The sequence below is a fragment of the Bos grunniens genome, chromosome 25, assembly GCF_055505025.1.
Source record: "Bos grunniens cultivar Pamir isolate PY7600 chromosome 25, Bosgru_T2T1.0, whole genome shotgun sequence".
Classification (NCBI taxonomy): Eukaryota; Metazoa; Chordata; class Mammalia; order Artiodactyla; family Bovidae; genus Bos; species Bos grunniens.
This window is the reverse complement of record NC_141189.1, coordinates 28752934-28994392: the sequence shown is the minus strand read 5'-3', so window position 1 is coordinate 28994392 and position 241459 is coordinate 28752934. Positions and strand designations below refer to the sequence as shown.

Sequence of the window (241459 nt, the reverse complement as noted above, 5' to 3'; positions counted from 1 at the left end):
TCACAGTGCCAATCTAGGTAGGATCCCAGCGCCTGTATGCTACACGTATCCTGCCTCTATAACCGCTCCCACCCCTGCTGTATAATCATAAGGTATTTCCAAGGAATGATGGAGGACATGCTGCTGCTGCTGCTAAGTCGCTTCAGTCGTGTCCGACTCTGTGCGACCCCATAGACTGCAGCCCACCAGGCTCCCCCGTCCCTGGGATTCTCCAGGCAAGAACACTGGAGTGGGTGATGGAGGACATAAATGTCCTTATTTTTCCCTGTAAACGAGAGAAACTGAAATGAACTAGTCTATCGCTGTTGCAGTCCGGAAAAGCAATTCAACACTAGAACACCGATGATATTATGACCACAGAAACATTCATTTTCTCTAGTTTTGTGCACCTCTTCTGAAATATGTGTAAATGACTGGGTCGCATTCAGTGTAGTAATTACATTGTTTGAGCTCTCTAACTTGCATCAGATAAATTGCCCAGTTATGTTAATAAAATTATGTTCTACCAAAAGAAGGCTTGTGTGTAGATTTAGAGTGTACGGTGGGAACCATTAAGGTTCTCTAGACAGCTCTGCCTGAGAAGGCAATGGCACCCACTCCAGTACTCTTGCCTGGAAAATCCATGGACGGAGGAGCCTGGTAGGCTGCAGTCCATGAGGTCGCTAAAAGTCGGACAGGACTGAGCGACTTCACTTACACTTTTCACTTTCATGCATTGGAGAAGGAAATGGCAACCCACTCCAGTGTTCTTGCCTGGAGAATCCCTGGGTCGGGGAAGCCTGGTGGGCTGCTGTCTATGGAGCCGCACAGAGTCGGACACTGAAGTGACTTAGCAGGAGCAGCAGCAGACAGCTCTGCAAACAAAAAAACGATAGATTTCTGTCTTCCAAGATTTAAAAGTGGAATGTACCTCTGCTTGAGCTAAACAACTCTCCTTTTCAAACGTGATATCAAACAGAAAAGTTGTTATACCATGAACACCTATATGCCTATTCTACAGTGAACATTTACCTATATTTGCTTTATAAATATTGTATTTACATCAGTATCCATCTGGGGCTTCTCCAGTGCCTCAGTGGTAAAGAATTTGCCTGCAGTGTTGGAGACACAGGAGATGGGAGTGATCCCTGGATTGGAAAGTTCCCCTGGAGGAGAGCATGGCAACCCACTCCAGTATTCTTGCCTGGACAGATGAGCCTGGCTGGCCTCGGTCTCAAGCAGTCTGAAGTAAGCAAACAGACTGAGTAAGCAATTCATCTTTCTATCCATCAGTACGTCTTATGTTTTGATACATTCCAAAGTTGCAGACCTCAATACATTTCACCCTTTAACACCTCATCCTTTGGATATCATTAAAAACTCCTAATTTTTAAAGCCACCTCCAAGTATCTGGATTATATTAAAAAGTAGATTCTACAAAACAAATAGAGATGTGAAAATTTTTTTTTCTTTTTCTTTTTCCAACTACAATTTTATTTTATTTTTAAACTTTACAGAATTGTATTAGTTTTGCCAAATATCATAATGAATCCACCACAGGTATACATGTGTTCCCCATCCTGAACCGTCCTCCCTCCTCCCTCCCCATACCATCCCTCTGGGTCGTCCCAGTGCACTAGCCCCAAGCATCCAGTATCGTGCATTGAGCCTGGACTGGCAACTTGTTTCATACATGATATTTTACATGTTTCAATGCCATTCTCCCAAATCTTCCCACCCTCTCCCTCTCCCACAGAATCCATAAGACTGTTCTATACATCAGTGTCTCTTTTGCTGTCTCGTACACAGGGTTATTGTTACCATCTTTCTAAATTCCATATATATGCGTTAGTATACTGTATTGGTGTTTTTCTTTCTGGCTTACTTCACTATGTATAATAGGCTCCAGTTTCATCCACCTCATTAGAACTGATTCAAATGTATTCTTGTTAATGGCTGAGTAATACTCCATTGTGTATATGTACCACAGCTTTCTTATCTATTCATCTGCTGATGGAGAGATGTGAAATTTATTGATACATTATCTATTTTAAAAGTAGACTTTAAAACTCAACATGAAAAAGTGGGAATAATTGGTTCATTCAGTATTTACCCAAATACTTATTGACTACCATCTTGGACAGTCAGGGGCTAGACATACAAGAATAAGGCAAGATCCTACTGTTAAGAAAATACAAAGGCAGAGGTTTTTACTTTGGGACCTAGGAGGAGGTCTGTGAAATTCCGGAAACTATGCCCCAAATTTTGCACCAGTGTATTTTTCTGGAGAGAATGAGCATAGCTTTCATTTTATACTCAAGTCACACACACACACACACATACACACACACACACCTGGAAAAACAAATTAAAACCATTTAGCCTATAGATAGATAAATTATAATACAGCAATCTATGGGCTAGTATGAAGAAAGGGTACAATGAGAAAAATATTGTAGGAAGTCAGAACATGAAACCACTCACTGTGTGGAAAACTGAGCTTATACGTTCTGATATAGACTTTTCCTGATAGACAAAAAGCAAACCAAATAAAAGAAGTTTGTGGTTATTTTTCCCTTTGAATCCATTCATATGGTTTTTGTTATACCCTGAATAATATTTACATACCCACAATATGGGTTTCCCTGGTGGCTCAGATGGTAAAGAATCTGCCTGCAACACAGGAGACCGGGGTTCAGTCCCTGGGTTGGGAAGATCCCCTGGAGAAGGGAATGGCAACCCACTCCAGTATTACTACCTGGAGAATTCCATGGACAGAAGAGCCTGAAAGGCCCATGACTGTCAATAAAGTCCATGACTATTTGCAAAGGATTGCAAATAGAAACAACTGAGCAACTAACACACACACATTATACTGTAGTTTTAGAATCAACCAAGTTTCATATATGGAATATATATTTATTATTCATCATTGTTGTTCAGTTGCTCAGTCATGTCCAGCTCTTTGTGACCCCATGGACTCCAGCACTCCAAACTTCGCTGTCCTTCACCATCTCCTGGAGTTTGCTCAAACTCCTGTCCGTTGAGTCATTGATGCCATCCAACCATATCATCCTCTGTCACCCCCTTCTTATTCTGCCCTCAGTCTTGCCCAGCATCAGGGTCTTTTCCCGTGAGTCGGCTTTTTGCATCAGGTGTCCAAAGTATTGGAGCTTCAGCTTCAGCACCAGTCCTTCCAATAAACATTCATGGTTGATTTTGTTTAGGATTGACTGGTTTGGTCTCCTTGCAATCCAAAGACTGCAATCCAAGGGACTCTCAAGAGTCTTCTCCAGAACCACAGTTCGAAAGCATCAATTCTTCAGAGCTCAGCCTTCTTTATGGTCCAACTCTCACATCCATATATGACTACTGGAAAAACCATAGCTTTGAATATGTCAAAAGTCATAGACCTTTGTCTATAGACTTTTGTCTTTGGACCTTTGTTGGAAAAATGACAACTCTGCTTTTTAACATGCTGTCTAGGTTGGTCATAGCTTTTCTTCCAAGGAGCAGGCATCTTTTAATTTCATGGCTGCAATCACCATCTGCAGTGATTTCAGAGCCCAAGAAAATACAGTCTGTCACTGTTTCCATTGTTTCTCCATCTGTTTGCCATGAAGTGATGGGACCGGATGCCATGATCTTTGTTTTCTGAATGTTGAGTTTTAAGCCAACTTTTTCACTCTCCTCTTTCACCTTCATCAAGAGGCTCTTTAGTTCTTCTTTGCTTTCTGCCATTAGGGTGCTGTCATCTGTGTATCTGAGGTTATTGATATTTCTCCCGACAATCTTGATTCCAGCTGTGCTTCATCCAGCCTGGCATTTTGCATGATGTACTCTGCATTTAAGTTAAACAATCAGGATGACAATATACAGCCTTGATGTACTCCTTTCCCAATTTGGAACCAGTCTGTTGTTCCGTATCCAGTTCCAACTGTTGCTTCTTGACCTGCATACAGGTTTCTCAGGATGTAGGTAAGATGGTCTGGTGTTCCCATCTCTTGAAGAATTTTCCACAGCTTATTGTGATCCACACAGGCAAAGGCTTTAGTCTAGGCAATGGCACCCCACTCCAGTACTCTTGCTTGGAAAATCCCATGGACGGAGGAGCCTGTTAGGCTGCAGTCCATGGGGTCGCTAAGAGTCGGACAGGATTGAGCGACTTCACTTTCACTTTTCACTTTCATGCATTGGAGAAGGAAATGGCAGCCCACTCCAATGTTCTTGCCTGGAGAATCCCAGGGACAGGGGAGCCTGGTGGGCTGCCGTCTATGGGGTCGCGCAGAGTCGGACACGACTGAAGTGACTTAGCATAGCATAGCATAGCATAGGCAATGAAGCAGTAGATGTTTTTCTGGATTTCCCTTGCTTTTTCTATGATCCAACGGATGTTGGCAATTTGATCTCTGGTTCCTTTGCCTTTTCTAAAGCCAGCTTGTACATCTGGAAGTTCTTGGCTGACGTACTGTTGAAGCCTAGCTTGAAGGATCTTGAGCATTACCTTCCTAGCATATGAAACAAGTGCAATTTTACAGTAATTTGAACATTCTTTGGCATTGCCCTTCTTTGGGATTGAAATGAAAACTGATCTTTTCCAGTCCTTTGGCCACTGCTAAGTTTTCCAAATTTGCTGGCATATTGAGTGCGGCACTTTAACAGCATCATCTTTTAGGATTTGAAAGCTCAGCTGGAATTCCGTCATCTCCACTAGCTTTGTTCATAGTGATGCTTCCTAAGGCCGACTCAACTTCATACTCTAGGGTGTCTGGGTCTATGTGAGGGATCACACCATCATGGTTATTCAGGTCATTAAGACCTTTTTTGTATTGTTCTTCTGTGTATTCTTGCTACCTCTTAATATCTTCTGCTTCTGTTAGGTCCATATGGTTTCTGTCCTTTATTGTGCCCATCTTTGCATGAAATGTTCCCTTGGTATCTCTAATTTTCTTGAAGAGATCTCTAGTCTTTTGTATGCTATTTTCCTCTACCTCTTTGCACTGTTCACTTATGAAGACTTTCTTATCTCTCATTATTCTTTGGAACTCTGCATTCAGATGAGTATATCTTTCCTTTTCTCCTTTTCCTTTAGCTTCTCTTCTTTTCTCAGCTATTTGTGGGCTTCCTCAGACAACCATTTTGCCTTGTTGCATTTTTTTTCCTTGGGGATGGTTTTGGTCACTACCTCCTGTACATGTTACAAACGTCCATCCATAGTTCTTCAGGCACTCTGTCTTTCAGATCTAATCCCTTGAATCTATTTGTCACTTCCACTGTATAATCATAAGCGATTTGATTTAGATCATACCTGAATGGCCTAGGAATTGAAGGCAGGAGGAGAAGGGGACAACAGAGGATGAGAGATGGTTGGATGGCACCACCGACTTGATGGACATGAGTTTGAGTAGGCTCCAGGAGTTGGTGATGGACAGGGAAGCCCAGCATGCAGGAGTCCATGGGGTGCAAAGAGTCGTACATGACTGACTGACTGAACTGAAATTACCTGTAAAAAATAGATCGAATCATTTTTACTACTTTAAAAATTTGAGAGAAGCCTGCAGTCCCTAAAGGTGACTTGAGGTGGCGACCCTGAGACTATTTGTATCCTAACTTACTTCGTTGGTTATACCAAGTTCACTAACAAAGTTTTTCTTTAAAAACTCTTATTGTTAAAATGTAGAAAACAACTTAAATTAATTGTCATTGACTGAAAGTTATGACCAACCTAGATAGCATATTCAAAAGCAGAGACATTACTTTGCCAACAAAGGTCCATCTAGTCAAGGCTATGGTTTTTCCAGTAGTCATATGTGGATGTGAGAGTTGGACTATAAAGAAAGCTGAGTGCCAAAGAATTGATGTTTTTGAACTGTGGTATTGGAGAAGACTCTTGAGAGTCCCTTGGACTGCAAGGAGATCCAACCAGTCCGTTCTAAAGGAGATCAGCCCTGGGATTTCTTTGGAAGGAATGATGCTAAAGCTGAAACTCCAGTACTTTGGCCACCTCATGCGAAGAGTTGACTCATTGGAAAAGACTCTGATGCTGGGAGGGATTGGGGGCAGGAGGAGGAGGGGACGACAGAGGATGAGATGGCTGGATGGCATCACTGACTCGCTGGACATGAGTCTGAGTGAACTCCGGGAGTTGGTGATGAACAGGGAGGCCTGGCATGCTGCGCTTCATGGGGTTGCAAAGAGTCGGACATGACTGAGCGACTGAACTGAACTAAACTGAATACCCTGTAAGCTTCACCCCCATTGAAAGGAGCCTTCTCAGACACCCTATAAACAATCACACCTTCTCAAATAATCCTAGTTCCCTCCCAAGAAAAAATAACTATTTCCCATATTTATAGTAATCATTCACTTACATTTTCTTTGCAGTTTTATCACCCAAAGATGCACTCCTAACCCTTGTAGTTTAGCTTCATCTTTAAAAACAAAACCAAAAAACACCTATTCATATCTGTACATTTTTATCTCTTTTAATCTACAGGTTTTCCTATATATTTTTCCTCCTTTGCAATTTAATTGTTGAAGACACCAGATTATTGTTCCAGATTTTCCTTAGCCTGGATTTTCCTCTGTTCAGTGTATTTCCTGCAGCTTAGCTGTTTAATGTAGGTTTAATCAGATTCAGATTTGAAATCTGCAGAAAAGAATTCAAAGATGGTGTTGTTCTCTTCACCAAGAGGCACTCAATATCTGGTTTTCTGTCTTTTTGTGTTGTTAGAAGGCTCTCAGTCATGTCCGAATCTTTGCGACCCCATGGACTGTAGCCTTCGAACCTCCTCCATCCATGGAATTTTCCAGGCAAGAGTACTGGAATGGGTTGCCATTTCCTTCTCCAGGGGATTGTCCTGACACAGGGATCGAACCTGATTCTCCCGCATTGCAGGCAGACATTTTTTCCGGCTGAGCCACGATTCTTTAACTTACATTAATTCTGACCTCAATGGAAGAGCTGTGAATTTTTAAAATACCATATACATTTTTACATCTGAGGAAGGTTTTTCAAGAGTATAAATCCAAGCTTTGATTTCATGTCACTGTACTTTCCATTTTTAAGATTCTTGTCTTTTTGTTTGATTTTTAAATTTTATTTAATTTTTTGGCTGCACTGGGTCTTCATTGCCGCACGTGGCCTTTCTGTAGTTGCCACAAGCTGGGACTACTCTAGTTGTTGAGTGAGGACTTTGCTTGCTGGAGGACTTCTCCAGCTCTAGAGTGCAGGCTCAGGACTTATGATGCCTGAGGTTAGTTGCCCTGAGAAATGTGGGATCTTCCTGGACCAGGGGTTGAACCTGTGTCCCCTGCATTGGCAGGTGAATTCTTAACCTCTGGACCTCCAGGGAAATCTGTCATGTTTGTTTTGACATAACTTCAGACTTATGTACAAGAAGAGTACAAAGAATTTTTGAAAACTCTTCACCTAAATCCCCCCATTTTACCATCCTTGCTTCACTGTTCTCTCTTAAACCCACACATTTTTTTTTTCCTGAATCATTTCATAGTCAGTTGCAGATGTTACCCTTGGTTTCTCAACAAGTTGATGTATATTTATGAAGGACATCCTCCTTCACAACCACAATACAAGCACCAAAATTAGGAAATCAACATTGATACTACAATATTTTCTAATCAATAAACTCTATTCAGATCTTGACAATTGTTCCAGTAAAGTCCAGGAAGGCAGAAGACTAGAATAATGCATTCTAGAATAGTTCCTCCGACTTTGTGTTTCACAACAGTGAAGGGTACAGGCCAGATACTTTGCAGAATGTCCATCAATGTGAGGTTTCCATCTACTTTTAGAAGGTCCTTATGTTGATATTTCAAATGCATAGTGACTTTCTTCATATAAATGTCCAGAGCCTCACCTGATATAAAAATAGATTAATGTCTTATTATTCACAAATCTCAGGTAATGAATAATCATGTTTTCTTCCCCAGAAGCTTGCAAAAGATTATAAACTATTCTTTCAATGGTAGACTTTTAAATCAAAGGTGTAAATATTGAATTATGCCCAGACCAGCTTTTTCTTGGTTAGTTCTATAGTATATTTTCACAGCTCAGATTCTAGACCCAAGTCAATCTGGGGTCTTAAAGCTGTGCAAGTGAAAGCTCCTTGGACAAGTTGCTTAAGCTCATGATGTTTTGGTTTACTGATCTGTAAAATCCAGGTTATACTTAACCTTTCATTGTGCTTTAGCATACATTTGTATGCTTTTTTTTTTTTTCTTTTCATCAAAGAAGCACATCAACAAGAACTCTTTGGACCCCCATCCCTTCCAGTTACTCTCATGGTCTCAGTTTGCATGACACAAGCACCACCAACTCATTTCTTTTTTTGTTTGTTTGTTTATTTATTTTTGGCTGCACGGGATCTTATGTTGCTGCGTGAGGGCTTTAACTGCGGTGCATGGGCTTCTCATTGCGGTGGCTTCTCTTGTTGTGGCTTGTGGGCGTAGAGCATGGACTCGATAGTTGTGGCCCACAGGCTTATTTGCCCTGCAGCCTGAGGAATCTTCCTGCACCAGGGATGGACCCATGTCATCTGCATTGGCAGGTGGATTCTTAAACACTGGACTACCAGGGAAGTCCAACCAACTCATTTCAATCTAGTTTCAGCTCCCTTCACCCAAGCAAATCTCATCCACCCATAGAATCTTCTCAATCCATTTTACCTCATGTCTCAGCTACATCGGATCCAGATAATCACCCTCCTTTCGCAACTGAGACTTTTCTTGCTTCCTAAAGTATCAAACTCTTGGTTGTCCTCTCCTCTCTGCCCTTTCTCAGTCCTTCTTCCTCTACCTAACATATAATCATTGGATTTCCTCAGCACTCATCCCTAAAGTCCTTTTCTTACTCTATACATTCTCATCCTCCACTAGTCACTTAACATCTCAGCATCTTGTTTTTCAAACTGAGAGTCACCTCATTAATGGGTTGTGAAATCAGTTCACTGGGTCATATCTAGCAAAAAATCAAATGGAATAAAAAACATCAGAACACGTGGTATATGGAATAAGAATAGTTAGGAGAAACTCCAAATATCCATCAACAGAAATAAATTGTGGTCTGGCCATACAATGGAGTGGAATATTATACAACAGTAAAAGGGAATAAAGCACTGGTGTATGGAATAGCACATAGTAGGAATCAGCAAACTTTTCTGTCAAGTGCCAGACAGAAAGTATTTTAGGCTTTGTGGACCATTTGTCTCTGTTGCAGCCACTCAACTCTGTGTAGCATGAATGTAGCCATAGACAATACATAAAGAAATGAGTCATGACAGTGTCCCAATAAAACTTTATTTATAGGCACTGAATTTTGAATTTAATTATTCTGATTTGTTAAAGTTGTTTGAAAATATAAAGCCATTCTTAGCTTTTGGGTCTTTAAATAAACAGGCAGTAGGCAAGATTTGGCCCATAGGGTATAGTTTGCTGATCACTGTCATAGATGAATCTCAAAAACATGAAGCTGAGTGAAAGAAGCTAAACACAAATTAATACAGATTTATCTGTATTAATATATTATTATTTATAATATAATAAATATATTTATGAATATATCCTTTGTGATTTCATTTATATGAAATTCTAGACAATGCAAACTCATCTATAATGACAGAAAGTCTGGGGCCAAGGGTCAAAGGGTTTCCCCAGTGGCTCAGGGGTGAAAGAATCTGCCTGCCAGTGCAGGAGACTCAGGTTTGATCCCTGGGTCAGGAATATCCTCTGGAGATGGAAATGGCAACCCACTCCAGTATTCTTGCCTGGGAAATCCCATAGACAGAGGAACCAGGGGGTTAAGTCCGTGGGGTCACAAGAGTCAGACATGACTGAGCGACTAAATAACAACATGGGGTCAAAGGGAATTGAATGCATGGGGTACTAGGGGACTTTTGAGGGTGATAGAAATGTTCTGTATTTTAAAAATATTTATTTATTTGGCTGTGCCAGGTCTTAGTTGCAGCACTCCAAATATTTTCACTTGCAGCATGCTGAATATTTTTACTTGCAGCTTGCAGGATCATTAGTGTGGCATTCAGAATCTAGTTCTCTGACCAGAGATCAAACCCTGGGCCTCTGCATTGGTAGTGAGGCGTCTTAGCCTATGGGCCACCAGGGAAGTCCTCAGTTTGCCTTTAAAAAGGCTTTACTGAAGGATTTTCCTGTTGGTCTAGTGGTTAGGACTCCACAGTTTCACTGCTGAGGGCCAGGGTTCAATCCTTGATCTGGAAACTAAGATCCTGCAAGCTGAATGGTGTTGGGTGGGGTGGGGTGGATGGGGTGGGTGAGTGGGGTGAGGGGAGTAGGGGAGGGGGCTTCCCTGAGCCCTTTGGGGAACTGAGGTTTTGAGGGAGGACGTGAGCCACCCGGTCTCCAAGCTTGGCCCTGCAGTAGACTTTTCTCTCATCTAAACTCTGAAGTTGATGTTTGTTTGGCCTCACCATGCAGCAGGTACTCAAACTTGCCATCAGGAACAATCAAGTTCTCTGTTAACAACTCTGTTCTCTGTTAAACAGAGAAACTGGATCCTCTGCTTATAAGCCTTCCTTGCTGCTAGAATAAAGCGTATGTCCTTCACATTGCCCAAAGGTGTGGTATTACCCTTTTCAACCTCTTTGGTCTCAGCTGTCATTCTTTGGGCAATGTCGTCAGTACTTATAGGCACCTATGTGTTTCCTTCAGTGTACTTAGCATAACTGTAATTAAGTAGTTATTTAATGCCTGTCTCCCCTGATAGACTACGAATGCAATTTCTGTAAAGATGGAGTCTGTCTTAATCTTATTTTGTCCCTAAGGACTAGCAGATAAGCTCTAAAAAAAATTTGTGGAATGAATGGATCAATGAATGAATGATGAATCTATATGGCATGATGTGTGGATTTTATTTCTAGACATTTCCATTATTTTCAATCTGGTTTTAATGGGTTTATTTATTGCTCAGTTGCTAAGTCGTGTCCAACTCTTTGCACCCCATGGATTGCAGAATGTCAGGCTTCTCTGTCCTTCACTGTCCCCTGGAGCTTAAAGACACTTCATCTTCCAAGTGGCGATTTTTACCTCCCAAGTCTGGGCAGGTCAATGTCTAGGATGGAGTGGGTGTTCAATGAGTAGTTACTGAATGCCTTGATTCAACAAATATTTTCTGAGAGTCCACTATATGCCAGACAGTATTTCAGGAGTCAGGAATACAATGATTGAAAGAGATTTTTTTTAATGTATTTCTTTATTTTTGGTTGCACTCCGTCTTCGTTGCTGTGAGTGAGCTTTCTATGGTTGCAGCAAGTGGGGGCCTCTCTTGTGGAGCACAGGCTGCAGGCACAGAGGCTTCGGTAGTTGTGGCTCTCGGGCTTTGTAGTTGTGGAGCACGGGTGTAGTTGTTTTGGGGCATGTGGAATCTTCCTGGACCAGGGATCAAACCGGTGTCCCCTGCATTGTGGGTAGATTCTTATCCACTGTACCACCAGGAAGTCCTTAAAAGAGATTAAGCCTCTGCATTTGTGGATCTTAACATTCCTTAGGAATGGGATAATAACCAATGGTTCTATAATATATTTGTTTTAGGTATCATAAAAGTAAATTATGAATGAATTCATGCCTCAGGCTTTAAATTTGAAATCTTTGTTCTAAAACGTTGGAAATATCTATTCAGTGATAACTAGCTGGAAATAAAAGAAAATTAAGCAAAACCAACTTACTACTACCAACAGTTTACTAATTGTTAAGACCCTGAGGAAGATGTTTCCAAGTGTTTCTGTTACTTAAAGGACTTTTCTTTGATGTTTGAGCGTCTCTGGAAATTCACATTTGACCATCAGCTAATTATCACTGGAGAAGCATTGGGCATGAAGTCTTAGAAAATTTGAAGCAGATATTTTAACACTGATGCAGCCATAAGAAAAAAAATTTACTAACATTGTATTTAATCTTTTTTTAAATATTTATTTATTTATTTTGACTATGCCGGGTCTTGGTTGCAGCACTTGGGATCTTCAGTTGCAGCATTCGAACTCTTTAATTGGAGCATGTGGGGTCTAGTTCCCTGATCAGGGATCCAGCCTGGGTCCCCTGCATTGGGAGCATGCAATTTTAGCCACTGGACCACCAGGGAAGTCCCTTTACTAAGATTTTAAACTATGTTAAAAGAACATTTAAGATGTTCTTTTCTTTTTGTTTAAGATGTTCTAAGTAGGATTTTAGAGTATATTGAAATTTTAGGAGACATTGTAAAAAGGTGAAATAGTATAAAATGGTAATTTTACCTTTCATGTGTCTCAGATTTATATTTTATGAAAGAATTCAGTCTTCTCTAACATTTGTTATTGCTGTTCACTCGCTAAGTCATGTCTGACTCTTTCATTGTATGCCCCAAAAGAATAATGAACAATGACATTAACAGACAATATAAAAACAGAAAAACGTGTGTAGATGATGATACACATGAAAAGTGTCAACATTACTAGTGATTAAAGAGTGCAAAAATCAAGTGAGATTTTTCCTGTCAAATTAAGTGGGTTTTTTTTTTTTTTTGCTAATAATGTTAATCTGCTGTTACTTAGAGTAGAAGAAATACTCTCATGCATTGCTGGTTGAATTTCAAATTTTTATGACACCTTTTATAGATTTCAGTTACATTCAACTGAGTGCAGTTTGCAATTCAGTAATAACAGAAAACGGAGAAGGCAATGGCAACCCACTCCAGTACTCTTGCCTGGAAAATTCCATGGACAGAGGAGCCTGGTGGGCTGCAGTCCATGGGGTCACGAAGAGTTGGACACGACTGAGCGACTTCACTTTCACTTTTCTCTTTCATGCATTGGAGAAGGAAATGGCAACCCACTCTAGTGTCCCTGGGATTCTCCAGGGACAGCAGAGCCTGGTGGGCTGCCGTCTATGGGGTCGCACAGAGTCGGACACGACTGAAGCGACTTAGTAGTAGTAGTAGTAATAACAGAAAAACCTAAAATATACATATCTTTTGTCCCCCAAATTCTGCTCCCAGAAATTTAAACTAAAAAATCTTTAAGTTAAAGGTTTAGCTATAAGAATGTCATATCAGCATTGTTTATAATGATGAAATATTTTAAACAATCTATATATTCGATAATATAATGAAAGATTGGTCGTTATGGTAAACTTGGTCGAAACACACCTTTCCAAACAATGATGTAGAAAACCTACTTATTGACATGGAGAGATGATATGTTGACTCAAAAAGATATCTAAGAAAATATCATGTATATTATAAACCTATTTTTTTAAGGAAAAGTATACGAATATATGGGCTTCCCTGGTGGCTCAGTGGAAGAAAACCCACTTGCCAATGCAGGAGACGTAAGAGATGTGGGTTCGATCCCTGGGTTGTGCAGATCCCCTGGAGAAGGAGATGGCAACCCACTCCAGGATTCTTGCCTCGGAAATCCCATGGACAGAGGAGCCTGGTGGGCTACAGTCCATGGGGTTGAAAAAGACTTGGACACGACTTAGCAACTAAACAACAGCAGCAACAAATGAATACATGGAAAAGGTTATTAAAATCAATTAAAATTGGAAACTGATTAGCTGTAGAATGTTAATTTTCTTAATTTGATTTTTTTTCCACACATGTTGTAGAGTCACTTAAAAGGAGAACATTAAATAGTACTTGTGGTGGTGGTGGCGGTTTAATCCCTAAGTTGTGTCCGACTCTTTCGATTTCATGGACTGTAGCCCGCCAGGCTCTTCTGTCCATGGAATTCTTCAGGCAAGACTACAGGATTGGGTTGCCATTTCCTTCTCCAGAGGATCTTCCCGACCCAGGAATCGAACCCTGGTCTCCTGCATTGAAGGCAGATTCCTTACCGACTGAGCTATGAGGGAAGCCCAAATATTTGTGCTATTTGTTAATTTATAATCTCCTTGCTCCAAATCCATTCTTTTTGCCTGGTTTGCAAAGATGGATCTGGGCCCTTTATAAATATGTGTCCTTTGACAGCTTGGCACGATGTTATGTTACATTTTGTCAGTAGAGGGAGCCAGAGAGACATTACAGGAGGAAAGAGTTTTGCTTTTAGGTTTGTACTGGTGGCCTCTCCAGTGCTGGGAGCATCTTTTCTTGCTGCTGCTGCTGCTAAGTCACTTCAGTCGTGTCCGACTCTGTGCGACCCCGTAGACGGCAGCCCACCAGGCTCCCCCGTCCCTGGGATTCTCCAGGCAAGAACACTGGAGAGGGTTGCCATTTCCTTCTCCAATGCATGAAAGTGAAAAGTGAAAGTGAAGTCGCTCAGTCGTGTCTGACTCTTCGCGACCCCATGGACTTCAGCCTACCAGGCTCCTTTGTCCATGGGATTTTCCAGGCAAGAGTACTGGAGTGGGGTGCCATCGCCTTCTCCACAGCTTTCCTTAGATGTAAGGAAAAACTCACTCCTATGTCTCCTCCACTGTTGATACTTTACTGTTGATACAACACGACTCCACTTCTAACAGATGTGAGGGTTTTCCACTCACCTAGCAGTTCTGTGACATCAGCTGGGTGTGATGTCCAATAATTTAATTCTGACACTACCTGGTGAGTATCAGATCCCGTAGGTTAAGGCCTCAGTCCCACAAGACTTCTTCCCACTTCAGATGCCAACCACAAATGTAGGTTGTTTCCATATGTTCCTGACCAGCCGGATATAAATCAGATTTTCTCACAACCTCCTCCTTGGATCTGATTAATTTGCTAGAGTGATTTATAGAACTCAGAGAAACATTTTACTTACTAGGTTACCAGTTTATTATAAAAGGATATAATTCAGAAATCAGTTCAGTCGCTCAGTTGCTCAGTCGCATCTGACTCTTTGTGACCCCATGGACTGCAACATGCCAGGCTTCCCTGTCCATCACCAATTCCTGGAGCCTACTCAAATTCATGTCCACCGGGTTGGTGATGTCATTCAACCATCTTATCCTCTGTCGACCCCTTCTCCACCTGCCTTCAGTCTTGCCCAGCATCAGGGTCTTTTCAAACAAAGGATTGGAGCTTCAGCTTCAGCATCAGTCCTTCCAATGAATATTCAGGACCGATTTCCTTTAGGATGAACTGGTTGGATCTCCTTACTGTCCAAGGGACTCTCAAGAGTCTTCTCCAACACCACAGTTCAAAAGCATCAATTCTTCGGTGCTCACCTTTCTTTATGGTCCAACTCTCACATCCATACATGACTACTGGAAAAACCATATCTTTGAGTAGATGGACCTTGGTCGGCAAAGTAATGTCTCTGCTTTTTAATATGCCATGTAGGTTTGTCATAGCTCAGGAAGAGCCGGATGGAAAAGGTTCATAGGGCAGGGTATGTGGGATGGGGCTTGAAGCTTCCATGCCCTGGGAAGGGACGCACTCTTCCCCAGATTGCCACATGTCCACCACCCAAAAGCTCTCTGAATCCCATCCTCTAAGGGTTCTATGGAAGCATCATTACAAAGGCATGGTTGATTAAATCACTGGTGATTGCTTCAGTCTCCAGCCCTCAGCCCCCCTCCCTGGAGGTGAGGTGGAACTAAAAGTCCCAATCCTCTAATGTTGCAATTGGTTTCCCCTGGCAACAAGTCCGGCCTTAAAGGCAGTCCAAAAGTTGCCTCATTAACATAAACTCAGTTGTAGTTTAAAGGGGCTTGTTGCAAGGAAATGGCAACCCACTCCAGTATCCTTGCCTGGAAAATCTCAGACAGAGGCGCCTGGACAGAGGAGCCTGGTGGGCTGCAGTCCATGGGGTCACAAAGAGTCTGAGCGACTAACACACTTGTTGCAAATAACTAGACACTCTTCCTTTCAGTTTGAGGACTCGGAAGCTATTTCAGGCACAAAGTACAAAACTGTAGACCAAATATTATAACAAAGTGATGCTCCCATTGCTCTTATCATTCAGAAAATCCAAGCATTTTAGGAACTCTGTGCCAGAAATTGGACACAGATCTAATAAATATTTCTTATTATAAATCACAAAATCGTTGGGACTTCCCTGGAGGTCTGTGATTAAGACTCCGCTCATCCAGTGAAGGGGGGTGGGGTTCAATCTCTCGTTGGGGAACTAAGATCCCATATGCTGCACAGCCAAATTACATAAATAATTTTTTTTAATGCTTAAGAAAATCACTGTATCACACCCTGGTACTCACTCTGGTGGTTTTCCTGGTGGCTCAGCAGTAAAGAATCTGCCTGCAATGTAGGAGATGTGGGTTCCATCCCTGGGTCAGGAAGATCCTCTGGAGAAGGAAATGGCAACCCACTCCAATATTCTCTCCTGGAAAATCCCATGGACAGAGGAGCCTGGCAGTCTACAGTCCATGGGGTTGCAAAGATTGAGACACAACTGAGCAGCTAAACAACAAACCTCCAATGAGGTCCCACAACAGTTTACCCTAGAAGGCAGATCTCCAGCAAATTCTACTGGCTGGCAGGTCCTTAGAACAACTGATTTCTCTGCCATTGGATTTCAGCCCTAAAGGGTAGGAAGGGTTCTTCTTGGGTGTTTTATCTCAGTCCTAGGAGTAGTGGCTGGTCCTTATATCTGCTATTTCTGTATTCTTTAGGGTTCTCTTGTATTCAATCCCTCATCATTTGAATTTACCATATAACAATTCTTTATACAGTCGATAGTCATTATTTGGTGATTCTGTATTTGCAAATTCACCTATTTGCTAAAATTTGTTTGGAAGCCCCACAACCAATACTCTTGATGCTTTTGCTATCATTTGAAGACATGCATGTGCTCAGAGAAGCAAAAACTTTGAATCCTCTAACTTGCATGTTCCCAGCTACAGTCAAACAAGGCGATGCTTGACCTTTTTGTTGTCTCTCCTACTGCAAGTGTCCTTTTCACAGTGATTCCTACATTTTTATGCTTTTTGTTAGGAATTTCACTGTTTTAAATGGCTGAGCTTAATTCTACAGTGCTGTCTAGTACTCCTAAATGCAAAAAGGCCATGATGTGCCTTCTGTAGAGAATACCTAGTTTTGTTCGGGCAGGAGTTATAAAGCTGTTGGGTTGAGAGTTCAGTGTTAACACATCCACAATGCATATTCAATAAAGTGTCCTTTGTGTTTCAACAGAAACACAAAGCAAGGCTTTGTATTGATCAATTGGTGAAATGTGACCAGAGGCTGAAAGGAACCTATCCCTGTAATTCCTCTAGGAGGAAGGGTTAGCATTTGCTAGTTTAGTGCTTATAGCAACTTTATAGAATGTAACTAATTTGAGTAATAAAAATCGATTGTATCAAACTTTCCCTGTTCTAATTACAATGTGATTTCTCTCTCCTGATTGGATCATTCATAACACTAACATCACCTTTAAACCATTATTCCACTAATTAATTATTTCTTCCACATATTAGTAGAGTCATACCTTTCTTTTGAAAGTAATTGAAGTTTCAGAGGTTCAAAAAAGCATAATTGGAGAAGAGAACTCTCTGAAATGAATTCCACCTTTTATGTGGAAATTCTTAATTGCATATTTGAATATGCACTATCATTAAAGCTGCCTCTAGTGTTGGGTTTTTCATAATTTCAGATTTTTAAAAATCTCTGCTTGACATATTTTAGGAGAACTAAAAAGGTATTTCTTTCCCCAAAGCTTAACAATGAAAAATTAATGATACAAATGTAATTGGCTGGCCTATTATTCCACACCAACGTGGGCAGAATAGTCACTGAAAACAAAGCTGGTGAGAACAATTCCTGTGCCAGAGAAACCCTCTATTTCAAATATTTCTTTCAAATGGCACAAAGTACCAAGTCTCATGTGAACTCTCTGATGTCCACCATCCCTATTAAGAAATCCATGGCCCCATTTTTGTATTCTCTTGAGGGCAGGATGGAAAGTGGAAAGTGTTCCAAACTTCTCAAAAAGAGCAAGGGATGGATACAACTCTCACCTTAGCATTTTGTTTTACTTCCAGCCCAAACTAAGCCCACCAGCTTCCCTGGTGGCTCAGTGGTAAAGAATCCCCCTGCCAATGCAGGAAACATGGGTTCGATTCCTGGGTCAGGAAGATTCCCTGGAGAAGGAAATGGCTAGTATTCTTGTGTGGAGAATTCTATGGACAGAGGAGCCTGGCAGGCTACTGTCCATGGGGACGCAAAAGAGTTACACATGACTGAGCAACTGAACAACACCAGCAACATTCAGTTCAGTCGCTCAGTCGTGTCCGACTCTTTGCAACCCCACAGGCTGCAGCACGCCAGGCCTCCCTGTCCATCACCAACTCCTGGAGTTTACTCAAACTCATGTCCGTTGAGTTGGTGATGCCATCCAACCATCTCATCCTCTGTCCTTCTCCTCTCGCCTTCAGTCTTTCCCAGCATCGGGTCTTTTCTAATGAGTCAGTTCTTCGCATGAGGTGGCCAAAGTATTGGAGCTTCAGCTTCAGCATCCATCCTTCCAAAGAATATTCAGGACTGATCTCCTTTAGGATGGACTGGCTGGATCTCTTTGCAGCCCAAGGGACTCTCAAGAGTCTTCTCCAACACCACAGTTCAAAAGCATCAATTCTTAGGCACTCAGTTTTCTTTATAGTCCAACTCTCACATCCATCCGTACAACAACGCTAAGAGGGTCTGAAAACAAGCATATGGAACCAAGCACTTTCAGATAACTGGTGCCAATGTTAAGGGAGTAAGAGTTGCCTAGGTCATAGAGACAGAATTCTTTTTATGCATATATGAATTTATTTATTTTTGGCTGTTTTGGGTCTTCGTTGCTGCATATGGGGTTTCTCTAGTTGCGGCAAGCAGGGGCAACTCTCCTTTGTGGTACATGGGCTTCTCATTGCAGTAGCTTCTCTTGTTGTGGGGCATAGACTTTAGAATGCATGGGTTTCAGTAGTTGGAGTGCATGGGCTCAGTAGTTGTGGAGTGCTGGGCTTAGTTGCCCCAAGGCATGTGGAATTTTCCCAGACCAGGTATTGAACCCACATCCCCTGCATTGGTAAGCGGATTCTTAACCACCGGACCACCCAGGAAGTCCAAGACAGATTTCTTAGGTGTGGTTTTTCCACATTAGAGCTGACATGCGATGATTTCATGGTGGGATTTCTTCATATCATTTCTGCTAAGAGGAGAAATTAAGGCTCTGGTTGGAACTAGGCTTGTGTCTTCTTCCTTCTAACCTCCTCTCTGGAACTTTTTCAGCTAGAGTACCCATTCTTTCTCTCCTATGGACATTCATGTAGTGAAACAGAGCAGGACTCTATGATCCTTGCCCCCCACCCTGTCTTCTGCCTGCCTTTTGCCTGTGGAAAACTTGAATCAAAGAACAAGTTTAATCAGAGAAGTGAGAAATGCTGAAACAAAAACAGTCAAAGGAGACTAAGTAATAATAACGTTGTCATTAAGTATAGTCAAGGACCTTTAGTTCTTTCTCAAGGGCTATAGATAATATTCTGAGCCATATCCTGTGAGCTGTCTTACAGATACAAGAATACCAGGTGGAGAAGTTAACTACATGATGACCAGACTGTACCCAGGACTTGAGCTGCACAATTCTGAGAACTAGCCAGAGAGAAATGGGAACAAGTGCACCCCAAAACTGAAGATTAACTGTACCTAAAGCAACCAAGGTGATGCTAGTCAGGCCACTGATGACCAACTGAACATGACTGCTAGGCATGACTGTGCTGTTTCTGCATATAACCTCCGCCCCACCCACCAAATCTGTCTGTGAAAGCTCTTACCCTCTGCTTGTTGGGGTTGATGGGGGAATCAGCCTTTGGACAGATGTCTGCCACTCTCCCCCTCCTCCTCCCCCACCCCAATTGCCAGCATCTGAAATAAAACAAAATTTCCTTTCCATCAACCTGGCCTGTTTACTGGCTTTTGAGTGGTCAGCAACCAGACCCCCATGCATACCTTTCAGTAATAGTAGGGCATCAGCAGTGGTGGTACCTCCTACCCCCATCTCCATCATTTCAACCCCATCCACTGGAACCCATCCAAAGAAAAGTAATTTTTAGAAAAGAAAATGATATTAACATTTACATAAAGCATAGCTCTTTTTATTCATCTGTAATCACACTAAACAAAAACCTTGTGTTTACTGGGCATGCTGCTGCTAAGTTGCTTCAGTCGTGTCCGACTCTGTGCGACCCCACAGACGGAAGCCCAACAGGCTTCCCTGTCCCTGGGATTCTCTAGGCAAGAACACTGGAGTGGGCCGCCATTTCCTTCTCCAATGCGTGAAAGGGAAAAGTGAAAGTGAAGTCACTCAGTCGTGTCCAACTCTTAGCGACCCCATAGACTGCAGCCTACCAGGCTCCTCTGTCCATGGGATTTTCCAGGCAAGAGTACTGGAGTGGGGTGCCATCACCTTCTCCGTTACTGGGCATACCCAGCTTCAAATCAAAGCACCCCCTTCCATTCAGATCAAGGCTGGAGAAATTCCATTAAGAAAGAAGGCCTCTGGGGGTACTTCCCTGGTGGTCCAGTGGTAAGACTCTGTGCTCCCAATGCAGGGGGCCTGGGTTCAATCCCTGGTCGGGGAACTAGACCCTACATGCCTCAGCTAAAAGATACTGCGAAACACAAGGAGGATCGATGATCCCGTGTGTCGCAACTAAGACTTGTTGCAGCCAAAGAAATAAATAAAAAAATATTAAAGAAAAAAGAATGGACTTCTCTGGTGGTCCAGTGGTTAAGAACTCACCTGCCAATGTAGGGGACATGTGCTCCATCCCTGATCTGGGGAGATGCCACGTGCCTCCAGTAACTAACCCCTCGAGCCACAACCAATGAAGCCCACCCACCCTAGAGCCCTTGCAGCGCAACAAAAGTCACTGCAAGAAGAAGCCCTCGTATGGCGACTAGAGCGTAGCCCCTGCTTGCCACGACTGGAGAAAGCCCGAAGCAATGAAGACCCAGTGCAGCCAAAAATAGATAAATAATAATTTTTAAGAATGAAGGGGTCTGGGCTGAAGGGGTGGGTGGGTGAGAAAATGTTGAGACAAAGAGGATTAGATTAGAGTTTTTGTTGCCAACCTCATTTCAGGTGACAAGGAGTCAGTCTCTGGCTTAGTACCCACACCCTCAGAAACAAAAGATGTCTCAGAGGTGATATTGAAGGGACTGGAGGAGCTTCCATGACCTTTTCTGAAGGTCATGGGTTTTTTGGTTTTTTTTTGAAGCTGATTGCTTCCTTCGTTTGTTGGAAAACAGACCTGTTGGTCTTGGAGCCTATTCAGCACAGTAAACTTTTGTCAGTAGAAATTTCCAGATTAGTGAAACAAGATAGAAGATTTTAGACACTGCAGCCCACTTGATGGTTCTTATTAAGTCCTCATTCATTTAAATAAAATGAAATAATAATGGTTATAATACGCTTCCCTGTAATCATCTTAATGTGTATTTAATGTGATCCTTAGTTGTGAATTGAAGCTCAGTTCCCACATCAGTACTTTACTCCCTGCTGAAAGAACTCCTAACAAAACTCTTTTCCGTTTTAACTCAGCACTACATTCCCTGGTTATCCTCCACTGTTCAGGGATATTAATGTCCCGTAAACCTGTTAATTCATTATTGCCAGAGGGCTCGGAATCACAGCTTGCACAGATGATGAAGCATCAATGAAATGAATGAATTTATCTCACAGCATCTCTTCTCCTTTGAAGGCCAGGCAAGTTCTTTAGCATTTTTACCTAATTAGATTGTCTTTAACTGCTGCATTTTTTTTATTGCTTTTAAGAAGAGACAAGTATATACCGATCTACATAAAACCATCTCAACTTTCAAAATATTCATTGCTCTTCCTTTCAACTCCCATTAAGTAAATATGTTGAGCTCTTTCATAAACATCACCATAGATTTTTGAGGATATTTGCCTCTGTCTATATAGGTTGTTACCAATTCTCAGCCTCACTGGCTTTCTGTGAGGAGAAAAAGAATTCATGTATTAAAGTTGTTAGTAGAAAATTGACACATGCAGCGAGCTCTCCAAGAATGTCAATCCCAATAGCTGTGTTTTAAAAATTTAGGATGCCTGGACTTCCCTGCTGGTCTGATGGCTAAGACTCTGCACTCCCAGTGCAGGGGGCCCACGTTCAATCCCTGCTCAGGGAACCGGATCCCACATACCACGACTAAGCACAGTCAAATAAATATTTTAAAAAACAAAGCAGGATACCCTTGGGAGTTCCCTGGAGGTCCAGTGGTTAGGACTCAGCACTTTCACTTCCCAGGCCTGGGTTCAATCCCTGGGCAGGGAACTAAGATCCCATAAGCCACAGGGTGTGGCCAAAAAAAAAAAATTAAAAATAAAGATACGGGCTGCTCAACTCACTTCAAATTTCAGATGAACAGTTAAAACTTTTTAGTGTAAGCATGCCCAAATACTGCACCAGGGTATACATACACTAAAAATAATTCATTGTTCATATGAAATTCAAAATTAAATCTGCATCCTGCACAGATCAGATCAGATCAGTCACTCAGTCGTGTCCGACTCTTTGCGACCCCATGAATTGCAGCACGCCAGGCCTCCCTGTCCATCACCAACTCCCGGAGTTCACTCAGACTCACATTCATTGAGTCAGTAATGCCATCCAGCCATCTCATCCTCTGTCGTCCCTTTATCCTCCTGCCCCCAATCCCTCCCAGCATCAGAGTCTTTTCCAATGAGTCAGCTCTTCACATGAGGTGACCAAAGTACTGGAATTTCAGCTTTAGCATCATGCCTTCCAAAGAAATCCCAGGGCTGATCTCCTTCAGAATGGACTGGTTGGATCTCCTTGCAGTCCAAGGGACTCTCAAGAGTCTTCTCCAACACCACAGTTCAAAAGCATCAATTCTTCGGTGCTCAGCCTCGTTCACAGTCCAACTCTCACATCCATACATGACCACAGGAAAAACCATAGCCTTGACTAGACGGACCTTTGTTGGCAAAGTAATGTCTCTGCTTTTGAATATGCTATCTAGGTTGGTCATAACTTTCCTTCCAAGGAGTAAGCATCTTTTCATTTCATGACTGCAGTCACCATCTGTAGTGATTTTGGAGCCTAGAAAAATAAAGTCTGACACTGTTTCCACTGTTTCCCCATCTATTTCCCATGAAGTGGTGGGACCGGATGCCATGATCTTTGTTTTCTGAATGTTGAACTTTAAGCCAACTTTTTCACTCTCCACTTTCACTTTCATCAAGAGGCTTTTGAGTTCCTCTTCACTTTCTGCCATAAGGGTGGTGTCATCTGCATATCTGAGGTTATTGATATTTCTCCCGGCAATCTTGATCCCAGCTTGTGTTTCTTCCAGCCCAGCGTTTCTCATGATGTACTCTGCATATAAGTTAAGTAAGCAGGGTGACAATATACAGCCTTGACAAACTGCTTTTCCTATTTGGAGCCAGTCTGTTGTTCCATGGCCAGTTCTAACTGTTGCTTCCTGACCTGCATACAAATTTCTCAAGAGGCAGATCAGGTGGTCTGGTATTCCCATCTCTTTCAGAATTTTCCACAGTTTATTGTGATCCACACAGTCAAAGGCTTTGGCATAGTCAATAAAGCAGAAATAGATGTTTTTCTGGAACTCTCTTGCTTTTTCGATGATCCAGCGGATGTTGGCAATTTGGTCTCTGGTTCCTCTGCCTTTTCTAAAACCAGCTTGAACATCAGGAAGTTCACGGTTCACATATTGCTGAAGCCTGGCTTGGAGAATTTTGAGCATTACTTTACTAGCGTGTGAGATGAGAGCAACTGTGTGGTAGTTTGAGCATTCTTTGGCATTGCCTTTCTTTGGGATTGGAATGAAAACTGACCTTTTCCAGTCCTGTGGCCACTGCTGAGTTTTCCAAATTTGAAAGATCTTCATGACCAAGATAATCACGATGGTGTGATCACTCACCTAGAGCCAGATATCCTGGAATGTGAAGTCAAGTGGGCCTTAGAAAGCATCACTAGGAACAAAGCTAGTGGAGGTGATGGAATTCCAGTTGAGCTATTTCAAATCCTGAAAGATGATGCTGTGAAAGTGCTGCACTCAATATGCCAGCAAATTTGGAAAACTCAGCAGTGGCCACAGGACTGGAAAAGGTCAGTTTTTATTCCAATCCCAAAGAAAGGCAATGGCAAAGAATGCTCAAACTACCGCACAGTTGCACCCATCTCACACGCTAGTAAAGTAATGCTCAAAATTCTCCAAGCCAGGCTTCAGCAATACGTGAGTCATGAACTTCCAGATGTTCAAGCTGGTTTTAGAAAAGGCAGAGGAACCAGAGACCAAATTGCCAACATCTGCTGGATCATCGAAAAAGCAAGAGAGTTCCAGAAAAACATCTATTTCTGCTTTATTGACTATGCCAAAGCCTTTGACTGTGTGGATCACAATAAACTGTGGAAAATTCTGAAAGAGATGAGAATACCAGACCACCTGACCTGCCTCTTGAGAAATTTGTATGCAGGTCAGGAAGCAATAGTTAGAACTGGACATGGAACAACAGACTGGTTCCAAATAGGAAAAGGAGTACATCGAGGCTGTATATTGTCACCCTGCTTATTTAATTTACATGGAGAGTACATCATGAGAAATGCTGGGCTGGAGGAAGCACAAGCTGGAATCAAGATTGCCGGGAGAAATATCAATAACCTCAGATATGCAGATGACACCACCCTTATGGCAAAAAGTGAAGAGGAACTCAAAAGCCTCTTGAAAGTGAAAGAGGAGCGTGAAAAAGTTGGCTTAAAGCTCAACATTCAGAAACTAAGATCATGGCATCTGGTCCCATCACTTTATGGGAAATAGATGGGGAAACAGTGGAAACAGTGTCAGACTTAATTTTGGGGGGGTCCAAAATCACTGCAGATAGTGATTGCAGCCATGAAATGAAAAGATGCTTACTCCTTGGAAGGAAAGTTGTGACCAACCTAGATAGCATATTGAAAAGCAGAGACATTACTTTGTCAACAAAGGTCCGTCTACTCAAGGTTATGGTTTTTCCTGTGGTCATGTGTGGATGTGAGAGTTGTACTGTGAAGAAAGCTGAGGGCCAAAAATTGATGCTTTTGAACTGTGGTGTTGGAGAAGACTCTTGAGAGTCCCCTGGACTGCAAGGAGATCCAACCAGTCCATTCTAAAGGAGATTAGTCCTGGGTGTTCTTTGGAAGGAATGATGCTAAAACTGAAACTCCAGTACTTTGGCCACCTCACACGAAGAGTTGACTCATTGGAAAAGACCCTGATGCTGGGAGGGATTGGGGGCAGGAGGAGAAGGGGATGACAGAGGATGAGACGGCTGGATGGCATAACCAACTCGATGGACAAGAGTTTCGGTGAACTCCAGGAGTTGGTGATAGACAGGGAGGCCTGGTGTGCTGCAGTTCATGGGGTCGCAAAGAGTCGGACACGACTGAGTGACTGAACTGAACTGGACATTCTACCTGGAAACCCTAATCCCTCCCCTACCCTACTTTTCAGAAAATTTCCCCAATTTTGCTCTATTTTTTCTCTAACAAATTTGGTTAAGGGAATTATGTAAGAGTCATTAGGATGATTTCCTTTTTTTTCCTTAATGAAGACCACAATTTCCTCTAATTTAGGCAGGAATTAGATTTTTTTTTTTTTCCAGAAAAAAATCATTGTGAACACAGATCCATGCCACAAGCACATAGTTTAGTGCCTGGCCCATAACTGTGCTCAATAAATACTGATCAACTGAATGAATGAATGAAAAATTGCCTGGGTTAACAGCTGGTCCTGTCGCAGTTTGTTGAGATATGGGTCCTTTGATTTCAGCTGATGTGATCAATTGCTGTTAGCAATTGAAAGGATTACAGAGAAGTAAGACATGAATAATAGCCCTCCAAAGATGTCCCAGGGGTTGCGGTGGTAAAGCATCCGCCTGCCAATTCAGGACAAAAGAGACAAGGGTTTGATCCCTGGATCAGTAAGATTCCCTGGAGTAGGAAATAGCAACCCACTTTAGTATTCTTGCCTGGGAAATCCAATGGACAGAGGAGCCTGGCAGGCTACAGTCTCTAAGGTTGCAAAGAGTCAAACAGGTAAGATCTCAAGACGTGGAGGTTAAACTGCATTATCCAGGTAGGATGAATGTGATCACAGGGGTCCTTCTAAGAGGAAGAACAGATGAGTTGGAGTCAGAAAAGACTATGTGATGATAGAATGACAGAGAGAGAGACTGGAAGATGCTTCAAAACTTACTTTAAAGACAGAGGAAGGAGCCATCCAGGAATGCAGAGGGCCTCTAGAAGCTGGAAAAGGCAAGGAGATGGATTCTCTTCTAGGGCCTCTGAAGGGAAGGCAGTCCATGAGTTCATTTTAGACTTCTGACCTCCAAACCTCTAAGACAACAGATCTGTGGTAACTTGTCACAGCAACAATAGGAAAAGAATAATACAAGGGGAATTTAAGTAATAAACAAAGCTGTGTGCCAGGAACCTGCCTAGTGGAGACAAGTCTGACAGAAGATTTACTTGGAACCAGTAACAAGGAGGAGGAGTGTGAAGGGATGAAGATCAGTACATGAGCAGATAGCAAAGGTCAAAGGACACGGAAATTGGCAGAATCCCCAAAACTGAGGAGAATGGGTGGATTAGTCAGCTAGGGCTGCCAGAACAAAATACCACAGACCAGGTGGGTTAAACAATTTATTTTCTCACAGTTCCGGAGGCTGGAAGTCCAAGGTCAAAGTGTCAGCTGTCTTAGTTTTCTCTGAAGCCTGTCTCCTTTGCTTGTAGGTGGCCCCCTTGTCACTCTGTCCTTTCATGACCTTTCCTCTGTGCATGCACTGCTCTCATGTCTCTTCCTGTGTCCAAATTCCCTCCTCTTACTACGACACCAGTCAGATTGGATTGGGGCCTAGCCTAAGGGCCTCATTTCAACTTAACCACCTCTTTTAAGTAGCAATTCCCTGGTGGCTCAGATGGTAAAGCATCTGCCCACAATGTGGGAGACCTGGGTTCAATCCCTGGGTTGGGAGGATCCACTGCAGAAGGAAATGGCAATCCACTCCAGTACTCTTGCCTAGAAAGTTCCATGGATGGAGGAGCCTGGTGGGCTACAGTCCACGGAGTCACAAAGAGTTGGACACTACTGAGCGACTTCACAACTTCACGACCTCTTTTAAAGCCCTTTCTCCAAAGACAGCCACATTCTGAGATACTAGGGGTTAGGGCCTCAACCTATGAATTTTCAGTTCAGTTCAATTCAGTCACTCAGTCATGTCCGACTCTTTGCGACCCCATGAATCGCAGCATGCCAGGCCTCCCTGTCCATCACTGACTCCCAGAGTTCACTCAGACTCACGTCCATCGAGTCAGTGATGCCATCCAGCCATCTCATCCTCTGTCGTCCCCTTCTCCTCCTGCCCCCAATCCCTCCCAGCATCAGAGTCTTTTCCAAAGAGTCAACTCTTCGCATGAGGTGGCCAAAGTACTGGAGTTTCAGCTTTAGCATCATTCCTTCCAAAGAAATCCCAGGGCTGATCTCCTTCAGAATGGACTGGTTGGATCTCTTTGCAGTCCAAGGGACTCTCAAGAGTCTTCTCCAACACCACAGTTCAAAAGCATCAATTCTTCGGCACTCAGCCTTCTTCACAGTCCAACTCTCACATCCATACATGACCACAGGAAAAACCATAGCCTTCACTAGATGAACCTTTGTTGGCAAAGTAATGTCTCTGCTTTTGAATTTTATGGGGACACAGTTCAGCCCATAAGGTAGGGCTGACAAATTGAGGAAAAGAAAAAAAGTCACTCAGTTGTGTGGGACTCTTTGCGACCCCATGGACTGTAGCCTACCAGGCTCTTCCGTCCATGGGGTTTTCCAGACAAGAATACTGGAGTGGGTTGCCATTTCCTTCTCCAGGGGATCTTCCCAACCCAGGGATTGAACCCAGGTCTCCCACATTGTAGGCAGATGCTTTACCATCTGAGCCACCAGGGAAGTGGTTAATGCTCCTAATTGGTGACTAAGGTGCTCTGTGACAATTCAATGCAAAGCAAAGTGATCCAGGATTGAATGCTAGTCTTTGTAAAAGGACTTTAGTGGGACAATTGGCAGTAATTTGAATAAGGTCTCTAGCAGGTTATTACATCAGTGCCTGTTTCCTTGTTCTGACGATTGTACTATGGTTATGTAAGATGTCAATATCTGGGGAAGCTTGGGTGAAGAGTATAGGGGAACTCTGTACTACTTTTGCAACATTTCAAAAAGTCTGGCATTATTTCAAAATGAAAAGTTAAAAATCAAAAATTAATAATTAACCGAAATAGGGTAAACAGAAGAGAGAAAGAGAGAAAATGAGAATGGAATTGGATGTGACCACAGAGGAAGGAAAAATGGAGAAAAAGAAGCAAAGAGAAAGTGACTTCCATGAGGTCAGAGGTTACACCTGCTGTTTGGGTTTCCAATGACCCCCTGCTTCTGGGAACTCAGTGTATCTTTTGGGAGGTAATATTCATTGAGGAATATTAATTGAGGTAATATTCATTGAGGAATCTGAAGAGGATTTGAATCGACCTCACATTCAGAAAAGGCCTCAGAGGCTAATTTCTGACATTGTCTCCAAAGACTGGTACATAGTCAGTGCACTGTATGTGTTGAAACTGTGAATCTCTTGCATGTAAAAACATTTAAAATACACCGCCACCTTGGTAATCGAGTTTTGGTATGCCCACTTTTTTTAAAAAAAGTTTTTTCCAAAACTTTTTTTTCCGAAAAAGTTTTTCCTTTTTTAAACTTTTTTTGTTTTTTTGGTTTGTTTTTGAGGTATAATTCACATACCACACAGTTCACAATTTATTCAAAGGTTTTCGTTACCATGCAATCGCTACCATTACCTAATTACTAGATATTTCATCACGCCACAGAAGAACCCCACACCCGGTTAGCAGTCACTTCCCACCCCCACCGCCCCGCGCCATCGCCCAGCCCCTGACTAGTCTACCGTCCGAATGGATTTCCCTGTTCTGGGCATTTCTTGCAAGGGGATCAAGCATTTGCGGACCCACCGCACATCAAAAGCTCAGCCCCAGGATCGCTAGAGGCCACGGGATTGGCCGGCGGGGGTTGGGTGTGCGCGGGGCGCCCAATCGCCTTCGAGCATCGGAAGGAGGTAGGTGCAAGTGGCTGGAGGCGGCGCGCCGGCTGCCCGGGCGGAGGGCGGAGGCCGAGGAGCCAGCGGCCTGCGTTCGTGGGGCGCCCTGGGAACCGGCATGGTGAGCTGGTGGCAGGCGCTCACGCGCGCCGCCGGGCGTTACCCTTGGCCAGCGAACGTACTGCTTTACGCCGGGTTCTTCTCGGGCGGCGACGCGCTGCAGCAGGTGCTGCGGGGCGGCCCGGCAGACTGGCAACATACGCGGCACGTGGCTACCGTGGCCGTGGCCTTCCACGCGAACTTAAACTATGTGTGGCTGAGCCTGCTGGAGCGCGCACTGCCTGGGCGCGCGCCGCGAACCATCCTGGCCAAGGTGCTGTGCGACCAGGCTCTGGGCGGGCCGGTGTACGTCTCTACCTTCTACGCGGGTGAGGAGACGGGCGGGGACCTGGAGGCGGAGCTGGGGGACGGGCTCGGATCTGGAATTGGGGGACTGGAGGCAGGGGCTTCCTGGGGCTGGGACGGAGCAGGATCCTGGGGCTCTGTGGGGACGGGGCCGGGGCTGGAAACCCTCCCGTGGTGGCCAAGGGTTAGGAGACTGGGAGGGTCGGGGTGAGAGCGGGAGATCGAGGTGTGAGGACCGGGAAGTCTGGGGACCGTGGATTAAGGGGATTGAGGGGAAAGAAATTGAAGCGTGGTTGCTGGAGAGGCCTGGGATTAGGGCGCGAGAGGCGCATTTGGGACGCTGAGGTTGCAAATAGTCTGGGGCTAGAAGTTTCAGGGGGCCCTGGGGTGTACGTAGGCCGGAACTGGGGGAGGCAGGAATGGAGATCCATTTTTCCCCTGAAAAAAAAAAAAAAAGATCCACGGGAATTTCAAGGAGACCCCCAGCTCGTTAGCATAGCCGCTGCGACCCCTGTGACTAGGTTGTGGGGCGGCGGGTGGGGCGGGGGGTGGGACGGTCCGGGGTAGGGTTGAGGGGAGGCGGTCCTGCTCCTGGGAAAATTCACGCCTGGGGCTGGGGGCCTCGTTTCCACTGGAGGGATAAGGCTTTCCAACACGAAAACAAAATGTGAGGGGATTCAGGATGGTCGGGGCAGAGACAGGGGAATCTGAGGTCCTACCTAAGTGTTCTCAGTCGTGTCCCGACTCTTTGTGACCCCATGCACTGTAGCCTCCCCAGGCTCTTCTGTCCATGGGATTCTCCAGGCAAGAATATTGGAGTGGGTTGCCAATTCCTTCTCCAGGGGATCTGTCCAAACGCAGGGATCGAACCCAGGTCTCCTGTATTGCAGGCAGATTCTTTACCATCTGAACCTCCGGGTCCCACCTGTTTCCCCCCAGAATGTGTGCTCAGGGCCATTCTCCTGCTTTTGTAACAAGGTTACCTGAAGGGAGTCCCACTCCCACTTCAAAACCCACAGATAATGTGAGAAGACCTTGGACCCCTGTTATGAGAGGATTCTGTACCTGTGAGGGTGCAGGGAGCCCCCCTCTTCAGAAAGCACACCGAGGAGCCTGAGGGCCTACCTTTGGGAACCTTCCTTAGTGCCCTAAAATTCTAAAACAGTGGAGAGGGCTCTGTGGCCTTCATCTTCATAGCGTTTTCTATCACCTGGAAAGGAGTGAGCATGGGAGGGGCACCCATCCATTAAGAAAATTCAAGAATCCTGGGCCTGGCCTTGGCATTGGGGAATCACAGATTCCCCCCAAGGGGTCATGTCAGTGCCTGTTGGTACTTTCTTCTAAACGGGTCGAAGTGATCAAGTTACCGCTTTGAAGGAACTTACACCGCCCCATGGATCTCATTTTGAGGACCAGAGTTGCTCACAAATTGCACAGGAATCATTCCTGATACAGTGCCAACCACACGGTTGACAGGGTCCATGAGGTCAGGGCCTAGAGGACCTGAGAGCAGGAGCTGCCTGGTTTATCAGAAATCTGTGCCTTATCCCCGGGAGTGATGACCTGGCCTGGACGTCACTCCCAGGGATAAGGCACAGATTTCTGTAAACATGAAGTCGGGGAGGTAGGAGGGGGGTAGGTTGGATGTCTGTTCAAGGCTCTTTAGACTTGGAAATTGCCTGTCTTAGATGATCCTTTGTGCTGGGCCTCCCTTAGAAGCTAGAATAGCTATGATTATGAGATCTGGTTCAGAATCCACACCTGGGTTGCTCCCTGAGCGCTTTTCCTCCTGTGTAACTTGACCATCCTCAGCCCAGGGTTATGAAAGAAAGGACATAAAATGCTTAGGCCTTAGTTACTGCCGTGTAAGTTGAGTATGGTATTACCAATATTGGGCTCAGTTTTCTTGTAAGTCCTGTTCTAAGAATCCCCCGCAATTGACTTAAAATACTTTATTTCCCCTTCCTCCCAATCAGAGTTGGGGGAGAATTTTTAAAGCACTCTTATGTTTACATCCTTCCTAAAATAAGAGGGTTTTATTCTTTTCCCCAGACTTCCTTTTCAGGGTTGCTGAACATCAGAGTTTTCCACATGTTTTTAGGAGCACTGAATTGATGTGCCGCTTTCAAATTCCAATTCGAAAGCCTCTTTAGATGGGAAATCTGAAGTTGCTAGAACACCCAGGGTCTGGCAGCCTTTCTGTAAAAGTAAGAAATTAATTTTAAAAAATTTAAGAATTTCAAAAAATCTTTTGAAAGGAGAGGAAAATGTCACTAATAGTCCCACTATGATTATATTGAGGTTTTTGTGAATTCTCTTACAGTTTTTTTTCCTAAATAATTCCGCTATAACCTCATACCCTGCTATTGTCACTTCATATTAATCATCACTTTAAAATGTACCCAGTTTTAGAATGCAGATTGTCTTCTGTTTTCACTGTTGGGTCAGATGGGACATACTGAGTGAGTGATGTTGGAATAGAAAACTTGAATGTGAACTGTTACACAGTATTCTTCCTATTGAATCTTATTAAAAATAGGTATGAGTATTCTCGAAGGAAAGGATGACATATTTCTGGACATGAGACAGAAATTCTGGAATACGTATAAGGTAAGACAGACTTTTGAAAAAGACAACCATGATCTTTCTGTATCTTTTTTTTTTTTTTAATATTTATTTATTTATTTGGCTGTGTCGGGTCTTAGTTTCCACAGGGAATCTTTCTCTGTGGTTTGCAAGCTTAGTTGCCTCGAGGCATGTGAGATTTTAGTTCCCCATTAGGGACTGAAACTTCCTCCCTGAACTGGAAGGCAGATTCTTAACCACTGGACCACCAGGGAAGTCCTTTTTTGTATCTTTTTAACATAAAGTGAAAGTGAAAGTAAAGTCACTCAGTCCTGTCCGACTCTTTGCGACCCCATGGACTGTAGCCCACCAGGCTCCTCTGTCCATGCGATTCTCCAGGCAAGAATACTGGAGTGGGTTGCCATTCCCTTCTCCAGGGGATCTTCCCGACCCAGGGATCGAACCCAGGTCTCCTGCATTGCAGGCAGATGCTTTAACCTCTGAGCCACCAGGGAAGCCCTTTTTTAACATAAAATACATTTAAATAAAAATATTCTTAAATTAGGGCTCCAGATGGTTGACACAAGGATACAGTGTTTTGACAGATCTTAAATTTGTTGTAACGGTTAAAGGAGAAGCTTTAAGAATGTCTATATGTGTCTCTGAATTTTATTCAATGCTCACAATGATTTCTGCCATTCTTGTATTTATTCTTGTTAGTGATTACAGTGATTTTTGGAGTCAAAGAGGTTATTGAAAAATAGGAATTGTAGAATGTGAGTGGCTTAATGGAATCATTGCCACTTTTCGAGCTGATGTTTCCAGGTATGCATTCTGCTGGGTCCCCGTGAAATGAACCTTCTTAACATCACAACGGTATTTACAGAAAAGGAAAATGTTTCTCAGGGCTCGAAACAAGTCACCTCTTGTACTCAGTAGTTGTTTAACCGCTAAGTCATGTCTGACTGTTTTGCCACTCCATGGACTGTAGCCCACCGGCCTCCTCTGTCCATGGGATTTCCCAGGCAAGAATACTGGAGTGGGTTGCCTTTTCCTTCTGAAGGAATCTTCCCAACTCAGGGATCAAACCTGTCTTTCCTACGTTGGAAGGCGGATTCTTTACCACTATTACCTGGGAAACCCCAACCAACAGGTTAAAGCCTGTTAAAATAAATCTATCTTAAAAGCTAAACTTATTCTCTAGCATGAAGTAGCTAGAATACATTATTAGAAAATCACCATAAAGTAGGTTTGGTCTATAGTTTCAAAAATTCATTGATGATCCTGTGTTTTATCAGTATTTCCCTGAATCATTTGCGCGAGCAAACAGGAAAACTGCAATATATAAATATATGTTGTTAAAAGTGATTTGAAAGTAGTTGTCTTCCAGAATTGGTCCTCATTCAGGTAGACTTTTCTATAGTCTAGATGACTATAACTAATAACAATCTTTATGCCTGTGCCTAACAGCTTTCTGTACAACTTCCCACCCTCTTCCACTTGAGAGACCATAAGTAATCTAATTTAATCTGCTTAGTCTGAAATATACTCCCACCTCCACATTCTTCCTGTCTGGTATTTCTTTTTTAAACCATTGTTTCATGTTTGTTTTTATTTATTTATTTTGTTGTCTGTTTTTTTTTTTAATGCTTTATAGAACAAACTGTCTGATTAGCTTGTGCAATTTAAAAGCATCCTAATAAAGTTTTCCTTTATTCCAGAGTGGTCTGATGTACTGGCCTTTTGTACAGGTGAGTTTCAAACTACTGAGAATGCTAATTTGTGGGTTTGGTTTATACGGAGCACTCACAGATATGTTCTCTCTGTTACAGCTGACCAACTTCAGCCTCATTCCCATTCACTGGCGAACAGCTTACACTGGACTCTGTGGTTTTCTGTGGGCCACCTTCCTCTGTTTTTCTCAACAGGAAGGTGATGGCACCTTCAAATCAGCTTTTACTTTCCGTCGTATCAAGGGGACAAATGAAGTTGAAAAGCCCTCAGAGAAATGACAAGTCAAGAACTCCCTTAAAGGGACTCATTTTGTCCCCTTAAGTAAGCACAGTGAATTGCCTGCAGATAAAATACTCTGCTTACCAGTTACGTGCTCCCTTTTGAAGATTTACTTTCCTATAGACCTGACTGCTTTTTAATTAGCAATGATAACTTTCAATTTTATCCACATATCCTTTTTCCCCCCATTCTAATCTGGAGCTATTAATTCTCTAATATTTTCACCTCTCTAATGGTGGTGGTGTTCAGTTGTGTCCGCTCTTTGCGACCCCATGGACTGTAGCCTGCCGGGCTCCTTTCTCCATGGAAGTTTCCAGGCAAGAATACTGGAGTGGGTTGCCATTTCCTACTCCACTTTGACTCCTCTACTACCTTGGTTAATATCAGTGATAATGGCAAAGTGGCATTTTATAATCATTACTATTTCTGGTCTAATATTTTATTGCCAGTTAATGTAGAAAACCGCCATTTTGATGGTATACATCTCTTCTAAAATCTCAGGTTGTCTCCTAAACACTTTTGGATCAGATTATTTTTTATACCAAAAATAGTCCTTACAGTAAATTTTTGTTTATACCACATTCAATCAGAAAGTTTGAATAAACAGATTACCCCCCCAAATATTGTATAATAATTTATTGTTATGCTAACATGAAGGCTCTGCAAGTACATTTTATATATTAAAAAATAGTGTATCTTCAGTGGTCCTGAATAGAGTATATTTTACTGATGTTTTCTCTTTTTATAGTTTTTAAGGTTTTGTTTTTCTTTTTTTTGGTTAATGTTTTTTAGTTTTTAGTATATTCACTTGGTTAAATATCCCATTTCCTAGATATATGAAATATACAAAATATTTGTTTTTAAAAAGAAATATATTGAATGAAGTTTCTGAAAAAAAAAATTAATAAGTTTTGTTCTGGAAGAAAGAACTCAATTCCATAAAGTTTCAGGGAAAATATTTATCCCAAAATTCACACTGATGATATATATTTTTTAAATTACTGCTTTAACGTAAGTCTTTATAGGTAATTTTTAAGGTTGACATGAGAAATTCAATCCAGTTTTTCATTTCTATCTTCAAAGTCAGTGGATTTAAAAATTAAAAATGGATTTAAAAATGTGATTATTTTAAGAAGTTTTAGCAATTTTCACCCAAGAATTGCATCATTATTCTGTTGTTTCCAATGGAGTGTTTCACAAATTTAAAGATGTTGAACATTGCGATGTTAAAATTTATCTTGAGACTTTATATATAAGATTAATTTAAGCTTGTTTGCCAAAATATTTAAGCATATAATTTATATAACTTGTAATTTAAATTTATATGTCATAAATATATGACTTTTAAGTATATGAGTTATTTGAATCTAACAGATATTAATATATTTTACATTATTGGGGCAAGAGTAAGGACATTTCTAGAGAGTTTAATTCTAAAATAATTGGTTTTTCGTAAAGTTTTAAAAGTAGTTCATATAACAGAAGAGCTATTTCACAACATGTAAGACATGTTTTATCATTTAAAAAGTATATCCAGGACTTCCCTGGTGGTCTAGTAGTTAAGAATCCACCTGCCAACGCAGGGGACATAGGTTCCATCCCTGGTCTGGGAACATACCACATGCTGAAGGGCAGCTAAGCCCTACCTTGGGCTGCAATTACTGAGCCCACGCTCTGGAGCCCACACGCCACAACTAGAGATCAATCAATCAATTTATCTATCAAAAAGAAAAGCATATCCAGAGTAACTATAGTAAGGACTGCTTGACAGTGTTCTAGACCAGATTCAGCACTACTTATGGTGGAAGAGTAGTGTTTGGGAAAACGTTTGAGAAGACAAACCTCGGGGGGAAGGGCGAAAAGCTTATTATTCATAAAAGTTTGATAATCTTGACTCAATAATGTGTTACTCTGTACTGCAGAGGTATGTAGCATGTATTCTCTGAATTTTTGCAAATAATACTGTTTTAATTTTTCTCAAGAGTCTTTTTGTGTCTTCGTGTGAGAAATGGAACTCATTCGAAATAATGCAATGTTTGTTTTAAAATGCTGCCATCCTTGGTAAAACACGCTCTTGACCTTCCAGGATTTAGAACAGACCAGATGGATGCTATTCTTCTTCCAAATTTCTCCATTCCGTAAGGCTTCTCTCTCTCTCTCTTTTTTTAATCATTATTTTTGGCCGTGCCTCGCAGCGTGCGGACTCTTAGATCTCCAACCAGGGTCCTCTGCTTTGGAAGTGCGGAGTCCGGACCACCGGGCCGTCAGGGAAGTCCCCCATAAGGTTTGTTTAACGTGCTTGTGTGTTGCCCCCTGGCCCTCTTTTCTGGCCCCCTGTTGCTCAGGCAAAGGCAAAACCTTTCATTCGTTTTTCATGACAGAGCTGAAGAAGACTGGATTTTCAAAACAACTTCACCTAATACACGTAGAAAACAAAAGGGAAATTTGGAGGATGTCAAAACATTTGTTTTCAAAGCTTACAGACTGCTGCCTTCTGACCCTGGGTCCATTTGCCCTGTAGCTGTAATGGCACCTAGCCAGTTTCCCTCCTTTTCCTCCTTTGATAGTCGCCTTATAATGATGCCATTGGCCATCACCCCCAGGGAGCTGTCTTCCTGGCCCTGCTACCATTAAAATCAAGGGTGCCCAGTCTTGACTTTCCTGGTTTCCATTTCCAGTTTCAGATGTAGGCCTTTTACTAAGATAACTAAAAAATGAATTCTCAAATCAGGGGAGATCTTTTCCTTCTACACGAGTGGATGCAACCAGTCTTATAGTCCACTAGGATAACTGTAGTAGATAAAATTTCATAACCCTCATGTAAATAATAAAGGTTATTAAATGGCCACTGTAGGGATATGAAGAGGATAAATAGCATGCGACAACTGTTAAAAGAAGTCCATGGTCTTGGGGACTTCCCTGGTGGTCCAGTGGTTAAGAATTCGCCTACCAATGCAGGGGACTTGGGTTCAGTCCCTGGCTGGGGAACTAAAGAGCCCACAAGCCACAGAGCAACTAAGCCTGAGCACTGCAACTATGGAGTCTGCGTGCCACAACTAGAGAGTCCATGCACCACAACAAAAGATCCCTCATGATGCTACAAAGGTCCCACGTGCCACAACTAAGACCAATGCAGCCAAGTAAATAAATATTTTTTAAAAATTAAAAAAGAAGTCCTTGATCTAGTTGCAAGTATAAGTATAAAAAAAATGTGTTACTCTGTACTGCAGAGGTATGTAGCATGTATTCTCTGAATTTTTGCAAATAATACTGTTTTAATTTTTCTCAAGAGTCTTTTTGTGTCTTCGTGTGAGAAATGGTATAAAATATGGTATATGTGACAATCAGGTTCTCAGGAGATCTAATCCAGTTCACCATTCAGTACCTGAGCAGCATCCATGACAAGTGGTTGATAGAAAGCTTGACTGTTGCTGTAGTAATGCCACCCAGACACAGGCTGGTGACATAAGCAGTGAAAAGTGAAAGTGAAGTTGCTCAGTCATGTCCAACTCTTTACTGTCCCATGGACTGTAGCCCGCCAGGCTCCTCTGTCTATAGGATTCTCCAGGCAAGAATTCTGGAGCGGGTTGCCATTTCCTTCTCCAGGGGATCTTTCTGACCCATGGATCAAACCCGGGTCTCCAGCATTGCAGGCAGACTCTACCGTTTGAACCACCAGGGAAGCACATAAGCTTTTAAAATCATGGTGCCTGAGCAATCTGGAGAAGCTCCATGGAGGAGATGCCACAGCTAGATGTTGAGAGATGGATTCAAAAGACTGAGGGTCTGTGAATTGGAGTGGTGATGGTAGGATCAGATGAGATCTTTTTTTTTTTTTTTAATATTTTTTATTTGGCTGCACTGGTCTTGGTTGTAGCACTTGGGTTGTTTAGTTGGGGCATATGGAATCCTTAGTTGCAGTGTGCAGACTCTTAGTTGCAGCATGTGGGATCTGGTTCCCTGCCCAGGGATTGAACTTGGGCCCCCTGCATTGGGTGCATGGAGTCCTAGTACCTGGACCACCGGGGAAGTCCCAGGATGAGATGCGATCTTGAAGGAGAGAGCAAAGAAAAAAAAAAAAAAAAAGGCATGTAGCTTCTAACATAGAGAGAAATATCCATAACCATTCCTCAACTTTGAATAATGTAGATACTTCTGTCTAGCTTACTTGTAATTGAAAATCATGTATAATTTGCAACCTATCACTCTTTCATTTGTAGGAAAATTAATGAAAGTTACTCCATTTTATCTATATCATAGTTAGTTTGGTGAGAAAGAATTAGGCAATGTGAGAGTTTGCACGTGTTTACAATTTTCTGCTGACAAAAGTCCATCTAGTCAAAGCTATGGTTTTTTACAGTAGTCATATATGGATGTGAGAGTTGGACCATAAAGAAAGCTGAGCACCAAAGAATTGATGCTTTTGAACTGTGGTGTTGGAGAAGACTCTTGAGAGTCCCTTGGATAGCAAGGAGATTCAACCAGTCAATCCTAAAGGAAATCGGTCCTGAATATTCATTGGAAGGACTGATGCTGAAGCTGAAGCTCCAATCCTTCGTCCACCTGCTTCGAGGAATTGACTCATTGGAAAAGACCCTGATGCTGGGCAAGATTGAGGGCAGGAGGAGAAGGGGACAACAGAAGATGAGATGGTTGGATGGCATCACTGACTCGATGAACATGAGTTTGAGCAAGCTCCAGGAGTTGGTGATGGACAGGGAAGCCTGGCGTGCTGCAGTCTTGGGGTCACAAAGAGTCAGACACGACTGAGCAACTGAACTGAACTGAATGTGTTGTGATTTAAATGGTTAAATACCACTCAATGTCATTTCTTTGGATAATAGTTTAAATAATTCAGTGGTTTTTAGTATGGAGTTATGCAACCATTGTATAATTTTATTTTACAATTTTACATTTATTTTACAATTTTACAATAGTACTTTGTACAATTTTATTTTATTATTATTGTTTTGTTTGCATAAAAATTAAAAGGGTATTATTTGCAAATATTCAGAGAATATATGCTGTATATTCTCTACAATACAGAGTAACACATTAAGTAAAGGTTATCAGACTTTGATGAATAATAAGCTTTTCTCTCTTCCTTCAAGGTTTGTTTTCTCAAATATTTTCCCAAACACTGTTCTTCCCCCATAAGTAATATTGAAGCTAATCTAGAAGACTGCCGAGTAGCCCTTACTATAGTTACTCTGGATACATTTTTAAATGACAAAACATGTCTTACATGTTGTGAAATAGCCCTTCTGTTGTTATGAACTACTTTAAAACTATGCAGACCAATTATTTTAGAGTTAAACTGTCTAGAAATTTCCTTGCTCTTGCCCCAGTAATGTAAAATGCATTAATATCTATTAAATTCAAGTAAATCATGTACTTAAAAGTCATATACTTATGACATGACTGAGTGACTGCACTGAATTGAAAATTTTCTGAAGCCATGTGTGAGAGTGGCATGCAAAAATGTTTTCCTCACAATCTATCACTAAGGAGATTCAGTGGACAAAGTGATAGGTTTTCCCAGTATACAGTGAGTGAAATTTGGCACTTAGGGGTTCATAAAAATGAAGGGTGCATTAGGAAAACTTTATCTTATTGGCACTGATTTTTTGGGGATCCAGAATAAGAAAACTGTCCAATAGAGGAAAGGAATTAGAGCTACTAAAAGATAACTCAAAGCCGAAAACGTTTTTTACATTCTAATACTTCATTAATAATTGCAATTTAGATTTATTAATACTTTTAATAAAATTTTGTTCTGTTTCTTTCACTATAAAACATGTAGATGTAGAAATTTAACTTTGCTATTTCAGGTGGTATCTAAGTGCAGGAGACACAGGTTCGATCCCTGGATTGGGAAGATGCCCTGGAGAAGAAAATGGCAACCCATTCCAGTATTCTTGCCTGGAGAATCTCATGGACAGAGGAGCCTGATGGGCTACAGTCCATGGGCTTGCAAAAGAGTTGGCCATGACTTAGCAACTAAATAACAGCACAGAACTACAATTTCTAACTCATCCATGTTTTATTTATTTTCCAAGGATTGTCATCCTTTAGAATTCTTTTGAAGCTATTAAAAATTTATTTTTTTCTAGGTGGGCAATTTGCTGTTAGTTCAGTAGAGTTTCATATGAATTTCTACACTGTTGGCCAAAACAAATTATACCCAGAACATACTTAACCATATATTCTGGAGACAGCTTTCATCTGACATTAGATTCATCTTCTGAAAGTATTAGAACATTAATGGATTTTTTGTGCCTGAAGATCTTGACCTTACATTGGCTATACTTAATCTAGTTTTGCCTACAATGCTTAGAATCTAAAGAAACCAAGTCATAGAAAATGCAATTTTAAACCTATTGAAAATTTTTCTTTTCTTTTTTTTTTTACTTAGTTTATTGGTTTTGCCAAATATTGAAATGAATCCGCCACAGGTATACATGTGTTCCCCATCCTGAACCCTCCTCCCTTCTCCCTCCCCATACCATCCCTCTGGGTCATCCCAGTGCACCAGCCCCAAGCATCCAGCATCGTGCATCAAACCTGAACTGGTGACTCATTTCATACATGACATTATACATGTTTCAGTGTCATTCTCCCAGATCTTCCCACCCTCTCCCTCTCCCACAGAGTCCATAAGACTGTTCTATACATCAGTCTCTCTTTTGCTGTCTCGTAGACAGGGTTATTGTTACCATCTTTCTAAATTCCATATATATGCATTAGTATACTGTATTGGTGTTTTTCTTTCTGGCTTACTTCACTCTGTATAATAGGCTCCAGTTTCATCCACCTCATTAGAACTGATTCAAATGTATTCTTTTTAATGGCTGAGTAATACTCCATTGTGTATATGTACCATAGCTTTCTTATCCATTCATATGCTGATGGACATCTAGGTTGCTTCCATGTCCTGGCTATTATAAACAGTGCTGCGATGAACATTGGGGTACACGTGTCTCTTTCCCTTCTGGTTTCCTCAGTGTGTATGCCCAGCAGTGGGATTGCTGGATCATAAGGCAGTTCTATTTCCAGTTTTTTAAGGAATCTCCACACTGTTCTCCATAGTGGCTGTACTAGTTTGCATTCCCACCAACAGTGTAAGAGGGTTCCCTTTTCTCCACACCCTCTCCAGCATTTATTGCTTGTAGACTTTTGGATCGCAGCCATTCTGACTGGCGTGAAATGGTACCTCATTGTGGTTTTGATTTGCATTTCTCTGATAATGAGTGATGTTGAGCATCTTTTCATGTGTTTGTTAGCCATCTGTATGTCTTCTTTGGAGAAATGTCTATTTAGTTCTTTGGCCCATTTTTTGATTGGGTTGTTTATTTTTCTGGAACTGAACTGTAGGAGTTGCTTATATATTTTTGAGATTAGTTGTTTGTCAGTTGCTTCATTTGCTATTGTTTTCTCCCATTCTGAAGGCTGTCTTTTCACCTTGCTAATAGTTTCCTTTGATGTGCAGAAGCTTTTAAGTTTAATTAGGTCCCATTTGTTTATTTTTATTTCCAATATTCTGGGACGTGGGTCATAGGGGATCCTGCTATGATGTATGTCAGAGAGTGTTTTGCCTATGTTCTCCTCTAGGAGTTTTATAGTTTCTGGTCTTATGTTTAGATCTTTAATCCATTTTGAGTTTATTTTTGTGTATGGTGTTAGAAAGTGTTCCAGTTTCATTCTTTTACAAGTGGTTGACCAGTTTTCCCAGCACCACTTGTTAAAGAGATTGTCTTTAATCCATTGTATATTCTTGCCTCCTTTGTCAAAGATAAGGTGTCCATATGTGTGTGGATTTATCTCTGGGCTTTCTATTTTGTTCCATTGATCTATATTTCTGTCTTTGTGCCAGTACCATACTGTCTTGATGACTGTGGCTTTGTAGTAGAGCCTGAAGTCAGGTAGGTTGATTCCTCCAATTCCATTCTTCTTTCTCAAGATAGCTTTGGCTATTCGAGGTTTTTTGTATTTCCATACAAATTGTGAAATTATTTGTTCTAGCTCTGTGAAGAATACCGTTGGTAGCTTGATAGGGATTGCATTGAATCTATAAATTGCTTTGGGTAGTATACTCATTTTCACTATATTGATTCTTCCAATCCATGAACATGGTATATTTCTCCATCTATTAGTGTCCTCTTTGATTTCTTTCACCAGTGTTTTATAGTTTTCTATATATAGGTCTTTAGTTTCTTTAGGTAGATATATTCCTAAGTATTTTATTCTTTCCATTGCAATGGTGAATGGAATTGTTTCCTTAATTTCTCTTTCTGTTTTCTCATTATTAGTGTATAGGAATGCAAGGGATTTCTGTGTGTTGATTTTATATCCTGCAACTTTACTATAGTCATTGATTAGTTCTAGTAATTTTCTGGTGGAGTCTTTAGGGTTTTCTATGTAGAGGATCATGTCATCTGCAAATAGTGAGAGTTTTACTTCTTCTTTTCCAATTTGGATTCCTTTTATTTCTTTTTCTGCTCTGATTGCTGTGGCCAAAACTTCCAAAACTATGTTGAATAGTAATGGTGAAAGTGGGCACCCTTGTCTTGTTCCTGATTTTAGAGGAAATGCTTTCAATTTTTTGCCATTGAGGATAATGTTTGCTGTGGGTTTGTCATATATAGCTTTTATTATGTTGAGGTATGTTCCTTCTATTCCTGCTTTCTGGAGAGTTTTTATCATAAATGGGTGTTGAATTTTGTCAAAGGCTTTCTCTGCATCTATTGAGATAATCATATGGTTTTTATTTTTCAATTTGTTAATGTGGTGTATTACATTGATTGATTTGCAGATATTGAAGAATCCTTGCATCCCTGGGATAAAGCCTACTTGGTCATGGTGTATGATCTTTTTAATGTGTTGTTGGATTCTGATTACTAGAATTTTGTTAAGGATTTTTGCATCTATGTTCATCAGTGATATTGGCCTGTAGTTTTCTTTTTTTGTGGGATCTTTGTCAGGTTTTGGTATTAGGGTGATGGTGGCCTCATAGAATGAGTTTGGAAGTTTACCTTCCTCTGCAATTTTCTGGAAGAGTTTGAGCAGGATAGGTGTTAGCTCTTCTCTAAATTTTTGGTAGAATGCAGCTGTGAAGCTGTCTGGACCTGGGCTTTTGTTTGCTGGAAGATTTTTGATTACAGTTTCAATTTCCGTGCTTGTGATGGGTCTGTTAAGATTTTCTATTTCTTCCTGGTCCAATTTTGGAAAGTTGTACTTTTCTAAGAATTTGTCCATTTCTTCCACATTGTCCATTTTATTGGCATATAGTTGTTGATAGTAGTCTCTTATGATCCTTTGTATTTCTGTGTTGTCTGTTGTGATCTCTCCATTTTCATTTCTAATTTTATTGATTTGATTTTTCTCCCTTTGTTTCTTGATGAGTCTGGCTAATGGTTTGTCAGTTTTATTTATCCTTTCAAAGAACCAGCTTTTGGCTTTGTTGATTTTTGCTATGGTCTCTTTTGTTTCTTTTGCATTTATTTCTGCCCTAATTTTTAAGATTTCTTTCCTTCTACTAACCCTGGGGTTCTTCATTTCTTCCTTTTCTAGTTGCTTTACATGTAGAGTTAGGTTATTTATTTGACTTTTTTCTTATTTCTTGAGGTATGCCTGTATTGCTATGAACTTTCCCCTTAGGACTGCTTTTACAATGTCCCACAGGTTTTGGGTTGTTGTGTTTTCATTTTCACTTGTTTCTATGCATATTTTTATTTCTTTTTTGATTTCTTCTGTGATTTGTTGGTTATTCAGCAGCGTGTTGTTCAGCCTCCATATGTTGGAATTTTTAATAGTTTTTCTTCTGTAATTGAGATCTAATCTTACTGCATTATGGTCAGAGAAGATGCTTGGAATGATTTCTATTTTTTTGAATTTACCAAGGCTAGATTTATAGCCCAGGATGTGATCTATCCTGGAGAAGGTTCCATGTGCGCTTGAGAAAAAGGTGAAATTCATTGTTTTGGGATGAAATGTCCTATATATATCAATTAGGTCTAACTGGTCTATTGTATCATTTAAAGTTTGTGTTTCCTTGTTAATTTTCTGTTTAGTTGATCTATCCATAGGTGTGAGTGGGGTATTAAAGTCTCCCACTATTATTGTGTTATTGTTAATTTCTCCTTTCATACTTGTTAGCATTTGTCTTACATATTGCAGTGCTCCAGTGTTGGGTGCATATATATTTATAATTGTTATATCTTCTTCTTGGATTGATCCTTTGATCATTAAGTAGTGACTGTCTTTGTCTCTTTTCACATCCTTTGTTTTAAATTCTATTTTATCTGATATGAGTATTGCTACTCCTGCTTTCTTTTGGTCTCTATTTGCATGGAAAATCTTTTTCCAACCCTTCACTTTCAGTCTGTATGTGTCTCCTGTTTTGAGGTGGGTCTCTTGTAGACAACATATGTAGGGATCTTGTTTTTGTATCCATTCAGCCAGTCTTTGTCTTTTGGTTGGGGCATTCAACCCATTTACATTTAAGGTAATTACTGATAAGTATGATCCCGTTGCCATTTACTTTATTGTTTTGGGTTCAAATTTATACACCGTTTTTGTGTTTCCTGTCTAGAGAATATCCTTTAGTATTTGTTGGAGAGCTGGTTTGGTGGTGCTGAATTCTCTCAGCTTTTGCTTGTCTGTAAAGCTTTTGATTTCTCCTTCATATTTGAATGAGATCTTTGCTGGGTATAATAATCTGGGCTGTAGGTTATTTTTTTTCATCACTTTAAGTATGTCTTGCCATTCCCTCCTGGCTTGAAGAGTTTCTATTGAAAGATCTGCTGTTATCCTTATGGGAATTCCCTTGTGTGTTATTTGTTGTTTTTCCCTTGCTGCTTTTAATATTTGTTCTTTGTGTTTGATCTTTTTTAATTTGATTAATATGTGCCTTGGGGTGTTTCACCTTGGGTTTATTCTGTTTGGGACTCTCTGGGTTTCTTGGACTTGAGTGATTATTTCCTTCCCCATTTTAGGGAAGTTTTCAACTATTATATCCTCAAGTATTTTTTCATGGTCTTTCTTTTTGTCTTCTTCTTCTGGGACCCCTATGGTTTGAATGTTGTAGCATCTAATATTGTCCTGGAGGTCTCTGAGATTGTCCTCATTTCTTTTAATTCATTTTTCTTTTTTCCTCTCTGATTCATTTATTTCTACCATTCTCTCTTCTAATTCACTAATCCTATCTTCTGCCTCTGTTATTCTACTATTTGTTGCCTCCAGAGTGTTTTTAATTTCATTTATTGCAGTATTCATTATATATTGACTCTTTTTTATTTCTTCTAGGTCCTTGTTAAACCTTTCTTGCATCTTCTCAATCCTTGTTTCCAGGCTATTTACCTGTGATTCCATTTTGATTTCAAGATTTTGGATCAATTTCACTATCATTATTCAGAATTCTTTATCAGATAGATTCCCTATCTCTTCCTCTTTTGTTTGGTTTGGTGGGCATTTATCCTGTTCCTTTATCTGCTGGGTATTCCTCTGTCTCTTCATCTTGTTTAAATTGCTGAGTTTGGGGTGTCCTTTCTGTATTCTGGCAGTTTGTGGAGTTCTCTTTATTGTGGTGTTTCCTCGCTGTGTGTGGGTTTGTACAGGTGGCTTGTCAAGGTTTCCTGGTTAGGGAAGCTTGTGTCGGTGTTCTGGTGGGTGGAGCTGTATTTCTTCTCTCTGGAGTGCAATGAAGTGTCCAGTAATGAGTTATGAGATGTCTATGGTTTTGGGGTGACTTTGGGCAGCCTGTATCTTGGAGCTCAGGGCTGTGTTCCTTTGTTGCTGGAGAATTTGCTTGGTATGTCTTGCCCTGGAACTTGTTGGCCCTCGTGTGGTGCTTGGTTTCAGTGTCGGTATGGAGGCATTTGATGAGCTCCTGTCAATTAATGTTCCCTGGAGTCAGAAGTTCCCTGGAGTCAGGGTTTGGACTTAAGCCTCCTGCTTCCAGTTATTGGTCCTATTTTTACAGTCGTTTCAAAACTTCTCCTTCTATACAGCACCACTGATAGAACATCTACATTAAAGATGAAAAGTTTCTCCACTGTGAGGGTCACCCAGAGAGGTTCACAGCGTTACATGGAGAAGAGAAGAGGGAGGAGGGAGTTAGAGGTGACCCGAATGAGATGAGGTGGAATCAATAGAGGAGAAAGTGGGTTAGCCAGTAATCACTTCCTTATGTGCACTCCACAACTGGACCGCTCAGAGATGTTCACGGAGTTATACAGAGAAGAGAAGAAGGAGGAAGGAGACAGAGGTGGCCAGGAGGATAAAAGGGGGGAATGAAAAGGAGGGAGACAGATCCAGCCAGTAATCAGTTCCCTAAGTGTTCTCCACCATCTGTAACACACAGAAATTCACAAAGTTGGGTAGAGTAGAGAAGGGTTAGGGAGAAGACACAGGCGACCTGGTGGAGAAAAAGGAGAGTCCAGAGGGATAGAGCAGTCAAGCCAGTAATCTCGCTCCCTAGTGAAAAATGAGTACTGAAGATTGGGTTCTTAAAGGTACAAAATTGGTAACAAATACATAAAAGCATAAATTAAAAATCTAGAGTAGAGTTTGGAATTTCAGATATACAATGTTAAAGAAAAGAAGAAGGAAAAGAAAGAGAAAAAACAAACAAACAAAACCAAACAAAGTCACAAAAGTTATAAAGAAAGTATAGGTACAAAATTGATAACAAATACCAAAAAGCATAAATTAAAAATCTAGAGTAGAGTTTGGAATTTCAGATATACAATGTTATATAAAAGAAGAGAAAGAAGGAGAGAAAAAAAAAGTCACAAAAATTATATAAACAAAATATAGGTACAAAATTGATAACAAATACCAAAAAGCTAAAATTAAAAATCTAGAGCAGAGTTTGGAATTTCAAAAATGCAATGTTAAAGAAAAGAAGAAAAAAAAGTCAAAAAAATTATAAAAAATATATATATGAAGTCTGCTTAAAAAAAAAAAACAGGGTCTTTTTTTTTTTTTTTGCTAAGTAATAGTAGGTTATAAAAGTGAAAATTAAAGGAATAATAGAGGACTGAAAATTCTTTAAAAAATTAAAAAAAGAAAGAAAGAAAGAATGATCGTAAAAATAGTTAAAATATATCTAGGACCTTCTCTAGTTTTGTTGTGGGTATTGTGGGTTCAGTTCATTTTCAGCTAGTTCCTTGGTCCGACTTATATTTCTCAAGATCTATAGGCCCCTTCCTATGTAGTTGGTACTAACCACAGGGTTTTAATCTATTGCCTGTAGCTTCCAAGGCGGTTCCCTCTGTTATAGATTCTTCTGTTTGCTGGTCTCTTCAGTGTCTGGTTTCTGCCCTGACACAAAGGGGACGGTGGAGGACACTTTTTTTTTTTTTTTTTTTTTAGGCTCGCTTGTGGGGAGGGAGGGATGCTGCCAACAAATAACACTGGCGTGTGCTCGCAGTGCCTCAGCCACACTGGGTCTGCCCCCGCTCACGGCGCGTATAGCCTCCCTGCCCACACTGCTCAGGCTCTAGGTTGCTCCGCCGGGAACCATCTGTGTCTCGCCCTGGGCTGCTTGCACCTCCCAGGTCCAAGCTGCTCAAGTTCAGGCACTCGGGTAGTCCTCAGAGGCACAGACTCCGTTGGGCCTGCGTTTTGTGCCCTTTCCAGGTCCGAGCAGCTCAGGTGATGAGGTGTTTGGCGAGCACAATTGCTGCGACTTATCGCCTCCCCACCGCTCAGTTATCTAGGTGTACAACCAGCGCACCTTCTCAGGCGGATGTTGACCGTCCAGACCCCCAAGAAGTCTTAGTTAGCTAAGAAGCCTGCTTACAGTTTTATAGATAATGTCTCTCTGGGGCTGCGAATGCCCCCTTCTGGCTCTGGCTGCCTGTCACCAGAGGGGGATGGTCTGTAGCCGGCTATCTCTGTTCAGTCTTTTGTTCCGTGCACGGGCCTGGCGGTGTCTTAGGTTAGGGCTGGCTTTTCGCGTGGTAGATATCCCACAGTCTGGTTTGCTAGCCCAAATTATTTCGCTCAGATAGTGCTCAGGGTATTCAGGCCAGATCCTTACTCTAAGCGATGCAGCCCGCACCGCACCTCCCTGCCCAGCCCCTGCTTGCTAATGGCGGATGCAGGCGTCTGCGCTGCTTCTCCGCTGGGGGAGTTACCGTAGGGCTCGAAATCTGCGGGTTTTAATTGTTTATTTATTTTTCCTCATTGTTATGTTGCCCTCTGTGCTTCCAAGGCTCGGCACAGATTCGGCAGTGAGAAGGTTTCCTGGTGATTGGAAACTTCTCTCTTTTTTAGACTACCTTCCCTGGATGGAACTCCGTCCCTCCCTCTTTTGTCTCTTTTTTTGTCTTTTATATTTTTTCCTACCTCCTTTCAAAGACTTGGGTTGCTTTTCTGGGTGCCTGATGTCCTCTGCTGGCATTCAGAAGTTGTTTTGTGGAATTTACTTGGCATTTAAATGTTCTTTTGATGAATGTGTGGGGGAGAAAGTGTTCTCCCCGTCCTACTCCTCCGCCATCTTAGCTCGAAAATTTTTCTTTTAATATTGTCAGTGATGAATAAGTGAAATGGGAAATCTGGTTTAACAATAAATGATGTACTTGGGTTTTCAAGCTATTATAAACTGTAGTCAACCAAGTGTATAGTTAATAACTGATTAACATTATGGGCATATATCAGAAGCTTATCTTTTTTTAGTTCACTTCCCTGTTGTAAGTCTGTTTTTCCTTAAATCTTTATTTATCCATACCTTTCTCTCTGTCTGTTAAATGGCCATAACAAGCCCTCTTCTGCCCTTCATTCCTCCACAAACCTGACCATCCAGACACTCCTAGGGGACAGGAAACTGGGATGAAGTTAGAGACCACACAGTTCAGTGACACGACAGCCATGATTTAGAGAGATGGAAGCAGAGCTTGCTCTTTGGGTCTTTTCTTCCTTCTGGAGAAAGAGAAAGGAGGAGGTTCAGCCTTTGGGAGAATTTTGAAGTGAGTAAACATTTTTGGAGGCAGGTTCCATCCAAAATTAGATTCATCTTCTGAAAGTATTAGAAACTTAATATGTTCTTGTGCCCAAAGACTTTGACCTTGCAGCATCCCCTTTCTTTTCCAAAATCCTTTTCTGTCTCTGAATGCCTGTTCTCTGCATTCTGTCTGTGTGTGCATGCTGTTGATTCAGTCATGTCCAACTCTTTGTGACGCTATAGACTGTAGCCCTCTAGCATCCTCTGTTCACGGGATTCTCCAGGCAAGAATACTGGAGTGGGTTGCCATGCCCTTCTCCAGGGGATCTTCCTGACCCAAGAATTGAGCCCAAATCTCCTGTGGCTCCTGCACTGCAGGAGGATTCTTTATTGCTGAGCCACCGGGGAAGCCCACATTCTCTCTGGCTTAGTGCTGTATCTTCCAAATCAGTTCTCATTTCTTTTCCTCACTTTTCAAATCTCCCATTCTCTTTATGTGACTGATTTCAGCTACATTTAGAAGAGTAGGTTTATTAAACTAATTTACTAAGATGTGGATGACAGCCTTTCTAGTTGAGTTTTGCTTTGCTTTTTAAATTACTAATGCAAGTGAATCTCTGGATGGAGTTTTAGGCAGCTATTGCTGGGTGGGTGGAGGTGGAGAGAAGAAGGTATGTTTTGGCAGAAGATTTCTGATATACTTTACATTACGTGGTCTACTTCCCATTGAATTAAAACCAGCTGGGCAGAGATCATTGCAATTTATTGTGAACTTTCCACAATGTATGATCATTATCTGTTTGCATATTTATAATCCCTACTGGAATGAACTTCTGAAAGGAAGGATATAGTTCTTATTTATACTTGTTTCTGAAATGTCTAGCACAGTGTCTGGCATGGAGCAGAAGCTCTGTAACACTATTGAATGAATGAATGTAATTTGTGGATTTCTCCTGTTTTTTGCCTCTAGACTGCTGCTGAGCAGTCTGGATGGATGACCCTTTCGTTTTCATCCCTGTGTGCAGGTAGCTGTCCTGTCTTAAGCTGGATACAGCTCAGACCTTCACCTACTTTGGTCCCAGGCCCAGAAAATTGTGTTTTCTTAGAGATGGTGAGGACTTGAAGGCTTTGATGCCCCTGGTCCAACTGGCACACACCCTCTGAAAACCATCTCTTCATACCTCTAACTCTCTAAAGATTGGATTGTTTGTCTTTAAGAAATGCGTAGGACTTCCCTGGTTGTCCAGTGGTTAAGAATCCACCTGCCAGTGCGGGAGATATGGATTCAGTCCCTGGTCTGGGAAGATTCCACATGCCCTGGAGTAACTAAGCCCATGTGCCACAACTACTGAGCCCATGCCCTAGAGCCCATGCTCCACAAGAGAAGCCACCACAGTGCGAAACCCGTGCACAGCAACTGGAGAGTAGCCCCCACTTACCGCAACTAGAGAAAGCCTGCACAGCAACAAAGATCCAACACAGCCAAAAATAAAGAAAGAAAGAAAAAGAAAAAGAATTGGGTAGAATCAAGGTAGTTGGGCCTCCTTCAAACCAGTAAACTACCATTGAAAGAAAGTGAAAGTCACTCAGTCGTGTCCAACTCTTTGCAACCCCATGGACTACACACTCTGTGGAATTCTCTAGGCCAGAATACTGGAGTGGATAGCCTTTCCCTTCTCCAGGGGATCTTCCCAACCCAGGGATTGAGCCCAGGTCTCCTGCATTGCAGGCAGATTCTTCATCAGCAGAGCCACAAGGGAAGCGCAAGAATACTAGAGTGGCTAGCCTATGCCTTCTATAGTGGATCTTCTCAATCCAGGAATTGAATCAGGGTCTCCTGCATTGCAGGCGGATTCTTTACCAGCTGAGCTATGAAGGAAACATTTTTGTGATGGTTAATTTTATGCGTCAACTTGACTGGGCCATGAGGTGCCCAGATATTTGGTCAAATATTATTCTAGGTGTTTCTCTGAAGGTGTTTTTGGATGAGAGTGACATGTATATTGTAGACTAAGTCAAGCAGATTGCTCTCCCTAATGTGGGTGGGCCTCGTCCAATCAGTTGAAGGCCTAAATAGAACAAAAAGCCTGGCCTCATCCTGAGTAATAGCATTTTTACTGCCCAACTGCCTTCAAACTGGGGCATTGACCTTTTCCCTTTGGACTCAAAACATTGGCTCTTCCTGTGTCTGGAGCCTGTCAGCCTTCAGATAGAGCTACACATCAGCTTGCCTTGTTTTCAGGCCTTCAGACTCAGGCTGGAACTAAAGTGTGGCCTCTCCTGGGTTTCCAGCTTGCTCACTCACCCTGCAGTCTGGGACCTGTCTCCATCATCATGTAAGCCGATTCCTTATCATAAATCTTCTTTTCTCTCTCTATACACAATCCTATTGGTTCTGTTTCTCTGGAGAACCCTGCATAATGCTTCCTGTTTATGTATATGAATATTTATGTGAATATTTCATAGTTTGTGGCTTATGCAGTTTGTGGCGTATGGTTATCTGGGTGGTGACACCCAGCTCACAACTGTTACAGATTTACTCTGGACATTAATTTCTGGGGCCCCTGAAATCATAATATGTAGGTGGTTATATAGGGGCTTCCCTGGTAGCTCAGCTGGTAAAGAATCTGCCTTCAATGTGGGAGACCCCAGTTCAATCCCTGAGTTGGGAAGATCCCCTGGAGAAGGGATAGGCTACCCACTCCAGTATTCTTGGACTTTCCTGATGGCTCTGGTGGTAAAGAATCTGCCCACAATGTGGGAGACCTAGATTTGATCCCTGGGTTGGGAAGATTCCCTGAAGGAGGGCATGGCAACCCTCTCCAGTATTCTTACCTGAAGATTCCCATGGACAGGAGGAGCCTGGTGGGCTGCAGTCCGTGGGGTTGCAGAGAGTCAGACATGACTGAGTGACTAAGCATAGACAGGTGGCTATACACACCTATTCCCCAGCCTCCAAATATGACCTGGAAATGGAAATTCAGTCAGGTAACCAAATAATTGCCAAAGAACAGAACTGACTATATTTTCACTTTAGGTTGACAGTGGATGGAGTATGTACGCCGTGAATTCTGTGAATTTTGGGGACTGAGAATTGATTGCCGTTGGATTAAAAGCCATTTCAGAGTTGAGAGTGTCACAGTGTTTGATGATGCTTCCTAGTGAAGGACTCAGTCAGTATGATGGATAACCTACCTCAGTACTGAGACCAGACAGTGGGGCAGACACCTGCTGTGTCTGAATATTGCCTTTTTAATATTCATAAGAAGAGCTATTTGTCCATCTTCTCACACTTGCGTCAGTGTCTTACCCCTCTGAACCATGGAGCCAGAGTACTCTTCATATTTTGTGTGGAATGGGTTGCACAAACAACACCGGTTGCTTCATTTCTAAATTTAAATTTTATGTATATTAAATTTTTAGGGTGATGTGATTTAATGTATATGAAAAATAAATGAATTTTAGTTAAATACAGAAAATTACTGTTTTGTGTTATTGGTGGTATGTATATTCTGGGAAATATGTAAAGGAAATGAGATTTACATCCTGTAATCCTTCCTAATCATCTTTATTGCAAATATAAGATTTATGTCTTTACTCTGGATTGAGATCCAGGTTGTCCTTATGTAGTGTGTGCTGTTTGTCACTTACTGAATTCTTCCAAATGTTTGGTCTACATCCTATGAATGTATGTACTCTGATAGAGCTGAAAATTTAGAATTGGTGTCGTTCCCAACTGACTTCTCAAGAGCTATTCTTTTTTAGTATTAAATAGGGGAAAACGCGTTATTAAGATTCCCCTTATTAATACTGTGGAGGCCAACTTGAGCTTCAGCTGGAAAATTACTGAAACTGCTTTTTCCACCACCCCATGTTCTTGTGGCTCCTTTGGCCTGGAGTCCACTCATTTCTTTTCTTTTTTTTTTTCCCACTCATTTCTTTTTTCCTGATTTAAATCCTTTCCTACTGTGTTGACTGAAATAGATTTCTCTGAACACAGTCCCTGAAGGAACTACAAGTATGTATCTGAAAAATATGTTGCTTTGTTCTGGAGTTGACTTCAGTAAATGTATACATTTATGCTATTTGTGAACATGTGTATGCCTAGGGGGCACATTAGATTTTTCCATGGCTCCCCTTTCTGTATCACTGCATCTTCCTTTCAGGTCCCTTTCTTTACCTTATTGTTTTATTTTTAAACTTTATTCTTTATTGAAACTTTTTAATTGAAGTATAGTTGATTTACAATGCTGTATTAGTTTCTGGTGTACAGAAAAGTGATTCAGTTTATATATATATATGCACATATTTTTTTCATATTCTTTCCATAATGGTTTATTACAGAATATTGAACATAGTTCCCTGTGCTATGGCGTAGGTCCTTGTTTTCCAATTTCCCCGTCTCTTTTTTTTCTTTCTCAAGATTTTATCATATATAAATAGCATGTATAATAGAATATATATTTCAGAAAAATAGATTGCTAGATTTCTAGTTTATATTCACTCAAAATATAAACTATATTCACTTTGATATAGTTCCATTTATTCTGGTATCTAGTATTATTGCTAAAAGTCTAGAAAGATTATTATCTTAAAGATTTTAAAAGATTTTGAATGAAGCTTGAAACTTCTGATCCGATTCTGAGAATATAAAGAAATGGCTATGTTGTTAAAAAGAAAAAAACCCAGGAAATTAACGTGGTATAGTATTACTAACTAAAGTACAGATTTTGTTCAAATTTCACAAAATTTTATGCTAGTATCCATTATTTGTTTTCATACCTCATTCAAGATGCCACGTTGTATTTAGCAGCATTGAGCAGTTCAGCCATATACAACAAATTCTGATAAATGCTCTTTTCATATTTATTGTTATAAATATTTTTTAATTTTCCTTGTTATGACTTCTTAGATACAACTACCATTTAAAAGTGGACATTTAATTTCCAAATATGTGGGGTTTTTAAAGTGTCTTTGATATTAATTTCTCATTTAAATGCTTTCTTCTCTGCAATCACCCTCTGGTTTTCCAGTCTTAACTTTACTGAGGCTTTCCATGGCTAAGCTACAGAGCTTCCTGGTAGCTCAGATGGTAAAGAATCTTCCTGCAATGCAGGAGACCTGGGTTTGATGCCTGTATAAGGAAGATCCACTGGAGAAGGGAATGACAACCCACTCCAGTATTCTTGCCTGGAGAATCCCATGAACAGAGGATCCTGGCAGGTTACAGTCTGTGGGGCTGCAAAGAGTTGGACATGACTGAGTGACTAACAGTTCTACTATGGCTAAGTCAAAGATTTCTCTTGGTAAATGTCACATTGCACTTGAAAATATGTAGGTTATTTTAAATTATCTTTTGATATTGATTTCTAACATAATTCCACATTGATAAAAGAACATATTCTATATGATTTCAATACCTTTAGATCAAGAAATTTTTGCACCTTGTTTTATATCCCTGGATATGTTCCAGTGTCTCTTGGTTTATAATCTATGGGAACTTGAACAGAATTTGTATCCTGCTTTTGTTTTAAAACATGTATTTTTTCATTGAAGTACAGTTGATTTACAATGCTGTGTTAGTTTCTCATGTACAGCAAAGTGATTCCATTTATATACATATATGTATATATATATATATACACACACACACACATATATGTATGTTCTTTTTCATATTCTTTCCATTATGATTTATGAATGTGAGAGTTGGACTGTGAAGAAGGCTGAGTGCCGAAGAATTGATGCCTTTGAACTGTGGTGTTGGAGAAGACTCTTGAGAGTCCCTTGGACTGCAAGGAGATCCAACCAGTCCATTCTGAAGGAGATCAGCCCTGGGATTTCTTTGGAAGGAATGATGCTAAAGCTGAAACTCCAGTACTTTGGCCACCTCATGCGAAGAGTTGACTCATTGGAAAAGACCCTGATGCTGGGAGGGATTGGGGGCAGGAGGAGAAGAGGATGAGATGGCTGGATGGCATCACTGACTCAATGGACGTGAGTCTGGGTGAACTCTGGGAGTTGGTGATGGACAGGGAGGCCTGGTGTGCTGTGATTCATGGGGTTGCAAAGAGTCAGACACGACTGAGCGACTGAACTGAACTGAACTGATTGAATAGTTTCCTGTACTATGTAGTCAGTGTGATGTCGTAGCTCCTCGTTGGTTATCTATTTTATATATAGTAGTGTGTATCTCTGCAATGTGGGAGACTTGGGTTCGATCCCTGGGTTGGGAAGATCTCCTGGAGGAGGGCATGGCAACCCACTGCAGTATTCTTGCCTGGAGAATCGCCATGGACAGAGGAACCTGGTGGGCTGCAGTCCAATGAATGGGTTGAAAAGTGTTGGATGTGACTGAGTGACCAAGCACGCACAGCACAGTATGCTTCTGCTAATGTCAAACTCCTAATTTATCCCTCCCACCCCTTCCCCTTTGGTAACCATGAGTTTGTTTTCTATGTCTGTGAGTCTATTTCTGTTTTGTAAATACATTCATTTGTATTATATTTTAGATTCCACATATAAGTGATATCATGTGATGTTTTTCTCTGACTTATTTCACTTAGTGTGATAATATCTAGGTCCATCCATGTTGCTGAAAATGGTATTATTTAATTCTTTTTTTATGCCTGAGTGGTATCCCATACACAGTGGAATGGACGTGAATTTGAGCAAACTCTCTGATGGCTTAGATGGTAAAGAATCTGTCTGCAATGGAGGAGACCCCAGTTCGATCCTTACATCAAGAAGATCCCCTGGAGAAGGGAATGGCTACTCACTCCAGTATTCTTGCCTGGAGATGAACAGAGCTTGGTGGGCTACAGTCCATGGGGGTCACAAAGAGTCAGACATGACTTAGCAACTGAGCAACAACAACAAAAATACATATATACCACATCTTCTTTATCCTTTCCTCTGTCGATGGGCACTTCCGTGTTTTGGCTGTTGGAAACAGTCCTGCTGTGAACACTGGGGTGCATGTATCTTTTCAAATTAAATTTTCTCCAGATATATATCCAGGAGTGGGATTGCTGGATCATACAGTAACTCTATTTTTAGTTTTTTTTTTTTGAGGAACTTTATACTGTTTTCCACAGTGACTGTACTGATTTATATTCCCATCAAAACCCTTTAGGTTTTTCAATATTATAATCAAACTGTTGTGAATATAATGGGAATTATATTGTATTATATATATAATCAGAGAAGGCGATGGCACCCCACTCCAGTACTCTTGCCTGGAAAATCCCATGGATGGAGGAGCCTGGTAGGCTGCAGTCCATGGTGTTGCTAAGAGTCAGACAGGACTGAGCGACTTCACTTTCACTCTTCACTTTCATGCATTGGAGAAGGCAATGGCAACCCACTCCAGTGTTCTTGCCTGGAGAATCCCAGGGACGGGGGAGCCTGGTGGGCTGCCGTCTATGGGGTCGCACAGAATCAGACACAACTGAAGCGACTTAGCAGCAGCGGCAGCAGCATATATATAATACTATAAATTAATTTTATATAAAAATTAATATAAACAGACTGTATTATATATTTTAGATTCCTAAAATATAGGAAGGTAACTTGGAGGGTGGGAGTTTCCTTCCTTGTACCCAGCATTTAGCTTTTAGTTCTAGAATTTGAATAGCTATGGAACAGATGAAATCAAGTTACATGTAAAGTTCAGCTTTGTTAAATTTTCACGGGTCATTCTGAATGTCTTCTGCAGAAGGGTTATATTAATAAACTGAAAAGTTGAAACAGAAACTACTGAACCAAAGTAATATTCCCTGTTCACTTGACTTCTTCATTCACAGGTCTCTAAATGGAAGATTAGAAGAATGTTCTTAGAGGGGGAAATGGTGTGTCATTAAAGGTTCTTGCACATTTTGGCCAATTTTACTTTAATTTTTTGCTACTAAAGGGAAGTGGGAAAAAGTCAGTTTATACATGGGTTGAATACCTGAAAAAATGCTTTATAATATTTAGAGGACTTAATAAAGGGACAAGAAGTATTAATATACTGAACAGTAAGATATAAACCCACTAGGCAACAATTGTCACATGCCAAGTTTTTGCAGACTGTTTTTGCTCTATAATGAAAAGTATTACTAAAGTGAACCGCGATTTCCAGGCTTTTGGCCAATAACGAGTCTGTGAGAACAGTATTAGAGACTCTCCTGCAGGTGATGTGTGAAATCTCTGAAAAGAGTTAATGAACAAAAGTAATTTATTTTACCCTCTGGAAGAAATTTTAAGGAGCAGTATATACATCTAGAGTAATTTCTCAATAGTTTGGAGCAATTATGTTTTTCTCTGAAGAAACGAAAATGATTTTACTCTGTAAAAAGTAAAAAGAAGAAAAAAGGTGTATAAAATAGTCCATTGTAAGGCAAAAGCTAGAGGAGGCAAATTTTATTTATATTTATTTGCTTGGCTGCACTGAGTCTTAGCTGCAGCACTCAGGATCTTTAGCTGTGGCATGTGAGATCTAGTTCCCCCACCAGGGATCGAACCTGGGCCCCCTGCATTGCAGGCCTTTCGTCTTAGCCACTGGACTACTGGATAAGTCCCAAATGCAAATGTGTAGAAAGAATGATGAGCAATACAGACAAATGGTAAAAGCGAAAACCAATTTATCTGTTACTCCCCACAGTGCTTTCCCTGCTACAGACTGGTTTTTATGTTGTCCCGTTTGCTTCTGTGTCATATCCTAGGATGCTGTGTCCTTGCCTTCTTCTTATCCAAATTCTACTTGTTAATCAAAGTTGAAAAAAAGTTTTTTTGTCTATTTCCTAGGTTCATATTCATCCCCATCCTGGCTTCGATCAGAATGGCAAGGCTTTCCCTTCCGTTCTCTACCCAGGATTAAGGAAAACAGGCTTATGCACACAAAACAATTCATTTACTTATTTTGGCCATGCTGGTGTGTTGTGGGATCCTAGTTCCCCAGCCAGGGATCGAACCCCTGACCTCTACAGTGAAGCGTGGAGTCCTAACCACTGGACTGCCGAGGAATTCCTACACACAGGATAATTTAGAGGGCTGGATCCCGTCTGAGCCACAGATGAGTCTGTCTGGCTGGAAAATGAACAAGCAGGCCTTGGGGAGGGCTACCGCAGAGCTCCTGGGTATGGACCCAGGCTGGACTTGGCTTAGGCAGTAACTTGGGCGATTTGTGAGCCTTGACCTGGTGCCCCTTTGCCGATGAGGTCCAGTGCTTGCCCCAGAGAGGCTGGAGGCCTTTCCATGCTGACTCAACCCTCCAAACCGTCTCTCCAACCTGAGGGACTCCTCTCCTAGGGCTCCTGCAGCCCTCCCTCTGTTAAGGAATCTGTCTCCCAGGGCAAGGTCATCTGACTCTTCATTTGTTCTTCACAAATCTATCAATCATTGCAGAAACTATGCTGTGAGCTCTTAGGGACTTGACTTTTGATACTCAGAAGTTAGTTTTTGGACTGTAAGAGCTTTTGAAAATCCTTCTATGATTGGTTTCCAAAGACTGTTTTGAAATCCAAAAGCTAATAATTGACTGACTTCTGGATTATCAGCATTTTTTAAAAACTGTATTTTACTTCCTCAGAGCTGCTAGGACAGGGTAGAGCCATGGATACAATAAATGGTGGTAGGGAACTGAAAATTCATGATAGTACTTACTGCTCATTCATTCATTTATCCATTTATTCAACAAATGTTGAACTGAGCACCTACTCTATTTTAAAGTTGGTTTTCAAAGCCACCTTGCCATAAAGCCATCTCTGCCAGTTCTGGCTTTTATTATGCTTTTTTTTTTCTCCCTGACTCTCAGAGGATTTATAGTCGGTATCATACAACTTAGGGCTTCTCAGTTGGCTCAGTGGTAAAGAATCTGCCTACCAATGCAGGAGATGCAGGAGATGCAGATTCGATCCCTGGGTGGGAAAGATTCCCTGGAGGAGGGCATGGCAACCCACTCCAATATTCTTGAGAAAATCCCATGGACTGAGGAGCCTGGCGGGCTGTAGTTCATAGGGTTGCAAAGAGTTGGACACGACTGAAGTATGACTTGGTTCGTGCACACACACACACACACACACACACAAGTACAGCAGTTAGGGTCTTTGACCTTTAAGGGTCTATAAAGATCTTTGAAACGTGTGTGTGTGTATGTATACACAAATACATGCATGTTTATATACATATATGTCTATAAATACATAGATAAGGCTTCAAAATACAAAAAAGAATCTTAGAAAATCAAAATGAATAAGTTTAAATGTCTTTGAAAAGGAATATAATGTTGGTCAGTCATTTGCAACTCAATTCTTCTAAGTATATCATTTATATTAAATGTGGGATGTGGGTGCATTTCAATATGTTTGATACACTGTAGGGTAATCCTCTAAAAGAAAGAGTGTCTGGGTTTTACAAAGGTTTAAAAATAGCTCTGCTGATGTCAGGCAAGATCCAAAATATTGCTTCTGGAGGCATGCCTGAAGGGATAAGGATGCGGTTTCCAGACATGGAGGATGCTAGAATGTAAGACCGACTTGAAAAATCCAAGGAAGACCTGGGTGAAAACACAGGGCTGACAGGATAATCAAGGTCAGAAATTGGAGGCAAGGGAGAAAAAAAAAAGAATAGTTTTTCTGAATTATCACGAATATGATATGATTTATTATACAGTGCTAAAAAAAATCATACCTTCTTTTTCAGTGGTCAAACCAGTTAGTCATCTCATGTCACTCCTCTGAGAATGACCCTATCAGTGGCTTTCCATCCCACTCTGGGGGACAATCAGGATTCTGGAGATCCTACCAGACCTTGACCTTGACTTTGACCTTCTGTGCTCAGTTCCCGCCACTTCCCTCTGCCTCACAATCTCCAGGCACAGTCTTGCTTTAGGGTCTACATTACTCAGTTGCCGCTGTGTAACATAATACCCCAAAGAGTAATTAAAACAAAAACCATGCGTTATCTCACAGAGTTTCCATGGCTCAGGAACCTGGGGGTGGCTTCGCTGAGTAGTGGGGGCTCCAGATCTCTCACGAGATTACAGTTGAGATGGCAGCTGGGGCTGCCGTCGGCAAAGAAGACCTGACGGGCTGGAGGACCTGCTTCCAAACACATTCATCTGGCTATTGGTTGGAGGCCTCGGTTCATCACCACATGAACCCCTCCACTGGGAAGCTCCCAACATGGCTTTCCCTCGAGTGAGATCCAACTCAGAAAGGATTTGAGAAAACCCCAACACAGGCCTTTTTGACTTAGTTTTCAGGTCACACACTTTTACTTCTCCCACACTCTCTTCTCCTGTCTTCTAAATCCAGCCCTCAAGGGCGTGAACCCCAGGAGGCAGGCGTCACCCTTATGGAGGCTGGAGACTGCAGGACGCTTGCACTGGCTCATCTCTATGATAATCTCACGGCCAACCCCCTTAACTCCTTCAATTCTTTGCTTAAATGCATCTTCTCATTAAGGTTTACCCCTACCACTCTGGTTAAAATTGTCATCAACCCCCGCCCCCTTTCCTCTGTATTTCCCACCCCCTACCCAATCCTGCTGACTTGGCTCTACTTCATTTTTCCATAGCATGTAGTATCTTCTCTTATGTAGTTTACTTATTTATTACATTTGTTGCTTATTGCATGTTTCTACCCTTCTCTTTCCCCAAGCTCCAGGAGTGCAAACTTCTTTGTCTATCTTGCTGACTGATGTATCCTAAGCTCCCAGAAATATACTATGCTGCTGCTGCTGCTGCTAAGTTGCTTCAGTCGTGTCCGACTCTGTGCGACCCCAGGGACGGCAGCCCACCAGGCTCCCCCATCCCTGGGATTCTCCAGGCAAGAACACTGGAGTGGGTTGCCATTGCCTTCTCCAATGCATGAAAGTGAAAAGTGAAAGTGAAGTCGCTCAGTCATGTCCGACTCTTAGCGACCCCATGGACTGCAGCCCACCAGACTTCTCCATCCATGGGATTTTCCAGGCAGGAGTACTGGAGTGGGGTGCCATTGCCTTCTCCGAGAAATATACTATAATGGGTACTCAATAGATACTGTAATTGAGTAAATAAATGAAGACCATAAACAGAAATACTTTATTTTAAAATTGCATTATTTATAATAGCCAAGATATGGAAGTAACCTAAGCATCCATCTACAGATGGATGAAGAAGGTGTGGTATGCAATGGAAACTACTCAGCCAGAAAAAAAGAATGAAATTTTGACATTTGCAGCAACATGGATGGATTTGGAAGCCCTTGTGCCTGCACAGTTGCTTCAGTCATGTTCCAAATCTTCATGACCCTGTGGACTGTAGCCCACCAGGTTCCTCTGTCCCTGGGATTGTCCAGGCAGGAATACTGGAACGGGTTGCCATGCCCTCCTCCGGGGGATCTTCCTGACTCAGGGGTGAACCTGTGTTTCTTGTGTCTCCTGCACTGGCAGATGGGGGTTCTTTACCACTAGTGCCACCTGGGAAGCCCTTGGAAGGCATTATGCTAAGTGAAATCAGTCAGATAGAGAAAGGCAAATACTGTATGCTATCACTCATGTGTGGAGTCTAAACACTACAACAAACTAGTGAATATAACAAAAAAGAAGCAGACTTGGAGATATAGGGAGCAAACTAGTGGTTACCGGGGTGGGGGGTGTGCAACACAGGAGCTGGGGACTGGGAGGCACAAAGTATTGGATGTAAGGAAGAGTACAAGGATGCCTCGTACAACATGGGGAATATGGTCAATACTTTGTAATAACTGTAAATTGAGTGTAACCTTTAACATTGTATAAAAATAATAAGATGAATTGATTTTATGTCTCGACGTCTCAGACAGTTCAGTCGCTAGGTCGTATCCGACTCTGCGACCCCATGGACTGAAGCACGCCAGGCTTCCCTGTCCATCACCAACTCCCAGAGCTTACTCAAACTCATGTCCATCCAAGTTGGTGATGCCATCCAACCATCTCATCCTCTGTCATCCCCTTCTCCTCCCTCAATCTTTCCCAGAATCAAGGTCTTTTCCAATAAGTCAGTTCTTCACATCAGGCAGACAATGTATTGGAGTTTCAGCTTCAGCATCAGTCCTTCCAATGAATATTCAGGACTGATTTCCTTTGGGATTGACTGGTTGGATCCCCCTGCAGTCCAAGGGACTCTCAAGAGTCTTCTCCAACACCACGGTTCAACAGCATCAATTCTTCAGCACTCAGCTTTCTTTATGGTCCAACTCTCACATCCATACATGACTACTGGAAAACTATAGCTTTGACTAGATGGACCTTTGTTGGCAAAGTAATGTCTATGCTTTTTAATATGCTGTCTAGGTTGGTCAGAGTTTTTCTTCCAAGAAGCAAGTCTTCCAAGTCTTTTAATTTCATGGCTGGAGTCACCATCTGCAGTGACTTTGGAGCCCCCAAAAATAAAGTCTGTCACTGTTTCCATTGTTTCCCCATGTATTCGCCATGAAGTAATGGGACCAGATGCCATGATCTTAGTCTTTTGAATGTTGAGTTTTAAGTCAAATTTTTCACTCTCTTCTTTAACTTTCATCAAGAGGCTCTTTAGTTCTTCTTTGCTTTCTTCCATAAAAGTGGTGTCATCTTAGTATCTGAGGTTATTGATATTTCTCCCAGCAATCTTGATTTTAGCTTGTGCTTCATTCAGCCTGGCATTTTGCATGATGTGCTCTGCATATAAGTTAAATAAGCAGGGTGACAATATACAGCCTTGACGTACTCCTTTCCCAATTTGGAACCAGTCTATTGTTCCATGTCCAGTTCTAACTGTTGCTTCTTGACCTGCATAAAGATTTCTGAGGAGGCAGGTCAGGTGGTCTGGTATTCCCATCTCTTTCAGAATTTCCCACAGTTCATTGTGATCCACACAGTCAAAGGCTTTGGCATAGTCAATAAAGCAGAAGTAGATGTTTTTCTGGAACTCTCTTGCTTTTTCTATGATTCAACAGATGTTGGCAAATACACAACTACAGTATATATTAGATACTCTTATCTCAAAAAGAAAACTGGGGAATTTCCTGGGGGTCCAGTGGTTAAGAATCCATCTGCCAATGCAGGGGACATGGGTTTGATCCTTCCTGCAGGAAGATCCCATGAGCTGCAGGGTAACTAAACCCAGGAGTCACAACTACTGAAGCCCGTGATCCACACCAAGAGAAGCCACTGCAATGAGATGCCCACCGGCAGCAATAAAGACCCAATGTAGGCAACAAATAATAAGTAGATAAATAAAAACTGGAACCCAAGCAAGTTCAGCCTTCCACAAGACAGAAGAAATGAGAGATGAACGAGAAGTCTTTTGACAGAGGCATGCAGCAGAGAACGGACAAATCTGGCCCACAGGAATGCTTTTTATGGCAATCACAAGGTTTGGAGACTTCGGAAATTTCATGTTAAAAATCTGGGTCTCTGGCATCTCCTGGAAGATGTGGTCCTCTGATTGCTATAGTCCTCTATTGAGCATTGTATTACACTATCTGTTTCCATTAGATAGTTCTCTATAGACTTCATTCTCTACTCTCCTACAATCTGCCCAATGCGGGCCCTTGAAGGCCCTGAGTTTGCAATCCTTTTTTAGATGGCACACCACACTGGTGATGTTGACCAATGTGCTGTGTGTGCTAAGTCGCTTCAGCCGTGTCTGCCTCTTTGTTACCTCATGGACTGCAGCCCACCAGACTCCTCTGTCCATGGGATTCTCCAGATAAGAATCCTGGAGTGGGTTATTGTTGTGCCCTCCTCCAGGGGATCTTCCTGACCTAGGGATCGAACCAGACTGAATTACAGTCTGGGATTAAAATTGAAATGCATTCCAGCACATATTTTGTGCATGAATGCTCAGTCGCTCAGCATGTGATGTCTCCTGCATTGCCAGGTTTACTACTAGCACCACCTAGGAAGCCCCACTGACCAGATAACCACACACTAATAATTAGCTTAGTTGATAGAGAACATAATACAACGTAGGGACATAGGACCATGACATTTCTTGGATCTGTCTCCCGGTAGAAGGATGAACCTGTTGCTCGGAGATGGTCTGATTCCATCTTGCTCACTGTTCAGCACATGTTATATTAATAGTGGTAACATTTTCTGTGGTACACTGTGATTCAGCTTTTCTACTTCTCATGGCAACAACAAATGTGTCCCTTCTGAGTCAGCTTTACCTAGATGCTACCACTGACCAAAATTAGACTGTGTATTTGCAACACATAAATATGAATAATTAAAACTGCTTTTAATATTGATTGCGTTTGTGGGTCATGGAATTAGCCTATGCTCAGGGGTCCTGTGATCTACGTACGGCTTCTACAGAGCCACAAGCAGAAATACAACAGCATTCTCTGTTATGCAAGCATCATTGCATTATAATGAATAGGTAATATTAAATTGGGCTGATGAGTCACATTGCTGTAATCCAATATTTCCTTTGTAAAGTCCCTGAGGTCTATACAAGGAAATCTTTTCTGGTAATGAGTAGAGTGATTTTTTGAGGCATGTGCCTCTCAGCACCTGGGTCTTCATTTACTAGTTGTGTGATCCTGGGTTAGGAGATTACCTTTTACCACCTCAATTTACTCAGGATTAAATGAGATCACATTTGTGAAAGCTTGAAGGATAGCTCCTGGCACATAGTGGGGTTAATCAATGTTAGTATCTGTTTAATTGACATTGATTCTGAAGATCTGCAAAATAATAAAATAGATCAGCCATCCTCTTGAAACTTGTTTTCCTGTAATCAGATAATGACCTTTTACTTAGCATTTCTTTTCTGAATTGACCAAAAATTACAGCAGGCCCCTAAAGTATGTACCGGTGCTCCAGGTGGCTCAGGGGTAAAAGGGAAATGGCAACCCACTCCAGTATTCTTGCCTGGGAAGTCCCATGGACAGAGAAGCCTGGCGGGCTACAGTCTATAGGGTCACAAAAGATTTGGACATGGCTGAGCAATTGAGCATGCATGCACAAAATATGTACTGGAATATATTCCAGTTTTAACTCTAGTCTGTAATTCAACTATATCCAGCTTGGTTATCTTCTTAATGCTATGAAACAACAAGAGTGTGTGTTTTCATATTTCCTGAAGTCATGTAATCCTTTTCCCCTTGTTGAAATCATTTCTATAATTTCTATAATGTCTATAATTTATCACTTTGTATTTCCCATTCCAACCATTAACATTTATTCAACAAGTATTTATGCTATGTCCCAGGTGCTGTGCTAGGTATGAGGGATGCCTGAGGTGAGAGAAGGCCCTCATTTGCAGCTTGCTTATGGTCCAGTAGACAGACTTATAAGTGAATTACAGCTACCACTTACTGTGTGCCCACAAACTGCAGACATGGGTCTGCACCATGTCCTTGAAAAGAAGAGAAGCGAAAAGCAAAGGAGAAAAGGAAAGATATAAGCATCTGAATGCAGAGTTCCAAAGAATAGCAAGAAGAGATAAGAAAGCCTTCTTCAGTGATCAATGCAAAGAAATAGAGGAAAACAACAGAATGGGAATGACTAGAGATCTCTTCAAGAAAATTCGAGATACCAAGGGAATATTTCATGCAAAGATGGGCTCGATAAAGGACAGAAATGGTATGGACCTAACAGAAGCAGAAGATATTAAGAAGAGATGGCAAGAATACACAGAAGAACTGTACAAAAAAGATCTTCACGACCCAGATAATCACAATGGTGTGATCACTGACCTAGAGCCAGACATCCTGGAATGTGAAGTCAAGTGGGCCTTAGAAAGCATCACTACGAACAAAGCTAGTGGAGGTGATGGAATTCCAGTTGAGCTATTTCAAGTCCCGAAAGATGATGCTGTGAAAGTGCTGCACTCAATATGCCAGCAAATTTGGAAAACTCAGCAGTGGCCACAGGACTGGAAAAGGTCAGTTTTTATTCCAATCCCAAAGAAAGGCAATGGCAAAGAATGCTCAAACTACCACACAATTGCACTCATCTCACATGCTAGTAAAGTAATGCTCAAAATTCTCCAAGCCAGGCTTCAGCAATATGTGAACTGTGAACTTCCTGATGTTCAAGCTGGTTTTAGAAAAGGCAGAGGAACCAGAGATCAAATTGCCAACATCCACTGAATCATGGAAGAAGCAAGAGAGTTCCAGAAAAACATCTATTTCTGTTTTATTGACTATGCCAAAGCCTTTGACTGTGTGGATCACAATAAACTGGAAAATTCTGAAAGAGATGGGAATAGCAGACCACCTGATCTGCCTCTTGAGAAATTTGTATGCGTGGCAGGAAGCAACAGAACTCGACATGGAACAACAGACTGGTTCCAAATAGGAAAAGGAGTATGTCAAGGCTGTATATTGTCACCCTGCTTATTTAACTTATATGCAGAGTACATCATGAGAAACGCTGGACTGGAAGAAACACAAGCTGGAATCAAGATTGCTGGGAGAAATATCAATAACCTCAGATATGCAGATGATACCACCCTTATGGCAGAAAGTGAAGACGAAATCAAAAGCCTCTTGATGAAAGTGAAAGTGTAGAGTGAAAAAGTTGGCTTAAAGCTCAACATACAGAAAATGAAGATCATGGCATCTGGTCCCATCACTTCATGGGAAATAGATGGGGAAACAGTGGAAACAGTGTCAGACTTGATTTTTGGGGCTCCAAAATCACTGCAGATGGTGACTGCAGCCATGAAATTAAAAGACACTTACTCTTTGGAAGGAAAGTTATGACCAACCTAGATAGCATATTGAAAAGCAGAGACATTACTTTGCCAACAAAGGTCTGTCTAGTCAAGGCTATGGTTTTTCCTGTGGTCATGTATGGATGTGAGAGTTGGACTGTGAAGAAGGCTGAGTGCCGAAGAATTGATGCTTTTGAACTGTGGTGTTGGAGAAGACTCTTGAGAGTTCCTTGGACTACAAGAAGATCCAACCAGTCCATTCTGAAGGAGATCAGCCCTGGGATTTCTTTGGAAGGAATGATGCTAAAGCTGAAACTCCAGTACTTTGGCCACCTCATGTGAAGAGTTGACTCATTGGAAAAGACTCTGATGCTGGGAGGGATTGGGGGCAGGAGAAGAAGGGGACGGCAAAGGATGAGATGGCTGGATGGCATCACTGACTCGATGGATGTGAGTCTGAGTGAACTCCGGGAGTTGGTGATGGACAGGGAGACCTGGCGTGCTGCGATTCATGGGGTCGCAAAGAGTTGGACATGACTGAGCGACTGAACTGAACTGAACTGAACTGAATGGGTGTGGTGTAATTAATAGTTCGGCAGCCTCTCCAGCATCCATTCTCCACTCTCCTTCCCCATAGCTCCCAACATGAATGGAGAGCCTCAGGGAAGGTGGTTCCACTCTCAGCCCAAAGGGTGGAGCACCTCATCAAGGGGAAGCCAATCAGCACATTTCCTGCCTCTGATTACAGTGATTGGTTCAGGGGTGGTCATGTGACCTGCAGTGGCCCAATTTGGTGTTAGGAGAGTGATACTGCTCACTTAGCTGGAAAAGGCAAACAAAGGCATTCTCTCATTTTCCAGTTGGGATATTAATGCAGATGTGAACCATAGAACTGCTGTAACCATTTTTACTAGCATCAAGGGCACAGGAAGAGGCATGTATCATTGAAAGAATCTCAGAAAAACCCTGATGATTTCTTAATCTTTACACCATTCTGTTTCAAAGCCTGCTTTACCTCTGGGCTTTTCTGTTTCAATAACTGATAGATTCTCTTAATTATTCAAACCATGGTGAATTAGGACTCCTATTACTCGAACGAAAGCATCTTAAAGGATACACGTGACCTCACAGTAGATAGCGACTCCATTTTAAACAAAAACTATTTATTTGCCCACATGGGATCTTTAATTGCAGTATACAGGGTCTTTTAGTTGCAGAATGTGGGATCTGGTTCCCTGACCAGGGATCAAATCCTGGGCCCCCTGCTTTGGGAGCACGGAATCTCAGCCACTGCACCACCACGGAAATCCCCGCAACTCCATTTTTATAGCTGAGGAAACGAAGGGACTTGTCTTCACCATCAACCCAATATATGGCAGAGCTATAATTTGAATTGTGAAGTGAAAATCGCTCAGTTGTGTCTGACTCTTTGTGACCCATGGACTATACAGTCCAGGGGATTCTCCAGGACAGAATACTGGAGTGGGTAGCCTTTCCCTTCTCCAGGGGATCTTCCCAACCCAAGGATCGAACCCTAGTCTCCGGCATTGTAGATGGACTCTTTACCAGCTGAGCCACCAGGGAAGCCCAATTTGAACTGTAGTTTGATTCATTTCAAAACCCACACTCTTTCTAGGATTGTATGAATAGAATTACCCTCAGCAGTGTGATAAGAAGTATATGAAGGATACGACAGTGACACAAAGGAAGAAATGGTCAGTTCATGTGTGTGTGTGTGATGTGGGCATGGAGATATTTCAGGAGAGGGAACAACATGAAGAGGCATGCAGTGACTGGCGCATAGTATAAGCTGAGGAAATGCTTTGTATTTCGCCTTACTTTGTGCTTCAGAAAAATTTGTATTGCCAGAGAATCTTAACTGGAGGGTTCCAATATCTCCATGCATCGTCTTAAAGATAACATAAGGGTTAGTTATCTGGGAGTTATTTTCAAAAGCTATCATTCTAAAGCAAAGTTGCACCAATTACTTCAAACCTCCCTCTGTACCGTTCTCAGGAGCTATGTCAACTCAGTGTGGCTGCCTCATGCTCAAGTTGCCTAGGTAGATCAGTCAACAAGTCCTGTCTCTTTAATAGCTCTCTTTAGTGTACTCTTGCCTGGAAAATCCCATGGACGGAGGAGCCTGGAAGGCTGCAGTCCATGGGGTCGCTGAGGGTCGGACACGACTGAGCGACTTCACTTTCACTTTTCACTTTCATGCATTGGAGAAGGAAATGGCAACCCACTCCAGTGTTCTTGCCTGGAGAATCCCAGGGATGGGGGAGCCTGGTGGGCTGCCGTCTCTGGGGTTGCACAGAGTCGGACATGACTGAAGTGACTTAGCTTAGCTTTTCAGTGTCTTCCTGTAGATTCTGCTGCCATTGTTTCAAGCCCTCATTATCTCTCATGTAAAGTCTTGCTACTCAAAGTGTGGTCCCAGGACCTTGACATCACTTGGGAACATCTAAGACTCTCAGACCCTCACCCCGGACCATCTGGATTTTAAACACATTAAAATTTGGGAAGTATTTATGTATTTTACAATTAGACTTTCCCAACTGATATCTCTACCTCTAATTTTATGCCACCTCCTCTCCTCCCTGGTGGCTCACACAGTAAAGAATCTCCCTGCAATGCAGGAGACCCGAGTTTGATCCCTTGGTTGGGAAGATCCCTTGGTTGAGAAGGGAATGGCTATGCACTCCAGTATTCTTTCCTGGAGAATTCCATGGACAGAGGAGCCTGGCAGGCTATTGTCCATAGGGTTGCATAGAGCTGGACACGACTGAGTGACTAACACTTTCACTTTCCACTCCTCTGTTCCATTCTCCCCAGGACCATCAAACGGCCTTTTAGGAGTAATACTGACTGTATCTCAACCTGCTAAAAATCAGTGATGAAAATAATTGTTCAAGGGTAGCAATCATTTGGGTCCAAATTAGTTCAATGGAAGTAGAAGTAGAGAGGAAGGGATAGTCTAGGTTAATAAATTTAGATATTCCTAGGTAATATCATCAAGATCTATAGGACAAAATACACATTTTCTGGTTTGACTGACTGGCTGGAACAAAACTGTAACCACCCGTGGAAGGGATTTAAATTGAGGTGCTTTGGAGACATTTATTCTAGCGGAGCTGTATAACAGAGGAATGCATCCCATGCTGCCTGTGTGTCCAGTCGCTTCAGTCATGTCCGACTCTTTGTGACCCCATAGATTGCAGCCTTCCAGGCTTCTCTGTCCAAGGGACTCTCCAGCCAAGAATACTGGAGTGGGTTGCCATTCCCTTCTCCAGGGGATCTTCCTGAACCAGGGATCAAACCCATGTTTCTGGTGTCTCCTGTATTGGCAGTCTGGTTCTTTACCATTAGCATCACCTGGGAAGCCCCATCCCTCATTATCCCTGGGCATTTGGTTCTAGGATCCCCTGGAAACCAATATCTGCAGATGCTCAAGTCCTCTATATAAAATGGTGCAGGATTTCCTTATAACCTATGCACACTCTCCTGTATACTTTAAATCATCTCTAGATTACTTTTAATACCTAACACAATATAAATAATATGGAAATAGCTGTAAATACAATGTAAATAGTTGCCACTGAGCAGCAAGTATACATTTTGCTCTTTGGAAACTTGGGGAAATTTTTCCCCCAAGTATATTTATTCCACAGTTGGATGAACCTGCAGAACTCACAGGTACAGAGGGTTGAGTGCACCCATTTGGAATTACAAATTTGTGAAATTTTGTTTGTTGTTTAGTTGCTAAGTCGGATCTGACTCCTTTGTGACCCTATGGACTATAGCCTGCCAGGCTCCACTGTCCATGGGATTTCCCAGGCAAGAATGCTGGAGTGTGTTGCCATTCCCTTCTCCATAGGATCTTCTGACCCAGGGATCAAACCCGAGTCTCCTGCATTGGCAGGTGGATTCTTTACCACTGAGCCACCAGGGATGCCCCTGTGAACTTTTAGCATTCTTTTAACTCATTTTACCATTTAGGGTAACTCCTTTCCAAATAGCATCTAATCTGCATAGGTGATGATGGAAAATTGAAGAAGTTAAGATCGAGTCTGGATATATGTAAATGTATATGAATAGGGTGGAAGGATTTGTTTCTTGGATGAAGTTTGTGGAGCATCCCATAAATATCAGTCCTATGTGCACAAGGATGCTACTGGATCAATCCTACATGAAACAGGCTTAGATAGTATCTAGCAGTTGTTGTGATATATTTAGTTTAAACTAGACATACATTGGAGAAGGAAATGGCAACCCACTCCAGTGTTCTTGCCTGGAGAATCCCAGGGACAGGGGAGCCTTGTGGGCTGCCGTCTATGGGGTCGCAGAGTCGGACATGACTGATCGACTGAACTGAGACATACATTAGGGAGCATTTAATGGACTTTTCTGTTTATTCAGTTCATTCATTCATTCAGCAAACATTTGCTGAGTACCATGTGCCATTCAGTATTCCAGCTCTGATGATTTGAAAATGAACAGAGCACATTTCTACTCTGTGAAAGCATGTGAATTCTAGTAAGTTGTAGTACACACTTCTGGTGAGTATAACTTAAGTATGACATTTCTGGAGAGCAGCTTAATGACAGGCATCAAATGCCTTTGACAATGTGTATATCCTCTGATTTGGCAGTTTCACTTTAAGGAATTCATCCTAAGGGAATAAATGACATCTACAGAGGATGAGATGGTTGAATGGCATCACCAACTCAATGGCCATGAGTTTGTGCAAACTCCAGGAGATGGTGAGGGACAGGGAAGCCTGGCGTGCTGCAGTCCATGGGGTTGCCAAGAGTCGGACACATCTGAGCGACTGAAGAACAACATAGAACTGTAACTGCAAGTCTCTCCTCACAGTTTTCTTTATAATCTCAGGAAGTTGGAAATAATCTGATTGTCCTCAAAACCAGGAGATTGCTATGTAAATTACTCTGCAGGCAGCAGAAATCCAGTAGAGGTTTTTAAGCATAAGAGTGGTATTGTGTGTGTGTATGTTTTAAAGATAATTTTAGAACTAATGTGGATAATGATCTCCAGTGGGGAAAAACCCAGAAAAGATGTTTTTTTGCAATAGTCTAGGAAAAAGGCAATGCAGCCTTGAGCTAGCGCAAGGCAGTGAGGATGAAGGGGAAATTGGATTTGGGAGAGATTTCCGGGGTAGAATCTTCAGGATTTGTTTGACTATGTGTGAAAGAGTGTAGAGTATTCAAGGGTAAGGTGTATGTGTTAGTCGCTCAGTCATGTCTGAGTCTTTGCAACCCAGTGGACTGTAGCCCGCCAGGCTCCTCTGTCCGTGGGATTTCCCAGGCAAGAATACTGGAGTGGGTTGCCATTCCCTTCTGCAAGGGATCTTCCTGACCCAGAGATTGAATTCAGGTCTCTTGCACTGCTGACAGATTCTTTACTGTCTGAGCCACCAAGAAAACCCTCAAGAGTAAGGTATGGAGGCTAAATCTGAGATTTCTAATTGAGGTGGAGCAGGTTTGGGGGGAAATACAGGGAGTCTGGTTTTGAACTCCCAACTTGCTGGGTGGAGGTTATAAATCCCCTCTCCCAGCTATTGCCATGGTGATTCCTGGAAAAGAAAGGAAAGCTTTGAGAGGGGATGTGGAATTGTGATTAAGTGCTTGGACTCTGACTGGCTGACTGAGATTGAATGCAGGATCCATCACTTACTAGCAATCCACAACCTCTCAGTAGCTGCAAGCTCTGATCTCACACAACACTGTTCAGAGTGTAGAGTTAAGAAGGGTGAGTCTTTTAAAGTGCTTGGTACATCAGTTCAGTTCAGTTCAGTTGCTCAGTTGTGTCCAACTCTTTGCAACCCCATGGACTGCAGCTTCCCTGTCCATCATCAACTCCCGGAGCTTACTCAAACTCATGTCCATTGAGTCAATGATGTCATCCAACCATCTCACCCTCTGTCATCCCCTTCTCCTCCTGCCTTCAATCTTTCCCAGCATCAGGGTCTTTTCCGATAAGTCAGTTCTTTGCATCAGGTTGGCCAAAGTATTGGAGCTTCAGCTTGAGCATCAGTCCTTCCAATGAATATTCAGGACTGATTTCCTTTAGGATGGACTGGTTGGATCTCCTTGCTGTCCAATGGACACTCAAGAGTTTTCTCCAATACCACAGTTCAAAAGCATCAATTCTTTGGTGCTCAGCTTTCTTCATAGTCCAACTCTCACATCCATACATGACTACTGGAAAAACCATAGCTTTGACTAGACGGACCTTTGTTAGCAAAGTAATGTCTCTCTGCTTTTTAATATGCTGTCTAGGTTGGTCATAGTTTTTATTCCAAGGAGCAAGCATCTTTTAATTTCATACATAGTACCACTCAATAAATGTCTGCTCTCTAAACAGAAGTGGAGAGGGAGTACCCACACACTTCAGTGAAAACTTTTTTCAGACTCCTCCTTCCCCCAATACAGCTTTGCTAGTGGCTCAGTAGTAAAGAATCCTCCTGCCAATGCAGGAGATGTGGGATTGATCCCTGGGTCGGGAAGATCCCTTGGAGAAGGAAATGGCAACCCACTCTAGTATTCTTTCCTGGGAAATCCCATGGACAGAAGACCCCAGTGGGCTACAGTCCCTGGGGTTGCAAAGGATTCAGATAGGACTTATCAACTAAACAACAACAGCAAACCTCCTTTAAAAGGAACACCATAACTAAGGGTGTTTGGGATGGGGAAACAGCCTGTGAAGGAGACCACAAGTGGGGGCCGGAACAGCAGGAGTGGGAACCAGAGAGATCATGAGGGAGCAGGTCCTGGAAGCTGGGTGGGGAGAGAGTTTGAGTAGGTCTGCTCCACAACGTTATATATTTTTGGAGAGATTAAACAGGGTGACAACTAGAAAGAAGCTATTGGATATGAGCAAAAAAAAGCTGTCGGGGATCTTAGAGCATTTCCAGCAGAAAAAAGAGGGAATAAGTGGCTCTAGTGGTAAAGAACCTGCCTGTCCATGCAAGAGACGCAAGAGACGTGGGTTCAGTCCCTGGGCCGGGAAGATCCCCTGACGGTGGGCATGGCAACCCACTCCAGTATTCTTGCCTGGAGAATCCCATGGACAGAGGAGCCTGGCGGGCTACAGTCCATGGGGTTGCAAAGAGTCGCACAGCACTGAAGCGACTTAGCAGCACTTGCCCAGGGTCATGTAGCTACTAAGTGGTGGAGCTAGGATGACAGCACTCAAGTTTCTTATTACTCTGTTGTTCAGTTACCCAGTCATGTCCAACTCTTTGCGACCCCATGGACTGTACGCCAGGCTACCATGTCCCTCACTGTCTCCCAGGGTTTGCCCAAGTTCATGTTCATTGCATTGGTGTTGCCATTCAGTCATCTCATCCTCTGATGCCTTCTTCTTCTTCTGCCCTCAATCTTTCCCAGCATCAGGGACTTTTCCAATGAGTCATCTGTTTGCATAAAATGACCAAAATACTGGAGCTTCAGCTTCAGCATCAGTCCTTCCAGTGAAAATTCAGGGTTGATATCCCTTAAAATTGACTGGGGTTTGATCTCCTAGCTGTCCAAGGGACTTTAAGGAGTCGTCGCCAGCACCACAGTTTGAAGACATCAGTTCTTTGGCTCTCTGCCTTCTTTATGGTCCCGCTCTCACAACCATACATGACCCCTGGGAAGACCATAGCCTTGACCATATGGACTTTGTTGGCAGAATAATGTTTCTGCTTTTCAACACACTGTCTAGGTTTGTCATTGCTTTTCTGCCAAGAAGCAATCGTCTTCTGATTTCATGGCTGCAGTCACCGTCCACAGTGATTTTGGAGGTCAAGAAGAGGAAATCTGTCACTACTTCCACCTTTTTCCCTTCTATTTGCCATGAAGTTTGCCATGGCAAATCTATTTGCCATCAGATGCCATGATCTTAGTTTTTTAATATTTAGTCTTAAGCTGGCTTCTATTTGCCATGATCTTAGTTTTTTAATATTTAGTCTTAAGCTGGCTTCTATTTGCCATGAAGTTTGCCATGGCAAATCTATTTGCCATCAGATGCCATGATCTTAGTTTTTTAATATTTAGTCTTAAGCTGGCTCTTTCACTCTGCTTCTTCACCCTCATCAAGAGGCTTTTTACTTCCTCTTCACTTTCTGCCATTAGAGTGGTATCAGCTGAATATCTGAGGTTGTTGATGTTTCTCATCACTCTACCCTACAGGTAATATTCTTTACATGCCCACTAACATGTCCCAAGGGTGTCTTGTGTTTATGTGTATTAGAAATTCATGACATATAATTTTGTTATAGAAGTGAAACACTAAAATCCCAGATTTGCTTTATGAAAGTGATATCCTCTTTTAAAAAACATAATTAGTTAATTAATTTAGCTGCATTGGCTCTTAGTTGCAACACGTGGGATCTTTGACCTTTGTTGTGGCATGTAGGATCTTCAGTTGCATCGTGTGGGATCCAGGTCCCCAACCAGGGTTTAAACCTGGGCCCCCAGCATTGGGAGCACAGAATCTCAGACCACCAGAGAAGTCCCGATGATGCCATCTTAAGATACTGATCACAGACGTTACAAATGGACCAATCAAATAGAAAAGAAATATACAAATGGAACAAGCCAATAAAATACCCCAGTTTTGATGAGAGAAGGAGAGGTGCTACTCCCAGCTCTGCTTGATGAGGTGTCTGATTCTGCCTGGGAATCTGCCTTGCTTGTGTGACAGCTGCTTTGCCAAACAGCTGGCACGGGGTGGCTCCTGGACTGTGCAGGAGTTGTGCAATGTGGTCTAACTGTTGCATTTTCCAGCCCATCTTTGTGAATTTCTTTTAGTGCTTTCTGAGACTCCTCATCTGTGGAACTCCAAGCTATTTGCTAGCCATCAATTTGTGTGTGTGTGTGTGTGTGTGTGCACGCACGCTCAGTTGCTTAGTCATGTCTAACTCTTAGTTGTGTGACCCTATGGATGGTCTATAGCCCACCAGGCTCCTCTGTCCATGGGATCTTCCCAGTAAGAACACTGGTGTAGGTTGCCATTTCCTTCTCCAGGGGATCTTCTCAAGCCAGAGATCGAACCCACTTGCATTGGCTGGTGGATTCTTTACCAATGAGCACTGGGGAAGCCCCAGCCATCAGTTTAGGAAAGTGTTAATACTGAATAACACTGATCTCCCTGGAAGGAGTCTGTAAACTTAGGAATATTATTATGACAAATGTAATGACTACCTAGAGCTGCATATTCTATGATTTATGTAAGGATGATCTTGATATTTTAATGAACACAGCACAACACGGAAGCCAACTTTTAACTTCAAGTAATGACAAGACTCTACACATGGACATCACCAGATGGTCAACACCGAAATCACATTGGTTATATTCTTTGCAGCCAAAGATGGAGAAGCTCTATACAGTCAGCAAAAACAAGACCAGGAGCTGACTGTGGCTCAGATCATGAACTCCTTATTACCAAATTCAGACTTAAATTGAAGTAAGTAGGAAAAACCACTAGACCATTCAGGTATGACCTAAATCAAATCCTTATGATTATATAGTGGAAGTGAGAAATAGATTTAAGGGCCTAGATCTGATAGAGTGCCTGATGAACTATGGAATGAGGTTCATGACATTGTACAGGAGATAGGGATCAAGACCATCCCCGTGGAAAAGAAATGCAAAAAAGCAAAATGGCTGTCTGGGGAGGCCTTACAAATAGCTATGAAAAGAAGAGAAGTGAAAAGAAAAGGAGAAAAGGAAAGATATAAGCATCTGAATGCAGAGTTCCAAAGAATAGCAAGAAGAGATAAGAAAGCCTTCCTCAGCGATCAATGCAAAGAAATAGAGGAAAACAACAGAATGGGAAAGACTAGATATCTCTTCAAGAAAATTTGAGATACCAAGGGAACATTTCATGCAAAGATGGGCTCGATAAGGGACAGAAATGGTATGGACCTAACAGAAGCAGAAGATATCAAGAAGAGGTGGCAAGAATACACAGAAGAACTGTACAAAAAAGATCTTCACAACCCAGATAATCATGATGGTGTGATCACTGACCTAGAGCCAGACATCCTGGAATGTGAAGTCAAGTGGGCCTTAGAAAGCATCACTATGAACAAAGCTAGTGGAGGTGATGGAATTCCAGTTGAGCTATTTCAAGTCCCGAAAGATGATGCTGTGAAAGTGCTGCACTCAATATGCCAGCAAATTTGGAAAACTCAGCAGTGGCCACAGGACTGGAAAAGGTCAGTTTTCATTCCAATCCCAAAGAAAGGCAATGCCAAAGAATGCTCAAACTACCGCACAATTGCACTCATCTCACATGCTAGTAAAGTAATGCTCAAAATTCTCCAAGCCAGGCTTCAGCAATATGTGAACTGTGAACTTCCTGATGTTCAAGCTGGTTTTAGAAAAGGCAGAGGAACCATAGACCAAATTGCCAACATCCGCTGGATCATCGAAAAAGCAAGAGAGTTCCAGAAAAACATCTATTTCTGTTTTATTGACTATGCCAAAACCTTTGACTGTGTGGATCACAATAAACTGTGGAAAATTCTGAAAGAGATGGGAATACCAGACTACCTGACCTGCCTCTTGAGAAATCTGTACATAGGTCAGGAAGCAACAGTTAGAACTGGACATGGAACACCAGACTGGTTCCAAATAGGAAAAGGAGTACGTCAAGGCTATATATTGTCACCCTGTTTATTGAACTTCTATGCAGAATACATCATGAGAAATGCTGGACTGGAAGAAACACAAGCTGGAATCAAGATCGCTGGGAGAAATATCAATAACCTCAGATATGCAGCTGACACCACCCTTATGGCAGAGAGTGAAGAGGAACTCAAAAGTCTCTTGATGAAAGTGAAAGTGGAGAGTGAAAAAGTTGGCTTGAAGCTCAATATTCAGAAAATGAAGATCATGGCATCTGGTCCCACCACTTCATGGGAAATAGATGGGGAAACAGTGGAAACAGTGTCAGACTTTATTTTTTGGGGCTCCAAAATCACTGCAGATGGTGACTGCAGTCATGAAATTAAAAGACGCTTACTCCTTGGAAGAAAAGTTATGACCGATCTAGATAGCATATTCAAAAGCAGAGACATTACTTTGCCAACAAAGGTCCGTCTAGTCAAGGCTATGGTTTTTCCTGTGGTCATGTATGGATGTGAGAGTTGGACTGTGAAGAAGGCTGAGCGCCGAAGAATTGACGCTTTTGAACTGTGGTGTTGGAGAAGACTCTTGAGAGTCCCTTGGACTGCAAGGAGATCCAACCAGTCCATTCTGAAGGAGATCAGCCCTGGGATTTCTTTGGAAGGAATGATGCTAAAGCTGAAACTCCAGTACTTTGGCCACCTCATGTGAAGAGTTGACTCATTGGAAAAGACTCTGATGCTGGGAGGGATTGGGGACAGGAGGAAGAGGGGACGACAGAGGATGAGATGGCTGGATGGCATCACTGACTCAATGGACGTGAGTCTGAGTGAACTCCGGGAGTGGTGATGGACAGGGAGGCCTGGCGTGCTGCGATTCATGGGGTCGCAAAGAGTCGGACACGACTGAGCGACTGAACTGAACTGAATGACAACAGTAACATTAATAGTAATAAATGACATTCATTGAATATTTATTCCATGCCATGTGCTGTGCTAAGCATGTTTCATAATTAACCCTATTTTATAGGAAAGCAAACAGTCTCTTGGAGAGCTTCTGTAGTTGGTTTAATGTAAATGGCTACCAAACCTGGAGTCAGGATCTTCACTCAGGCAGCCTGACTTCCAGCTATGGCCTTAACCTCTAGAACTTTCTTTTCTTTTTTTAAAAAAGAATAATTTATTTTTGTCTGTGCTAGGTCTTTGTTACAGTGCACAGGCTTTTCACTGTGGTGGCTTCTCTCGTTGCAGAGCATGGGCTCTAGACACTCGGGCTTCAGTGGTTGCAACGTGTGGGCTTCAGTAGTTGGAGTTCACGGGCTGAGTTGCCCTGTGGCATGTGGAATCTTCCTGTATCAAGGATCAAACCTGTATCCCCTGCATTAGCAGGTAGATTCTTAATCACTGGACCACCAGGAAAGCCCTCTAGAACTTTCTTTTCTGAATCTTATTTCTTCTCATGCAAATCACAGTTTCTAGAATTCTCACATTCTAGAAGCAACTCTTTATTTCTTTGAGATCCTGGGAGATTTTCTTCTGCCTCTGCATTGGGCTTTTCTCTGGAACACAGATCAGTTCCTCTCTGGCTCTTCCACTGATTCTATAATCACAGTGTGTGACCAACAGGATGTGATTCAGCCGGAATACAAGGCTTAGAGCCATACCGGTTATGGTAAATGGCTAGTAATTTCTCTCCTTGAAGTATCTCTGATTTTATGAATGTTTTCCAGGAATCAAAGAGAGACAAGGCTGATAAATGATATGCTTTAATAAAGACTGATCCATTAGGAGAAATTGGGGCTACTGGGGGGGAACCTATTTTGTGTGAATAAAAAGAGCTTAAACAATATGAAAGCATCTCCATGCCCATGTCTTCTCACTTTCTCCATGATTTAAAATGGAACGAAAGGCATATCATGGGAACAGGAAATGATCCTCCTGATGTTCTTTCATGTATTCGTTGGTACAATTGAAACTTTTTCTCTCTGCCAGATGCAGAAGTATAGCTACTGTCCTCCTGACATATAACCTGTATGCTAGTAGCAAAACGGCTAATTCACTAAAACCCCAGAATAATGCTGGCCAAAGCAGAGAGTAAGCGGGACACAGAAGTGTTGAAGGGGTGGGATGTTGAGGGTGGGAAGGTGTTTCCCCAGCCTTTCTGAATCAGGCGCATGTAATTAAGCCACTAACTGGGGCAATCATGTCATTGTTTTGGAAACTCCAGTTGCCAAAGGACCTCAAGTAATGTCCATCAATACACAAGCTGATAGGGGATGGATGGAGTGGGAGTTAGCATCTTGGAGTAGCAGATGCAAACTATTAAGTATAGGATGGCTAAACAACAAGGTCATACTGTACAGCACAGAACTATAGTCACAGTCCTGTAACATCATGGAAAAGAATATGAAGAAAACCCAGACAGGCCGGAAAGGGCAAACACTGTCAGGTAATGCCAAATCCCCAGTAGGACCAGGACAGATCTGGATCGTGTGGCCAAATCCCCAGAATTCTCCACTGGTTGGCTGCACAGTCTGGCCTTAGTCATTTCATTAACCTCATGACAATGTGTATGTTCATGGCGAATAGATGCAGAAACAAGGGAAACAGTGACAGGCTTTATTTTCTTGGGCTCCAAAATACTGCAGCCATGAAATTAAAAGATGCTTGCTCCTTGGAAGAAAAGCTATGACCAACCTAGAGAGCATATTAAAAAGCAGAGACATTACTTTGCCGACAAAGGTCCATCTAGTTAAAGCTGTGGATTTTCCAGTAGTCATGTACAGATGTGAGAGTTGGACTATAAAGAAAGCTGAGCTCCAAAGAATTGATGCTTTTGAATTGTGGTGTTGGAGAAGACTCTTGAGACTCTCTTGGACTGCAAGGAAATCAAACCAATCAATCCCAAAGGAAATCAGTCCCAAATATTCATTGGAAGGACTGATGCTGAAGCTGAAACTCCAATCCTTTGGCCACCTGATGCGAAGAACTGACTCATTGGAAAAGACCCTGATGCTGGGAAAGATTGAATGCAGGAGGAGAAGGGGACGATAGAGGATGAGATGGTTGGATGGCATCACCAAGTCAATGGACATGAGTTTGAGCAAGCTCTGGGAATTGGTGATGGACAGGGAAGCCTGGTGTGCTGCAGTCCATGGGGTTGCAAAGAGTCGGACACGACTGAGCGACTAAACTGAACTGAACTGAATGTGTTTCGACTTAAATGGTTAAATCCCACTCAGTGTCATTTCTTTGGATAATAGCTTACATAATTCAATGGTTTTTAGTATATCCTTATCACTACAAATGGTGACTGCAGCCATGAAATTAAAAGACACTTACTCCTTGGAAGGAAAGTTATGACCAACCTAGATAGCATATTCAAAAGCAGAGACATTAATTTGCCAACAAAGGTTCATCTAGTGAAGGCTATGGTTTTTCCTGTGGTCATGTATGGATGTGAGAGTTGGACTGTGAAGAAGGCTGAGCGCTGAAGAATTGATGCTTTTGAACTGTGGTGTTGGAGAAGACTCTTGAGAGTCCCTTGGACTGCAAGGAGATCCAACCAGTCCATTCTGAAGGAGATCAGCCCTGGGATTTCTTTGGAAGGAATGATGCTAAAGCTGAAACTCCAGTACTTTGGCCACCTCATGTGAAGAGTTGACTCATTGGAAAAGACTCTGATTCTGGGAGGGACTGGGGACAGGAGGAAAAGGGGACAACAGAGGATGAGATGGCTGGATGGCATCACTGACTCGATGGATGTGAGTTTGAGTGAACTCTGGGAGTTGGTGATGGACAGGGAGGCCTGGCGTGCTGCGATACATGGGGTCACAAAGAGTCGGATACGACTGAGTGACTGAACTGAACTGAGCTGAGAGTTATGCAATGATTGTAGCAATTTTATTATTATTGTTTGGTTTGCATAAAAATTAAAAGGGTATTATTTGCAAATATTCAGAGAATACATGCTGTATATTCTCTACAGTATAGGGAAACATATTATTAAGTAAAGATTATCAAACTTTTATGAATAATAAGCTTTTCTCTCTTCCTTCAAGGTTTGTTTTCTCAAATATTTTCTCAAACACTATTCTTCCACCATAAGTCATATTGAAGCTAATCTAGAAGACTGCCAAGTAGCCCTTACTATAGGTACTCTGGATACATTTTTAAATTACAAAACATGTCTTATATGTTGTGAAATAGCTCTTCAGTTGTAGAACTACTTTAAAACTATGCAAAAACCCAGTTATTTATAATTAAACTCTCTAGAAATTTCCTTACTCTTGCCCCAGTAATGTAAAATACATTAATATCTATTAAATTCAAATAAATCATATACTTAAAAGTTATATACTTACGACATGTAAATTTGTATTACAAGTTATATGAAACATGTAGCATGTATTCTCTGAATTCTTGCAAATAAGACCCTTCTATTTTTTATGCAAGAGTACTTTTGTGTTTTAGTGTGAGAAATGGAGGGCTTCCCGGGTGGTGTTAGTGGTAAAGACCCCTGCCTCCCAATGCAGGAGACTAAGATGTGTGGGTTCGATCCCTGAGTGGGGAAGACCCCTGGAGGAGAGCATGGCAACCCACTTCAGTGTTCTGGCCTGGAGAATCCCCATGGACAGAGGCGCTTGGTGGGCTACAGTCCATAGGGCTGCAAAGAGTTGGATACAACTGAAGCAACTTAGCACACTAGAACGCAGTGAAAAATGGAACTTCTTTGAAATAATGCAATGTTTGTTTTAAAATGCTGCCATCCTTGGTAAAACACGCTCTCGACCTTCCAGGGCTTAGAATAGACCAGATGGCTCCTATTCTTCTTCCAGATTTCCCCATCCCATAAGGTTTATTTTAAAAAAAACTTTTTTTAAATTATTTTTGGCAGCATGTGGAATCATAGTTTCCTGACCCTTGGGAGTCGAACCCTTGCCCCCTGCATTGGAAGCTCAGAATCTTAACCACTGGACTGCTAGGAAAGTCCTGTCAACATCACAGTTTTAGAATATTTTCACCTACAAAGAAACCCTGTACTCTTCAGCAGTCATTATCTTCACCTATTCTCCCTTGCCCCCAGCCTTAAGCAACCACAAACCTACTTTATTTCTCTATAGATTTACTATGGATAGTGTTTTCTCTGTAGATACAGATTCTGCTGCTAAGTCACTTCAGTCGTGTCCGACTCTGTGTGACCCCATAGACGGCAGCCCACCAGGCTCCACTGTCCCTGGGATTCTCCAGGCAAGAACACTGGAGTGGTTGCCATTTCCTTCTCCAATGCATGAAAGTGAAATGTGAAAGTAAAGCCGTTTAGTCGTGTCTGACTCTTAGTGACCCCATGGACTGCAGCCTACCAGGCTCCTCCATCCATGGAATAGATTCTAGTCAACTTATATAAATGGCATTATATAATTTACGGTGTATTATGGCTGCTTTCTTCACTTAGCATAATGTTTTCCAGATTTATCCATGTTGCAGCATGTATCAGTGCTTCATCCCTTTTTATTGCCAAATATCATTCCACCTGCAGGAATATACCACATTTTACTGATCATTCATCAGTTGATGGACATTTGGGTTGTTTTCACTGTTTTGGGGGTATTGTAAATAATGCTGCTGTGAACATTTGTTCAAAAAGTTTTTAAAAAAATAATTTTATTTATTCATTTACTTTTGGCTGTGCTGGGTCTTCATTGCTTTGCAGGCTTTTTTCTAGTTGTGGCAAGCGGGGGCTACTCTCCAGCTTCGGTGCATGGGCTCTCATTGCAGGGGCTTCTCTCATTGAGAAGCTCGGACTCTAGGTGCACTGGCTTCAGTGGTCGTGACTCATGGGCTGAGTCGTGGCTCCTGGGCTCTAGAGCACAGGCTCAGTTGTTGCGGCTCATGGGCTTAGCATATGGGAGATCTTCCCTAATCAGGGATCGAACCTGTGTCTCCTACACTGACAGATGGATTCTTTACCACTGGACCACCAGGAAAGCCCTCCAACAAGTTTTTGTGTGGATGTATCTTTCACTTCTCATGGGTCTATATTCAGGAGTGGAATTGCTGGGTCATGTGGTAACTGTGTTCACCCTTTCGAGAAACTGCCAGACTGTCTTCCAAAGTGGCTGCACCATTGTACATACCCACCAACAACATATGAGGGTTCCAGTTTCTCCACTCAAGTGTCATGTTGATAGGTTTCTGCTTTGGGCTTGGACACTTCATCTGGTAAATACCCAAGATATCAGGCGGAGAAGGCAATGGCACCCCACTCCAGTACTCTTGCCTGGAAAATCCCATGGATGGAGGGGCCTGGTAGGCTGCAGTCCATGGGGTCGTGAAGAGTCGGACACAACTGAGCGACTTGACTTTCACTTTTCACTTTCATGCATTGGAGAAGGAAATGGCAACCCACTCCAGTGTTCTTGCCTGGAGAATCCCAGGGACGGGGGAGCCTGGTGGGCTGCCGTCTATGGGGTCACACAGAGTCGGACACGATTGAAGCGACTTAGCAGCAGCAGCAGCAGCAAGATATCAGGGCTCAAAACATCAGCCAGCACAATGCAATAATAATAACAATAACAACCACGTTGTACTATCATCACAACAATATCATGGGTTAGATAATGTCATTAGAATTTTAAAGATGAAGAAAATGAAGCTTAGAGAGATTGTGACATGTCACACAGGATCACACAGCTGGCAGGTGGCTGAGCCAGGGCTTGAACTGAGATCCTCCAGATTTCAAAGCCTGTATTTTTGAAAACCATGCTATTCTGATAAGCTCAGTGTCATGAACATTTGAAACTGTCAACATGCTGGATAAAGTATCAAATTATCAAGATGATATTGCATTATTTTCTCTTTCAATCAACCTAAATGACAGTTGTAAAAGTGTGCTGCATTGGCCCTGCTGCCCTGGCTCTTTGTAATCATCTAGCATCCCTCTGAGTCTTTGGCATTCCCAGCAGAGCAAGGCACAGAGCCAGGATGAGAAGCCAGGGCTGGAATAGCCACTTAATTCCATGCAGATGGTTACTTCAGCCAGTTATTGAACTTGAAGCATTATCACCCTGAACTAATGCAAACAGACAGGCTTCTAGGCACCGCTGTGGCACAAATGGTTTTGTCCTCTAAGATTACAGAACTGCATTACTCACACAGTCTTAGGAATGGAATTTATTCCTTTTTGAATGATAAAATGCACAGTATGAGTTTTCTGAATTTTCCAACTGCCTATACACTAACTGAGTGTATGGTCGTTGGAAAATTCAGAAAATTAAGAAGGAAGACATCTCCCACAAATCTCAACTCTTAGAAACAACCCCTGTTAACATTTTCATGCATTTATTCCTTGTCTTTTTATTTTTCATGAATTAGAAACATATTGATTTTTCCCCCTGATTATAAAAGTAATACATATATCTTGTAGGGATATTGGAGAATTCAAAGAAAACATTATTTATTACCTGGATGTTCATAGGTAGTATCAACAATTTAGCATATGTCATTTCAGTGTTTTATTGGATACATGTGTATATGAACACATTAAAAAACTGGGATCAAAGCATTTGTTTCATTTTATTTCTACCATTTTTATGAAATACTAGTATGATCAAGATCACAGTGCACACTTAGCCTTAACCAAGGATCAAGAATAACAGTGTATCTTTTCTACTACAATTTGTATTCTACTTTTCCTCTGATGCTCTGATTAACATTGTGTTATAATGGTTTTTTGCCATGACATTTCAAACTCTCTGTGAAGATCATTTTTTAAGGTATACCATGTTCCATTGCAGGCATTCCATAATTTATTTAGCCATGCCCTTTTGTAGGATATTAGACTTCTCCTAGTTTTCCCACATTTTACATAAATTGTAAGAAATATCTTATTGGTAAGTATTTTTTGTTGCTGTTGTTGTTCAGTCACTCAGTCGTTTCATACTCTTTGTGACCTCATGGACTGCAGCACGCCAGGCTTCCCTGTCCTTCATCATCTCCCAGAGCTTGCTCAAACTCATGTCCATTGAGTCGGTGATGCCATCCAACCGTCTCATTCTCTGTCATCTCCTTCTCCTCCTGCCTTCAATCTTTCCCAGCATCAGGGTCTTTTCCAAAGAGCTGGCTCTTTGCATCAGGTGGCCAAAGTATTGGAGCTTCAACCTCAGCATCAGTCCTTCCAATGAGGATTCGGGGTTGATTTCCTTTAGGATTGACTGGTTTGATCTCCTTTCAGTCCAAGAGACTCTCAAGAGTCTTCTTCAACACCACAGTTCAAAAGCATCCATTCTTCAGTACTCAGCTTTCTTTATGGTCCAACTCTCACAACCATACATGACTACTGGAAAAATCATATATTTCTTAGGTTAGATTCTCAGGGGTTGAATTATTGAGTCCAATAGGTCTGGCTAGCTTTTCTTTTCTTCTTGTTGTTTTTTAAAAAATTTTGAACTATTTCAACCTACAGAAGAGTAAAGAGCATAACATGACAAAGTTCCCCAAAACTTTTATTTAGTTTTTTGTATTAAGTTATAATTTTCACACAGTAAAGGGCATATATCTTAAATGTCATCTCTTCCTCACCCTCCCCCAAGTCTATGTATTCATACACACATCACAGTACATCATCAACCAGATGATACATTTCTAACGTTTCAATAAGCTCCCCCTCATTTAGTTTCCCATTCAGTACCACCCCAAAAGTAAGCACTATTGTGACATTTATCACTGTAGATAAATTTCACCTGTTTCTGAACTTTATAGGAATGGAATCATTTAGTATGAATTCTTCTGCATCTGACTTCTTTTTTTTAATGTTAAGCCTGTAAGATTCATCCATTTTGTTGGTAGTAGTTAGGTCAAAGTGGTTGACCTTTCGGAGAAGGAGCTGGCACCCCACTCCAGTACTGTTGCCTGGCAAATCCCATGGATGGAGGAGCCTGGTGGGCTGCAGTCCATGGGGTCGTGAAGAGTTGGACACGACTAAGAGACTTCCCTTTCAGTTTTCACTTTCATGCATTGGAGAAGGCAATGGCAACCCATTCCAGTGTTCTTGCCTGGAGAATCCCAGGGACGGGGAGCCTGGTGGGCTGCCGTCTATGGGGTCGCACAGCGTCGGACACGACTGAAGCGACTTAGCAGCAGCAGCAGCAGTTTGACCTTTCCCACTGTTGTGGCTATAATCTCAGAAACAAAATATAAAGGTGTTAGTGAGAATGTGGAGATGTAGGATCCCTCATACATTGTTGGTGGGAATGTAAAAGAGTTCAACCACCATGGCAAACAGTTTGAAGGGTACTTAACAAGTTAAACATGCAATTTACCACATGGCACAGCAATTCCACTCTTCAGTATATACCCCAAAGAATTGAAAACAGATACTTGTATACAAATGTTCATATGGATACTGTTCACAGTAGCCAAAAGGTGGAAAAACCCAAACATCCATCAATGGATGAATGGATAAACAAATTAAGATACATTCACACAATGGTATATTATTCAGCCATGAAAAGGAGTGAAGCACTGATACTGACTACAACTTGGATGAACCTCAAAAGTAGCAGGATAAGTAAAAGAAGCCAGATACAAAAGGTCACACGTGTGATGCTATGTGAAATACCCAGAAAAAGTAAGTTCATGCAAAAAGAAAGGACTGGTACTTTCAGAGACTGAAGGGAGTGGGGAAAGTGGGGAAGCTGCTTAAAGGACATGGTGGTTTCCTTCAAGGCCATGTGCTGTTTTATAACTAGACAGAGGTGGTGGTTATACCGCATTGTGAAGGTATAATAACTGGACTTGGTTGCTTTAAAATGGTTCATTTTATGTTTTGTGAATTTCACCTCAAAAACTTTTAACATAGTCAAATTATTAATATTTTTCTTTAAGGTTTGTCTTTTTTTTTGGGGGGGGGAGTCTTAATATATTCTTCCGTTGCAAAACAATCAAGGTATTCTACATTATAAATTTAAAAAAATTTTGCTTTTCTCATTTAGGTCTTTAATCAACCTGGAATTTCTGTGTGTGTATGTATGATGGGAAATATGAAAGTGTTAATCGCTCAGACGTGTTTGACTCTTTGTGACCCCATGGACAGTATTCCGCCAGGCTCCTCTGTCCATGGGATTCCCCATGCAAGAATACTGGAGTGGGCTGCCATTTCCTTCTCCAGGGGATCTTCCCCACCCAGGGATCCTACCCAGATCTCCTGCATTGCAGGCAGATTCTTTACAATCTGAGCCACCAGGGAAGAAATGTGATAGGAATCATAAAGGTGTGATATTTATTTTAGTTTTCCGTTTGCGTAGGCAAATATCTCAGCACCGTTTATTGAACAGTTCATCCTTTTTGTACTGATTTGTAATGCCTCCTCTGTCATATATCAACTTTCCAAATACGTGTGGGTCCAAATGGGGGCTCTCAATTTTCTTCTTAGGCCTTAAGACAATAATTTAAGTTTAACTGGGACTTCCCTGATGGTTCAGTGGTTAAGAATCTGCCTGCCAATGCAGGGAACATGGGTTCAGTCACTGGTCCGGGAAGATCCCGCATGACACGGGGCAACTCAGCCTGTGCACCACAACCACCTACCCCGTGCTCCGCAACAAGAGAAGCCCAGACAGTGCTATTAGAGAGTAGCCCCTGCTCACCGCAACTAGAGCAAGCCTGAGTGCAGCAATGGAGACCGGGCATAGCCAAACAAGTAAATTATTTTTTTTTAAAAAGGTTTAACTACCTGGGAATTAAGTGCTCCCTGTCTTATGTTCTTTGCCATTGCCTTGCCTATTCTTCGCCCTTCATTTTTTCACATAATTTTAGGGTCAGCTTGTCAAACTTTATGTTTTATTTCTTACATTGTGATATTTATTAACAAAGATGGCCAGAAAAGGATGAGGCCACAATTACGAAGTGATAAGGATTAAAATAAAAGTTGCTTTCTATTATATTGTTCCTAGGGCATTGTAGCCAATCTAGAAGTCAAAGTTTATTTTAAAATCCTATTCCCTGTTGAGATTTCAACCGAATGGCACAGAAGAGAATTGTTATCTCTTTGATACCTAATCTTTTGTAACCTTGAACATGGCATACCTATCTCTTCATTTCTTTTCAGTTCATTTTTATTTTGCTTAACGGTACCGGATAAAAAGTTAATTAATTGTCCCTGGTGACATGAAATAGTAATTTTCTTCTCAATGATTTTTTTGGCATTATGATTATATTTTAAGGTTGATTAATAATTACAGAAAACGACTATGCTTTCATGTTTGTCCTGAGTCCCCCAAACCTGCTGTTATTCATTTTAATAGCTTATTTGTGGATTTGCTTGGATTTTTATATAGATAATTATACTGTCTGAAAAAGCAGCTTTGTTTCCTGTTTCAGTTCTTATACCTCATTTATTTTCTTATTTTGTGCCAAGTTAGGACCTCTCAGAAGTGGGGATTATCAGCATCCTTCTTTTGCCCCTGACCTTAATAAGGATGCTATTAGGGGTTCAACAGTAATTGTGATGGTTGCTATTAATTTATGATAATTATTTTTTAGAAACTTAAGGAAATGGTCTTCTATTCTTCATTTGCTAAGCACAATAACAAGCATGTGACTGCTAATTTTTCAGATACTTTTCCTATATTCATTCAGATGATCAAACAGCTTTCTCCTTTGATCTGTTAATATGATATATCATATCAATAGATCTTTTCTATCAGGTCATTACTCCATTTTGGGAATAAACCCTATTTGTTCATGATGTATTTTACTTAGAATTCTTGTAGCTAGGTGAGATCACTTTGGGATTTTTTAGCGTAGCATTTAATCTGGCTTTAATATCAAGGTCATACTGTCCTCATAAGATGAGCTCTGAAACAATTTTTATAAAATAAGGATGATCTGTTATTTGGTAAAACTCACCAGTAAATGATTTGACCCTGTTGCCTTTGTGGGACTGAGGAGAAAAATTAATTTCTACATTAACAATTCAGGTTATCGGTTATCAGTGGTTATTGGTTTGCGTTTGTATTTCCTAACTGCACTTTGATGGTTTACTTTTTGAGAGAGAATTTATTGGACTGTGTTGGGTCTTAGTTGTCTCATGTGGATCTTTCGTTGCCATGCACGGACTCTCTAGTTGTGGTGCCCAAGCTTCAATAGTCGTGGCACATGGGCTGAGTTGCCCCATGGAATGTGGGATCTTAGTTCCCTGAGCAGGGGTTGAAGCTCGGCCCTCAGCAGTGAATCCAGGGAGTCCTAACCACTGGACTGCTGGGGAATACCTGAGAATCACCCATTTCCACTAAGTTTTCAAAATCTCCCTGTATTCATATTATACCTCTCTTTTCTTCTTATTACTCATGAGTGCTTTGTTTGATGAGTCTCAGATGGTTTACCTTCTTTAATAGTTCTTTCCCCCAAAGGAATCAGCTTTTCAGTTAGACATCCTCTCTACCACTTCTTGATTTTCTACTAGGTTGGTACAAAAGTAATTGTGGTTTTGGATGGTGAATTTTAAATCATTATAACTAGGCTCAAACACATCTTTATTAATCAAAATGGATATCATTACAATCAACACATTTTTGCCAATGAGAAATAAATTTGTCCATTCCTGTAGCATAAAAATCTGTGCTTTGGGATTCGAAGAACTCCTGGAAAACATTTTCTGCCTCTGGTTGGTTGTGGAAACATTTTCCCTGCTAAAAGTTGTTGAGATGGTTGAAGAAGTTGCAGTTGGTTTGCAAGGGCTCAGGTGAATACGACGGATGAGGCAACACTTTATAGCCCAATTTGTTCAACTTTTGAAGCGTTGGTAGTGCGATGTGTGGTCGGGCATTGTCATGGGGAAGAATTGGGCCCTTTCTGTGGACTGATGTCAGCTGCAGATGTTGCAGTTTTGGGTGCATCTCATCAATTTGCTGAGCATATTCCTCACATGTAATCGTTTCACTGGGATTCAGAAAGCTGCAGTGGATCAGACGGGCAGCAGACCACCAAACAGTGACCATGACCTTTTTTTGGTGTGTTTGGCTTTGAGGAGTGCTTTGGAGCTTCTTCTTGGTCCAACCACTGAGCTGGTCATTGCTGGTTGTTGTATAAAATTCACTTTTTGCTGCACATCCAATCTGATCAAGAAATGGTTTATTGTTGTTATGTAGAATAAGAAAAGACAACACTTCAAAATGATTTAATTTGAGGTCAGCTCATGAGGCACCCACTTGAGTTTTTTCACCTTTCCAATTTGCTCCAAATGCCAAAAGACCATAGGATGGTCCACGTTGCGTTCTTCAGCAATTTCTCTTGTAGTTGTAAGAGGATGAGCTTTGATGATCCTCTCAATTGGTCACTGGAACTTCCGAGGGCCAGTCACTGCACTCCTCATCTTCAAGGCTCTTGTCTCTTTTGCAAAACTTGAACCACCATAGCACTGTACCTTAGCCATTCCTGGGCCAAATGTGTTACTGATGTTGCGACTTGTCTCCATTGCTTTATGTATGACCCATTTTGAACTTGAATAAGAAAATCGCTCCAGTTTGCTTTGTGTCTAACATCATTTTCCTAGTCTAAAATAAATATAAAATAGACAGGTAATTAGTCATTAGCAAAAAAAAAATAAAGCTAGAAATGCACATTAAAATAATGTATAATAGAACCACATTTATTTAAGAATGTTTTCCAATATCAAACAGTGAAATTCAACAGTGCAAAACTACAATTACTTTCGCACCAAAGTAATACTTCCTTAATTTATGTTTTTATCATTATTATTTTTTCTACTCTACTTAGGTTTTATTTGTTCTTTTTTCTTACAGTCTTTACAGTTTAACATTTAACCATTTAAAAAATTTATTTTATTTTATTGAAGGATAATTGCTTTACAGAATTTTGTTTTCTGTCAAACCTCAACATGAATCAGCCATAGATATACATATATCCCCTCCCTTTTGAAACTCTCTCACACATCCCTCCCCATCCCACCCCTCTAGGTTGATACAGAGCCCTTGTTTGAGTTTCCTGAGCCACATAGCAAACTCCTGTTGGCTATCTATTTTACACATGGTAATGCAAGTTTCCATTCTAAAGGAGATCAGTCCTGGGTGTTCTTTGGAAGGAATGATGCTAAAGCTGAAACCCCAGTACTTTGGCCACCTCATGTGAAGAGTTGACTCATTGGAAAAGACTCTGATGCTGGGAGGGATTGGGGGCAAGAGGAGAAGGGGACGACAGAGGATGAGATGGCTGGATGGCATCACCAACTTGATGGACAAGAGTTTGGGTGAACGCCAGGAGTTGGTGATGGACATGGGGGCCTGGCGTGCTGTGATTCATGGGGTCGCAAAGAGTTGGACACGACTGAGTGACTGAACTGAACTGAATGCAAGTTTCCACATTACTCTTTCCATACACCTCACCCTCTCCTCCCTTCTCCCCATGTCCATGTCTATTCCCTATGTCTGTTTCTCCATTGCTGCCCCGTAAATAAATTCTTCAGTACCATTTTTCTGGGTTCCATATATATGCTTTAGAATATGATATTTATCTTTCTCTTTCCGACTCACTGCACTCTGTATTAGGTTTTAGGTTCATCCACACCATTAGAACTGACTCAAATGCATTCCTTTTTATGGCTGAATAATATTCCATTGTGTATATGTACCACAACTTCTTTATCCATTCATCTGTCGATGCACATCTAACATTTAACCATTTTTTAAAACAATTCAACCAGTTTTAAACATATAAAGTCAGTGGTATTAACTATTTTCACATTGTTGTGCATCACCCCCATTCTTTTAAATTTAATTTATAACTCTTTTCATCTGTAATACTGCAAATCTATACCCAGTAAATAAAACACCCCATTCTTCCCTCCTCCCAGCCTCTGGCAACTTCTATTCTCCTTTCTGTTCCCATGATTTAGACTACTCTAGGCACCTCACATAAATGGAATCATACAGTGCTTTTCTTTTTTTGACTGGCTTATTTCACTTAGCATTATATCCTCAAGTTTCATCCATGTTGTAGCCTATTACAGAATTCCTTTCCTTTTTAAAGGCTGAATAGTATTCCACTGTATGGAAAGGCCATGTTTTGCTTACCTATTCATCCTAACCCATTTATTTTTAGTCTTACATTTTTAAATGCATGCATTTAAGGCTATACATTTACTTACATCAAAACTTACAAGTTTTGATATGTGATATTCTCATGCTTATCCAGGTCTAAATATTTTATGATTTTTATTGTTATTTCCTTTTTCTCTCATGAGCTATTTAGAAGTTCTTTCATTGATTATAAATTTTTAATGACTCTTGTTACCAGTTGATAAATCATTTTCTTAAAAGGCTGGGCCTTTTCATTCCTCCATGAGCCATGTGGATCCCGAAAATCATCCCCTATTATATCTTAAAAATAAGAACAAACAATAGATAATCAACCTGTGTCCTATAGGTCTTCCCTCTTCCCCATACAAAGCTACATACCTGTGCAGTTAAGAAGGTCAGGACAATAAAGGGGCTAAGTCTAGATTCAAGTGCTGACCAGACCACTTGGTAAGTGTGGGAATTTGGGCAACTAAATTAATCTTTCTGCATCTCAGTTTCATCCTCTATAAAACAAAGCTAACAAAACAGTATCTGTTTCACAGAGTTACTGGGGAGTGTTCAGCCCTTAGCCATCATTCAATAAATATTACTATTTAAAAAATCCATCTAGCTGTGGATTTTACTTTGTACTTTTAATGCTGCCATGCTAATATCAACCCCTGGGTTTCTGGGCAGTAAAGACTCATGTTCTAAATAGCTTTGTTATACTGATGTCCAAAATATTTTTATGCCTCTCAAGTTCACGCAAACACCTACAGGGTGGACACAGGCACTGGGAGAGAAGACTGTCCCATTTAACATTCAAATTCAAAACGCACATAAATGCAAACTACAGAGGTTCTCACAGGCACAGAACACACAGATCCAGGTCCACACTCACGCTTCCGCGCACTCGCCACAAAGATGGATCCATCGCCCACAGACAGAAATGCTCTCACAAATCCCACTCAAAGCCTAGCAGCACGCTGACATATCACAAGCCACTCGCAGCGCCAGCCCCATGCAAAGCATCACCACCTGCTCCAGTAGGGGGCTGCTGCCTTGTTTTTACTTCCTTTAGGTTGGTTCTATTTTAGTTGTTGTTTTTGTTGTTCTTCGAGTTATTATCTGCCCCCTTTTCTGTCTACCCAGCCCCCAAGCTCCCCTCCCAAGCCTCCACTGCTCATGCGCCCTCATCCTTTCCACGCCCCTCCCTCCACCCTCCCCGGGTACCAGTCGGCGCTCCCCGGCTCTGGCGGCGGAAGAGATGGAACCGCGTCACGAGCGCCCGGCCCCTTAAAACGCTGCTGGCTGGAGCCGCCTCCCTCCCTGCAGCCCGCGGCAGGGATGGAGTAGAGGGAGACCGGTCGACCTGCCCGCGGGGATCAGCGATGGAGTTGAAGCAATCTTTGTCCGTCCATCTGGAAGCGGAGAAGCCTCTGAGGCGCTATGGGGCGGTGGAGGAGACGGCGTGGAAAGCGGAGGGACTGGGGAGAAGTGAGTACTCGGGCGGGGTGGGTGGGACAGTTTGGGATCGGTGCGCCGGAGCCGGTGGTCGCAGGAGCGCCGGGTTGGTACGGAGCGGACCGAGGGGAGCGCCCCCGCAGCGGGGCTTCAGTCGCTGGAGCGGGAATGCGCAGCGCTGCGACGCTCTCTCCCGCGAACAAAAGGGGGACCCTCCGGACTGGGTTTCTCCGGGAGGCTCGGAAATCTCCAGGCAGCTGAGCCGGGAGCGTGGGGTGGACGCGGGAGTCACCGGATCCAAGCTCTCAGCTGGTTTTGGAAAGTAGGGTCTTTGCCACCAGCCGAGCGAGGAAGGTCTTTTCTCCACCCGGGATGCGCTAAGGCGGGCTGGAGCCTTGGACCATCCTGGAAAGCGCCCACGAACCCGGAGAGGGGGGAGTGTCCGCTGGGTTTCTGCTTTTGCTTCTCCGTCGGCGCGAGGTTCAGGGCACACCTGAAATTCCCAGCGTTTCTTTCCCCCGCTTTCTCCAGGGTCGCGAGTGGGAGGGAAAGGGTTAGGGGAGGGTTAACCCTGTGCACGCCCTTCCCCTTTTTCTCTGGACTCAGAATCTTTCTGCTTTGGGTGCAATCCTAGAAGGCAGTTCGGAAACGGACCGATTGTAAATATTTGCTGCTTTTCTCTACGGTATTTTGGGGTCAACAGCATTAACAAATAAACTAAGGATTTTTGTGTTTAATGAATAGGATGCTGTAGTTGAAACTCCTGCCCTTAAAGTATAGAGGCACCTGCAGGGGCCCTAGGGTCACTAGCCCTCCCCGCAAATCCGGGGCACTTCATGGTGTCCCTGCCCTTGTACTTCATCCTTCGGGCTGGGAAAGGCCCTCTCGCCCTTCTCAAGGACCCTCGGCTTGCTGCCGTGGCGCTGAGCAGTGTTGGATCAAAATATTGTGAATATGCTCTTTTCCTGTCTTCACCTGGTAGAAGACTCTATGTGTGTGTGTGTGTGTGTGTGCTTTCTCCATAGCTGTAATTACAGATTTAGAAGATCTTTTTAGAATGGCTCAACTGTACTTTGGTTTTCATGGGTTCAAATAGAAATCACAACCAATGTCATAGTTCTCCACCTGAAACTGGGAGAGTGTCCAGCCTCTCTCCTTTTCTTTCTTCTTTTAAAAATCTGGGTTCTTCCTCTGGTTTCATCCTTTCAAAACCCTGTGGCTTTGGTACTTTAGCATAACAGCAGAGCTGAGGGTCTCTGGTCTCCCTGCAAGCTCCACATAATACCCACAATGGCTGCCTTTTGTTGATGGATTGCCATGTATTAGGTCTTGCCTGTGCTAAGAACTTTAAATCCATCCTCTCATTCAATCCCTGTAACAGCCTCCTTAAGAGGAATATTATGACTTATGACTCCCCTTGCACAGAGGGAAAAACTGGGGCTTGCTTAGGTAATGGGATTTAAGTGGCAGAGTCAAGATTTGAACTCAGGTTTGTTAGGCCCCTGAGCCCCTCTCTGCTTTTTACATGAAGGTATTTTGCTATCAGGTTTCCTGGAAGCTTTGTAAATCTGTTGAGAGTCTCAGAGCACATTCGGTGATTTTTCTTTTTTTTTTTTTTGCCCTCCACCCCCACCCTAGCCTGGGCCAGTGGCATGCAGGCTCTTAGTTCCCAGACCAGGGATCAAACCTATGCCCCCTGCATTGGAAGCTCAGAGTCTTAACCACTGGACCACCAGGGAAGTCCCACATTTGGTGCTTTTAGAAGTATGTGGCAGCCTGTTGGTTGTGGTGGCCTTGAAAGAAAATTTGGATCTGTGCAGAAAAGAAGCCCTGGGTTTGAATCCTGGCTCTGCTCCTTTGCTGGCTATATGACTGAATTTGTGACTAGTCACATCTTTTAAGCCTCTCTCTGCCTCCCTTCTCTGAAATGGCGATGCTAATAGAATCTACCTTGTAGCTTAATTGTGACCTTTCAGTAAGATGATCCAGAGTTCAAGGCAAGTGCAAAATATAGTAGCTGCCTCCATTATTTCATTACTACATCTGTGGTAAGAACCTGCTTCTATCCTTTGCAAAGAATTGTATAAAGCAACACTGTGAACTAAAATTACAGTGTTGGCCAGGTCCCTGATAATTCTCTTATGGTTTTTTACTTTCTCACCATTTTATTAGGAAAAGTTTCAAACATACGGGAAAATTACAATGGAAACTTGGTAGCATTTTCACTCCTGAAATTTTTGTACTTCTCAGTCTTAGACTGCAGACTGCTAAAGGCTTGGCCAAAAGACTTTCTCATCCTCTCTCTTCCAAACCGTTGAAGATTCTGACTCTTTTCTCATTCAAATGCAGGACCACAGTTTCTGATCTGCTTTTGGTGTTGATCCCCAAATCATTTTTTTTCCATTCTAACTTAGTCAAATCCAAAAGCTTCTTAAAGCACTGATCCAGATTTTCACTTTTGAACTTAAATTTGGGATTGTTTGCAGGTTTTGATCTCTAGACTCTCATCTGTGGCCTTTTTTTTTATTATTAAAGTGGCTTTTTAAATTTTTTTTAATGCTGTATCAACTCCTAAGGGATCTGTGCATCCATCCTGTAACATCTGAGGCCTCCATTAATTTATTAACGAAGTGTGAAAATTAGTAAAATTGATTCTGTGGCATAACAATTGCCAAATCAACGTTGTTATGCATGAAATGCTGGAGAACGAAGAGAGGCCCATTAAAAAGAAGATATGCTCTGTTTAACTTTTACACATATTTAAACACTTTATGTTAAACACAGAGTGCATGCGTGCTAAGTCGCTTCAGTCCTGTCCGACTCTTTGCGAACCCGTGGACTCTAGCCCTCTAGCATCCTCTGTCCATGGGATTCTCTAGGCAAGAGTACTGGGGCGGATTGCCATGCATGCCCTACTCCAGGGGATCTTCCCGACCCAGGGATCGAACCTGTGTCTCTTACGTCTCCTGCTTTGGTGTAGGTGTTACTTAAAAAAACTTGAAAAAGGATGGAAAAAATTGCAAGACTGGTCATTTTCAGTTAAGGCTGTATTAATTGTTGTCTTTACTGTTGGTTGTTGTGGTTGTTCAGTCGCTAAGTCATGTCCGACTCTTTGCGACCCCATGGACTGTAGCCCTCCAGGCCCCTCTGTCCATGTGATTTCCCAGGCAAGGATATTGAAGTAGGTTGCCATGCCCTCCTCCAGGAGATCTTCCTGACCCAGGGATCCAACCCCACATCCCCTGCATTGGCAGGTGGGTTCTTTACCACTGAGCCCTAGAGGAAGCCCACTGGTACTGTAAGCTATAGTTTTTCGGTAGAAGATATGTATAGTACAGTAAGCAAGAGTCAAGTGACATGGATCCAAACCAGCTCTGACACTTTGTCCCTTTGTCACCCAGGGACAATGGCTGAACCATTCTGTGAGTCATCTGTCTCATCTATAAAGTGGAAATGTGTTGGTTTGAACCCTTGGGAACTTCCTGGGTGAAATCTGAAACTGGCCCTTTACACAGAGGGCAAGTGGAGGCCAAAGAAACAGGCGGCCATTCCAGATTGGTAGGGGGCAGGTATAATAACAAGGGAACTTATACATGAAATTTGTCTTGGGCGCTGCAAAATAGTAGATCATTGTACCCACCTTCCAGATTCTCAAGAGTTTATATAGAAGCCTTAATGGGGTTCAGTCGTGTGTCCAGATGGTGCCAACAACACCCTACTGTCTCAAAGCCACATCCTTGAACTGGCTCCTCGAACGAGAACAGTGGGCAGAGTGAACATTTTGAGGCTAGAAGGGGACTGAGTAATATTCCATTGTACATATGTACTGCATCTTCTTTATACATTCATCTGTCAATAGACATTTAGGTTGCTTCCATGTCCTGGCTATTGTAAATAGTGCTGCATAAGATAAGATATAGTACATATCTACAATGGAATATTACTCAGCCATAAAAAAGGAATGAAATTGTGTCATTTGTAGTGATGTGGACAGAACTAGAGTCTGTCATACAGAGCAAAACCAGTTAGAGAAAAATATATTCACATATATATGAAATCTAGTAAAAGGGTACAGATGAACCTATTTGCAGGGCAGGAATACAGACATGTGGACACAAGGGGAGAAGGGGGGGATGGAATGAATTGGGAGATTGGAATTGACATATATACACTCGTGTTCAGTCGCTTTAGTCATGTCTGACTCTTTGCAACCCCGTGGACTGCAGTCCACCAGGCTCCTGTGTCCGTGGAATTTTCCAGGCAGGGATACTATAGTGGATTGCCATTTCCTTCTCCAGGGGATCTTCCCAACCCAGGGATCGAAGGTATGTCTCCTGCATTGGCAGGTGGATTCTTTACCACTGAGCCATCACCAAAGTCATATATATACACTTGTTCAGTTGCTGAGTCATGTCCAGCTCTTTTCGACCCCAAGGACTGCAATACCTCTGGCTTCCCTGTCCTTCACTATCTCTTGGAGTTTGCTTAAACTCATGTCAATTGAGTCAGTAATGCCATCCAACCTTCTCATCCTCTGTCTCCCCTTCTCATGCCCTCAATCCTTCCCAGCATCAGGGTCTTTTCCAATAAGTCAGCTCTTCGCATCAGGTGGCCAAAGTTTTGGAGCTTCAACTTAAGCATCAGTCCCTCCAATGAATATTCAGGATTGATTTCCTTTACCATTGACTGGTTTGATCTTGCTGTCCAAGGGACTCTCAAGAGTCTTCTGCAGCACCACAGTTCGAAAGTATCCATTCTTTGGTGCTTAGCCTTCTTTATGGTCTAACTCTCACATCCGTGCATTACTCCTGGAAAAACCATAGCTTTGACTAGACGGACCTATGTCAGCAAAGTGATGTCTCTGCTTTTCAATATGCTGTTACATGTCTATGTTTGTCGTAGCTTTTCTTCCAAGGAGCAAGTTTCTTTTAATTTCATGGCTGCAGTCAGAGTCTGCAGTGGTTTTGGAGCCCAAGAAAATAAAGTCTGTCACTGTTTTCATTTTTTCCCATTTGCCATGAAGTGATGGGACTGGATGCCTTTTGAATGTTGAGTTTTAAGCCAGCTTTTTCATTCTTTCACCTTCATTAAGAGACTCTAGTTCCTCTTTGCTTTCTGCCATAAGGATGGTATCATCTACATATATGAGGTTGTTGATTTTTTTTTTTAAGGACAGGAGATGGGTAAGGAGCCTCTGGTTACTCTGTCTAGCTAGAGAGTCATCTGATAGTCACATACGCTGAATGACTTCATCCAACGGGATAATAGGGACCACTTTAGGCTGTTGGGGGGATTAAATGAGATACTGTGTGTAATGCATTTAACACAGTGCTTGGCACACAATCAGCAGCCCGTCTGTCATAATGGGATTTCAGTGACTGGCACCCGTCAGCACTGGTGGAGACGATTCCAGCCTGCTGGTCTGTTTTTCCTTGCGTCCTTTTCTTTGTAAATTCCAGGTGATGGTTGTGTAGATACCGCCGTCTTCCTCACTGGAAGATGTAGGAAATGGCTTTCACACCCTTGGAAATCACCTAGTATTTTCTCCTTTGAGAAAGAGTCTAAATTGCTCCTATCCACCTTTGACAGCATATTCCCGCTAGAAGTGAGTAGTTTTTTTTTTACTCAGTTGGAAAATGCGTAGTGACATGTCAGTGTGGTTAGGTACATAAAAATATTGCTTTCAACCAACTGTAATTAATTGAGGGAGACACAGAGACAAGGTGCCTTTTGACAAAGTGTAGTGCTTTTTAAAAGCACGGTTGTGGCCAATTCTTGAAAGATTTGAGTGTGCCTTAAAGGACGATCAAGATTTTGAACAGGGGAATTGAGGGGGAGGGTGGCACAGCGGGTAGGAGATGCCAGGAGAGATAACAGAATTGGCAGAGGCATAGAGGTGGAAATAAATGTGCTCTGAGGAGGAGATTGGACTGAAGTGGAACGCTCAAATGATAATCTTTCTATAAACCCAGGAGAGATGACAGTTATTTAAAAATCCAAGGGTGTGTGCTGACTGGCAAACAGATTATTAAACTGGCCAACGTTTTAGGTTTAATAAACAGCGAGGAGACCAAATGCTATGAATTGCTGGCAATCTATGTAATATATTCTTGGGGAAGAGTCCGTGTTTCATCTGTTTGATTAAATATGCTAATGGTAGTTTTTCAAATTTATTTTGATTTGGCCTTATTTCTGTTTTCTTGTTACAGAAGTAGTACATGCACTTTATAAAAATTCAAATTCATCTGAAATATAAAAATAAAAGGTGAAAAATAACCATAACCTGCTCTCCCATCCTCATTTATTTATTCAATCAGATCAGATCAGATCAGATCAGTCGCTCAGTCGTGTCCGACTCTTTGCGACCCCATGAATCGCAGCACGCCAGGCCTCCCTGTCCATCACCAACTCCTGGAGTTCACTCAGACTCACGTCCATCGAGTCAGTGATGCTATCCAGCCATCTCATCCTCTGGCGTCCCCTTCTCCTCCTGCCCCCAATCCCTCCCAGCATCAGAGTCTTTCCCAATGAGTCAACTCTTCACATAAGGTGGCCAAAGTACTGGAGTTTCAGCTTTAGCATCATTCCTTCCAAAGAAATCCCAGGGCTGATCTTCTTCAGAATGGACTGGTTGGATCTCCTTGCAGTCCAAGGGACTCTCAAGAGTCTTCTCCAACACCACAGTTCAAAAGCATCAATTCTTCGGCGCTCAGCCTTCTTCACAGTCCAACTCTCACATCCATACATGACCACAGGAGAAACCATAGCCTTGACTAGACGAACCTTTGTTGGCAAAGTAATGTCTCTGCTTTTGAATATGCTGTCTAGATTGGTCATAACTTTCCTTAAGGAGTAAGCATCTTTTAATTTCATGGCTGTAGTCACCATCTGTAGTGATTTTGGAGCCCCAAAAAATAAAGTCTGACACTGTTTCCACTGTTTCCCCATCTATTTCCCAAGAAGTGGTGGGACCAGATGCCATGCTCTTCGTTTTCTGAATGTTGAGCTTTAAGCCAACTTTTTCACTCTCCACTTTCACTTTCATCAAGAGGCTTTTTAGTTCCTCTTCACTTTCTGCCATAAGGGTGGTGTTATCTGCATATCTGAGGTTATTGATATTTCTCCCGGCAATCTTGATTCCAGCTTGTGTTTCTTCCAGTCCAGCGTTTCTCATGATGTACTCTGCGTAGAAGTTAAATAAACAGGGTGACAGTATACAGCCTCGATGTACTCCTTTTCCTATTTGGAACCAGTCTGTTGTTCCCTGTCCAGTTCTAACTGTTGCTTCTGCTTTATAAGTTCCAGGTAGTGTTCTGGGGGCTGCGAGTATGGTATGGAGCAAGACAGGCAAGGTTCCTGCCTGCATTGGAGCTTCTACTCTAAGGGGAACCTGGAAATGGACTGGGGGTGAAGATGTCAGGTAATACATAAATAAACAATGTCCAGGTGATGTTGTGTTACATGAGAATTAATAGGGGAGGGGCTTCCCTGGTGGTCTAGTGGTTAAGAATCTGCCTTGCAATGCAGGGGATGTGAGTTCAATTCCTGGTCGGGGAACTAGGGTCCCACATGCAGTGGGGCAGCTAAGCCCACTCGCAACTTCTGAGCCTGCAAAAGCACAAATAGAGAGCCCACTCACCTCAATGAAGATCCCGCCTGCAGCCAAATAAATAAATACTGAAAAAAAGAGGATTAGTAGAGGGGGGATATTTCCCATCCAGTGGTCAGGAAATGCTTTTCTAAGGAGGTGACATTTTGCCATGTAAATGTCAGGGATCCAGGAAGCAAATGTAAAGGCCCTTGATATATTAGCCGAAGAGTCAGAAGGCCGGGGTGGCTGGAACCCAGAGAGTCAGGGATGAGAGTGGAGATAAATCAGAGAGGAGCCAGATTGGGTAGAAGCTTGTAGGTTGTGGTTAAAAAAAAAAATTACAGGTTTTATGCCCCATTGCAGGAGAAGCTGCTGCTGATTATTAAGCTTGAGGTTAACATGAACTGGCTCATTTTTTTCTTAAGATTTTTTTTTTTTTAATGTGGACTATTTTTTTTAAAGTCTTTATTGAAGTTGTTACAATATTGCTTCTGTTTTATATTTTAGTTTCTTGGCTGCAAAGCCTGGGGGATTTTAGCCCTGCCACCAGGGGTCAAACCTGCACCCACGCCCTGGAAAGCAAAGTCTTAACCCTTGGACCACCAGGGAAGTCCCTGGTTTTTGTTTGTAAAAGGTCATGTAGGGTACTGGCTGGGGTATAAGACCATAGCGGGCAAGTGGTGATCGATGTAATTATCCTTTGCCATAGTCCCAGGTTCCTTCTTTATCAATCCTATTTTGGATAAGTGATGGGAATTTCCTTAGTGTGGAAGGTGTGACCAGGGTACAGGGAGCATGGACTGCCTTTTGGGAGACTGAGCACCAGGTTCTTCCCCCGTGGAGCTAGTGGTCAAGAACCCATCCACCAATGCAGGAGACATAAGAGATGAGGGCTCGATCCGTGGGTCAGAAAGATCCCCTGGAGGAAGAAATGGCAACCCGCTCCAGTATTCTTGCCTGGAAAATTCCACGGACAGAGTAGTCCATGGAGTTGCAAAGAGTCAGGCACAACTGAAGTGACTTGGCACTCATGCACTGGCTTAAGTTCTCAGAGGTGTGCCAGCTCTGCTTTCTGCCTGGAGAGGCAACTGACTGTGTAACTTATTGCTGTTGCTGCTGCTAAGTCGCCTCAGTCATGTCCGACTCTGTGCGACCCCATAGATGGCAGCCCACCAGGCTCCCCCGTCCCTGGGATTCTCCAGGCAAGAACACTGGAGTGGGTTGCCATTGCCTTCTCCAATGCATGAAAGTGAAAAGTGAAAGTGAAGTCGCTCAGTTGTGTCCGACTCTTCGCGACCCCATGGACTGCAGCCCACCAGGCTCCTCCGTCCATGGGATTTTCCAGGCAAGAGTACTGGAGTGGGTTGCCATTTCCTTCTCCAATGCATGAAAGTGAAAAGTGAAAGTGAAGTCACTCAGTCGTATCCGACTCTTCACGACCCAATGGACTGCAGCCCATCAGGCTCCCCGGTCCTTGGGATTCTCCAGGCAAGAACACTGGAGTGGGTTGCCATTTCCTTCTCCAATGCATGAAAGTGAAAAGTGAAAGGGAAGTCGCTCAGTCATGTCCGACTCTTGGCGACCCCATGGACTGCAGCCTACCAGGCTCATCCACCCATGGGATTTTCCAGGCAAGAGTACTGGAGTGGATTGCCATTGCCTTCTCCGTAACTTATTGCAGGAAACATGAATAGCAGGATATGAAGATTATGAATATGATATTAGCTAATATGTACTCTGAACAAAGTCAGTTATTTACATTGCTCTGTTTATTCTCTTAAGTTTCATTTTTACATTTCCTTCTTATGTGTCCATTGGAGGAAAAATCCATTAGGCCTATTCTTGGTCTCGATTAATTATTAAATACTTATTAATAATAATAGTAGTTAATGAGCCTTAGCTATGAACTCGAGCTTATTAGATTCTATTAGGTCAGTTGATTGTAACTCCCCTTTTATATGTGGGGAAACTGAGGCTTAAGGAAGTTAAGAAAACTAAAGGTCACAAAACCAGTGAGTGGCAGAGCTGGAGCCTGATTCTAGCTCTGTCTGACTCTAAACGTTCCTAGCTAGTGTCTGTTATTCGTGGCCCCATGCTCAAAATTGCAGAGATCAGAGATGAAATTCAGCTCCCAGTCATAAGAAGCTTACAGATTTGGGGGTGTCACAGATGTGAAGAACACCACGATTTATGTGTATCAGTTCAGTCACTCAGTTGTGTCCGACTCTGCGACTCATGGACTGCAGCATGCCAGGCCTCCCTGTCCATCACCAGCTCCTGGAGCTTGCTCAAACTCATGTCCATCCAACCATCTCATCCTCTGTCATCCCCTTCTCCTCCTGCCTTCAATCTTTCCCAGCGTCAGGGTCTTTTCCAGAAGTCAGTGCTTCGAGTCAGATGGCCAAAGTATTGGAGCTTCAGCTACACAAAAATACACATGTTATTTATGTGTATAAACAGTATGAAACAGATGCTAAATGAAGGTACCAGTAGAAAGCGAACAGAAGAAGAGCTTGGCTCTTCCTGGGGCTCCAGTATGACAGCAAGGAGGAGTGTCTGCACTGGACCTGAAGGCTCAGTAGGGTTTCAGTGGGTGAAGAGAGAGAAGGGCGTTTCGGGTGAACTGCCAGCCCCAGGCAGGGAGGTGAATATCCCAAAGCCCAGAGTCCATGTATTGATGCCAGCTTTTTTTTTTTTTTCCTGTTTCTTTCCCCATGGAAAGAAACCTCAGGATCTGTCTGGTTCACTTGAATGAATCACCTGCTGCCTGGATGGGCCTGAGTGCTGGGATAAGCACAGGTGGAGGCTCTTTTAGCGTAGTCCTTCAGAACATCACTCACCACGCTCCCCCAAAGATGCTTACCATACAGTCCCTTCATTCCTTCACTGTTCACTCACCCAATGGGCTTGAGCCCCTACTATGTGTCAGCTAATGAAGACGACCCAGACCTCACCATTAAGGAATTCTTAGGTTGGCTGTATTCCAACACAGTAATCTTGGGCAAGTTGCCTAACTTCCCTGGACCTCAGTCTCTTCATCCATAAAAATGGGAATGTACGTAATACCACCGAACACTTAGAAATGATAAGATGGGAATGCCCTGGTGGTCCAGTGGTTAGAACTCAGCGTTCTCATTGTCAGGTGCTGGGTTCGATCCCTGGTCAGGAAACTAAGATCCCCCAAGCTGTGTGGCATGGCCAAAAAACCAATTAAAAAAAATGGGAAAAAAAGAACTCTTTAAATACAGGTGTAGGTTATATAGTATCATGGTATCTGTTCCCATCACTTCATGGGAAATAGATGGGGAAACAGTGGAAACAGTGTCAGACTTTATTTTTTGGGGCTCCAAAATCACTGCAGATGGTGATTGCAGCCATGAAATTAAAAGATGCTTACTCCTTGGAAGAAAAGTTATGACCAACCTAGATAGCATATTCAAAAGCAGAGACATTACTTTGCCAAAGGTCCATCTAGTCAAGGCTATGGTTTTTCCTGTGGTCATGTATGGATGTGAGAGTTGGACTGTGGAGAAAGCTGAGCACTGAAGAATTGATGCTTTTGAACTGTGGTGTTGGAGAAGACTCTTGAGAGTCCCTTGGACTGCAAGGAGATCCAACCAGTCCATTCTAAAGGATATCGGCCCTGGGATTTCTTTGGAAGGAATGATGCTAAAGCTGAAACTCCAATACTTTGGCCACCTCATAGGAAGACTTGACTCATTGGAAAAGACTCTGATGCTGGGAGGGATTGGGGGCAGGAGGAAAAGGGGATGACAGAGGGTGAGATGGCTGGATGGCATCACTGACTCGATGGATGTGAGTCTGAGTGAACTTTGGGAGATGGTGATGAACAGGGAGGCCTGGTGTGCTGCGATTCATGGGGTTGCAAAGAGTTGGACACAACTGAGCGACTGAACTGAACTGAACAAATATATGATAGGTTCAAGTGGTCAAACCAAGAGATGGTTCTGGGGTCTGGAAAAGAAAAGGACATTTGAAGTAGGCTGAAAAGGTGAAGAGTATTTAATCACTGGCTGCAGGGAACAGCATTCCGGGCAGAGGGAATAGCACATGTGTAGACTGACATGAAACAGCACATTTGACCCAGGAATTGCAGGTGGATCAGTCATGCTTGAGAGAGATAAGACAGGTGGAGGACTTTTCTGGTGGTCCAGCGGCTAAGACTCTGAACCCCCAATATAGGGAGCCCAGTTCCATCCCTGGTCAAAGACCTAGATCCCACATGCTGCATTGAAAGACTCCACCTACCACAATGATGATGAAAGATCCAGCGTGCTGTAAATTTCAGAGGCCTGAGTAAGGAAATCAACTCTGATATTCATTAGAAGACTGATGCTGAAACTGAAGCTCCAGCACTTTGGCCATTGGATTCAAAGAGCCAACTCATTGGAAAAGACCCTGATGCTGGGAAAAATTGAAGGCAGGAGGAGAAGGGGATGACAAAGGATGAGATGGTTGGATGGCATCATCAACTCAATGGACATGAGTTTGAGCAAACTCTAGGAGATAGTGAAGGACAGGGAGCCTGGCGTGCTGCCATCCATGGGGTCACACAGAGTTGGACACGACTGAAGTGACTTAGCAGCAGCAGCAGCAGATTTGAGCAGATTAAAGCTCCCAGGCTGTATGGAGCCACTGCAGGACAAGGGGCAGAGGTAAATAAAGTGGCATCTTAGGAAGACTTATCTGGCAGTTGTAGACTGAATGAAAGAGCAGGAACTCTGGGGCGGCGGAAGACCAACCTGGTGTGTTTTGGAATCATCTGATAAAATGGCAACCCGCTCCAGTATTCTTGCCTGGGAAACCCCGTGGACAGAGGAACCTGGCGGGCTGCAGTCCATGGGATTGCAAAGAACTGGACATGACTAAGCCACTGAGCACGCACGCACGCACGGTCATGACATCACAGGGACTGGGCAGTGGGTTGGGAGCAAGGGGCTAACCAGACATCTGGAAGGGAAAAAACATTGGTGATTGATTGCAGAGAGGAAAGAAAGAGGCTCTTCTAAGCATAGACAGAGTGACAGGTGGGAAATTACTGTTGTTAGCCTGAGGTCTTAGGAATTTACATAAGCATCAGTGCTTCAATAGGATTTAAAAAGGTGCGTGGATTATGGGTTTTGGGAAAAGTGATAGTAATGGCCTCTTACGTTTATAGCACTTTCCAATGTCTACTTCCCCCGTGTTTTCTAACTTACTCTTTACATAAAGGACAAAGAGCAGGAGGTGTCGTGGCAGGATGCACCCCAGGGAAGGAGAGCGGCCTGTACAGGCTGAGCGAGGACACAAGCAGTCCGGTTGTTTGCACTGGACCGGGGTTGTTTGCACTGGACCGGGGTGTCCGGGGGCATGTTTGTTTGGATGACACACAGACAGCAGCTGCGTCACAAGGTGGTGACAAGTATGTCTGGATTTCATAAAATCCAAAGTGGAAAGTAACTAAACGCATGACACCAATCACTCAGTTCATTTAAAATTTCCAAACAGGGGACTTCCCTGTTGGTCCAGTGTTTAAGAATCCACCTTCCAGTGCAAGGGATGCGGGTTTGATCCCTGGTCAGGGAACTAAGATCCTACGTATCATAGGGCAGTTAAGCCCATGAGCCACAACTAAGACCCAATGCAGCAAATAAGTAAATACGTGTTTTTTAAAATTCCCAAACAGGTAAGTCATCCATTCATGTATTTTTCCATTCATCTATTCATTTCTTCATTCTTTGAATATGTATTTAATGGTAGCCTCATATGCCAGATAATTGTGCTAAGCCCTTGAAAGTATAGTAGCACTTTGAGTAAGACATGTATTGTCTATGCCTTCAGATAACTTAAGGTCTTCTGGTAAAATAGAACTACCATATGATCCAGCTATCTCACTTCTGGATATACCCGAAGGAGATGAAAACAGTAAATCAAAGAGTCCTTTGCACCTCCATGTTTGTAACAGCGTTATTCACAGTAGCCAAGACATGCAAACAACCTAAGTGTCTATCAATGGATGAATGGATAAAGATGCGTTGTGTGCAATGAAAAATTCTTAAAGAGATGGGAACACCAGACCACCTTACCTGTCTCCTGAGAAACGTGTTTGCAGGTCAAGAAGCTACTGTTAGAACTGGACATGGAACAACAGACTGGTTCCAAATTGGGAAAGGAGTATGCCAAGGCTGTACATTGTCACCCTGATTATTTAACTTATATGCAGAGTACATCATGTGAAATGCCAGGCTGGATAAATCACAAGCTGAAATCAAGATTTGCCAGGAGAAATATCAACAGCCTCAGATATGCAGATGACACCACTCTAATAGCAGAAAGTAAAGAGGAACTAAAGAGCCTCTTGATGAGGCTGAAAGATGAGAGTGAAAAAGCTGGCTTGAAACTCAACATTAAGAAAACTTAAGATTATGACATCCAGTCCCATCACTTCATGGCAAATAGAAGGGGATAAGTGGAAGCAGTGAGAGATTTTATTTTCTTGGGCTCCAAAATCACTGCAGATGGTGACTGCAGTCATGAAATTAAAAGCCAGTTGCTCCTGGGAAGGAAAGATGTTTGCTCCTGACAAACCTATACAGCATATTAAAAAGCAGAAAACATTACTTTGCTGACAAAGGTCCATCTAGTCAAAGCTATGGTTTTTCCAGTAGTCATGTATGGATTCGAGAGTTGAACCATAAAGAAGGCTGAGCACCAAAGAATTAATGCTTTCCAATTGTGGTCTTGGAGAAGACTCTTGAGAGTCCCTTGGACAGCAAGGAGTATCAAACCAGTCAGTCCTAAAGGAAATCAACCCTGAATATTCCCTGGAAGGACTGGTGCTGAAGTTGAAGCTCCAATACTTTGGCCACTTGATTCGAAGAGCTGACTCATTGGAAAAGGCCCTGATGCTGGGAAAGATTGAAGTCAGGAGGAGAAGGGGCGACAGAGGATGAGATGGTTGGATGGCATCACTGACTCAATGGACATGAATTTGAGCAAACTCCGGCAGATAGTGAAGGACAGGGAAGCCCAGCAGGCTGCAGTCCATGGGGTTGCAAAGAGTCGGACATGACTCAGCAACTGAACAATAACAACAAAAATTACTCAGCCATGAGAGAGAAGGGTATCCTGACATTTGTGACAGCATGGATGGAACTTGAGGGCATTTTGCTAATTGATAAGTTAGAGAAAGACAAATACTGCATGATATCACTTATATGTGGAATCTTGAGCACATGTACACCCGTGGTGGATTCATGTTGATGTATGGCAAAACCAATACAATATTGTAAAGTAATTAACCTCCAATTAAAATTAAAAAATTTTTTAAATTAACAAAAAGATTAAAAAAAATAAAAATAAAAGTACGTAAAAAAACAAACAATCAAACTTGTAGAAACGGAAAGCGATAAAGTGGTGTCAGGGGCTGAGGGAGGAGGGAAATGGGAAGAGGTTGGTAAAAGGGTGCTGGCTTTCAAGTATGAAATAATGAAGTCTGAGGATCCAATATGAAACGTGATGACTGGAGTTGATTATACTGAATTATGTAATTGAAATTTGCTGAGAGATTAGGACTTAATGTCCTCACCAAAAAATTAACAAATAAATACATGAGGTGATAGATGTGTTAACTTACTAGATAGTGAGACTCTTTTCACAGTGTTTACCTGTTTTGAATCACTACAATATATACTTTGAGTATCTTACATTTTGATGACTTCCTGGTGGCCCAGTGATTAAGACTCTGTACTTCCAATGCAGGAGCACAGGTTTGATCCCTGGTCGGGGAACTAAGATCCCACATGCTGAGTGTTGTGACCAAATTGAAAAAAACCCCGTATTTTTGTCAAGTATAGCTCAATAAAGTTGAAAAAAGTCTTCGGGAACAGTTTCTGTTTCCAAGGATGCAAAATCAAAGGACCAAGCCTTGCAAAACCAAGGCTCCTAGTCCTTCAGAAACAGAATTCTTCAGCTTGCTGACTGGATGCCCTTGTAGCTAAATGTTGTCAAGAGGTTCATTTCATTGTTTTGCCACAGGCATGTTTTGCAGGCCCTTGAGAAGTGGGGTCCTAATAGGGTCAAACCAAGTTTTATGGGCTAACCTGAGCACAATTACTTGATTCTGTTTTCCTGCAAGTGCCATGACCACAGACGCTCTGTGTGTCAGATTCTCTGCTGAATGCTCCCTCGGTGTCTACCACATTGCCCAGCACTTGGAAGCCTCACATTAAAAGAAATCAACAGTTGCTGAATCAGGCAACTGTTAATCCACAAAGACTGAGAAGCAAATGATTTAATCCTGTTTTGTAAACATTGAAAATCATCAAACTAAAAAACAAAGTTAGCTGGAGCCTTGGTCTGTCACCTGCCCCTTTCTTGGTTCCTGGGGCTGCTAGTGGTTGAGGCTTCTTGCTTTCCTGCTTCGAAGGAAAGATGCAAGATTTTCAGATCAGATACAAAACAGTAGGAACAGGTACCATTATAGTGAACTGGCAGTGCACAGTGAATGCTACGATAGGTATAGGCTGGGCGAGGTGATTGACACATATTCCGTATCTCCTTGATTCTTGCGTGCATGCTAAGTCGACTCAGTCATTTCCGGCTCTTTGCAACCCCATGGACTGTAGCCCACCAGGCTCTTCTGCACACGAAATTCTCTAGACAGGAGTACTAGAGTGGGTTGCTATGCCCTCCTCCAGGGCATCTTCCCAACCCAGGGGATGAAATTAAGTCTCCTGCATTGCAGGCAGATTCTTTCACCCTCTGAGCCACCTGAGAAGCCCCTCCTTGATTCTTCGATGTCAGCAAAGGTGGGATGCACCATTCATAGTCAGTCACATCTTTCAGGAAAAACAGAAACAAAAACCAGCATGGCAGCATTAAATTTACTGGTCCATTAAATTTCATACAGAGAACAGAGTCATCTTAGACACTGTTGGTAAGACTGTTGAGTGTTCCAGCCTTTGCGGAAAGCAGCCAGATGTGTCTGCATGGTAGTCGCTCAGTCGTGTCCTACTCTCTGCAACCCTATGGACTGTAGCCCACCAGGCTCCTCTGTCCATGGAATTTTCCAGGCAAGAATATGGGAGTGGGTTGCCATTTCCTGCTCTAGGACATCTTCCATACCCAGGGATCGAACCTGCATCTTTTGTGTCTCCTGTATTGGCAGGTAGATTCTTTACCACTGTACCACGTGGGAAGCAAGCAATTGGATAACATCTATTAAAGTTTAAAATGCTCATATGCTTCGACTCAGCAGTCTGACTCCTGGGATGCAACCCAATAGAGACAGAAGCACCAGTATATAAGGGCTTATGTACAAAAAAACAGAAACCAAAACACTGAACACAGTGAAGGCCCAAGAGTAGAAGAATGGTTGAATACATGATTGTTCATCCACTGTGAAATGTCGGGAGCTATTAAAAAGGAATAAGTTAGAGCAATAATACCTGTCTTAGAGGCATTATTAAGGGAGAAAAATGACTTCAAAGAAAATGAATGTAAGAGGATCTCATTTTTGTAAAACAAAATCTGTCTGTCTATATAGCACACATATAATGTATGCATCCGTGTGTGTGTGTGTGTGTGTGTGTGATTTTGTCTTTTTTTGGCCACACTAGGTGGCTTGCAAGATTACAATTCCTGGCCTAGGATTGGACCCACGGCCTTGTCAATGAAAGCCAGGAATCCTAATCATTAGGCCACCAGGGAACTCCAATGTGTGTGATTTTATTTGTATGGAGAACAACATGGAAAAATGCGGAACAAGTTGTTACTGTGGGCTACCTGCAGAAAGGTGGGGTGAGAGGGCTGCTGTGAGGGGCAGAGAGAGGAGGGGGCAATAGAGAGTCAAACACAAAGGAAAATGAGAAAAAAACACACAGAAAAATTCACTTGCAGTATTATCAGATGTATGCCTTGATGTTAAATTATGTGTTTGTGGAATGGGAAAGGGGCATCCTAACCTCAGAAATGCTAAAATAGGGCCTTCCCTGGTGGTCCAGTGGCTGAGACTCTGAGCTTCCAATGCAGGGGGCCCAGGTTTGATCCCTGGTCAGGGAACTAGATCCCACATGCCGCACCTAAGTGTTCGCATGCTGCGACTAAAGATCCTACATGCCACAACCAAGACCCGGTGCAGCCAAATAAATATTTTTAAAAAAAGAATTGAGAGTCTAGAAATAACCCTCACTTTAAAGAAAATAAAGATCCCAGCATGGCACTATGAAGATCCTGTATGCTGCAACTAAGACCCAGCACAGCCAAATAAATATTTTTAAAAATGCTAAAATGTGGGAGCAGAAAGTGGGTCACAGAATTGAAGAGATACAGTTTTATCTGACTTAATCCTCACTACAAGATAAAGCCTTGTGTGTGTCTGTATATACGTGTGGGTTTTCAGGTGGTGCCCGGGGTAAAGAACTCGCCTGCCAGTGCAGGAGACATAAGAGACTCAGGCTCGATCCCTGGGTCAGGAAGAAACCCTGGAGGAGGGCATGGAAATCCGCCCTAGTATTCTTGCTGGAGGATATCCTGGACAGAGGAGCCTGGCGGGCAACAGTCCATAGGGTCACAAAGCATCAGACACGACTGAGTGACTGAACAAAAGGGAAAGTTACAGACATTTTATGGTCCTAGATTCAAATCCCTTCTCTATTGATTAATGGGCCAAGACTTTTATTTTTTTCTCTGTGTGTTCAGTTCAGTTCAGTCGCTCAGTCGTGTCCAACTCTTTGCGACCCCATGAATCGCAGCACGCCAGGCTCCCTGTCCATCACCAACTCCCGGTGTTCACTCAAACTCACGTCCATTGAGTCGGTGATGCCATCCAGCCATCTCATCCTCTGTCGTCCCCTTCTCCTCCTGCCCCCAATCCCTCCCAGCATCAGAGTCTTTTCCAATGAGTCAACTCTTCTCATGAGGTGGCCAAAGCACTGGAGTTTCAGCTTTAGCATCAGTCCTTCCAAAGAACACCCAGGGCTAATCTCCTTTATACACACATAGACATATACATGTCTATGTGTGCATGCATGCTAAGTCACATCAGTCGTGTTCGACTCTGCAACCCCATGGACTCCAGCACGCCAGGCTTCCCTGTCCTTTGCCATCTCCTGGAGTTTGGTCAAACTCATGTCCGTTGAGTCGGTGATACCATCCAACCATCTCATCCTCTGTCGTCCCTTCTCTTCCTGCCCTCAATTTTTCCCAGCATCTGGGTCTTTTCCAGTGAGTTTCCCTTTAGTTACTTGTACATGTTTAACTGTATTAAATTACTCTGGCTTTCTGTATTTTTAAAGGGAAAGACACCCGAAATAGTACATGGACACCTATTTTAAAGACCTGGGTGGTCGCTGTGCTGACCGTTCTCCCTTAGTCCTGCTTCCATTGCAGTTCCCACGCGCCATCTTTCTCCTAGTGATCTCAGGGCGGAAAAAAGAAATAACTTTCTCCATAATCCTGGTCCCAGAGAGAAATTTGGGAAACAGGCCACAATACGCAGAGGAAGGGATGAAGCAGTCGTTCCTTCCTTCATGCTTTTCTTCCTGCGTTTATGCCCCTCTGTCTTGGTCCGTTTCTGCTGCTGTGACAGAAGACCATAGACTGGGAACTTACAAACAACAGCAGTTTCTCTCTCACATCCTGGAGGCTAGGAAGTGCAAGACCAAGGCCCTGGCAGACAGTGCCTGGTAGGGGCTTCCTGGTTCAGAGATGACTGTCCTTACGTAGAGAAAGGGGGTGAATGATATAAGGTCACTAATCCCATTCATGAGGGCTCCACCCCCATGACCTAATCACCTCCCAAAGGCCCCATCTCCTAACACCATCACACTGGGGATTAGATTTTCATATATGAATTGGAGCAAGACATAAATATTCAGTCTTTAGCACTCTCCTCAGTCCAGGAATGAAGACAGCTCAGAGCTAGAAATTTGTCCAGGCCCTACTCCAGGGATGAAATGCTTTTAGCAGGTGGCTCTTAAAGTGGCTATCATTGTGTCAAGGAACAGATGTGCTTAAATTATTTTCATTGGGTTCCATTTGGTCTTCCACACCCAGCACTCCTGATGAGACCGTTTCACCCACTCTCTGTTTGTGGTGCAGTGTGAATGCTGGAGACCCACCGTCCATCACTACACAATCCGTCCATCCTCAACCTGTTTGATAGATGCAGGGACGTCCCCCGTGCACATTTAAAACCAGTGCGGGTGACACTGAAAGAGCAGCCTAGCAGGGGCACAGGCGGCCGGACTGGGATCCAGGCGCTTGGAGGTCTGCTTTTGTAAGGATCAGCTCTGCCTTGCAGCAGGGCTTCCTTTCTCAAATGCTTATCCAAAGCCAGGACTAAGTTGGCTTTGTGTGTTTCTTCTCTACTGAGATGGATATTTCATTTACTAAGGTCAATTTCACATACCATAAAGTTAACCCTTAACCATCTTCAAGCGTACAGTTCAGTGGCACTTAGGATATTCCCGGGCTTCCCTGGTGGCTCAGTGGTAAAAGAATCTGCCTGCAATGCAAGAGACGTGGGTTCGATCCCTGGGTTGGGAAAATCCCCTGGGGGAGGAAATGGCAACCCACTCTAGTATTTTTGTCTGGGAAATCCATGGACAGAGGAGCCTGGTGGGCTACAGTCCATGGGGTCTCAAAGAGTCAGGCACGGCTGAGCCTGAGCACAAGCATGGGTAGTACATTCACAGAGGTGTGCGGCCATCACTCTGTCCAGTTCCGAAACATTTCTTCGCCCTCAAAGGAGACTCCATACCCATGAAACAGTCCCTCCCCCCATACCCTTTTCTCCTACTGTTTTCTGTGTCATTGGATTTACCTATTCTGGATGTTCAATATACATGGAACCATACGATGGGCTAATTTCACTTAGCATCATATTTTCAAGTTTCATCCATGTTGTAGTGGGTGTCAGCATGTCACTCCTTTTTATAAACATTTCACTTATGAATACACAACACTTTTCATTCATTCATTGGTTGATGGGTATTCGGGCCGTTTCCACCTTTTGGCCATGTGAATAATGCTGTTATAGACATTTGTGAATGAGTATTTGTTTGAGTACCTGTTTTAAATTCTTTGGCATAGGGACTTCCCTGGCAGGCAATGTGGGTTTGATCCCTGGTTGGGGATCTAAGATCCCACATGCCACAGGGCAGCTAACTAGAGAGAAGCCTTCATGCTTCAATGAAAGATCCTGCATGCTGCAACTAAGACCTGATACAGACAAATAAATAAAGATTTTAAAAGTTCCTTGGGGTATATGCCCAGGAGTGGAGTTGCTGGGCCTTTGGTAATGCTATGTTTGACTTTTTGAGGAAGACACAGAGATTTTTTTTTGATTTCCACATTCTCTGGCAGTTTCATCCTCCCCTGACTCTTTTCTGGATCCTGCCTTCCCTTGAACTTTATAATTTCAAGAAAATAAGACAGTCAATTTAGGAAATTAGCATTTTGTGATCATTAAATACATGAATTCTTATCCAAGGGTCAGAGTTCATAGCCCCTCTCTCCCATTTACTAACTGGTTGATCTGAGGCTAGTTACAAAGCCTCTGAGCCTTCGTTCACTCATCTGCAGTTCTCGTTGTTCAGTTGCTCAGCCGTGTCCAACTCTTTGCAACCCCATGGACTGCAGCATGCCAGGCTCCCCTGTCCTTCACTATCTTCCAGAGTTTGCTCAAATTCATGTCCATTGAGTCGGTGATACCATCCAACCATCTCATCCTCTGTCATCCCCTTCTCCTTTATGCCCTCAATCTTTCCCAGTATCAGGGTCTTTTCTAGTGAGTCAGCTCTTTGCATCAGGTGGACAAAGTATGGGAGCTTCAGCTTCAGCATCAGTCCTTCCAATGAATATTCAGGGTTGATTTCCTTTAGGATTGACTGGTTTGATACTCCTTGCAGTCCAAGGGACTCTCAAGAGTCTTATCCAGTACCACAGTTCGAAATCATGAATTCTTTGGTGCTCAGCCTTCTTCATGGCCCAACTCTCACATCTGTACATGACTACTGGGGAAATCATAGCTTTGACTACACGGACCTTAGTTGGCAAAATGATGTCTCTGCTTTTTAATACACTGTCTAGGTAGTTCTATTTTTAATTTCTTAAGGAGCTTCTATTCTGTTTTCCATAATGGCTGCACCAGTTTACATTCCCACCAGCAGTGCACAAGGGTTCCTTTTTCTCCGTACCCTCACCAACACTTGTTATTTCTTGTCTGTTCAATGATAGCTGTTCTGAGAGGTGTGAGAGAACTTCACTAGTGATACTGACATTTGGGGCTGGATAGCTCCGTGTTGAGGGAGCTGTTCTGCTTATTTTTGGATGCTTAGCAGCATTCTGGTTTCTACCCACTCAATGCCAAGGGCACCTCCCCCACCATCTCCAACCGTGACAGCAAAAATGTCTCCAGACATTGCCAGATGTCCCCAAGAGGGGCAGAACTTCCCCAGCTGAGAACCACTGATCAGGTATAATTCTTTTTTGATGCTGATGCTCTAGTTTTACAATGTAGAGTTGAAGAGTCCAAAGAATTTTCCCATCTCATCTCTTCATCTTTACTCCTAGGTTTCTTTCCTCTTTCCCTCCAAACGTCTCTCAGTTTATGCACACAAAGCGCTGACAATAAAAACTGTGTTGTGTGTGCTCAGGGTTAAGCCAGGAGAAACATGCTTATGGGCTTCCTGAAGCATCCCTCTCCCCATGTAGGATGGATTTGATTTTCCTCAGGCATTCTTTCCCTGGAAGATTTCTACTTCCTACAAGTCGGAGTGAAGGGGAAATTGTCAACTTTCACTTACAAAAGAAAATGCTTCAGGTAGATGACTAGAAATACCCTTCAAATAATAGCGCTTAACTCTGCTACTAGAAAGAGAGGGCTTTCTGCCAGCCCGGAGAACAGTGACACTGTTTCTCTGGACCATTATCTGTGTGCAGGGACTGTCCATTTCTTGTTTATTACCACCCCAAAGAGTGCCCGGACAGTTATGAAAGGGACCAGGAAAGTAGAACACGCCAGGTGACAGATGACATCTCAATTTTGCAAACTGAAATGAGCACTTCTCTGGGTTGGGTGGGGGAGGAAAAAGAATGCCTGGTTCTCCTATGAATGGTTTTAGATGCAGGTTTTTTTTTTTCTTAATTTTAAAAATTTATTTTATTGAAGCTTAATTGATTTACAATGTGTTAATTTCTGCTACACAGCAAAGTGATGGTTATACTTTTATATATATATATATATATATATATATATACACATTCTTTTCCCTCTGCTCTACAGTAGGACCATGTTGTTATCCATTCTATATAGTACTTGGCATCTGCTAATCCCCAAACTCCTAATCCATCCTACCTCCCCTTCTTGGCAACCACAAGTGTGTTCTCTATGTCTGAGTCTGTTTCTGTTTCATAGATAAGTTCATTGTGTCATATTAGATCCCACATATAAGTGATACTTAGATGACTTTCCTAGCATAGAGGTGTACTCAGAAAGGTGTCCCTGGTGATTCAAGCGTCTCTTCCTCCTCTTAAGAAGGCTAGTGTGGGGACTTCCCCAGTGCTCCAGTGGCTAAAAATCTGCCTTCAATGCGGGGGACGTGGGTTTGATCCCTGGCCGGGGACTAAGATCCCACATGCAGCGGGGCAGCTAAGGCCTCACACCACAACTAGAGAAGCCATTGCACGTCAGTGAAGACTCAGCATGCCAAAATAAATAAACATTAAAATATAGTTTAAAAAGGACAGTGTGTGTGTATATCTCTGTTCATACCCGCTTGCTTCCATGGTGTCTTGAAGGGCACAGAATAAGAATTGTTATTAATGGGGAGAGGCTAGTTCCCATGTGATCCCCAACTCTGGCTGTAGATTAGAAACCTCCCCCAACCCCCGAAGGTAGCTTTTAATATGATTAGCCCACACCCCCTCCTTTGTGAGTGGATTGGAAACCCCTCGCCCAGAAGGAAGATCATTTGCCCAAGTGCTCAAGCTAGGCAGTAGCAGAAGTAGAACTTGAACCCACTTATTCTGTATAATCAAAACCAGCTCATAAGCAAGAGTTCCCTCCCTTTCTCTCCTAGACCGTGATGGCCGACACCTGAAAGCTCGCAGTAAAATAAATGACTCACTCCTAAATTGTGACTCTGTCATTGCTTTTGGGAAAACAATTTATCCCCTCTGTCCTGTAGTCCTGGATCAGTCATCCATTTCCGAACACAAAAGATGCTCTTGCTATTATTATTAGCAACTGTTATTCAAAAATTTGTCATGGATGGAGAGATACATAACCTGTGTGTGGTGGACCCATTGCTCTATTAATTTAGCTCTTTTTCTGAAGAAGGAAACACAATACCCTGCATTTAGAAAAGATAATTATCCATTAGCTAATGCATTTCCCAAAGAAGCAGCCTGCTACCCTATGACAGCGTGTCAGCTGCAGCAGAAATTCGCCCGTAGTTCTGCTGGGGCAGGGGAATGCAGAAAAATATTAGTGTTACTGTTCAAGGATAATTTTCGGAACAAGGTAAAATCACGATTATCCCAAAGATATAAAAATGAACATGTGTTAAAGATTTTATTCTGGCCGCTCTCACCTTCTGCGATGGCCCACACTCTGTCTATGGAGTGTGTTTCTCTCTCAATAAATCCACGTCTTACCTATTTTTTAAAAAAAGATTGCATTCTACTCAATCAATGAAGGAAACCTTGTAGATGTTATAGCCGATTCAAAAGAATCTGAAGGATGGACCTACTTACAGGTCAGAAATATTGAAATGAAGGTACAAAGTTTTTCATGAAGGAGAGGGAAGTCATTTGGATGTGCATGAGAATTATTTTTGAGTTTTTCCAGTTACCTGCTACTCAGGTGTTGTAAAATAGCTCAGAGAAAAGGAAAGACTAGAATCAGAGAGCGTGGCCAAGGTGACCTGAAGACCGCTTGGAGTGTTTCACTGGAACACTTCTGGGCTTCAACATTATCTACACGCTTTCTGCAGAGAGGTGATGTGAATTCAGATTCTTCATTAATAAGCATTTACAAACACAAAGAAAGCCACTAGTTTTCAAGAGTTACAGTAAAGAAAAGTATCTTTTATTGCAGAAAATGATTTCAAATGAAATCTGATCAAGTGGAAGCCTGGACTTGAAAACATGGAGTCAGGAGGGACACTGAAAAATGCCTTAAAATTCAGTCTATTAATTACCCAGATGTTCATCTCTTGATGCCAAATGGTGGGTGTTCTATTGACTTTTTAAAATATTATCCAGATGTACAGTTTGATTGAAGTTCTGAGTGGGTAAATCCAGCCCTTGCTTTTTACCCATTTAGCTTCTCTGCCAACTAATATTATCCACTATCTACCTACATATGTGTGTGTGTGTGTGTGTGCGCACGTGCGTGTGTAAACATGCACACATATATAAGGGGCTTACCTGGTGGCTCAGGAGTAAAGAATCCATCTGGCAAGCAGGAGACATGGGTTTGATCCCTGGTTCAAAAGATCCCCAGGAGAAGAAAATGGCAACCCACTCCAGTTTTCTTGCCTCGGAAATCCCGTGGACAGAGGATCTAGGCAGACTACAGTCCATGGGGTCACAAAAGAGTCGGACACAACTTAGTGACTAAACAACAACAACACACCTATATGTTTAATAAATGTACATTGTATATGTATGTGGGTTTCCCTGATGGCTCAGCAGGTAAAGAATCCACCTGCAACAGAGACGGACATTCGATCCCTAGGTTGGGAAGGTCCCCTGGAGAAGGGATGGCAACGCACTCCAGTATTCTTGCCTGGAAAAGCCCACGGACAGAGGAGCCTGGCGGGCTATAGTCCTTGGGGTCGCAAAGAGTCAGTCACTCCTGAAGTGACTGAGCACATACACACATATATGTATGTAGCAAATATATATTAGTGTATACATAATATATATGTATATTTTATTATACATACATTATATGTGTTGTACATATATGTGTATATTATACATTATACATATATAATATATGTATAATGTATATAATACATAATATATATGTATACATAATATGTATGTATAATACATACTATATATGTATTCAGTGAATTTATGTAAACACACACATGCATATATATATTTTTTTTTAAATTCAGGGTCATTACTATATCATCCCATGATTGGTAACTACCAACCTGCCTTTCAAAGAAGAGGCTGTTAACACAGGAACTGGCACACACTGGGAATTCCACACATCAAGGTATTTGATTCCTTAGCAACTGAGAAAAGATGCTTCGCTTCCTAGGGAGGTAGGGATCTTAGGCGAGCAGCTAACCAGCTTCTAAAAATAGCCTTGAAAGAGAAATTACTTTGTCCTCTGTGGGACTAGGATCAGATATCTAGTTTTACAATATTTACTCAGCTGCCATTTCTATTATCTAAAAATAAAGTAGTTTGAACCTGACCAGCAAGTCTAAACCCCTAGGTGTGTGATGGCTTACCAGCTGGGCACAGGCTGTTGCTTGGTGTATAAAGCGCTGGCCTCTCCACTAAGGAACTCAGCAGCAGCAAGATTTAAAGATAGAAATCATGTCACCATTCGTCTTTTTGCCACACTTATAAAGTCAGACAGTGGATGCCCATTGTCTAATATAGTGGTTTCTCATATGACTGTAGGTCTTTGCTTGAAGGCAGCATTTTCTAAGCTGTGTTCTGAAGAACAGCAGCTGTTGATAGGTTTTCTAAGAAAAAGGGAGGTGGCTCAGCTGGTAAAGGATCTGCCTGCCATGCACAACACCCGAGTTTGATCCCTGGCTTCGGAAGATCCCCTGGAGAAGGAAGTGGCGACCCACTCCAGTATTCTTGCCTGGAGAATCCCATGGACAGAGAAGCCTGGTGGCCTACTGTCCATAGGGTCGCAAAGAATCGGACACGACTGAGCAGCTTAAAACGGGACGTGGTCAGTAAGTTTGGAAACTGCTGGGTGAAAGGTTGTGCTGTAGATTTTTTGAATGTCGGAGTCCTCACTAGCCTGATGCATGGAGCAAATCTCCATGGATACAGGAAATCTCCTGCCTTAGCTCTGGCCTCTGGTCTCAGTTCTGCCTGCTCTGCTGTTGACCAGTGTGTTCATCACTGCTTCAGCCCATCTCTCCCTTTCACAAAAACTTCCCATTGCCTCAGATGCCAATAAGATGCTCCTCTGCTGTATTTTGTTGGTTCTTTGTTTTCACTTTTTAATTGGTTTTAAGACATTCTGCCTGGTCTTCTGCAGCCTCCATAATCTTCACCTACCCTCTGACTGCATCCATGAAATTAAAAGATGCTTACTGCTTGAAAGAAAAGCTATGACAAACCTAGACAGCGTATTAAAAAGGAAAAACATCATTTTGCCAGCAAAAGTCCATGTAGTCAAAGCTATGATTTTTGCAGTAGTCATGTTGGGTGTGAGAGTTGGACCATAAAGAAGGCTGAGTGCCACAGAATTGATGCTTTCAAACCGTGGTGCTTGAAAAGACTCTTGAGAGTCCCTTGGACTGCAAAGAGATCAAACCAGTCAATCCTAAAGGAAATCAACCCTGAATATTCATTGGAAGGACTGATGCTGAAGCTGAAGCTCCAATACTTTGGCCACTTGATGCGAAGAGCTGACTCACTGGAAAAGACCCTGATGCTGGGAAAAGATTGAGGGCAGAGGAGAAGGGGACGACAGAGGATGAGATGGTTGGATGGCATCACCGACTCAGTGGACATGAATTGGAGCACACTCTGGGAGACAGTGAAGTTACAGGGAAGCCAGACGTGCTGTAGTCCACAGCGTTGCAAGAGTCAGACATGACTTAGTGACTGAACAACAACACCACCACCTTCCCTCCCAAATGAGCCTTATTCCTCCCCAAGACTCTGAAATGCCCTCCTGCTCTGGTTAGATTGGTTTCCTTCACATCCTCATCTGTGAAATGGGGTGATCTATCCCCTGCTCACACACTTAGGGCGAGCATGCAGTGAGTGAACACCTTCAGGGTTTGAACACAGTGCCCAGCGCAGGATAAAGCCTGGATTGTGGAAGCTGCTATTATCATAGTTGTCATTATGGTGGCTATTCCATTCTTGGGCCACTCCACCCTTCTTCTCCTTTCTGCTTAGACTTGATTTTTTTTTTTTTTTTAATTTATCTGGCTGCACCTGTTCTTAGTTGGTGATTTGTGAACTCTTTAGCTGCAGCATGTGGGATCTAGTTCCCCCACTGGGAATCGAACCCAGGCCCCCTGCACTGGGAGTCTTAGCCACTGGAATACCAGGTGATGCCCCCTCTGACTTCATCTTATCTTTACTCATGGCAGGTCCTTTTGTCTCCCTGCTTAGCTCACCCTTCACTTGATTTACACAATAGACATCCCCCTTCTGTAGGTGTGTGTGTGCTCAGTCACTTCAGTAGTGTCTGACTCTTTGCAACCCCATACATAGTAGCCTGCCAGGCTCCTCTGTCCATGGGATTCTCCAGGCAAGAATACTGGAGCAGATTGTCATTTCCTCCTCCAGCGGATCTTCCCGACCCAGGGATCAAACCTACATCTCCTGTGTCTCCAGCATTGGCAGGTGGATTCTTTACCACCAGCGCCACCTCCAAGCCCTTCTTGCGTAGAAATTCAGAAATCACCCAAGGTTCCAGCCTCACCTCCTCTGGAAGCCCCCACACCTTCCACGTTGCCTCTTCGTTTGAAGAATTCCTTCCATTTTCCCCCTGGTGTGCTTTCTCCATTCTGTGCAATATGATGTTTAGTTGTCCTTGATTTGTGTCAGCTGCAAGGGTTCTCATCTTTAGAGCAGGAACCATGCCTTAACTTCATTCTCAATCTCCCTGTAGTGCTTAGATCATGTGTCTGCAAATTTTTTTTTATACAGGGGTAGATAGTAAATGTTTCAGACTTTGTGGGTCATATAGTTTCTGTTTACTATTGTGGTCCCAAAGCTGCCATAAGTGAATGAATGAATGAATGGATATGAATGTGCTCCTTAGCTTGTTTACAGTCACTGAAATATGAATTTCACATCATTTTTATGTGTCATGGAGTACTATTCTTTTGCTTCTTCCCCCGCCTCCCGCCCCCGCCGATCATTTAAAAATGTGGAGGCCTTTCCTTAACTCAGGTCCAGATGTGGCCTGCAGGGCTGTGGCTCCCTGGTCTAGACAACAGGCATGTAAAAGGGAGTAGGATCACACCTGACTTCTTGATTGCTGCTGGAGGAGAAAGTTCTGGCTGTGATTAATTCTGTTCTTCAAAACCAGCACTTGCTGGCTTTTTGTTTCCAGAGCTGGTCCTGTAGCAAGAGAGAGTTCACTGCCCGAGAGAAAATTTTGTATGGATCAGCGTTCCTTTTAATTTGCTCATTTTTTGTTTGTTTGTTTCAGACACAAGAGATAGGATTATTTGCAAACGAGAAATTGACTTTGGAAAATTCTGAGGCTTTCCAAGTGTGGGAGCAACCCATTAGTCAGTTCAAGAGGTCTCAACTAAAATTTTAGAAATGCAATAGAGGAGACCAGAAAATATAAGAATGCCTCTAAGGTACTATGGGTAAATATTATTTTGTGCCATTTTTTATCTCACTTATGCCTATGTGTGATTGCAGATTCTGGGTCACTCTGTATGCCTTACTGTGGATTAAATAAATTTGAAAAGCATAAGAACTCAAGGATGAAGGGGGAATTTATTTGATGCTTGTCAAAATCCTTCCAGAATCAAAAGACCTAAATGGCCAGGCCTTCCTCAAAAGAAGAGGAACTCTGATGACTATTAAGTTTCAAGTGGCAGATAATTCAGGGCACTGTCATCAGGCTGAATCAGACCCAGTGTTTTGCATCCCTAGGACATTGTGCTCAAGATTCAAATGCCCAGGAGAGGACAAAGAGAAAATCTCTGAGTTAACCAGTCACTTCTGTTGCTTGAAAATAGTCCTACCACCTGTGTGTGAAAACCCTCCCGGTGAGAACCTATAAAGGCATGCTATAACCTATAAGCTTTTCCCACATCCTAAAGGCTTCTGCAAATATTGACGCTAGCAACTACTGCTCTCAGGGCAGTGCATCCATCCTATCCCAAGACAAGCTCTGGGACCAATGTGTGGCTGAATGTCAGTTGGAAGAGCCAGGTTCGATCCCGGGTCAGGAAACTAGATCCCACATGCTTCCACTAAAGAGTTCACATGCTGCAACTAAAGAACTCATGTGCTGCAACTAAGAACTGGCACAGAGAAATAAATAAAAATTAAAAAAAAACAAAGCCAAGTGCAGCCAGAACATGGCATGTGTATGTCGGCCTAGCTAGATCAGGACCCAGCCCTTGGTTGAGAAGGGCATCATCTTGATTGCCAATCCCACTGGACAGCATTCCATGGGTGAGGCATGTTCTCCCGTGGAAATGTGATGGAGGCCTTATGAGCAGAGAAAGACAATGCAGCTTGCAGAGCAAAATCCCCCTGGAGATAAATCCCTCTCCAACAAAAATAACTAGTTTGTTTTTAGTCTGATAATTAGAGGGATAATGCTCACAAGTCTTTTGTTTTCTTTTTTAAATTTTTTATTTATTTTTGGCTGTGCTGAGTCTTCGTTGCTGCAAGGGCTTTCTCTAGTTGCAGAGAGCAGGCTTCTCATTGTGGTGGCTTCTCTTGTTGCAGAGCTCAGGCTCTAGGGCCTGTGGGCTTCTGTAGTTGCAGCTCCTGAGCTCTCGAGCACAAGCTCAGTAGTTGAGGTGCTTGGACTTAGTTACTCCTTGACATGTAGAATCTTCCTGGATCAGAGATCAAGCCATGTCTCCTGCATTGGTAGGCAGATTCTTTACCACTGAGCCACTGGGGAAGGCCTGCTCATAAGTTTTGAAGTTAAAAAATGCTTAAGATTATAAAAGAGAAACAATGTCATTTAAAATAATCCTGCCGGGACTTCCCTCATGGTCTAGTGTCTAAGACTCCACACTTCAAATGCAGGGGCCTGGGTTCAATCCCTGCTTGGGGAAGTAGATTCCACATGCCACAACCAAAGATTCTGCCCACTGCAACTAAAAATGCCACCACTAAGACCTGGCAGAGCCAAATAAAAAGAATAATCCTGCCAACCTCAGAGAGCCACTGACAGCATCTTTCAGAGGTCCCTTTGCTCTTCCTCTCTTTTCCCCTTCCCCTTTCTCTTTCCCTCTTCTTCTGAATCATGCTTCTCAATAAACAAATCACGTTTTAGAATCTGGTTCCTCTCCCCACACATCTCTTTTGTCTTGGGGGTACACCCCTTCCCTGTGGAAGAAGAGAGTTCTTTTCTATGTAATGTTTGAAAGTTCAGAGCAAGTGAGAAGTGGAAGTTTTAGAGAAAATAATGCTTGACAAAGGACAGGAGGAGAAGGGGGTGACAAAGGATGAGATGGCTGGATGGCATCACTGACTCAATGGACTTGAGTGTGAACAAACTCCAGGGAGCCTGGTGTGCTGCAGTCCACGAGGTCTCAAAGAGGCGGACACAATTTAGCCACTGAACAACATACAGTTTGGAGCAAAAGTAAAGAGAATAGACTGGAACGGGAAGTCTAATCTGGTTCAACAAACACACGTTTTGATCCGTTTTGTGCAATGGCTCTGCTTGGCGCTGAGAATGGGGAAGGAAACGGAGATGAGCAAGGCAGAGACGCTTCTTTCAAGGAGCTCCCTGCTAGAGAGATGATAGCCCCAACCAGCTTATGGTAAAACATGAACCTCGTGCTGTAGGGACACAGAGGAAACAGCAGTGAGCACGCAGCTGTCAGTTGCAGCCTTCGTTTTGCAAATAACAGGGCATCTCCTCTGTCTTCCATCCCAGCCTCACCTGAGTCCTCTCATGTGTATTTTGCTGTCTTGTGGGTTTACCTTCAGATGGGGAAGCTATTCTTCCCCTGGATTCTCTGCTTTCTCCTCTGGTGAACTTTTCTTTCTCACACTTTTAGATCTCAAATATCAATGCTTCAAGCAGGCTTTCCCTGACCTCACCCCCCAGCTCATCACCCTTCTCTCTTTGCACAGTTTGCTTTCCCATCACATCATTACTGTCTATTTCCCCTCAATTCTGTTCGCAGAGGGATCATACCTGCTTTATTTGCCCAGCACTTGGCAAGGGCTCCATTAATAAATGTTGAATGAATAAAGAATAGATACACGTGTTCAACGCGAGCATACACTCATTAAAATTCAACTGAGTAAATTTTAAAGGTCTTACTGGTTTTATTCAACCGTTCATGAATCGGGCAGCATCCAATCTAGCAAATAGAAAGGAGTGCCAAAGGACCGTCCAAGGCAAAAGATTTTGTGGGCAGAAGGGAGCAGGAGCAAGACAGTGCACTGAGCCAAAGAGGGTATTGGTTATTATTGCGAAGCAGGGGTCTAGCAGAGAGATTACAAATAAATGCTGATCAGGGGATTCCTGATCGACTCATTTAAGATTTATGGGAGAGCCAAATTTGTAATGAAGTCAAGTCTTGGTGACGTGGAGCTTAGCAAAAGCAACTCCATTTGGACCCTGTTGTCTTATTTTTAACACACTCCACTGAAGAAATGGAGCTGAGGCTGGTTGTCCTCATGACAATAAGGTAGGGTCTGACTACTTGATGGTAAAAGCAATCTGGAGGATTTCCCTGGTGGTCCAATGGCTAAGACTCCACTCTTCCAATGCAGGGGGCCCAGGTTCAACCCTTGGTCAGGGACCGAGATCCCTTAAGTAAGAATTCAAATTCTGCAGCTAAGAATTTGCATGCTGCAACAAAGAAGATGCTGCATGCCGCAATGAAGATTGAAGGTCCCAAGTGCTGCAGCTAAGACCCGGCACAGCCAAGGAAAGAAAGAAATAGTTAAAAAAAAAAAAAAAGACAATGTGGTAATCGAAAAAGACACATGTACCCCAGTGTTCATAGCAGCATTGTTTACAATAGCCAGGGCATGGAAGCAACCTAGGTGTCCGTCAACAGATGAATGGATAAAGGAGAGGTGGTACTTATATACAATGGAATATTATGCAGCCATAAAAGAGTGAATTTGAGTCAGTTATAGTGAGGTGGATGAACCTAGAGCCTGTTATACAGAGTGAAGCAAGTTAGAGAAAAACAAATATAGTATTTTAAGGCATATATGTGGAATCTAGAAAAATGATATTGATGAACCTATTTGCAGGGAAGGAATGGAGACACCAATGTAGGGAATGGACTTGTGGACATGGTGGGGAGGGAGTGAGACGAATGGAGAAAGTACCATCAGCATATATACACCATCAGGTGTAAGATGGATCTCTGGTGAGAAGTTGCTGTGTCGTGTAGGGAGCCCAGTCTGGAGTTCTGTGATGACCTGGAAGGATGGGATGAGTGGAGGGGATGGAGGCTAAAGACGGAGGGGATGTATGTATAATTACGGCTGATTTGTATTGTTATATGGCAGAAACCAATACAACATTTAAAAAACATTTTTTAAAAATATTTTTTTAAAAAGGCAGTGTGGGATGCCGGATTGGATCCTGGAACAGAAAAAAAAAAGATATTAGTGGAAAAACTATGTGGAATCTAAAAAAATAAAGCAAACTAGTAAGTATAACAAAAAGGAAACAGACACACAGATACAGGGAACAAACTAGTGGTTACCACTGGGGAGAGGGAATCAGGGAGGGGCAAGGCAGGGATAGAGGATTAAGAGGTACGAGCTATTATGTATAAAACAAAGACGCTGCAAGGATATATTGTACAGCACAGGGAATAGAGTCAGTGTTTGTAATGACTGTGAATGGAGTTTACAGTTCTACTCCATAGAAAGAGTGGAAAAGTTCTACTTTTACTTTTTAAAAGTTCTTTAAAAATTATGAATCACCATGTGGTACACCTTTAACATATAATATTGCACATTGGATATACCTAATTTAAAAACAGGCTAGTGAATTCAGTGGAGAAGGAAATGGCAACCCACTCCAGTGTTCTTGCCTTGAGAATCCCAGGGACGGGGGAGCCTGGTGGGCTGCTGTCTTATGGGGTCGCACAGAGTTGGACACGACTGAAGTGACTTAGCAGCAGCAGCGGTGAATTCAGATCAAGTCTGTGGTTTAGTGAATAATAATGTACCCATGGACTGATGCTAAAGCTGAAGCTCCAATGCTTTGGCCACCTGATGCGAAGAGCCAACTCAGAAAAGGCCTGAGGCTGGGAAAGATTGAGGGCAGGAAGAGAAGTGGGCAACAGAGGATGAGATGGTTGGATAGCATCACCAACTCAATGAACATGAGTTTGAGCAAGCTCCGGGAGATAGTAAAGGACAGGGAGGCCTGGTGTGCTGCAGTCCATGGGGGTCACAAAGAGTCAGACACAACTTAGTGAGTAACAACAGCAATGTACCCATGTTAAATTCTTAATTTTGACAAACATACCATCATTTGGTAAGATGTTAACAGTGAGGGAAATTGAGTTAAAGGTACTTGGGAACTCTGTACTATTGCAACTTTTCTGTAAATCTAAGATTATTCCAAAATGAAAACTTCATTTAAACAAGGGAGCAAAAAGAGGCAAAGAACTCGGCCAGTGAACCTGGTCAATGTGTGACTGTTAACATTTTTTCCTGATAGTTTAGCGTTCCTTATAGAATGCCGTTATTAAGTTGTGGCTTTTTTTTTTTTTTTTTTTTAGCTCTGTGATATCTAATCCAGAAAGGTTTTTCTGTTGATAGTTTATATGTAAAATTAAAAAAATATATATGTATGTATATATAGGCTGTGCTGGGTTGCTGCGAGGGCTTTTCTCTAGTTGTGGTGAGCGGGGCTACTCTCTAGTCTCCATTCATGGGCTTCTCATCGTGGTGGCTTCTTTTGCTGTGGAGCACAGGCCCTAGGGTGCCGTGGCTTCTGTAGCTGCATTGCATCCGCTCAGGAGTTTCGGTACCCGGGCTCTAGAGCAAAGGCTCAGTGTTGCAGTGCATGGCCTTAGTTGCTCTGCAGCACGTGGGATCTTCCCAACCCAGGGATCAAACCAGTGTCTTCTGCATTGTCAGGCAGATTCCTTACCACTGAGCCACCAGGGAAGCCCCTCATTCTTGTTTTGTGGGAATGAGTAAAAGCTAGAGATATAGCACTAAGCTTTCTCTTCCTTCCCAGGGGTCAAATATGAGCTGTCACTCACTTTCAAGACTGGAATGTATGAAAAAGTTAACTACCTTGAAAAATGAGGGGAAAAATACTAAAAGAGTTTTCCTTCCCCTGTGCTAAGTTCTATGACTTGTTTAAATTCAAGTGTATTTTTCATTTTCAAGAGAAATATTAGGTCCCTCCACTTTAAAATATGTATTTTCTTTATTTATTTGGCTGTACCAATCTTAGTTGTGGCATGTGGAATCTAGTTCCCCAACCAGGGATTGAATCTGGGCCCCTTGGATTGGAAGCTTAAGAGTCTTAGCCACTGGACCGCCAAGGAAGTTCCAGGTCCCTCCATTTTTAAAACAGAAATATGAAATTTCCTAACTCCTAAAGCCTGACTTGGTATTAATTGAATAATAATAACAACAGTCTCAGAGCACTTCAACTCAGTCTAGAATATTTATTAAGGACATACTAATTGTGTGGTACCATTCACACAGCAGCAGAGGAAACCTACAATATGTAAAATTTTTACATGGCATCTTGGATCAAAGAATTTTCAGTCTCATAGAAGAGAGTGATCACAAGGTGTTTTTAAAGTCTCAAGAGAAAATGAGCTTGCAAAGTAAATTTCCACTCCTTTATGTGAAAATAATAAATGCATGTAGTATATAATACTCTGGGAGATAGTGAAGGACAGGGAAGCCTGCGTGCTGCAGCCCATGGGGTCGCAAAGAGTCAAACATGACTGAACAACCGAGCAACAACATAATACATTTAAACATATTATGCAAAGTCAAGCTTTACTAAAATCAGGCCCCTGGATCAAAATTTAGCATCATTCTGCTAATACTTAACTGACTTTTCTCCTTCTAACTTGTAATCATGATAAGCCTAGCCGTGACATACATATGATTAACCCCTTTGGTGCAGAGCACTGAAGCCTGAGTGTTTTAACAAGTTCTTCTCAAACTATAAGGACCAAGAACAGTGAAGTTTCCAACCCTACCTGTCTTCCATTGGGTCAGTTTCTCTTCCCCTGCCATGTAATAAAATCACCTGTGCCTGGACACCACCCCCATCCAGTTAAAGATTCTACTCTCTGGAGATACGCATGGGGCTAATGACTATAAATGACTTTGCATTAAGCTACAAGATCGAGATCGCTATTCTGTTTTCCTGAGTACTTGCTGAAGGACTAAGCAGGGAAAATGGAGAGCAGCACTCAGGAAATCCCATTTGAAAGGCCGTCTTTGAACATAGCAATGATTCATTTGATGGAATTTGGTTATAAAGAGTATTTTGTGAGAAATCACTCACACGGGCTCTGTAGCATCAATAATCTCTTGTAATGAAGAAGTCTTGAGTAGAAAAATGCTGTCTGAAAAAATACCCAACAATGACCCCTGCTAGGGTATTCCCCTGCCAGGGTATTCAAAACCCTGGTTTGCCTGGGAGTGTCCCGATTTTAGTGCTGCAGAGTACTGCATACTGGGAAACCATTGTTCCCAAGTAGGTCAGAGTGGTTGGTCACTCTTCTATTACTGCTGGTTTTATGGAGATTCCAAGGGTTGAGAAGGCAATTGCTTCCCACTGGTGAACAATAGAACTGGTCGTCCCCTCCTTATGCATAGCATTAAAAGTCAGGTGCTCCGTGGCGGATTCATGTCGATGTATGGCAAAACCAATATAATATTGTAAAGTAATTAGCCTCCAATTAAAATAAATACATTTATATTAAAAAAAAGTCAGGTGCTGTGGGGGACTTCTCTGATGGTCCCAGTAGCTAAAAGTCTGAGCTCCCAATATGGGGGGGGCCCAGGTTTGATCCCCAGTTGGAGAACTAGATCCCATTGGCTGCAACTAAAAGAACCTGTATACCACAACAGAGATGGAAGATCCCATGTGCCTCAACTGAGGGCCGGCACAGTCAAATAAAAATAAATTTAAAAAAACAGGTACTGTGATACTGAGAGTGACTGTTGCAAGAACATGGCCCCGAAAACTATAGGACTTCCCTGGTGGTCCAGTAGTTAAGAATCCACCCGTCAATACAGGGGGCATGGATTTGATCTCTGCTCAGGGAAGATCCCACATGCCATGGGCAACTAAGCTCATGTGCCACAGCTGTTGAGCCCATGCTCTAGAGTCTGTGCTCTACAGCAAGAGAAACCACTGCAATGAGACACCCATGCTCTGCAACTAGAGAGCAGCCCCTACTTGCCACAATCAGAGAAAGCCTGCATGAAGCAACAAAGACCCAGTTTGGTCAAAAATAAAAATAAATAGAATTAAAAAAGAAAAGAAAAAAGAAAAATATAGAATGAAGTAGGCATATTGAATGCAAACCAACAAAGCAGTGCTGGTGTTAACTAGATATTAAGATAGCAAACAGCTTTAAGACATTTACTTGGGAATGGTATTCACCAACAAAATATTTAGCCTGTATACTGAAGCCAGAAAGCCGAAGCCTCTGGCCAAACTTTGCCACAGTGTTCTCTGAAAGGGCCGTAGTTGAACATCTGACTATTTTTTTAAAAACAACTTTTAATTTTGTATTGGGGTATGTTGTGAACAGGGAAGGGACTCAGCCATATATGTACATGTAGCCATTCTCCCCCAAACTCCCCTCCCATCCAGGCTGCCACATAACACTGAGCAGTCTTGTTGGCTATCCATTGTAAATATAGCAGTGTGGACATGTCCATTCCAAACTCCCTAACTATCCCTTCCCCTCATCCCTCCCACCTCTGGCAACCAGAAGTTCCTTCTCTAAGTCTGTGAGTTGTGTTTCTGTTTTCTAAGTTCATTTATATTATTTCTTTTTAGATTCCACATAGAAGTGATGTCATATGATAGTTCTCTTTCTCTGTCTGACTTATTTCACTGACTAGTCTTTATAGCAATTTCTGGCTAATCAAGTTGACATTTTTCTCTCTCTTCGGGTGGCTGAGATGTAAGAGACTAAAGTAAGTGAGTGGCCATTTATAGCAGGGTTTGCATAGATACTGTCAATAAGCTTTTAAAAAGTCTTTTTAAAGGCATATCTGCTCATTATGAAAACTCAGGCAGACGTGTAAAAAGTAGAAAACAAAAGCTATATCCCACCCTCAAACTACCATCAGATTTGGCATCTGTCTTTTCAGTCTGTTATTTGACACATATGTATTTTACATACTTACATATGTATTTTATGATAAAGGGAATCATATTGTAGGTACTAAACATAGCCTAGTTTTTCCACAGTGTATCATAGCCATCTTCCTATGTCAATAATACAGAATTATCTCATCCTTTCTGATGATTGGATATCTTCCCAGTGTCTAGGTATATCTAACCATTCCCTATTAATGGACATTGGCTGGATGGCATCACCAACTCGATGGACGTGAGTTTGGGTGAACTCCAGGAGTTGGTGATGGACAGGGAGGCCTCGCATGCTGCAATTCATGAGGTCGCAGAGTTGAACACGACTGAGCGACTGAACTGAACTGAACTGAAGCTACTTCATACTTTTACTGTTATAAACAATGCTGCAATCAATATCTTTCATTTTTACATATGAATAAAAATATTTTAAGTGGCACTGCTGAGTTAAAGGCATTCAATTTTGGGGGGATGTCAAAAACATTCATGAGAATACAAAAAGGCCTTCTTATATGAGACTGAAAAGTCTTTGATCCGAGATGCTGGATTTTATGTATTTTAGTTTGCCTCTACTGCTGTTTGAATGATCCCATACGCTCAGTATGTCCTGAATAAGTATTGTAGATTGAATTGAAGTGCTGTGAGAAATTGTGCTCTGAGTGTCGGAGAAATAGTTATTATTCAGTTAATATCAAGTCAGTCTTTAGGGGAGAGGGCAATGGCACCCTACTCCAGCACTCTTGCCTGGAAAATCCCATGGATGGAGGAGCCTGGTGGGCTGCAGTCCATGGGGTCACTAAGAGTCAGACACGACTGAGCGACTTCCCTTTCACTTTTCACTTTCATGCATTGGAGAAGGAAATGGCAACCCACTCCAGTGTTCTTGCCTGGAAAATCCCAGGGACGGGGGAGCCTGGTGGGCTGCCATCTATGGGGTTGCACAGAGTCGGACACCACTGAAGTGACTTAGCAGCAGCAGCAGCAACAGTTTAGGAGTTAGGAAATTTCATATTTCTGTTTTTAAATTGTTATTTAAAATGGAGGGGCCCAATATTTCTCTTGAAAATACAAAATATACTTGAGTTTAATCAAGTCATAGAACTTAACACATGGGAAGAAAAACTCTTTTAGCATTTTTCCTCTCATTTTTGAATGTGGTTAACTTATGTGAGAGATACCTAAGTCTGAATTCATTTTATGGAGTTTATTTTGGGACTAAATTAAGATTTCTTAACTTGAGGCAGAAAGGAAACATCATTATTTGATGGCAACATGATGTAGTGGAAAAAACAGATTACCTTGGGAATCAGATTACCTTGGTTCTAGTTTCCTTTCACCCTTAAACTAAAATCTGTCCTGAATATTCATTGGAAGGACTGATGCTGAATCTAAAACTCCAGTCCTTTGGCCACCTGATGCGAAGAACTGACTCATTTGAAAAGACCCTGATCCTGGGAAAGATTGAAGGCAGGAGGAGAAGGGGATGACAGAGGATGAGATGGTTGGATGGCATCACCAACTCGGTGGGCATAAGTTTGAGTAAACTCTGGGAGTTGGTGATGGACAGGAAGACCTGGCATGCTGCAGTCCATGGGGTCGCAGAGTTGAGGATGCGACTAAGTGATGGAACTGAACTGAACTGAAACTATTTCCTCATCAACAGTCCCCATTACCTTCCTGATTCTTGCCTCTGGTTGTATCTTGTCTCATGGGTCTTCCAAATAATCGACAGTCATTTTTCAGAATGCAAGTATGATCCATTGCTTAAATCCATCTGGATTTAAGGAATTAGCCACTGCCTTTAGGATGAAGCTAAATTCCTTTTTTGACAGTGTAGCAGTCTGTCATTCTAGCTCTAGCTCTTCTCCCTCTACATGCCCAGCTAGGCTCTTATCTAACTGCCCTCACCTCCCTGCATTACTTAAGGCTCATGCCTCCAGGCTTTGGTTCAGGTTGCTCCTTCCTTCTGGAAGCCCTGTCCCACTTTTCTGACCAGATAACTCCTACTCATTCTTCAATAAATAGCGCAGGCTTCTTGCTTTCTTGGAAGCCTTTTCTGACTCCTACAGATTGAATGGACTTGCCTCCTTTTGGTGCTTGTGGACATAACCTATTACCCCACGCATTCTCTGTAGTGTTGCACTAATCACACTGCATCATAACAGCTGGCTTTTCTTGTCTCATCTCTTTTGAGGGCAGAAGCCATGGCCTGTTCATCTGTGAGTCCCCTGTGTCTGCCACAGGGTCTGACACACGTAGATGTTTGATAAACCTTCATGAAGTAAAACAATGTATGTCTATGTGTGTCCGTCGCTCAGTGCTCTATCATGTCCGACTCTGTGCGACCCCATGGACTGTAACCCACCAGGCTCCTCTGTCCATGGAACTCTCCAGCCAAGAATACTGGAGAGGGCTGCCATTCCCTTCTCCAGGGGATCTTCCCAATCCAGGGATCGAACCCAGGTCTCCCGCATTGCAGGCAGATACTTTACCATCTGAGCCACCAGGGAAGCCCCCAAAATCCTGTAGCTGTCCTCTGAGTCTCTTATGTCTATAAAGGGGTCTGACATATGTAGATGTTTGATAAACCATGGAATAAAACAATTGATCTCTCAAATAAATGATGAGATTCACTGATACAAAATTCTAGGATTTTTTTGAGAATTAAAAGTTGAAAGGAACTCCAGAACAACCACTTAAGATATAACTCAAAATAATGTAGTAGAAAGAAAAAGGAGATAAAATAATTAAAATTGTTAACTATAAAATATCTGTTTAACATAGAGGTCAGTAAAAGAGGAACAGAGGAACAAGAAAGACATGGGACATATAGAAAACAAATAAAATGACAGGGGTAAATACAACCATATCAACAATTACATTAAGTGTAAATGGATTAAACACTCCATTCAAAAAGTAGAGATTATCAGACTGGATTTTAGAAGAATAGGATCCAACTATATGCTAGTCCAAAAGAGACACCTTTTAGACTCAAAGGCACAAATAGGTTGAAAATAAAAAGATATAAAGATATATACCATGCAAACATAGAGATCAGGAGTAGTTATACTAATGATGAACAAAATAGATTTTAAGACAAAAAATGTTACTGGAGACAAAGAAGGACATTTATAATGATGAAAGGGTCAATACAGCAGGAAGCTACAAAAACTATACATAGATGCCTCTAACACCAAAAGTAGAAGGGAATAATAGAATGAGAATGTGTGTTTTCAGAAGTACTCCTTGGAAGAACCTTGGCTCCAGGTTCTTTACCTGGTGGTCTCCTATCTACTCTATGAAGGTGTCATCAGGCTCAGGTGCCCCATACAGAAAAGAAATCACGAGAGCACTAGCAGGAAACATCCTGAGAGGAGGCACCGCCATTTTTAGGTAAAGGGGAGATGTTTAAGAGCCTGTTCTAAATATCAGAACTTCTGGACTTCAGAATCTCATCAGTTTCTTCTCAGGTCCCCTTTCCTGCTATTGGTTTCCCCCTCGTCACATCTCATTTCTCAGTAGTTCTGGTTTTGACTCTAGAAAGCGTACATTCTCTGCACTGAATCAGCATGATTTTCTACTTTAACCCCAGTCCTAGTCTGTGATTGAACGTGCCATCTTCTGGTGTGACAGGAAGCCATAATTAAATTACTGATTTAAAATTCCCCCGTCCTTCTCTAGCTTCTAAGGAAGTTGATTCCCAAGAATAATTCTCTGAGTGGGTTGAGGATTCTCTGAGTGGGATGCAAATTGAAAAAGTCCAGAGAGGACTACACAGCTGTACTTAAGAGAAAGAACCCACAAACTGCAGGTAATGGGGTGGGGTAGGTATGCGGGGACCCTGGAGCCAGTGTGGCCACACAAAGGGAGAAGAAATAAAAGATTCAGGGAGGAGTAAAGGGTATATAAGGAGAAAAGATGCAAATCAAGAGAACATTTAGAAATCTGGGATGAGCAAAATAGCTATCTCCCAATAAAACCTTCAGTTAAAAATAAAAGGACATTACTTACTATTAGGGATGGGTTTGCTGGTTTTGTTTCTCGTTTTCTTTTTGTTAATTTGTTTTTGATGTGATGATGTACCAGGACAAGCCCGAAGGTGGCCAAGGGTAGAAGCTGAGGTTGTTACTCGTGGCTACATTAAGACTAGGCAGTCAGCTTCATATCTCAACATGTCAATGACCACTGGTTGGATATTTACCAGCTTTGCCTAGTTACATGGTTTCCAAGATGAATGAGACATCATGCTTGTCCTCAAGGAATTTATGGGCTGGTGAGAGAGACAGATATATTAGCAGATAATTATATAACATGGTAAATGCTTTATCAGAGGGAAGATCTGGATATATTGGGAGTGCAGATGTTCTGACCCAGCCCAGAGACCCCAGACCCTGGGTTCATTAACCAGATGAGGAAGGGAGCAGGCAAAGTTTCAGAAGTATAAAGAAGTATGGTGCTTCCCAAGACCTAACAGCAGTTTATTAACAACAGAACATACTCTGCATAGGTTCCATTCCTACCTAGCTTTTTTTCTTTCCTCTCTTCTTCCCTCCTTCCTTCGCATGCTTATCTATTCACCTATCAGAGTTCATCCCAGGCTGTCTATGCTCAAAGCTTGGTGCTCAGAGCCAGAAATCAAACAGGGGAGAAATAAATAAATAATATTTTTAATTTAAATAAATTACATATGTAAAATTTATATATTTAATAATAAATAAATAAAAAACAGAAATAAAACAAACCTGTTCATTGCCTTCATGGAGCTAATCACACAAAGAAAAATATAATTTCCACCTGTGGTAAGTGCTTCAAAGGAGAAGTCCATGTAGGATTACCAGATAAAATGCTGGTTTACTTTGAATTTCAGATAAACAACAAATAATTTTTTTAAGTATAAGTTTGTCCTGTGCAATATTGAGAATATGCTTATACTCAAATTTTTGTTTATTTGTTTGAAATCAGCATTAACTGAGCACCCTGTATTTTTGTTTGCTAAACCTGGCAAACCTTAAAACACAACATTCAGAAAACGAAGATCATGGCATCTGGTCCCATCACTTCATGGAAAATAGATGGGGAAACAGTGTCAGACTTTATTTTTTTGGGCTCCAAAATCACTGCAGATGGTGACTGCAGTCATGAAATTAAAAGACGCTTACTCCTTGGAAGAAAAGTTATGACCAACCTAGACAGCATATTGAAAAGCAGAGACATTACTTTGCCAACAAAGGTCCGTCTAGTCAAGGCTATGGTTTTTCCTGTGGTCATGTATGGATGTGAGAGTTGGACTGTGAAGAAGGCTGAGCGCTGAAGAATTGACGCTTTTGAACTGTGGTGTTGGAGAAGACTCTTGAGAGTCCCTTGGACTGCAAAGAGATCCAACCAGTCCATTCTGAAGGAGATCAGCCCTGGGCTTTCTTTGGAAGGACTGATGCTAAAGCTGAAACTCCAGTGCTTTGGCCACCTCATAGGAAGAGTTGACTCATTGGAAAAGACTAATGCTGGGAGGGATTGGGGGCAGGAGGAGAAGGGGACGACAGAGGATGAGATGGCTGGATGGCATCACTGACTCGATGGACGTGAGTCTGAGTGAACTCCGGGAGTTGGTGATGGACAGGGAGGCCTGGCGTGCTGCGATTCATGGGGTGGCAAAGAGTCGGACACGACTGATAGACTGAACTGAACTGAAACCTGGCAACCCCAAGTCCGAGATGCCATGAGGTTACGTGGCTGGATGGCCTGGGAGAGGAACTGGGGAGAGGGAGTCTGTTTCCTGAGGAAGAAACAGCATGGATAGAAGTAGAAGCAGCCTAGGGTCTTCCTGATGGTCCAGGGGTTAAGACTCCAGCTTTAGTGCAGGGGCTGCAGGTTCAATCCCTGGTCAAGGGATCCCATTTGATCCCACATGCAGTGTGACCAAAATAAATAAATTCTCACTGTAGTCATATATGTATATATGCAGCCTTGATAGAGCATTTGAGAGAAGGTCCCTGGGGCTTGAGCACAGATATTTAATTCACTGGGAAATGGAGAGAGAAGAAGCAACTGGAAAATGAATAAATAAATCATGTTTTTAAGGAGGGTACTGTACAAGTAAATGTCAGGTACTGAGTGACTCTATATTGATTCTAAAAGATTAGTCAGGAGTGATGTGCGCTGGACTCGCTCAGCCCTTCTGTTGCCAGATGTCAGATAACTCAGACGTGGAGGCCGGTCCCCAGGCAGCACAAGATTCTTAAACCATGCAGTGTCATCCCCAAATGAGTCTGGCTTTGCCTGTCAACATGCAACCGCAGAGAGTTTGAAAAACTGGAAATGGTTCTGGAAGGCCAGCGTTATTTCCTTTTAAATATAAGGTGCAGCATAACGGATCTGTGAGAGAGAAACTACTGGGGAACCTTTCAGTAAACGAGGGAGGTTTTGTCTGCCATGGTGAAGAAGATGTCTGAGTGTCCTGCACAAGACCAAGCTCGCTGACCTGCATCCCAGTGACTGTACGTCGGGCCAGTCCCCGGAGAGTGGTTCTCAACCAGGGGTGATTTGGTGCCCCAGGGGACATCTGGCGACATCTGGAGACATTCATTTTTTTTTAATATTTATCAATTTAATTTATTTATTTGACTGCCCCAGATCTTAGTTGCAGCATGTGGGATCTAGTTCTCTGACCAGGAACTGAACCCAGGTCCCCTGTGTTGGGAGTACAGAGTCTTAGCTACTTGGTGTGTGCGTGCTCAGTCGCTTCAGACTCTGTGTGACCTCATGGACTGTGGCCCACCAGGCTCCTCTGTCCATGGGATTCTCTAGGCAAGAATACTGGAGTGGGTTGCCATGCCCTCCTCCAGGGAATCTTCCCAACCCAGGGATCGAACCCGCAACATCTCCTGTGTCTTCTGCATTGCAGGCAGGTTCTTTACTGCTGAGCCACCCGGGAAGCTACTGATATGTATGCATGTATATGTTAGTCACTCAGTCATATGTATGTATGTGTTAGTCACTCAGTTGTGTCCGACTCTTTGAGACCCCATGGGTTGTAGCTCACCAGGTTCCTCTGTCTATGGGATTCTCTAGGCAAGAATACTAGAGTGGGTTGCCATTTCCTTCTCCAGGGAATCTTCCTGACCCAGATATCAAACCCAGGTCTCCTGCATCGCAGGCAGATTCTTTACCATCTGAGCCTCCAGGGAAGCTACTGGATCACCAAGGAAATCCAACATTCTTCACTGTCATAACTGGGGTGGTGGGGGTGTGTTTGACATCTAGTACAAGACACCAGGAATGCTGCTGAACCTCCTTTGGTGCACAGGACAGCACCTTTCTCCCCAGTGAAGATCAATTTGGCCCCAAATGTCACCAGTGCTCAGGACAAGAAATCCTGATGACAAGATGTGGGGAGGAGGGAAAACGTTATCCTGATTCCAGTGATAAGAATGATGTCCTGTGCTTCCAAGAGTACAACGGCCCCTTGGGATCCTGGGGATTTGTTCCAGGACCCCTACAGTTACCCACATCTGAGTGTGCTCAAGTCCTTATGCCAGCCTTCTGGATCTGCAGATGCCGAACCCGAGGACAGTGAGGGCAACTGTATTATGAAAGTCAGCACCTCTGAAATAGCCTAAAAGGTATCCAGTTAGCAGCTGTTACAGCTGAAATGTGGTGGTCATGGTTTAGTCGCCAAGTCATGTCTGACTCTTGCGGCCCCAGGGACTGTAGCCCGCCAGGCTCCTCTGTCCATGGGATTTTCCAGGCAAGGATACTGGAGTGGGTTGCCATTTCCTTCTCCAGGGGATCTTCCTAACCCAGGGATCGATCCCGCGTCTCCTGTGTCTCCTGCATCGCAGGCAGGTTCTTTACCACTGCGCCACCGGGGAAGCCCCCACAGCAGAAGTGTAGCCAGATCCTAACATGAAGGGTGAACAGCCTGGAAACCAGCAGGAGGATGAAAAGGGATTCTCTTTAACCACCTACTCCTGGCGCATCGCTGAAGCACGGACAGCCTGAGCTATGCTTTCTCGCAGCCTCCTTGAATATATGTCATCACAGCCTTAACAGTGTTTATGGTAACTTATCACCTGAAATATTCTTGAAAAGATGCTACTTAAGGGGACTATAAACAGGGAAAGCCACTCCTCCTCCTTCTCCTCTGAGCCCTGATCCCACTCCTGCTCCTGCTTCTCATGATGCAACTGCCTTAGCAGTGAGACTGATCTATCCTGGAGCTGGGTCTTCCAAGTATGGGTGTGCCCCAACATCACGGAACATGCTTGGGTTCTTTCTGTGTGTACTTTAATTTCAGGCATAAAGCTAGCACGGAAAAAAGGCTAACACTTTTGTATCCACCTCCCAGGATTGACCAGTGCTAAGATCTTTACTTAAATCAATTTTAAAGCAAGCAAACAAAAGAACAACACCTAAAGATTCAGCTGAAAATCCTTCTTTAGTTCCCTTCCTTCCCAGGAGTCACCTCATTGTGAAATAATATGAGTCCCTCTTATCCACGTATTTTAGTTTTTACTTTCTCATGTATGTATACACACACAGGATGTGGTATTACCCTGTGCTGCTGCTGCTGCTAAGTCACTTTAGTCATGTCTGACTCTGTTTGACCCCATAGATGGCAGCCCACCAGGCTCCCCTGTCCCTGGGATTCTCCAGGCAAGAGTACTGGAGTGGGTTGCCATTTCCTTCTCCAATGCGTCAAAGTGAAAAGTGAAAGTGAAGTCGCTCAGTCGAGTCCGACTCAGCGACCCCATGGACTGCAGCCTACCAGGCTCCTCCGTCCATGGGATTCTCCAGGCAAGAGTACTGGAGTGGGGTAGTGGGGTGCCATCACCTTCTCCGATTACCCTGTACATGTGATGTTTATCATACATAAATACACTTTTTACCACTAAGCATTATGTTTTCAGGACTTACGCGTGCTGATACGCATAGACCAATTCTTTTATTTTTTAAACTGTTCAAAGTATTTGTAATATAGGAACATACCACAAATTCTTCAACCAGTGTCCTATTGATAACATACAGATGTTTTCAATTTGTTACTATTACCAAACACTGCTATCGTGGCCACTCTGGTATAAATAGCTTTTTGAGCTCAGGAGTAAGAGTTTATACTGGGTAGTTTTCTAGAAGTAGAAGCATGAAGCAAACAGTATGCATGCTTTCGATTTTAATAAACATTGTCAAATTGTTGTCCAACTGTGATCGTATAAATTTACACCCTTCCTAGCAGGGTATGAGTTGCCATTTCCTTGCATCCATACCAAACACCCATAAACTATCAAGACTGTTAGAGGTTTGCCAATCTGGTGAGTGTGAAATGAGTTTTGTTATTTTATTTTTGTTATTTTATTTCAACGAAATTAAACATCTTTTCATCTGTTTATTGGATATATGAGTTTCCTTTTCTGTGAATTCTTAATTCACATCCTTTTGCATTTTTTTGGTTTGTTTTTTTACTATTGTGTTGTCATTTTCATGGGCATTCTTTACATTTGGTTCCTGATCTTTTGTGTATTTATGTATGATAAACATCACATCTTAAGTCTGTGGTCTGTCTTCTTTTTTAACACTGTATATTGGGATAATTGTAGATTGCATACAGTTGCAAGAAATATTAGAGGCATCTCTGTCTACTTCCCACCTGTTTTCCCTCAGCAGTAACATTTTACATGGTACGATATCACAAGCAGAAAATTGACACTGATGCAACCCATTGACATTATTCAGATTTCCCCAGGTTCGTGTGCACTTGTGTGTGTGCGTATTTAGTTACTTATCGTTTTATCATATGCGTAGATTTGTGCTGCCACACCATAGTTGAGATACAGAATAGCTCCATCATAGGGACCCCTTGCTGCATTACTTTAATAACAACAGTTACTTTCCCCCACTCAATCCCTGACACATGCTAATCATTTTCTATTTCCATTTTATCATTTCAAGAATGTTATATAAGTGGAATCGTACCGTATATAAGCATCTGAGTTTATCTTTTTTTTCAGTCACCATATTTCTCTTGAGATCTTTCCAAGTTGTTGCATGTATCAACCGTTCATTCTTTCTGCTGGCTGAGCAGTATTTCATAGATGGATGTACCACAGTTTGGTTCATCCTTTGAAGGATATCTGCATGGTTTCCAGTTTGGGGCTGTTATGAATAAAGCTGCTATGAACACTTGTATAGGTTTTTTTAGTGTGAATATAAGTTTTCATTTCTCTGAGATAAATACCCAAGGGTGCAATTTTCAAGTCACATAGAAGTGTATATTTAGCTTTGTAAGATGTTGTTGTTGTTAAGTTGTTAAATAATATCAGACTCTTTGCAACTCCATGGACTGCAGCACACCAGGCTTCCCTGTCCTTCACTATCTCCTGGAGTTTGCTTAAACTCATATCCATTGAGTCAGTGATGCCAACCAACCATCTCATCCTCTGTGGTCCCCTTCTTTTCCTGCCCTCAATCTTTCCCAGCATCAGGGTTTTTTCCAGTGAGTCAGCTCTTTGCATCACGCGGCCAAAGTATTAGAGTGCCAAACTATTTTATGCTTCTTCTAAGTGGTCAAAGTTCTAAATGCAAAGTTGTTTGTAGTATTCCTCTATTCTTTCTTTAATGGCTCAGAGTGTGTAGAGCTATCCCATTTCATTTGACATTGGTGATTTGTGTTTTCTCTCATTTTATGTTTGTGAGTCTCCTAAAAGTTTATCATTTTTGTTGATCTTAGGGGATAAGAATTAGCGTTTTGCTTCATTGTTGTTCTCTATTATTTTTGCTGGTTTTGGTTTCACTGATTTCTTTATTATTTCCTTCCTTCTGCATTCTCTGTGTTTATTTTACTATTATTTTAGCTTCTTGACGTGGGAACTTTGGTTATTGATTTGAGATCTTTCTTCTTGTCTAATGTATTTACAATTATAAATTTCCCTCTCAGTAGTACTTTAGCTTCATTTCATTTATTTTCAGTAAGTCATATTTTCATTTTCATTTGATTCTTTAAAAATATTTTCCTTTGAGACTTCTTTGACTCAAAGACTTTTTATATGTATGTTGTTTAGTCTCCAAGTTTTGGGAGATTTTTATTGTGTTTCTGTCACTGATTCCTGGTTTGATTCCGTTATGGTCAGAGAACATAATTTGTGTGATTTTAGTTCTTTTAAATTTAATATTTGTTTAGGGGACCAGGGTATGTTCTGTCTTAACATTCCTTCAGTTCAGTTCAGTCGCTCAGTTGTGTCCGGCTCTGCGACCCCCATGGACTGCAGCACGCCAGGCTTCCCTGTCCAACACCAACTCCCAGAGCCTGCTCAAAGGATTCCTTGGGCACGTGGAAAAAAATGTGTGTTCTACTGTTGTTCAGTGATGCGTTCCATAGATATCAGTTGAATCAGTTAATAGTGCTAGTCAATTACTTTATATCCTTGCTGATTTTCTGTCTAGTAGTTCTATCAGTTGCTGGCAGTGGAGTGTTGAAGTAATCAATTATAACTGTGAATTTTAAAAAATTGTGTATTTGTCTATTTATTCTTTCAGTTCTATCAATCTGCTTCTGTCTGGTGCATAAACATGATTGCAGTGTCTTCTTGGTGGACCAATCCTTTTGTATTTATATAATGTCCCTCTTACAATGTTCTTTGTTCCGAAATCTAGTTTATCTGATATTAGTATAGCCACTCCTTCTTTTGGTTAATGTTGGTATATCTTTTTCTATCTACTTTCAGTCTACCAATATTATTACATTAGAAGTGAGTTTCTTATAGATAGACTTCCCTGGTGGTTCAGGTGGTAAAGAATCCACTTGCCATGCAGGAGAGAATCCCTGGTTTGGGAAGATCCCCTGGAGAAGGGAATGGCTACCCAGTCTAGTATTCTTGCCTGGAAAATTCCATGGACAGAGGAGCCTGGTGGGCTACAGTCAATGGGGTCGCAAAGAGTCCGACACAATTAAGCGACTATCACTTTCACTTTTTCTTTTAGATAACGTATCACTGGATCCTTATTTTCTCTCCACTCTGCCAAGCTTTGTCCTTTACTTGATATACTTAGACCATTTACATTTAAGTTAATTACGGATGTGTTAGGGCTTCAATCGGCACCCAGTTCTACTGGTAATCATTATATACTTCATTATCACGCACTGATAAGTTAAAAACAAGCACCAGTTATACTTAAGAATGTTTTGATGAAGCAATAAGAATAATTAATTTTATCTGCTCTTGAATCTTTGAGTATGTCTTTTATTTTTATTTTTTCATTTTTATTTTGTTTATTAGTTATTTAAAATATTCATGTGTTTGCAAAGTCAAAACCTCAAAGTACAGCAGAAAAGTTTAGCTTTCATTCCTGTCTCTTCTCCTCTGTTTCCTCTCCCATCAGTACATTTTTAAAAAATATTATTTCCTTGTTTATTTGGCTTTGCTGGGTCTGAGTTGTGGCATATGAGATCTAGTTCCCCGACCAGGGAATGAACCCAGGCCCCCTGCATTGGGAATGCAGAGTCTTAGCCACTGGACCACCAGAGAAGTCCCAGAAAATACTTAAAACTGGATTTTGACTTATCCCTCTTTAAAAAAAAATAAGCAAATATATATATTCTAGTATTTCCCGTTTAAAAAATATTCTGGATGACAGAATGGGAAGTACACATAAGCCTTTTTTTCTCATGGAACATAATTTTTACTTGAAAGAATAAATGTGTTTTCTACTGTCATTTTTTCAGGCTTGAGTGTTTGTCAGTTTCTCAAAAATGAGTGAAGAGAGCCTGTCACTTCAAGGAAAACAGCTGACAGTATCTGTTGCCAGTGATACAACTTGAGCTTTCAGCAGGTGATTAGGATTTTGGAAAACTTGCATTTGTTACCATGAATTTGACAACTTCCCAATACAAGACTTTTCTGGTGATATTGGTAGTAATGTAAATTAATGTAATTTTTGTGATAAAACATGCCAACATTTGGAAGATTAGCCTAACTCAGTGAACCAGTATTTTCTAAATGACCAATGTATGATATTACAAAATCATGTTCGGTTAAAAGATCTTTTCAAGTGTTAGCCCAATGGATTTTTAATGTAACAGAGTACATAAAGTTCACTGATAAAGGTTTAGGTTCCATATTGCAACATTGTGGTTTACCTTGAAAAATCTACTCCAGCTTGAGTTTTGGTGTAGTAAAAAATAAGAAATTCACAATCATAATCTGAAAAGGCTATTCAAATCCTCCTCCTTTTGCTAACCATGTACCTGTGTAAGGCTGGATCTTGTTTCTGTACTCCAACCAAAAGAATATATCACAATAGACTGAATGTAGACCCAGATATAAAAATCCAGCCAGATATTAGATTTGCAAAAATGTAAAACAATGGTACTCACTGATGATATTTTTTTTGGAAAAGAGTTTTTTCATTAAAAATATGTTATTTATGTTATGTATAGCAATTATAGAATTGCTATACATTCTATAATTTATAGCAATTATTTTTAAATGAAATAGTAAATATTTCTAAAATTTCTTAGGTTTAACTTATTATATAGTAAATATTGATAGGTACAGTATAAACAAAAGCTATATGGGTTCCCAATAATTTTCAGAAAATTCTCAAGAACTGTTGATATTTGGGGGCTTTTCAGGCAGCACTAGTGGTAAAGAACCTGCTTGTCAATTCAGGAGACTCAAGAGACCCAGGTTCGATCCCTGGGTTGGAAAGATCTCCTAGAGGAGGGCGTGGCAACCTACTCCAGTATTCTTGCCTGGAGGAGCCCATGGACAGAGGAGTCTGGTGGGCTGCATACAGTCCATGGGGTCACAAGCAATTGGACATGACTGAAGTGACTTAATGTTCACACACATTGACGCATAACATGAAGTAGCTATCTAATTTTACTTTTTCCACATGATGACGAGATTCCACAGTACTAGGGAATAGTCTACCCTGTCTCCACTGATTTGTAATGTAACCTCCTGCCTTTAGCACATTTCCATATGCATATAGATCTGTTCCTAGATTTCCTTTTTCTGTTACAGCTTTCTATTTGTCCGTCCTTATGTCAATTCCACTCTGTCTTAATTACTACTACACAATATTATTTTGCTCTCTGTGGAGAATTGACATTTATGATACAAGCCTTCCCATCCATGGTCATGGTATGTATTTCCATTTATTTGGGTCTTCTCTTTATGTCCTTCAATAAAGTTTTATTATTTTCTCTGCAAGAACTTCATATATTTGTTGAAATCATTCCTATATTTTGTTTTATTGGCTATTATGCTTTTTAATTAGTTTTATTGTAGTATAGAAATCTTACTGATTTTGGATGTTAATCTTGTAACCAGAAGCTTTAACTTAAGTAGTTTATAGATACTCTTGAATTTTCTGTGTGGACAATCACAGAATCTGCAAATTAATACTGTTTGATTCTATTTCTTACACTTATTTTTCCTTGTCTTATTGCAGTGGCTCACTCCGTAGGTATACTGGTAACAGTGATGGTGTTGCATTTTGTCAAATGCCATGACCTACTGAATGAGGATCTCTGATGATGGAGAAGAGTGCTTGTTACAGGTTGAGGTTATCTAATATGGTGGATAAGTAGCCTGTATGTGGCTAAGAGCATGGCCTTTAGAGTCGAATGATCTGAGTTCATGTTGTTCTTTTTCTAACTGGGACCTTGGCAGTCACTTAACTTCTTACAGTCTTAATTACTTCATCTGTAAAATCAAAATAAAAATAGGGACATATCGTATTGCTCTGCAGATTATATGAAACAAACATTAGTTTGTGCTTTGAAATCCTATGTGATTGGACCACGACCTGCTTCTCACTCGGGCGGTGGTAGAGTTTTGTCAAGGCTATGTAGTTAGTGCTTTTCACTGCGCTTTCCTTCAGGTCAACCACACAGGTATCTCTTCTATCTTACGTTGAAGTTCAAGATAGAGATGCCCACTCTATAAATATTAATCTCTTTGTAGAGGCCCCTTGAAAGGAAGAAAAATATTAGGATTAAAGCAAACTTAAAATACCTTTCCCCAATCACCTACTACAGTTATTTGTTAAATCTTAAGAAGTCAGCCCCAACTTGAAAGGCCGAACTTGGAAATTCATTTGACCTTTTGGAAAGGCACTTTGGCAATATTTCAGTTTAGTTCAGTCGCTCAGTCATGTCCGACTCTTGGCAACCCCATGAATCGCAGCATGCCTGGCCTCCCTGTCCATCACCAACTCCCGGAGTTCACTCAGACTCACATTCATCGAGTCAGTGATGCCATCCAGCCATCTCATCCTCTGTCGTCCCCTTCTCCTCCTGCCCCCAATCCCTCCCAACATCAGAGTCTTTTCCAGTGAGTCAACTCTTTGCATGAGGTGGCCAAAGTACTGGAGTTTCAGCTTTAGCATCATTCCTTCCAAAGAAATCCCAGGGCTGATCTCCTTCAGAATGGACTGGTTGGATCTCCTTGCAGTCCAAGGGACTCTCAAGAGTCTTCTCCAACACCACAGTTCAAAAGCATCAATTCTTCGAAGCTCAGCTTTCTTCACAGTCCAACTCTCACATCCATACCTGACCACTGGAAAAGCCATAGCCTTGACTAGACGGACCTTTGTTGGCAAAATAATGTCTCTGCTTTTGAATATGCTATCTATGTTGGTCATAACTTTCCTCCCAAGGAGTAAGCGTCTTTTAATTTCATGGCTGCAGTCACCATCTGCAGTGATTTTGGAGCCCAAAAAATAGTCTGACACTGTTTCCACTGTTTCCCCATCTATTTCCCATGACGTGATGGGACCAGATGCCATGATCTTCGTTTTCTGAATGTTGAGTTTTAAGCCAACTTTTTCACTCTCCACTTTCACTTTCATCAAGAGGCTCTTTAGTTCCTCTTCACTTTCTGCCATAAGGGTGGTGTCATCTGCATATCTGAGGTTATTGATATTTCTCCCGGCAATCTTGATTCCAGCTTGTGTTTCTTCCAGTCCAGTGTTTCTCATGATGTACTCTGTGTAGAAGTTAAATAAACAGGGTGACAATATACAGCCTTGACATACTCCTTTTCCTATTTGGAACCAGTCTGTTGTTCCATGTCCAGTTCTAACTGTTGCTTCCTGACCTGCATACAATTTCTCAAGAGGCAGGTCAGGTGGTCTGATATTCCCATCTCTTTCAGAATTTCCCACAGTTTATTGTGATCCACACAGTCAAAGGCTTTGGCATAGTCAATAAAGCAGAAATAGATGTTTTTCTGGAACTCTATTCCTTTTTCCATGATCCAGCAGATGTTGGCAATTTGGTCTCTGGTTCCTCTGCCTTTTCTAAAACCAGCTTGAACATCAGGAAGTTCACGGTTCACATATTGCTGAAGCTCTATACAGTCAACAAAAACAAGACCAGGAGCTGACTGTGGCTCAGATGATGAACTCCTTATTGCCAAATTCAGACTTAAATTGAAGAAAGTAGGGAAAACCACTAGACCATTCAGGTATGACCTAAATCAAATCCCTTATGATTATACAATGGAAGTGAGAAATAGATTTAAGGGCCTAGATCTGATAGAGTGCCTGATGAACTATGGACTGAGGTTGATGACATTGTACAGGAGACAGGGATCAAGACCATCCCCATGGAAAAGAAATGCAAAAAAAGCAAAATGGCTGTCTGGGGAGGCCTTAAACATAGCTGTGAAAAGAAGAGAAGTGAAAAGCAAAGGAGAAAAGGAAAGATATAAGCATCTGAATGCAGAGTTCCAAAGAATAGCAAGAAGAGATAAGAAAACCTTCCTCAGCGATCAATGCAGAGAAATAAAGGAAAACAACAGAATGGGAAAGACTTGAGATCTCTTCAGGAAAATTAGAGATACCAAGGGAACATTTCATGCAAGGATGGGCTCGATAAAGAACAGAAATGGTATGGCAATATTTAGCAATAGCTTAAATGAACAGTCCTTTGATCTGGGTATTTCACTTTTAGAAATCTGTGTTATGCAAATATTTGCACAAATGCATGAAGTTCTCTGTAACAGACTTTCATTACAGCATTGTGTCTAGTAATGAAAATTTGTATCTATTCCCAGTAGTTGGTTACCTCTGGAGAGAGGGGTGGGGCTGAAGGAGAGGTGTTGGAGAAACTTTTTGCTTTTCTTAACATAGTTCTAGATTATTTGAATTTTCCACAGTGAGTATTAATTCACATATTGCTTGTGTAATTATGCAATATCATCAGGACCCTGAAACAGATCTTCTGTGAAAGTCAGAAACATTTCTTTGCAGGATACAATCATCACCATTAATTTGGCAAGATGTCTGCAATTCCCCAGTCTGCACCAAGGGCAGAGTGATCATGAGTAAGAACCAGTCTTAAGAGAAGGAGAAAAGGAACTCAGGTCCCAATCATAGGGACCATCCAGAGGTGTGGGGTGGTGCTAAGGCAGCATCCTCTCTGTCTCTAAGGGAAAAAGTCTCTACCCAGACATGGATCAACTTGGGAGCCTTGATATGAATACCTGAAATAGGACCCCAAGAGGTCAGCAGAGATGCTGTTCCTGCTGCCGGGGCTGGGAGAAGAGAGAAAGAAAACATTTTTGAATCTCATCAACCTCCATCGATTGGTTGGTAGCCTCTGGAAGAGGAGCCGGGTGGGGAAGGCTGAACCTGATGTGTTACACAATTTGAAAAGATGAACACTGTAGTGTGCGTTGCAGCACTGTTTACAATAGCCAAGACAGGAGAGGCAACCTAAATGCCCATCAGCAGAAATGAATAAAGAAGATGTGGTACCTATACACAGTGGAATATTATTCAGCCATAAAAAGAATGAAATAATGCCATTTACAGCAACACAGATGGACCTAGACATTATCAAATTAAGTGAAGTAAATCAGAGACAAAATTCTGATATTACTTATATGTGGAATCTAAAAAACTGATACAAATGAACTTGTCTATAAAGTAGAAACTGATTCATAGACTTCAAAAGCAAATTTATAGTTACCAAAGGAGAAAGGTTGGGTAGAGGGATAAATTGGGAGATTGGGATTGACATATGCACACTGCTATATGTAAAACAGATAACCGACAAAGACCTACTGCATAGCACAGGGAACTCTACACAATATTCTACAGTAACCAATATGGGAAAATAATGGATATATGTATATGTATAAATGAATCACTCTGCTGTACACCTGAAACTAACACAATGTTAAGAAAGAGAGAGAAAGAAGCTGGTTACTTTCCACGAAGAGCAGCATGGACCGGAGGCCAGCCCATACTTCAAGGGCAGCAGAGGAAACAGTCCATGACTCACCGCTCCCTCCAGTTTCACACCTGGAGGAGGATACTGCTGGCAGGGAGCGAAGGGAGACAACTTCCAGGGGCTGTGATGTAGGAGTCCCCTACAGGGGGACTTTAAAAACAGCCTGCATTTCTAGCTACAAAATTAATACATGTACATAATAATAATAATAATAATTTTACTGAGCATTTGTCCCATACCAGATACTGTGCTTTAAGATTTATATGCAATATCTCACTTGGTATTTATAACAAATTGAGGAGAGAGGTCCTCAAATTATTTTCTTCATTTTATAGACATGGAAAATTATCATCGCTGACTCAGTGGGCATGAGTTTGAGCAAGCTCTGGGACATGGTGAAGGACAGGGAGGCCTGTTGTACTGCAGTCCATGGGGTCACAAAGAGTCCGACACGACTGAGCAATTGAACAAACAAACAAACAAATACACACACATATATGTGTATATATGCATACATATATGGGCTTCCTTAGTGGCTCAGATGGTAAAGATCTGCCTGCAATGCAGGACACCTGGATTTGATCCCTGAGTGAGGAAGATCCCTTGGAGAAGGGAATGGCTACCTATTCCAGTATTGTTGCCTGGAGAATTCCATAGACAGAGGAGCCTGGCTGGCTACAGGCCACGGGGCCGCAAAGAGTTGGACATGGCTGAGCGACTGACACTTTCACATACATATAGAGATAGAAAAAACTCATACACATTACTACCTTTCAAAGAAAATCAACAGTGTGATGCATGTTTTTCTACTAAGTTTTCCATATATTTTTTCCAATGCAACTGATACCTATTTATTTTTTCATGTCTTTCCTTTTTAGCGTTATATGGTGTTTGCATCCTCGACTTATCAAGTGTTCTTCAATAACTTAATTTTAACCAGCCCCTACAGAGCTGAACATCTGACATTGCCAATATTTCACTGTTACAAGAATGTTGTCATGAGTATATATCCTAGTGGGCTAACATCTGATTATTCTTTTGTGAAGACCATAGAAGGTCTTTTTTTTTTAATTGTGATACACCTGAAATATATGAGTTTCAGGTGTTCAACACAGTGAGTCGATATTTGTATATACTGATTGCTAAATGATCACTACCAGAAATCTAGTTAACTTGTCACCACACCATTATACATTTTTTCCCTTACAAGTGAGAACTTGTAAGATATATGCTCTTCAGTTCAGTTCAGTCCAGTCACTCAGTCGTGTCCGACTCTTTGCGACCCCATGAATCACAGCACGCCAGGCCTCCCTGTCCATCACCAACTCCCGGAGTTCACTCAGACTCACGTCCATCGAGTCAGTGATGCCATCCAGCCATCTCATCCTCTGTCGTCCCCTTCTCCTCCTGCCCCCAATCCCTCCCAGCATCAGAGTCTTTTCCAATGAGTCAACTCTTTGCATGAGGTGGCCAAAGTACTGGAGTTTCAGCTTTAGCATCATTCCTTCCAATGAACACCCAGGACTGATTTCCTTTAGAATGGACTGGTTGGATCTCCTTGCAGTCCAAGGGACTCTCAAGAGTCTTCTCCAACACCACAGTTCAAAAGCATCAATTCTTCAGCGCTCAGCCTTCTTCACAGTCCACCTCTCACATCCATACATGACCACTGGAAAAACCATAGCCTTGACTAGATGGACCTTTGTTGGCAAAGTAGTGTCTCTGATTTTTAATATGCTGTCTAGGTTGGTCATAACTTTCCTTCCAAGGAGTAAGCGTCTTTTAATTTCGTGGCTGCAGTCACCATCTGCAGTGATATATGCTCTTAGCAACTTTCAAATATGCAATCCAGCACTATTAGCGATGTTCACTATGTTGTACATTGCGTCCCCAGGATTTATTTATTTTCTAAGTGGAAGTTTGTACTTTTGATCACTTTCACTCATTTTACCCTCCTCCCACCCCTGGATAAATTCTTGTAATTTATTTGAGAGTCTGTGCTCTTCCCTCTTCTAGAGACACTTTAGCAGGGTTAAGAGCAGACTAATATGAGTTTGATTCCCAGCTCTCTGCTGCTTACCACCTGTGCCTGCTTGAACAAGTCACTTCCTCTTTCTGAGCCTGGCTTTCCCATCTGTTAGCAGGGCTAATGTAACATTTACTGATAATTTAATGATGCAGTAGCCTTTTCCTAGACCTCGAAAATCTCCTTCACCCTCTTGTGCCTCTCAGTCTCCACAGGACAAGACCCAACCCATCCTTCATGGTCTAGTTCCAAAGCCGCCCCTGCTATGATGTCTTTGGTATCTTTCTGGCTAGAATTATGTTCTTGATTTTTTTAATTGAGATAAAATTCACATAAAATTAGCCATTTAAAAAACGGACGTATGGTTGATTTACAGTGTTGATTTCTGCTGTACAGCAAAGTGGTTCAGAAAATTAATCATCTTATTTATTTAAGATGTGTTTTGATTTTTTAATTTATTTATTTTTATGTTTTAATTTATTAATATTAAATATAAAATTATTTAATTTATATATTTAGTGTATTTATTAAATGTGTAAAATAAGTTAAGATTTATGTAAGATGTGGCACACTTTTGACTGGGCCACTCAGCCTGTGAGATCTTAGTTCCCCAACCAGGGATGAGCCAGCACCCCCTGCATTGGCAGCACAGAGTCTTAACCACTGGACCACCAGAGAAGTCCCAGAAAACTAACCATTTAAAAATGTTTATCCCACTGCTGGGCATGCACACCAAGGAAACCAGAATTGAAAAAGACAGTGTACCTCAATGTTCATCACAGCACTGTTTACAATAGCCAGGACATGGAAGCAACCTAGATGTCCATCGGCAGATGAATGGATAGAAAGCTGTGGTACATATACACAATGGAGTATTACTCAGCCATTAAAAAGAATACATTTGAATCAGTACTAATGAGGTAGATGAAACTGGAGCCTATTATACAGAGTGAAGTAAGCCAGAAAGAAAAACACCAATACAGTATACTAACGCATATATATGGAATTTAGAAAGATGGTAACGATAACCCTGTATGCGAGACAGCAAGAGACACAGATGTATAGAACAGACTTTTGGACTCTGTGGGAGAATGTGAGGGTGGGATGATTTGGGAGAATAGCATTGAAACATGTATATTATCGTATGTGAAATAGATTGCCAGTCCAGGTTCGTTCGATGCATGAGACAGGGTGCTCAGGGCCGGTGCACTGGGATGACCCTGAAGGATGGGATGGGGAAGGAGGGGATGCTCAGGATGGGAAACACATATACACCCATGGCTGATTCATGTGAATCATGAATGTATGGCAATGTATGGCAAAAACCACTACAATATTGTAAAGTAATTAGCCTCCAATTAAAATAAGTAATTTAAAAAATAAAATAAAATGTATTATTCAGTGGTATTTAGTATGTTCATAATGTCTGCAACCATTGCCTCTAATTAGTTCCAAAACATTTTTGTCACCTGAAACCCACACCTATTCAGCAGTCACCCACCCCTCCCCCAACCCCTAGAATAATCTTTCTGTCTCTGTGGATTTACCTGTTCTCGATATTTCATATGAGTGGAGCCATACGCTATGGCCTCTGTGTCTAGCTTCTTTCACCATTTTTACTTTTGGACGACTGAAATATTTTTTCTACATGCATTTTCTCTCTTCTCTCATAAATTTCTCCCTCCCCCATGGGCTTCAAAGCCCCCCTACTCCAGGACACTCTCTTGTCTATTCTGCAGACCTCCCACATCCAGCAGTGGGAGGTCTTGCCCAAAGGAAGCCCTGAACACACTTTGGCTGAACTGAATGGAAAGTGTAGCCCTGAGTGTGTTCCCCTGGCCCAGCTGCTGAAGAATCCAAGAAACGAGACTTCCCTGGCAATCTAGTGGTTAAGACTCCATGCTTCCACTGCAGGGGGCACATCCATCCCTGGTCTGGGAACTGAGATCCCTCCCGCCTTGAGGCCAACAATTAAATCAAGGAAAAGAATTGGAGGAAGACACAGGCAAAGGACAAATCATCATTCCCTGCAGTTAATCCTGAGGGGTTGGCTTTGCCAACCCTGCAGAATCCCGCTGGAGTACTCTTAGAACAAACACCCAGAAAAATAACTTCAGTGTCCCAGCTGAGACATAGTTAAAGATGATCTGTGGGCAAGGTAGAGATCCTTGTCCTAACAGGAGGCTGCCCCTTTCTGGCTTGTGTTCTTTCTATGGCTCCCCATTGCCCTCACCTTGGTTACTGCGTGAAAAGTGAATTGTCGGGGGTTACAAGTGAAACTCTGGTGGCTCTAGAAATTGTTCAGATGGTGGGCTGCAGATGAGTCATGAGATGGCAGGCAGTGGATGGTTTTGGAATATGATTTAGAAGTACAGGCATACCTTGGAGATACTGCAGTTTGGGTTCCAGACCAATAAAGTGAGTTTTTTGTTTCCCAGTGCATATCAAGATTATGTTTACATTACACCCTAGTCTGTAAGGGCTTCTCCAGTGGCTCAGATGGTAAAGAACCCGCCTGCAATGTCGGAGACCTGGGTTCAATCCCTGGGTTGGGAAGATCCCCTGGAGAAGAACATGGCAACCCACTCCAGTATTCTTGCCTGGAGAATCCCCACGGACAGAGGAGCCTGGGCTACAGTCGATAGGGTTGCAAAGAGTCAAACATGACTGAGCGACTAAGCACACACCGCACACATAGTCTGTAAACTGTGCAATAGCATTACATCTAAGAAGCAATATCCGTGTTATTGTTCAGAAGCCCGGTTGTGTCCAACTGTTTGCGACCTCATGGACTGCAGCAGGCTAGGCCTCCCTCACCATCCCCTGAAGTTTGCCCAAGTTCATGTCCATTGCATCAGTGATGCCACCAGCCATGTCATCCTCTGATGCCCTCTTCTCCTGCCTTCAATCTTTCTCAATATCAGGGACTTTTCCAGTGAGTTGGCTGTTGGCATCAGATGACCAAAATACTGGAGCTTCAGCTTTAGCATCAGTCCTTCCAATGAGTATTGAGAGTTGATTTTAATCTCATGACTCCAACTTGGCTAATTTGCCCAGACCTGAATGATTACTATGGCAGGAGAGAGGGTAAGAAGGTGGTGATGGAATATTTTGGTTGACCAGGTTCTGGATCACATGCTCAGTCCCCCAGTTGGAAATCAAAACACAGATGCTGGCTGGGGAAAGAACAGACATAATTCAGAGGCCACTGATTCAAGGTCAGAGGCTTAATTTTGACCTTGCCATCCGTTAGCAAATCTCCTCATGTTGCCCATCTATAAAGGGAATCATCGCACCCATTCAAATACCAATTACTACCACCCTGGGAAGCCATCACTTTCTTTTTTATCTCACTTGCTTAATCTTCTCAGAGAAGCATTTGGATTTTCTCCGAACCATTTCTACCTTCAGAAATGTGACTCAGGAAGAAATTAGGCAACTGCCTTTTACTTTCACCCCAGTCATTGGCACAGTGGTAAAGAATCCTCCTGCCAGTCCAGGAAGCTGAAAGAGCAGTGGGTTCAATCCCTAGGTCAGGAAGATCCCCTGGAGGAGGAAATGGCAGCCCACTCCGGTATCCTTGCCTGGAGAATTCCATGGACACAGGAGCCTGGCGGGCTACAGTCCGTAGCGTCACAAAGAGTAGGACACGACTGAGAGCACGATGAAGATGAGAGTCATTTCAGCAACTGGTTCTGAGACACTGTTTATCTCCCTCCCTCAGCTTCATCCCAGGTAAAACTGCCATTTCAAGCTGTTTCATTGGAGGGAGATGGAGAAGAATGCATCTTTTCAGAGAAAAAAAAGAAGACACAGCAAATAAGAAAAAGTAAACTGAAGCCCAAAACCAATTTGTTGACTCCCGGCTGTCCAGTACAGCATTTTAGGCATCTTCAGCTAGTCCTTCTGCCTACAAAGCAGTGATTCCTGGGAGCTGGCCTAGTTAGTGCCCAACTAAGGAAATAATTAGAAATCCAGCAAACCCATAATTTCAGAGGCCCATGCTGACGATTCAGAGAATAGGGAAACTGGAAGAGTGTTTTTCCCTTCATTGGGGTACGTTTGAGGATTCTTTTGGTTGTAGGTAATTGAAACTCATTCAGTTAGCCAAAGGGGAATATTATGTAAGGGACCTGGGTTAGGATTCTGGTATTAGGATTCTCCCGAGGAACTCATTAGGAAATATATGTTTAAAAAAAGAGTTGTAAAGAATTGGTTCGTGTGATTATGGAAACTGAGAATTCTCACGATCTGCCATCTGCAAGCTGGAGACTCAAGAAAGCCAGTCTGAGTGTGGAGGAAGCCTCAGAACCTAGGAAGCCGATGATACAAATACCAGCCAGAGGGCAGGAGACTATGAGAGGAGACGTCCCAGCTCAATCAGTGAAGCAGGGAAAAAAGAGGTGAGCTCGTCTTTTCTTCTGCCTTTTGTCTCTTCAGGTCTTTCAGGAACTGAATCCTGCCAGTCCTCATGGGGAAGGCAATCTACTTTACTGAGTCCACCCATTCAAATGCTAATCTCATCCAGAAACACCCTCACAGACACACCCAGAAATAATGTTTAATCAGGGCACAGTGGCCCACTCAAGTTGACACTAAAATTAACCATCACGGGGGTGCCTCACAAAACCCAGAGTGGAGAAGTGCTGGAATTCAGGAAGGGACTAGAATATGTTGTGAATCAGGGAGCTCCCTTCCTCCACGTCCGTTTCTCTTTATATCTCTCTCTTTCGTCTCACACTGCAGAGGGGCTTTTTCTGGTTTTCGGAACTTGTGGCAAACAGCTTATGTTGTTGCTGTTTTAATATTTATTTGGTTGCTCTGGGTCTTAGTTGTGATGTAGTTCCCTGACCAGGGGTCTAACCTGGGGCCCCTACATTGGGAGCTCCGAGTCTTAGCCACTTGGACCACCAGGGAAGTCCCTACCAGGCTTCTGTTTTAAGACAGCAGTTAGATTGAGGCTGGAATCATAATCTCAGTACTGAAGTCTCATAGAAGGAGCCTATTGGTCCATGTGGGTCAGATGTCCACACCTGGACCAATCAGATGTGGGAAACTGGAGAGGGGCGGGGCTTATGTTCTCTGAACGTGACCATGTTGAAGGCTCAGAGAAAAGACATTTTTCAGAAAAGCTGGAATTCTACGAAGTTAAGAAAGAAAAGTGCGTGCTACACTGTGCTACTAATTAAACTTCAGACTGTAATGTGTTGATGAAAAATTAATCAGTAGTCAATCTAAGAAAAAGGTGGGAAATTTTACTGGAGCCAACCTGAGGGTGATAACCCGGGAGACAGTCTTTTAGAAAGCTCTGAGGAATGGTCTGCTGTTAGTGGTCAAAGCACAGTTAGGAAAATTAAGCGTCAAATGACGCATTACTGACGGTTTACACAATCCAGATCTACATGAGCAAAGTGAGCAGCAGGCGTGGGTCATCAGGGCCCTTACAAGATAAAGAAGGGAGTTTGTCTCCCAAGGAGGTATGATTAGTGCAGATGCAAAACATACACTAAAGGGTAGGGAGGAGGCCCAAACGGGCAGAGAACAATTTTGTGCTTAAATTTTCTTGTCTTAAAAAAAAAAAAAAATTTTTTCTTGTCTTTTGTCTCACCAGGTGGAATCTCATTACCTTCATCTATTTTTGTTGTTGTTGTTGAAAAAAAATAATAATAAATTGAGCTTGTGAAATTTTAGGCCCCCATTCCCCAATCAAGAGATTGAAGCTGGGCCCCAGCAGTGAAAGTGCTGAGTCCTAAGCACTGCAGGGCCTGGGAAATCCCTCCTCATCTCTTTGAAATAAAGCTGAGATTGAGACTTCCCTGGTGGTCCAGTGGTTAAAAAATCTGCCTTGCAATGCAGGGGACATGGGTTTGATTCCTGGTTGGGGAACTAAGATCCCACATGCTGCAGAGCCCTAAGCCTGTGCCCTGCAACTGCTGAAGCCTTTGAGCTCTGGAACCTGTGCTCTGTAAGAAGAGAGCCAGCATTGTGAGGGATCTCACAACAAAAGAGCCCTCACAATGAAAATGGAGATGCTGCATGCCGCAACTAAGACCCAACACAGCCAAATAAATTAATGTTTTAAAATGTGTCTTTAAATAAAGCTGAGATAGTCTACCCCACTTTGTAGTTCAATTTAGGGGACCAGTTTATAGGGGTTTGAATCCTGGCCCCAGTATTTGCTGGCTGTGTGACTGTAGGCAAATTACTCAACCTGCCTCTGTGCCTTGGTTTATTCATCTGCCAAATAGGTAGAATAATAGTATCTATCCTGTACAGTGGTTGGGACCATTAAACGTGTGAATGGAAGTAAAATGTTCAGACTCTGCCTGGCAAATAGTAAAGGCTTAATAAATAATAGGTATTGTTCTTCTTACTCTAAAGTTCATTTCAGTTATGGCTTATATTAGTTCTTAGATTATTAAAAAAATAGAAGTTTCTAGAAATAGACTTTTCACAGTTATGGGAAAATAATCATTACTGAAATTGAATATATCATTGCTGTTGCCTTTGGGATTATTTTTTGAGTTCTGAATAGTACTTCTGTTTATAACCTTAACATGGAGTTTCTTCTAAACAAGTTTCTATAAATAATTAGCAATTCTTTTCCTCATTTTTTTACTTGGCAAGAAAAGCCAATCTTTTGGACATGTTTCTCTGTGTAAGTTTGGAACTTAAACCTCTTAATAGCCTAGTTTATAAAAGGCAAGTTATAGAATCTCTTTTGTCTAAAGGATCCTTTAGGACAGAGGTCTGCAAACCTTCTCTTAACAGGCTAGTAGTAAATATTTTTGTCTTTGAAGCCAGATGGTCTCTATTCCAACCATTCAGCTCTGTTGTAGTGTGAAAGCAGCCATAGATAATACATAAACAAATGGAAATGGCTTCATTCCAATAAAGCTTTATTTAGGGACACTGAAATGTGAATTTTGTGTAATTTTCACATGTCACCAACTATTTGTTTCCTTTTGATTTTTTTTCCTCCAATATTTAAAAAAAATGTAAAAACCGTCCTTAGCTCACAGGCTATACAAATACATTGGTGGGCTGGATTTGGTCCATGGGCTGTAGTTTGTGACCCCTGACCTAGGAAGCCGTTGTATTGGCATTTTTGACTATGGACAAGGGGAAACACAGGACTGCCCTGGATCCACAGCCCTGTTACCACAGCAGTATTTTCACCCTCTGCCGCTCCTTCTTACACATTTCTCTTAGAAGATGTGGAGTATTTGTGTGACCTGGTTATATGCCACAGAAAACTCAAACTGCTTAAGCAAAAAGAGGATGCACTGGGTTCTGTTCCTCCAGGAGAAGTTGATCCAGGGTTCCTCTGTTTCTCTCCATCTCTTGGCTTTTCTTCTTTCTGTGAAGATTTGCTCTCAGGATCCATGTGATGACTGGTCCATGGCCAGCAGAAACCAGGCCAAGTTTCTCCTCCTCCAAGAGTTCACACAAAAGCTCGGGACCTGATTACCTGGGTTTTGTTATGGAGCTTTGTGTCCATCTGAACCAGCTCCGTGCCTGGGGGAACAGAACACCACACCCAGGCAGGGTCAGCCCCAAGAATCCCCAGGATTGTTACCTGCATCAGATTCCCAACTAAAATGGGAGTCCACTCACCAAGGAAAGGTGACCAGGTGCTGGGAGGCAAAAATCAACAAATGTCCACTTCCCACTGGGGATATCACAATATGACATTTAGAATTGGAATGGCTTGAACAAAGTGGGTGGGCGAGCTGCGCGGAGCAGGAAGTTGCTCCTCACACCCCGTCTTCTGAAAGGGATGCCTGCCTTTTCTTTGGCAGATTCTCTCTGCAGGTTCCAGTTTCTCCTGGAACAGACTTTCTAGGCTTGACAAACCCAAAGCTACTGAATGCTTTAGATTTCATTTTCTGTGCAATCAGGTGGTCTAGACTCTCAGCACTCAGTTGATTGAGATTCTGTTTCGGGGAAGCAGTGATATGAATAGCTAACGTCCTGGCTCAGCCACTCACTCGTCTCAGTAAAAGCAGACAGTGCCACACTCTCTAACCAAGCTCAAAATAGCTGTTTCCTGACGTGGGCTCTTGGTGACTCACGGTGGAGTTTTCCAGTCTTGGGGGTATTGATGACTCTTTCCTCTGCTCCTTTCCACACCACAGAGTCTAATTTTTCCTACCTTTCCCCAAATATCATTTGTCACCTCCAGGTTATCCCTTGGGACAACTTCATTCTGATCTTGTTTTTCTTTTGCCCTCAGTAACCCACTCCAGATTCAGCATCTTTTTTCCCTCTCTATTGCCAGATAAGCGTGTGGCCCTCAGTTACTTGCATCCAGTTTGGAAGTGCCAACAAGTGTCAGAAAGGGAGAAAAATCATTTTCCTCTGCCCATCTCAGACTCCCTGGCTGCAGCCCTGTAAATGAAACGGACAAAATAGAAAAACAGCCAAGTTTATTAACATGTGCAATCACACATATACCTGGGAGCACTCAATGATGAGTAGCTCATCAGGGTGGTTAGAACTTGGGCTGATACAGAATCTGCACAGAAGAATGATACATTTTTAGGGAAGTGACAAGACAAGAAAAGGGACTTTGAGTTTCTAATGGGAAGGTAGATGGGGGAAAGTAATGCAGGATAAGGATTGATTAGTCTTTAAGTTTGTTGTATAGATTCCTCTGGAGACATCGCCAGGCTGATGAAAGTCTAGAATTGTTTCCACTGATTAATTTCTCTTCCCCCTGGTACAGAAGGGAGATTTATAATTTTATAAATATATAACCTTTATTATAATTTATAATAAATTTAAATTTATTACCTCTGTACAATTTATAAAGGTATATATAATATATACCATTATATATATTAGATATATATATATAAGTTACACCATTATGACCTTTATTATAAATTGATATCCTGCTTTTAGGTAAATTGAAAAAGGTAGGGAGCTTTTCTTGTACCTTTTTTTTTCCCCTCAGTTGCTTTCAGCTAATAATCTTTATGGGAAAGGGACATGTTTTGGGGTGACATATTCTGTTATCCTTCACACAGGACCCTCAGAACACACTCCAGTCCTAACTGGGGCCTGGGCCAATGTTTCAGTCCCCATCTTATGTGCCTGGGTGTGTGTGTGTGCCCCCAAAATGCTCAACCTCCCAGCCACCTGTCTGCCACACCCCAGATCAGACAGCCCTATCTGTGGGAACAGGACGGCCAGCAACTGTAGGGCTGAATCACCTTCTGCAAAAGGCCACAGAGAGTGGGAGCTACAGAGGTGACCGTGGCAGAGCCAGAAGAAACAGCTGGCATCTGCATAACAGCAGTTGTGTGCTTTTTGATTGCATTTATTTTATTTTATTGTGTTTATCGATCTCTTGCTATGACTGAGCCCTCGATTAAGCACTTTGCATATATTATGCTGCATTTAATCCTCCAAATACCTGAAGCAGTTGCAGGAAGCTGATCTTCCTATCTCTATGCCTGCTCCCTACTTTTACACCTTCTATCACAGAAGACAGCAGTCTTATCTCTCCCCTGCTTAGAATTCTTCTGTAGGTCAGTCACAGAATAAAATCCATCTTTCCACCAGCCTTGCATTATCTGGCCCCTTCCTGTCTCACCATCATGTCACACCCTCCCCTGTTCTCATTTTGTTCCACCCACACTGACCTTCTCTCTGTTCATGAACATCAAGCTTGTTCCCGTCTCATGGCTCCTGCACTTACTGTTCCATCTGACGGTAACATCCTTTCCTTCTGTCTTCCCAGGCCAGCTCCTCTTGATCATTTAATGTCAGCTCAAATGTCACTTTCTCAAAGAGGTCTTCCCCAGCCACACTGTTTGAAGGCGCCACCAATTACCAGCCCATAACCATATTTTACTCTCCACATAGTCCAGTCGGCTTAAAGGCTGTTTATCTTTTTTACTTGCAGCCCATCTTCTCCACTGGGATGAATGCTGCGTGTCTCTGTGCCTAGAGCCTAGAACATTGTTTGGCCTAGAGTAGGTTTGGTGAATATATGAAGAGCCCCCCAGACCTTCTGAGGCTATGTCATTTGCCCAGGGTCCCACAGAAGAATGACCCCCTTCACGGGGGTTGAGCCTTGCATGTTCAAAAGGGAGGCCAGAGAGAATAAAACTCTGTGCTTATGAAATAAATCCCAACTGGCTGAAATCTTGGCTAGCTTTTGTGTCCAGTTTTTTTGGCATCTTCAGCTTTTTTGAAGCCACAGTGATGCTTGAACTCAAATGCTCTGATTTTGAATCTCTTGCCGGGTTACTGGCCCTACCCACACCCCCAGTTCTGGCTGAGACATGCAAGAAGTTCTGGGTTTGTGATCCACTGGCTTGTGATCCTCTTCGTCTTCCAATGTAGGAATTTTTTTTCTATTTATAAAAATAATACCATACTCTGCCCTCAAGGAAGTGGGCATAACTCCCCATCCTGTAAATGTGGGCTGTGCTTATTGATGTCCTTCCAAAGAGGATGGTATGGAAAGGAGTAGGGGGAGAAACCTAATAAACATGACCTCAGCTATGAGATCGGGGTCAGGATCAAGAGTGACCTGGATCAAGAGTAACCTTTAGAGTATGTGTCCTTGACAGAAGGCAAGGAGAATGGCACTCTCGCTCTATGATCTTCCTCCAAAAACCCATAGCCCCAGTCCAGTCATCAGAGAAATACCAGGCAGATCCCAGTGGAGGGACATTCAGCAAAACACCTGATGACTACTCCTTAAAATTGTCAAGGTCGTCATCAAAAGCAAGGACATTCTGGGACTTTCCTGGTGATCCAGGTGCTAAGACTTAGCACTCCAGAGTCTCTTGTTCAACACCTGGTCAGGGAACTAGATCCTACATGTTGCAATTAAGATCCAGTGCAGCCAGATAAATAAATACATATTATTAAAAAAAAAAAAATGAGACCACTCTGAGAAACTGTCTCAACCAAGAGAAACCTAAGGAGACATGATGACTAAATGTCACGGGCTGTCCTGGATGGGATCCTGAAACACAGAAATGAGGACAATAGGTAAAAACCAAGGAAATGTGGACAAAGTGTGAACTTTCATAAAAAAACAAAACAAAACTGAGTATTTCTGGCCCTGATATTTTTGCCTGTGGCCTTTCTGTTTAGGATTTTATCTTGCCTCTCACACTGGACTTTCAATCTGCCAAGTCCATTTCAACGTTTGTGTCTTTTCTCTTCTGCCATAATCTGACTCTCCCTCTGGTTTTCCAGTTTACAATCCTGTTGGTGAACACTGAACTTGACCCACTCATGCTCGCACAAAGCCCATAAGTAGGCTTCCCTGGCTGGTTTTCTTTGACCCTCGAGCATCCTGAATCCCAGGCAAACCACTCAGATAAGAATTCATCCTAGGCTGTTCCTCATTCTCAAACTTTCCGAGTTAAAATTATGTTCTCCAAGCAGTTTATGTCTCCAGTTAAGTTTCCAGGCAGAGAGAGATGAAATGAGCCACATGATTTTAAGGCTAAGCAATTTTTAAAAACTGAAATATTACTTTAGACAGTCTCAATTTATATTCCTGTAGATTCCAATCATCTTAGCCCACCAAGCGGGCTTTTAAGCAGCACCATCTGGTTCTCTACCCACCCTTGTGTGACCCGGGCCCTCCGCTTACTTCTGAATTGGTTTGAAAATTGGAAGTGTGAGGGAGCCTTACTAAAAGATGCATGATTCACAGCTCAGGGTAGATTCGTAATTGTCTATATTCATGAAGTTGTTCTGAGATTTCAGGGCTGGAGGACATTAAAAAAAAAAAAGAAGAACTTTGAATAATAGGATGAACCTACAGAAATGCCAAAAAGCATTAGTTGTTTTTATGCAGTTTTAGTTGGACAGTTACCTTATTGTTATTATAGGGTTATCAATTTCCATGGTTTTAACTCAGCATTCCTAACAGTTCCCTCTGAATTAGAGAGAATACTTTGTTCTCTGGTAGGGTCTCAGAGGACCTCAGAAACCAAGCTGAGCCCTTCTGCTTGGGGTTGGAGAAATATGACAGAGCCACTTGGTGACTCATTGAGGGTCACTTAGAAGGGAAAATATGACATTACAGATTGTTAAATAAACTGCCAGAACTCACGTGTCACCCTCCTTCAAAGCCCCACTCTGGAAATATTGCACACACATCATTCAAATGGAAACCTGTCTTGGGGACCACAATCCCAATCCATGTTGAGGTCTTGTGAGCACCCTTAATGGTGATAAGCAACTTTTGTCTTGGAGAGGGAGTTTCATTTTTGGAAAAGTCATTCTGAGCCAGGTGGTGCAAATTAAGTAATCAAATCTTGTGAATATAAAAAAGTGAATATAGGTGTGTTAAACTATTTTGTCTGGAATGGCTCATAAATTTATTTGAAAGCAGTGATCAAAGAAGAGTTTGCTTATTGATCCCTCTCCTTATTCCAGAAAGGATTGAATCATCATATAGCTGTCTAATAAAAGTTTTAAAAGGCTTGAGGAATGTTAGGATTATTAGAAGCATTCTGAGGTAATTCCTTGAAGGATAATATTTATGACCCCATGGACTGTAGCCTGCCAGGCTCCTCTGTCCATGGGATTCTCCAGGCAAGAATACTGGAGTGGGTTGCTATTTCCTTCTGCAGGAGATCTTCCCAACCCAGAGATCTAACTTGGGTCTCCTGCATTGCAGGCAGAGTCATTACCAGGGAAGCCCTTATTCTAGAATAGTTGCTTAAAAATTTTTTTTTCCATTACCTTAATATCACCTCCCATTCCCTTCCCTCCAGACCTAAGGCTAGTTTTGTCAATGATGCTGGTGGGACTTAGTGCTTCTCGTTGTCCTTAGGTAGGCATGGAATGGGATGGGGTAAGAAGTAGGGCATTCCCACTAAAGGGAGTTCTGGGGAGGGAGGGAAAGTTGTCGCAGGAGCTCCTGGGGCTGATCTCTTCTGTCCTTCCCTGTCTCCAGCTTCAGCTGTGGTGTTGGTCTGAGATTGTCTGGTTTCTCTTTTGATGTCGGTGATGCTGCTGCTGCTTCTGATGGTGATGGTGGTGATGATGGTAGGGATGATGGTGATGATGGTAGAGATGATGGTAGTGATGGCAGGGATGGTGATGATCATGATGTTGCAGAAGATGATAAAGATGGTAATGATGATGGGGGTGGGGATGCTGATGATGATAGTACTTGTGGTCATTGACAACCTCGCGCTCCTTATGATGTACCAGGTGCCACATTAAGAGCCTTGCACACAACCTATCATTCAACTAGCACCACAACCAATGAGTAATCTATATTATTATCCCCATTTCACTAATGGTGGACCTTGATGGGGAGAGGCCACATGACCAGCTTACCAGCCTTGCAGGGCGTTATTATGGAATGAAGGAATATTGCAAAAAAAAAAAAAAAGGAATATTGCAAGGTAGGGTTGTTAGACACACTTGACAAGTGAAAAAGCAAAATCTCAGAGAATGTAAGTATCTTGTCCAGGGTCACAAGCCAGTAAGGGGCAGAACCGGCATTTCTAGTTGAGTCATGCTATCAACTGAGGATGTTTGTTGTGTGATGGCTGCTGGCACTGAGCCAGGGGGGTGGATGGTCCCCAGTGAGCAGGAGGGCAGCCTTACTGCTTGGTTGCCCTACTTCCTTCAATGGGTCTAGGTCCCTTTCTACAGACCACAGATTTTGCCTGGGAGGATGATAATGACCCCACTCTGGAACGTTCCACAGTCAGTTTATCTGGTATCCTCTGTTATATAGACCGTGATTCACTGAATAATGGTCCCCAAAAGATGCCTACACTCCTATCCTCAGAACCTATGAGTATGTTACCTTATACAGCAAACAGGAATTATTGTTGCAGGTGGAATTAAGGTACAGACTTTGAGAAGAAGAGATTATAATGGATTACAAGAGTGGACCCAATCTAATCACATGAGCCCTTAAGATGAGAGAGCCTTTCTTGACTGAGTCAGAGAGAGATGTGAAGAACTAAGAAGGGTCAGAGAGATGTCCCATAAAAAGGACTCCTCCTGTCGTGGCTGACTTTGAAAATGGAGGAGGTGGCTGCTAACCAACGGGTGTAGGCGACCGCCAGAAGCTAGAACAAGCGAGACTCATGTCAAACCTCTGACTCCAGAAAGATAAAGCAGTACATGTGCATTCTTTTAAGCCAATAAATGTGTGGTCATTTTCAAAGACAGCAACGAACAACTAATACTCAGGCTGATTTTTTTTTTTTTTTTTTTTACTTTTTCACCTCTTGCCTTTTATTGACAGTGAGTTGTTTTAGCTGGGGAGGCAGTTGAGCATGAAGTCAATGTGAGAAGTGATTATTGGCAGAGCAAAGCCCCTGTGGGGCTTGCATGGTCTCCCTTGTGTCACCTGTAACTTATTAGTTACAGTTCTCAGCTGGCATTTGAACAGAGAGGCCATTACCATTGCCCATGTTTTTCCTGTTCTTCCCCCAAGTCTGAAGTCCTCTATGTTCCTCTTTGTCCAGACAAGTGCTTCTGTAATGAAATAGCTAACATTTATTGAGTACACTGTGTTATGGGCTCTGTGGATCCCCTCAGTTAATCTTCATAATGACCCCTTGCTGGGGATTACACCACTCTCTCCTCATTTCAGGAAACAAAGAAATGAATGAAGAAATCGCCTTAATGACATACAGATTATGGGGGCCTCCTCCAGAGAGATTCTGATTCAGTAGACTCCGGAGAGGTCCAGGGAAATGGATTTTTAAAAAAATGTTTTGGCTGAGCCACGATGTGGCATGTGGGATCTTAGTTCCCTGATGAGGGATCAAACCTGCACCCTCTGCATTGGAAGCACGGAGTCTTAACCATTGGACCACCAGGGAAGTCCCAGGAAATGAACTTTGAATCACACCCACGTGGGTCTCTGGGCTTCCCAGTTAGTGCTAGTGGTAAAGAACCTGCCTGCCAATGCAGGAGACACTAAGAGATGCGGGTTTGATCCTTGGGTTGGGAAGATCCTCTGGAGAAGGAAATGGTAACCCACTCCAATATTCTTGCCTGGGGATTCCCATGGACAGAAGAATCTTGTGGGCTACAGTCCATGGGGTCGCAAAGAATCAGACATGACTGAAGCAACTTAGCAGCAGCAGCACGAGGGTCTCATATCTGCGCTCCCAAGAGCACTGTTGAAAGAGTGTGTCTCCATCACTAGTTTTTGGGGAGAGGGGAGTGAGTTTGTTTCCTATGTTGACATTCACAAATGTGTGAAGACGCTTTGGGTGGGTGGGAGGATGCTACTGGCTTCTAGGGTGCAGAGGCAAAGGATGCTGCTGAACATCCTACAACGCACAGGACGGCCCCCAGCTAAGAATCATCCGGCCCCTCATGTCAGTAGTGCTGATGGTAAAGAAACTCAGGTCCCAACAAAACTCAGAGGCTGTGGAGCAGAGAGGAGGTAAAACCCTTGCTTTTCCTTTGGTTTCTGAGCTTTCAGAATGAGCCTTCAGAGGTTCCCATATTCTTTGTCCTTCAGTTCAGTTCAGTCTCTCAGTTGTGTCCAGCTCTTTGTGACCCCATGACTGCAGCACGCCAGGCCTCCCTGTCCATCACCAGCTCCCAGAGCTTGCTCAAACTCGTGTCCATCGAGTCGGTGATGCCATCCAACCATCTCACCCTCTGTCATCCCCTTTTCCTCCCACCTTCAATCTTTCCCAGCATCAGGGTCTTTTCCATTGAGTCAGTTCTTTGCATCAGGTGGCCAAAGGATTGGAGTTTCAGCTTCAGCATCAGTCCTTCCAATGAATATTCAGGACTGATTTCCTTTAGGATGGACTGGTTTGATCTCCTTGCAGTCCAAGGGTCTCTCAAGAGTCTTCTCCAACACCACAGTTCTAAAGCATCAGTTCTTGGGTGCTCAGCTTTCTTCATAGTCCAACTTTCACATCCACACATGACTACTGGAAAAACCATAGCTTTGACTAGATGGACCTTTGTCGGCAAAGTAATGCCTCTGGTTTTTAATATGCCATCTGGGTTGGTCATAGCTTTTCTTCCAAGGGGCAAGCATCTTTTAATTTCATGGCTATGTCCTTGCCCTCAATTTATAGATAAGGAAACTGAGGCTTTGGGACTTCCCTAGTGGTCCATTGGTTAAGAATCTGCCTTCCAACACAGGGCATGTGGGTTTGATTCCTGGTCTGAGAAGATCTCACGTGCCTCAGAGCAACTAAGCCTGTGCACCGCAACAAGAGAAACCAGCGCCATGAGAACGCTGCTCTCTGCAACTAGAGAAAGCCTGAGTGCAGCACTGAAGCCCCAGCACAGCCAAAAATAAATAAAATTAAGAAAAAAGAAACTGAGGCTGAGAGTTGAAGTCATTTGCCCAAGGGCAGCAGCTAGAAGGAGGCAGAGCCAGAACTTAAACCCATGTTGACTTGACTCCAGAGCCTGTTTATTAACCCTGTTGCTGATCAGACCTTCTCCCTAACTCCTTTCGTGACCTCAGACAAGGCAGATGTGGCTGAGAAAATAGAAACTCAGAGAAGCTTAAAAAAAAAATCATACCCAAAATCCCATTAGAGAATAATATCCGTGGTCACGATTTGAAGGCAAATCAGTTTCTTCAGCTGCAAAACCTTCCTTGTGGAGTGATTGTGATTATAAAGAGGCATTACATACGAGAAGGTGGCGTGCAGAGGGAGGTATGATTACTCGCAGGACCCAGAGGCATCCTTATTCACAAGGCGGAGGGGGAGGATACGGAGCGTCTGAATTAAAAGCAGTTACTTCATCTTCTTGGGAAATGGTGACTCATTAAGAGCAACCGACTGTTTCCCATTATATTCACTTCATAGCGAGAAGGCGAGATGCTTGATACATCCCATACTAGGATGTTTGAGGGGTTGAAATGAGCTTCTATCCTCCATGAATGATTGATGACAGTAAAAGGCTGGGGTATCACCAGGAGCCTTTGAAATGCATCAGGATATCTGTTCCCCAGTAATGGGGCTCAGATATCTTTCCCTGGTATTTAAGACTCTCCCTCGGGTTGATACCAGGAAGATGTGCCTGTGGGGACCTAGGGGGTGAGCTAAAGGACCTGGCTCCTTGGCTGAGGGCTAGCAGGGCCATTCTTGGACCCTTCATTCGGGGTGATGTGTGTGTGCATGCGTGCTCAGTCGCTTCAGTCATGTCCGACTCTTTGCGACTGTATGGACTGTAGCCCACCAGGCTCCTCTGTCCATGGGATTTCCCAGGCAAGAATACTGGAGTGGGTTGCCATGCCTGCCTCCAGGGGATCTTCCTGACCTGGGGATTGAACATGCATCTCCTGCACTGCAGGCAGATTCTTTACCGCTGAGCCACTGGGGAGCAGGCGTGGGTCTAAATGACCAGCAGGCCCTCGTTCTCCAGGTTTGATGATGCTGATCTTGTCTCCTCCCCCACATTGGTCTGGCTTTTCCAGGGAAAGGACAGGTGCGAGTAGTAAGAATGATGCTGACCACCCTTTATCACACCCAGGCACTGCACCAAGCACTGGACGTGTCATCTTACTTCTTCTCCAGAGCAGCGACTCTATGAGGTAGGACTTACTGTCCATTTTACAGAGGAGGAAACTGAGTCTTGGGAAGAATCAGTAACATGGTCCAGATCACACAGTGACTGGTAGAGCCAGGACTTGAACTGGAATCTGTCCAAACCTAGCATCAGGGGAAAGCTGTGAGCTAATGACTTTTCTCCCTGACACATAAACCCCTTCTTAGAAGGTCAGCTTGATGAGAACAAGGCTTTTGTCTGTTTTGTTTCATCCTCATTACTTAGAGCAGGATCTGGCATGAAGCAGGTTTTCATTGATATTTATTAAATGAATAATAAGAGCAAACGTTACAGAGAAGTTTCTGTATGCCTGGCACGAAGATCAGCTGAGACATGAGTGATTGTCCCCATGTGGCAGATGAAGAAACTGAGGCCCAGACTCATCAACCGATGGGACCAAGATCAGCCTGGGAGGTGGTCGTGACACCTGAAAAGTTCATGCCCATAATGGCCCCTCTCATAGGCCGTCTTTGAGGGCTCACCTGGCTCTCACGGTACCTGTACCCAAAAAGCTTTTTCTCTTTTTCTTTAATGTTTTCAGCCGATGACACCTGCCATGGTAAGCATTCAAACAACACAGTTAACAGTGAATTGGGCTTCTTTGGTCACTCAGTGGTAAAGAATCCGCCTGCCTATGCATGAGACGCAGGATATGATCTTGGGTGGCCTCGGCCTGCAGTGGCTGGGGTTCCCAGCCAGCGACTGAGGCCGGGTTGCGTCGGTGAAAGCACCAAATCCTAGTCACTAGATCAGTGGTCAGTGACAAGGGCCCTGGCCCTTCAGCTTTGCAGAAAAGAATTCCTACAAAGATGGAAAGTAGTGAAACAGGTAAAGTGTTTATTGAGAAGTAAAATAGTACAGTCCGTGTGGAAAGACACACGGGCGCTCTCAGGAAGAGAGAGTCGCTGAGTTGCACCCTCGTGGCAGCTTGAATCACTTTTATGAGGCATTTTTCCGGGTTTCCTTTGGCCAGTCATTTGAATTTCCCCAGTTCACTGTCTGTATTTGGTATATCGCAGGACCCTCCCATGTGTGCGCACGCATCTCTTAGCCAAGATGGATCTTACTGAAAAGGCCTCTGGGTAGAACATCCCTTAACATAACTCCCCTTTGGTCTCCAAGGAGCCTTTCTGTGCATGTGTGGTCAAGGAGGTCTTCTGACTTGGGGAATGGGAAATACGTGGTCTGGGCCGGGCCCAGCCTCCTCCCTTAATTGTCCTGCTTTTTTCTTCTTGGAGTTTTGATCCGCAAGGACTGAATCTCCAATAGCTTTACCCTGGTGGACGGGCGCTCACCTGCCTCCTGCCTCAGTTCAGTCCCTGGGTAGGAAACATCCCCTGGAGAAGGAAATGGCAACCCACTCCAGTATTCTTGCTGGGAAATCCCATGGACAGAGGAGCCTGGCGGGCTATAGTCCATGGGGTCAAAAGAGTTGGATACAACTTAACGACTAAACAACAACAACAAATACAGTAAATCAGCCGCATCAGATGTATTAACAATGGTGGGCATTAGGGGAAGGGCAGATAGGAATTCTCTGTAGTGTCTTTGCAACTTTTCTATACATAAAAATTTATTCCAAAAATTTTAAAAAGTTTATTACAAAATTCAGATAGTTTCTCTCCTGGCGTTAGGTTCTTCCCTGGTGTCCCAGTGATTAAGACTTTGCCTTCCAATGTGCAGAGTGCAGATTTGATCCCTGGGTGAGGAAGCTAAGATCCTAATGCCTGGGTGGACAAAAAACCAAAACATAAAACAAAAGTAATATTGTAACAAATTCAATAAAGACTTAAAAAAAAAAGTCCCACATCTATTCACAGGATAGAAAAGGACATATTAGGCTGAAGGTGATTGTCCTCTGATGCTTACCCGCAGGCTCCCCCGTTCTCCAAAGGCCCTTCTCTTGTGTGTCCTTTTGAGGATGTTCCAAGGATGCTGGGCGCCAGTAAGTGTTTGTGGGACTGAAATGAATACATCCACCATCATTAAATTGCTTCTATGATACAAGCTGGGTTAAAATAATGACTCAAAATGGCTGATTCATCTTTGGGCGAAAAAATCTGACACACTTGCCTTCACGCCTCAGTTCTCATTTAATTTCCAATGAGAACTCAAGAGATTGAGCCCCCTGCTGTTTGTTGAGGGACCCTCAGAAGCAAATCGTGTCATGTCCTTCCACATCCTGTCAGACATGGAGATGAGGCTGTCCCCAGGGCCTCTAAGTCCTTTCCAACCAAAGGAACTGGAATTTGATTCTACGGAAGCTTTCCCGGGGGTAGGAAGGGTGACCCTGGCACCCAGAGGCTCTTAGCCTCAAACTGGAATGCTGTGACCCTTGTCCCCCATGTCCTCAGCCTGCCTTTTGTCTGTGGAAAAGCTTTAGTGAAAGAATGAGTTTAATCGGAAAAGTGAGAAAATGCAGAAACGAAGGAAACCAAATAATAATGTAGCCATTAATCACAGTCAGGACCTTGATTTCCTTCTCCTGTGTTGTAGATCATGTTCTAAGCCATATCCTGTGAGCTCTCTTATAGATGCTGAAACCACCACCCAGTGGAAGAAGTTAACTACATGATGACCAGACTCTAGCCATGCCTAAGCTGCCACAATTTTGAGAACTGGCCACAGGGACATGGAAACAAACCAGCCCCGGAACTGAAGGAATTGTACCTAAAAGAATCAAAATGATGCTGGTCAGACCACTGATGACTCATTTCAAGATGACTGTCAGAGCTGACTGTGCTATTTCTGCATGTAGCCCCCTCCCTCTGTCTATAAAAGCTGTTGCCCACTGACTGTTGGGTGAAGGGGGGGTGGAGTCAGCCTTTGGACAGGTGCCTGCCCTCCCCACTAGTTGCCAGCATCCAAAATAAAGCAAACTTGCCTTTCACCAACCTGGCTTCTTTAATGGCTTTTAAGTGGCGAGCAGCTAGATCTGAGTTCGGTGACAAAACCACAATGAATTAGGTTGCACGAAAATTACAGGCATCCTTCAATTTATTGTGCTTCCCAGATATTGTGTGTTTTACAAACTGAAGTTTTATGGCATCTCTGTGTCAAACAAGTCTGTCTTGCCACTTTTCCAATAGCATTTGCTCACTTCGTGTCTCTGTGTCACGTCTTGGTAATTCTCACATTCCAAACCCTCCGCCAGCAGAAAGATTATGACTCACTGAAGGCTCAGATGATGGTTAGCATTTTTTAGCCATCAAGTATTTTTAAATTAAGGTGCATACATTGTTTTCTTTTTTTTAGACAAAATGCTCTTGCACATTTGATTACAGTAAAGTGCAAACGAAATTCTTTTGTGCACTGAGAAACCAAAAACTTTGTGTGATTGCTTTATTGAGATACTTACTTTATTGCAGTGGTCTGGAACTGAGCCCACAATATCTCCTGTACTCTTTTTTTTTTTTTTTCCAATTATCGACCTTTACAATTGTCAAAGAAGCCTCAGTTTGATGGTTTGTCTTTAACACCTCTCCAGTACTTGCCAACTATGTAGTACTTACTCATCTACATGGTTAAGAAAGAAAAGTTAGGCTTTCAATCTGAGCTCTAAGCAGGCTACAGTATTTAGTCAGAATTTGATAAGATCACTTTATTTCCATTGGACTTACTGTTATGATTATTTTCTAACTATACTAAGTGATATTGACAGTATGTATGGATATGATAATGCAATTTCCTTTAAGGAGTTTATATAAGTGAAAAAAGTCAATGTAAAGAATATTGAATACATGCTGGTATAGTTAGTGTCTTAGCTCAGGCTGCTGTAACAAAGTATCATAGACTGAGTGACTTGAACAACAGTTATTTCTCACAGTTCTAAAGGCTGGGAAGTCCAAGATCAAGGCACTGGCAGATCTGGTGTTTGGTAAGGACCCTCTTTCTGGTTTGTAGATGACTATCTTCTTGTGTTCATACATGGTGAACAACAGAGAGACAGGAAGCAAGCTCTGATGCTTCATATAAGGGCACTAATCCATTATGGGGGCCCCACCCTTGTGACCTCCTATAACCCTGATTACCTCTCAAATACTCCACCTCCAAACACCATCACACTAAGGGTTAGGGTGTCAACATAGGACTTTGGCAGGGTGAGGGGAGGACACAAGCATTCAGTCCCCAACATAATGTGTGTGTGTGTGTTCAGTCACTTAGTCATGTCTGACTCTTTGGCCTCATGCACTGTAGCCCGCCAGGCCCCTCTGTCCATGGAATTTTCCAGGCAAGAATACTGTAGTGGGTTCTCATTTCCTCCTCCAGAGTATCTTCCCAACCCAGGGATTGAACCTGAGTCTCCTGCCTTGGCAAGCAGATTCTTTACCATCAGTGCCACCTGGAAAGCCTGACCGATAGTACATGATTGTGGTGAATTCTGCGCAGTGATTGAGGTTTTGGAAATGCTATCCTGTAGCCCTTTGACCTACAGCCTGGGCTTTGGAATCAGACAGTCCTGGGTCTGTGCCATTCACTGGTTGAATGACTTTGGCCAATCACTTATGTTCCTTCTGAGCCTCATCTTATTAACCTATAAAGAGAGGGTGATAATGTGCGTACCTACCTGCCAAGGTATTTAGGAGCAGGATGAGTTAGTGCTGGACTCCTAGTGATGCTTCATATGTGACAGCTCTGGGTACATGAAATGAGGAAGCAGAAACAGAAGTGGGTATTGCCCAGGGGACCCTGGACTTAGATTCATGTTGTGACCCATGGCTGGAGACGACTGACCGGGGAAGATTTCTCTTTTGGTCCCCAGCAGTTTCCCTTCTCTCTAAATTTAAATGATAAATTTCTAGGAGACCGTCAGCCCTCGCTTGCCATGCCCACCATCACCGCCCTGTCCCCAGGTAGCTTCACGTTTTCAAGATAAATGATTAAACCTGCAGGAGCATCCCAGTCATGTCCGGTGCTCAGTGCTCAGCTCTTGCTTGCCAGTGCTGCTGTGCTCATGAGGCGTGAGTCTTCCTGGTGTGGCATTTGGGGATAAAAAAGATGGATTTAGCTGCTTCATCCCCCAGAAGTGACTCAGCTGCTTTAAGCTGAGTGACAGCCATGGCAGTTGGAGCCCTGGGGACTTCTGTGCCTTAGTGCTCTGCTTGTTCTAAACAACCATGCTTTGCTCTCTTAGATCCTTGTAGCAACCATCTTCTCTAGCTGTCCTGAAATGCTTATCCAGCTCCTCCTGGGATTTGTCCTTGTGGACACATCCACTGTTGGTTGCCTTCCTTCTACCTGGAGAATGTTGCCGAGGTTTCCATCATGCTAGTTCTGTCATACAAGGTCAGACTGAAAGAAACCATGCATGATATTCACTTACTGACATCTTGTACCCGCATTTCTCAGGGTCTGGGCTGAAGACCCCCTGCATGAAGGTCCTTGGACCTGACCCCTGCCCCTCAGCCCAGGTGTATCCTAATTCCTGGGGCAGAGCTCCCCAGATAATCACCTGCTAGATCTTTAAAACAGCTCCTCTTTGTTGACATATATACACCACCATGCGTGTAATAGCTAGCTATTGGGAACTTGCTATAAAGCACAGGGAGCTCAGCTCAGTGCTCTTTAATGACCTAGAGGGGTGGGGAGGGGGTAAGGGGTGGGACGGAGGGGATATGTATACCTATAGCTACCTCACTTTGTTGTACACCAGAAGCTAACACAACGCAGTAAAGCAATTATACTCCAATAATTTAAAAAATGAAATTAAAAAATAGCTACTCTCCATATATCTAAGGCAATAAAATAGACTCAGTTTTCTGATTGCTAAGCTGATGATGATACTTCTTAAGTGGGGAGGTAGTTCTTAAGTGAATAGAATTGATGGCAACAAAGACTTTGGAGTAGGACAGGTCTGGTTTTAAATCTTGACCCCACCACTTTCTCCATTTCTTGAGCCTTGACTTGCTCTTCTGTGAAAGGGGGATGAAAACAGTTTTTATCACCCAGGGCTATTTTGGGAGTTAAATAAGGTGATTTGATCCTAGCATGTAATAAGTGCTAAATAAATGTTAGCTATTATTGTTACTGTCTAAATGTGTGGGTTTTTTTAACCTAATTTAAATTAGGGGAATGATAGCATCTACCATCTAGGGCAGGGGTTGGCAAACTTTTTCTACAAATATTTGCAGTTATGTGGGCCATGCAATCTCTGTTACAGCTACTCATCCTATTGGTGTAATGCAGAAACAGCCATAAGCAATACATAGATGAATGAGCATGGCCAGTGTTCCAATAAAACTTTATTTGCAACATCAGGGTGGGGACTGGCTTTGGCCCATGGTCATGGCACCCCACTCCAGTACTCTTGCCTGGAAAATCCATGGACAGAGGAGCCTGGTAGGCTGCAGTCCATGGGGTCGCTAAGAGTCGGACACGACTGAGTGACTTCACTTTCACTTTTCTCTTTCATGCGTTGGAGAAGGAAATGGCAACCCACTCCAGTATTCTTTCTTGGAGAATCCCAGGGACGCCGGAGCCTGGTGGGCTGCCATCTATGGGGTCACACAGAGTCGGACACGACTGAAGTGACTTAGCATTAGCATAGCTGGTTAACCCCTCACCTAAGGTGTTGTGAAGATTAAATGAGATGAGACTTGTAATGAGCCTAGCAAGACTTTGCCAACAAAAGTCTGTATAGTCAGAGCTATGTTTTTTCCAGTAGTCATGTATGGGTGTGAAAGTTGGACCATAAAGAAGGTTGAGTGCCAAAGAATTGATGCCTTCGAATTGTGGTGCTGGAGAAGACTCTTAAGAGTCCCTTGGATAGCAAGGAGATCAAACCAGTCAATCCTAAAGGAAATCAACCCTGAATATTCATTGGAAGGACTGATGCTGAAGCTGAAGCTCCAATCCTTTGGCTTACCTGTGTGAAGAGCTGGCTCATTGGAAAAGAGCCTGGTGCTGGGAAGGATTGAAGGCAGAAGGAGAAGGGGATGACAGAGGATGAGATGGTTGGATGGCATCACCGACTCAATGGACATGAGTTTGAGCAAACTCTGGGAGAGGGTGAAGGAGAGGGATGCCTGATGTGCTGCAGTCCACGGGGTCGCAAAGAGTCGGACACAACTTAACAACTGAACAACAACAGTGCCTGGCACAGAGAAAGGATTCGAACTGTTCCATCCTGATTTGAACTCCAGGCTTTGCTCCTTTCTCCAGGGGAAAGAAAGCATCTATGAGCAGGACTTTTCAACAGAAGGATCAGTGCCATCCTCTGCCCCAAGTCAAAGCTAAATGTTCATCTCAGCACCTGGAGCCTGGCAGTGCCACCACCTCCGTCCTCCCCCGAGGATGGAGGTAAAATGCCAATCCATGGGGTGTGATTAATCTTCTCTGTCCCACGCTTCACCCCAGGGTGTCTTGCCATTTTCAGCGTGTGTCCTGTGGAAATCAGGTTGTCTGTCTGAACCGTGATGGCTGAGAAATAAGGATACTCACGTCTTTGGAATGGTTAACTATGCGCCTTTGCATCCGTAGATTCATTTAGCTCTCACCCGGAGGCTGTATAATGTGGTGAAGGCATGTGGTTAGGGAGAAGAGAGAGAGGCTAGATTTGAATTCTGTCTCTGTAACATTCTGGTTGCGTGATGTTGGCCAAGTCACCTTCCTTCTCTAAGCTTCAGATACATCCTCTATGAAATAGAGATTAAATGAGATTGTACATATAAAGCCTCCAGCACAGCTTAGCATATGATAGCTATTAAATCCCATTTTGTAAAGGAAGAACATGATACTAAGACATAAAAAGGCTCACCAACAATCATGAACTGGTGATTGGCCTCAGTTCAAAGATCTTTAACTCTGGCCCCTGGTGGTCCAGTGGCTAAGACTCTGTGTTCCCAATGCAAGGGGTCCAGGTTCAATCCCTGGTCAGGGAACTGGATCCCACATGCCGCAACCAAGAGTTCGAATGCCGCAAGTAAAGATTCACATCCTGCAACTAAAAAAAAGAGAGAGAGAGATGGTGTGGCAGAGCATGGGGATAACAAAGGTAATTGTAACTGTGCATCAAGCATAGCGTGTCTCTGTTAATTCAGTTCTCACAACAGCCAGGTTGGAAGGAGTTAGCAGATGCAGAGAATGTGATGTTGGCCTCAGAGTAAAGCAAGAACATTCCCTCCTCTGTGTCTCCTCTGCCGATGAAGGGTCGTCAGACTACGGCATCCTTTAAAACCCAGCCATTCGCTCTGGAAATGCGGCCTAAAGGCACCTCTTAGATGCACACAGAGATTTATCTCTGAGAATGCTCATCCCAGCGCTGCTTCTAGTGGGGGAAATGGCAAACAACCTAAGTGTCTGGGGGTTGGTGAAGTGATTCATGACACAGCCACAAATAGCAAACCACACAGCCTTTCACACTGCTGCTGGGGAAGAGCATCCAAGGACGTGTGGAAACACTCACGGAATGTTCAGTGAAATGAGCAGGTAATAAAATGGTGAGACCCTAACTTTATATTACAAAAACCAGACCTCCATGATGGTGTGTGTGTGTGTATACATATATAAATATAGGGCCTCCCAGGTGATTCTAGTGGTAAAGAACCCACCTGCCAATGCAGGAGACATAAAATGAGATGCGGGTTCAATCCCTGGGTCGGAAAGATCCCCGGAGGAGAGCATGGCAACCCACTCCAGTATTCTTGCCTGGAGAATCCCGTGGACAGAGGAACCTGGAGGGAGACAGTCCATAGGGTCGCAAAGAGTCGGACACAACTGAATGACTTAGTGTGTGCATGTGTGTGTATGTATATATGCACATAACATCTTGAACTACTCACATCTTGATATGTGTTTTTGCACTCCTAAAAAAAAATGCATGTGTTTATATATAACATTATACATATAAAACACACACACATATATAAAACCATATGTGTCACCCTATATATGCATGCTATAGGGTGCATGCATAATATAATATATATATATAATATATATATTATATATATATATATAATATATATACTGACATAAATTACCACATGTATGCATTGGAAGAATGAACATAAAAAAGTTAATGTCAGTATATGAAGAGAGATGTATATACATAGATCCACATACATGCATAGTGTTATGGATTCAATGTTTATATCCCCCACAAATTCATATGTTGGAGCCCTAATCCCCAGTGAGGCTGATTTGGAAATGAGAAAGCTGTTGTTGTTCAATCACTAAGTCCTGTTCAACTCTTTACAACCCCATGGACATCAGACTTACCTGTACTTCACCGTCTCCCGGAGCTTGCTCAAACTCATGTCTGTTGAGTCAGTGATGCCATCCAACCATCTCGTCCTCTGTCACCCGCTTCTTCTTCTACCTTCAATCTTTCCCAGCATCAGGGTCTTTTCCAATGAGTCGGCTCTCTGCATCAGGTGGCCAAAGGATTGAAGCTTCTGCTTCAGCATCAGTCCTTCCAATGAATGTTCAAGGTTGATTTCCTTTAGGATTGACTGGTTTGATCGCCTTGCTGTCCAAGGGACCCTCAAGAGTCTTCTCCAGCACCACAGTCGAAAAGCATCAATTCTTCGGTGCTCAGAACTGAGATTAAATGAGGTCATTAAAAGTGGCGCCCTGATCTCATAGAGTTAGTGTCTTTCTAAGAAGAGACACCGGAGAGTTCTCTCTGCATGCACATGAGGGGGCCATGTGAGTACAGTGAGAAGGTGGGCATCTGCAAGCCAGGAAGAGAGTTTTCACCAGAACCTCACCTTGCCAGACCTTGATCTGGAACTTCTAGCCTCCAAAACCAGGAGAAAATAAATGTCTATAGTTTAAGCTCTGCAGCTTCTGTTGTTTTGTTATGGTAGCCCTAGTGAACCAGTATATGTGCATATATACATTGTTGTTCAGTCGCTAAGTTATGTCTGACTCATTGCAACCCCAGGGATTGTAGTACGTACGCTCCTGTAGCAGGCTCCTCTGTCCTCCACTATCTCCCAGAATTTTGCTCAAATTCATGTAATAATTGCCTCCCGCTCTTCCCCAGGAGCATTTTGGATACCTTCTTGACCTGGGGGTGCTCATCTTCCACCATCGTATCATTTTGCCTTTTCATACTTTTCATACCCCATGTCCATGGGATTCTCCAGGCAAGAATACCACGTGCTCCAGTGGACCACATTTGGTCAGAACTCCTCACTATGACCCATCCACTTTGGGTGGCTCTGCACAGCATGGCTCGTAGCTTCATTGAGTTACACAAGCCCCTTTGCCACAACAAGGCTGTGATCCATGAAGCGGGTGTATATACATATATACATGCAGATATATTTATATACAGTCATATATATGTAAGGGCTTCCCATGCAATGCAGTTGGTAAAGAATCTGCCTGCCAATATAGGAGACATGGGTTTGATACCTGAGTTGGGAAAATCCCCTGGAGGAGGAAATGGCAACCCACTCCAGTAATCTTGCTTGAAAAATCCCGTGAACAGAGGAGTCTGGCAAGTTACAGTCCATGGGGTCACAAAGAGTTGGACACAACTGAGTGCACACACACATACACACACACGTATATAGTGTCTTTCTATATATTTGATAATTATATGGTTCTGTGTGTGTGGCATACATATGGTCTTATATTTTTTTGACATATGGCTTTACTTATATGACAATATATATATATATATACATATAACTATCAATATAAAGTCAGAAGAATGTCCATCAAAATGTTCCCTCTGGGCAGAGAGGTTGTAGATGACTTTTTACCTCGTTCTTCTTTGCTTATCTCTGTTATCTGAATTTTCTACAACAAACTTGTATCATTTCACGTTACTATTGCTTACATTACTTAGTATTCCTATAAGATAATTATTAATGGTATAGCTAAAAGTAATTATCACACCCATTTTTCTGCCTAAAAATGCTGGTCTTGGAGACTGGGACAGGATGAATGGCCATGGTCAAAAGGACCGAGACTCAGAAGCTGGGACCAGGCAGGGACTGCCAAGGGCACGTTATAACCTTGAACAGGTTTGGGTGACCCCTGCCTGAGCCTCCTTCTGCCTTGTAACAGGGTTCCCATGGAAACGTGCTTTCTAGTTTCTAAAGGGCCCGCTCACAAATACAGACTTGCAACACTGGCAAAGATCCGTGTGCCTTCTTGGGGTGTGAAGGTCGCTGGAGCAAGGCGGGGACTGTCCCAAAGGGAATTCTTGAAAACCCTTACAGCCCTCGGGGTCTTGACGCCTGCATTTTATATCTCCTGCACAGATCAGCTGGACATCATCTCCATGGCAGAGACAACCATGAGGCCGGAGGAGATCGAGCTGGAGATGGCGAAAATCCAGCGTCTCCGGGAAGTCTTGGTCCGACGGGAATCTGAGCTCAGGTTTATGTAAGTGCTTGGGGGAAGTGGCCAAGAAAAGGAAGGAGTGAGGAGGGGGAGGATGCCCGGGAACCTGACATTTACTGTTGATAACTGTGTGCCAGCCTCATTCTCACTACTGCCTCGAGAAGTGGCTATCTGTTCCTCTATTTCTTATTCCTGTGTGCTCAGTCGCTCAGTCGTGTCCGACTCTTTGCAACCCCATGGACTGCAACCTGCTAGGCTCCTCTGTCCATGGAATTTTACAGGCAAGAAATACTGGAGTGGCATTTCTTCCTCCAGAGGATCTTCCTAACCCAGGGGTTGAACCTGCATCCCTTGCATCTCCTGCATTGGCAGGCGGATTCTTTACCTCTCGTGCCTCCTGGGATGCCCTATTTCTTAGTATATAACTGTTAGTCAATATAAAACCCTATAAAAGATGATTAAATTACTATCTGGGTCTTGCTTTTTTTTTTTTTTTTCTATTTTTATTGTTTACATTCTCAAAGAGCATAAAACTTATATTTGGTTCTAAAATTATAGTTAAGCTTCTGTTCTTATCTACAGATTTTTTTCTAACATTAAAAACATATCACAAAGGGTGGGATGAATCGAGAGATTAGAATGGCATACATATACTGCCATGTGTAAAATAGATAGCTAGTGGGAACCTGCAGCATAGCACAGGGGGCTCAGCTCGGTGCTCTGTGGTGACCTAGTGGAGTGAGATCAGGGGGAGGAAGGTCCACAAGGGAGCGGATATATGTATACATATAACTGATCCATGCTGTTGCACAGCAGAAACTAACACAACATTGTAAAGCAACTGTACCCCAATTTAAAAAAAATTACTAGCGTTGACAATATACTCCCCATGTTTTAAACGGAAAGGCAACAGAGAACGTGAGCTCAGCTTTAAAGTACTGAAGGGCTGTCTTCAGCCTGCAGGTGCTCAGAGGGGCCAAGGCTGCTTTTGCAACAATGGCTCTCACTGAGCATTTCCTGATCTTTGCATTGTGTGTGTGTGTGTGTGTGTGTGTGTGCATGTTATCCCCACATCTGGCACACACACGTCAAGTGCTCAGAGACATTAGGCCAACATGTAAGCTACAGCCCTGGGCCAGGCCAGCATAAGCTCTTGACTTGTGACCTCACTAAATTTCCCCATCGTCCTCATGAGTCTGATCGCTTAGAGACAAATGTCAACAGTAGACACTTGGATAAATCAAATTAACCAAATGATACAGAAGGATGTCAATGCTGTCAGGACATTTCGGAGGCTCAGTGACATACTCCCAGGGAGGGGCTGGCTTCTTGGCGCCCAGAAGTCTTGCTAGCAGCCTGCAGACAGCGGTGGATAACAATGAGGGTTCCCCCCACCAAGCCCCGCCTTTAGAGTATGTAGCCTTGTCTGGAGGCACAGAATTTTATCGATCTCAGAGATGCACAGCAGACTCCAAGATGGCCGGGTAGAGATCATGGCCCACTCAGACCTGGACAAACACCTCATCCATCATCTGTGGCCTTCTGGGCTAAGGGGCTGGGTGTGGACCCTTCTGGAATTTGGTTTCCCGGTTCTTTCTCAAAGCCAGGCCTTCACACTGCTATAGGGTTTAAGGTGCAGGTAGGTCCTAGTCTTGTCTCCATTTTAGAGAAGGAATATGCAGGTCAGGAAGCAACAGTTAGAACTGGACATGGAACAACAGACTGGTTCCAAATAGGAAAAGGAGTCCGTCAAGGCTGTATGTTGTCACCCTGTTTATTTAACTTCTATGCAGAGTACATCATGAGAAACGCTGGGCTAGAGGAAGCACAAGCTGGAATCAAAATTGCCAGGAGAAATATCAATAACCTCAGATATGCAGATGATACCACCGTTATGGCAGAAAGTAAAGAACTAAAGAGCCTCTTGATGAAAGTGAAAGAGGAGAGTGAAAAAGTTGGCTTAAAGCTCAACATTCAGAAAACTAAGATCATGGCATCCAGTCCCATCACTTCATGGAAAATAGATGGGGAAACAGTGTCAGACTTTATTTTTGGGGGCTCCAAAATCACTACAGATGGTGATTGCAGCCATGAAATTAAAAGACGCTTCCTCCTTGGAAGGAAAGTTATGACCAACCTAGACAGCATATTCAAAAGCAGAGACATTACTTTGCCAACAAAGGTCCATCTAGTCAAGGCTATGGTTTTTCCAGTAGTCATGTATGGATGTGAGAGTTGGACTATAAAGAAACCTGAGTGCTGAAGAATTGATGCTTTTGAACTGTGGTGTTGGAGAAGACTCTTGAGAGTCCCTTGGCCTGCAAGGAGATCCAACTAGTCCATCCTAAAGGAGATCAGTCCTGGGTGTTCATTGGAAGGACTGATGCTGAAGCTGAAACTCCAATCCTTTGGCCACCTGATGTGAAGAGCTGACTCATTTGAAAAGACCCTGATGCTAGAAGGAATTGGGGGCAGGAGGAGAAGGGGATGACAGAGGATGAGATGGTTGGATGGCATCACCGACTCGATGGACATAGGTTTGGGTGGACTCTGGGAGTTGGTGATGGACAGGGAGGCCTGGCGTGCTGCAGTTCATGGGGTCGCAAAGAGTTGGACCTGACTGAGTGACTGAACTGAACTGAGCTGGAGGTTAAGAAACTGACCCAAGGTTTCTTTAGCTAATAAGTAGCTAAGGTAGGATGCAGTCTGAGTCCAGAGTTTTTATTAAGTGAGTGAATGAGTGAAGGAAGGAGGGAAAGAAGGAGGGAAGGAAAGAATGAAGGAAGAAAGGAAGCTCTCAATGTATTTCCCGAGATGATGTCTTGAAGAGTGTAAGCTCTTGAGGGCAGAGATCTGATCCATCGCCTCCTCTATTGAATTCTCCCAGAATCTTGAACAATGCCCAGCACTTATTAGGCCAATTAGTATTTGATGAATGTGCAAAAATTGTTCTTTCACATTCCATCCTTACCCCAATAGCTTCCCTTCACACACACACACACAGACGCACATACACACAACACCCCTTTGCATAGGATATGGGAGAAATAAAATTTTAGACTGTACTAAGCATTTACAGGCTCAGGTGGGAAGCTCTGAGTGAGAGGAATGTGATAGCCTTTGACTGAAACAGCCCCAATAACTGTAGCTGTAATAACCAGGACAAGATTGGTTTTGTCACACCTGCTCGGAAGTAATCAAGTTACCCCTCGGCTCCCCTGGAGTCTGTATGAGTCAGATCCTATTTCATGGCAGAGGGTGTCTTCTCACTTGACTGTCTCCCACTGTGCTGACTCTTTCTGGATCTAAAGGCTGCTGTCCCAACACCCCTGAAGATGAGCATTGTCCCTTTGTGGGTTTCCATTTTCTCTCCGCGTCCTGCCCTCTCCTCTGGGGCTCACGGCTTCTGCTAGTTCTGCCTCCCCGGGAGCTAGCATGAATTCACAGGAAGTGGGCTCAGGATCATACTGGCTCTCTCCTGTCCTTGTCTGTGTCCTCAGGCACACGACAGTTTTCAAAAGGACTGCTGTTTACCTCGGGTACTGATATACTGCACACACGCTATGCATGTTGCATACATTTGCTCACTTATTTCAACTTTTTGAATCATAAACCCATTCTGAGGGAGTGGATTCTATTCCTTCTACTTTACTGATGAGAAAACGGCAATTACAGAGGTGAGATAACTTTTTCAAGGTCACGAGCTTGTAGAGGTGGACCTGGGATTTGAACTCAAGGTGTGTTTCTGAGGGGCAGAGCCCTGAACCTTAAGTTGGCCCCTTACTTATTCCCAGCAGAAGGACGCCTTTTCTCTTCGCCTCACTCTTCTAGAATGCAAAGACAGACTCCTGCTGGGAGGTCCCCAATCCCACAGTCCCACACTGGGTACCATCTTGTTCCGCCATCTCGAATGCAATTGGGCGGAAACGGAGATGGTTCTGATGCATCAGGCTTTGGACTTTTTCATAGCCTTTCTCTGGAGAGAAGTGATTTATTTGAAGCCTAACATGAGCTCCAACTTAGTCAAGGTTTTCAAGTCAACCTGCTGGGAATTTGCAGTAGTACCCTGTTCCTCTAAGGGTCCTCGGGGACGACAAGAGTCAACATTTATAGAACCCTCACTGAGGGTAAGGCCTTTGTGGAGCCCTATGCATACATTGTAATATAACCTATAAAAAGCGCTTGCTAATGGAATGACCAGTCAGGTGCACCCGCAGCATAACTGCTTACCCTAAATAAGGCTCATGAGGTCAGGTTCAGAGAAGGGCTTTGAGTGACCCCAGCGGGCACGTGTCTCCACCACACACCAGGGGCATCTGCTTTGGATGTTTTCCCTTCACTGGTCTCCTGCTTTCCAAGTTCTTAACTGGCACTTAGAGATCTCCCTCTTGAAATCTGGCAATTTTATGAGCTTCATTTGAAAGAGGGAATAAATGCCTCAGTATCACAAAAACGCCTCTTTAATTGGTGGCAAATGTCCAGGAGGTGAAACTTGAAACCTCCTTTGTTCCACCTTTGACCCCTGATGCCACCCACCTGCCATTCCCTCCCGCTGCAGCCCCATCCCATGCCTCTCGCCATCCTGGCCTGCGGAGGCTGTCAATAACCCCAGATTCATTTTCTCACCCTTGATTCCAGCATTGACTCACACCGTTAGCTTTGCATAACTCCTCCTGCAGCCCCTGCCAGCCCACCTCAGCCCTTCTGCATCACCTCTGCAAGCCTGGTCCTGCTGTTTATCTGGGTTTCTAAGTATCTTCAGAGGTGAGGGAGGGGGCCGTTATCTTCATTTTACACTGTGCTCTGGGCAGCGGTATCTTCTACTTAATGAGTCAGAGCTGCAGCGGGCAGCAGAGATGGGTGTGTGAAGGATAGATTTCAGGAGCACAGTCCTTGAGTTCCAGTATCTCCAGACTCTGGGCTTGGACCCCAGTAACTTCATTTTATTACGAAGGACTGAGCAGAAATAGAGACACAGATGTAGAGAACAAACATGTGGATACCAGGGGGAAAAAGAGAGGGCGGGATGAATTGGGAGATTGAGATTGACACATATACGTATATGTATAAAATAGACAATGAGAACCTATTTATAGCACAGGGAATTCTACTCAGTGCTCTATGGTGACCTAAATGGGAAGAAAGTCCAAAAAAGAGGGGACATATAGCTGATGTAGGTGTAGCTGATTCACTTTGCTGTATGGTAGAAATTAACACAACATTGTAAAGCAACTGTTGCTGTTGTTCAGTCATTCACTTGTGTCCGACTCTTTGCAACCCCATGGACTACAGCATGCCAGGCTTCCCTGTCCTTCACTATCTCCTGGGATTTGCTTAAACTCATGTCCATTAAGTTAGTGATGCCATCTAACCATCTCATCCTCTGCCACCCTCTTCTCCTTTTGCCCTCAATCTTTCCCAGCATCAGGGTCTTTTCCAGTGAGCTGGCTCTTCACATCAGGTGGCCAAAGGACTGTAGCTTCAACGTCAGCAACAGTCCTTCCAGTGAATATTCAGGGTCCACTTCCTGTAAAGCAACTATACTCCAATAAAAGTTAAAAAAAAATAATAGAAGAACCAAGTGTGGTTAAGCACTCGGGCCCTAGAACCTGGAAGAGATTCAGGGTATGGTGGTAGAGGGTTCATGAGTTGTAAACAGCAACTTTTCAAATACTTGCTGTGTTGGGCAGTGTTCTAAGTGCTTTCCTCACTACAACTTAATCGACATACAGCATCCTCCCTGCCCTTTTTATAGATGAGGAAACTAATGCACAGAGAGGTCAAGTAACTTGCCCAGGCTTGTTCAGTGTCCATGAAACAGCAGACAGTGATATAACCCAGCACTCTTGAATCCAGAGTCCATGATTTCAACCATCAAGCTATAGGGGCTCTCAGATGGTTTTGAACCCCAGTTCTATTTCTTATTGACTCTGGGGACTGGAGCAAATCTTGCCCTATTCCAGCCTCAGTTTTCCCCTCTGGTCAATGGGGTGTTGATGCATCCCTGACAGCGTTGTCACCAGGGATGGAGAGAGGACACGTGAAAGTAGGTGACTCTTCCAAGGTTACAAGCAAACCAAAATTCCCTTCCCTCCTCTGTTAATACCATGCCTTGAGGGAAGAGGATCAGGGCTGCTGAGTTATCTCCAGAGAAGACCCAGAAAACCACCTCTCTCCCCTAAGATCTGGGAGTGGCTCTTACCCATCAAGTCCATCTCTGCTCTGGGGACTTGACTTTATTATTGTTGTCATTTTTAAAAAGTTTGATACACCTGCCTCCTCTTTACCTTTAATGAGCTGATGATAATCCTGAAGCCTGTTAGGAAAAGCTTCAAGCCAAAGGCAAAGTGAAGCATGTGCATTTATGTAACTTGACACTTCTCAGCCACGTTTGGCAGTTCTGCGTCACGCTGGTTGCACCCTGGGTTTTAAATAGCATCTCCTAAGAACGGGTCACCGTTGCCGGAGTCACTGTACATATCAGGTGGTGGGAAGAGATGCCTTTAATTGCAGAAGATCTAAAACGCAGTTTGTCTTGGACAAAGTATACCAGAATGTGAGGAGCTGGGGAAGGAGAAAGGAAGGAAGCCTTAAGGGAAGATGAAAAAAGATGAGGAAAGAGGATGGAGGGAGAGTGTTCCAGGTGAGACCTCTGAACAGAAGGACCCTCCTGAATTCCTAATTGTATGGGGAGGTAGGGATGAGGGTGGGGACCTGGCGGATCAAATAGAGAAAAAATATCCCCCACTGGACAGGCGTCTGCTGCTCCATGTTGCCTTTCAAAGTCAGAACAAGCTTTGGGAAAGGAAGATCTTCTCTCTGGGTGCTTTGACTGTCTTACCATAAAGGGTTTCATGCCCTTGGCCCCGCGGATCTCCCCTGGGCTCTGCTGAGCTGGGGAGGGGAACCCTGTATTAGGTTCTTATGATGGTTACTTTTATGTGTCAACTTGACTGGGCTCTGGGGCACCCAAATACTTGTTTAGACATAATTTTGGGTGTACCTGTGAGGATATTTCTGGATGAAATTAACATTTGAACCCACAGACTTGGCTCATTAGAAAATACCCTGATGCTGGGAAAGGCAGGAGGAGAAGGGGATGACAGAGGAAGAGATGGGTGGATGGCATCACCAACTCGATGGACATGAGTTTGAACAAACTCTGGGAGTTGGTGATGGACAGGGAAGCCTGGTGTGCTGCAGTCCATGGGGTCACAAAGAGTCAGATATGACTGAGTGACTGAACAACAACCACAGACTTAAGTAAAGCAGATTAGTTCAGTTCAGTTGCTCAGTCGTGTCCGACTCTTTGCCACCCCATGAACCGCAGCACGCCAGGCCTCCCTGTCCATCACCAATTCCCGGAGTCCACCCAAACCCATGTCCATCGAGTCCGTGATTGCCATCCAACCATCTCATCCTCTGTCGTCCCCTTCTCCTCCTGCCCTCAATCTTTCCCAGCATCAGGGTCTTTTCAAATGAGTCAGCTCTTCGCATCAGGTGGCCAAAGTATTGGACTTTCAGCTTCAGCATCAGTCCTTCCAATGAACACCCAGGACTGATCTCCTTTAGGATGAACTGGTTGGATCTCTTTGCAGTCCAAGGGACTCTCAAGAGTCTTCTCCAACACCACAGTTCAAAAGCATCAATTCTTCAGCACTCAGGTTTCTTTATAGTCCAACTCTCACATCCATATTGCACCTCCCCAATGTGGGTTGGCCTCACCCAATCCATTGAAGACCTGAGAAGCGCAGGAAGCAAGAAGGAACTTTGCCTTCCTGACTGCATGAGCTGGGGTGTCAATCTTTCCTCTCCTACCTTTGGACTTGAACTGAAAAATCAACTCTTTGTGGGTGTGGAGCTTGCCAGCTTTGGACTGGGACTTAAACCTTTGGTTCTCCTGGGTCTCCAGGTTGGTGACATACAGATCTTGGGACTTAGCCTCTGTAATCCTGTAAATCCTTATAAGGTTATATCTATCTATTTGTCTATCTATCTATCGATATCTCTATCCAGCCTAGAGCTGTTGTGTATAATTGGGTATGCACGAGCCCCATGTGACTTCTGCTCCTGCTACTGCCAAGTCACTTCAGTTGTATCCAACTCTGTGCGACCCCATAGACGGCAGCCCACCAGGCTCCCCCGTCCCTGGGGTTTTCCAGGCAAGAACACTGGAGTGGGTTGCCATTTCCTTCTTCAATTCATGAAAGTAAAAAGTGAAAGTGAAGTCGCTCAGTTGTGTCCGACTCTTTGTGACCCCATGGACTACAGCCTACAAGGCTTCTCCGATCATGGAATTTTCCAGGCAAGAGTACTAGAGTGGGGTGCCATTGCCTTCTCTGCCCATGTGACTATTTCAACTTAAATTACTGTGTGCTGTGCTGTGCTTAGTCGTGTCTGACATTTTGCGACCTACGGACTATAGCCCACCAGACTCCTCTGCCCATGGGATTCTCCAGGCGAGAATACTGGAGTGGGTTGCCATGCCCTCCTCCAGGGGATCTTCCCAACCCAGGAATTGAACCCAGGTATCCTGCATTGTAGGGGAATTCTTTACCAACTGAGCCACCAGGGAAGCCCCAACTAAATTAGTTACAATTAAATAAAACTCAAAACGCAGTCCTTCAGTAGTCTTAGCCACATTTCAAACGCTCCTTAGTCAATTCTGACTAATGGCTATCCTAGTAGAAAGCTGTTGTTCTTTGTAGAGCATCACCCTCATCATGGAAGAAACTCACACATAAGCATCAGGGAGCATATTCCAGAATGTTCCCATCAGTCTGTTCCCACCCGGTCTCCCACCTTCTCATCTTCATCAGTTCTCCCCCTGTGGCCCCCACCTCTGTTCTCCATGGACCTCCTTTCAGTCCCTCCTCTTCCATGGCAACCTTCATCCAGTCTGTTCCTTCTATCTAGACGCCCCCCACTTCCCGCTCCTGCCTGATTAACTCTCCCGCTTTCCCCAGGGCTCAGATCCAGGGTCATTTCCTAGAGGAAGCCTTCCCAGCACTTTCCAGTCTGGGTCCCGTCCTGTCCCAGTCACCAAGGTCTTTTTTCCTCCATTTATAAATCTGTGCTTATCAATGCAAGTCCGTGTTCCCCGTCTCTCTCCTGTTCGCCTCAGCCTTGACGAGGATACAAGCTGAGCCGTTTAAACTCCTCACAGTGTAGGCAGCACCCAACACGTGGCCTGTCTCAGGGTAGGTGCCCCATGAGTATACACCTAATAAATGAGCAAGGGCTTGACTTCCCTTCTTTTTTGAGTGCCTGCCTCATTTCCAGTGGTTCCATCCACAGCATTCCTACAGAGGGAGACCTTGGTCCAGCAGCTTGCAGTGCACTTTACGAAGTGTATGAGTTTCCTGTGGCTGCTGCAACAAACTATACAAAGTTGGTGACTTAACACGGGGGACTTCCTGGTGGGCCAGTGGTCAGGGCTTTGCACTTCCACGGCCCAGGGCCTGGGTTCCATCCCTGATCAGGTAGTTAAGACCCTGAAAGCCATATGGCGAGGCAAAAGAAGCAAACACCTCCACACCTATTCTCTTGTCTATTCTAGAGACCAGAAGTCAGCAGTGGGTTTCTGCCATCAAAGTGTTGGTGGGGCCAAGCTTCTCCTGGAGGCTTATTTTCCAAGGGGAGGATCCTTTTCCGAGCTCTTTCCCACTTCCAGAGCCTCATGTCTTATGTTCCCTCCTCGTTGTCCCTTCCTCCATCTTCAAAGACCAAAAGTGGTACCATCCAATCTCTGCTGGAATCAGCCCACCTGTATAATCCAAGATAACCTCCCCCTCCCAAGATCCCTAATTGAATCACACCTGCAGAGTCCCACTTGCCGTCTAGGGTAACATGTTAAGTTCTGGGAGTTAGGGTGGGGATATCTTGCAGGACATTGTTCAGCTGACCACCTTAAGAGACCGCAGCAATTCATTTAAGGGCCAAGTGCAGAGCTGGCCTCCCAGGGTGGCAGCAACAGTGACAGGGATGTCCATGGTAAGGTCGAGCTGAGGGGAAGACAGCATGCACCACATGGAGAACCTGCGTCGCTTCATCTGATGCTGAGTGTTCATCATTCTTTGAAATCTCCAGAGGAAAAAGCATCTTATGAGACAGAGTGAGCGCACAGGCTACATCATGCGTGCCTGACAGTGCAGGGGTTTCCCCGCTCTTTGCTTGTCTCTGGAAAACTGCTGATGTGAGTGGCAGCTGGGGTTGAGAGGTGCTTGTCCGTATCACTTGATGATCTCAATTGAGGACTCGGCTCTTTGCTCTGCACTTAGCCCCAAATCAGATAATGCTTGCCTGTGCCTCATTTCTCTTCAGATAAGAACCAGCCCCCTGTTGACATCTTCAGGACAGGCTGCTCAAAAGAGAAACAGGAAGGGAAAAAGTACAGACACCTTAGCAGATTTGCCTTCGTGTTTTGGGTCTACACAGCATAGCCACTCATTTTGTGTAAGTCTTTTATTGAGTTTGTTACAGTATTTCTTCTGTTTTGTGTTTTGGCTTTTTAGCCAGGAGGCACGTGGGATCTTAGCTACGGGATTGAACCTACCTCCCCTGCAATGGAAGGTGAGGTCTTAACCACTGGTCCACTAGGGATGTCGCCATAGCTACTCATTAAGACAGTATTCTGATTTATATCTTTTGCTTTGTTTAATTGGCTAATGGCACCCCACTCCAGTACTCTTGCCTGGAAAATCCCATGGACGGAGGAGCCTGGTAGGCTGCAATCCATGGGGTCGCTAAGAGTCAGACACGACTGAGCGACTTCACTTTCACCTTTCACTTTCATGCATTGGAGAAGGATATGGCAACCCACTCTGGTGTTCTTGCCTGGAGAATCCCAGGGATGGCTGAGCCTGGCGGGCTGCCGTCTATCGGGTCACACAGATCGGACACAACTAAAATGACTTAGCAGCAGCAGCAGTCATTGAGTGATCAGTTACATAGATCTTTCCTCTTGGATTTCTGGCCTGGAACTCTTGTCCTTCTGTCCTCAGTCCCCTAAACTCCTCAGGGGTTTCAAATTAGATTAGGAAAATCTAAGACCCTCCCAGTTTGGGTCCTGCCAGAGGAAAGGCAGCCTGTTTTTTTTTTCATTACTAAATGTCTTGGTTCTTTGACAGTTATTTTCTGATAAAAGGAAAGGCATGTAACTTTCTCTAGATGATATTATACCTACCTTTGAATTCTAATTCTGCCATTTGTATGCTGTGCAATCTTGAACGGTACCTTAACCTCTCTGAGCCTTGGCTAACTCATTTGTCAGATGGCGATGCAGCTAACCTCTCCTAGGGTGATTTTGAGGAGTAAAAGCAATCATGTTATTAAGTGTCCCCCCACAATATAAATGCTCATTAAATGTTATTTTCCTTTCCTTCAGGAAGAAATTGAGTTTGGAAATAAACAGATGCTTGTTAAAAGCAGACATCCATCTCATGTGCTTGGCTTTTAGTAGTAGCCTATTTATTTTGAAGAGGGGGCACAGGAGAAGGGAGGAGATTGGAGGGTGGAATGAAGGTCTCTTCCATCATAGGAAGGTACATACAGACTGGAGAGGAGGTGATGCAGGGCATCTGAGATCCATTTTGAAACATCTGAAGGACTGTCACGTGGAGGAGCGAGTTGGTTTCTTCTTTGTGGAACTAGAATCACAAATGCTGCAGAGAATCCAGTTAACCATCCCAGCATAAGAGGGGCCTTAGCAAATACTTGGAATTACAAAAGTTGGAACCTTGGGAGGTCATGAGTTTCCATACCTAGGGATATCCAAGCACTTATTTATTCCTTCCTTTATTCAGTAAGCACTTGCAGTGAATAATACGTATGAGGACTTGCCCTAACAGTCCAGGGGAGGAGACAAAATCTGTTGATGTCAGAGTAAAAGATAGAAGCTTCAGATGGGTGAAGGGGTGGAGTAGCAGGTGCTGAGATGCTGTGATCAATTCTCAATGCTGTCATTACTAATTCGTCTAATGAATCTTGAGCATATACATGTGCCAGGCACAATGCTAAATTTTTTCAATGGATCACTGGTTTTTTTCTTCATAGCAACCTGATGAGGCAGGTACTAATGAGTCACATTTTACAAATGAGATTAAGCTAAGAATGAGGGGGGTTGAGATTCTAGCTCCAGTAGCTTGACTCAGAGCTGGCTGTTCACGAAGCACCAGTGGTTGCCTCCCAGCCCCACTGCCCCTCCTTAGAGAATCAGCTCCGCGTGTGGGGGGTTCTGGCTTCCCCCACTCCCCTCCTCCAGGCCAGAGCTAGTTGGTCCAGATTGGCTTGGCCTGGGCCAATCAGAGTCTCTCTCCTGGAATACAGAGAGGCCGGACCAGTTAGATGATGAAAGTGAGCAAAAGTGCTAGTCATTCTGTTGTGTCCGACTCTTTGTGACCCCATGGACTCTAGTCCTCCAGGCTCCTCTGTCCATGGGATTCTCCAACAAGAATACTGGAGTGGGTTGCCATTTCCTTCTCCATGCGGTCTTCCCGACCCAGGGATCGAACCCAGCTCTCCTGAGTGGCAGGGAGATTCTTCACCATATGAATCACTGGGGAAGCCTTTTTGTGGTTAGGTGATGGGAGATTTGCAAACCAAAGACTGTGGATGAGTAGAGAAAACCATACTTTGGTGGGAAAGACAGCACCACTGCCTTATTAAGAGCAGCAAACAAGGGAGACTAGGGTCCCCAAAAGCAGAGAATGAACTTGGCCATGACATTCCCATTCTGCTCCTCAGGCTGCCCTGCTGAACTGGATCTGTGTAAGATGCCACATCTTCTTCTACCCTGGGTACCTACTCTCCAGACCCTTGGAGAAGTACCTCCCACCCATGATGCCACAGGCTGGAGAAACCAAAATCCGTGACAGTGTTCTCTGAATCCCTAGCAGGTTCCCTCTTATATCCTTTCTGCCCCTGGGCTTGGTTTCCTGGGTTCTACACCACCATCTATGTGGGTGTGACACGCAGATGCTTCAGTTTCCATAACAACAAATCAAAACAGAGCCCTGTGATACTCCCACAGGTCATTTGAGGAGTTGTAGAACTAAGGATCACAGAAGGGGTGGCACGGAGCTCTTTACAAACAAACTATTTAAAAATCCACATTTTATACTCCTGGCTAATAAGGCCTTTTTTATCAGCCTGCACGAGGCAGTTCTTTTTCTTGAGCCAGTCTCATCTCCTCCCTTGCTCTTGTTTTTCTCAGCTCCCTCCATCTCAAGTAAGACACATGCCTCTTCCTGCCCCACGAAGAGCAATTTCGTGCTCTTCTGAGAAGCCATGGCACCAAAAGGTGCCTGGGCTCTTGGGAACGCTACCCCAAGAGGTTGTCTAACTATGGTTCCCAGAAAAAACATTTCCTCCCTAAGAGGATTTTGGGTACCAACTATTAAGATGTTAACATTCCCCTGATTTCTGACACCTTTACTAAACTATGGAAAACGTAACTATGCTAAGACCTCTACTTCCCAGAATCCCTTTCCCTTTCCAAGTAAAAGGTGGGAGACAAAATAGATAATTGATGAGAACTGACTGTAGGGCACAGGGAACTCTACTCAGTGCTCTCAAGAGCAAGAGAGGAGACCCAAAACGGGAAGTCCAGGGAAGAGCAGCTATGTGTATACGCATGGCTGATTCACTTTGCTCCATGGCAGAAAATAGTATAGCAACTATGAGCAACTGTAAAGCAACTATACTCCAAAAAAAAAAAAGAATTACAGTAATCATTATCATTAATATTGTGATACTAAATAAAAAAGGTGTGCATTATAAAGAAAAAAGAAACTAAATCTAAAAGCACTTAGAACAGTACTCTCCAGACTTGTTATAAAGTATGCAATGAATTTTAGCTATAATTATGAAAAACTAAAAATAAAAATGGAGGATTCCGGGAGGCAGAAGGGAAGCAGCAGTGTTGATCCTTTGAGGGCGGCCATGGTTAGAGCATGAAGGTAGCTCCAGCTCATCCTCACTGTCCACTGCTTTTCTGTCCAACTTGTCTTCCGGACTGCCTGACCTGCTGGCCAAACATGGCCCCATGTCTTCTAGACACCGGGCAGACAAGGCGACAGACGTGCATAGACCTGCCCCCCTCTGCAGCCTACCATAACCAGATGCATGCGTCTGACCTCTCAGAAGGGCGGCCCTGTGTCTCCTCTGGTCCTCATCTTCCCTTCCCTGACCTCAACCTCACCGGCTGCTCCCACGATTGTGGCCAATCTAATTCCTATAGTCATCCCGTGCCCCATAACTCATGGTGGTTCTGCTTCCCCAGTTGAGCCTTGATACCCATCAAGAGGGTTTCCCTGCTGGCTTAGTGGTAAAGAATTCACCTGCCCATGCAGGAGACACAAGTTCAATCCCTGATCCAGGAAGATTGCACATGCCCTGGCACACCTACGCCCCTGTGCCACAACTATTGAACCTGCTCTCTGGAGCCCGGGAAGAGAAATGACTGAGCCCACGTGCTGCAACTCCTGAAGCCTGCCAGCTACATTCCCCCTGCTCTGCAGCCAGAGAAGCCACCATGAGAGGCCCACACTCCACAACCAGGGAGTAGCCCCCGCTTGCCGCAGCTAGAGAAAGCCTGTGTGCAGCAACAAAGACCCAGCCCAGCCAAAAATAAATAAAATTATTTTCTAAGAAAAGATACACAGCAAGAAGCTTTATAGAAGCAGCCACTGGCTGGAGGCCATGAAACTTGTCTGTCTTGCTCTAGGCTGGCGGTTCTCCTCAAAACCACTGGCTCAACCTTGACTTACCCAGAGCTAAGGAATCCCTTGGAGAGCTTTAGAGAAGATGCTGATACTTGGGTCTTGCTTCCAGATTCAGAGTTAATTAGTCCAGAGTGTGGCTTGGCCATTGAAAGTTTGAAAACACTTTGGATGATGCTCCCCATACCTTCCATATATGTTCCTCACCTCTTCCCTGAATGAAATAGAACCCAAGTGTCTGTCAGCTGCTTGCAGATGACTCATCTTGCTTTCTTGCCATATTTTTTAATGATGAAATTGAGTGAAGGTATAAAATGCGCCCGCGTTGGCACAGCAATAAGTACCTCTCTCTCCTGTAGCTTAGCTCGTGATCAGAATCAAAATGAAATGTATGTTTGTGGTCTCCCAGAGTGTCCGAGAATCCCAGGGCCATCTGTTGTCCTCATCATCACATCCATTATAGAAGTTCATTGATTAAGCCTTTAATTGAAACCGGTGCTGTGTTTATCAAGAAGTTTACATTTATAAGCTTTCTAAAGGCACATAACCAGAAGCAGAATTTATAGTAACTCGGTAATCACTTTCATTTCTTTCCATTGCCCACCTGTTTTCGACCCCTAAAAACCAACACAGGGTCTCTTTTTTAATTTTAAGAAATCACATGAGTAAGCCGAGAGTTGGAAGATGTGGGATTTCTGAACTTCTTTACTGAACTGCGAGGGATTCTGGCATTTAAGGGTAGTAATTGTTTAAGAGAAGGGGGCAACAGAGGATGAGATGGTTGGATGGCATCACTGACTCAATTAACATGAGTTTGAACAAACTCCAGGAGATGGTGAAGGACAGGAAAGCCTGGTGTGCTGCAGTCCGTGGGGTCGCAAAGAGTCAGACACGACTGATTGACTGAGCTCAGGCACAAAGTGAGACCTACATTTCACTTTGAAAGCAACACTTTAGAAAAGCCTGAATAGACGGGCATTTTAGCTTGACTTGAACTGTGCTGGCTGATGGCAAGGGACCTCTGCATCGTCCTTCCCCCTTAAAGTTGGTGATTATCCGTGGCTGTTCCACTGTCTCTGAGTACTAACACTGCCCCTTAGGCCACCATAAATGGCCTTGAGCTGTTCTGGAGGAAAAACTCCATCTGCTCCTAGAACGATTTAGACTAGGTCTGCTTGGTGCTCTGGTGATTAAATTCAGGGATCCTTGCCCATGGTTTCATTAACTGCCTGGAGGAGTAAGCCTTCTGGCCATCTGTCGTCTGCCTTGACGCTGTTATCTCTGCTTGCTCCCCCTGACTAAGTTAACCTGAGCCAGGGCGTGTTCAAGCAGTCAGCAGCACTGGATTTGGAGATGGGACCTGGGTTGAGATCTTGGCTGTGGGACTTCGATTCATTTGGTCCAGTTTTTCCCGAGGTAGGGTACCTGTTGGAATGATTTTAGGTAATATTTAGGAAAGCGTTAAGAATTTATTTTCATGTCTTTTAAAAAGGAAAAATATTGGTTCTTCTGTTTATGGTGCTGTAAAAATTTTATATTAAAGTTTTCTAATGTTAAAAATTAAAAAATGATACCAATGAACCTGGGCTTCCCAAGTGGCTCAGATGGTAAAGAATCTGCCTGCAATGCAGGAGATGTGAATTCCATCTCTGGTTGGGAAGATCCTCTGGAGGAGGAAATGGCAACCCACCCCAGTATTCTTGCCTGGAGAATCCCCATGGACAGAGGAGCCTAGCAGGCTATAGTCTATAGACTCAAAGAATTGGACACGACTGAAATGACTGAGCACACACGCACGCTGTAGCTGCATTGGAGGGTTATGACTGGTGTGTGTTAGGATTCTTCAACAACGGGTTCCTGTAAATACAGACTAACTTAGGTCAGGATGTGTGATGTGGGCCCAGCTGCTGGGCCAGCCTCTATTTTGTGGGTTCTGATAGAGGAATTAATTTTATCACTCTTTCTGACACCAAATATGTGTCAGTCTTACACATCAATTTTCCAATTCTCTTAACACCAACTGGATATCCAATAATCCAATTACATGCTGACCTGGAGTTCAGATCTGATCCCACCACTGAAAGGGCTCCATCCCACATGACAGCCTTCAGATGCCTGTCACAAGTCCCAGGCCACCCACACTTCTGCCCAGCCAACTACAAATTTGGGGGTTTCTATGACCCTCCCACACATACACACAAGGTTTGATCATTTGCTGGAATGATTCATGGAACTCAGGAAAACATTTTACTTACATTTACAGGTTTATTATAAAGACTACAAAAAAATAAGAAAGTAAAGGCTACAATTTTGGAAGAGCCAAATGAAGGAGCTCCATTTGGGCAAAGTGTAGGGGGAGGGGTGAGCATGTAGAACTTCCACTCCCTTGTGGGCACATGTTCACAGCAGATCACTGTGTCCCCCAAACCAGAACCCCCACAAATCTCACTGTTGAAGAGGTTTTTTAAATTTATTCTTATTTGGAGGGTAATTGCTTTACAATATTGTGTTGGTTTCTGCCATACAACAATGTGAATCAGGCGTAAGTGTACATATGCCAGAATTTCTATAACTCAATCTACATCCCACTTCTTCTCTCCAGAGATGGGGGGGTGGGGATGGAAGCACCCACCTTCTAATCCCGTGTTTGGTCTTTCTGGTTGTTACCCGAAAAACTGAGTTCTCCTCTTGGTGAGTGTCAAGCTGAAACCATGTGGGCCAGATTAAAAGACCAGAAACTCATGGTCTTTTAATTGAGGTTAGACACCTGGTTTCAGGACTTAATGAAACTCAGGTTCTTAATGTCTCATTTCAGAAAGAATTCAGTGAGAGACAAAATGGTAGGTAAGAAAAAAAAAAATGGTAGGTAAGAAGTGGATTTATTTAGAGAGAAATACACTTCACGGACAGCGTGTGGGACCTCATGGAAGGCTAAGAGGCATCAGGGTACAGGGGTTGTCAGTTTTTTTAGGAGTGGGTAAAGTCCTAAAGCAAATCAACCCTGAATATTCATTGGAAGGACTGATGCTGAAAATGAAACTCTAATACTTGGGTCACCTGATGCAAAGAGCTGACTCATTGGGAAAGACCCTGATGCTGGGAAAGACTGAAGACAGGAGGAGAAGGGGATGACAGAGGATGAGATAGTTGAAAGGCATCACCGAGTCAATGGACCTGAGTTTGAGCAAACTCTGGGAGATAGTAAAGGACAGGGAAGCCTGATGTGCTGCAGTCCATAGGGTGGCAAAGAGTCTGACATGACTTAGTGATTAAACAGCAACAACTTCATAGACGAATTAGTGGGAGGGGTGCTCCAGCTATTTGGGGGAAGGTGTGGGGATTTCCAGGAACTGGGCCACTGCCCACTTTTTGTTCAGCCTTGGAACTGTCATGGCACCTGTGGGAATGTCATTTATAAAATAGCTTGCTGATGTGTTACAATGAGTGTGTACTGAGGCTCAAGGACTGGTGGAAGTTGAATTTTTTCTGTCATCTTGGATCTAATTATTTCTACCCACTTATTGTCATGTCCAATGGCTATGTCATTCTTTTAAATGTTGTCTCCAGCCCCCTTCCCTCCTGTTTCAAAGCCAAAAAAAACCACAACCAAGCCAAAGATTGGGAGACGGAAGGATTTATTACCTTCAGCAAGTAAGGAGAGCATTGGGGATCATTCCCAAAGCAGTGTCTCCCTGAACAGCAAAACTGGGGGCATTTTAAGCTAAGGGCACATGCATGTTTCATGAAGGGGAGAGTCCAAGCTTTAGTTGATACTGAAATCATTAGGATCAGAAAAGATCAACGTCATTATCCCTGAGGTTCCAGTAGATCTGGTGGTTGATTGTATCACACTAATCTTTACCACTGAAACAGAACTGGGTGTCTTTTCTCTTGCCTGATAATGGCCATTTGTGTCTGCATTCTTTTGTTGCCTTAAGATCATTAATTACTGAGACCTCTTTAAGGACAAGCATTGTGGCCAGGCTTAGATCACGAAATGGCTTTGGTCAAAAATGGCTTCTCTTCTGTCAAGAAAACCATGCTTGGTTCTCTTTCTCCAGGGCACCCCCTACCCTATCTGCTTACCTGGTGACTAGCCCCAACCTGAAACTACCTAGGGGCCCCACCTGAGTCATGCTGGCATAAACTCAGAAACTCAGGTGTTTATGCCAGCGTAATAATCAGAGGAGATTATTATGAATATATTTATGAATAACACATCACTCAGGAAATTCTAAGAGTTTTAAGGAGTTCTGTGCCAGGAAGCAGGAACAAAGACCAAATATATAATTTTTATTATACCACACTTGTTTTCCTCAGAATGAATTACCTCCTAGGGATTTTTTGGTGAAAAGTAAATGAGCTAAGCCATATAGAGTAGTTATCATGGGAATTCTCTGGCAATCCAGTGGTAAGGACTTGGCGTTTTCACTGCCCTGTCCTAGGTTTGATCCCTGGTCAGGGAACTAAGATCCCACAAGCCACTCAGCATGGCCAAAAAAAGTAAAAATAAAAAAAATTTAAGAAATTGTCATAGTGCCTAACATATAGTAATTATTCAGTGAATATTAGCCATGATACCACTTCAAATACGAAGTGGTGGGAAAAAAAAGTCAGCTGAATGTGTTCCTAAGAAGCCACGAGAGTCTTTTATTATGCTTTTAAAAGAAAAATTAACTAAAAATTGGAAATAAAGGAAGGAGGTCGAGCAAGCATGTTCTTTCCGTATCATCTTGGGACACTGTTTAACAATGTGTCCAAGTATTAATATGATTTAATCATCTGGGAGGGTGTCTGTACTTAACTGGGTTATTATTTACTATTTGATTAGAGCACTGACACTGTGAAATTACATGCTGACATGTAGATTTTGTCCATTCCAAAGGGTAACCCTAAAGGTGATGGTTTCATTGCCCTAGAGGCTGTTAACCAACTGTCTATCTAACCTAGCCATCTTATTCTAAGATTCTCATTAAAGAGTACCCATAAGTCCAGTTCCTTAAATGCTCTGGGAATGAGCTTTACTGTCTTACTGGTTTCCTCTTTCATGGGTTAAATACATTTTTGACAAGTGTTCGTTCTGTATGTGTATGAGTCTTGGGCTTCCCAGGTGGCACTATTGGTAAAGAACCTGCCTGCCAGTACAGGAGACATGAGAGACACTGGTTTGATAGTTGGATTGGGAAGATCCCTTGGAGGAGGCATGGCAGCCCACTCCAGTATTCGTGCCTGGAGAACCCCATGGACAGAGGAGCCTGGCTGGCTACAGTCCATAGGGTTGCAAAGAGTTGGACACAACTGAAGTGACTTAGCCTGCATGCATGCATGAGTCACATGTTTACACTGAAACCATATTTATATGGAAACCATATTTCAGCATGGTCCTCATTGAGCCAGGACCCGAGTTCCCTGGACCTATAATTGAGTTCAGCCAGCATTCAGAGAGAACATCCTTTTTTTTTTTTTTTTAATTTATTTATTTGGCTCTGTTGGGTCTTAGTTGTGGCACATGGGATCTTTGTTATGTCATGAGGAATTTTTTGACGCAGCAGACCCACTCTCTAGCTGTGGCACATGGGCTTAGTTGCTCCACGGTCACAGAGGATGTTCTATGTGCCAGGCACCGTGCTGAGCACTGTAGGGAAGACAAAAGTGGGTAGGACTGGTCCCTGGAGTCCAGGATTTCATACTTTCATATATGTTAGCTGCTCCCTAGGCCAGGACATCGCGTTGAACGTAAACAGTTTGCAGCTCGCTGGTATCAGATGAGGCCGTTTTAAGACTCAGACAGGTCAAGACCAAAACAAGACAGCTTCACAAGTGCGTCTGAAAATAAATAGGACGGGAACATTGTCCAAACTATAAAAAAATGACCAAGCATCTCCATAACTTGGGCTCATCTCAGTGACTGAAGCTGCTTCTTTACCAACTGAAGCTTTAGTCTCACGGTTCTTCTCACGTTGATATAAGGATTGTTAAGATACCCTATCAAGATATAAGAATTCCCCCACTTGCTGATGACATCCAATCCTGAGGAAATGCCACTTCCTTTAAACCAGCCTCCAAAGCACCTAACACAAGCCCAAATCTTATCCTAAGTCTTTCCTAACACCTCTTACTGGTATCTTTTTGTCCAGAACTGAATTAAGGGGCAAACTATCCAGGTACCCACAGAAGGTGTTACAGACTCACTAAAGTGACCTAAGATGAGAAAGTTGTCCCCATCAGCACTTCCCTCAGAGGCAGGAGCCACTTCGGAGAGAAGCTTGTTGCAGTTCCAGCTCTTGGTTGCAAACTCAAGTACACAAAAGGATTTACTGGAAGGCTTAGGGTGATGTAGGGTGGGGAAGGGGCTCATAGAACCAAAGGGAATCTAGAAAATGGGTCGGAACCCAAAGAGCTCCAGAGGCTGGCCACAGGACCAGTCTGGCCAGAATGCCATCACCACTGGTGCTGGATATCACAGATCCAGCCTCACCATCCTTTCTTCTCTGTTACATTTGTCCAGTGGTCTTGGCCAGCATCTTCTGGTTGGCTGAGTGTGAAGAAGGAGTGCTTCCTTTTTCAATTTCTCCAGTGAGCACTAACACAATGAAGAGTTCTCCTAAAACTAGAGTTTGGATATTGAACACCCAAAAATTCCAGCTTTTGTCCATTGGAAGAGTGAGACTCCCCGCCCATGGGTGGTAAAGCCAGTCTACTGACACAGGTCATGGTGAAGGAAAGTAGCATTTATTGCAGGCACCAAGCAAGGTGTCCAGAGCAGCTAGTGCTGAAAAGATCTGAATGCCCCAAGGGCTTTCTGGAAAACGTCATTAAAGACAGGGTGAGAGAGGGCAGCTATGGGGTATGTGGTCAGCTTGTGGACATTCTTCTGATTGGTTGGTGGTGAGGTAATCAGGAGTCAACATCATCAACTTTCTGGTTTCAACTGGTCTGAGAAATCTACATGCTTGTGGGCAGCAAGCAGTTAACTTCTTCCACCTGGTGGAGGATTCAATATCTGCAAAACAGCTCAAGGGTATGGCTCAGAATATTATCTGTATATAGTTCAAGAGAAGGAACTAAAGCTTCTTGACTTTGTTTAATGGTTAAACTATTATTATTTTATCTTGCTTGTTTTCCTTTGTTTCTGCATTTTCACACTTATCTGATTAAATTTATTCTTTGGGATTTGTGGAAGGCCTAGGGGGCTAACGTTTTACTTTATCCAAGAGTCAGGTGGAGGAACTTCCCTACGAGTCCACTGGTTAAGAATCTTCCTTTCAATGCAGGGCATGTGGGTTCAATCCCTGGTTGCGGAACTAAGATCCCATATCCTGCAGGGCAACTAGGCCCGTGAGGCACAGTGAAGACCCAGCACAGCCAAAAAGAAAAAAAAAAGAAGAGTCAGGTGGTCTGTTTTGGAATGGTTCCTTAGGGTCTTGCTCAGTTACAACCCAAAGAGTCATCTGTGAGTCAAGTAGATGGTCTGTAAACAGCCTTCAAAATAGTGAGTCATGCTGTCTACAGGATTTTTGTATTCTTGAAGAGGGCTGTGCTGTATTTCTTAGGGCTTTCCTTGTGGCTCAGCTGGTAGAGAATCTGCCTGCAATGTGGGAGACCCCAGTTCAATTCCTGGGTCGGAAAGATCCCCCTGGAGAAGGGAAAGGCTACCCACTCCAGTATTCTGGCCTAGAGAATTCCATGGACTGTATTAGTCTGTGGAGTCAGACATACTGAGTGACTTTCACTTCAGTTCAGTTCAGTTCAGTCACTCAGTCGTGTTCGACTCTTTGCTACCCCATGAACTGCAGCACGCCAGGCCTCCCTGTCCATCACCAACTCCTGGAGTTTACCCAAACTCATGTCCATTGAGTTGGTGATGCCATCCAACCATCTCATCCTCTGTCGTCCCCTTCTCCTCTGCCCTCAATCTTCCCCAACATCAGGGTCTTTTTAGATGAGTCAGCTCTTCACATCAGGTGGCCACAGTACTGGAGTTTCAGCTTTAGCATCATTCCTTCCAAAGAAATCCCAGGGCTGATCTCCTTCAGAATGGACTGGTTGGATCTCCTTGCAGTCCAAGGGACTCTCAAGAGTCTTCTCCAACACCACAGTTCAAAAGCATCAATTCTTCTGCCCTCAGCTTTCTTTATAGTCCAACTCTCTCATCCATACATGACTACTGGAAAAACCATAGCCTTGACGACTTTCACTTAATAACTTACTAAAATGCTGAATTTCTTAGAACAATAAAGGACAGGCTTCTCACTGCCTTAACATGAGCACCCAGGTGGCACTACTTACACTGGCACCCTGGCTTCACCATCTAACTGGCTGTGTGATTCTTGTTGAACCACTTTAAACTCTAGAAGCTACAGGATCTTCATCTATAAAAGAGATGGTCTCATAGTATCCACCTTGAAGAGTTATTATAATCCATCTAAGAATTAACTGAGTTAACTCCAATACTTTGGCCACCTGATGCGAAGAGCTGACTCATTTGAAAAGACCCTGATGCTGGGAAAGATTGAGGGCAGGAGGAGAAGGGGACAATAGAGGATGAGATGGTTGGATGGCATCACCGACTCAATGGACATAGGTTTGGGTGAACTCTGGGAGTTGGTGATAGACAGTGGGGCCTGGAGTGCCGCGGTTCCTGGGGTCGCAATGAGTCAGATACGACTGAGCGACTGAACTGAACTGAACTGAATTTGTATAAAGCATTTAACACATGCCCATCACACAGTAAATTCTGAATAAATGGTAGCTAAAATCATTATTGGCTTCCCTGGTGGCTCAGGAAATCCATCTGCCAATGCAGGAGACCCAGGTTCGACTCCTGGGTTGGGAAGACCCCCTGAGGAAGAGCATGGCAGCCCAGGCCAGTATTCTTGCCTGGAGAATTTCATGGTCAGAGGAACCTGGCAGGCTACAGTCTAGGGGATCGCAAAGAGTCATACTTGACTGAGCACCTGAGCACCAGAGCACCAGCTAATTATACCCCCACTCTGTCCTGGCTTTGGAGGATCCAGCAGAGGAAACCTGCAGTTTCTTTGTTGTTGCTGTTTTTTAAATTTATTTACTTTAATTGGAGACTAAAATATTAAAATATTGTAGTTGTTTTGCCATACATTGACATGAATCAGCCATGGGTGTACATATGTTCCCCATCCTAAACCCCCCTCCCACCTCCCTCCCTATCCCACCCCTCTGGGTCATCCCAGTGCACCAGCCCCGAGCACCCTGTCTCTTGCATCGAACCTGGACTGGCGATCTGTTTCACATATGATAATATACACGTTTCAATGCTATTCTCTCAAATCATCCTACCCTCACCTTCTCCCACAGAGTCCAAAAGACTGTTCTTTACATCTGTGTCTCTTTTGGTGTCTCGCATATAGGGTTATTGTTACCATCTTTCTAAATTCCATATATATGCATTAGTATACTTTATTGGTGTTTTTCTTTCTGACTTACTTCACTCTGTATAGTAGTCTCCAGTTTCAAACCCTGGGATCCTGCTTCCATAGAAAGGAGGCCACTAATCACTGGTGCTGAACAAACGTGAGAGTCATTTAAATGTTAATTTGCTTACCCTCAAAAGCAGATCTCTTCTGATAGTACCAAGTATCCAAGGGAAATTGTGGGTGGTGGTTTAACCCAGGGCTTATAGAGGGGTGCTGGGTGTTTTCATAGGAGGAGCAGAGCTAAGCTAAGAGGATAGACGGTGTGGCCAAAGCCATAGGCTACTTTTCAGGCAGGGAGACTTTCCCGGGGTTTGAGGTTAACAAATTGTGTTTCTAAGCGTTTCTTCCTTCAGTTGTTAGATACTCAGAGGAAAGGAATGACAGCTTTAGAACTCCTGTATAAGGAGGGGCTTCGGGCCACCGATCACAAGGAAGAATCAGGGGATTTATCTGAAGGCTGCATTTCAATAGCAGACTCACAGTTTTTTACTGATTGGTGGTAGAGCTCAGTGGGGCTTCCCAGGTGGCCCTATGGTGAAGAATCTGCCTGCCACACAGGAGACGTAGGTTCGTGGGTCGGGAAGATCCCCTGGAGAAGAAAATGGCAACCCACTCCACTATTCTTGCCTGGGAAATCCCATGGACAGAGGAGCCTGGTGGCCTACAGTCCATGGGATTGCAAAGAGTCAGACACAACTTAGCAACCAAACAGCAACAAGACATCAGTAAAAAGTGCATGATTTTCTCCCAAGTTTTGTTTTTTTTTTAACTTGGACTTTATACAAAACTGGGGAAAAGGTTGATTGCCCATCTCAAAAACATTTTGATGTTTATTTATTTTGGTGTGTTTTTTCAAAAACATTTTAAAATATTGAAGTGGATTTGAGGGCTAATGGAATTTATGAGGCTAAAGCCGTCCCCCAAGAAAATCCACATCTTGGAACAGACAGTGGTTGAAAGTATTTTTAAAGGCTCCTGACAGCAAGGCTGGGGCAGAGGATGGGGGTACCGGGGTAGAAGGGGACAACCTGGTTTATCGGGGTCACATTTCTAGCCAGCTTGTGATAGTGTTATTGTCAGGGCTCTGGAGTCAGATTGTCTTTTTTCAAATCTTGCCTTTATCCCTTGCCAGCTGTGTGATCTTGGGTGATGTAGGTAACCTCTCAGCCTTCTGTAAAGTTGAGAATGATCATACCTGCCCTATAGATGGTGAGGATTTAAAGAGACGGGTCTAGACCCTGTTGCTGACTCCTGGGAAGTGCTCAAATGCACGTTCGCTTTTGTTAGCGTCAGCATGAGGGACAGATGAACTTGGAAGCTGGGAGGGAAGGTTTAGGGGAGAAGACGTGGTCGCTTCTGGCAGGAACTCAGCAGTGATCAGACAATGGAAGGCACAGGAGGCCCAAATGCTGAGAGCTCAGAATAGAAACTGTATTGATAGCAGAATGCAAAGCAAGATCACTTGAAATCCGGATGTTTAATTGGATTTCTCTGGAGAGTGACTCACCGCCATTGATAGATGCTCTTGCTCTCATGGGGTCTCTATTACGGGATTTGAGAATTTTCCATCTGCACTGGCAGCCCCAAGGCCCTGCTTCAGTAAAGATCCAGGACGGTGTGTACTCCTCCATGTCCGCCCACCAGCTTGCCTTCCTCTCTTCATCACGGATTTAATGCGATGTGTCAGGCACGTGCGATGTACTGGAATCACAGAGGGAAGAGGCAAACCCCTTTAAGGGTGCACAGTCTCTTTAGGGAGAAACACAAGTGCCCAGATGATTATCAGGGGAGTGACGGGCTGTGGAACTGAAGGAAGAGGACATGATGCCACATGGGATCATCTTGAAGACTCTGGAAGGAGATGCTGGGGCTGCCCTGAAGGCTGCATAAGAGTTAGCGACAGAGAGGTGTTCTGAGTGGGGGACACCTTGAGAAGAGCAAAAGCTTGAGGATACACTATGATCACACAGGCCAGCAGGTGGGCTGCTAGGAATACCGGCTCTATGGCCAGAAATGAGGCTCAAAAGACAAGGGCACAGAGTGGCTTCTGCCATGGCCGCAGGGACCCGAGACTGGCCCATGGGAATTTAAAACTAAAAACAAAACCCTTTAAAAATCATCCAGATAATGCACGCATATTGTAAAAACAAATAAAAATTTAAAATACAAAGCAAATGAAGGAAATAAAAAAATCCCCCAGGCAAATTCCCTGGTTGTCCCCTGGTTAGGACTCCATGCTTTCACTGCCAAGGGCATGGATTAAGTCCCTGATCAGGGAGCTAGGAACCTGCAAGCCTGTGCCGCAGTCAAAAAAGAAAATCCCTCAAAATAATCACTGTAACATTTTGAATGGAGTCTTCCTGTCTTTTATCGAAGCATCTGTACTTTGCAAAATTGGGTCCTAACGTTTCTTAACTGCTCTTTGGTGTGGTTCATTCTCTTATATCAATAACATCTCTTTTGAGCATCATGTTTAGTACCCGGGGAGAATTCCATTATGCCCCTGTCCCTTCCTTTATTTAAGCAGCCCTCTATTGTTGTCGACAGTTATGTTGCTTCCAGTGTTTTATTGTTGCAAACAAGACTCTATTGCACATAATCATAGCTACATTTTTATGGTGCCCTTAATTATCTCCCTACAATGAAATCCTAGAAATGGAAATCACTAGACTAGCGTTTAAATATTTTCAAGGCCATTGACACGTGTTTGCATATTGTACCCAGTTTTCTCCTCCCATCAGTCCGTTGGTTGTCTTTGCTATTTCTTCTTGTGTCTTCTCAAACTCCCACATCACTAGGAGGACTGTCCAGGGGGAATGGAGAGGCATCAGACTGAGATGCAGCCACTCTTCTAACTATTGTGGCTGCAGAAGGTATCCCACCAGCCCTGCATGCAGCAGGCCTTCTGAACTAAGGATGGCTTAGATGATGGGGCTGAAATCCAAACTCTGGCCTCCCTCTTCTTGTAGGAGTGCAGAGAAAGTGAAGGACACCCAGTTAGATCTGAATTTCAGATCAATGACATCATATTGAGTATTGTTCAGTTGCTCAGATGTGTCCGACTCTTTGCAACCCCATGAACTGCAGCATGCCAGGCTTCCCTGTCCTCACCATCTCCCAGAATTTGCTCACACTTATGTCCATTGAGTAGGTGATGCCATCCAACCATCTCATCCTCCTTTTCCCCCTTCTCTCCTGCCTTCAATCTTTCCCAGCATCAATGTCTTTTCCAATGAGTCGACTCTTCACATCAAGTGACCCAAGTATTGGAGCTTCAGCTTCAGCATCAGCTTTCCAGTGAATATTCAGGGTTGATTTCCTTTACGATTGACTGGTTTGATCTCCTTGCTGTCCAAGGGACTCTCAAGAGTCTTCTCCCTAGCACCACAATTCAAAAGCATCAGTTCTGTGGTGCTCAGCCTTCTTGATGGTCTAGCTCTCACATCCCTTCATGACTACCAGAAAAACCATGACTTTGACTAGACAGACCTTTGTCGGTAAAGTGATGGCTCTGCTTTTTAGTATGCTGTCTAGGTTTGTGATAGCTTTTCTTCCAAGGAGCAACCATCTTTTAATTTCATGGCTGCAGTCACTGTTCACAGTGATTTTGGAGCCCAAGAAAATACAATCTGTCACCATTTCCACTTTTTCCCCATCTATTTGCTGTGAAACGGTGGGACTGGATGCCACAATCTTAGTTTTTTGAATGTTGAGTTTCAAGCCAGCTTTTTCACTTTTCTTTCACCCTCATCAATATGCTTTTTAGTTCCTCCTCACTTTCTGCCATTAGAGTGGTATCATCTGCATATCTGAGGTTGTTGATATTTCTCCCAGCAACCGTGATTCTGGCTTGTGAGAGCCCAGCATTTCACATGATGTACTCTGCATATCAGGCTTCCCTGGTGGCTCAGATGGTAAAGAATCTACCTGCAATGCAGGAGATGCAGGTTTGATCCCTGGGTCAGGAAGATCCCCTGAAGAAGGGAATCGCTACCCACTCCAGTATTCTTGCCTGGAGAATTCCATGGGCAGAGGAGCCTGGTGGGCTACTGTCCATGGGGTCACAAAGAGTCAGACAAGATGGAGTGACTCACACACACACACACACACACTTTGTGTATAAGTTAAATGGGCAGAGTAACAATATACAGCTATGACATGCTCCTTTCCCAATTTTGAACCAATCCATTGTTCCTTGTCCAGTTCTAACTGTTGCTTCTTGATCTGCATACAGGTTTCTCAGGAGACTGGTAAGGTGGTCCGGTATTCCCATCTCTTTAAGAATTTTTCACAGTTTTTTGTGATCCACGCAGTCAAAGGCTTTAGCTCAGTCAGTGAAGCAGATGTTTTTCTGGAATTCTCTTGCTTTTTTTCTGTGATCCAGAGGATGTTGGCAATTTGATCTCTGGTACCTCTGCCTTTTCTAAATCCAGCGTGTACACCTGTAAGTTCTCAGTTCATATACTATTAAAGTGTAGCTTAAAAGAATTTTGAGCGTTATGTTGCTAGCATGTGAAATGAGTGCCATTGTATGGTAGTTTGAACATTCTTTGGCATTGCCTTTCTTTGGGATTGGGATGAAAATTGGCCTTTTCCAGTCTTGTGGCCACTGCTGAGCTTTCCAAATTTGTTGGCATATTGAGTGCAGCACTTTTTCAGCCTCATCTTTTAGGATTTTAAATAGCTCAGTTTTGAGTATAGGTATGTTCCAAAGATTGCACAGGGCATCCTGATACTACAAGTGATTCCTTATTTATCTGAAATTCGAATGTAACTGGCAGCCTGTGTTGTGATTTGCTGAATCTGGGAACCCTCCATGGCTTACCACATCCATTGTGTGTTGGTTGTATTTTCTCCAGAGAGATCCTCTGGAGAAAATGCTGCAGCCTAGCCAGCAAGAACTTTTAAATGGTTGCAGTTCTTCCTTGTATTGTTGGAGAGTAATTTGTGTAACTGATGCTCTATTGTTGGACATTCATGATGTTTCCTTTTCTCTCCTCTCCTCTTTCCTCCCCCTCCAACCTCCATCCCGTTCCTCCCCTTTCTCCCCCACTTCCCCTCTTCCTTTTCCTCCTGCTCCTTCTAACTTTCCCTTCCATCTCTCTAACTTACCTATTTGGAGTTTAATCTTTGTCCACATCTTTAATCCTTTCTTTCTTTTCTTTTCATTTTTTTGTCAAATGGGTGGCACAACACAGCACATGGGATTTTAGTTTCCCAACCAGAGACAGAATAGAGCCCATGTCCCCTGCATTGAAATCATGGAGTCTTAACCACTGGATCACCAGGAATGTCCCAGCATCTTTATTTCTTTGTGGACCACTCAGCCGAGGCCTTCAGGGCTAGGATTAGGGAAATCCAGGACCAGAACCTTCACAGCTTGCTGAGCCATCCAAGGGGATGACTCCCATGTTTCCATGTAGGCACTCTCTAGGTATTACTGAGTCCAAGCTTGCTCTGCTCACCACACAGCAGGCCAGTTAACCAAGAGACAGCGTGTTGAGGCAAAGAATATGACTTTATTTGGAAAGCCGGCAGACCAAGAAGGTGGTAGACTAATGTCTCAAAATAACCACCTTTTCGAGTCTGGATGCCAGGTTCTTTTATAGAATAGAAAGGGAGAGGTGAAGCAGTAAAGTAAAAAGACCATTCATCTCACAAATATCTCCTGGAATGGCCAACCTTGGGAGGAGATGTGTTCATTTCTTCCTTCCTATAGCCATCCACAGGTGTTCAGGGTCCTGAACAAAGGGATTTTGGTTTAAACTTCAGGCAGAGGGGGAAGGTTCCCCAAGATAGGCCATTATGTATGGACAGTGTCCTTTTAGTGAACAGAAAAAATGGGAAGCAAAGGTTAAAGTAAAGGAAACAGATCCAACATGGAGTCAGTTCCTCTCTGTAATACAGGCAAGAGATTGGGGGAATAAAAGTAGAAAATAAAAAGTCACAAAACTTAGTATTGCCTTCAGTGAAGGGAAGGATGTGAAGGAAGAATGGCATTGCAGAAACTGCCAAATCACATTAGCTGGTGCTGCAGGAAATCTGTTGGCCAGCCTCGTGCACACTCGGTGCAGCCCACTTCCTCGCTGGAGTCCAGAGGAGAAAGCGGGCTGCGTCCTGAATCAAGGCGGCAGGTGGGTGAGAGCCTGAGGGCCCTCCTCATCACCAGGAATCTTAGCTGGTTATTTCTGGTATTTTTCCAAAATGTAAATTGAGTTGGGAGGCCTGCATACAGTAGGCTTTCATCTAGGTTGTCTAGATCAGTGGTCCCCAATCTTTTTGGCACCAGGGACCAGTTTTCATGGAAGATTATTTTTCCATGGAAGCAGGGAGAGGGGTTGGATGATGTAAGTGCATTACATTTATTGTGTACTCTATTTATAATCTAAAGCTGCCACTGGTCTGACAGGAGGTACCAGTCCAAGGCCCAGAGGTTGGGGACCCCTGGTGTAAAAGATTGATTTGTTACACAAGTCAGTAAATCAGTGATTCAATGATCAATATTCCCCTCCCTGGGCATTTACTTCTTCATCCATTTAAGGTGAGAGCTCTTTCAGCTCCAAGAACAAGGTTAATCTCTGATTCCTTTCCATGTGTTTTTCTTTTTTCCGAAGATTATGATCAGGACAAAATTTTTCTTTTTTTAAGCTTATTTTTAATTGCAGGATAATTGCTTTACAATGTTTTGTTGATTTTTTTCAGTACAACAACATGAATCGGCCATCAGTATACATATATCCCCTCCCTCTTGAACCTCCCTCCCACCCCACCAACCCCCAGATTTTTCTATAAAGGACCAGCTAGTAAAAATTTTCAATTTTGAGCCATATGGTCTCTGTAACAATTACTCATCTAGGCTGTTGTAGGGTGAAAGTGGTCACAGATAGTAGGTAAATGAATGGGCACAGCTGTGTTCCAATAAAACATTTTTAATATTAGCTTGGTACAAAGGTAATTGTGGTTTTGGACCATGAATTTTAAATCATTATAACTCGGCTCAAACATATCTTTATTAATCAAAATAAGAGCCATTACAAATCAACACGTTTTTGCCAATGAGAAATAAGTTTGTTTATCCCTGCAGCATAAAAATGTATACTTCAAGATTCAACTAACTCTTGGAAAGCATTTTCTGCATCCTGCTAGTTGTGGAAGCATTTTCCCTACAAAAAGTTGTTGAAATGCTTGAAAAAGTGGTAGTCGGTTGGTGAGAGGTGAGGTGCATTTGGTGGATCAGGAAAACTTTGTAACCCAATTCGCTCAACTTTTGAAGTGCTGGTTGCGTGATGTGAAATTGGGTGTTGTCATGGAGAGGAATCGGCTCTTCTGTTGACCAATGCTGGTTGCAGGTATTTCAGTTTTCAGTGTATCTCATCTATTTGCTAAGCATATTTCTCAAATGTAATGGTTTCGCCAGAATTCAGAAAGCTGTAGTGGATCAGATAGGCAGCAGACCACCAAGCAGTGATCATGACCTTTTTTTGGTGCAAGTTTGGCTTTGGGAAGTGCTTTGGAGCTTCTTCTCAGTCCAATCACTGAGGTGGTTGTTGCCTGTTGTCATATAAAATCCACTTTTTATTGCACATCACAGTCTGATTGAGAAATGGTTCACTGCTGTTGCATAGAATAAGACACTTCAAAATGACGATTTTTTGGATTTGCAGCCAGCTCTTAAGGCACCCACTTATCGAGCTTTTTCACCTTTCCAATTTGCTTCAAATGCCAAACAACCATAGAATGGTCCATGTTGAGTTCTTTGGCAACTTCTCATATAGTTGTAGGAGGATCAGCTTTGACAATGACTGTCAGTTGTCATTGTCAACTTTTGATGGCTGGCCACTGTGCTCCTCATCTTCAAGGCTCTCGTCTCCTTTGCAAAACTTCTTGAACCACTGCTGCACTGTATGTTTGTTAGCAGTTCGTGGGCTAAATGTTGTTGATGTTGCGAGTTGTCTCTGCTGCTTTATGACCCATTTTGAACTCCAATAAGAAAATCGCTTGAATTTGCTTTTTGTCTAACATTGTTTCCATAGTCTAAAATATAAAATAAACAGCAAGTAATAAATCATTAGCAAAAAAAAAAAAAAAACCCACACACATTAAAATGGTGTGTAATATAACCACATTTATTAAGAATGTATTCTAATATCAAACAGCAAATTTCAGCAATGCAAAACCACGATTACTTTTGCACTGTTCGATAGTTAGAATAGGGAAAAGGAGTCCAGAATGACAGTGGCTAATAGATAAGGAAGAGAAAAGCCCGGGAAAATAGAACAAAGGAAGGTCCGAGGACGAGAGTGAGGACCTCAGGTAAAACAAACAACACTCCTGGCTGGCCCAATTTACATAGGACAGGCCCAGGGAGAGAAAAACATATAAAAAGAGGAGGCAAAGCTAGCGCTCTCTCTCTCTCTCTCTCTCTCTCTCTCTCTCTCTCTCTCGCTCTCTCTCCCCTCCCCCCACCACGTGCTGGGGCGCTCTTCTCTTCGGCTCTTTGGATCAACATGCCCTCACGCCTCGAAGATGGATTTTCCTGCTATCTTCTAAATAAAATAGAGCTGTAACACTGAGCTGTAACACTGATTTGTCTAAGAGCTATAACATGGTCCATTTGAGACCTGAGAGCTATAACATGGTCTGTCCAAGACCCGAGAGCTGTGACACGCCAAGGGGGCTTTAATGTCCATCACTCCAAATCTTTGTTGTGATAAGACAAAAACCGAGGAACATACACTCGCCTGACAGCACCAAGCTAATAGACACTGAACCCTGAATTTCATATAATGTTCATGTGTCCAGATATGTTCTTCTTTTTTTCTATGTAAAAGTAAAATCTATTCTTATTCATGGATTCCAACAACGCAGGCAGGTTTGGCCCATGGGTCATAGTTGGTCGACCCTGTTGGAGATTCAAGAGCAAACATATCTTCCAGGAAGTTTCTTGAGCGCCTTAAACAGAAAGTTCAGATTGAGGATGCTGTTCCTCCTTGGAGTGTACACACTAATCACCATGTCGGCCACACTGGCTTTCATAGACATATAACCAACCTAAGATGGCTCCCATGTCAAATCCTTCATAACCCGGATCAATATGTCACCAGTGTGTCCTATTTTGGTGGGTTCTTTCTTGTCACATAACACAGACACCACGCTCCTCTTTACAGTCAATGTTTGAGCTTCGCCCTTTGCCTGAGTGCCTGGCACTCTTCTCTGTGACCGGCCAGGTTGTACTCCTCCCGTAAATGGCAGCCTCTGCTGAGGAACCTCCCCCCAGACTAGTCTGGTCTCTGTCTTCCCTGAACTCCAACCACCGTATGGCTTGGGACGTCAACATTCCCACCTGAGAGGTCAGTCTGCCCAGGTTCAGGTTCCTATTACTCTGTGGCCTTGAGCTAGTTCCTAATAGCATCTAAAGGATGCTAATAGCTCACCTCTGTAGACTTAAACAAATAGTCACAACCTAAAAGTTGCGTTATGTTTCATTCGGTGGGAATTTTTAGGACTTCAGGCCCAGGAGGCAGCGTCTCAAGTAGCCCTGAGAGAACTGCTCTGAGGAGGCGAGCAAGGGGAGCCAAATTATATAGAAGTTTTGCAAAGGAGGGCAGGTAGTCTGATTGTCAAAAGATTACTGTGAATCAAAGAAAACCAGACATCCCAAGTTAAGGAATGTGTCGCTTTTCTATGTATGGGAAGGTGTAAGAATCTGGGTCACTGAAATCATTCCTTTGATACGTACCTCAGCTATCTGGGGCCAGTTTCCTGTGTTTCCACATCCTGAGTTCCTCAGGGCTCACCCTCCAGAGTGGCTGCAGGCTGATGGCTGCTAGATGGCAGGTATTCTTTCCTTCCTGAGTTCCCTCAGGGCTCATCTGCTCACCATCCATGGTAGCTACAACTGCTGATGACTTTGACATCGTTTGTTTACTGATCTGGCAGGAAGTATTCCATTATACACCTCCTAGGGTTGCTGTGAGTTAATTGAGATGATTTGTATAAAATGCTTACACCAGAATTGTATGAAAACATTAATAAATGCCAGCTACAGTTACACTCCTATGTTGTTTGACATTTTTCCAGGAGGCTGTATTTCTATGTTATGTATATGATTTTTGAAAGACCAAAAGTACCCTTTTGGGTCTAAAACAAAAGTACAAAAATACTGTTGGTAATTTTTTCATAGAAACTTGTAATTGGCATGTGGCACTGTTGACTTAAAAAAATATTCACAACCTAAAGACAGTTGTTTTATTCAGTGGGAATTTTTAGGACATCAAGCCCAGGAGACAACATCTCAAGTAACCCTGAGAGCTTTGAGGAGGCGAGGGGATGAGCCAGGTTATCAAGAGATTTTGTAACAAAGGGCAGGTAGTCTGAACATGAAAAAATTATATTGTTAATTAAGAAAACCAGATATCTCAAATCAAGGAACTGAGCGCTTTTCTTTGTATAGGAAGATGATAGACTCACTGAAATTATTTCTTTGATGTGCACCTCAGCTCTCTGGGCCGGTGTCCTTTGTTTTCACATCCTGAGCTTCCTTTCCTCAGGGCTTACCCTGGGGAGTGGCTGTAGTCTGATGGTTGCTGATATTCTTTTCCTTCCTGAGTTTCCTTAGGGCTCACCAGCTCACATTGGCAGGCTGCAATCACTGATGACGATGACATCCTTGTTTACTGATATGGCAGGAAATATTCCATTTCTCAGCACAGACCCCAAGAGTTCAGCTCAATGAGTTTTTCAGTATTAGTAAATTTTCTGAATCAAAGCAGAGAACATCTGGAAAACCCCTGAGGGAGAGAAGAGTAATTCATGCTTGAGGGAGGTGACATTCTTTTAGGAACAGTGTCATCTCCCAAATAAGGGTCTGATTACAATCAAGGAAGAAGCCAGTTAACATGCAGACCATAAATGTGCCACAAGGAGAAAACAGGCCTTCAGTGACTGTCCTAGAGGCCTCCATTTGATGGATGTGTCACCTGAGCCTGTGTGGCAGGCACCTCGCTTGTCCTTGGTCCCCAGCTTACGTGATGCTGAGAGAGGGCTGAGACCACGGTTTCCCTGGAGAGGTCTCAACACTTATTCTCCCCCAGGGACAGCATTTAAACTCATTAATCCAAGGTTGCCAAACAGACACACACATTCATCATCTCAGTGCCATTAGGTTGGAGGAAATTGAAATAGCACAGAAAGTGAGACTCATTCTTTGACGCAGGAATGTTGGCTGAGAATTTTTAGGAATGTCTGAGCAAGCCTAGTGGCTCACTACCTTACCCAGGGCAGAGGGGTGGACAGAAGTAACTTTTCCTCTGTACCTGCTATAGATGTGCTGAGCACAGGGCTGCCTGCTCTACACCCATAAGCTGATTTCATTCTTCATGGAAGAATGAAAGATAAAGGTAAGACTCCTCTTCCACAATGAGCACTGACACCCCGAGCAGTGGAAGGGCTCGCACGAGTCATGTAGCTGGTCAACGGGGGAGTTGACCCCGGTCTGGCTGGGTCTAAAGCGTGTTATCACCTCTACGTGCTGGAAGAACAGGGCTCCCTGGATCTTGTGTCAACTTAAAAAATAGAACACTTTTTAAAATTTAAAAATAGAAATTAAAAAAAAAATAGAAATTGAGTTATATTTTATTTGGTGGGAATTTTTAGGACTTCAGGCCTGGGAGGCAGCATCTCCAGTGACCATGGAAGAACTGTTCTGAGAAGGGGAGGGGAGGAGTCAGGTTATATAGAAGTTTGCAGCAAGGGGCAGGTAGTCTGAACATCGAAAGATTATAGTTAATTAAGGAAAGTCAGATATCTCATTAAGGAATTTAGCGCTTTTCTAAGCATGGGAAGATACAAGAGTCTGGGCTTGCTAAAAATCATTCCTTTCACATGTGTCAGGTGAGTGCACAGAAAAAGAGAGCTCTTTTTTAATATAAATAAATATTTTAATAAAATATTTAATAATTAAAATAATCAAATATTTAAAATTAAAATAATTAAAATAAAAATATTTTATTTAATAAATGAAATATTTTAATAGATAAAAACATGCACCTCAGCTATCTGGGGCCAGCAACCTGTCTTCTAAGATCCTCCCCCAGCTCCTCAGTGCTCACATAGCATTCACCGTGGCAGCAGCTCAATAGCTGTCAGATTGCAGGTATTCTTCTCCTTCCTGAATTCTCTTAGGGCTCACCGGCTCACACCACGGGGCTGCCATTGCTGGTGACCATGGCACCCTTGTTTACTGATGTGGCAGGAGATACTCTGTTTCACACTTTAAGCCCCCAATCCTCTATGTGAGGAATCAGAAGTATGGGGAGATGAATGCTTTGCCCAGAGTCATTATGGTTTAATAATATATCTGGTGTTGGTGGTGGTGGTGTGCAGTTGCTAAGTCGTGTCTGACTCTTTGCAGCCCCATGAACCACAGCACGCCAGGCTTCCCTGTCCTCACTATCTCCTGAGGTTTGCTCACACTCGTGTCCATTGAGTCGGTGATGCCATCCAACCATCTCATCCTCTGTCACCCCCTTTTCCTCCTGCCTTCAATCTTTCCCAGCATCAGGGTCTTTTCCAGTGAGTCAGTTCTTTGCATCAGGTAGCCAAAGTTTTGGAGCTTCAGCTTCAGCATCGGTCCTTCCAATGAATATTCAGGGTTGATTTCCTTTAGGACTGACCAGTTTGATCTCCTTGCTGTCCAAGGGACTCTGAAGAGTCTTCTTCAGTACCACAGATCAAAAGCATCCATTCTTCAGTGCTCGGCCTTATTTATGGTCCAGTTCTCACATCCGTACATGACTACTGGAAAAACCATAGTTTTGACTATACAGACCTTTGTCGGCAAAGTGATGTTTATGCTTTTTAATATGCTCTCTAGGTTTGTCATAGCTTTTCTTCCAAGGAACAAACGTCTTTTAATTTCATGGTGGCAGTTGCCATCCACAGTGATTTTGGAAGCCAAGAAAATAGAAAGTCTGTCACTGTTTCCATTGTTTCCCCATCTATTTGCCATGAAGCAATGAGACTAGATGCCTTGATCTTAGTTTTTTGAATGTTGAGTTTCAAGCCAGCGTTTTCACTCTCCTTACCTTTATCAAGAGGTCCTTTAATTCCTCTTCCATATCTTGGTCTTTGCCACCAGTTCCTGACAGAGCTCCTGAAATTCTAGTTACTTCCTGAGTGACAGGGATGCTGGGAGCATCTTTTGGGGAGCATTTGTTCCTTGACACAAGAGCTTCATAGGCCCTGGGAATTTCCTGAGTAATGAGTGTTGTTTCGCATGCTAATGAGATGTCTCAGTAGCTTTGGGTTGGGAGCTGGTCCGTAGAAAGACCAAGGCTTGCTTAGAAGCTTGTAACTTGCAGCACAATCCCTGAATTCTCTGGGGAGATTGTGGAGCCTGATCTCCACAATCATTGATCATTAATAATTGATCATGCCTACATGATGAAGCCTCATAAAACCTCTTGTGATGTTTAAAGGGCTTCCAGGTTGGTGAACACATGGAGTTGATGGGAGAAGGGCCCGCCCTGGGGAGGGCCTGGAAACTCCCACACTCTTCACCATACCTTCATCTGGCTGTTCATCCGTACCTTTTAAAATATCATTTCTAATAAGCTAGCAAATGTACGTACATGTAATTCTGAGTTTTGAACGGTTCTGGCAAATTATCGAACCTGGGGAAGGGGATCATGGGAGCCCCCAGTTCACAGCCAGTTGGTCAGAAGTAGAAGTGGTCCCAAATTGCAGTTGGCCTCTGAGTCTGATGGGACTGAGTCCTTGACCTGTGAGGTCTGTGCTCACTCCAGGTAGTGAGTATCAGAATTGAGTTCAATGACGGCACACCCGGTTGGTGTCCACCAAGAGTTGGAGAATTGCTTTGTGTGAGAAAATCCATGCATTTGGAGTCGCAAGTGTAGCGTGTATAAAAAACCAGTTTCCCTTTAGTCGTGGAGGAGGTTAATGGTAGGGCTCCACATCCCAGGTGTTATTTCTTCTTACCCATCCCAAGGTGTCCACTGCATCCACAACTTGCAGAGTGTTGTGTTAGCTGCTCACTCATGTCTGACTCTTTGTGATCCCATGGACTGTGGCCTGCCAGGCTTCTCTGTCCATGGGATTCTCCAGGGAAGAATAGTGAAACGGATAGCCTTCTCCAGGGGATCTTCCTGACGCAGGGATCGAACCCAGGTCTCCCATATGGTAGGCAGATTCTTTACCATCTGAGCCACTATGGAAGCCCCAGGAAGAAGCCAAGTAAATACTCCCTTAAAAAGTCAACCCTTTCCTCTGTCAGTCTGCCTCTGCCTTCACATCTTGGTCTCTGCTGGATTTCCATTAGGCTCCAGACCATGTCATTTGCAGAGAGATTTTGTAAAGCAGCAGCACTATTATTCTGACAGAGCCTATTCACCTCTCCACGCCCAGAGCTGGTAAAATGACCAATTTTCTCCATTGTCCCAGCATGAAAGGTTGAGATGCGTGATGACAGGGGCTGACTTTCTTTTCCTTCCTCCATCAATCAGGTTCTCAGAAATGACATCTCTGTCTCTCTAGAACGAGCAGAGTTCCATTTCCAGGGTTCAGCACTATTCTGGCAGAGAATTGGACTAACAGGGCTTATTCGAAGTTCCAGCCAAGCTTCAAAAGTGCTTTGCATGAACTGGTTGAATGTTTTTTGAATAATATTATTTGATGACATTGGACAATCAACATGATGTAATGCCCACAATGAGCAGGGTATATGCATGTTTATTTTGGTCCTATTTTAATTAAAAATGCACATGTCCACATATATGCATTGGTGATGGTGTCTTCAGCTACAAGTAATCAGAACATCTGATTAATAGTGTCTTGAATTAATTAGGTGTTGGCGGGGTGGCTCAAGGATGTCATCAAGGATCCGTCTCTTTCCTTGCTTCCCCTGCGCCACCCTCACCACAGTGGCTATAGCAGCTTCAGGAGAATGAGGGGTTAGCACTCAAGACTCACATTGTTTTAGGAAGAGGGACCCCTTCTAGGGCCAGAAAGTGGGTCTTGTCTGACGCTTGGAAATGAATTGTGTGAGGAGACACTGCTGTGCTTTGTCACTCAGTCATGCCCAACTCTTTGCGACCCCATGGACTGTAGCGTGCCAGGCTCCTCAGCCCATGGGATTCTCCAGGCAAGAATACCGGAGTGGGTTGCCATGCCCTCCTCCAGGGGATCTTCCCAACCCAGAGATCAAACCCAGGTGTCCCACATTGCAGTCGGATTCTTTACCGTCTGAGCCACCAGGAAAGACTTCATTGGGAAGGGGCACCCAGGCAGAAAGCAGCAGGGTGAGGGAACCCAGGAGAACTCCTCTGCCACGTGGCTCACAGTCTTGGGTTTTATGGTGATGGAGTTAGCTTCTGGGTTGTCTCTGAAACTGACTCGGGGTCCTTGCTGGTGGTGCACGCACTGTTCACCCAAGTTGGATTCCAGAGAGGAGGATTCTGGGAAGTTGGTAGGACATATGGACTGGTGTCTCCGCTTTCCTTTTGACCTTTCCCAAATTCTTCTGGTTGGTGGTAGCTTGTCAGTTCTGCACTCCTTACCAGGACTCCCTGTTGTTAAGGTAACTCATGCAAGTGGCTACTATCATATATGGAACCCAATTCGCCTGCATTGGCTGGCAGATTCTTTACCACTGAGTCACCAGAGGAGAACCACCTCAGGTATCTATTTTATACATAGCATCAATAGTGTATGTTTCAATTTTAATCTTCCAGTTCATCCCACCCCTCCCTGTTTGGTATCCATACATTTGTTCTCTATGTCTGTGTCTGTTTCTGCTTTGAAATGATATCGTGCTTAGTCACTTCAGTCGTGTCTGACTCTCTGCAACCCTACGGACCATGGCCTGCCAGGCTCCTCTGTCCATGGGATTCTCCAGGCAAGAATACTGGAGTGGGTTGCCATTTCCTCTCCTTCATGGGGTTCTGATGCATGTCTGCCTGTGTGAGCTTCCCAAGAATTTCACCTTGTTTGTTAAGGTGTTGGGGATTTGGATGGACTCAGGAGGACTCAAAACTAGGCTAAGTGCAGGTTCGAGATGGATAAAGGGTGAAGGGCACCCCCAGGGCAAATCCCCCAGACCTGGGTTACGTGAAGGCAAAAGACTGGCGTGAAGTCCACCGCAGCACTCAGGGTGGAACAGTGGCCTCTGTGCGTGTGGACCAAGGTTATGTGTAATTTTAGTTTCCTTATTTGTCCTTGTTTGTATTTTTCAAAATTTCTACAGTGATCAGGAATCTGCCCAGCAACCAGATAAGAATTCTATTAAAAAAAATATTTTCCTCTTATTTTTTTCCACTTTATTTTTTAATTGAAGAATACTTGCTTAACAGAATTTTGTTGTTTTCTGTCAAACATCAACAAAAATTTTATTTAAAATTTAAAAAATTTAAAAAATTTTTATAGAGAGGAATATAATCAAAATAGGTTTGTTTTTTAAGAAGTTTGAAGTTGTGGGCTCCATTTGTCAAATAACTGCTTGTCCAGCATCATTTTCTCTTTCTTTTCCCTCCTGCCTCTTTCTGATAGCTATTAATAGTGATAGATACCATTTACTGAGCATTGTACTATGTACGGCCCAGGCACATGCTCAGTGCCTGACCTGCATAGTAATCCTGGACAGCTGTACTATTATAATTCGGATTTCAAAGATGAGGAAAGTGAGAAAAACCTCTGGCACTCGGCCCCTTTGAGCTAGAGATGGCTGGTGCCAACGCTGTCGCTTCTAACATTGTTGCTGCTAATGGCTAAGTCATGTCCGACTATTTTGCGACCCCATGTACTGTAGGTTCCTTTGTCCATGGGACAAGGAATACTGAATACAAGGAATGCAAGAATACTGAAGCAGATGGCTAACAAACACATGAAAAGATGCTCAGCATCACTCATTATTAGAGAAATGCAAATCAAAGCCACAATGAGATATTACCTACCTGACGCCGGTCAGAATGGCCATCATCAAAAAGTCTACAACAATTAATGCTGGAGAGGGTGTGGAGAAAGGGAACGCTCTTGCATTGTTGATGGGAATGTAAATTGATACAGCTATGGAAGATGGATGGAGATTCCTTAAAAAACTAGGAATAAAACCACAATATGACCCAGCAATCCCACTTCTAGGCATATACCCTGAGGAAATCAGGGTTGAAAAAAGACACTTGTATCCCATTGTTCATTGCAGCACTATTTACAATAGCTAGAACGTGGAAGCAACCTAGATGCCCATCTACAGATGAATGAATAAAGAAGTTGTGGTACATATACACAATGGACTATTACTCAGCCATAAAAGGAATGCATATGAGTCAGTTCTGATGAGGTGAATGAACCTAGAACCTATTATACAGAGTGAAGTGAGTCAGAAAGAGAAAGATAAATATCACATAATACATAAATATGTATTCACACATATATGGAATATAGAAAAATGGTGCTGAAGAATTTACTTACAGGGCAGCAGTGGAGAAACAGACAGAGAGAATAGACTTACGGACATGGGAAGAGGGGAGGAGAGGGTGAGATGTATGGGAAGAGTAACATGGAAACTTACATCACCGTATGTAAAATAGATAGCCAACAGGAATTTGCTGTATGGCTCAGGAAACTCAAAACAGGGGCTGTGTATCAACCTAGAGGGGTGAGATGGGGAGGGAGATGGGAGGGAGGTTCAAGAGGGAGGAGATATATGTATACCTATGGCTGATTCATGTTGAGGTTTGACAGAAAACAAAATTCTGTAAAGCAATTATTCTTCAATTAAAAAAAAAAAAAGAATACTAGAGCAGATTTTCTTTTCCTTCTCTAGGGGATCTTCCTGACCCAAGGATCAAATCTGCATCTCCTACAATAGCAGGCGGGTTCTTTCTTATGGCTGAGCCACCAGGGAAACCCTGCTTTCTCAACGTCACGATTGGCATTTTGAACCAGATAATTCTCTACTGAGGCAGCGGGATGTTTCACGACATCCCTGGATTCTATACTCACTAGATGTCAGTAGCCGTCTCCACGCACATCCAGTGATAACAGCAAATAAGTCTCCAGACATTGCCAGATGCCCCTAGAGACCAAAATCGTCCCCATTAAGAACCATTGATATATACAACGGCATATTGCTTAGTTATAAAAAGGAACGCATTTGAGTCAGTTCTAATGAGGTGGATGAACCTGGAGCTTATTATACAGAGATCAGAAAGAGAAAGACAAATACTGTATATGAACGCATATGTGTGGAATTTAGAAAGATGGTACCAATAGTCCTTTGTACAGGGCAGCAAAGGAGACACAGATGTAAAGGACAGACTTTCGGACTCAGTGGGAGAAGGCAAGGGTGGGGTGATTTGAGAGAATAGCATTGAAATGTGTGTATTACCGTATGTAAAATAGATGACCAGTGCGAGTTCAATGCATGAAGCCCAGCATGCAGAGCCGGTGCTCTGGAACAATCCAGAGGGATGGGGTGGGGAAGGAGGTGGGAGGGGGTTCAGGATGGGGGGGACACATGTAATCCTGTGGCAAATTCATGTTGATGTATGGCAAAAACCATCACAATTTAGTAAAGTGATTATCCTCCAATTAAGATAAATTAATCAAACAAAAATCTGATCAGACCACATTCAGACTCCAAAGGCCAAAAAACAAAGTCATACCTGGGCTTATTGCCTCAGACAAGGAACAGAGAATTGTCATCAGAAGCCACTGTCAGATGGCTATGCTGCCCACGCCCCTTCTTAATAGACAGTAAACACCTGTGAACTGTTCCCCTTAAAAAAAATAAATAAACCACTGATTTAGCCCGATCTTCACGCTTCATGTAAAGAAGGATTCTGGAACACCTCTGGTTGGAACATTGCGGATAGGAACCAAGGGAAACAGCTTGTACCTTCTGGCGAAGCCCCCATGCTCATTCGTGGCAGCTGCCACCTACTAGGACATTCCAGGGCAGGATTTGACAGTCGCTTGGAGTGCCTCTGGCAACAGGAGCAGGAGATGAAGGCTAAAGTGAGACATTCCTGCCACTTGTCCTGAAAGCTGGGATGGTGGGTTACTTGGGCCGGTCTTGGCCAGTGAAGGGCAGGGGGCCCCCAAGCTGGTCTGAGGATGGCGCTTCTGAATGGAGATCAAGTTCTTGATGAAGATACCCCAGAAGTAAGCAGAAAGATCAGTGAACTTGGACAAGTCGATCTCTACTTCTGGTCCCACCTACGCTTGCTGTGTAGACTCAGATGAACCCTTTGAGAATATTCATGCTTCTCTCTATCTCTTCCTGGGACAGAAGGTTGATGTGGCCAAACCAGTCCACTCCATCCGTCCACCTGCTTCACTCTTCTTTGGAGCATCTGATGTTTTATTGTATTTGTGTTTCCCCAGATTAAATTTCAGTAATGAAGGCAGGAGAGGCTGGTACATCCCTGAAGCCTGTGACAGTGGTGAACACAGTAAATGCTCAATAAAGACATGCAGAATGAAGGCACACAACACACCCAATGGGGAAGCTACTTGAAAATATGGCTTGGGTCATAGACATGTCATACCCTTTGGATTCAGTGGTTCTACTTCTGAGAATCAGTAGCTCCCACCCCAAATAATCCAACATGTAAGAAAAGCCTTAGGTTAATCCTACAGTGGCTACAATACGAGCAATCTGGAAAAAAATCTAAGTAATCAAGATTAAGGGCATAATTAAAACCACCCTAATAAACCTACTTGGTAGAATTCCAGGTAGCCATTACAAACATCGTTTACAGTAAGATGAGCTAATGTTGCAATACACAGACATGAAACTAGACTACATAATGCAAAATTGTGTGTACAACCCAATTGCTGAGGTTATAGGCATGATCTTCTTTTTACACTATTGCTGGGAATATCATGCAGAGTCCCTTTGGAGGACAATTTGGAAATTCCTATCAAAATGCAAGGGTTCATGTCACTTAACCCTCCAACCTCATTTCTAGAAATTAATTTGCTAGGAATTCCTTTATTTCTAGTAATCTATGCTAGAATATATCTGGAAATAAGTCTAATGTCTATGAATGAGGGACAATGGTTAAATAAATTACTGTTTATCAATATATCAGAATGCTATACAGTCATTAAAAATGAGGAGATATGCACGTCCTGACACAGTAATATGCTCAAGACAAAAAAAGCTAATTGTAAAATGCTTTTGTACATGAACGATGTTGTATTTGGTAATAGAAGAGTAAACATTTTTTTTTTAATCTAGAGGAATAGATAAGAAATCCTTGACGATGGTTTTCTCCAAAGGATAGGGGAAGATTTTCTGTCTGTGCTGTTAATGTCTGTGATGTTTAAAAGCTTTTCACATAGCTGAAAAAGGAAAACACTGACCCCATGACATGAAGTCACTCACGTAAGCCAACAAAAACCAGGTCCGTGAAGACTGGAAGGAACTCTATCAAGGTGTTATTAACTATGCTCATTCCTGAGTCATGGGAGAACGGGCAGTTTTTGTCTTGTTATTTTTGATGGAAAACTTCTAAAGAGCCTGTGTGATCTTTACAGAGGACAGAGCCCTCCCTCCAGTCCTCTTTGCTTGAAGCTGGGGTGGTGTTCAGGATGTAGAATGTTCTGTCGATGTAACCTGTGGTCCTACGGTGTCCTCTCTCCCCAGGATGGATGACATCCAACTCTGCAACGACATCATGGACTTGAAGCAGGAGCTGCAGAACTTGGTCGCCATCCCAGGTAACCATGGGGACCCCACCTCCGCCAGACAGCTGCTCAGAGTCCCTGTCTTGAAGGCCCTAGTGCAGCCTCATTCCTGCAACTCAGTGCTCCCGATCATGTGGCTCAACCAACTCCACATGAGGTCCTAATTCTGCCCACCTCCTTGACCTCGGGCAAGTCATGTTACCTCTCTGAGACTCAGTCTCTCCTCCTCTGAAAATGGGGTAGGAATAGTAATAGTACCTAATTCATTGGGTATAAATCTCATCGTGATGAGTGAAACAATGCAAACCATGTGCTTAGCTTGATGGCTGGTCCAAAGCGTCCAGCAAATATTAGCAATGATTCCTCTTATTATCCTGTTTGGGAATAGGTAGAGTATGGTGGTTACAAGCTCTGATTTTGGAGTCAAACCTACATCTGTCACTTATTAATCATGTGTCCTTGAGCAAGTTATTTCACTACAACGCAGTTTCTTCATCTCTAATCTGGGACAATCATACTGTGTCAGGATTGTTGTGAGATTGACAAAGGGGATAAAACATGCAAAGTGCTTAGCAGGCATCCAAGGTGGCTCAGTGGTAAAGAATCTGCCTGCCAAGCAGGAGACCTGGGTTCAATCCATGGGTCAGGAAGATCCCCTGGAGAAGGAAATGGCAACCCAATATTCTTGCCTAGAAAATCCCACTGACAGAGGATCTAGCAGGCTACAGTCCATGGGGTCTCAAAGAGTCAGACATGACTTAGCGACTAAACAACAACAACATCCTATTTAAGTGCTTAACAAATTAGCACTATTGTTATTGGGCTTCCTAGATGGCGCTTGTGGTAAAGAACCCACCTGCCAATGCAGAAGACCCGAGAGATGCAGGTTCGATCCCTGGGTCGGGAAGGTCCCCTAGAGGAGGGCACAGCCACCCACTCAAGTATTTTTGCCTGGAGAATCCCATGAACAGAGGAACCTGGCAGTCTGCAGTCCATAGGGTTGCGCAAGATTTGGACACAACTGAAGCAGTTTAGCACACACATATTATTATTGTTATCATTAACCTGAGCTTCCTGGTGGCTCAGACGGTAAACAGTCTGCCTGCAGTGTGAGAGACCTGGGTTCAATGCTGGGTTGGGAAGATCCCCTGGAGGAGGGCATGGCAACCCCACTCCATTCTTGCCTGGAGAATCCCCATGGATAAAGGGGCCTGGTGGGCTACAATCCCTGGGGTCACAGAGAGTTGGACAGTACTGAGTGACTAAGCACAGCACAGCATGTCATTAACCTAACACATCCTTCTCATCCTTCAGGTCATAGCTTCTTTGACCCATTTCCCAAAGAACACCTTCCTTGCTCATCCAAGCTGGGTTAGATGCCTCTGGGGGCACTTACACTTCTCAACATAGAGACAATCCCCAACTTACAGTTTGATTTAACAATTTTTGGATTTTATAATGCTGTAAAGTCTCTAAAAATGTCTCCAGATGTTGCCAGATATCCCCTGGCCACGGAGGTGGGCATTTGCCCCCCGAGAAACACTTTAAAATCCAGAGATTTGGGTTTGAAGCCAGGATTGCCAGCTAAATGACCTTCACTGAGCACCGTGATTTCCTGAGCCTTAAATTCTTTGTCTGCAAAATGAAACAAACCATGAGGCATGCACACGGTTGTTGCGGATATGCCCTGAGATGACGCAAGATAGCAAACATACTTTATTCTAAGAGGAGTGTGTGCAATGATCACAATGATCATGGAATCTTCTGGCATCATTGCTTTAATGAGCAACTACTAGTTGCTTTAATGAGTAACTACCAAGGCTTCCCTGGTGGCTCAGACGGTAAAAAATCTGCCTACAGTGAGAGATCCCCTGGAGAAGGGAAAGGCAACCCACTCCAGTACTCTTGCCTGGAGAATCCCATGGACAGAGGAGCCTGGTGGGCTGCAGTCCATGGGGTCACAGAGTCGGACGTGACTGAATGACTGCCACTTTTACTAGATGCCAGGCACTGTGCAGGCCCTGAGAGGACACCAGTGAGTAGCCAGCCCTCATTGAAAGGGGGTGACGGGACTTCCTTGGTGGTCCAGGGATTAAGACTCCTGGCATCCAATGCAGGGGTTGTGAGTTTGATCTCTGGTTAGAGAACTAAGATCCCACATGCTGTGTGGCACGGCCCCCCAGAATAAATAATGATAATAAATAAATAGAATTTAAGAAAAGGGGAAGTGACAGGTCTGGCTGTGGGGCTTCTTCTTGAGGCAATTAAAATGTTCTAAAATAGATTGTTATGATGACATGGAGTCCAGGTTCACTCTACTTGCCGCATGATAGGCCAGTAAATCCGAGACAAGGTGTTAAGACAGGGAAGGGACTTTATTTGGGAGCCGGCTGACAGAGAAGATGGCAGGCTAGCGTCTCAAATTAACCGTCATGTGGGGCCTGGATGTCAGGTTCTTTTATGGATCAGAGATGGGGGGAGGTGAGGAAACAAAAACACCATTTAATTCCTGCAACTATCTCCTAGAATGGCAAACCTCAGGCAGGGTGGGGTGTGTTAATTTCTTTCTTTCTGCCATCTACAGGTGGACAGGGTTATTTTAGTTTAACAGTTCGGCAGAGGCAGCAGAGTTCCCTGAGGCAAGCCATTATGTATGCTGATAATAAAAAAAAAGCAGCAAACAAGATTTAAAGAGATAGGAACAGATTCAGCAGGGAGTCATAATTTACCCTTCCTGGTTACTTCAAAACAATAGAACTTTAGGACCAGGATCCTGCTGCTGGGGGCTGGAGAAGAGAAGCCCTCTTTGCCTCTTCCAGCTTTTGATGGTTCTCATCAATCCTCGTTCCTTGGCTTGTAGCTGCCTTATCCCAGTCTCTGCCTCTGTCGTGGGCTTCCTCTCTTTGTGTATCTCTGTGTCATCTCCTCTTTAAAAAAAAAAATTTATATTTATTTTGGCTGCACCAGGTCTTCATTGTAGCACACGGGACCTTCCATCTTTGTGGTGGTGTGTGGGACCTAGTTCCCCAACCAGGGATAGAACCTGGGCCCCCTGCACTGGGAGGGCAGAGTCTTAGCCACTGGCCCACCAGGAAAGTCCCCATCTCCTCTTCTGATAAGAACACTAATTATTGGATTAAGGGGTCATCTGAATGAGTATGACCTCATCTTAACTAATTACATCCACAAAAACCCTATTCCCAAGTAGGGTATTTCCAAATAAAATTAGGGGTGGCCAAAAGGAGAAGAGGGCTTCAGAGGATGAGACGGCTGGACGGCATCACTGATGCAATGGGCATGAACGTGGGCAAACTTTGGGAGATGATGAGGGACAGAGAGACCTGGCATGCTGCAGTCCATGGGGTTGCAAAGAATCGGATACGACTGGGCAACGGAACAACAACAGGAGTACTATTTATGCTAATATAGACAGAAAGCTCAGCCCAACCTCACAAGGGTTCAGAACCAGAATCAGGAAAGCCGTGGAATATATTTGGCCCCTGCTGTCTCTCACTGTCCATTTTGGAGCCCGTTCCATGTCTTCCCTCTAGCACATGAGCCAAGCAAGGCCACTGTTAGCAAACCACACATGGGTCCCACTTGCCCCTGTGCAGTAAAGCCAGCTGCCACCTGGTGGTGGGGAAGGAAAGTGCAGCATTTATTGCAGGGACAAGCAAGACGTCCAGGACAGCTAGTGCTCAGAATACCAGAGCTCCTCAATGGGTTTCAGCAAAGCATTCTTGAAGCCCAGGTGAGGGAGGGGCATCCCAGGGTCTGTAATCGGCTTGTGCACAATTCTCTGATTGGGTGATGGTGAAGTCACTGGGCAGTGTCCCAGGGGTTAACGCTGTCAATCTTTAGGCTTCAGGAGGCCTGGGGGCTACGGGCTTATGTCCATCAAGTAGTTAACATGTCCCATTTGGTGGCGAGGGTGGAGGGGTTAGCCTCTGTAAAACAACTCAGGAAATGTGCATCAGATACTATTATCTAGGTGATTTCAGATAGGAGCTGAAGCAGAGGATATTGGTGGGGGATGGTGGTGTCTGTCCCAAGAAGGCCCCAGAGGGTCCCTGCTCGGTTACAACTTCATCTCCCTTCCATGATTTTCCCACCCAAAAGCCCGACTCTATATCCCAATTTTCAGCTTCCCAGGGGTCTGTGATGGGCCCAGCATGGGTTGATGTCTCTCTCTTGAGTGGAAGAATTCCCAGAGCCCACTCTTAGCTCAGCAGGACACATGGGTGGCACTGGGGCAAAGGAGACACCAGGGTGTGACCAGCCAAGGCCTCCCCAGGCCAGAGGGGCTTCACCGGGGGCCATGGCAGCCTCTGGAGCATGGGTGGGAAGTGGGTGGAAGTTGGGAGTCTTTGGTGGACACAATACCTAGGCTGTATCACTAACTAGGACTGGGATTAGGGTGAGAAGAAAAAGGCGCTCAGCTGAAACATGAGAAATTCAGCAATCATATTTTCATGCAATATTTAGAATACCAAAATTCACTCAAAAAAAGTTTAAATAAACATGAGATCAGTACTGACACTCAATAGGCAGAAACCAGGAATGCTAAACCGGCATGGAGGGGACAGTCCCCGCTGAAGGACGTGTTCTGCTTAAAATGCCATTGGCGGTCCTGCAGAGAAACACAGAAGGTCAATGGGTCACTTAGCAACAGAGCCCAGGTCCTCCCCCCGACCCCCACTGATTCTCCTAGGAAACCGCATCTTCCCAATCACTTCCCTGAAGAAATGCAGATATTAAAGTTCCCTTTCCGCTCCTGCCTTGCCGTTCACCTCTCCCCACTGTGTCCTCTGACTCCTTGTTGTTGAGAGCATTTCTGCATATTCCCTGCACCAGTGCCAGGTTTCTAGATGGACTTAGGTGGGTTTAGGAGGAAACAACCCAATGCTCCCAGCAATATAGCAATAAAAATAATAAGAGAGGACTGAAAGGCCAAGAAAATCATGCTTCTCCTGCCAGGGTCAGAAAACAATTCAGCAGACTATGATGAGACAAAGTCGCTCAATCATATCTGACTCTTTGTGACCCCATGGACTGTAGCCCGCCCGGTTCCTCGGACCAAGGGATTCTCCAGGCAAGAATACTGGAGTGGGTTGCCATTTCCTCCCCTAGGGAATCTCTGGACCCAGAGATCTAACTGCATTTCAGGCAGATTCTTTGCTGTCTGAGCTACCAGGCAGGTGGCGCTAGTGGTAAAGAACCCGCCTGCCAATGCAGGAGACCTAAGAGACTCGAGTTCCATTCCTGGGTTGGGAAGATCCCCTGGAGAAGGAAATAGCATCCCACTCCAGTATTCTTGCCTGGAGAATCCTATGGACAGAGGAGCCTGGCAGGCTACATGAAGTGACTTCACACACGCGTGATGAGAGAGAACACCTGGGGCCCTCCACATCCTCAGGGTTTCTCAGGGACAAGCTAAGACGTCTCACCCACCTCCCCTGCCACCACCAGCCCCTCTGGGCTGGGGATGCTTAGACTTGGCTGTAGAGGCCATGGTACCCTCCTCTTGGACATAAAAATAGTGTCTCAGGAAAAAAAAAAAAAAAAACAGAATAAAAATGGTGTCTCCCTCATAGAGTTGTTGGAAAGAATTCAACTAGTAATTCTCAACCATCAACCAGGGTGATCTGCCCCACAGAGGACATTGGTCTTGTCAGGAGACCCAGTTGGTGGTCACCGCTAGGAGATGGGGCTGCTCCTGGCATCTAGTGGGCAGAGGTCAGGGGTGCTGCTCAACATTCTACAGTGCTCCAGACAGCCCCCACGACAGAGAATGGTCCAGCCTCAAATGTCAGTAGTGCCAAGGTTGAGAAACCCAGATTAAATGAAAATATAATACATGGTAATACAAATACAATGATAATTGTTGCCATTTATTAAGCACTTACTTTTGCCTGCTTCTTATGTCATGAGACTTGCTTTTCCTTCAGTAAGTATTTATTTCTTTTGTACTTCGCTTGGTAAATGTGTAATCTAGAGAGACTTTAATCATGGAGAAGCAAAAGTGATGATGTAAAATAAGAGCCTATGATAATAGTAGCTGACTGTTCATGAACCCTAACTGTGTACCAGGCAGTGAGCCTCTCTTAAAACTTGCAACAACTTTATGACTGTCTCTGTTCAGAGACCGGATGCTCAGAGAGGTTGAGGAATGTGCCTAGAGTCACACAGCTAAGAAGAGGAGGAGCTGGGGCATCAAGCCAGGATTGTGATCCTATGGCGAGGTCTCCCAGTTGTGATAAAGTCTAACGACCACCTTAGTCTACAGTTAGGAGGCCACGGCATGGTCCAGGGAGAGATGATGGTGGCCTGGGCTAAGGAGGTGTGCTGGAGGAGATGAGAAGCGAGTTGGAGGGTCACATCAGCAAGCCCATGGAGATACTAGGAATCAGATGTGTGATGCCAACAGGGGATAAAGTTGGCAAGTAGGTGGGTGATGCTGGGAAACAGAAGTAGTAGTAGATAGGTGACTGGCACAAAAGTACCAGTAAATAGGTGAGTGGTGCCTGGAAGCAGATGGGTGATGCTTGTAGGCAGGTGAGTGATACAGCAGGTGAATGGGTGATGCCTACAGGTAGGTGGGTGGAGCCTGCAGGTAGGTAGTTGGGGCTTAAGGCAGGTAGGTAGTACCTGGAGGCAGGTGAGAGATACTGGCCAGAAGTGTACGTCATACACACAAGCAGGTGAACAGCACTGGCTGGTGGTATGGAGACCTGGGTCAGTATCTGGTTTGCAAGCTGGGATAGACCCCTTTGAATAGGTAGCCTGTCCTGTGAGTTTATGGAGGGGCTGAGGGCCCTGAGCAGAAGGCTGCATCTGAGTATGTGGGGAGACTGGGAGATGCCTGAACTGGCAAGAGATAGTGGGGATGAATAGCTTGAGGAGGGAGGTTTGTGAGTTCCTGGGGACTCTACTCATAGCCACGTGATGCTGGTGTAAGATCTGGGCCCTGGCAGAGGACAGGGGAGTATTGGAAGGCTGCTGCTGGTAACTTGGAAAGGACAGTGACATCACTCCTTGAGTCCAGGGACGCTGTGGTTAATCCAACTGCAGAGGGCAAGGAGGCTCTATGATGCTGACGAGTGATTTGCAGAATCAGACTTCAGGACCCACTACCATCGTCAGCACAGCGATGAGCAGGAATACAGGGGCTGCTAGATCCCAATTCCTTGCTCCCCTCTGATTAGTGAAAGAAACTGATTTTCTCTCTAACCTAAATATTATATTCTCCTTGTCTCTGGTTCTACCTCCAGGTCTAGAGGAAATAGTCAGTGACAGTTTGAACTGGCAGAGGGACAAGCTGCCCCTTGAGTTTTATCTTCTGAAGGGGTCTGAGCAGAGGGAGCCAATGCAGGGTTAAGTTTCTGCCCTCCTGGTTGTCTCAGTCTTCATGTCCAGCCTTCGTTGTTTTGTCTCTGCTATGATGCTCTAGCCCTTGGTATTTAGAACAGGTTGGGAAAGCGTGGGTGCTTTTCGTCTGATGGGTTGGGTAAGCCTCACTACAGAGTAGTCACCTCCTGCACCCCGCCTGTGCCCTTCTCCCCTCAGCCTTCTTCAGGACCCCGTTGCAGCATCAATATCATTTAGTAAGCATCCACCACGGGCCAGCTCTGTACCAAGTCATTTACTAAGATCCCCGCACTCTTGCATTCAAGCCTTACTGTGTATTTTACAGAGGAGGAAACAAGCTTGAACCAATCCAGTTGCCTTTCCAGGTTTATCCAGCAAGTTATATGGTCGAGCCAGGATTCCAACCCTGGCCCCTCGGACTCAGTTACACTGAAACTGTCTCTGCTAATGTGTTCTTCCCAGAAAAAGAAAAAACTAAGTTGCAGAAGCAGAGAGAAGATGAGCTCATCCAGAAGATCCACAAACTGGTGCAGAAGAGAGACTTCCTGGTGGACGACGCCGAGGTTGAGCGGTTAAGGTAAGTGGGCAGTATGTCCCCCGGGAAGGGCTGGGGCTGTTAGAATGCAGCTCAGCTTCCTTCCAAAGCCCGTCATCTGCTCCCAGACTCACAGCATTGCAACCGATGTGTCCTGGCCAAATACTTCCCAAACACTAGATCCAGATGAATCCTTCTGGCCCAAGGCCCCATGGCCTATTCAAGAGAAACTTAAATCCAACTTCAAAAAGTTTTGCAAAGGCTTGTGGATCTTAAGTGAATGTCATCTGAGAAGGTGACCAGGGAGGAATTACATCACAGAGCACATGGAAGAGCTTCCTACACCTTCTTTTTACTGAGCTTTCTCCCAACTCGTCAAGGCACCTTTTCCAGAAACTTCTATCCTTTTCTACAGAAACTCCACCCTCTGTCCTAACTTGCTTCCTCACCCACCCTCCACACTTCCCAGCTCTGTTCTCTCCCTTCCTGTCTCCTGGAGGCCTCTGATGCCCCTCCCTAGTCTTCGGGGTCTCCTATTTGCAGACGCCCCTGCCCCGTTGATCTGGTCAACCATGGGCCCTGGGGCCGCAGTGCTCCTGAAGTCTCTGCAGGGGACCAGAGGGCACGAGAGATGCCAGTGTTGATTCTTGAGTTTTTTTGTGCTAGAGCAAAATCTTGAGAGTCATCCACAGGGCAGAGGCTCAACGGGCCTCTTCCAAACCAGAAGACAACTTCCCTTTAATTCTCTGTGACCTCCCGAGTCCTCCAAGACTGCTAGGATGCACTGTGCCCAGCTCAGCCAGGCTCGGACCATTGGCTTTGCTTCTGGTGACCCTTGGGAGAGCTGAGGTGGCTTGCCTTCTGAGACCTGCCACATACTTTGTCTAGGGTAACTTAAAGGTGCAGGATTAGGAGAAGGATTGCCCTGCTCACTAAATGTCTGGTAGGGAGGCTGGGTCCTCTAACGCCCCTGCCTCTGCCTTAGGGTCTCACACCAGCGGGCGTGGGCATTTACTCCATCACTGACATGTGTTTCTGCTTCAGACTAGATTCATCAAACAACACACACCCACCACTATACACACAGAACAACATGTGCCCACCACCCACACACAAAACATCACACACATGTTCCACCCACATGTAACGCACATGTACCATCCACACGTAACACGTGCACCAGTCACACCCAGTACACATCAGCATGTATGCACCACCCACATATAACACACAGCAACATACACGCACCATCCATAAGTCTGATACGTGATCCCACACTCTTGCCTCATTTTATCGGTTCCTTGATGCTCTCCTGGCTTACTGTTCTTTCCTGTCTTTACATATCTGTCTTCACAGGGAGCAAGAAGAAGATAAGGAAATGGCCGATTTTCTGAGAATCAAGTTAAAACCTCTAGACAAAGTAACCAAATCTTCAGCCAGTGAGTGCATACACTATTCCTTCTCCTCCCGCATCCAAGAGAAAAGGAAATTTTAAATGAGGTCTGGAAGCCAAGGGGACACAACAAAAATGCTTTCTAGAGATCAAAGTTGAGCACAGGATGGCAGCAGGCAGGGCCAGCTTCACGGGTGAGGAAGCCCAGGGCCCCACTCCTAGAAGGGCACTGTGCTTGCTTGCATGTCCTGCTGTTGCTGTCTTGGAAGTCTTAAGAATTTTCCAACAAAAGGCCCCGCCTTTTCGTTTTGCACTGAGTCCTGCAAACTGTGTAGCTAGTGCTGGGAGCTAGTCCTTGCTCATATGATTTGGTACAGTTCATAGAAGGAGTTGGGTGGCCACTGAGGCAAGAAGGTGGGAACTAAGGCTCAGGAAGCTCTGGCCTCTGTTGGAGTTGGAATCGCTGGAGGAACAAAGGCAGAAGTTTGCTTCTCACAATACCAGCCTCACAAGATACTCAAAGCAAAAAGGGTTCTGGGTGAAATAAGTTTGGGAAATGCTGTGCCCTTGACCACTGTTTGTAGGCTTCCAATACCCATGAGCATATTAAAGTGATAACCAGTCCTGCTGGATAGGAACTGCCTTCTCCTTGTTGGCCCAGTGAGGCCACTTTAAGTAATAAGAAATGGGTGCCCAATTCAAACTGGCCCTAGCAATAAAAGGTGATTTGCTGGAAAAAGAGCAGTGGGAGCCAGGGCTCCAGGGACTAGACACCTTTGCTTTCCTTCTGGTTATCCACTTGGCACCTCTTGTCATCTTAGCTTCACTTCCTCCTCCTACACAGGCCTTCCTGGGGCCAGAAATCCAGGACCATAACTTAGCAGAGAAGCAAGGCAATAACTGGTATCTAAACATCTAAGATTCTGACCAGCCTTTCTTGGATCACGTTCCCACCAGCTAGGCCCCTCGAAGGGCTGGGGAGTTGTGATTTTCTGCCCCTGTAGCCACAGGGGCATGAACGGTTATCACAGGAAGAACGATGGACAGTCTTGTTAGGAAGACAAAACCCCGAAGCCTCCACTACCAGCTGAAGCCACAAACCCAGTTTTTCCCTAACTATCCATTGATGATATTCCATGAAAACACATTTGTACTGTGTGAAGGAATAAAGAAAGAGAAGAGCCCTGGTCCTTCTGCAGGCCCCTAAAGTCACGAGGCACATGGTGTTTGCCTAAATCCAGCATCTTCAGTAGACTGTCTCTTCCATGAAAGGCAAATTAGAAAAACTCTACCTAACAGTAGAACAGTGGAAAAGGAAACAAGCAAGGAAACCTGTCTTCTGTGTAAGATTATGGATAGAAAAAAGAATTCCAGCCAGAATTCAAAACACCAAGCCTGTACCACGTGCAAGTGTTGGGTCCTAATATACATCATCTATGTGGGCTGGAAGCCCAAGCTGAAAAATTAAAACTAATCTAAAACCAGTGGAATCTCTGGAACCCCAGCAAAGCAAATGTAAAGTTGCTCAACAGAGACCCCTCAGCTCCCATAACACAGCCCACAGATTAAAAACAACTCCTATGCAGATGCTCTCTCAATAAAAAATTTAAAACCCATGAAGAATGGAAACACCATGAAAGGAGTCCGTAGATGAAACAAAAGAGAATGTCTGTCCTCCCATGAACCAGAAATAAGAGAGTATCTAAGAGATAATAAGTGTGTTTACAATGACTAAAGAGATAAAAGAAGGAATAATACTCAAAATGAAATAGTAAGATGCTATGAAAAAAAAGAAGAGGTAAATTAGCAAAGAATTAGCCTTCTAAAAAATTACTGTCTGAGGAATTCCCCGATGATCCAGGGGTTAGGACTTTGTGTTGTCACTGCCAAGGGCCCAGCTTCAGTCCCTGACTGCAGAACTAAAATTCCACAAGCTGTGTGGCAAAAAAAAAAAAAAAGAAACTATTGCCACTGAAGTGAAACTCAATGGATTAAACACAAAGACACAGCTGAAGGGAGGATTCATATAATTGGAAGACAGAGCTGAGAAAATTACCCCGGAATGCAGCGCCAAGAGACAAACAGATGGGAAATGTGAAAGGGAAGTTATGAAACATGGAATGGTAAGAGTAATAACGTTAAACGGACATCTAAGAGGCATTCCAGAGGGAACAAGAATGGAGAATGAGAGGCGAGGGTATCTGAAGTGCTAACGAGTGAGCATTTTCCAGAACTGAAAGGTAGCCCTCTGGTTGAAGTGACTTCTTATTTCTCAGTCAAATACTTCTTGGATGCCAGACGTGGTGCTGGGCTTGGCAGATAACAACGGTGAGGAGAACAGAACAGGAGAAGGGCTAAAAGCTGTAGTTAGAAGCCAAGGCCTGAAAGCCGCTGGACCTCCAGGGAGGTGGGAACAGTCACCAGGACCATATAAAATGCATGTCAGCTCCCCAGACTTGACCTGTGTGGCCCTGGGGCGGGGCCTGGCCGGGGTTGGGGGGGGACCTGGGGCTGCAGATGGTCAGGGCTCTCCTCACCTCACCTCTGCCTCTCTCCTGTTTCCCCGCCCTGCCCCCTGCTCTCCTACCTTGCTGCAGGCTCCCGAGCAGAGAAGAAAGCAGACCCCCCGCCTAGCAAGCCCACAGTGGCCAAGACGGGGCTGGCGCTCATCAAGGATTGCTGCGGGGCCGCCCAGTGCAGCATCATGTAGCCCCCACGCGGGGTGCCCCCGGGGCCACGGGGACCCCCTCCCACCCTCTTGTCTTCAGAGCCCCCATTTCACCGGGGCCCAAGAGCTCTCCAAGGCAGAAGGGATTGAAGGCAAGCCTGTGACCGCCGCCAAGGGCCCAGCCGCCCTGTACAGAGTGTAGCAATAGGGAGTCCCTCACCGTCGCATGGCCCTCCCCAGAGCATGCCGAACCCAGGAGTCTGTCTCCCTGTTTATCCAACCACCAGGAAAGGTCCTCCCTTGAAAAAAGTATTATCTCCACTTCTAGCTAGCTGTATCTCACCCACCGTGCGAATGAACTGGGAGAGGGGCATGATCCCCAGGTGTGTACAGGTGTGACTTTTCAGCAGTCCAGCACCATGCTGGACGCTTCCCCTAGCTGCTCTCCTAGCTCTGCTGTCAGGCTGCCCCAGACGGTCCTGTCCCCCCCGTTCTTTCCTCTCCCAGGGGTTTGGGCCCTGGAGGGCTCCATGTAGCCCACATGTCTGTGGAGACACAGAGGGCCCATCTGGAAAGACTGAGCTTGTGTGTGGTCGTCGTCACGTCTCCCGCTTCCTCCCCTCCGGTGTCTGGGCGCGGCTCACATCAGGACTGTGTCTGTCTGCTCTTGGTTCTTCCTTTGCAACATCTGTTCCAGGTGTGTGGGGATCCCCTCCCCCGGCTGGAGCGCACCCAGTGCTTGGAAGAGGTAGCAGAGAGCTGGGAGCTCCAACCCGAGGCCAGGGAAGATGAGAACAGACCCAGAGCAGACGTACTTACTCTCCACCCTCCGGGGCCCGCCGGCGGGATGGTGTGCCGGCAGGGCGCCACTCACCGGCCTAACACACAGACCTCTGCAAACATCAGCGGCAGGCGGGAGAGGCGGCCTGACCCAACTGTGTCCAGTCATTCGGTGGTGTATTTTAACCAGCCTGAAAAATTCCACCTGTGTAACTTGATGTACATTTGCTACAGCCAGCCCGGCACAGCCCATGTGACCTCTCTGTACGTGTGTGTGTCATGACCGGCCTAAGTAGTTAGCGTAACTCAAGATTCGCTGATGTGCACTCATCCATTGGAGAAAATAAAACTGGAAACCACGTACACAGCATTTTTAAAGTTTTTACTTTATTCTTGACTATAGAAGTAACCCATGTACATAGTTAATCATTTACAAAGTACCAAAAGTATAAAAAAATTTTTTTTTGTTTGTTTTTTTAAACTCCCAATATTTCTCCACTTACTCTGACATTTTGGCATATGTCTTCTCTGTCTTTTTTTATGCATTTTTTTTTCATGATTGGCATTCTGTTGTACCGTTCTATAACTTTTTTTTCCCACCTATCATAGGATCACTATCATTCTGCCACGTCATTAAAAGCTCTTTGTAAACATTAAACACTTCATAAATATTTATAATGGCTGCTTAGTAATCCATCTGTGGATATACTGTAATTTATCTAACCAGACCCTCCATATTAAACTTTTAAGCTGTTTCTAGTTTTTCAGTTTTATAAGTAATGTCAGGATAAACATCCTGAGGGGTGGAGAAGGGGGTGGGGTGTTGGGTGAAACTTCATCTGAATTTCTGATTTTTCCTTAGCACAGACTCCTAGAAGTAAGATTCACATTACATGGGTCACATTTTTTCAAAATATTTGTAAATCAAAAAAAGAAAAAGAAGTGAAGGTCTCTCTAGTCACAGCGGCTTTGGAATTGACACAAAATATCTTGGAGTGCAATGGCCCCTCCTGGCTGGGAGCATGCTCCCAAGCCCTCCCACTCTGTTACTGATGTGCTTCTGCTTCAGTCCAAGCTTCAGCCTGCTCACCACTTCCTGTCTATTCTGAAGATGAAGAGGCTCTCTCAGGTCACTGCCAGTACCATCACCTGGCCTCAGGGGACACTGCCCTAGACCAAGCACGAAGCCAGTCTTCCTAGGGGTGCCATAATGTATTCCCTCAACCAGCGGGGTTTAAACAACAGAAATTGATAGTCTCACAGTTCTGGAGGCCAGAAGCCAGTGTCCTCAGGACTGTGCTCTCTCTGAAGGCTCTTGGGAAGAATGCTTCCTTGCCTCTTCCAGCTCCTGGTGGCCCCTGGTAATCCTTGACTTAATCACTTCAATCTCTACCTTTTCTATAGTCCCCCTCTGTCTGTGTCTCTGGACCTCTCTTCTTGTGAGGACACCAGTCATTGGATTTAGGGGCCCTCCCAGGTAGCGCTAGTGATAAAGAACCTACCTACCAATGCAGGAGATGTAAGAGACCCAGGTTCGATCCTTGGGTAGGGAAGATCCGCTGGAGGAGGGCATGGCAACCCACTCCAGTAATTCTTGCCTGGAGAATCCCATGGACAGAGGAGCATGGCAGACTGCAGTCCACGGGGTCGCATAGAGTTGGACACGACTGAGTGAGCATGCGCAGTTACATTAGAGACGCACAGAGAGTGGACAGCTCAACCGTGTGCCTGTGTGACACTAAATCTGGGATGATCGCATCACAATCCTTACCTTAGCAACTTCTCCTAAGACCCTGTTCCCAAATAAGTTCAGATTCTGAGATGGCAAGTGGCCATGAATTTGGGGCAGGGCTGATGCTGAAAACTCGGCCTCTGAGCAGTGGTGTTGAATCAAGTTTCAGAGCAGTTTTGGGTGCAATAGAAAAGAATAGCTTTATTGCTTTGCCAGGCAAAGGGGGGCACAGTGGGCTCCTGCCCTCAAAAATTGTGTTTTATAGCACTGACTCAAGGGTAGGGCTGCTGATTAGGGTGTGTGCAGGGCCTACACTCTTAATCTCAGGTAATCTCTTGATGAGCTTCTCTGGTTCCTTTAACCTGGCCTCAGGTGGTCTTCTCTGGAATGGAGAATGCTAATATATTCCATTTTGGAGGAGTTTTAGTTCTGTAAAGAGCTCAAAGATACTGTTAGGTGTACCCCCTGTGTACCCCAGAACCAGGACCCTGCCCCCAAGGCTGTGTTATTGTTTCAGGGCTGCTCTTCTCTTGTCTCTGCGTCCCCTCCCTTCCCTGGTTAGCAACAGTTCCAATCTGCCCTTTGGAACTCAGGGAAGGTCATGGAAGCTGGGATCTATTTCCTATAAACAAGAAATGGGACAGAAAGGCTTCCATGCCCAGGAGGTGCACAGGGTCCTGCTCGGTTTCAGGGGGACACTATTTAACCCACTACGCAGGTGCTCCCCATTCTTTCAATAAACAGGCTGAAAAGGATCTACCTCTCTCCCTTCCTGGTACAAAATGTGTGTCTGGAAGGTCTGACCTCAGACCAATTAGACAGCAGTCACTCACCGCTCCAACAAGCCAAAAAAGATCAAAACCCTCATAAAAATCCTGCTTCTGGTACACCTGCTGAGCTCTGGGGTACATCTAACTTATGTTCCTGTCATTGCTATTGATTTTTTTAAGCAAAAAAAAAAAAAAAAAAACAACAACCCCACATCATTTATTGAGGTTTTCACAGAAGAGCAGAAGAAAGTAATTGTTCGATATGCTCCCAGATCCCCAGGGCTGCCTGCAAAGCTGGGAAAACTTGCAGGTCTCAGGGTCCCATACCCCAGACTCACTCCTTTTGGGGGTTAATTGGGGAAAGGGGACAATGATAGCTGGAGATACATTTATTGAAAGTCTGTCGCTGTGCACTGAGCATGTATGCACATTTTCTCACTTGCCTTTCACATCAACACCATGAGACAAATCCTATTATTGGCACAGTAAGTCTTCATATGTACTTCATTGGTACATATGAATACGTTCAGTTCCTAGAGTGTGCTCATAAGTCCAATTTTTTGTAGTCCAA

General features: G+C 43.4%; 2 protein-coding genes and 1 long non-coding RNA gene across 4 annotated transcripts; 2 read left to right on the top strand and 1 right to left on the bottom strand.

Moving 5' to 3' along the window:
* The first annotated feature begins 29073 nt into the window (after positions 1–29073).
* MPV17L (MPV17 mitochondrial inner membrane protein like) lies at positions 29074–34738 on the top strand. Of its 2 annotated transcripts, XR_015154681.1 has the most exons (5): positions 29074–29482; positions 31512–31666; positions 31999–32069; positions 33746–33775; positions 33857–34658. XR_015154681.1 is itself a non-coding variant. In XM_086375651.1 (4 exons), exons 1-4 carry the CDS (start codon positions 29173–29175, stop codon positions 34034–34036), a joined length of 591 nt encoding a protein of 196 aa, XP_086231777.1. In that variant the 5' UTR covers positions 29080–29172; the 3' UTR covers positions 34037–34738. The 2 variants fall into 2 exon arrangements, 1 of the variants encoding a protein (XP_086231777.1); XM_086375651.1 differs by lacking the exon at positions 31512–31666 and having other exon boundaries at positions 29080–29482; positions 33857–34738.
* A 55048-nt stretch (positions 34739–89786) lies between these two features.
* Positions 89787–93497, bottom strand: LOC147345361 (uncharacterized). Its single transcript, XR_015154683.1, has 2 exons — positions 93383–93497; positions 89787–90823 (listed from the first exon to the last, which is right to left on the bottom strand). It is a non-coding gene; the product is annotated as an uncharacterized LOC147345361 (long non-coding RNA).
* A 61-nt stretch (positions 93498–93558) lies between these two features.
* BMERB1 (bMERB domain containing 1) lies at positions 93559–238749 on the top strand. Its single transcript, XM_086375650.1, has 6 exons — positions 93559–93841; positions 180680–180803; positions 225602–225675; positions 233473–233587; positions 234902–234984; positions 237536–238749. Exons 1-6 carry the CDS (start codon positions 93736–93738, stop codon positions 237646–237648), a joined length of 615 nt encoding a protein of 204 aa, XP_086231776.1. The 5' UTR covers positions 93559–93735; the 3' UTR covers positions 237649–238749.
* Positions 238750–241459: the final 2710 nt, after the last annotated feature.

Coding starts and splice junctions, on each gene's coding strand:
- MPV17L (XM_086375651.1), top strand. CDS start 29,173: ATGGTGAGCTGGTGGCAGGCGCTCACGCGCGCCGCCGGGCGTTACCCT. Junction 29,483..31,998: donor CGTCTCTACCTTCTACGCGG/GTGAGGAGACGG, acceptor TATTAAAAATAG/GTATGAGTATTCTCGAAGGA. Junction 33,776..33,856: donor TGTACTGGCCTTTTGTACAG/GTGAGTTTCAAA, acceptor TCTCTGTTACAG/CTGACCAACTTCAGCCTCAT.
- BMERB1 (XM_086375650.1), top strand. CDS start 93,736: ATGGAGTTGAAGCAATCTTTGTCCGTCCATCTGGAAGCGGAGAAGCCT. Junction 180,804..225,601: donor GAATCTGAGCTCAGGTTTAT/GTAAGTGCTTGG, acceptor CTCTCTCCCCAG/GATGGATGACATCCAACTCT. Junction 225,676..233,472: donor GAACTTGGTCGCCATCCCAG/GTAACCATGGGG, acceptor TGTTCTTCCCAG/AAAAAGAAAAAACTAAGTTG.